The following is a 266,240-nucleotide window of genomic DNA, read 5'->3' as shown; positions in this document are numbered from 1 at the left end:
GAACATGGCAGGACCGAGAACTAGTGCCTCCTCACACACACATACACACCAAAACACTCTTACACACACAAACACTCACACACACACTCTCACAAACACACAAACACTCTCTCACACACACATACACACACACACACAGTCGCACCATCATCATCCATCCAGTCAAAAGGTGGAAAACAATTACCGTTTCGCCTCACTTGAGAAAGAGATATACCGCAGACAGGTGATCTACAGCCAAGATTGATAATTGTTTTGTTTGTTAGTTGTTGTTTTTTTAATCTCACGGATGATTGGAAGTAAACAGTGTGAATAGACATCCCTATTGTTGATGTAGCAGTGAAAAGAGCATCGTCACTAACTGCCTCAAACAGTGATTTACAATATTTTAACAAGTCACGTGTGTGAGGCTGTGAGTAGAAGCGCTGATGAGTGTCAAGACGAGCACGTGAACTGCAGTCCACAGTTGATTGCTCATCAGTTGAGTAAACATGCTTGTTAATAAGCTTTTTATATTAGAGTCAGCTATCAAGACTATAATTATATCTTAGAGTGTATTGTGAAAAGTTTTTTCTGTTTTTAGCAAATAATTTCAGTTAGTCATGTCTAATCATTGCCTAAATTTCCGTCTTGTGAAAACTTGCCTGATTTGTTGTAAATAAATACAGCAACTTTTTTCCGACTGTGACAAGAGAGAGTTTTATTTTTCTAATTTTTCCTTTGACGATTCTGCTTCTCTGCCGACAAGAGACGAAAATAAAAGAAAAAAAAAACGATAGTTTTTTTAAAATATAAAATCACATTTTTTCACGAAACAAACAAAGCCATGTTATTAACCTACAGCAAGAAGAAGTGGACAGAAGAAGGATGAGACTAGAAGAGATGAGGGAAGGAGAGAATCTCTATGATACAGAGTGCGAACGTGCACGCGCGTGTTTTGCGAGTCAGGACGACTACCTGTACTGGAGGTTAGACAGGAGTCAGCAGGCACCACATGGACCTGAGAGCGATCCTGGGTGCAATGACAGGTATTTTGCAGTTAACTAATGCCTCTCAGGTGTGCACAGATGAGGCCGGCAGATACAGGCGTGCCTCGCCGGGGTTGTACCTACCTCATCCACCCCACGTCATGCACGTGTACGCCTTCTATCTTTAGAGCTCGCGCCCCGTAACGCTCCCCAGCCCCGCCCACCAAATGATTCCCTTCAGCCCTCATCACTCTTCTTCACTTCAACAAGTTCCAGTCCACCTGATGGGTGGCACGTGCCGACATCTGTGTACAACATACATAATAACTATATATACCACACTGTGCAAACAGTGGACATACCTTCAACAATGACTTGCACCTACATCCCACATCCACTGAGGACACGTATCATCTTCATAGTCACTACATACCACTTGCATAAAAGACACTTATTGACATTACATATCTAATAAACGCAATGTACGACATACATAATGTCAGTCAGTCGTCCCTTGACCGGTACCTGTCGTTGGAGGATGACATGGATAGACGTTGCCCCCAACTCTTGTCTATTGTGGGCGAGTTAGCAGGACGACCTGTCCAGTCTTTGATGTTCATGTCTGGTCACCTCGGCGTCTGCTACCCTCCAAGGTATCTTGAAGGACAGTCTTTGACAGGGTGTCGTCACGTGGCCATAAAAGACTTCCATAGCTTGACGGTTGAAAGTAGATGTTCCTGTGTCCAACGAGTGCGGCCATCTTGTTTCCTACAGTCGTTGGTTCTCTGTACAACATCCTCAACAGCCTTGTGCTGTACTAACCATGATGTAGTGTAAATATTGCCGTCTCTTCCTTCACTTCTTTCACTACTTATTATTTTATTCTCTGCCTCTATCTTTTCTTCTTTTTTCCCCTTCCATCCATAAAATCCAGTCTAGTGTGACGATATTTGAATCCACTTCTGACGAAGCATGCTGCATGTTCTCCATCCATCGAAGATTTGTGAGGGAAAAGTGCTTTCACCTGAGGGCAATTTTACCTATGGGAATTTTTGAGAATATGAAGAATGTGGGTGGAAGGGACGAGGATGGTTATGGTCTGTGTGGGAGGATTGTTGCTCTACGACGAGGTGTTGTAGCTGTTGCTGGTTTCCTCTCTCACTCGCTGTTTCTTGTTGTTATTGTTTGGCGGCCTGTCTGCTGTGGTTGTGTTCTACGCCGTGGCCACATCTCTTAATTTGTACTGTTCCTATATTCTGGATTTTCATTTATTTTCATGCTATCTTTAACTATACTACTCATTAAATAAAATAATTTCCGTCTTGATTTTACCATTCCTTAATGTAAACAGTTTGTGTTGTTTCAGTGTGTGAGTTTAGAGACCATATCTTGATTGCTTTTTGTTCGCTTAACTGTTTTTAATATTGCGGATATTATCCCGAAACTTTCAAAGCTTATAAGTTATGTTTTGTTTTCATGACGTAGTCTTTTTATTGTGTGCTGGCATGCTCTAGTTTGTTTACACTCCACAACAACAACGACAAACATTGCGTCAAGACAAACGTATCCTAGGAACCACTCGTTCTTATCTAGACATTCACACACTCAGTGCGGCCTGGGTTCCTGTTTGTTATTGGCAACCGGCTTCTGTAAATCATTCAAGTCGCTACAACGTCCATTACAGATTTACACCCGACCCTCCGCCAACCTCCCCCCGGCCTCACCGCAAATCATTGACGAGGGTGAAACGCCCATTTATATGACATTAATAGTCTGTCACTTTAAATCATTTACGAGGCTACAAACACGCAGTTGCCAACTTCAGAGCCAGTCAAGCTCGCCAGCGAGCACGTGACGGTAAAACGTCTTATCAGCCATGATGTATCAGCGGCGCCGCCTGGCGGCCAACACAAGTAGAACTCCTTTGACGAAACGGATCAGCGACAATCTCTGTGGATCTGGCGAATACAGAGCGTGGCATAGGCAGTAAATCACCCGATACCCGTAGTGTGCACCCTACTTGTCCCACCGGGGTGGTGTGGTGCTGGTCTTGCTGGTCTGATGACCCGGGAGAGGAGCGAGCGAACGTTGGCGATGACGACTAGCGTTCGCAACTTTTTGGCGGAGTTTTCTGTGAAAAGACTTTGTGGACACGTGACCAGCATGGGTATGTCCAGCAGTCTATCCATACCCCACCTCTCCTCCCTCGGGTGTTAAGCACCTCGACAGACTGTTTCCTCCGACTGCACTTACACCGACTGTAAGCAGGCGACTCCCCTGACGTCTCCCACGGTTCTGGTCAAAGTCTGAAGATAAGTGAAAGTCTGGAGGTAAACATTGTAGTATTGTTGTTAAAGATGAGTGTAAGTCTGGAAGTAGACGTTGTACTATTGTTGTTAAAGATCCGGTGGTGGAGGTAAACACGTGTCTACTGTTGTTCGATATCCCAGACTGCAGGTAAACAACTGTAAGTGTTGTGGTTGATGATCCAATGCTGCAGGAGAAGCCACATTTGTTGTTGCCGATAATAAAGTTATTGAAGATGTTATGTCAGGTCTTCATGTTCTTCTAGGAATAGAATTCAATTATCGGTATTTCGAGAATCGTCTGCAGTCCAGCTTTTCTGGTTTGATAATAAGTAGTTGAGGTTCGATTCCCGTCCAGGTCATAATATACTCCGGTATTTTTTTGAGAACTGATTACTGGTATTAGAGTGTCGAGAAATATCTTACAGGCCGAGAGTTACTGACATCATCTGTGTCCAGCATCCCCCAGCTTCCCTCCGTGCCTGTCGTCTGCCAGTGAGTCTCATCGATGAGCGTTCATCGTGACACATCATCCATCTACAGACACTCGTGACATGCCGACTCATCACCAGTCACTCGTGACACTGTGCGTGTTGCTGGCACTCTCCCTCCCTTCTCCCTCCCCAACCCCAAACCTCCCCACCAGCCCCTGTGTGCGTGATTCTGCTATCAGGGGCCGGGGCTTAATGGAGGATAGCCGCTTTGTAAATGTCTGTAATCACTGTTATCACCATTATATCTGACAGTGCCACATGAAAGCTGCTATTCTCCACAAAATGAGGCAGTAAATGTAGGTTTGTGTGCTGTACGCTGACAACACAATGTGCGATTATCTATTGATTGGCTTTGCGGTTGCATGGGAGACAATTACTACTTAGTCCTGGAACGAGTTGTGGTTCCTGCTCTCGTGGACCGAGCTGGGTGGTGTCTGTGGTCAACACTCAGTAATTAAGAGGCGTCAGGCGGGAAATTAGCTCCGTGTGAGGTTTTAGCAACAACTCAGTGATGAGAAACCTTGCACGAGCTGCTGACCCTCGACTAAGCGAACAAACAAACAAACAAAAAATCCCCAAAAAAACTGAAAAAAATTCAAAGAACAAAAAAAACGATAAAGAGATCCTTAAATAGATGGAAGCTTGATAAATATATTAAATAGTTGAGTATTGATAGTTCTCTCATTATCTCTTTCTATTTATAAAGATGGCAAAGAGCAAGAGAGTCCTGGGTGAAATTAATCTGAGTATATCTGTATCTACCAACAGACAGAATGGATGACAGTCGATGGATCCAGCAACAACTCACGTGGTGATCGAAGTTCAGTCTCTCAAAGGTCATAGGTATACAGAAGGTGAGAAGCACTAATCAATGTTAGTGCCGGACGTAGGTCGTGACGGTTAGCACAGACCTCAATAAAATGTTTCAATGATGCTGGCGACCACAGAGACAGCCGAGGGTGAGCAGTGTTCAGCCGACTGCTCTCTTCGACTCTTTTTTTTTTTGTGAGGTGCCGACAGCTTCCCTTTTGAACTGCTTGTATCTCACAATTTCGCATCTCTTCGTCATAAAAGCAGGTTGGAGAGCCGGCGAAGGGATGAATATGCATGAGCAGACATGGTGCAGTGGAGACAAGCCCCGCAGCCCGCTGGGAAATCCCTGCGAATGTTTATAATGAGAAGAGCCAATAAGTGGTGGGCCTTGTGGGATCGTTTTCTGTTGGCCACACAATGATCGCCGCCTGTCAGCACCACACACATCGCCATGGCGACACAACATGCACACGTACACGCACTCGTTTATATTCATCTCTACTGACATCCGCACAGATCATCGCCGAAGACATGGCTTCCTTTCATTCAGTCTAATGATGTATGTGGGTATCCTTGTTTTGTTTTTGTTTTTTTTATTCCTTGTCTTGTTTGTTTTGTTTTGTTTTGTTTTTTGGTGTGTTTTTTTCTTGTTTTTTGTTTTGTTTTGTTTTTTGGGTTTTTTGGTCTTGTTTTTTGTTTTTGGTTTTGTTGTTGTTGTTGTTGTTTGTTTTGTTTGGGTTTTTTTTTTTGTTTTTTGTTTGTTTGTTTGTTTTTTTTTTTGTTTTTTTTTTGCCAAACACCAGAGAGTTTCTTTGAAGAATCAAACTGAGTGGGTTTAATGAAATAAAATCTTCAGTCATATTAATTTTATAAGAAACAACCATACAACCCCCTAAATTGTAAGTCCATATTTGCTGCTCATTCAGGTAAGAAGGAAAACATTCAAATAAATTCATTTTGTAAATAGTCTTTCATGTGTGCCGGTCCTTCACAGGTAACGAGGTCTGATCTGTGATTCTCTGTTCATCCTTCTCTCTTTCTCCTCACAGGTAACCAGGTCCGTGACGGCAGGTACTTGTTTGCTTCTCCTCTTCACTCGTTCCCTTTCCTTATCAGCTCCCAACCTCTAGCCCCGTTCCCCCCTGCAGCAGGAGGAGAGAACCATCATCGTGACGCTGCACGCTCTCGGCCCATTAACCCCTTTGCTCCCAGCAGCCCTCACGTGCGAGCGTGTGGCTGTCGTTACTAGCCGCTTGGGGTCGCCACGCTCCTTGGTCGTGACCTCCGGCCTCCTCTCGTCACGCCACAGGCGAGAGGTGGCGCCGACTGCAAGACGTTTTTGATGCACTGCAGCTCCCGACAGCTGCACAGCGCTGCACCTCAATTAACGGCGATGACTTTCGCACCCGCCATCGCGCTCGCCGCCTGCATCAAAGCAGTTTCCGGGCGGCGGCGCGTGCCGGGATGGAGAATATCAGACCTCGACCTTCCAGTTTGACAGGAAACGCAGGGAAGATAATTAGGATGGTTAATTTTCTTCAGGTTTTTGAGGTAAGAGTTGGTGCACTGATCTTACCTCCCTTTCTTTTTTTTCTTCTTCTTCTTCTTCTTCTTCTTCTTCTTTGAAGAGCAGGAGTTTTACTCCTGGACTCGCACTTAAATTGAGAGTAACTGCAACATTAGCTCTGATTAATAGATTAATCTAAAGCAAATTAAGGTAAGATGTGTCTGGCACCCTCATAAACTCCTCCCTTACCACATCTTCCTGCACATTCGCACAGGAAATTGATGCAAGATGTTTGATGTACGGGGCGAGCTCATACTCGTGTAAGCTCCGTGTGCAGCATGCGCCGCTACTGCAGCTGCCGCACGTGCTGCGCGTACAGGCTAACTCTAACATGACACGCCTTCACTCTTGCATCACTCACAACGCGCCAGCTGTCACGTGACACACACACTACTCCAGCTGTCACGTGACACTCTACGCCAGCTGTCCACACCGTCATCAGCGCAATACCTGCCCTCGGCAAGCCTCGGGTGTTCTCCCGTCACGTGGTACACGGAGGCTAGAATGTCAAAAACGTGGTTGGCTGTGTTATCATCGAGATGCCAGTGATGACTGGTCTTATCGTCGTGCGTCAGTCGTCACTCAGGCGAGCGGCCGGCTATCGGTATCATGCCGGGTACAATTAGGTGAGGTGCTGTCCCCTACAGATACCCGTAATTCACTTGCCTACGATAACAGGTCGCTGAGTCCTGTTAACTCGGGTACACTTATTGTTTCAGAGGTTGTTACAAACATTTCAAGGAGTGTTCCTGTATGTGACTGGAAATATTGCGTGATATAACCATGCCAGCCTGTGCTCGGGTGGACGAGTAATGGTTGTATAATTTAATGACTGTCTGTAATGTATTGTGTCAGGTATCTTGCCACACAAATGTTGCTAACGTTTCAAAAGATGGGGTAGGTATTATGCGAATAGGTTGTTTCCATGTGTATCCTAGTCCGATTTAATTCTTTCCCAGCGCGCACTGAGGGCTGTGTGCCATAAAATATCGTTTATTGCCCACATCTGCATGCAGCCAAACCTAGTTTGTGATGAGGGCGTGTAACTGGCGTGTTTGTGGTTATTAGAAATGTAAATGTACCCGTGGTGAAGCTCGAGCACGTCACCCTCTTGGTCACCAGCTTTTTGTTCTCTTTGTAGTGTGTGTTGTGTGTGATGTGTGTTGTGGTGTTGTGTGTAAGCTAAATACATACAACACACCTGTACTAAGCATCTAACTATATATGGGAAGGTGACTACCCAGGAGGAAGCTGCAGGTCAAGGAGGATTGAGGAGGAAGCTGTACCTGTGCTCTCTCTGTCATGTTGTAACAGCTGCGGGGCGAGCACAGTATAGTACCTGAGATTTACCTGAAAGAAGGTGACCAAGTAGAGCAGGTACTCGCACCAGCAGCAAAACAAACACATCGTCTGCTTTTACACCTGACTCGTCAGAATTAGTTCGTTACATTAGCTTCGTTATTACAAATAGGTGTCACTGTCAGTCTCACAGGGAACTACCCGCAAGAACACTGCTGGTCACGTGCACATCAAACTGAAAATACACTCTTACACACAAAAACAACATAAACACGTAAACACACATATGTATAATCACACGCATCCAGTCGAATGGGTAAACAAGTATAAACCACGTGTACCAGCAAGGGAAGATGGTGTCCAAACTCAAACTTTGTATGGATCACTGACGTCCTGCTCAGCGAGAGACAGAGACAGAGAGAGGGAAATGGAAAGAAAGAGGGTGAGATTGTCTGTCTGTTCATCAGACACTACACCCTACGTGGGACACCGTCAGCAGGACATCTGCGACATCAAAGCCAGAAGGGAGCGGCGTCCGTTGACATGGAGGCTGACGTCTCTGCGCAGCGCCTGCTGATGAGAGTTGTTGAACCTGCTGACCTCGTCTGACGTACCAGGTCATCGTCCTTCCATTTTACTCAGGCTGAATGTGTGAGTTGTGAGTTGTTACAACTCTTAGCACCAATGAAAGTTGTCTCCTTGGGTACCCGTACAATCGTTTTCCATGAGAGAAAAAGGACTTCGCCGGGTATCACCAAGAAGATGCAGGACAATGACTTTGGAGGTGGACAACTAAGGAAGGAGTAGCGCTAATTAAACTCCAATCAAACAGGAGATGAAGTGAGGTTGATGCTGCAGTTGATCGCAACTCCTTTCATCGCCTCGCCGACTACGCACCTTGAGACAAACATGCGTTGATCTTGGCGATAGTCGTTTTACCTGGCTGTAGTTTAACACCTGTTCAAGCATATCTCCACTAGACAGGTGCTTCTTGCTCTTGACAGAGAGAGAAGAAAGCAGCCACACTCTACAATCACGTGTTTAGTTACGTCATCCACGACCTTTTAACCCCTTCTAATAGCTTCCATATTTTATTTCGCGGATTATGTATTTTATTTCTATCTAATGTCCACTTTATCATCAGGAGTATATCGTCATGGTTTGAGTATATCCAGATTGTGGAAAGGGAACACTGGCAATATCTACCCAGACTTATCAGTGTTTTTATTCATTGTCTAAAAGTTGATGTTGTTTACCTCATTGTGGGGAGGTGTGACTCGTCTCCCTGTTCCCCCACTGCTCTTCACCAATGTCAAAAAGATAAGAACTGAACTGTGGCGAAAGATAGCTAATGACAACAGGAGTTGCATTCTCGTCCCCTATCTTCTGACCATTAAATCATTTTTTCTTCTTTCCTTCATCCAAAGAAGAAAGGATGCAACAGCAAAAAGTTTCCTCTGCTGTCGCTGTTTCACGACCACTTACCTTGACACAGGTAAGAGGTCTGCAACGACTAGGTAGCTCACCTGCTCCTCCTGCACCTCACACCTGATCCTAAAGTCTGTACAGTCAGTGATTCGCTTTTAAATGAACAAAAACATTAGCTTCCAGGCTCACCACCTAAAAACTTCCCTAAATTACGTTTTGTTGTTATTTTTTTTATTTTTTGTTTGTTTGGTTTTTTTTAACACGTGTTTGTCGCGACTTTCTCAAACATTGCCAATGAAAACTCTCTCAGACTCATTGGTGCAACACCCGCTTTCAGTTACCTGCTGTAGTTGTTAATCACTTTGCTAAATTTAGCGTGACCTGTCAAGTGTTTTTGTTTACTTGTTTACTATTTAGAACTTATCTTTTAACCCTGACTTAGGATTGGGACACTTACACATGCAGGTAAGAACTTGCTTACTTCAGGTGTGGGAACCTCGGGACTGAATATTACAGGACGGGATAAAGCTGTTGAAGGTTCAGATTCCTCACCTTGATCTTCTTCCAACAAGGCACTCAGAGAAGTGAAAGCCATCTTGACTGGAGCCAGAGAGCGATACAGTCAGTTTGCTAACAGTCATGTCAGTGAGACGTGACTTGCACGTGACCTGCACGTGGAGCCCACAACCTGCACGTGGCAGTTGGTCTCATCCGTCTGCTGACCGAGTCTCAGTTTGGCTGGAAGTTATCCTTCCCTCTACCATGTCCATCAAACCTCTCTACAGAAATATTTTGAAATGTCAGGTGTATCACTCCGAGAACGCCTGTAACACCTGCATCACGTGACTCAAGGTGTGACATATACGTCTGTCTCTTGCAAATCATCTTCATTAAATTTAAATTTCTCTGCAAGGTCATCTCATGACCTTTTCTGACCATCTTCATCATTTCACAGAGTATGATATTTTCAGTTTTTTTCCTCTCATATTTATTGGCGTCAGGGGGATAGGGGAGTATCAGGACAAGTGAAAGCTGAAAGAGGTGTTAACACTCGTGAGTGGAATGTTTGACACTAAATACACCGGGGGAAGGTTTATCCGAGAGTTTGCTTCCAAGGACCAACAAGACCTCAACGCCAACAAAAGGTTTGTGTACAAACTGCCGCCAGTGCTGATGACTTGTTAACTTATCTCCCTGTGCTCGTATTCATAAAGCATGTTTACCCAGCGTTTTACCTCCCCTTTCCCTAGGTAAAAAAAAAAAAAATTTCGCAGGTATCGGCAGAAACTCCGTCTTCGTGGCCGATGGGTAGCCTACCCAAACCTCCTTCTCAGACGATAATTTATCCAAAGGGGCCGATAAAATATGTCTAGTCTGGCAAAACTAACAGAGACTGTATTGATACAATCAAAGAAAAGTAAACAGTTTTCTCCAGACTCTGTAACTACCCTGGGTAAATATGATGATACAGAACTGTTTAGTAAATACCGGCTTTGTTGAGGTCCATAATCTCAGCCTCAACACGTTTTATAAACGAGACTCAACATCTCAACATGTTTCTCTTCAGGTTTTTTCCCCTGAGATGTTGAACTAGATATATCTTGGCTTCGAGTCCCACTGCCATCGCGCCCCCAACTTCCTGTGACATTTTGTTTCCGATTAAAAACACCTCGATTTGAGTTTTTTGTGTTTTGTTTTTTGTGTTTTGTTTTACTTTGTTTTGTTTTGTTTTGTTTTGTTTTGTTTTGTTTTGTTTTGTTTTGTTGAGGGGGAGGTATAAAATCTGCACGACAGACGCCATTTGGTCAGAATAATGAATAAATTGTACGTTTTGGAGTTTTTTGTTCCTTTTTCGATTTCTTTTGCTTTTTGAAGCTAAACAATGCATGAGCAGCTCACACCTATCCGGCAAATCGCTGTTGTAGTCGGTTAGTTAACTTCATCTACTCAGTGGCTCATGAATCTGGAGGATTTTTTTTTCTTTCTGTTCATCTTTTCCTGCTGGTTCACTAACGAAGTTACGGCTATTTTACCCATGAGTAAATTGTCGATGCCCATGAACTATCATTCCCCCCAGTCTGTATGTTTTTCCCGAATATCATTAACCTGATCTTTGCCTGTTTCTCCAAATACCTCTAATCTGAACTATGAACATTTTGCTGAATACAATTAACCTGTTCCATGCATGTTTTGGTCAATTTATCCTTTTTACAGTTGGGTCGAACGTATACAGCAGTAAACCCTCGGTTATTTGCGGAATGAACAGAACACTTTGAAGCAAGTTGTAAACATCCAGCAGTAAACACCAGCAGACGACTCAACTCCTGGCTTAGAAAAGCTGAAAACCATGTAATGAGCGATGCACGGGCTGCTGGCGGTGCAAAGCAAGCAGCCACACGGCCAGCCACACAGCCAGCCACATACAGCGCATGTTTCATTCCAGTCAAAACTTCTTGCACAAAACTGCGGACTCCTATGACGAAGACTTCTAAGCTGAAGCAACGAGAAAATAACGAGAAAAATCCTGGCAATAATGAGTTAATTGAATCCTTTCTCTGCAGCCTTTTTCTCAATGCGTGAAGCTTTCCCAGGTAAATATTTTTCATTCCTTCCCTGTTGGTTGTCTTTTGTATGCCTCTGTCAGACTCGCACGCATGGCGTGGATGTTCGCCGACAAGTCTCTAATTCTCTCTCTCTCACGTGCACCCATCACACACACACACACACGTACCCTCACACGCACACATCACACACACACACCTGGCAGTAATCATCTTCAGGACAAGAAAAGCTTCTGATGTTTCAAACAGACTGCACATGACTGAGTGATAGCTAAATGGACGATTGCGTTTTGTTGCCACCTAACGGTACAAATAAAATTTAAGAAGACCGCTGACAGATGTAGAGGCAAACGTTCGCTCTCACTCAACATCGGGCATTGTAAACATCGCGATGTGAACATGGCTGCGGGAGCATCCACAGCTCCAACCTCATCACCAGACGTGGTCTGTGCACGCGAAGTGTTTGCAGGTCACACAGTTCACCGCTACATTCCCGCCACAAGGCGATGACCCCGGGGTCAGATGTGGTGACCATCACACTTGTCTCCGTGAAAGAGACTAAGTGTAAAGTTTACTAAGGCTGAGTTTTATTCCGTTGTTATACAATGTAATTACAGTTTCTACGTCTTTCTGGTGCTCTTTGAACATTGTGGTAAACAGATGCACATCGAAGCATATTCGGGTTTCCATGGCAAGATCCAGCTGAAGGTATGTTTCACCATCCAACTTGTCCTCCTGCCTCACCATCTTCCATATCCACGTCAGATGCTGCAACAAACGTGCATCTACTGTAATAGGAGGTGGAGTTCGTCTTCTGACACAAGTGTATCGGTCACACATTGGCTCCGCAATGCGCCGGTGGTGTATGTAGGAAAAAAAAACTGGCATTTACCTCCCCTAGTGGCATTCTTGCACGGTCTGGGATCACTTTTGTCAAATGGGACACCAGAGCTTTGCAAAGCTCGAGGACGAGTCAGCGCTGTTGCTGCCGTCATGAGGTTTGGCAGTTGGTGAGGGGTGAGTGCAGTGCAGCGTTACCTGCCTTTTCCTCATTCTCGCCCGAGACTGCAGGTGTCGCTGCTGCTTTTTTTCTTACATCGCCTGCTTTCTCCGACTTTCTCTTGACGATTGGTCTCGCTAACCTCCGCCATTGCTGTACTTCTTTCTCAACCATCGCCACTGTGTTTTAACTTCTACTGTGACTAACACCACTACCGCTGCTGCTAAAGCGATCGTTGCAGTAGATGATGCACGACGGCATCTCGTAATACCTGTAGTACGTAGCTTTAAAGATGTCGGTGTGATTTAACATGAGGTTAGCGATGGAAATGAGCGTGCCGGTTGAACTCTGTATTTGTGTTCATGTGTATACTTGTCATCCCCTCCAAATTTCTAACCAACTGAGTCACATGACGAATCACCCTGGGTGGCAACAACAGGCCACTGATTGCCAGTGACACTGTGTACAGAATCTGGTTAGTCGCGGCCATGACAGGTGGGGTAAGCACGCTCCACTTCCCAATCCGATTATTCTGAAGGACAACAATATTGACAGAAAACAGGCTTCAGAAAGCAGGGAACAGTAAAGGTGTTTCCAGCATCTTGGATGTGTTGGCACGAAGGCCACCAATGCCAGCCTGAACCTCCACAGAAGTCAGCAAAGCTAACTTGCAATGAAGCTAAACAAACAGTTAGCCTTAGTGTGCTCCCTTTTCTCGAATGTATAGTCGTAGTAAAGCATCCCGACGTAGCAAATGGGTTATGATGGCGAACTATGACTTCTCTACAAAGATCGCCTAGATTAAGATCGAGCCTTGTCGTAGTCAATTAAGACTGGCTCGTGGACGCAGGCTGCGCAGGCGCAGTGCGCCGAGGAGGCAAGTAAGGAAATGGAAGACAAACAAAGCCGCGTAACCGCCGCACGCCGGGTAGACGGGGAGCTATGCCGGGTGTTGCCAGCTTGAGCAATGAGCGAATAAACCGTCACACATGCCAGGCTTGCTGTAGTAGCCTGTACCCTGTAGGTTACATCTACATACACACACCGCGAGTAACGTTTACACCGCTCAGGCTCGCCTGGTTAGCAACTACACCAACCTGGGTTACTTGTAGACATACGTACTAGTTTATGTCAAGACATTGCTAAGGCAGGCTGAATAGATTGTACACTAACCTGGGTTACTTCTGTACACACTTACAAGCTAGTTTACGTCAATTGCATCACTAGTTTACGTCACTTGGTATGTACGTCACGAGTTGACGTCGATTTACAGTACATCATTAGTTTACGTCAATTTATATTACATCACTAGTTGACGTAGATTTCAAATTGCATCTTTAGTTGACGTCGATTTACATTGCATCACTAGTTTACGTCAATTTATATGACATCACTAGTTGACGTCAGTTTACACTTACTCAACTCTCGCAGCTACAGACCAGTGCTGACACAGGAGCGATGTAGAGTTCAGTCTATCAGCTGCATGGGGAATGTGTTTCACTTGACATTTTTATTGCCATCCTTGAGTTGTAGGAATTTTAGTGTTCTGTCAAGATTTAAATGTTTTATCTGTAGCCACAACACGTTTCAGAATTCGTGCCAAGTTTTGGAGGTTTTCCATTGCTTGCTTGTCTGTTTGTTTGTTTGTTTGTTTTGTAAACAGAAGCTGTACTGTGGAAAAAATATTGTCAACAGAATTATGTATCGTGATTAACCCCAGGTCATATGTATTGACTTATTATCAACATCACATCTTCAGTTCGTGCTACTCCCAGCCACTTGACACGGACATGAGTACACTTCACGACATGTTTCAACCAAACGCTGTGTGGTTCACTGGACCAAGTGCTTACAGTCGACCTCGCCGCTCGTGCCTGGCTCACGCACCTGCTATCAGCGGCGTCAGGCGGAGGATTAGCAGGTAAATAATCCGCGCTGTCTCGTGTTGAAGTGCGAGATAAGAGGCTCTGGAGGCTGTGCCTCACATGAGGGCGCGACCTGCTCATCGGCGGCGTGGAATGAACGGTATGCCTCTCGTCCCTCGCGCCTCTCCTCCTCCTCCTCTCCATCCTCTCGCTACCTGCAATCACCTCCCGCACCTCCAGCTTCACTTGTCTATTGACTGTTATCTAGCGGGGTATCTAGCATCGCACGACCACGCCAACCTCGCTCCATGTTTGTGGGAGTAATGTAGGAGTAGCGTGTAGAGTCTTAACCTCACTCCATGTTTGTTGTCAGTGTGTAGACGCAGCGTGCGGAGTCTTAACAACCATCACAGGTTGTCACCACGGTGCTTAGTGGGTAAATGTTTGCACATCCACATTTTAATCTTAGATTTTGTCATTCAGTATTTGGTGATGAAAGTGGCGAGTGTAGTATATGCTGCGTAGAGTGTCAGCTGAAAGTATTTAGTGCATAGTCAGATGAATGTTTCAGAGTGCAATGTTGTTTTTTTTTTCAATTTGTTGTAAATAATATATACAGCACAAATTTAGTAGCGTGTAGGAGCACTTTCATATTTTTTTCAGCAGCATCATTCATATCTACTGGAACCACTGTTTCATCGCTATAACTTATAATTGTAAATAATCCACTGAATCGCAGTGCGAAAATATTTGCGGCGAAAGTAAATATTTATATAATTATTCATTTCTATAACTTTTCTGATTTTTTCTGGCATTTTAATTCTCGTGAGAGTAGTGTCTACTTGTGTGTGTGTGGATGCGGTTGTATTTGATAAAATTAAGCTGGTGAATAAATGCATAAATGAATGAAAAAATGCGTGATTGTGATGTATCATTAATATACAAGAGTGGCGCATAACATCTCTAGGCTTTTATTGAATTGATCATATTACTTTAATTATATTTTGATATCTCACACTCTGAACCATCTCAGGTTACGCTCAACTTTGACCTTCTAGATGTTACATGACACTTTACTGAAGACACATGCAGGTGACGTATTAATGACTCATTTCCACTCAGTGACGGCGTAGTCCTCTACCAGTCAGTCACGTGTTCTCAATCAGCCTTATTCTCATGTCGAAGGCATTTTTACACGTGATTAAAAGGGCAAATACTATCCCCGGGGCCATAAAACATTGAGGTTGTCTGATTACAACAATTTGCAGTCAAGGTGTTTGTAGACAAAGCAAAACAAAAAAACTCTCAACTGTCAACATGGCCACCAAGTGAGCTGCTATTCACTTACATGAACTTGAGCAGACCCTCTGTTTTATCTTTCTGGACAACAAACGGTCTGATAGGATCCTCTTAGCGCTGGAATGGATAAAATGACAAAGAAAATAAATGGGAGCACTTAAAATAAAAATAAGCAAAAATATAGTGGCAGGCGGTTACAACAGCTGATTGTCGGAGAGAAAGAGTGCAGAGGGAGAGACAACAGTAATCATTGTGGGTGTCACCTGCCATCATCAAGTGCACAGGAAATCTTGAGTTGGGTGAGTGTGGAGCTACCTGCCTGGTGGGGAGCGTCTGTCAAGTTTACGACATGTCCTTGTGTCTGCACCTCGCTAGTGAGCACGACTCACCTCTGTCTTCTATCATCGCCAACAATGGCCTGCAGTCTGTCGTGGTTGACATGTCGCTGTGTGTGAGTGTTTTAATTGTGCACTGAGAGGGAATGTCCTTCACATATACAGAACCCATTAAGTAATATCCGATTGACATTATTTATTTTCAAAAGTCCCTATTAAGCTCATTCCAAGAATTTCTGTTCACGTGAAACCTTTCAACATTATCATTGGTTGTAATCTTTAGAAGTTGGAATATATGTTAATCAGAATGTACTTTTCCCATCCAGTTTCTTCTAATTCATAATAATGTTTATCACAAAGGAGAGCCTCAAGTTCAGATTTAGCAGATTTCAACAAACGTTGTTTATTTTGACATATACTTTCAGTTATAAACACTGACAGCCCTGTAGGTGCTGCATCAACTCATTGGCCACAGATGTTGCAGACGATGTGAGGGCAGCAGCTGAGTGGTACTGTAACCTGCCCTCAGAAAAGGCAACAGCAAGTATGTGAGAGCTGACAAGCTCCTCCTCCAGCTGATGGGAGCCTGTCGCCTGCAATAAGAGCTTCTGTCTAAACATGATGATAGCCATCGTCACAGGCCAGACATCGCACATCCTAGCCGACAGGAGAGCAAACAGACGAAAAAAAAAACAACGCATGAAACTGAGTCTTTCTATCGACACCTGAAGAATAGCGAGGATAATTCAGTCTGAAGGGAGGCATTCTATGAGCTAGACCTGCCTATTCTTATCAAGTTTATTGTTATGAAGTATCCATGTCTGATGCCATGAATACACTACTTTAAATTATGTTTCCACTTCTCTCCGATCCCTCACACTTGTCAGCTGGCTGATTTTGGTGTCAATAAATAAACGCTGCACTCATAGTGTTTGTTCATCTTGTAAACTGTCTTGTTCTCTCACCCCTTCTCTGTCTCACAGGTGTACACGAGAGAGACGGGTGTGTGTGGCAGTGTGGGTATGAACATGAGTGCAAACAGCTGTCATTGTAATGATGGCAATGTGTATATTGATTTTATTCTTGTTAAGTAGTAATTATTATTATATTGACAATAATGTTTTTATACAGCACATTTACCACCAACAAAGTGGGCTCAAGGTGGATACATACATGAAATCCCACGGCACACCTATTTGTAGACATCAAATGTGTCTGACAGCTTCATTCAACATCGTTCAAATCATAACACACACTCAATACTTTTTCATAAAGATTAAGAAACGATATATAATTTTACGTGAAATATATTAAATTGAAGGCTTATAATTAGCTAGGAGCCAAAGAAGTATTATGGCAAATCTTGTCGAACCCGGACAAGAGCTCCTTGGCTGCGCAGTTGGAGAAATAAATGCCTTGTCTTTGACCATTGAGAAATGCGAAAACATTTCGAAGTGGGGAGTCTTATGGGAAAATATTGAACATGGATGAAATCATTCCCAGCCAAACGTGGAAGTCAGGATGCCTTGCTGCGTGATGGCCAAATCTTCAAATAAATATTTGATAGGTGGACATGTGCTATCTTCTGCGTGACCTCAGTCTGCGTGGATTGCCGAAAATAATCAGAAAGAAGTATGGATCGTCGCTAATATGATGTGTGAAGTCCTACATCACAAATGAATACATTTCAGAGATTTATATTCAGGCAAACAGAGAATTTATGGTTTATTAGCCTTCCCTTCGAAACAGAATGTATGTTTTAAACTGAATATAGCATCTCAATATGTCATATGATAAATATTATAGCTCTATATTGTTGGTGTCGCACTCTTTCTTCCTCGCAAGTCGAGCAGACACGCAGGCGGACGGACACGCGTATATCAGAGAGCTGAGTGGCGACCCGTCCTTTTGTCCATCGGAAGACAGGGACGGCTGGTGCCAGAGAAAGACCGGAAGTCCGGCGATGGACTCGTCTGTAGTCCGAGAATGTCAGGGTCAGAAACACTGCCGAATAGGACAGGTCAGTCGGGTCACCAACTTCAGGTAACCAGGTAGAGGAGGGCGATGGGAGGGTGACTGGTGTGAAGTAGTCGATGGGTAGTAGGGATAGTCAGTCAGACCTTCTTAAAAATTGGAAGACAACTAATGATGTAAAAACACTGCAGCATCTCTTGTGGAAAGGACCTGATGTTCCGGTTTTCTAGATACTAGAGAAACACAAGTCTATTGTTGATGGCAAGTTGTAGTGAACTGGTTTGAACTCTGTCAGTTGTAATCTAAACATTGATAACCAAACAACACAATGAACTAGGCTGTGAGTTGTACTCAGTGGACTGTATGCATGTAGGTGTACACGTTCTGTCATTTCTTCTTATTCAAAGATTCAGAGTGTTTCAAGAGGCACCAGCTTTTTTATGCATACTTGAGTATGTATGTATATCAAGTTCAAAAATCATACTTTGCTATAACGGAAGTCGTATAACGGAAGTGACGTTTCTCATTCTGTCTGCCTTTCTTCCTGTATACTCATCTTCACTGGGTGACATGTGAATCATTGGATATAAATACATATGACGTCAGGAGAGAGGGACAGGAGAAGTTGTTTATTCGTACAGACTGACACGCACACTGCCGAAATTTATTATATACTGAAACAGACTGGACGCTGGAACATACTCTGGATTATACACTGATACGTACACTGGAACACACCGGATCATACACTGGGACGTAGATTGGAACACACACTGGATGATACTCTAGAGTCTAGACTGCACACTGAAATATACACTGGAACACACTGGATAATTGGAACATACACTAGCGAGGGCAGCAAAGCCAAGCAAGCTTATAATTAGCCCGCGTTTAATTAGCACGATGTACACGGACATATACCAATCTCCACACACACACACGCACGACAGCCTGCTGCAAGATAATGTTTATTTTAACAGCTTGGGAGGATTGCAGTGTTTGTAATGGCACGAGCAGACCCGCCTCCTCCACTCCAAGACCTGACGACTCCATGGCCACTGCTTTATCTCCTGCAACCTCTTGATGTTACCTGGAGAACACATTTGTCTTGTTAACATGTAAGCATCTTAGCCTTGCTAACCACCGCTCTCACAAACATTTCTTGTTTCTGAGTCGTGACACCTTGGGTATGAGTTCGTTAAGACCACTGGCTGAAGGGTTTTTACTTTTGAAGTCTTACAGACAGGAGTCTTCGTTATTAGTTTATTGTGGGTTTACACACGTCTCTTCAAACACCTGTCTACACACATCTCGCTATAAACACCTGTGTACACACATCTCTCCTCAAACACCTGTCTACAGATATCTTTCTCAAACACCTGTCTGCATGCGCGCGCATCTCTCTTCAAATTCCTGCTTGCGTACATCTCTCAGCAGACGCCAGTCATAAATGTTCCTTGATGTGAACTTTCTTACAATTATCTTCCTCCCAACACACACAAACACACAAACACACACACAGTCTTTGAAACTCATCACATCTTCAATGCTGTCCTCATCCCGTCTGCTGAATAATGGACTGGTGTAGCTCTTGTCATCATGTCTGCTCCATTATGGACTGATGCATGGCGAAGCATGGATATGAACAGCATTTCAGATTTTAGGGGGTGAAAGGAACTCATTCGTTTTCTTCAAGCTATCGTCGGCTACATGCACGGATGATCAATAGGGTTTTTCCCTGGAAAATTTCTCTGAAAACGTTTGAACTTCTTTTTTTGACTTCTACATACAGGAGGAGGCGTGTGATCCCATCTTACTCAGGCAATTCTTTCACACAGTGACAGTTGTCACTCCATAAACAGTTTCGTCACTGCGGATGATTCGTTGAGCACTCTACAAATATGATTTATAGCATTTGAAAAGGAAAATTCAGTGTACAGAAGATTAGGGTGACAGACAGGAGCAAAAGGTCACAGATTCTCGATCTGTAGTCAGAAAAAAACCTTTACCCCACTCCCAACCCACCACCCGTACATATACAGCAGGAATGGGAATCAAGGGAGGTAAAGACAGTGGTCTAACATGGATTTACTTCCCTTGTCACTTATTGTTGCAACCACACACACATGCTATATATTGTTTTAAATTTTATTACAGTGTGAAGATTACCTGTGGTAGAAATTTGATAACAACACTCACCTCCATGTTGGTGTGGTGACAGCTCGGTGCACAGTGATTCAGAACCCAAGATGTCGAGGGACTGTGGCGGTACATCTGATGTTGATGATGTAATCACAAGAATCTAAGATCTCGTTGGAGTTAAAATATTGGACTGGGTCTTGAGAGAGAAATCGATGATCTCGGGGTGAAGAGTGCTACGGTTCCAAACCCGTCATTTCGACTGCATGATGATGTTAGAATGTGATCCTGTCTGCTCCTGTGCTACATGGCCCATCACTCTTGCCTGCGAGACGTGTGTATCTCAAGGAAGATATCGAATGAACGAAGGAAACAGCTGCGTGAAAGCGATGTAAAAGGGAAAGTTTGGCAAACCGTCAAGAAACTCGAAAACAAATATCGACCAAAGTTTCATGCATGGAATCTTCAGGCAAAATGCAGGTCGCTCTTGTGATGGGCACTTGAATCCACCCGCCTGTCGATACACAGAGAGAGAGGGAGAGAGAGAAGGAGGGAGAGGGAGGGAGAGAAGAAAAAGTGATGCTGTCATACTGCAAGAGTATTTCTAAGTCAGCACTTGCAATCCTGATTGATTATGGTATTTCTTTTGAAATTGTTTACCTTTTGATACAAGAAACTAATTTATTTTCTTATTTAAAAATAACTTGAAAACCTGTATTTTTACAGGTTGCTTCCAATGTATCTGGTTGTAACTGTGTACATGTTTATAACCGACTGTGTGTATGTCATTACTATTGTTATCGTCATGTAAACATTCTGAAACATTCCTTCCTTATCTATCTTATTTTGTATATATCTCTCTTATTTATTTTATTTTTATTTTTTTATTATTATTATTATTATTATTATTATTATTATTATTATTATTATTATTATTATTATTATTATTATTATTATTATTATTATTATGTGATTTACATATTGTCTGATTACTCTTACAACGGAGCATGCTCTCAGATCTTGGAGACAAGAATGAGACGTGGACAACATGGGAAAGACGGAAGGAGAAACAATGGTCGGATAAGTAATAAAAAACAAACATAGAAGGCGCAAAGAGAGATCAAAGAACAAACAGCAAGGACGGAGAGTCTCATAAATCAGAGTGGCGGCAGCACACACGCACATACAAACACACACATACAACTACACGCATACACACACGTAAATACCTCCACCCCACCCCATCATTACATACGCAAACACACACACACACACACAAACACACAAAAGTGTTTATTTTTGTATGCTGTAAAATAATATCTACGATATACCAGTGGTCACATCTCTCTCTCTCTCACCATGAACATTCATTGAGCAAAATCCTGCTCAATCACCTCGACACACACTTGCTATGCTTCACTTCACCGCATGTACCCGAAGCAGGCATTGCCATATAACATTGCCATACCAATGTTCAACAGACCGTGTGACTGGCGGTGACTTTGTTGTCGATGACCGTCCCACGTGAATATGTTTTTGTCCCTGTCAATACAGGACAAGAAAGCGAATCTCTAAAGAGAGAAATCGAGAAAAAGACTGTCGTGAAAAGAAAGATGAAAAGGTTGTCAAGGCCCTGAACCTCTAGAACTTGAGAACGGTGAAATACGGGTGTGAATAGGATCGCGCTTCACCTACCCGCACCACACAGCGGCAGGCCACCCGACTTTGAATGGATCTCCGTGATATCAAAATGTAAGAAAGGGCACTCTCTCATTACCGCTCCGTTTTAAGAAATAATTGTATTTCGACTTCTTGACCTGTCAGCACATGGTAAGAACTGGGCGCGAAGTGACAGCAGGATGGGGTGGTTGTCTTGCCGCCATTTTTTTTTTTTTTTTGGGGGGGGACACCTTTCTGTCTTTAAATCTCAGATAAAGTTCATGAGAGGGATAAAATGTAAGAGAAGATGGAAACAAAAATTTGGTGAAGGTACGCCGACAGTTGACACCCACATGTGAATAATCTTTTCTTGTACCTCTCGTCACGTGATGCTTCTATATGCAAGTCTGAGCTAACTATAGTCTATAGCAGAGGTCAAAGGTTGCCAGCTTAGCAATAGAAGACATGTACAGATGGAGAAGGTGTAGTGTGTGTTATGTCCTTCTCCTTGACTGACTGGCGGTTATGTCAGAAACTGACTGCCGGACGTTAGGAAAGTGTGATTGCTTAGAAGAAAGAAGATTGCCGGACAGTGACGCTCATGACCTTTTAGGAATACACTTAGTCAACAGTGACATAGATGTCTGGGATTATAGATCACTATAGTTACTGTATCGTGTGGTTAAGACACTGTTACCTGTCTGAAACTGTTATTTCTACCATGAAGACTGCTAGGGATGCTGAGGTTTGAACTCGGACAACATCTCAGACACTGAGTTGTCTCTAGGCGGCACCAGCACCAGCCTCCGCCATTTGTCAATGAAGTGAGATGTTTGTCAATGACGTCAGATGTTTACACTGGGCTGCGAGCAACCTCACTCGCCCTCCCCTTCCCCTCACCCACCCGGCAACAACTTTTCTTTCTAAACACTAGAATTGCAGGCAAGAAGGTCAGTGAAGCGTGTTGCCTTCATCTCGTGTGCATCCCCTGATGGTGACAGAATACATCGAGCTCTACACAAGGATACTACAATGAAAACAAAACTGTAGTGGTGATGCTACATCGTGTACAACAAACATAGTGAGTGACAGAAATAACTAATATGAAATAAATCACGCGAAGGAAGTCAAGCAGTCAAATAAGAAGCTCCCAAACATTCCACTTTCCTTTCACTTTCTTCCTGATGTTTCCTTCTAGAAATTCTTACTTATCTGCTTTTATTTATTTTTTTTTTTTATTTAGTTATTTTGGCGAAGCGACTGTTTTAGTTATGTGTCACAAGATTCTGGCTTCTCTGAGTGCGAGAGGAGGCTGTGGGAGAGGGGAGACCCGACATACCCGGCACCCGTTTGTGTGATGTACGCTGATGGCAATGTCTTCTGTGCAGAGTCCGTGAAAAGAAATCTCTCCTTAACACAGCTTCTGAATACCGGGTGTTGATGTAGGCAATAGTTGTCAACAGGATTCACAAACAACCCCCTTCCAAAAAAACAAAAAACGTAAGACAAAACCAACCTTTTCATTCCCCAAGAAAACTCAACCTAATTAATCAGAGATGTTATTAACAAAAAGTAACAAAGAGGATAAAATCACTTTAACAATCAGTATCTGAAGTTTTGTGCCTACAAGAATGCACAGGAATGTTGCATTACAAACACGGCTTTCTTGGTTTTCACTGCATAAATACAATCTTGAATGGTTTGTCTGGCCTTTTTCTTGCTGTCTGCGAGTAAACTAATTAAAAGAGTTCACTTATGTCAGTCGGTTGTATTCTAGAACTGAGAAACTCGCGAAGGATGTGGACAGGTCACGTTTAAAAACGTGTAGAGAATACAACAAGAGGTTCACTGTACATGTTGACAGTGAGAGGCCCGTTAGAACTTGTTCACAGCCACTGGCTCAACAACACTTGCTTATGAACATGTTCATAGTGAGGGTTCACTAGCACTGCTGACATTCTGGACTACAAGTCTACGCGCCACCATGTTAACGAGGGTACTGAGGAGACTGGAGGTGACCACGTGACGAGGACTTTCCCCGACAATACAGTCTGGTGGCGTCAGAGAACAGGCCCAGACCTGTGTTTCAGATGTCATTGTAAGTAAACTGCTCTTTGGAAACTAAAAAATTTGAGCTTAAACCATTCAGCAAATCGTTTATATCCTTGAAGCTAGTTGATTGGACCGTTCCTTTAAACGATTCTCTTCCATCCAACTTTATCAGTTCTTCAAAACACCAAGACATGCTTTGCACTGAATGACCCAAAGAGCACCCTGAATGCATGTTTTACCGGCAGATGTATAACAAATAAAACTCAAGGCTTATAGAAGAAAACACACAAAATGCGGTGATGCTTATGTTTCAGGTTGTATTCGCGACATGAACGAGAATGCTTCATTGCCTGCTGTCGTTAAGGTCCTTTCTCTTCATGACCACTGCTATAGTTCTACCCCCTCACAGTTCTACCCTCCCTAACATTACAGCTCCCACGTACCCTGCCAGCCATAGTCCGGGCATTACGGGTGCTCGTAACTGCACAGGGTGGACATCAGCTCAACCTCACGGTCTGGCGAACACTCAACTCAGCTATTGTCATCAGTTTCATGAAAAGGCGGGGGACGAACCCTGATGATCGCAAATCTTCGTTTACTGAAAGCACAAGATGGAAGTTTAATCGGTAACTATCAAATGTTTACAGGAGACATGGCACAGACGTCCCTTGCTACCTCGCCATTCCAGACGACCACGTGACCGGTATCTCCGTAATGCTCTGGGACTAAGATGATGATGAGGAGGAGGAGGAGGGGATGATGATGATCATGATGATGATCGCTAACATCAAAATGGCTATTTATATCCGTATTAAACACTAATACCAGTAGAGCTTAAAAGAGACTAACACCTGTACAGGTGTGAGAATCTGGACTTAACAGCCACATGACATGTGTTCAGTGTGTCGATGTATGTCATGGCAAGAGGTGTGTGTGTTTGTGTGTGTGTTTGTGTGTGTGTGGTGGGGTGTAGATAGGGTTGGGGGAGGGGTTACAGGAGGTTTCAATGGAAAATGAAAACATGGAGAACCTAGGCTGACTCGTGCCCCACACATTAATTTTTCACTCTGTTCATTTGAGGGTTGACGGGAGAGATAAAGAACATAGCTGTACAGCCAGGCAGTGAAAGTGAGATAAAATACATCAATCTGAAAATCATTGGTTAGCCTGTCTTTTGCTGAGAGATTTTGTCCCCCTGGCAGCGAGCGCCTGGACGGTCGGCATTAGGGAACATTCGGGTAATGGTAGAAAAATGAAGCAGCCACAGTCTAGGCCGGATCCTCGCATTTCTTTTCAAACCGCCACGTGGCGCGTCTCACAGTCGGTAATTGTCCCCAAAGTTCCCGGATGAAACCAAGAAAGAAAAAAAAAAGGGGTGGATTTCATTGATACAAATTTCATGTTACAACACGAACAACAGCTTGAATTCGCAGACGAATTTCTTTTTCATGACATCGTCCGATTTATTACAATTTTCTTGTTTTAATCTTCGGTTAAAACTGTTCTGACAGGTTAAGATATCAACAAACAGACATAACGTGGCATAACCCATGTTTATTGTTTTTATTTACATTCTTTTCAGTCACGAATCGGAATGGAGATTTTTTCACTCTATATTTAGGAGAGGATGGGGATTTTAAACTCTGAATCCCAAAGGAAGTGATGTGATGACAAGTGTCACCCGGTTATTAGACGACAGCACTGTCAATGTCTGTCGTCTACCCAGCAAAGCGGGTGGCGCTATGGGAGCGGAGAGTGAGCAGCCACCCGGTGGCGAGGGTGAGCAGGCTGGCGGCAAGGGAGGAACAGCACTGTGGGCCGCTAGAGGGCGCAAACAGCGCGCGCCGTCTCTCCTGCCGACTTTTGACTAGCGGGGAGTTACGGGGGGAGGGCTCCTACTCGTGCTCACCACGGAGGTGAAGAGAGAAAGAGAGAAGGAGAGAGCGAGTGGCGCTACACTTGCATGGAGTGCCTCGCCCCCCTAGTCCTCCCTCCCCTCCGCCACCCTCAGCAACTTCGCTCGCCGCACCACCACCGGGGGCTTTCAAAGTATTTCAACTTGCGGAGGAAAGAGGTGTCTCTGTTGTTTTCGGCTCGAAGAAAGGTCTCTATGGTTACAGCAACATTCACGGTCAAGTAATTAAGCGCGAGATCAATCAGCGAGGGTTCTGGTTCCTCGGGAGTTTGAAACATGAAGTGAAGTTGTGACAGTGATTCGTGCTTGTGAGCTGACTCACACTCTCACCTGTACTTTCTCTCAAGGATTTCCTGCGGCTTTGTACAGGTAAGTACAGACTGCAGTTTCAGTTCTGAATTTTCTGTTTATTTTCTTCGAAGTATTTGACAGCGAGGGCCTTGCCTTAGGTTTCGTTGGAAAAAGAAAGTTCTCACAGTCGCAGACAGTGAAGCTACATGATGTATATGTATGATGATATATTATGTGTGTGTCGTTTGTGAGATGAATGACTTTTAAAGAAATCCTACTAATCATCAAATCTCAAAAAATATCAGTCGTGTGTTTCACTTCATATCTGCAGTCTTTCTGTCTGTATGTCCACTCACATGAGACTGTATTATGTCTATATTATGTTTACATACTTAAATTGTTGGTTCGAACCACAGTCCAACTAGTGTTACAAATGAGGGATCACGAAAGATTTCAGAATAATGGAGTATACTATTCGTGAACCGTTCTCTTTCAGAGAAAAGAAAAAAAGTGGAAATGTTAGAATGTACCTAGTGTGTTAGACACTGGCTTAAAAAAAAGTTTCATCGGTTGAAAAAGTCATTATCTTTGTACAGTCATCTGCAATCTTTGTAGAGTTATCTTCAATCATGTCAAAGGTTGGATCTTGGGTCCTGTTCGAACTCATTCTAGACATCAGTAAATCGCTCAGTAATTATCCCCTTCCTCCTTCTCAAGACTTCAGTGAGCACTTCATTGACTAGTGATGATTAAAATGTTGTACAAATGATTTTAGTGATAGTCACTCATCATCCAGTGAATGTCGACTTGTCTCAAAGTTGTTTAAGATGACAATGCTTTGCCTACATGCACTTTGTGCACCATATACAAACTCTTGATATGACCTATGTTCACATCTTGTGCATGATTATATCCGCGTATATTTAGTGTACAGCGATTATGTGATTACATCTTGTCATAATGGCATTATCCCCGGTCTAATGTAACACCTGTCTTTCTCTCCACCAGCCACTTCTGTTACACTTCTCTCTCTCTCTGTTTCTATCTGTTTTATGTTTCGGGTTATGCCCAACATATGTTCCTGCTTGCTTGATTAGTTCTTAACAGGTGTTCACACACCGCAGCTGCACCCGGCTGAATCCCAGACCTGTGGTGGGGTGTGATCAGACGATTGATCAGCTACTGAACTCACTCGGGCGTGATCAGCTATTGAGATAATTCACTACATGGAAGGCTTTTGTCCCAAACCACACAATGTGTGACAGAAGCCAGCAAAGCGTGACCACACCGTTGCACACCCGTGTCGGGTGTCGGGTGCCTCATGCTCGTTGTTTGTCGTGTGAGAGGTTCAGATGAGCTTTACCTTGGCCGAGCATTGATCTTCCTTGAGTCCACGAACACCGACTCCGGTCTGTCCGCGGCCACAAAGGTTGAGATGCAGAGATCGATGCCAGTGTCACCCTGCTTTCTTCTGAAGCGAACTTCGGGTGTCAGCATCCATCATACCTCACTGCCTGCCACTCACACGTTAGAGAACATGGTACCCGGTGTTTGAAAGCCCAAAGGGCTTGCCGGGTAGAATTACCGTTAGTGTCGAGCAAGGTGTTGCGCTCGCTGTTGCTCAATTAGCTTCACGTGGACTTGAGACAGTCAAAAACAACAAACAGCGGATGAAGTCAGGTGATCATTGTCATTTGCATACACTTACAATAACCGTTAACAAGTCTTCCACAAGACAGCGTTTGTAATTTTGAACCGTTGTAAGCGATTAGTGATCCGTTTGTACAGGTGTTGATAAGTATAAAGGTCGTATAAAACTCTTTCCATCCAGAGCCTGAAGACATCATTTGTACACCACATCACATCAGCTCCTCACCTTGCACACACATCGATCAGGTGACTGCACGAGCTCATCATGTGTCACTGGTGACTCATCAAAACTCACTTGACCCAGTGAACCCAACAACTTCAGACCAGTCACTCAATCACTCAGAAATGAAACACTTTGAAAGATGACCAGGACCGAGGTTACAACTGCTGTTGATAAATACCTTGACCTGCTGCTATTTACCTATATGTAGATGATGCTATAAATCTGCAGATTAATCCAGGTGTATGGTGTCAGCAGTCTTTAGCATCCTCATCACACATCAACGATGACTACAGACCCTCACACGTGATAAACGTAGTCCTCAGTGACACACAGATGCTACCTCCCTGCTAACAGTCGAGCTTAACAAAAACAGAAAGAAAATCTTGACACCATACAGTGAACTGAGAGAGCACGGTGCTCACCTGTCAGCTCTACCGACATCGCACTCACCTTGCTTCTCCTCCCGTTCGTAAAAACTTATCGCGGGCTGGAGGCATTCTCGCGAGTTCACGTACTTGGAGGAGAAGCCCAGGTCCTCGATGTGTTTCATCTCACAGCCTCGCAGGTGAAACGACAACATCTCCGCTGGGGGGCCTCTCTCTTTTATTCAAGGGTTGCTGTTAGGTTCGAACCGCCTCCTGACGACTGCCAACAAAACTTCTCGACACATTACCCTCGCCAGTGCTTACACCTCGCCTCTGTTTCTCTCAATTGTTTCTAAGGCATCAGACCCAAACAAATAATCCAACAAAGTTGTGGATAAATCCTTTGCATGACACTTGCAATTTTTAATTTTTTAATAAATATTGTGATAGTAATTGGGGGGATGTGTATAGACGAATGAAGCTGGACAGACCGGGAATACCAAACTCTGAAAAACAAAGATGAACATTGCCATCACCTGGTTTGTCTTTGAATACAAGCAACAACTTTTAGTTGGCGCGTGACATCAACTGGCAAGCAGTCGTTTCAAGGGAAACTCTTGGAAAATGTGATTCCTCCTCCAGTGATAAATTCTTCCCGTGTTTCCTTTAGCAACAAACAGTTAACGAAGCCTACGTCACCAAAACGTTGCTCAGGTGCAACAAGCAACCGATCCCTTCTCCTTTTAAGAATGTGGAACATCTTAAGATTGAGTGTCTGGGTTTGCTTCCCTCGTTTATAATCTCACAAAGTATGTCTGTGATTTATGGCAGTTGGCGATGGTTCCATCCGCCTGGAAATTTCCTGCGATCCGACTGTTGCCTGGTGTCCAGAGTTCAATCACATTTAATATCTCGATATTTCACTTATCCTGAGTAATGTCCAGGTATTTTTACCAATCACACGCAATATCTATAGATTCTTTTACCAATTATGAAGTCTGTCGAGACCCTCGCAACCGTCTGTGAAGTTGAATCTCTGACACACGGCAGGTGGCGCTGCGAGGCGACGAGGAGATGCGAATTCATCCTCTTAGACGCAGGATAACGCTTCCATTAACAAGGATTGCAGGCAATCTACGAAATTTCACACTGGGGGCCCCGATAACTGAATGATGAATTGAATGATAACACAGGCTGGTGGGAGCTCTCGGCGATATTCAACAGTAACGTGACTGCTTGCAGAAATGATTAAGTTCTCGTTTACTTCCGGTTGTGGCTGACTTCAGTTTCAAGTTCTTTCTAAAGTCCGATATTTTATCAGCGGAATTCCCCTGCACTTGCATAGTTTGCGTTTGTCTCTGTTGGTGCTAACTTTAATTACAGATTACGGTGATTACACTGATAGCTGCTCGACTTGGCCACGTGACTAGTGACGTCTCGGACCCCCTCCACCACCTGTGTGCAGTGGAGGCCTCGCTAGCTTTTCGACATTTTCAGCAAGTGTCAGTACTATGTCACTCATGTGTTGTCAGTTCTACGTCACTAATTATTTCTTTGTCAGTCGTTTGGTTTTTATATTGCGTCACTCAGTTAATTGTCAGGGCTACGTCACTCGGACGTTTTCGGCACGTAGTCATTCAAATGTTGCTCATTTTACTCACGTTTTAATGGATGAGAGCTGGGATTTCGTTGGAGGCTGAAATGAGATATTTTACAACCAGATGTTTTTGAGACCTGTAAAGATAAGATGAGATATAACATGAAGTGGGCGAGTCATTTGGCGGCCATCAATGTAATAATCTTTATGTTGTATTTTGTGAGATTTAGAGGGCAGTACAAGTTTTATTTAATTATGTTGTTATTTTATAGACAAGATTGTCATCATTGCAAAATGCAGAGAAGGGTGTTATGTTATAGGCTATGTATCTCTCGGTTGTAGACTAAGTTGCTGTTATTCGGATCTTTATTGTAAAGTCACCAGATTAGCGGCTGCTAGAGGATTATGAAGTAATGCCAGAGTTCACAGTACTCGCCTTCCAAGCCAAATCCAGATATATGTATATATTTTTCGAGTAAAAATTTTGATCATTGGAACATTCATTGTGTAAAAAGTTAAGTGGGGAAAACGTTCACTGAGACCGACAACTGAACTTCACAGGTGCACAAAGGTCACGACAAAGCGTTAAGGTTGACAACACATCCTCGTCTGCTCATGGAGACAGCATCACAGAACCTTCAAAAGAAAAATTGCTAGAGAAGAAAAAGGCAATGAAAAGTAAAAAAGAAACCCAGCCGACTACGGTTACGAATCATTTTTCTTCGGTAACTACAGTTAACACCACCTCGGACATGACAGACATCACAAACCAACCAACCGCTGCTCCTGTCATCTGCTTCCCAAGACATCTTGACGACACCTGCTGAAAAAAAGTATTCTAGCAAAGCTAGACAGCAATGGAACAAAAATGGACAAATTCTCTGCAACAGTAGAAAGAATGGAATTACAACTCTCTTGCTGCAACAAGAAGTTGACAGACAGAAAGGTGAAATGACAGAACTGAGAAAACAACAGGAGGCAGCACGAGATGACATGGAAGTAGCTAACATTATAGTGCAGAAGGCAGAAAACAAAAACAACGATATCGTTATATAATGAGCAATAGTCAAGAAATTATTAACTGACCATCTATTTCATCGCGGAACCAGAAGGTGAGACTCCTAGACAGGCACAAAAAATGTTTTTTTAAACTATTCCGCGACATACTGCAAGTAAAACACATTTAAAACAAAGACTTAGGTCCTGTCCATCGACTACAGGGAGCAGACGACACCACAACCACCCAGGAGCGATCATCGTCCGCTTTGTGTCCAGAAAGACAAGCGAGGAAGAAATTAATTATAAACACAAAAAATTGAAGACAGCCAGGACAGAGACCTGTCTGTGGTCATCGTGGAAGACCTCATCCAAAGACAACCACCTTTTCCTTCAAAGGTCCCGTCCTCCAGAAACAGTAGAGCAGTGCTGGACCAACATGGCCAACATTTTTGTAAAAAGTCAGGAATTATTAAACACATCAAGACTCCCTCTCATCTCAACGACAAGCCATCCCAGAATTTCATAAAAAGAAACAGAACCACCAGCCTGAACTGACTGAGAGATGTAGCAGATTTCAGAAGCAGAGTACTGCAAGAACAGTGCGGGATGCACGAGCCAGACACAAAACAACTAAAACTCAAGATGCTCGAGGCGCGACCTCTACTAGGGCGGTCTCAAAAGTTCCACAAGGCAGAGCTGGCAGTCACGTGACACAAGTGAAGGCGAGTGGGTCTCTAAAGATGATAATGAGGAAGATGAGGCTTTCAAATGTCAGTAATTTAGTCGTGTATAATGTGTATGCATGTGTATAGTGTGTAAGAGTCAGGTTGTTATTACAAGACTATATGTCTCCCTTGAAATGGTGTGTGCGACATTTTTATACGACCCCCTGTCCACAAACAGCAAGGGTTAAGAGTCACACGACTTTTCAACATCCATGACAGAATAAGTGACTTCCAAATACTTTACAACGGATTATTTATAATTAACCTTCGACGGTGTCCGAGAGACAGATGATTTGTGCAGGAGAGCGGCGAGAACCCTACTAAATGGTTTACAAGTGTGCAATTGTCTGTGCGGGTGAGTGAAGACATTTTGTTTACCGTTATGTGTGGGTTGTTTGTTTCTATTCTTGGCTCTAATAACTCTGTTATATCCTCTTTGCTGTTTATCTTCCAGCACTGACCATCCCAGCTCCACTTATGTTCATGTTACATAATCTAATAACTTTCTCCTTATCTCAACATGTTTGTAAAGAGTTTTGGACATCGAAAAATCTAATAATTTTAGATATCAGGGTCATTATAACACTTTACTTGTCCTTGATTTTATCTTATTTTTTCTAATGTTTCACTTACCAATATCTTTCCCTACTGGGATTAGACTATGAGAAAACTGGCCAAGCATAGGCCCAAACAATATTCTTCTGTATAAGCTTCTGATATCTGTGTTAGATTGTCTGAATACTTTCTCGCACTGCATAATTGTTATATGAAGGTGTTATGCTGGTTAATGCACAGTTATATAATTTAGTTGTTCACTCTAATGGATACTAAGAATTAATCCTTTTATATTTGTTCCTTTAACTGTAATGGAATATACCTTCTGTACAGGGTTTTCTGAGGATTTTACTGTGAAAACAATACATTTAGTGATTATAGTAAACACAAATAGTGGAAGCTGGAATGTCCTCACTACTTCTATCTTCCCATCACTCATTGTCCACATCTTTTCTTCCTGCCTCCACCTCTACCTCTGTTTCTCCTTCTATACTGAAATGAATGTTTCTTGGAATGATAAATCTGGGGTATATAGTAGTAAATGTAATGTTGAATATGGTACTTATTGAATGAGAAAAAGGTTATTTTAAAGGCTAGAGGGTCTTATACAGATATGATTCTCCCCACTTTACCACCAGGTGAGGCTTTACAGTTGTAACCCACACGCGGCTGTTGTGCTGCTAATCAAAAACACATCAGCAAATGTATTCACAATATTTAATTTTTTCTGTTTCCGTCCTTTTAGTGACAAGTCAGCTGCCAAAGGGTATTTTTATTCTGCGCACCTCTAAAATGAATGAGAATACAATAAGCCTTTGAGGTTCAGCAGGTTCAGATCGACATGAAGCCATGTAAACCAAACATGCTCAGACATTTGGATGAAAACGCTTTTAGCTTTATGTATTTTTAAACAATGCAGTTCTCCCATGTCATGTTGGTCGGATCAATTATTTGAATAATTATTGTAAAAGCAATATTATATTTATATTACAGCTTATGTGCCAGTTTCTTGACTTATGGCTGTTTTATTCTTTTTTCTTTCTTTGTTTTGTTCTTTTTTTTTTTTTTTTGATTGTGACCTATGTATTATAGTGGCCTGGCACTTCAGCATTCTGACATAAAGATTCTGTTCTTCCGTGAAATGTTTATTGTTATTATGAAGATAAGCAACAGACTACTGACAGTTTATGCATGGTGTACTAAACAGTTGTACACTCTCAGGTAGTCAATCCATCTCCCTACTTCAAAGTGTTTCTAGTTTACCATGAATTCTCATCCTGGTGATATTGTTGAAACCTGACTGAGAATGATCCACTGCTTTGTATAAAAGAAAGTATTGTGGCAAAGAAAAAGATGTTCGGCGAATGCCTGTTTATCGCCAGATGTCTCCAAACAATCAACAGCTGCTCCTGATTATAAAGTTCCACACATACTTTTGTCAGATGTTCCTATTCACTGACAATGTGACTTTTATTCGAATGTCCCAAGTCACCTCAACCTATTCTTTCTTGGTTTGGTTCTTTCTCTTTTTATACTTTTTTACTTTCTACATCATTGATGGAAAAGTTAAAGGAGGCTTTATTCTTATGACAAAGTAGTAACTGCTTCCCAACAAAGCTATCAAGTTTAAACCAACATATTATTATGTCCGCAGTAGACTGGCCATGATTACCTGTACACAGCAGACTGACCATTATTACTTGTAGACAACAGACTTTATTACCTGCACACCACAGTAAACTGAGCATTATTACCTGTAGACAGTAAGCTGGCAAGTACGCCTCTCCTTCCTGAATTCGTCTTTGTGGGGGATTTTTATTGTTATTTGTGTCAGTTTGATGTCCGCACATTTATCCGGGAGAACTGTTCAGATTAAAAGTTACTGAGAAGCAAGAAATGCTTTTTTTCAAGAGAGGCTAGACAGTTGCTGATGATTGTTGTTTGTGAAAGATCTCTCCATTTTTTTTTAGAAACATGATCATAAAAGTAAAGAAGAATTTCAGACTATTAGAGGAAAAACTGCTTTCTCGTCCATGTTGGAGAGATTTCTGTGCCGTGTGGTGCCGGCATTTCGCCCTCACAGTGAGCACGAGCTGTGTGGCAGGTCCGTCCCTCACGACCCTCCAGCTTCCCTCGCCACACAAGCATCTTGTGTTTGTCCTCCATACTCTCACCATGCCTGTTCCTCTCAACACCGCCCACCAGACTCATGCCTAGACATCTTTTTGTGAGGATTACTCTGGAAATAGTTTTCTTCGCCTGCACATTAATCAGCTTGTTTTTGCAGAATTCTGAAAGGCTGTCGTTTTCCTGAAGTAAATCATCTCTAATTCTTGTCTTTCTTTTCTTTCATGATCTTGTTCTTTGTGTTACTTTCGTCTCTTGAAGACAAAACTAAGGTTAAACGTGATTCGGCTTTCATTTGGATGCCTGGGTCATTCAATCCTTCTAATGGAAAGATTCCATTTGGTTGTATGATTTAGTCTCTGGAAGTTTTAGCTGTCTTCAACATATGATGGTCTAAAACTAATGCAGGGATGATTTAGGTGATGTGGAGGATGGATCACCTTATACAGGGTATTTCTTTATTGCTTAACTAAAACCAGCTAACCTTTTACTTGATTCTTATATTTTTCTACATATCTCTCAATAACTAAAACACACACTGACATATGCGAAAATGTATCCAATGTGCTATTTATTAAATATCACACACACACACACACATCATGTGTGATTGTGTTTAGGCAAATGTCTCTAGTCAAGAATGTTAAGAAAGCGAATTATTATATAGATAATAATACCCTCAACACGTTTATCAATCGTTTTTCCTTCAACTAATTTCAGAAGATATTCAAACACAGCCCTTTGTAACTAATCTTTCCTTCTTAATTTTTTCTTTCTATTTCTCTTGTTATATTTTTCTTACCTTTAATAGCTCTGTGTGTGTGCGTGCGTGGGTTTGGCTACATGCGAAAATCTTCTAATTTTTCAGGGGCATTATTTCTTTTTTTTTTTTACCCAGAATGGCGATACTTGGATTATTTTAAGAAAAAAAATTAAATCACTATTCATTTGATAGTCCTACAAAGACTTTGTTTAATAGCTTACAATATTTTTATAAAGTTGTGTTGTGTTTCGCTGATCATCAAGCATTCGCAACTATTCCCATGCAAGACAAAGACAATACATATAATTTACCTGTCGCCTTAGCAGATTGTGTCGTGATTAACAGACAAAAATCGCCATCGCCGTAGATGAAAGCCTCAGGTGATGACGTCCACAGGTGATCAATAAGGTGCGCGTGCAATCACGCCCCCGCTCGGCAAGCACGTGACGATGTCGCGAGCAGATGGTTCTTCAGTGTGAAAGACGCTTAATTTGTGGACCTGCGAGTTTTGCATGCTGCTGGCTGATTACACTCCTGCTGACAGTTGTTTTTCTATGTCTAAATATTTGACTTTGCTGTGCTTCCGGTCGGAAAATGCCCGTCATCTGCGGACTGCTCAGGGCTGAAACCCCTTCCGGCTCTTTGCTATTCACACATTAGTCACATGCTAATAATGTCCAGGGACAAAAAAAAACAAAAAAACCATGGAGATCAATAGAGAACATGACCATCAATATATTTTAGTTCATCAGTACCAGTTTGGCAGACACCCACGCAGACAAGTCATCCTCCAGGGCATCTTCCAGGATCAACTGCCAAGGTTTTGCTTGATGACTTTCACTTTAGAGCCATGGAAGTGGGTGTCTTCTATTGACACAAGAATCCCTTCTGCTTTACTTGTCTTTTTAACCAGTTTGCGGAAAAAGACACCTTAAGACACATTAGGGAACCTGCTAAATATCCAGCGACTACCCGACACCCAAGATGTCTGCCTGCTGCTATTTCCGGCTCTTGCATCTTCCGCGCAAATGTGGTTTGCCGGCGGGTTAACAAGGTAATGTGGGTAATTTAGTGACACAAATAGATACACTTCAGGTATCTCAAGAATGCTCTGATTTTCATATTTGCAAGGGGAATCTATTTTGACATCTTACAACAACATCCTTTGCAGCTGGCTTCTCCAGGGCCTCGCGCCTCACGGACAGCGTCTGCTGCCAACAGGACTGGAGCCATGTTAGTTCCGATTACGTGACGTAGAGTGATGTGCACGTGACCATGGTTAAAGTTAGGGTTTAGTGGGGTAAGGGTATGTTGTATGTGCTCTTGTGCTCTTACAGCCTGGCTGAACTCACTGTAACCTATTGTTCATCGTTGTGGGAACAAACCACCAATGAGAAAGCTAGAAACAAAAGTTTGAACAAGCCAACCACATGCACCTGCAGATGTAACCAACTGTAACCGAGACGAACGTGGTTTATTCGTTAAAAACATATACATTCGTAACATGAATAATGTTGCAAATCTCATGTAGTTAACCGTAAAATAAAACATTGCAGATATTGGAAGTGCCATTAGCAAGGCGCAGCCAGAATTGCCAGTCGTCCACTTGAGCAGAAAAGTCTGGAAGCTTGTCTATTAATTTACAGTGTCTGAAATAAAATGCCCTCTCCAAATAATTTAAAGACATGGTCACGTGAGCTCATTATCGACGGCGCACGTCACCGAAGAGAAACAATGCAGCAGGTCATCACAAGTGGCTGACCCACCCGTTACACTTGCTCAGATACCCGCTACCCAGCTAAGGGCCCGGTCACAGGGAGGAGAGCGCTGCATCCACACGGGTATCGAAGTGGCTACAGCTCGTGGTACGGATGCTTCAGTCTCAAAGCTATCCCAGATAGCCACAGCCCGTATGTTAATGTGAAATGTGTGAAAGTGGAGTGCAAGCCACTTATGCTACTGTGCACACACGATGCAGCATAACAAGTTTAGGGAAAAGCTTTTTCCGAGTTCTTATTATCATTATTGAACCACCAGTCCCCACCTTCTCTCTCTCTGTATGCGCAGTGAGCTAGGTCAGGCAGCGGTCACATGACACTGATCCTGAATAAAGGTGTCACCGCGCCAACATCCTGTTAGTTAATCTCCACGTGCGAGGCGGGTGATACCCGGTAACTGATCGAGACGCTGATCGAGAAGAGAAATATCTAACTCCGTGTTTACCAGCTCTGTAACACAACATAAAACACAGGCGACTGCTGAGCAGGGTTCAGGCGCTATCTGGCTGCTGGCTGTCTATTGTCTTATCATCCTTTTCATCTTTCTGGCCACTCAGCACGTGGCGCGTGAAGATGCGGTGCGGGAGCTTTTCTTCCCGGTCTTTATCGTCGTTTTAGGCAAGTGTCTTGCAGACATCTGTACTCCCCCCGAAAATATTACTATGATAACAAAGGCATTTTATTTTCTTTGGGGTGCCACAGAAGCAATAAAGCCTGGTCTGTTGATGGGTTATTTTCTCCTACACAGTGTCTTTTTTAGAAAACAAAAACAATCATTTGACAGATGTGGCAGAGCGCATGCTCCTCGGTACAGACAAGACTTCGTTAATAAAATGTCTCAGCCAAGCTGGTCCTAGAGAGGAGGAGGGTGCTAATAGCGAACATAGGTCCACGGGATGAGCTTAGGTCGACTTATCAAGGTGATAAAAGTAGGTGATTGTTGATCAGCAGTAGACATGTTCATAAAATTGGTCTTGCTTTCCTCCAAGGTAACATCCCGACATCTCCATGTTGCTGTCTGTATGACTGCCGTGTAGCAAGTCCCAACGTGTCTTGTCACGTGGGCGTTCAGCGAGTTTTGCTGGAGCTAGCTAAGTTTTTGTCTAAACCCGAGTTTCTGATAAGGTAAAGGTAAACCCACCTCCTTTTCTGTGTCTCGGTTTTTCTTTCTGTCTCTCCACTTTTTCCTTTTTTTTCATACTTTCTTTCTACCAATCCTTTTCACTGTCTCCTGATCTTTCTTTAATAGGTTGGACAGACATATGGGCGGCTAATTTTAATCTTACTTGACATTTGGGAGTGATAGTTCAGGATGGCCATGGTAATATCTGCCACAATGTACTTGTCTGTCAAAGTGTCCGAGCCATATCATTCATCACCCATCTGCCTCTCGAGAAAAAGATTTTCGTCATTGTTGAATCCCTCTCAGGGCTTCGCTATATGACTGAGCAGCCAATCAGAACGACGACAGCAGGTGAGAGGTTGTGTAGGACAAGATTCAAAGGGAGTGGTTGCTATGGAAACAGCCACCCAGGGTGCTGCGAGTCATTCAGTCATCCCCTTATGTCATTGTAGAGTTCAGCAAGCGTGAGTGTGGGTGGTATCCCCGTCTAAAGGAGCAGTATTTGTCCAGAAACAACACTTAGTGTTTAATTACACCCAGAGGAAGAGGGGCTGACATCTACCGGACTACGATGGTAAAAGTTCTTCTCTAGTCAAAGTTGAGAGGTCGTGACCCGACACGAACTGTCCTGACACAAAAAAAAAAACAGGATGAGAAAGTCATCTGGGCATGGCCGGGTGGCAGAGCTTTGCACCTTCTTCCGCTGATTGTCATTCCGGGTGTCCACGTCAGTCACCGATGCCTCACCTTGATCCACGCACGGCGCTTGTTTTCACGCCAATCCCTCCCTCTTAATCCTCCCGACAAGCGACGACCCTCGCCTTCTCCTCGTTGAACACCGGTCTTGACGACACGCGGCGCATTGGCAAGAGCTGGTCACGTGACCAGAATGGGGGATGCGTGATGCAGTGAATGGCTCGGTTTGGTGGCTTGCCCCCCATGCCATGGTTTGGCCCCGAGGAGGAAAGCCTAACGGGGTACGCCCTCCTCCTGTCAGGACTACCCCGTAATAGCGACGGTCGTTGTCTGCCGGGTGCGTGCCGCTGATGATCTGTCCTCGTTCAATGTCTGTGTTTTTTCTAACCGTTGGGTGTCTCGTCAAAACACTACATTCAGTAAGCCTTGTTACTGGCCTCGGAGCCTTTTAATTGAAACTTTTTTTTTTTTTTCTTTGGCAATTTTCTAGTCCTTTCTGTTTCTAGGTGTTGACTCATTCCAAGTCTAGATTATTTCCTCCTGCTTGGCTGCTACAATGAACACTTTTTTCTTCGTAGTCACGAAATGTGCTGGGTTTTTTCTTTGTGTTTTAAGAACTGTTGCTATAGTGACAGGGAGAGAAAATTGCCTTCTGAGCTCTCTGTTGTTGACACTATTGTTGTGACTGAAAAAAGAAATGAGAGGCCAGCATCATTGTAGGCTGAACACTAGTTAACAAGCAACAAAACCTGATACACTTTTATTACACTTCTCCATCAGTGTTTAGCCAGCACGGATACTCAGGACAACATTTACAGGGAGGTGTGGGTGGGGAGGTGTGGGTGTGTGAGTACCTGTATCTTGCTAAGTGGTGCAGAGAAGTGTCTAGAAACATTTCTTCTTCTCTCTCCACACTTAGCACAACTACAGGAGGTGTGTGTCAGGTCTCTCGGTAACCAGATTCCATTCACCTTTATGCCACCCCGACAATACCTCTCTGTGGAAGCACTTTCACTGGCAGGTGTATGTGTGTGTGAGAGAGAGAGAGATTTTCTTTTTTTAGGATTGAGTGAGGTTAAGGGTCATATGTAAAATTCACCATATTGCAAATAACAATTCTTAACATTCAATAAAATAGCCCCTGATGTTTTGAATCCTCCATTATTAGAATATTATACGAAGAGGATAACATTCGTGGACAATATTTACAGTCGCCAGGAGGCGGGTGAGGTCAGGTGATCAAAGCTGACCAGCAGCTCCTTCCCATTCATTCCATCCAATGCTCTGCGCCATGATGTTAGTGAGTTTTCTTACAACAACCGAGCGGCGAGGACGGTTCCTCAATTTATCAACTTGTCTTGTTGATGGAGAAGCTGATGGCGAGCTACAGTAAACACAAACACCCCGCACATCACGTGTTTTGATACAACTCCACGGTTTATGCTCCGCGACTGCGGGGCACGCTCACCTCCCTCACGGAACGCGTCAACTGAGGTCAGCGATCAAAATGAAATCGAGGCTGGCACCCGTCCGACTTTTTTTTTTTTCTCAAGAGAAACGAAGATTTGGTATTTATTAAAATGCCATCGAGGGTAAAAAAAAAACTAGTGATGAGGCTGTAAGATATATTTCTAGCTATCTTCGCTCTTAAAGAAGGGATTTGCTGCGTGCCCGTAACTTCTTAAAATATCCATCCCAAAGTTCTTTCTTTTTTTTTAATTTTCTTTCTCCGTTTTCTTCTGAGAATAGCTTATCCCGGAGTGAGATCTTAAGAAAGTGTCAAGGCTGTGGAGTGGTGCTGATAGTTGTTAACGCATTTCCACAGTTTGCTTTGCTTCCATAATTGTCGAGTAAACACAATGCTGTCCCAGGTAAACATGGCTTCCGACGTGCTCCGATCTCTTGATTCATTCTAGAAATTTCGATCTCAGTTAACATCAGTCAACGAGCTAGATGTTATTTTCAGGAATATTGAATCTTTTTTTTCTTTTTTTTTTTCTTTCCGGACTACAAGAAGACGATAAGCGGACTACAAGTTCCAGTCTTCATCTTTCTTCGTCTCGTCTTGCGTGTCTCGCCCTTCTTTCTTTCCCTCATTGAACTTTCAAGTGCGACCTGCAGCTACTAATTTAGATTGTGGAGGGTGTTCACGATTTGCCAGTTGCTGCTGTGAGCGGGAGGAGAACTGGCGCCGAGTTGAGAGGATCGTCATGTTTGTTGTCGGCCTCACCGACACCAGGCGGCGCCCTGCCAAGCTGCCAACATGGCCGCCGCCGCCTCTGCTCCCACACGTATCGGCAACGTCTCCTCCTCCGTCTCTACCTGTCGTTTGTCGTGTTTGCTTTCAGAATCAGACACATTGAGCAGCAAACGGTGCCACTAGCATGGTGGACTTCTGGCAACGATCCGACATTTCTCCAGTTCTCGCTGATCTTTCCGGATAACTGACTTTGATTATGGCGATCGATATGACAGAATGCGCAGAAACAACAATTTTACATTAAACTTTTATTCACTTCCACAATTTAATGTCTTTATAGATGTTGTGGAGTGCAGTTTTGTTTCATTTTGATGGTTAAGCTCGGTGCAACATCGTATTTAGCAAACAGTGGGTGAGCAAACATCACCAACACAGAGAGTGGGCAGCCACACATCCAGCCATCGGGAGGACTGGAACTATAAGTCAGTTAGGTGTACCTGTGGACTAACCTGACTTTCTTGAAGTCATGTTTAATCACCTGTCAGTGTGTCCAGTCACATTAAGCTGTTTACATATACACCTGACAGTCACGTTTACTTGTTCATGTCCACATATCTATTCTTTTCTTACTTTTGTATATTTCCTTCTTTCTTTGCATTCCAAGTAAGAGATTCTGCGGATAGTTGCAGGCAGGCTGGCACGAGGCACATGCACTGCCAGCATCTCAAGTGGAGGCTGTGGCACAAATCAATTATGACAAAAAAGACACATCCACCTGTAGGCGGCATTTTTCTCTTGCTGCTGATTCATGTAGTCTTTGAACATGCTATGACAGTTGCACCTGCTGTAAACATTTGAAAATAGCGCTACCCCCCTCTTCCCTCCATCCCCTAGTCTGTCTGTAGTTTGTTTTTACTTTTTGCTTTCATCTGCCTTTTGTTTTGTTTTTCTTTCTAATTTTTTTCTTTACTCTCCTCCCTCACTTACTTTTTTTTAATGTTTCCCTATACTTTCGCAAAAGTCTTTCTCATTCTGTGGTGTATATGTACAATGATATCTGTGTATGTGATGTTTGTAGGGTGCAACTCCAAAATTGAACGTGGAATTCACCCAGATTAACTTTACCTAATCATTAAAAACTGTTGACCCCACTGGGTGTTTGGGGTTCACCCCGGCAGTTAGTATCACGAAATGCTCGCCAGGCTCTGGTCATTAGTGTAGGTTGGTGGTACAGAGGGTCTTTCTCACTCCGACAGAGACTAGGTACGGTGATGCTCGTACCCACAGAACTGCTCTTTGTTCTGCGATCTGTGATCTCGGAAACTAAAACAGTTTCTGTAATCGGGTGCTGGAGGGACTGTTGAGCTTGGCCCTGTGCACATGCGGGTATTGTGTGACTGCTGCTGTACTAAGCGAGAAACCACGCCGCCTCCCCGCATCCTCTACATGTCTGAACTCTGGCTGATAGTTGGGTGCTGCTGTAGCTGCAACTGTAACTGTGTGGCACTACCACCACCACCACCACTTACTACAGCAATGTGGAGCTTGTAACTGCCACGTCAGCGGACACGCAGTCTGGAACTAACGGTAGTTGTGTCCACAGTCGGCATTACAAGTAGTTGTGGCTGTAGTGTGACACTATCACAAGTTGTGACTATAGTGTGGCACTAGATGGAGCTGTGACTGCTGTATGGTAGCCTTATAATCAGAGCACACTCTACACCAGTTGCTGCTGTACATATAGTCAGCCTGAACCAGACACTCGCTGCCAACCTCGACTGTTGCTGTGAGGGTTTGCTGGATGAATACACCTCGTTATGGCTTCCTATACTATCTTTTTTTCCTCTCTCTCTCTCATTGTTTGAGTGTGCGTGTGTGTGTGGTGCGTGTGTGTGTATTGTGGCGTCTGTGGTAATGTGTGTGTTGTGTGCGTGTGTGTGTGTGTGGTGTGTGTGTGTGGCGTGTGTGCTGTGTGTGTGTGTGTGTCGCTCATCGCGAGCGAGCACAATGCACTAATGATGCTCGGAAAGAGAAACAGGTCCACGTGTGTCTTGCCTTATCACTCCATCACTATGCAGTGAGACAACACGGTGGATGCATGCGCATGCAGACAGAATGACGGGAAGACCACACACAAACACAAACACACACACACAGACAGAAATTACAAGCTTGTAAATGACTGCCAGCAAAACCTAATCTAAAATCTTGTTAATCAGTGTTCAGGTCACTTTTTCCACTTCCTTCTTACTTCTGTACTTTAGACATCAGGAAAGTGTTTCTCTAAGTACTCAACTCATGTCACTGTAACCCAGCGGTTCTCAACCTGTGGGGCGCGACCCCCTGGGGGGTCGCGACGTGCCTACAAGGGGGTCGCGAAGGTGTCATTTTTTTAAAAAGTTTCTTATACTGGTATTAGTGAAATTAGTTACATTGTGTAACCGAGTGTGAGGGCGATCAAACTCCCAATCTCTTCTCCTATTCAATACACTGCTCGGCATGCAGTGACTTCTCACTTCCAAAAAACTTCAAAACACAATCCCCTCTCAACAATTAAGCCTCCAATCTCCATCCTCTCACTTTTGCCTCTCTTCCCCAATCTCTCATCGCTGACTCCCTCTCCCTCTCCAGTCACACCTCTTTTCTTTTTAAACATCTAAAAGGCAGGCATTCAGGAAACATCCATCATTCACACACTTTCATTCGCAGTGCTCAGTCCTAGACCTATAGGTCCCTGACAGAAGGCCATGACCAGGCACAAAGGAAGGACACCACCATTACAAACAACTTGACAAGATGAATGCTTGTCCGAAGACATTCGTTGTGTGGACGCAAAAGATACGCCAAGAAAATATTTTTTGATATGTTCGTGCTTGTGTAAGTGCAAGGCTGACGTTAACTTGAAATCTTGATCAGGTGAAGAATGTAATTATTGCCATAGTCTAAACGGACGCAAGAAAGGTTTCAGCATTACTTCGCTGAAATTGAATGTGACTAAATACGATTGGATCGTAATCCACATTTCTGCTGATCCTAGCAAGCGGTGTGTCCACGCAAGAAGAAGAGCAGCTCATCGACATTCGAGTGACGCAATCTGAAAATGGTCTTCCAAGACAACACCAGTTCCAACATTGCGGCGCTATTAGCATTACGGTGAATCCTCTCCTTTCTGAGAAAGCAATGAAAGTTCTTCTTCCATTTTCAACTTCATATATGTTGTGAGCAAGGATTTTCAGCATTGGCAGCACTGAAGGTTCCATACAGAAATCGTGTGGACGCAGAGGCTGAGCTTGCGAATAGCAGTGGGTACGAACATTGCACACAGGTTCGCTTCTCTATGCAACAGCAAGCAGGCTCAACCTTCTCATTATCAAAGTGAGTGTCCAATAAAAAACGTAATATATTGCACCACAGAATTTTGCTTTAGTAAAATTTCATTAACAGTTATACTATAGTCTTGGGCAGATACGAACTTTGTTCTCCTCGTTGTTGATTTGCATGATTTCCTCGACGCGGCGTTCGAGGTTAGCAAAACGGCTCCCCCCCGCCGCCCCCCCTCTCTTCATTCTCGACCTAGCTGTGCTAAGGGGGGGAGTCGCGATTTGCGTACCGGTGTTCGTCAGGGTGGGCTGTCACAAGGGAAAAAGGTTGAGAACCGCTGCTGTAACCTTATGCGAACAGTAGAAGTATGTACAAGTCGAAAATTATTTTTTCCTGGTTCTTTCTCTATTACCTCCTTCTCTGATATCCCCCTCCCTTCTGTATTATCTCTCTTCCTCCTTTGTTATCTCCCTTCCTTCTCTATACTTTTATCTTCCTTTTTCATCCCTCCCCATTTTTTTTTTTTTTTTTTGCACCTTCTGTCTCCTTTTCTCTTCGTTTCCCGTCCATACTGCATTTTCCTCTTTAAATTTTCGTGTGTTCCAGTTTTTTAATCGTTGCTCTTTAACTGTGCAGTGATTCAGCTGCCACTTTGTTTCTTTTGTCATCCCTCAGTCGCTTTTTGCTGGTCGTAAAACACGGCGGTTCGCATGCAGTAGTGCATGTTTTATGCTCTCACCAAAATGCCTGTTGCCTAGGCTGCCTTTTGGTTTTCGGTATTACTGAAGGTTACACAGCTCGTCAGCAAGCACACAACATGAGTTATGTGGGTGAGACGAACTAGCATCATTTCTTGCAAGTTTCTTCTCGGTGCTTAATAGTCACCTGACGACACCCGGTGTACTCCGCTCGAGAAGACATAAAGGTGTGAGGTGGAGGAGCGAGGTGATATACGAGGCCTGCGAGTTATCGCGCGACGATGACTAGCAACTGCTCGCAATGGTTGGCTTTATTGCCGGCTGTCCATGGTGAGTGTCTATTGTAGTTAGGTGAGGTTTCTGAGCAGACAGATGTCGAGTGCCCTCCACAAGACAAGCATTGCACGCTGTGTACACCGGTATTCGTTCTGTGATCCTCGCTCCTTCCAACCCTCGTTCGGTCTTCAGCTCCACTCGCTTCCACATCCAGCCTTCGACCAGCGGCGGACGATCGTTGCCGTGTGTTTGTCCGGCGCTAAGAGGCCGCCTGGTCCCTCACAGGCCTCGGCTCATAAAAGCTTTTCAGCTTTTTCTGGATGTTGCAAAATTAGAGGCGTCCTGTGTGGACTCAACTTCGTAAAGCCTTTTTGTTGGGCTTCAGATGCAAGAGTTTCCAACCGAGTGAGCGAACTTGAAATGCTCTGTGTAGATTGTTCTCTTGTGAACTAAAACACAAATCTTTGGTCTCGGTCTAAGGTCTGTTTGTGGTTGGTGATACATGCCCTTATTAGATATTTTATAAATGATATCGGTTATTAATGCTTTACCTTTCCACAATCACCACCAAGTCTGTAGGTGCGTGTTTTACACATGGCAATGACATCAGGAACTGTTGACTGTGGTGTACACTTGAAGGTTCCAAGACTACTGCCAAGAGGTCCTCAACTGTACTGTCGCTACAAAGAAGCACTGGCAACTGTTTTTCTCTCGTGAAATTCTTATTGTAGGACAATACAACTGACTGGTAATTTCTAGCATCTACCCGTGTTAATACCCCGTAGCTCTCTAGCTCTCTGTGCCGGGGCACCATGGTTTGTTGCTGTATCAACCGTATCATCCACATATTTTCTAGGATGTTGTGCCAGGCAATGCTGACTGTGGCATTCTCAATCACGATCAAACTGCATTCCTGTATCTGTTGTGGAAGTTCCTAGCTGACATCTGCTGTAGGTCCTACTTTTGGACAAAAACAACTTTGTTTTCCTGGCTGTAATGATGTTGAGTTAATGGCAAGGGTAAGTGATCGAAAATGTGCGTTTTCTACCCTGCCATGGCAATGATATTCGATGAAATGATAACAACTAGATGTTTGTGTTCACTGAAATGTCGACGCATCTTGGCTCAAATGCAAAACAAATCAAGTAACAAAAGGAAGTTTTGTATCCACGCCCGAAAAAAACAACAGCTCATGAGTAGTTTTTGACTGACGACGGCTACAACCACACCACGGCGTAGGGCAGACCGAGCCACGAGGCAATACTTGAGAACTGGAAAAGATGGCCGCACAATGGACATCAGATATGGAGTGTTGATTGACAATTGCTTGCTTGACAAAGAAAAGTCATCGTGATCGTGGTAACTACTGATGAACACAGGATAAGAAATAAAGTCGAGCTGTTAGTGCCCTAGCTGCTGCTGCTGAGGAGAGCGATGTCTCGAAACATCATGTCTGCTAACTTCAGCGAAACATCATGTCTTCTTACTGAAGCAAAACATCATGTCTGGCAGAGAAACATCATGTCTGCTCACTGCAGCGAATCATGTCTGCCCATGGCACCGAAACATCATGTCTGCTCACACCACCAAGGACTGTCCCCGCTTGGGCTGGCAGGCCCGCAGGCTCCACACTGAGAGATGTGTCAACAGAAGGTGGCCAGGCCCCATGTACGGGCCTAAGTGGTATCGATATCCCGTTAGGTCGCCAAACCGGTCTCCTGCACACGCGAGCATGCGCACACACACACACACACAATCGTATGCTCTTGAGCGCTGAGAGCTCTCTAGGTGACAGCACGTGAAAAGACACAATTATGTTGATACCGCGGGAGTCCACTTCCCCTTTGAAGTGTTGATGGAATCGTTTTGCTGGAGGTCTGTGATCGAAGGGCGCAAACGACAACGGTGGTCAAAACTCCGTCTGTTTGTCGCCGCCATTGCCAGTGTAAATAAGAATATCCGTTACACAGCCTTCTCTTAAGAACATCCTTCACTTAGTCTTCTGGTAAAAACATCCTTTAACAAGAGTTATCTTACGCACACGCCCTCCGCCCATCCTGTAATCTCTCAAGTGTAAAATTAAAAACCACAATGGTGTCAGAAGTTACACGGTGACTGATCACAGCAACCTAAGTGGTGCCGGCGCTGTATCCCTCCAGCAAAAGAGTTCTCAATGAGTGCATGGTATATCATCACAGTAAATTAACAGGAAGACCAACAACCTCTCCTCCACTTCCATTCTTCTTCAATATTGTATTACTTTAACAAGAACCCAGAATGAAAAAAAAACTGTCCGCTAAATGATGAAAGCCATGACACACAGACCTGACTGTCATGCTCGGGGTCATCAGCTAGACTACAGAAAGGTAATTAGCTGTTAGCTAATCTACAGACAAATATGAATATATTGCCCTCCGTACTCTCGCTATCATCAAACGGTTGCAGACTCCTCGCCTGACCCCCAACCCCCATCTTGTATGTATTTGCCCATGGTATGGGTGGCAAGCGCCGATGAAATCCTATTTCACGGTCTACTGCCGGTGTGATAAGCGTTATCTCGACTTCGTGACTAAGTGGCAGGCGCATTAGACGTATTTATCTCGCGAGATGAGCTCGGCGCATTTCCGTCTTGGCCTGGCGCGCTGGTATTTGCACGAGCACGTCACGTGGCGAGCGCTCAGCGCCACGACAAATGGAAACAAGTCTTTTGTAAATCGACCAGCCTTTGTGTGAGCTTTTTCCAACCGTTTTCTTACATCTCACCGCCAAAAAAAAAAAAAAAAAAAATCGTCGGCCACACACCTACACGCCACTCTGCGCAGCCGCAGACAACCTGGTGTGTGAGATGGGTGTGCAGCTTTCCCATCAGTGCTCACCACCACCGCCGCCTCCGACGGAGATGAAGCTGTCCGCAAAGTAAACAGACGTAAGAACAGTAGATATATCTTACACTCCCCCTCCTGCCGCCAGCAACACTGGCACCACCACCACAGACCCCACCACCACTTGCTTGCAATGAAAGGAGTGCGAAAATCTCCCTCGAGAGACCTGAGCGAATTGACTGTAGACAGTGGATGTCAGGTGCAAGTGTCAGTGATGACAATGATCGCTGCTAACTGGAATCTGTATGAATGACGATGGATAAGCTTTGTGAGCCAGTTTTCTTTGTCATTTTGGAAGGTGGTAATTTTCTTTATTTTTGTTCTTACAGGTAAAAATCATACCTTTCTGGTAAATGCTGATGTCTAATTCTTCTTGGTCATAGTTCCTAAATAGAAGTTTGAGGTGAGATTACTGTTTCGTTGCTGACACGGCGTAAAACACAGCCTAACCCATAATATTGTAGTGAAACAATTTCTCGCCAATAAAAAATATTCACTGGTTCCGCACGAGTGACCAACGAAATCATCATGGCCATCAAAGTGGCCGTCCATCTGCCACAGCCTCTGTCTGATCTGTATCTTGTCTCTCTCGTTTACCCAGTTAAAATTAAATTGTGCAATTTCCGCGAAAGCACAATCAATAAGTCATCAGTAATTAATTTTGCTTGTCAATACAGTGAGAAAGATGTTCGTTACATCCAATCAGTAACTGTTCACAGACAAGTGATATCGTTTGTAAGACGATGGCGTTGTGTATAGATACAAACACTCAGGATAAATACAGGATACATATTTTTATCTCTCATTGATTATTCAAAACCCACTAAAAGCCAAAACCAGGATACAGTACAAGTGGGATGTTGCAAGGGTCCACCTCTGATGGCCGGGTCCTGCAGCCGTTGCTATCGCCGAAATCGTCAGGCGATGGGGACGTGGAGGAGCCGGATGTCGGTGCTAATGTACATGAGAGACTGGCGGGCCCTTTCAAGTCTGGAATAAAACGACATGGCCTTTGACCCTGCCAATCAGATGAGAAGGATGTGTGAAGACACGATAGCACCCTTCGTGCTTCGGTGGAGCGCAGACGAATCAATTCAAAGAGAAGTGGATGACCAAAAGGAAACACAGTTGCACGAATAACATTTGTTTTTCCTCTCTGTCACGCAAAGTCCTGCATGCAGCTATTTATCTTTCTGTTAATAGCTTTCCTGTTTCGTTTTCAATTATTATTAACTCGGATCAATTATGGCGACCCTCGTTTCTTTTATTTTTGTCCTCGGACAAGTGTGTGCCGTGTCACGTGGTCTGATGCTTTGTTAAACACTCATCCAGCCAAGAACTGACTCACACCAACACAAGGTGGGTGGGAAAGGGGTATGGGTGATGAACAACGATGTGCACGTGCCGGGTTGGCAACATTGTGACACCTTTTATTCGTCCTGAAAGAAAAAAAAGTGTAATATGGAAGAAAGAAAAAAAATTCTGATATACAAGACCGAGATTCACATCCAAAGATGTAGCAAGCGGGTAATGACCCTCGTCCTCCACCCCACTCCACATTTTTAGACTCAGCCTGCCTGCTTGCCGCCGCCATCTGGCCCGCCACTCGTTGCCGTGTAACAGGATGAGCAGGAAGAAATTTATTTGTTTAAGATTAGGTTGGTTGATCGCATAAAAGCGAAGCAAAGGGAAAGAAATCAAGCCAGCGGGTATGTTTAGTCTGACTTGTATTCATGTGCAAGGAGTTCTGGTGGGTTTGTGTTTTATAAGTTAATATTTAAAGTCAAGCAGAGGAGCCAGGTGAACCTTGCAAAGACACTTTTCTGTAAACACGGCTATACACCTTGAGATTTTTCTCTGCCTAACGCGCGAAAGAACAGCTCAATATGACGAGACACCTTTGCTAAGAGGGGGGCACAGTTTCTGTTTAGCTGGGAAAAACTGTTAGGTCAGATTTAGTGTACAGGATAAGCTTTTTTTCTCTTGAATGATATACGATGCGTCCCGAGATTATTTTGAGGTGTGTACATCTGAAGTTGAGTGCACATGGCCGGCGATAAACAGACATAAAAAGCAGAGGCATTATCAGAATTGTCAGACGCAGCTAGGACGCCAGCACTTGTGTTTGCTGCTGTAAAACCGCTGGTGCTACTCTTTAAAAAAATGATTCCAGATTCCGACCAAACCAGTGAGCAATTAGTATGGGCAAGGGCGATAATTTCCTGGGTGGCGCAAGCACTTTAAGTGGTCTTTAACGGGCGAAACTCAGTACGGTTCATGTCACACATGCAAACACAGAGAAAAGCTGGCCACACCCAGTGCTGGAATGTCTTTATTACCGTGTGCACACAACGGGGTGGATTACACGACTCACCCGACTCGCCCACGTGGGTATCGTCTGGCATGTTGGCATGTCGCCTGGGTTGCTGCCTCAGTGCTGCATTGCTTGTCTTGTAGGAAGGATACACAGCATCAGTCCTGTCTACTTTCTTTTACTTCGTCATCTTTAGACATCCATCTTGAAAGTTTTTAGGAGCTTTCTCAAACTACAAATGGAATGGTGTTAATGGAAGACAGATTCCCAAAATCCCAAAATTCCTCCTCATTTCCTTTCCCTTCAATTTCTCTTGTTTATTTATCCCCACATTTATCCCCACTCACCTGTGTCAGCTGTGTGTTGTTTGTGTTCATTCAACACCCACACCAGAATCTCGCCATCTTCCCGCCCAGCCTGTCGCATGCTGCACTCACCGCCCTCATGACGTCACCCGGCGACACACAGACGTGGCGACACCTAGCCGTGGACGGAGTCAAGGTGGAAGGGCGGTAGGTGGGGAGGCAAGACGACTGTTTGATCAAAGAGCGGAAGCCTGGCCTTCGGTGCTCTTCCGTTACCAAGTCTTTGATGTCGCGGGAAGTTTGGGTACGACGTTGCCGGGTATTAAACATGCACTCGACAAAGAACCGGCGCTCGGCCGCTGGCAGTTCTCGTGGCCGAAGGGGGAAAATATCAGGAGCAGATAAGAGTTTGTCTGAAGATTGGTATCAGATTAAAAGTGGACTGAGCTGTCTTTGTCCTCCGCCGGTATGATGACATTGATTGCCTGAGGAGCTTTACAACGGCAACAAATAACTTCTGTGTGTGCCCGGGGTAAAGTCAGTTGCGAACCTGGAGCCATGGAGGATCGTATGGCATCTCAACATCCACAATTTACCGTTTGGATTCAAGGGAGGAGAGAGGGTTCAACACAGGTTTCTTTTTCAGTGTACGTGTGATACTGATGAATATCAGGTGTAATATTCAACTTCAAGCTGTTTATTCTTCATTAAGAGATCACGTGTCCGTATTTTTTTTTAATTACCATAATTTCTGGTTGTTTTATTTTTTTATTTTTTTTTAGTAGAACTTTGCTGTTTTGTTTTACGTTGGAGTCGAGCTTTGAACTGTTGATTGCAATGTGGATGCTGACTGCACGAGTCCAGATTCTTTCATCTCATGTCACCGTAAAGTAATGAGAGAGGTTCACAAACAATATCATAGTGTCACAGTCACTATCACAGCTCTCTAGTCAGACAGTATCACATTGTACAGTCAGTATCACATTTACAGTTATTGTCATGGCGGGGCTAACATTAAAATGGAGGATCCGTGCCTGCCTTTCGTATGATGTCCAATGACTAGTGTGGTAGCTAGCCTCGGACAAACCAGCAGCTAATAATACATTAATGCAATATTGTAACATGTAACATGATATCCACGCACTGCGCACATGTTCCCATTAATGTCGGTGGTGTTACGTGCCATGCGCACATCATACTACGTTCCCACTACGTGATAGGGGAGGATGGCGGCGAGGCTGCGATTTCCCATTAAAGTCTGCACACGAGATAGAGAGATTGTCAAATTGTCTTTTTAAAAAATTTACCGCAGCTGCGTTTGATGCCCAGAAAGACCGCTAGGGGGAGCAGTGACTACCGACGTTGTTTCATCTCACCATGATCAAAGCAGGGGGCAGCCGCCTGTCTGGACTTGGGGGACCCGGATGGTCATGGGGACCCACGCGCGGTGCAGTCCGTGGTGGAGGTGGGAGGGAATCAAGCGGCTAAATTCACTTTGAGTTCGCTGCAGTGTTCATTACACAAATTGTGGAGTAATGGCCGCTACCTCAGCAGCAAGCACGGGAGGGGGAGGGGAGCAACCCTCAATGCTCCCATAACCGTCTGGCTATTCATACATGGAAATCCTTTGTACGCAAGCTCAGTTTGGAGGCTAAATTTCTTTATCGATATCGCATATTTCTGACTTCAAATCATAAAGGTTGCCTGCCTTTCCTCCTGCGAATATTTGGTAAAGGAAATGCAGGTCTGGGTATGGCCGCCACCAATAGAAGCATTTAGCGGAGAACGCAGGAGGTCTTCAACTAATATTGAAAAGAGATTCGTTATGACTTTCTCTCGTGTTGTTCTGCAACTGGCTGAGGTAAATGGTTTTCCTGATTACAGTAGATCACTCGCTTGCGATTAACGTGAAATGTTTCATTGAATACAAATGGTCACATTACCTGCTTGTGGCCAGGGTGATCACGTGAGCTCGCCTCCACACTGCGAAATTCAATTTATAAATTCAATTATTATTATCATTCATGGACTAGAAACAATCACATTATGCTGCTTGTGACCATGTCACGTGTAGAGGGTCCACGTGACGTGTTATCATGACTAGTCATCATGATCAGTTATTAGGAAGAGTTTTCCACAACACTTTCATCCACTAACGGCTTCTGTGTCCTGTTCTTTGCTTTGCCATCTTGTTTTGGGTTTTTGACTAAACAGGATTGTGAGCCTTCTTCATCGACAACCCTTTCCGATGTTGTATCCGAGGCTGCTTTCCATTTTGTGATTGACAGACCGTTCAAGCTGCTACATGTGAAGATTGGATTTTCGATGTCTGCTCCTTAGCGATGTCGTCTGGTGATAAGATGCGTTTGGTGTCATCCTGCATCTTTCTCCCTCCTTGTTTTCGGTGTCTTGTCTTCCCTGCATCAGTGCCAGGATTGAACTGTTTTCAGATGAGTTCCCTGAAATGTTTTACTGGGGTGAATTTGCGGTCAGTTCACGGGAAATGCTGGTGCTGGTGAGAAGGAACATCTGTCTCACCTGTCAGGGTCATCTCGCCTTTCACTAGCTACACGCTGCTATGGGTCCCTTGATACTGTGGCAACGAAAACAAGTCTTTTGGGGTTGGTTTTTTTTTTAGACAACAACAGCCTCAAAGGATATCCCATGAGACCCTTTATCAACCATCTGGCCCGGAGACTGTTGCTATTGGAATCGCCGCTGAGTTTGCAGCAACCTGTGAACTCCTGTCATTCTACAGTCTGGTGCCTTCGTCCTTCTTGGAGGGTAGGGTCCTGAGACTGTGTACAAAGCCTAACGGTACTTGGACGATCTATCTGTCAACCACTTCCACAACCTACTAATCATTCCAAGCAACACGCGCCTTATACCCGAGCCCACATTTCTTGGGAAAGTACTTTCCATGTCAGTGTCACGATTAATGTTGACAAATTCGTCCCCTCGTCAGGGTGACGACACAACATCCACGCTGAGCGCTAATCACCGGAAGCTGCGTCACCACGTCATTGGACCGAGGGAGGCAACTCTGACCTTTGCATCATTCTTAGGGTAATGAGGAGGTTTTTTTTTCAAATGAGAGGTTGCAAAGTTTAATTGAGGTGTTATTGCCCGTACAATTAATGTTTGGGTGTCAAAGTATCAATGACATCTAGCAACGGAGGGTCACAACGGTTGTCACATCTGGAAGGAGGCTTCTGTCAGGGTTGTGTCAAGGCTTGTTGCTAAGTTGTGACAGATGTGTCAAGGATGTGTTTGGCTGTATCAGACCTGTGTAGATGTCACCAGGAGGTCTTTAAGTGCTATGACAATGAAGACAGATACTCGCCACTCATTCAGTCCATCCTCATTGATCGGTCAACGGCGTGAGAGCAAATGGCGCTGAGATGAAGACCAGGGGGGAGGATGCTAGCGTGAAGCAGTTTGCAGCTTAGATAATGACGATGTGTTGAGAATGCCAGCATCCTAACCCCCAGCATTGTTTATCGCACATTCTGTTCACAAAAGATAAGTACTGCTTTCAGACGATTTTTCTCCTGCGATCATCGACCGAGGAGGCGGGAAAGATAGGAATAAGTTTTCCTTAAAATGTTTATCGTCTTAAGAATGATCGATACTAAAGATGTTCAAGAACAAACATTTCCAAGAAGCAATGTACAACAGATGTTAGACATATCCTGCCCACACAATCTGTGACAGAGAGGCTCATACAATTTGTCTACAAGGCCCACACAATCTGTGACAGCAAAAATCACATAAACTTTCACAACAAAGCTTGGGTTTTTGTTTTTTGTTGTTGTTTTTTTTGTTGTCTTTTTTTTGTTGTTGTTGTTTTTTTTGTTGTTTTGTTTTTTGTTGGTTTTTTTTTTTTAGTTTCGATAAACATCAATAAAGATGTCAGCTGTGATGAATGCTCTGATAATCAGTGCTGAAAGGACTAACACTGTGACAACAAATGAGAAAAATCCTGATAGCAAAGCTCAGATAGTGTGGGACAATAATGTTGACTGCACGGCCTACTATATGTTCACAGTCTATCATCGGTGTACTATAAATCTTGAGTCCAGCAGGACTGATGGTCAACAACTTTGTGTAATGACAGGGAGAGAGCAGCCATGTTAGCCACATTCGCCTTATTGACCTTTTCATTAAGCCTGCACCCCAGTTGTTCCGGGTATCGGTCGATGTATAAAGACACCCCTTCTCCCGTCTGTATTTTTTCCTAGGGTAGCCTGGTAATGGCTGGAGCTCACGGCAAATCTCACAGTTACATGGTCTGTGTGTGTGTGTGGCAACTGCTCCCAGTAAATATGATCTTGCTAAAAAGTGGAATTATGAACATTCATGAACAGGAAGAGAAAACCTCGGATTCAACATGCCAAGCGAGGTAATTTACATGATCTTTAATAACTCTCAACAGCCCGCCCATCTCCAGAAACCTCTGGGAAATAATGGAAGTCCCCTAAAATAAACTGTAATCAGTAACTTGTTTTTCCCGAGACACAAAGGCATGTTTTAGAAAAGCGAATACAGGAGCCGACAGAAGAGATTGGTCATTGATGACACTTCTCCTGCCTGCTGTCTGGTGGACTCTGTAATTAATATCTTGTAATGGCGATGTGTGGAGATGGCGACCAATACTGCTTGATGACGACTGCCGAGGACAGTAATATCGACATGACCAAGAGTTTTGTTGAGATGTTATTTCTGTCCGAGGGCGGTGTATGAGACATGTTCCCTGCCCCTGTGTTCTTTCTTGCCTGTCGATGTAGGAACATACTGTCAGACCTTATGGAAAGTCTCCAGACATGTATCCAGATTACATGGAATGTTTCCAGTGTGGGTGTGGACTGTTTCATTTGTAAGTGCTGCTGCTTTATATTTTATAGACGATTTCGGAGAATTACTTATGCGTGTGACCTGCCTCTGAACTTATGGGTTTGACCTCTTTGGTTTTGATGTGGACATCGCTAGTGTGTGGTACCTGACTAGTTGGCGACTTTTATGTTGAAATACGTCTGTAATTAATGTAATATCAACAAGGAATGTCAGCAAACAACACATCATCCCAACATGTCTGCCATTAATACAAAAGCAAGAAGAACATCAACAACAATAACAGACGAGGCATATTATTGCCTGCTCCCTTGTTGCCTCTCGTCATTGCTTGATGTCCTACATGCAAGATGTTTATTTTATTGCACTCTTGAGACCTGGTTAATGTTCTTGATTTATGTTCTGTCTTTATTTAATTTTATCGGCTCTGATATTACAACGATGGGTGCATTCGTGAGTGTGTCGCTATAAAGCTTACATTTGACTATTAAATAAATACTTGCATCCGGGTTCACATTCGCCTTGCCTCAATTTGTGCATAGTGTGGAGATAGATAACAGTAATATTTAGGACAGACTGTAAACTTCATCGTTCTGCAGATTGGGTGTGCTTGTTTGTGCTTCTAATGCTGACAGCCGGACCGTACATTAACCGGAAGTTCATTACACAATAGTTTATTGCGCATGTCTTTTACACAACTAATTACGAAGATGTCCATACTTCAAGCTAACAAATGAGACCTAGCTCCAGATTCCATGAAATCAGGGCCGTGCTTAGGGGCAGGCGGACGAGGCATCTGCCTAGGGCCCCGCGCTTCAAGGGGCCCCGCGCTTTTGATTAACCTATTGACGAACGTTACAAATAAATTAATCGTATGCTTATGTTGTAATGTGTATGCAGCGTGCTGTCAACGATAAAAGACGAGATATCCCTGAGGAAAAAAAGTGACTTTAGATCCCAACTAAAACCGTGTGATCGTGGCGTGAGGGCCCCGCACATGCCCTTTGCCTCGGGCCCCGCGGGGGCTAAGAACGGGCCTGCATGAAATATACTAGAACTGGACAACTGGCCTGGAGACAAATCCTTTCGGACCTTGCTTAATTTCAATCAATTTAATTAGTGGAATTTTGTGTCCTTCACCTTCCCTTATCAGGACTGTCATCAGTGAGACAGAGACTGTACTAAGCTACACCAGACATTTATACTACCCTAGCCACTAGGCTACCCCAGGCCTGTGTGTATATATATATGTATACACATGTAGCTTGTGCGTGAACTCGATGACACGTGTTCACTGTTGCCCATTTCAGCACGTGCACGCTGCTCTCACACATCTACCGGTGACACGTGGAAGTTGAACACTTTCGAATTACCTCGGGATAGTACGTTCATTGATAAGTCATAACGGACAGACGGTGTACGTACTGCTGCGCCACCTGGTGTCAGGCAGGTAGTGTCGGTGTTGTCGCCCTACAGACGGCACTCGACATCCTCACCTCGTTCTCGTGAAGAATGACAACTCATCTACCCTACCCGAACTGGGTAGATCGGCTAACCAGAGATAGTGGTGAACACCCAGTGTTTATAGACTCGGGGTAGATGTACCCAAACTGTTTACTACGCGGTAAGTTATCGAAGGTGTCCAATTTTGATAACTTTTCCACCCAGGGTAACTATTTCGAAAACTGCGATTGTATGAGATGAACTGAAGGGAGCAGAATATTTCTAGACATAACAAGTAAATTCTAGAGGTTTCATGTACAGAACTGTTGAGTTTCATTGACTTTACAATCTGGGAGTCCCGGAAAAAAATAATAATAATAAACGAAATACAGTAAAACCTCGATTTTGTAATTGTTGCTGTAACTTAATATATTTAGACAGGATTGTGTTATGCGGTGCCTGTCATACTTTCTCCATGTTTGGATGTAATCAGAAGCAAATAAAAGTGTTCCCTTGATATAACCTTTCCTTATCTTTGTCGGTCCATTGAGAAACGTAAAATAGAAGTTTTACAGGATTGAATCGATATTTTATTCCGTTAGTTATTTTCTTACCAATGAAATTAAATTAATATGTTTATCATGTGATACTTGTCCAAGGAACGGCATGCATTTAGTATGACTACATTATATTTGCTTGGGGTTTTTTTTCCATTGTTTCTTCTTTAGTTATAAGTTGCCCGCCTCTCTCTCTGTCCCAGCAACGCATGCGCAGTGACACCCTTTTCTGGGAATTTCTGCGTATACCTGTCGATAAGGTAACTTCACCCCACTTGATACCTCATAAATCGGGGGTTAGTTTGCCTGTCAACTCAACCAACCAATTTGCTACCGAGGACAATCTCACCTTTACTTAAAGTGTGGGTGTGACAGATGAGAGCTCAGCAATACAGTTCTTCACTCATCAAGTCCGCCGGCGGCCTCTGCATGGACTTCTGCTCTTAAACTTCCAGTCACTTAATGCCATCCTTGACCTCAACAGCCAGGTAATAACAAAATACTGGAGAGTAGAAATTTAATAAGCTTTGCGTGTTTGTCGGGACGCCGTGCTTTACCTCCCCTTGCTGCCCTCTCTTTGGTTTCACTGAGCCTGGAAACCAATAAGTGACTAGTGGCGCTTCTTTCATCGGAAAATCAGTTTCTGTGGCTCGTCAACAAGGTTCAGGAGATTGTCTAATGTATAGAAACTGTGTTTATGCTCTTAAAATTTCACAATACAAATGCAGATAGTAACCTCTACTACTTGTGCCACCCGTGAGAAAAACAAAACTATATTTAAGACAGGTGATCCTATCAGCTGGTTGTAGAGGTGGTATAGTTAATTAAGGCAGGTGTCGCTGTCAAAGAAGCTCTATATTTAAGGCAGGTTCAACTGTCTGAACAAACGATCACGCCGCAGGTGGTGAAGGAGGTTGACTCGAGTGGCCGGCCCCTTGCCTAGATGGCATGCAGAGGAAAATCTATCCTGTAGGAAAGAAGGAGAAACACGGGAGTCTCGCGCGGTGCGTGCTGACACCACGTTGGCCACAAATGTCGCTGTTGTAGTCGCCATACATCGGGCCACACTCCCAAGGTGTCACCCACACCTGGCGAGGTAAACAGGTAAACACCGGAGCAGCGGAGTCTGTGGGTAGCACGCACGTGAGTAGACATCACAGTATCCTCGTGGCTGTGATAACTCTCACAGCGGGTAGCTGATGACAACCTCAGGGCAGGGGGCAACGACACACTCGTATTTCTCCCAGGAACTCAAGATTTGGGTGAAGAATTCTTTTTTTTTTAGCACTTTACATTTTTTTAAGAATGTTGTTCATACGTTTGTGTGCGTGTGCGTGTTTGTGTGTAAACATGAAAGCTAGAAACAAACTGAGGAAGACGTTTAGTCAGTGAAACACTGACCATCGACTGTCACCCCTCTCAAAAAAAGATTGCCTTCTCGTTCTACTTGTTCTTAATCATCAATCATCAATCATGTGTTGATCCTCAATGACTGATTGTGGTTATGCTCTGGTTACTGCTGGTTTACAAGCAGTAAACATCCACGCCTTCATAAGAAATGAGAACAGGTAAATTCTGCCTCTCACGAATGCCAGGTAAAACTTCATTTCTTTTCACTTGTCGTTCCAGGTTCGATCAGGCGGGAAAGGACTTGAATCCCTCCACGTGCATGAACACAAGCTCAGCGCTTGGGAAGCGGAAGGAAGGAGGAGGCTAGTCGACTCCCATGATGCAACAGCACTCACTGTTCACCAAGTTTTGATCTGCTACACGCCTTCAATGGCGGGCATGTCTCTGCCTCGCCAGGCACGTTGTTTTGCCTGACTGAACACCTCCCTGCTTGATTGGTTGTCGTAGACCTGTACTCCTCGTCCTATCGATCGATGTCGCGCTGATCAGCCCGAGATCAATTATTAACCCTGGGGGAACACCCGAGCTCTGTTGGACAGAAAACGTCTGAGAAGCCACCCCGCCACGCCTGACCTTTGCCCCCTGCAGCCTTCTGACTGCGACATGATGGCGACAGTCCATACGAGTGAGCAGACGATGAGCAGGACGGACTGGCAGCTGAATACAGTAGCTGGCGAGTGAAATCCTCTCCTTTCATCAGATTTGACTGGAAAAAATAAAACCTGTGGGTGGGTAAAGGAAACAATGTGAGTTGGGGGGTAGGCAGTCCCAGAACCCCGGATGAGCGATGATAGATGTGTTCCAGTTGCACGCGCCGTCTTGGGGGTGTCCCTGGTGTTCACCAGACAGTTCTATGAGGCCTATGGTGTGTAGTGTTCACTAGACAGGTCTATGAGGCCTATCGTGTGTAGTGTTCACTAGACAGGTCTATGAGGCCCATGGTGTGCTGTTTAGCAGAGACTGCGGCGAGCTGTAGGTAACACAATGCTGGACCCCCTGCGTTCCTGCGGCTGTGGAGTGAACCTCCGAGACAGACAGGAAGCTGACCAACACCGGTGGTGTTCGCTGAGGAGACCTGCGTACCACGTGACTCTGCTCCTCGTGCTGACCCTGCTGCTGCTGCAGGTGCCGCACATCCGCTCAGGTGAGTGTTGCGTGAAGTCGGCTTTGCTCTGGTGCCTGCCTACCTGCAAACACAGCAAAAAGGTAAAGTCAGGCTGGGAATCAGTGAACCATTGGGTTGACATGGCTACAAGGTTCAAGTAATAAGAACTCTACACGAGATTCGTTGTCGGTGGCTGGTGTATGATGACGTATTAGTAGAGGGCGCTGTTAGCTCGCGTATCGTCATGTGGTGCGCCTGTCACGTGACGAATTATGGCGGCTACACTGCATGTTTATCGCCATCTTTCTTGACTTTGGTATGCGGCAAATGCCAGTTCGTTCTTGCCAAAACCCAGAAACAAAAAGCAAAGAGTAGCACTTCCTATAGTCTGACTGTTGCAGAGCATCACTACATGCACCAGGTACCCAGGCCTTTGCCACGTGTACAGAAACAAAAGTAGGTTCTCACTTCTTAGCACTTGCTCAGATACTAAGGAAAAAAAAACCTGAGATATTTATAAAAGTCAAGATGCGATTGTTCCCCGACCTACCTTCATCTGCATCTACACAAGCCGCACATTCAGGTTCAAACACATAAACTTCTTTTTTTCTCGTTTACATCTTTTTATTTTTTATTTATTGTCATTCCTTATATATTTTTTATTTTATATTTTTCCTTAATTTTCTTTTGTTTTCGTTTTTCGTTTCCCTTGTTCTTTTATTTATTTTTTGTCATTTCTGTTGTTCTCGCTATTTTTTAAGACAATACGATCATGCGGACATGATGATGTCCTATACCGCGGTGAGTCTTCGTCCTGCCCCAACGATTCTTGACCCCAGTAGCAGTGGAAGAAGCCAAAGGTCAAGATGGCAGACAAAAAGCTTCCTGGTCTTGTTTGTCAACACAGTAGCTGAAGCTCAGGTCCATCTTCTCGTGTCTGACTTGCGACCACGTTGATAAATGAGCTAGACAATTAAAAAGCAAACAAAATAATGAAACAGAATTTTATTCGGTCAAAAAATTTGCAGCCTCAGATTTTCTGTTCGCTAAAAGGAGAAGACTATCTTTTCGCTGTTGTATTGTTGATTTGAGGAAAGCCAATCGATAGTTTTAAACTCCTTTTCGATGACAAATTCAAGAAGACATTGTCGTATTCCAAGAACAATTTTATTGAATTGTGGTGTTTCGGATTTTGTCCTCGTGTGGTTTGAGTCTTGTTGTTTAAGTAGGACCCAGGTCGTTGTAGTTGAAACAGCTGTCCAGTCGCACAAAGCCTTTATCTGTTTATTTTATATACAAAACCTTTGTCTCTGTTGACTCAGTCTGTTTCCAGTTTCCAGTCTGGCGACACTCAACTTCTGTCTCAGCGCGAGTTTTACAATCATGCATCTTGGAAGTTAAATCTTGGATGGTTGTAAACAAACTCAGACATAGTGACAATAGGAGAGAAGCTTTGGTGATTCACAGAAGGTCAATACCTAGAGCCATCACACTGGGTTCCACGGATGTTCCAGCCAGGAACCTTGCTTCTACTGTGATGTCTGCTGTATCTGTAAACAAGTTTGTCTCTAACATCTGCAGAACTTTGTGTTTTTATCTGCAATATCACCACAATCCCTCAGTATCTCTCCGTTCACACTACAAACATCCTCAGCTATCTTTGTTTTATCAAGACTTAATACAAAAAATTTATATATATGTATTTTATTTATTTCTTCTTTCTGTCTATTATTGTTAATTCAGGCTGTAAGCTCGGTTTCGGACACGCCAGCCAGGTATTGTCTCCACTCTCTGTCCAGACAGTCCGATGGTAGACTGAACTATTTCTCTCCCCAGTCATCCATGTCCACTCGCGGGGTATTTATGAGTGCACATTGCTGTTCATCTGCCATCTCTGTCTCGCCATGCTGTTAACAACCAGCTTCAGATTTCGGCTCAAAGCCAAACATCCCCCCACTGCCCTCCAGGTTCAGTCAAGCGTGTCCGGCATTGTGTCGTCTGTAGTCTGCAATTCCCTGAACACCAGTCAGTGGCCGGTTGTGGCAGTTTCTTTGTGAATCAGCATCAGTCTTGTGGGGTGTGAGTCAGTGGGAGGGTAGGGGGAAATAATGGGGCAGATGGAGCACGCAGCAACCTCCATCTTCCATAATCAGCCAGCGAGACGGTCTGTTGGCACACGCAATGACTTGTTGAGGGAAATTTAAGCGAACTGACATGCTCCCCCATTTTTTTCTGCTATATCCCCAGGGTTTCCAAAAAGGTTCAGTATTTGTTCCTCATCCACTCATCCCTTCAAAAAAATTTTTAAAATGGTTAAAACCTGGCGTAGAGCTAGTCATGGCGCCTGGACTGTTTGTAGTATTTACTCACCTCTCGGGATTCAGCTCCGTACACGCGTGTCTGTCATGAATATGACAAGAGAAATTGGAGGAGGAACAACAAACAACCACCAGCACGCCTGTGTGGATGGAGGGGTTTGCTTGAGACACCTTTAATGGCCCTCCTGCAACCTGAGCTTTAAGACGAGGCTTTGTGGAGGCTTTCACGCCGAGTGGCCAGGTAAAGGTAGCAGCTCTCGCACTTCCCATCATCCTCCTCTTACAATCTGGCAGTTCATCAAGTCTTGCGGAAGATTTTCACAGCGTTTCTGAGCCGATAATTAGAAACCTGAAAGGGTTAAAACGCAGCTTTGCTGATGTGAGGCTCCCAGTGACAACAATATGATGTATTTAAAAGGTACAAACAGCAGTCGGTTATCGGAGAGGTGCTCCTAAATGTCTTCCAAAATGTTCGTCTGGCTTTGATGGCGGTTACAAAATCGCTTATGTCCACCCACGCACCCTTTTCTTTGCGAGCTTTTAATTTGTTGCCATGGCACCAAACGAGTAACATTCCATCATTTTATTTTTCTGTCTCAGTTTGATGCGCAGACTAAATTTTACCGCAAGAAGTTTTGCTTCAGGGTTTTAAATTTATACTGAATGAATAGGTTTCACGTGTTAAAGCTTTTGTGTTCCGTGGCTGTTGCTTAAACAACTGATTCAGAATAGAGGAGCTATTTAAACAACCATCAGTCTTGTCTTAACAGGGCTACAAACTTAAAGATAAAACAGCTTGAGGCTGACATAGGTAGAATTATTTTTCCCCTTAGGTGTTGGTGACACTAAAACCACACAAAAGTGAATTTACATTAATAATAATAATAATAATAATAATAACAATAATAATAATTCTCATTATGGCCCATATTGACGATTTTGGAGAATTATGCATGCGTGATACCTTAACCCCAAACTGGCCAATAACCTTAGCTTTGTCATCGCAAGCACCTTAGTTTCGGACAAGGTGTCGTGCCTGGTGACCTGGACCTCGCCCAGCGGTAAGATCCAGAACCAGATAGATTGTGTTCTGCTACCTCGCCGCTTCAGAGGAAGCATCCTCCAGGCTGGAATGCGAGCGTTCCCCGGTATGGACATCGGGAGTGATCACAAGCTCGTGTTCCTAGCCCCACTCTTGAGGCTTTTGACGAAGCGAACGAGGATGCAGAATGCCCGACTAGGTGGAACTTTGAGAGTCTCAACCACCCTGGAGTCGTGGCTGCCTTTCGCGTCGAAGTAGGCGGCAGGTTCTCTGCCCTGAACTTACTCGATGGCGACTGCGACGTGGACACCCTCTCGGGTCGCGTCAAAGAGGTTCTCATATCCTCAGCACATAAACTGCTGGGGAGGTAGAAGCCCTCAGAAATATCGTGGATCACAAGGAAAGCTCTCGATCTTTGTGAGCTCCGCAAAAAACTGAGGCTTCAAAGGCTAGTGAGTCCTAAGGCAGACGAGGCTTACAGGAAGGTCCACCACAAAGTCGGGAAAAACATATAAGTGGGTAGAGAAGCAAGGATAGAGGCCCGCTGTTTTGAAATCGATGATGGCATAGCTAAAGGCGATTACAGGAAGGCTTTCCGCCTGCTCCGAACCCTCCCCAAGGATAAGCCGCGAAAAGTAGCTGCAAAAGGTCGAGGACAAGCAGGGTCGCCTGCTGAGAGACAAAAAGGAAGCCCTCGACCGGTTCAGTGAGTATTGCGATGAGCTGTACAATGCTCCACTACAAACGGATCAGTCCGTTTTGGAAGAGATACAGCCATCACAGGACTTCCCTGAGGATTTGCAGGTCCTACGAGGGGAGGTCGATGCAGCAATACGGGACATGCTTGCCGAGAAGGCAGCAGGAATCGAGATCGTCCCCGTGGAACTTATCAGAGAGGGGTGAGGAGCTGGCGGAGGTGCTCACGAGCCTGTGTCGCAAAATTTGGCTAACCAAAAACTGGCTACGTAAATGGTTGCAGTCGTTGGTGGTCCCTACACCAAAGAAGAAAAACAGTCGTAAGTGTCACTCCTGTCAAACGGCCTTCTTGATCTGTCATGTGAGCAAGATAATGCTCAAGGTGCTCCAGAGCCACCTCTCGGTGGCAGCTGAGGAGATCTTGGCTGAAGAATAGGCCGGATTTCGGGCCGGCCGCAGCATGATCGAACACAGCACAAGGTTGATGATCGAATGCACCTGCTACGAGGTAAAGCTCTTTACCATCGATTTCAAAAAGGCGTTTGATAGGGTGTGGCACGAAGGACTGTGGAACGTTCTGCGAACACTCAACGTGGAAGAAGGTCTGATCCTAACCATCAACGCTGTATATGATGGTTCCAGGAGCTCTGTCATGTTCAACAACCGAGTGGGGGAGTCGTTCCCCACCACGGTCGGTGTCACCCCAGGGCTGTCTGCTCTTCCCTGTACTGTTCAACATCTTTATCGAAAAAAATCATGCGTAACACGTTAGCCGACCATCAAACCTCCGTGTCGATCGGAGGGAGACCGATAAGTAACCTCTGCTTTGCTGACGTCATAGCTCTCATGGCCGGCAGCAACAGCAAGTTACAGTCGCTAACGGAGAAGCTCGATGCATGCTCGAAGGCTTATGGGATGGAGATTAGTACGGAGAAGAGCAATGTCATGGTGAACACCATCGGCCCGGTAAAGGCCGATGCTTGGTTGAACGGAAAGAAACTGGAAGAGGTTCAGTCCTTCACTTACCTCGGTTCGGTTCGAACCTGACATGGGCGCAGCACGACAGATGTGCGGTCGCGGATCGCAGCCGTGAGTAGTACGTGGTAGCATTCGAGATGCGGGTCTGTAGGAGAATGTTTCAGATCACCTATAGACAGGTAAAGACCAACGAATTGGTGCGAAACCTGAACCTCGGTCTGGTAGGTGTCCAGGTGCCTTTCCTCACGGAAATGAAGCAACGGAAATTAAAGCGGTTTGTGCATGTCATCCGGCATGATGGTGTACCAAAAGTGGCAATGCAGGGTCTTGTCGAGAGCACAAGGCGTAGGGCGAACAAAAGATTACTTGGGCGAGTAATAAAAAATTTATTGATGCGAGCAACGAGCATCTATTTTTGTTTTTTGTTAGACGGGTGACAATTTAAAGACGTGACCACACTTTAGAAATGGTGGGCACCACGAGTAAGTTAATCTAGGGTAAAGAATAACTTGGGTGGCAGTAGTTGTCTTACACTAGCAATAATGTGCGACTGTAGTTCATAGATGGAGTGCGTAGGAAGTCAGTGACCACCTGTCCATCACATACTAGCTAGGTTGTGATTGGTCATAACAAATAACGGAATGACAGAGTGTGTGTGTATGCTATGTTAGCCAAACGTGACAGTTGAAAGATCTCCGTCGATGAATCGGCGTCTTCGCTCTGGGCTCTCGAGGAAGAAAGTTGTAACAGAGGTCTGTTCAAGGCTGTTCAGATCCTCTGCTGTGAGTTTGTCTTGGAACCGTGACAGCTCCAGCACAACTGACTCAATAGGTGTGTAAGACCCTCTCTGTCACAGAGTGCACAACCACCATCACCAGCAGCTGTTTGGTCTCAAACAGTAGAGGGAGGCTGGTAGATGAGTGTTGGTCCTTGTTAGGCGCTGTTAAGCTCGAGACAGCAGTCCGGCCTACAGGACGAGACGGACACGTGGTGGCACATGGCAGTGCCAGAGCACATCGCTTCATCATCAGCAGCTGTCTGGTCACAGACATCAGAGGTGCGAGGCTGGTAGATAAGCGTTGGTCCTTGTGAGGCGTGGTCAAGCTCTGACCGCTGTCACGGCCTGAGAGGTGAGGACGACACACGTGATGGCACACGGCGGTGAGTCTCTGCGCTCGTGACGGAGGCCGCTACGATCGACGGAGGAGACGACAACGAGACAAAAGACTTGTGTGAAGAGATAAGTGGCGAGGGTGTGCTAGACAAGTGTAGTGTGCTGTGTAGCTCATTAGTAACTCACATCTGGATTAGGGATAGAGAAATACCGAGGCACCTAGAAAACGGCCATATTTGAGATTGTATCATTCAGTAAATTGTTTGGAAAACTCGATTATTAATAATTTCTTCATCACACTAAATTGCCTGGTGTTGATTATTGGGGCTGGAGAGTCAATTAAAGGATAATTAGCTATTTAGTGTAAGTGTGCGCGTACGGTAAATGTCGGCGTGAGTGGGTAGAGGTGTGGCGAGTGTGATCAGCCCGATGCAGCGGCAATCGCAACCTCTGACCATTTCCGCGTGCTCATTCCCGGAGTTCACGACATTCATGGATTTCCAAACAACGAGCAAATGACAAAGCTTTGGCTAGTACGATTCTAAATAGTCGTGTTGCAATCTGCTGTGAAATATTGAAGTCCTTAGCATCTTGTGCTGGTGTTGCTGAGGGCAAACTGTCGCCGGGGAAGGATGGAGGAGGGTTGATGAGCAGAACTGTGAACGAAGTTATTGGGAAATGAGTAGAGCCTGAGGGCAGGCAGTTTGAGAGCGAATTCTACATCCTAGTCTCTTGAAAGGCTGGATTCTGGGGCCTGCATGTAGATGGAGATTGCCTAACTTTTTTCAGGATAATACATTTATTATAAAAGACGATGTGATGATGCGTTGTGTTATCTAGTTTCCTTGCTTAGCTAGGTTCTCAAAGACAGGTTTCTATACTGAAAAAATAAATGTGGATCTCTCGCTGTCCAGAAAGGAGTCATATCTTACACAATTGTGTATAGAGTTACAGATAGTAAATATTGTTTAAAGAATAAGAAAACCTCTAATTGTGATAGTTTTAAAATCATCCTCTAATTTCCCTGTGGACATGAATGCTTCTTCGGCATGTTAGATGTTAGCGGAGGTTATTCACTATTTGTGGAAAACTAAACTGACGTGACATCCTACTCCAATTTCTCCTTTCATCTTTCTTTTCTACCTTCTCTTTCTGTTCTTGCTGTCTTCGTTGTTGTTGTAGAAATATGTGCGCAAAGAAAGTTTTAATACAAAGTAAGATAATTTATGTGACAAAAGTTTTTTTCAGGCAGGAGAAATTCATGGATCATGCTGAATCCAATATTCAAGATAATGAGACAAGTAGTTTAAAAGTTGTATTGTCTTTAAACGCGTCAGATATTTGATTTCCATTTCTTTCTTTAATTTTGCCAATTCTTGTAGATTGCTTGTTGGAAGGAGAGGTCACTTTACATCCTTTACTTATCAGTAGGTAGAGATTTACATCAATGAGGTTAAGGTGTCAAGGACACAGTGTTGCTGTGAGCGGAGGGCGAATAAAGTGATTTGGCTGATGGATATTTGCATCTGAACTTGAATCAGATGGTACATATGGGTTTCCATTTGGAACTAATTGGAGTATCTAGCGTATCTTGCTTTTGTTTGTTTCAACAAAAATCATGATACTTTTTACTCCCTTTATTTAGTTTTTCCTGTTATTTTTGCTGTTGCCTGAGGTAAAAGATATTTGGAAAATGTCGAAGTCTATGTGGAGCAGACAACTCTTAGATAAATTCGTGATGATGACTGAATGAGAGAACACAAGACTTTCTCTTGGTGAAGTCTTTGGTGCAGGGATCGGCTCTCGAGGCGGGCGCTTTCTTTATGCTGAGACCTTTCCTGTGTAATTGTCTGAACTTGTTTACACAGAATCGTGCTTAAGGTTCTTGGTGCTAACCCGTTTACAAGGTTTACTAATTATCGTTGCTTGTTTTTGTCATTGGGGCAGACATCGAGCGAGGCAGACACTAACATATTCTGCAGTTGCCTCGCGACATAAACCTGTGTCGTCTGTTGATCGTTAAGGAGTGTTTCCAAAGTTGGTCCCCCTGGAACGTGTATGTCCCTTGCACCTGGAATGCCCATGCCGTGTCAGAGGTCAAGACTGGTGACATTAGGCGTCCAAAGGAAAGAGGAAGACTTCATAAACATCGTTCTTTTAGTTAACACATAACACACAATAATATGCAATACACAGACAATAATACATAAAACACACACACACACACACACAATCCGGTCGGTGGAACAAGTAAGACTTAACATCCCACGTGAACCGGTCAGGGATTAGCAGGGATCTTGGCCATCCTGGAGGCTTTTCCTCCTGTCGGGCTGCATAATGAAAACTTCTGTGGTCGAGAACATTCAGCTTCATTACAGGAGCCCCTCGCTCGACGAGAGTAGAGTGTGAGACAGGCTATGCACGCGTGCTCGCGCTCTCACACACACAGACAGAGAAGACAGCGTGGGGTAGAGTTAAGGTCACGTGTCCTGTTTCCCCGAGATTCCCCAGCTCCACATTCCTGTAGCTCACTCGCCGACTTCTCCCCATGGGGCCATGCGCATAAAACATCATTAGGTGCTAGCTGCATGGCTAACATGTCAACGACAATAATTGTCTTCAGCAGCTCTGAGGCTTATATTACAACACGTGATGTCGTTAGTACTTACTGACTACTTCTGACGTCAGCACCAGGACTGGTATTCATAGTCTAGAGGTACATAGTTAATTACAGTGAATTTACTTGATGATCAACTTTATATTTAGCGGAATGTGAAGTCCCCCACCTCCCCCTGTCGAGAAAGTAGCGAGCACGTGAGCCAGAATATGACGTCACCACGCTAATCGTCCAGCGGGGTCAGAGGTCGCGTGACCGCTAAAGACGTGTCCTGGATGGCCGCAAGTCTGAGGGATTTCCAGAGAGATAACTTTGACCTCTTGTCTCGGACAGCTGGCAATCCGCAACCTTTCACAAGCCTGGGGTCCGCGGCGCTGCCAAGCCGAGCGGAAGCAAGAGGGAGATAGCGAGGTTGAAGTGGTCGTGGTGGAAGTCGAGCAGGAGGAGGATCGCGCCGCCATTGTCGGTCCTACTTTGTCGTCGTAGTTCATTCTCTGGGCGGGTTGGTGATGGTGAGGCCAGCGGGGCGTGTGGCAAATGGCCCTACAGAGCCTAGAATTACGGCCTTTTATCGTTAGTGAGGAAAATCGTCGGCCACCATCGGTGCGCCCGGTACTGTCTTGTGAGACTTTGTCTTCAAACTGGCTTAACGGTCTGTCAGACACACGTTACCGTGGGATTAACTGTCGGACATAGCTTTCTTTAGCTTTTTATAATTACTAGCATACATATGACCACCTTTCTTTCGGTTTGTTTCCCAATTTCATTTATTTTTTTTATTAATTTATTTATTTAGTTTTGCTTGGATTCAGTTCATTGCAATTCTATCCTCTCTGTCTCATGCATTACACACATACACACACGAGAGAGAGAAAACTGGAGAAGGTCGATCCCTCTAATATCAAGAAATTTTGTCTGAGGCTCGGTGTTTGTGTCTGGCAGCTAAAGAGGTCCCTGTAGGTATCGAAGACTTTTGTTTATTACTAATGGCGGCAAGGTCTGGAACTGTGTATAGGTCAGTTTCCCTCTACATCTTCTCCCGGAGCTCTAACGTACAGCGCTTGTCTCTTCGGCCAGGAATCTCTCTAGTAGGAACTTGACATTCAGCTGCCAGAGTGGTTTTGACCAAGATTAAGCACCGGAGGATGTAATTTTCGCCTTTCAGCTGCAGAAAATTAGGTGAAAGGTGGCCCGACTGTGGCCTTCTCTCGCCACTGGGTCGTGTTACAGTCGACATTCTCGGTGAGTGGAGGCAGCAGGCACTCGGCCAACACTCGGTCCCTCCGCACGGACGTTGTCTGACGCCAGGAGGAGGGAGACGTGTTCAGCATCAGCTGCATTCCGTCACGTGGGTATTTTCTGGACGTTACAGAGTGGGAGAGGTGATGTCCAGAGAGGTGCTAGCATAGCTGATATGCCTTTCCTGCGACTGGAGATTACAACTTTTGGTTTGTTTGTCGGTAATTCCTGTCAGATGAAAGATGTGAGACAAGAGATGAAGGCGGAGGTGAACTGGAGGGAGCTTTTCTTCTTGCTAGTCTTTCTACGATATTGTTTGTCCTCAAACTCTTGAGTAGGAGTATTAAATGTACCCACTCACCAAACATACAGTTTCTCACTCACACTCACATCTATTCACCCTTATTCCAACACACTCACAAACACGCCTGTGCACGAAGAAATTTTGTTATTTTTTTTTCTTCCTTCCTGACTCCCCGGCCCTCTCGCGCGTTGTCAAGCAAGTCGTCGTAAACAAGCAAACAAACTGATCTATGGATATCAAATGAATATGTGAAAACATTCAACTTTAATTTCGAGTCTTTAAAACAGAAAACGATCGAAAACTTTTTAAAATCCTGTTCTTCTAGACAGTTCATCCATTCACTCGTTCCAAGACTGTCGGGTGGTCTTTGTCACAAGTTGCTGGTGTGTGCAGCGCAGTCGGCGGTGCATACAGCGTGGGCCTATTCATCTGCAATATTCAGACACTTTAAAGAAAGATTACAGAAAAAATGTTGTAGAGAGGTGCATCCTAGCTATTCTTCCGCAGCATCTTTTATTGATGCCATAAGCGGCGCGCGTGCTCAGTGTCCGCAACCCCATCTTACTTTTTGTCTTGGGAGGAGAGAGCCACTTTCTCCGGTGCTCCGCCGGCGGATTACTTATTTAGCACAACACAAAAGGACCCGGCAGTAGAGCAGCACAATAGCATGTTTGATCAACAGGGAATTATTCCGACACTCTAGTGTAGAATGTAACACTCCAACTACATAAAAACAACCGACAGTTAGCGCCGTCTGCCACCCGTGCAATACACCCGCGTTCAACACCCAGGGTGTGGTGCACAACTTTTTATGAAAGATTGAAGCAGTGGACTGACTCCCCGCCGACTGCATCGGTGGTGATGCCATTCACCTCCTTCACATGAGTGACTACCCGACAGGAGACATTCAGCGGGCTCTGTTTTTTTGTGGGTTTCTTTTTTTTTTTTTGTTTTGTTTTGTTTTTGGTTTTTTTTTTTGTTTTTGGTTTTTTTTGTTTTTTTGGTTTTTTTTGTTTTTGGGTTTTTTTTAGACCAGCGTCCATGATTATTTTTGTCTGTATCCTTTTGTTCCCTGCCAGGCGCTTTGAGCCTACCTTTGATGGTGGGTAGCGCGCCCCCTCAATCAACTTTATTTATATTTTCTGTGCATGTGTGTTTGTGTGTTCATGAGGGTGCATTTGATTCCTGTTCTAAAAGATGTGTGTGTGTGTGTGTACTTGTCTGTATGTAAAGCACTTTGAGTGCGGCTGATGCTGAAGAAATGTATTGTTGTTGTTGTTTGTTGGTTGTTTGTTGGTTGGTTGGTTTGTTGGTTTGTTTGTTGGTTTGTTTGTTGTTGTTGGTTATAGGTTGTTGTTGGTTGGTTGGTTGGTTGGTTGGTTGTTGTTGTTTGTTGTTGTTTGTTGGTGCTGTTGTTGTTATATTGTACATAGTCACGTTGTAGTACAGTAGATTCCGCAATAAAATACTACACAGTGTAGGTCCATTAAACCCTCGGTCCAGTCATCCGCAAAATGCTTGGATCCCAGTGTTTTGACACGAGGGATCGAAAGGACCTGGACATGGCCTCTCAAACACAACTCCCAGAAACCCGAGGTGACCATTCTTCACGAACAGTTTCATCGTACACACATCGTCAGCGCGAGAGATCAAAGATGAAAGACCAGAAGAAGTTCAGCTAAGGTCAGGAAACTCTAACCAACTGTACGGAGGAAAAGGTCGCAGCGCTGAATACAAAATGTCTGTGAGAGAAGCACATTTTTTGGATGATGACTGGTGGATGGTTGAGGTGGTGTGTCGGTCCCACTCTCTTCACGTGCCAGAGATGCGCTTACACGTGGTCTGCGAGTCAGGAGCGCGTGCCAAGCTCTCGCCGCCTCTTGTAGAACGCTTGCCTCCCGTAGAAAGTCTGTGAAAGTCTCCACTGACAGTTGATGGCAGGTCACAGAGCTGGGAGGATGGGTACAGCTTTCTCACTCTCCGAGTTCAGGCTCATTTCCATCGCATCGTCTGCCTTCCCGCTTCACCCTACTTCTGATGACTTGATTATGTGTTTTCCTAGTCATTTGTAGGCGTGTACTGTGCTCACGTGCGTGTAGATGTTATTCTCAACACACTGGGAACCCAGCAGGAGTCGGATTCAGCGGCGAACCTGTAAAAGAACCGACAAGTACAGGTCAAGACGGAAAACGACGATTCTTTCAGCGAACGAATGGAAAGGACAAACCGTGGGATAATAAAAAGTAAAAATAGAACCTCAGTTACATTCGCTTCACCCGTCCGTCCTTCCTCCCTCGCTCTCCCCTCCACCTTTCTGCACCTTAGCTCACTTTCAGCCCACCAATCACCGATACAGTCGGGTGGGTGCACATTGTTAGCATCACACAACGAGAGTCATCGCATGAAACGTTGCTGCAGTCATCGCAAGACATCATCCGTCACTGACACGTAGCTGTACAGCACCGTCAGACCAAACTGCGTCTACACTCATGTCCACACCATGTCTCAGTTCACTGCTCACACAAGTCAGTTGATGAAATGGTCCAGCGATTCCGAAGGGATGTTCGGTCCATGGTCTCCATTCATGCAAGACAAATTGATCTGCCCGTGCAAATTAGAAGAAATAATAAATTTGCTCATGACAATTAGAAGCCCATCTTCAGTCTCAGTCTCCAACTCGGGCTGATACTGGATGCAAATGATGAAGTTTTTAAAACTGACGAGGTCTTTATGGAGGTAAGCAGTTGATTCGCACAAGGCTCCCTATGACGAGGGGCGCAGTGGTCTCGAGGGTTTTGTCGTGTACTGTACACTTGGCCGCGCACAGCCATCATCTCACGACCATCATCTCCGCTACAAAAGGAACAAGAGCGCGCAGGTCCCAGCAGGGATTTGGGGCCGACGTGTGCGGGGATGAAGGGGAAGTCGAGCGATGATGCACATTGATTGCTTTCCTCGCAGATTGTGGTCGTCGTTGTGTACCGTTGGCGGGCCCAAACCTTTTGATTCTTCGTCTGCGTCTCCGAGGGCAAGGCGTGCTGGGCAAAGGTCAGCAGTCATTACGGACTGGCAGTCATTGTCGCTGCACTTTGAAGCGTCACGTCGGCCGAGCCTGCTGAGGGCTGTCTTGAGGCGTGTCTGTAGAGGTCGCTGACGCATGACCCTCCGTCTTGTAACATCCGACACTTGAGGGCGAGCAGACTTTAGCCGAGCAGCGTCATCAGGTGTAATAGTTTGTGGTTATTTCTAGAATACAACAGCGCTGTCGTGTGTAGCAACTTGGTGATCGGAAGTGGGGCTAGAAAGAACGTACAGAGGGGCTGTCATCTTCAAGAAGTGAGAATATGTCGATGGGTCACAGTTTAGCTTTACAGACCATACAATCATTTGTCAATCGCAGAATAAAGGACCATTGCCTCGGTAATGCATTGCTTCCAAATGATCGATCCCACAATGACTTTTAATAATTTTGTTTAGAATTGACATTTAAACAGCTTCTCAGACTTCTTTAAAAAAAAAATTCTCGCTTCCTGAAGATGACCGCCCCTCTGTACGTTGAATCCGGCTTTTCTGAAATTACAATAATTACATATTTGCTGAGAGATACTCATTACTTACACGCAATGTGTCAGAATTCCGGTTAAGCTTTGTTGGCCTTCGGGACATCGTGCTCTCACTGATCTGAAGTGGCATCACCATGGTGTACAATGACATCCGACTGGGCCAGTGGCACACCACGAGTGACAAGACGGCTGTACCACGTTTGATCCACTTGGCGAAAACTAGTCTCAGCATCTTCGAGGATAATTCGAGTTAATTTGCTCGATTTCGCTCCAAATTTGATAAAATCTCATCGCAGACGATTTTCCCTGCAGCCTCATACTGCTTTCAACCCAAAATGGATGGAGTTTCCATTGCAGACGACCTGGTTTTCTCCTGTGGGAAGATGAGTTGGGGGAGAGAAGGGAATGCTTCGCCGTCTGCTGTATCAGTACCTGTGATGATCATCGTGATAATATCACCTGTAATGATTGTGACTACTATCCTCCACCGATCTGCAGCACTTTACTGACGGACGTGTACAGGTGGACTGCTGTCTGTCTGCCAAGACCAACGCTTAGCCTCTTGCGATGTTCTCCGATGTTAGTCTCGGCGAGCCTAAACAAAGATTGTGAATAAACCGGAAGCTTTGTAGTATCCTGCCTTGTTTTAGTAGTTAACTGGAAAAAAACATCTGCCAGCAGTCCAGTCATACAAGTCCGTGCTTTACTTCATCACGTCGTTGCTGTAATATTTCTTCCTGCTGTTACTTTCCTCCAGTCAAAGAAAAGATAAAAAAAATATATCATTCCCGAGCGTTCTACTGCGTCGAACTGGAAGATTACCTAAAGATTACCGGTAGGTTATCTAAAGCCTGTTTTTTTGGCATTCCATCACTGTAATGATTGTTCTTTCTCTCTCTCTGTCACACACAGACTCTCTCTCTCATTCTCTCACTGTCTCACACACAGCGTGAGAAAGAAGCATAATGAAACAGTCACAAACAAAAAATGTCTGACAGATGAGACGGGGAACGATCGCGCCACCAGATTGCCTGGTATTTCTAATTTTAGTATAAAAAAAAAGAGTTTAAAAGCTGAATTGCAGCAGATGTGTGACTGCCCCCAGGTCAGTTCTAACTTCTAGACTCCCACGTGAAAGAGCAGGTCGTGCGCTGACGTCACCGCCGCTCAGCCTGACGACCACGTGACACGCGCCTGGGGCCCGCCGCCCTGTCTCCGCACAATTGACTCCATTTTCTTCTGGTTTCATCTCTGGGGGCGATGGATTAAAGCGGCTCTAATTGGGTTCCCCCGTTTTAAGAGGAAATCTGATTTAGGTTCGCCGGCCTCCGTCTTGCCGAGAGAAACTCTGAATGGAGGAAGCTGGCATCTCATCTGTTAGGGGACAAAAAAATAAATAAAATAAAAAAAAAAATGCCGGCATTGAGCCGACTGGTCCTTTGCGTGTTTACCTTGTAACTGTTGACGTGAGCATTGAGGCAGATAACTGGATCGAGACATTGAACATGAAAAATGTCACTTGCATGATCGGTGGAGAGAAAAGTACAGCTTTGTCTCCTGGAAAGTGCATTGCAGTACTTGTTACATTTTGATACGTTTGTGTGTGTGTGTACTATGACCACGATGTAACTTAAAATAAGCACTGATGACACACTATGACACACCCTATACCATGATCAGTACTCTCAATACCAAATATCAAAATATTGACCTTTACAAAGAGGTTGACCCTGGCGATGAACCTTACAAGAGGACAATAAAGCCACCAACATGTCTACAGACTTACAAACAAACTGTGGCCGACAGACCGACTGGACAAGCAGCTAATCAATTAATGACATGGAAATCTACTTCACAGCTTTGGTGCATTTCATTAGAGACCGTATCGCCACACCTGAGCTGGTGCTTGGGCCAATTTTCATGCTTCGCTTCACTTCGACATTTCGGATTCGATTTTTTTCGCCTTCAAGTCCCAGCCGCCAGGACCAGCATTACAGCTGACAGTTACAACTTTCCCCTTTCCACTTGATCCGTCTTAGGAAGTGTTTTTGGGTTTATTCTTCTCTTTTGGGTAATTTGACAGCTTGAGACCCCAAACACGCAGGAGCTGGAACGCTGGTCACGACAACCTGTACGCGCCTTCACTTCAGATTGTACACGGAGGACGAGGAGGATAATTGATGACCAACAGTCAGATGCGACAAGAGACTGAGCGTCTGTCAGTCTGCCTCCACCCCATCCGACAGCAAGACTGATGTAAATGTTGAAGAAATAAGAAGAATACAGTGATAACAGTGAAGATATAGTCCAATGGAGGAAGAAGTCAAAGACACAGACTTCATGATGGCACGTGGATACGTTTACGGTCAAGATGCTAAGCCAATTGTTTTTTGGGGTTATTTGTTAATTAGTGTGTGTGTACAGGTGAGTTGTCTTAGTAGTCCGCGAGACAAATGCCACGTGTTCCCTTATCAACTCACATCAGCCCACGTGACACGCCTGCATCGTCGGCATCGTCTGCGCGACTGTCTTCTGTGTGTCCACTGGATGATCGCGACAGGTAGCTCTAGACCTGTTCTCCGATGTAATTATCGTGACAAGCCTGAATACGGCAAGTAGGTGTAGATATGTATAAATAGAAGGCATTTATTTATTTTTTTTGTCATCTGTCTATAATTAGTCAGGACAAGTAACCCTAGATATCCTGTCCAGTTTAATGAGTTTGTGATTGAGACAAGCAGCTCTGACTTTCTAGTACCTTCCGACTTTTATCAGTATAACAGACAGTGATGATGTATGTGTACTAAGTATTTTTTGTGTGTAGGTGTTTGTACACTTGGTAGTGTGAATACCTATGTGTATATTCATTGTGGGTGCCGATACTCCAGGTAAGGTGAGTTCCAGTGAGTGCGGCAGATGGTGTCGCTGTGCTCTGTTTTATTCATGCCTTGTTGTCACGTGTCATTGCTGTGTGTGCAGAATATCTCAATCAAAGCACGGAGATGCCGCCGGTCTTCCTGGACACGGCCACCAACGTGACAGTCAGCCAGGGAGCCATGGCCATCTTGCCGTGCACCGTGCGCCACCTCGGTACCCGACAGGTGAGAATGAAACCTGCTGCCAGGTAATAAGCCTTGCAGCTAATACAACTTAATGCCCGTCGTGGTTTTTATTTTAATTACTCAAAGTGATTCCGTTTTCTCGTCGTAAGGAAGAAAAAGGTAGGATTTCATCTGTCTTTTTGCGGTCCTAATGAAGACCTACAAGCTGAAGCCAGCAGCACTTAAGGATTGAAAATGAAAGTCAGCTCCTCGGTGATGTAAAGGTCTAGTTGAGAGCATTTGTTTTAATGCCAGGGTAAAGGTCACTGCACCACTTTACTTGCCCCGAGTCTGAATGAACTGCACACTTCTGTTTGTAAGAATAAAAGTAAAAATTTCACCCAAATGTAAGAAAACAGCATCTTGCTGTGAGTTACCACATCATTAGAAAAGAAGTTGTACCTCACTAGTTCTTTAACGGACGGCCATCAGCCGGACGTCAGCTGCACCAGTTGCACATCGGCTCTGTTCATGGGGCTGGCTGCGCACAGCTGCACCCTTGACGTCATCGTCTGTTGCGCACCTGCAGCACGTGTAGTTCATCAGCCAGATGGTGGGAGGGGGCTTCTCACCCTTTCCCTCCTTTGTCGCGTTGCTTCAATATGTGCGCTCGCGCATGCTTGCTTTCATGACGTCATGATGTACATACACCTACCAACCAAGGGGAGGATGGGGATGAGTGTGGGAGTAAGAGACAAACACGTGACAGACAGAAACATTGACTGGCAGGGGCTATCGCAGATATTCAGAGAGTTGGCGGGTCCTCTACTAAAATATCGAAATTTCATTGCTAGAAACATAAGATGTGGAACCAAGAATGACAGATGGACAAACAGAGAGGCATGGCGGCACATATCGTCTGCCCGCTGCCAGTCTGTTGGTGGAATGTCGCCAGGTGCCTGTGACATCACAAGAAGGCAGTGTGGAGGGCACGACCCACGTACTTCACATGGAGCGTTTTTTGTTTGTTTGTGTTTTTAGAGCTTCACTTCTTAGGCCCCTTCAATTCACGTTGAGATTTAATAACATATAATTTCTGCGACCGCTTTTTCTACCGTTTCCACCTCTGGACTTCAAAAAGAACAACGACAACGTGTTCAGCATCAGTGCTACGAGCGCTCGACAACATGTTCGGGTACAGTAGCAGGGTGGCTTGTTTGTAGCGAGTATATCTTTGTTCTCTTGTCTTCACAACGGGGTCACTTCTGTATCATGTGGGTTTGTTCTTTTGTCTTTAGTTCTTTTGCGCAGTATTGTCAAAATTCATTGTCGGCTTGGCGCTGCTCCTTTGTATTTCTAACGGAGGTGGCCTCGAGATGGGTGGGTGTAGCTGGGAGGGGTGTAGAGTATCCCTAGTAAGTTAGGGAGGGTGGTGGCTGGTTACGTCCATCTGCTACTGCAGCCCCATCCATCTTGAAGCGGGTTGAGCAGAATGAAGCTCGGCAGATAACTCTTAAGACCTCACTTAAGTTGTCGGGAATGATTCTTGTCTTCTCGACGCCAGCATACACTTCTCGGAGAGCGAAGGAGGCTTTGGCTAGAGCGCGATGAGGGGAAAAGGAAAAAAAGAAAAAAAAAAGAGAAACAATGAGAAAAGAGGAGACGCTGCCCCCGACCAGGAGTCTGGAGGACGGGGCGTTCCTCCTGGCCGCCTCCCTGCGAGCACGTCCGCTGCTGGTGTGAGACATCCCGTCTATCAATGCAGACGTACGTCACACTGCGCAGTCGCAGACTGCCACTTCCTGTGCACGAGCGGCCAGCGTCTCCTTGTACAGCTCTTCTGCTTCTTTTTATGTTTCCCAAGCAGCAAATACCTGTTGTAAACCTCTGTTTCCTGAGCATGACACGTCCTTTCAGAAAATACCCACTGTAAATGTTTATTTTCATCTCTAAAATTCTTCTCTAGTACTTCCTATGAAAAATATTGTATTATTATATAAACTAGGATATTCTCTGATAGCTTTATTCATTGGGTATTTCATATTTAATCTATTAAATCGTATTTTATTTAATATCAGATCGACGTATCAGTTACTTCCAATTCTGTAGTAGTGCACTTGTGAGAAGCGTTTAGTAGCTTGTCTGACAGGTGAGAGACAAGCATCCCTGACAAAGTTTGAAGAGACTGTGAGTTACGGGACTTAGCCACAACGCGCAGACAACTCAGCTCCTCCGGTTACCTGTTTTGCTTGCGACTTTCAGACCTTGAAACCTAGAGACCTAGATAATGAGAGACTGCCGCCGTGTTGATAAAGCAGAGCGTATACCCTGGGTTAACACGTGGCTGACAGAAGTGGTCCTGACGGTCGGGTAGAATAATCCGGGTACACGAAGGGAATGGGAGAGAGATAAAGTGCCGTCACAGGTATCCACTGCCAGCAGCTAATGACTCGTGCGGCCGCTTTTGGCGCCACCTGTAGACGTTGCTTATGGCGCCAGTGCAGCCACTTAAAAGAAGCAGTATCGTGTCACTTCAGCAAACCACTGCTCCACTAAAGTTGTGATGAATCTACCCAGAAGTCAAGAAAAAGGTGGATGTTGTCGAGAATTGCATCTTCTCTGTTCTTTGTTATTTGAATTTTTTTTTCTTTTCTTTTTATGAGACACTGGTGCCTATTTGACTTGTTGTAGAGATAAAAAAAATAATATTGTAGTCTCCGAGCATCGCCTTGACTGGTCTGTCTCTGCAGGCAAATGTGAGGAAAGAAAAATCTGGGCTAATCACGGACGTCAGCAATGGCAGCGGCATACATATTTGATGTCGCGTCTGACGCTGCTTGCCTCCACTGGTCTCGTGCCCCGGGCGAGTCCCTGGAGTTGTCACTGAGGCCATTTTCTGCACCGTAACTCTCCTAATCACTTTTGGGAGAGATTAGAACAAGAGGGAGATGATGTCCACTGTGGACAAGGACAATATTGAGGTCACGAGCTTACTTTTCGCTGAACTGCTGACTCGGTCACGTGATCCAGCCAATCCTGACGCTCGCACGAGCATCTTGTACAAGGCAGTAATACTCGATGAATGTTATTGGTTGCCAGTGAAGTTTCTAAGACCCATCATCATTAAAACTCTTGCTACACTGCCATTTACAAATATAAAATATCATTCACTGTGTGTCCAATTTTCAGTCGTGACATGTTGAGACTGCGAGAACTGTGCATCACATGGACACTCGCCTCTCGTCTGCAGCTTATCTCCTCCTCCCTCAGGCATCGTATCGTCAGTCGTCATCGGTGCTGTGAGTCGTGAACGAGACAAGATCTTATTCCGCACGGCACCCGGATTGCGGGTAAAAGGGGAGAAAAGTCCGTCCACCCTGGCGCTGGAACTAGACAGACAGGACAGCAGACCGTTGGCAGGAACTCTCAGAACTGTTTGTACCTTTTCTGGCACGAGAGCTGACAACTTGCAAACTCGGTGATAATGAAGCGTGTTGTCTGTATATCCGGACGTGAAATTAGACTTAGCAAGTCAACCGGAAGCTAACATCCACATAGACAATATAATTGATGTAGTATATAATATGAAATTACAGTAAGGAACGATGATAACTGATAAATATCCATCTTTCTGACTTTGTTGAAGAATGTTTGGGGTGGGTCGGAGGAAGGGGTGGCGAAGAGCAGACAGTTTCCGCCAGAGCTGTGGTGACGAGGAATTTTACGGATGGTTTTGATAGTCTGGCAGTGTCAGCATCCTGCAATCTCCTGCAGCTGTATGGAAGCTGCAGCCACACGTACACATACCCGAGAAGGCCACCCTCCCAAGTCGTTGGTGTTTGGTGTCACGAGTTATGGCCTCGTGTGTTCAACACGATGTCGCGTGACTTTTCTGACCTGTACATCTTCCCTCCCTCCTCTCTTCTCCATGAATTCCCTCCCTGCCTAACGATTTTCACTCAGACGTGGTTAAATTAACCCTACAGGTTCTGGCCATGGGATGCTGGGCCGTCTAATTGGGTGCATCGCGTCACTTGAAACATCCTCATCCAGTCATTAATTCCATCCACCCTGGACTTGAGCCCCAATCTGCAATCGATTTCCGATCACAACTGCTGCTCCAATCAGATCTTTGCAGCAGCTTCGCGACCTGCAGTGCAGTGGGGCAGGCAGGGGAGGAGGGAGCGCTGAGGGTCCCTGTGGTTGTTGTTTGTTGTTTTGCTAAAGAGAAGCGGAAGCTGGCGAGACTACCTTCCAGTCCTTCGCGTCACGTGACTGTGTTATTAATGATGTAGCCGCTTAACACATCACTGAGCTGCCAGTCGTAAAGACAGGGGTGAGGCATCGACCCCATCTTAGACTTTGGAGATGTCTGAGCTCTTTCTGGCTTCCTCAAATTATTTCCACCTTATATTTACGGTGAGGTCACGGTGAGGTCACGGTGAGGAAGAACTTTTAAACGAGAATCTGCGAGAGTTAGCTTTCTCCTAGTCAGTGACGTGGGACTAGGTTACAATACGCCAGGAACGACATGAGAAACTGCATTGAAGTCACAAAAATGCTCCTAAAAGTGAACAAAATATAATTTGACTATCTTACCGTCAGGTAAAAAATTTCCAAATTTTGTCAAACAGTAATTCTTTATTTTGAGAGTAATTCTTTATTGCGAGACCTCAGTCGTGTTGTACACACCTGACACACGTTCTAGAAAGGTCACACACGTTTTACACGTGTCACAGACATGTTCTACAAAAGGTCACACACGTTTTACACACATCACACACATGTTCACATGTCGCATCAACAAAACAGCGCCAGCTGCATGTCATAAAAATTTCCTTCACACAGACAACGACTTTAACCCAATATGATAAATTTGAAGAAACCTCAGTGAACAGGTAATTCTGACAGGTAAGACGATCACAGACCACGTGAGGTAGTAATGATACCCGCAGTGTAGTCCTCATATGTCCAAGGTAAAAGCTGCAGGTGTGACGGTGGACAACCGTTATTTTGTAATGTGTAGAGTGTAGTGGTGTAGAGAAGCCAATGAGTACTTTCACTCTACATAATGAATCATGATAAGTCACAGTGTTTATTATTAACGTCTCTGAATCTTTTATCATCATCATCTATTATCTCGTTATTCTCAGCTTTTCGTCTTTCTTTCTTTTTCCCCACTGTATCGTACAGTCCCCAAAAGCGCCAAGAACTATGAGACATTCCCTCAACTTCTCTGTGGAAGCTTCTAGACGCAGATTAGCTGCTGAAGCCAGCACAGATGTGACAGTTTGCAAGACACAGTCTGGGTTTGAGTTGACGACGAGCAAATATTTGTCGCAGGAGGCGGGTGGACTCAGGGCGCCTGCCAAAAACCGAAAGTCTGCGGCTTATCCTGTACATTAAATCTCTGACATTTCGTGGAGCAGGGGTGCTTGGGAAATGACAGGCTACCATAGCTACTGATAAACAGTGACGATTTTTTTTAACTAATTTATTGTGCGCTATTTTCTTTGGATTTTTCACAATTTCTAGGAATCTTGGAATTAGAGCACCCAGTTTTGTGCTTGGAGAAATATTCTATGATTTCCTCCAAGGATTTAATTTTTTTATAAAGTTCATTGCTATTAAGTCATGAAACTAAAATCAGCACAAAATTAATTATATCCTTGGACTTTCATTGTATCTAAATTCGTAATATTTCGTGATTTTCTATCACTTGAAGTTATAAATTAATTCTAAGTAATTAACTCTCAGCTGATCATAAGTGGACATAAAAGTGCTGTGTGATCACAATCTGCGGAAAACCAGGGATTGAACAGTCAGCTTGATGATACTACAGACCAGTGTATATTGCTGAGGCTGATTCTACAATAACAACACATCTTCTCAAACTTGGTGTCGACAACAGGTAGATGCATAAAGGTGGGAGCGAAGAACTATTTGTGTGACTCCTTTCATTAAAGAAGAAAAAGCAGAATCTTGGCATAACATGAGGGTACATTCGTAGATATGTCCTAAGATTTCACGAAAGCTAACAGACACACAGCCAACCAGCTTTTCATCGTCTTTAGCTGGCGCCATCTTGTCCCATCATCATCACTGGGCACTGAACTGCAATAGAAAATCACAAATACATTTCTTCTTTTGTATCCAGGCTCCATTGCTTTTTTCCAGAATTCTTTCTGTCTGTATTTTCTGTTATCTTACTTTGACACTCAGTTTTTGTATCCACCGAGACTGAAAGCTCACAGCTTGAAGCGCGCCATGGCAAACTCGGCAAAACCTTTTTTTTAAAGCAAAAGTATGTTCAGAATTCTGAGTGTCGATATAGTTCACTGATGTCTTACCTTGATGGTTTTTGTTCGGGTGGATGAAAATACTATAATTTTTATTATTACTTTTGTATTCTGAGATTTCTGTGAGCTATCTCTTGTGACAGGTTGATGAAGCTTTTGCAACGGTTATATTTTACCTTCATCTGTAGATAGGGCATGGGTTCAGAACTCAAAGGAGGGTTGTTTTTTTTTTTAAATGGTTGGCAAAAACCTGGTTGGTTTTCTAGGTCATTCCTGTTGCAACGTTAGGGATGCTCGCGGGGAAAAAACTACAAAGACCGGGTGAAGAGTGAGGAGTGCAACAGACGCGTGCACGCGCTCTCGCAAAAACATCTTGTTTACAGGACTCCCTCATCTGGCTACGCAGTTGCCGCAGCCTTTGATGTGCCAGGATTAAAGTCATTATACTTGACTGGCGGCGCCTGTGCAGTGACTAGGTAAACCACTGCGCATGTCAAGAAAATTAAACTATTGGCTAAAAGCGAGGGAACCGCGCAATACGGGTGTCTGCGGCATACCTGTCGGTCACGTGATGGCCTCGTGACTAGGGGACCGACTCTCGCTGACGTAAGTCAATTGTGTCTTCATACGATCTTGATACTTCCACCCGTTTAATTAATTCCTCATCTATATATAGCTCTTTAATGTTTACCTGAGAATGCTAATTTTTTTCCCTCATGATGTTAGGTAAACAAGCGGACATAACTCCCACAAGAAAAGACATCCTCTAATTATCCTCCTCGCAACGTAGTTCTGGATGACGTGGTGTTAGTGTTCAGTTGTCTCCCCTCTGCTCTGTTCCAAGCACTTTTAAGTGGAAACAAGAGGTACTTAACGTAAAAGCCATGGGAAAGGGGCCGTAATCGCTGACCGGCTAGAGGATAAGAGGTTTTCTTCAAGACGATGTCAGTTTTAACAGCTCTGTGAGGGACAAAATGGTGTTCACTGAGGTTGTTCGCATGTCAGACTGGAGGATAGTTCATGCCAAATCTGGAGGATAGTTAATGTCAAGAAGCAGATTACTCAGGCACAGGTCACGCCGTCAATGACCTCCCCTTGTCAGCAATATGACTGTCAGTAACACAACACTGTCAACATTTATTGTCTATTGACGTGGCCATTAACATCAGCTTGTTGATAATCCAGATTTACAGCGAATATTTATTTGTAGAGTTTTGACTTTGACAATCAGGCTGTCCACACGCAACGACAACTGTACACAATTGTCCTCAAAGCAGATACTTTTAGACTTTTAGACTGCTGTTAGGAAATCACAAAATTAAAGAAATCAAATGAACAAAAAGACAAGAAGTGACTGATGGTGAAATAAAATAATGTCATCATGTCATCCCTAGAGGTGATTCCGATTACAGGTGGCGTGGAGGCGCGTGGGCGCCAAGGACAGCCACTTCCTGACGGTGGGCGAGTCGACGTGGGTGCGCAACAAGAAGGTGATGGTGGAGCACCACAAGGAGCCCGGATACATTTCGCACTGGGACCTGCTGCTGATGGACGTGGCGAAGGAGGATGGCGGCGTATACGAGTGTCAGATCACGGACAAGGAGAAGTACGTCCGTCACGTGACCCTAGAAGTCTCGGACGCCGAGTCTGTCAGCACAAGTAAGTCAGGAAACGATGCTTTTACCATCAGCACACCACGTACACACACACAAACACGCACATGAAGACTGCTCCTATGCTGCTTTTTTTATCAGAATAATTTTTTGGTCAGTTTTTAATAGACAGTATAACGATTCTTGAGATGCTTTACATGTAGGTTGATGAAGTTTTTTTTTATGTTTCAGGTCCTCCTCAACCAGGTATTGTATATCCTCACATTTTTTTGCTAACGGAATTAGTCTGAGGGCGGCTGGCACAGTGCATCGTGCGTGATTGCGCTCTCAACGGAGAGTTTTTGGTGCATTAATTCTGACTCATTGCAGGAATCCGACAAGCTCAGACCTTTTTGGAGAATATGTGTGTGCATTAAGCATTATTTAAGCTGTCAGAAACGCCAAAATGATCATTAGTTCTTTCTGAGTGCGGTAGTGAGGGAGAGAGAACTGTGTGTTTGTGTAGGCAACTTCTTAAAGACATATTCGTCTGCACTCATTTCAACTTTTTATGTGTTTATTTTGATCTCTGTGTGTCTCTAATATTTCTCGAACACCTAAGAGTGCTTAATAATAATAATAATAATAATAATAATAATAATAATAATAATAATAACAACAACAACAATAACAACAACAATAACAATAATACAAATTTTGATCGTAATCGCGCTTTACGGATGATGAAGGTAATCTTTTCTGGATATTTATTGGCTATAAAGTAAACACATTTGTCTGCACTACTTCCACTTCTTGTTGTCAGAAGTCTGTCTGCACACATTGTCCATTTGTTTCACTTTTGTATGTGTGACAGTGGCAGTCCTCTCCCCCGCTAGGGGGAAGCTGCTGAGGAAAATAAACCATTAGTCCAAGAGCTTTCAATGGAAGAAAACACTCACATAAAATTATTGTTCCGTTTGCAATTTTTTGAACTTAATGAATAATCTGATAGTGCGGCTTTCATTTCAGGCGCGGTGATAGCCTCCGTTAAAAATAATGCTGTGGAGAAAGGGTTTCAAATTTTGACATTTTAAGACGGTTTGGAGCTCAGTTCCATGGGTTTTATTTTTTATTTAAGTCGTTTATTTTAAATAATAATAAAATCTTCTTTCAATCAATAAACCCACATTTGCCATCTCAATTTTACAAAACAGTTTTTGTTGCTGTGCCAGCATAAATATTCTAAATTATTTCTTTGTTGGATTTAAAGGTCAGATTTTATTATTTAATAGTTAAAAAGAATTTTTTTTTTATTTTCGCTTAAATTGCTGTTATCGACATGTACGAGGAAGTCTCGAATAGCTGCTTCCCACGCCTTTTATAATTGATGGCAGCCAAATGTAAAATCTGTCAGAGAAACGAATGCAAGCATGTGACCATCACGTAAACATGTTGCTAAATGTTTATTCATATTTGATGAAGAATGCCCTTTAAGTTGTAACCGAGTGGTGTGGATGTTGTGATGTGATGATGGTGAGTCTTAGCTTCCTCCCACTCCATTTTGCACGTCTGCTTCTCTCCTGACGTCAAACTTGTCTTTTTACGTCATTACAACTATGACGTCTGTTGTCACGTGCTCAGATCTGCCCTTTACATACCGCGGGATTACCGCCCTCTACACGTGATCCAAATGTTCTGCTAAAATCTCGCACAATGGCGCATAAATGGAATTTTCTCTTAATTTATTTTTAGAATCCGTTGTTATCTTTAGTTTGAAAGTTCTTATATAATGTTTAAGCAGACGTTTGGTTACAAGTTTGGAAACAAGTGCTTATTTAGCCTAAGCTTTGGAACGATGTTGTAAATAGAGCAACTTTGTCTACCACGGTACATATGTTTTGATTAAGTGCTCTTACTTGGAGAGTTAGCTGCCCCACAAATCTGTCAAGCGTGACAATGGCAGAATAAGCATGACCAAGCGAAACGAAAACGACCATCTCCAAAAAAATGCAATTTAAACTGAATTTTATTTCGACATTTAAATAAAAGGACTTGAATTTATAGTGTTTTTTTTTTTAAATCATGGTTGGTGGAAAGCAGACTGGTCGATCTCCCTATTACGGCTCTCTCTCTGCTACTACCCGATTTGTGTCGGTTTTAGAAAGTTGTAATGGTGAGGTTTGTAGCTTTCCCTAACTCTACACTACCCAAACCAAGTTCAGACCGAAGAGACTAGTTCAGACCCCCCGTTAGATATATCAAAGGCATTCAGACAACCTAGAGAGCGTTCACTAAGATAGCAATATAGACATCAAAGCAATGGCAGCACCGGAAGTCAAGGACGCGTAAAACGATTCCTTGCACGCACCCAGACCCACCTGTCACACCTCGTCTTCCCGAGGGTTTCTGCGAGAGTCTGGCAGCGGCAGTCATTGAAAGCTTGGAGTTGGAGTTAAACTCCATTGGTATTAACGAGTCCGTTTAGCAGTACGACATGGGCGTCACGCTCAGTCAGTGCGTGTGTGTGTGTGTGAGAGAAAGACGTGTGCTCTGACGAGGCTGTCTTAATATGACTTTCTACATGTTGGTATTATTAGTAGGTGAAAAAATGTCCCTCAGTGTTGGCCGTTTCTCAGTTTTCTGTCTGCTTCTGTAGTTTGGGAATGTTCTTGCTACGTCACCCACAGGTAAAGCCCTGTTTGATGCGAATTATATAATTATTAATTTCCTGATTTCCAGGGAAAAAAATTCATTTTAAATCAACGTTGTACCTCTTGCTGTTTCTTCTGTTCGTTTTCGTCGTTGTAAATTCTTAACCGGAACTCTTTATGCGATCACTGTAAGCTGTTTCCTCTCCTTCTACTGACGCGCACACACACGCACGTGCACACGTGCACAGATATATATATCTAACAGAACAGTTCCTGTAATTATTATACATTGTCTCCCTTTAGATATATATATATAAATGTGTGTGTCTTACAGAGCAGCTCTTGTAATCATTATTTTCTCTCCCTCTGTTGACATATATATATATTACAGAAAAGCTCTTGTAGTCATTATAAGCTGTTTTCTCTCCGTTTATTGACTTTTAGATATAGATATATATGTGTTCAAAAGTTCTTGTCATCCCTTCTTGTCGCTTGCTTACTTGCACATCTCACGTTTTAGTTATTATGCAGTAGTGAACATTTGCTACATGAAGTTCACATTGCATATGCTTTATCAGAGAAATTTTATAACAATTTTCTTCCTTTCTCTGTTTCCCTCTCTTAGGTGAGTCGTTTGTGAGTTAGTGTTTACACGGGAATGGTTTCGTGTGTTTTTGCTCACACTTAATAGCCATGCTGTGAACGTGACAGACATTTTATCTGCTAGTCTAATAAACTGTAGGTATTACATAAACATGGTAAACCCTGGGTGCGTGTCACTTAAGGGTAAGGCGTTTTGATGAGTAGACTGACGTACGAAAAAGTTCTGAAGTGTTTCCGCTCAACATGTCGTGTTGCAGAAAAGTCTCTTACTTGACCGTATATCCGTCTAAAACTCTTCTTGCTTTGATCTTTGTCCTAACCTCTTGGAACGCACACGATGACCTCCCTTGGTCTCTGTCTCCCTGCAACAGCCATTACTGTCAAAGGCAAGCAGTACGTGGAGATGGGCAACCCCATCCACCTCGTCTGCAAAGCAACCGGCGGCGCGCAGATCCCGGAGGACGTGGACTGGTTCAAGGATGGCATCCGCATCGACTCCACGCGCGACAGCAAGATGGTCATCACCAAGCTGCGCTCGCTGGAGCAGCAGGCCTTCATCTCGGAACTCATCATCGACCACAGCCGCCTCCGCGACAGCGGCAACTACATCTGCCGCAGCTCCGAGATCGCCATCGACAGTCTCAAGGTTACCGTGCTTGTTGGTAAGCTGTATCATACTCTGTAACACACACACACACCCCAACACGCGCACACACTTTTTATTATCAAAGATATATATATTGTATAGGTAAGCACACGTGTACACACCGTTAAAAGTAAAAATTAAGTCCAAAAAATTCTTTTATTTAATAATTACCAAGATAATGTATATGCGTCAATATTTAAGTTAATTATTCTGATAATGGTGTTTCATTCTTTCATTCATACAGAAGATATCTGATTTTATCGAAGTAGCTAAAGCCTTCAGTGACGTCAGTGAATAGAACTTTGGTTGGTTGGACCCTGGTTTTATAAATAAATAAAAGTTCACCCGGCAGATTTGTAACACGCTAATAACAGAGATAGCATTCCAGAAACTTTTAACTTAATTTTATATTTGACTCGGGTTATTCTTTAAGAGAATGAATGTAGTAAGTAAAGTGATGGAAGTACTGGCGTCTTACTGTGTTTCTCTTTGTCTTCACGGCGGAACAGCGAGTAAGGGAAACGTCAAGCGGCAAGAACCGGACGGTGAGTGCTGCACACAAGCTCCCCTCACCCTCACCCTCGCCCTCACCATCACCATCACTATCACCATCACTATCACCCTCACCTTGGCCGCTGTTTCTCAACATATACTCAAAACCTCAGTTTGCATCTCTGTTTAACTCATCAACGTGAACAAAAACAAAAATATGTTGACAAGATTGGTGTGTTTCTTCCACTCAACCAATATTACTAATTAATTCACACTCATCATATCTTTTCACTTTCCAGAGACAACTTCGGAACTGGGTGGGTCATCCTCAGACAGACGACCATCCAGGGTGCTGTGGTTAGTCCTGATGTGCTGTGTGGTCTGCGTCCTCACCACCTGAGGGGCCCGGACATCAGGAGGGGCTCGCCGACCGACTTCTGACGCTTGAAGCGAAACTTCTTCCTGCTGCTGTCCCTCCACCCGGTGCGTCCAGGCGCGTGCGGGGTCAGGACAGCACGTCCCCAGTCTGAAAGACACAATCTGTAGAGTTCTGTTTTGCCCAACGGCGTAACTTTAGCGGGGGTTTTCCTTGGAATATATTGCTACCTCAGATGTGTTTTCAGTTGATAGATGTGGACATTCGAAAAGATCGGTGGTATAAGTTGACAGTTCACTGTAGTCCCGCAAAGAAGTGCGTGGTGTTCAGAAGCCTCTAGTCTGCGGACATGAAGACTTGTTTGTGGTGGAACACGTCTGTCGTACCATGCTGCAGCTTCATCCGGGTGTCTGTACTCTCAAGGATATTGTGATTTGTGCTGGATTGTTCACTTCGTATTGGAGTGTGATTACATCACATTACTTCGAGCTCAAACCTTTTGCGATAGAGACTCAGACTTTGTGAAAAAGAAAATTCCAAACAAACTGATGTGAAACCTTGTCGCTTCAGATATCTTCTCCATGTAGCCATTAATCTTTACAATGGAATGGAAATAATAAAAAAAAGTGAGATTCCCCACCTCGATCATGTGGAAAAGAATATAATCAGTATGCACTTACAAACAAGTGGTCCTCATTTAAAGCTGCTTAAAATGAACAGAAGCTTCGTCCACAAATTCCATCGCGAGGGCTTTAAGAGGAATTACCGAAGAGAAATTAATGTATCGCAAGTTGTTTGAGAATAGTGATGGCATCTTTCTGGTTTACAGATAAACTGATATTGATGAACTGCTGGTATGAAACATTCCTAACTGGTGGCACCCAGACAGAAAGCAGACAGAGGCTACAGATGGATGTATGCTACAATTCTGGGTTTCTCTGATTACATCCACACACAGTTTCGTCTACAAACGGGTTTGAATATGCGAGGAACAAACTGAAAATATTGTAAGGCGACAGATCCTAACACGATTGCCTCTATACCAGCTTGTCTGCGCATTGTCATCGACACCAAGTTCCAGATCCTTCTATAGGTGTGCTACTGTGTCCACCCTTCTTTGCCACTCTGTAGTAATGTGATGTACGCCTGCTTCCCCAGGTGCAAAGCTGGTTTTAATATAACAAAAGCTTCAGGTAGCAGACTGCTTGCCCTCCTCTGATACAGAGTTGTGGTTGGATGTTTACACACAGCTTATACTCGGTGTTCACCGACATCTGTTGTGAAGTGTACAGACACCTGTGTGTAGAAGTCAGCAGAACTGAGGCTAAATTCAATGGACATCTGTGGCTAGGTGTTAACATAGTGTTGTGGCTAGATGTGTGATCATTACGGACCTCGTGTATTTTATTCATCAGGTAGACACGGCGTCAGTTGACGTGATAGAAATCATATAAAACATTATTAATGGTTGTTGTAATTCTTGCGGTCATCCTAGCTAGCAGTTCAAGTATAATCATTAATGAAGTTGTAAGTAATGAATTTATTATAATGAGGTACAACTTGTATTTAGTTCACTGCTCTATCAGTTGTTTCAGAGACCCAGTCCTCAAATTGTTTAGAAGCAAGGATTCCCAGGGTGAGAAGGATTATCATGTTGTTTATCTGGATTGATAGAAAAATGTTATTTTGTTGCAGAGAAATGTTTAAAGTAAATTGTGTTTTGTTTTACTGTCTCTCCATCGTCCACTAAGAAAGTCATTAGTTGATATTTCAACAGGATGTGGTAGCTTCAGTCCACGAGAAACCACAAGACAAAACTGTTTCTTTGGGTATATAAAGCAGATACTCGTGTGTGATGGTTGCTGAAATTGTTAACGCCTGTCTTTAATTTTTTTTTAATGTAATAAGTAGATTATCGACAAGTTTGTGAAGTGCGCATGCATGAATTGTCAGGTTCATGAAGTCCTTTTCTCTTATCCCAGCGTGCATATTAAGCGAATTAATGTTGACACCTTGCAATGACCAGCACAAAAATTCCATTAATGCCCATCTCCACAAAAACAAAACAATAATAATGATCCTAGGGGAATGCAAACAGTGGTGCATTGTACACATGCGCAGATGTGAGTGTAGTGCATTAGCGAGTGAGCGGATGAGTGAGATGCCCTACATGGAGTGAGCGACAAAGAGGAGGAACAGAGGCGTGTGACGTCACGCTTGTAGAACGACGAAAACAAATTATCAACGATAATGTTTCAGTTTAGAGATGTATTTCATCGGGGATTGGGATCTGCACTATAGTGAAATGTCCTGAATGTAAACTGCATCTTTGTGAACCTCCATAGTGAAACCGACCACGGAGATAAATCATAAGTGGTTTTATTATTATTATTATTATTATTATTATTATATAAGTTAGTTTACACTGTAGCTGAGAGTAGTATTGCAGTCTCTTTTAAGAGAAAAAGTCAGTAATAGTCATGTGTCTCGAAGTGTTGAACTATGGGATTAGTCTGCGAGTCGGTGGCACTGGTTCATACTCCTGGCATCGCTTTCTTGTCTCTGTGTCCCTGTTAGCCAGGTCCTGTCCTCGTCTTACTTATGTACATGACATAGGCATTGCTAGTCAAGTCTCTTCTACATAGAAATAGAGTTTGATGGTCAGGCCTCGTGTATGTGGAGTTAGGGTTTGGCATAGATGGAGTTAGCGCTCGTTTACCCTGACATGCAGTGAGTACACGAGCGGTAAGATTTATTTCTAAATGTCCGTGGTCACACCTCTTTTTTTTTTTTTTAAGAAAATGTTTATAGCTCTCGTGATTAGTTGTTTTTGCAAATAATTTAATAGTCATATCTTTCACCTTGTCTGTTGACGCTGAACTCACCGGAGCTGCCATACACCCGTGCTTGCTTGCTTCACCTGCACAAGGTAATCTCCTCATCTCACCTCTCGCAACACGTCACTGGATGCTGATCTGTGCGTGCTGCAGCAAGTGGAACACGTCACTGGATGCGGATCTGTAGGTGTGTTGCAGCAGGTGCAGTTTGATGATATTATTGCATCAGCACCAGTGTCTAGCATCCCATATCTCCATTTCACCGCTTTTGCGTTTTAGTCCATCATTCGTCCTCTCACACACAGTGGCGACCCCTCCCTCAAATAATTAAGCTTAATTTAAGCAATGAAGAAAGTCTGGTGGAAAATTATCTCCCACTATCTGACCTTTTTTTTAAAAAAAAAATGTACAATACTATGAAAGTACTATCTCAGACTACTTGGAGGCCTATTCATTAAAAAACATTATCATTGTTGTTATTAAGGATGGTAATTATTATTATCACATAATACGCACGCTCACTTGGAGGAGCCGTTGAAGAAGGAATCGCTGCTCAGTATCTGAAAAAAGTCACGGGGAGAAAAACTATTACATGAAAATTTAGGTGCAAGAGGCACTTAAATATTTGATCGCTATATTCACTTCTGCTCCTTTATCGCCCGGCTTCTGATGTGTGACAGACAGACGGAAGCTGGAGGATGGCAGGGAGTTTGTGTGTGTGAAAGAGAGATAGAGATGTGACTAAGAAGAAGATCAAAATCTTTAGTAATTCCTTTTTTAAAAAATCCATGAAGGAGACCACTTCTCTGACCTACCTTCTACCTATGGCTATCGCGTGCACGATAATGCATTCCTCAGATTAATCCAATTACTGACGGAGCTGGAGAACTGAGAGTACGACTCTTATACAAAGTGCACGAAGCTGAGATATCTGTTGCTAGAGGGTTCTGATGGGGATGCTGGAGGAGAACCACCTGTGGCGTGTTCACTTAACCCAGGTGCCTGTATGTCTGCATGGTTATCTGCACCCCTTCGTTAGTCGCTGATCGCTCAGGTCCAGTTTGTGTAAGCAATCCACGCCTTCTCACTGTTCTGTACTCGAGGCTGCTTTCTTTAAAAGTAAGAGAAAGATTTTTTTCAACAGATAACGATGTTCAGCTTTCTTTTTTGACATAATCATCGTCTCACGGAAACGAGGGAAGAGAGAAAGTGTGAGAGAAAGAAAGAATGTGTGTGTGTGTAAGAGAGAAATCACATTCGCCGTTTCGCACTATTTCCCCCGTGCTAGCGGTACACGATTGTTTCTGAATAAAAACTGTAAACTTTAACGATATCCTGATCTGGTTTGAACACACTCACAAGCACGTAAATTAGTGTAACGATTGGAATTTTGTCCACTCGCCGTAGTGTCAACAGCAATAAAATAATAATTCGTGAACACAAAGCATAGGTGTGGCTAGAAATAACTGTAATAGATCATATACAGAAATGTTTTATAAGCGTAATATTTCCTATCGAGAAGATAATTAAAAACAAATTAAACGAGGTCATTATCATTGCTATCAACTTTTATGCTTGCTTCTTTTACTGCATCCAAAAATCACGTGAACAAATTGTCTGCCTACGTGAAGAGAATTCTGAAAGGCTGTATTGTTTTGTGAGGGATTCTTTTCTCTCTCTCTCTCATTAAAAACAGAGACTAGCTTCTTTTTTTAGAACGCTTTAGAAATATCTCAGAAACTTTCTCTTGCTTAGAAAAAAAGAGAGAGAAAGCCGGTTCTAATCGAGAAAACTGCGAGCCTGGATTTGTGCCAACGTTGGGCTACCATAGACAGTTCCTGAATAGCTCAATACAACGAGATAAGGCAGGAGGATAACTCAAGACTTAACATGTCTCGTGCAGCAGGGGCCGGGATTTGAAAATATATTTGAGTCGCGAATTTGCGGTAACGAGGCCCGTGGATCGGTTGGCTGCAAGGTCGTTACCGTTGTCTGAGTCAACAAACATCGCCGGCTCTCCTCGTCTGTGTGTTCTCGTTTTCGTGAACTTTTGCAAAGGCTTAACCTTTGATTTCTGAGCGTTTTCTGTTTGGTTTGCATTTGCATATCTGCATTGCACACACACACACATACACACTGTCGTTCGCTAGCTAAAGGGATTTCAATGGTAACAAACTGTGGACAATGTGACTGGCAGTTTTGGTATGAACGTTGTGTACAAACCTGCAGGACACCTAGTTGATGATGTGTCTGGTGAAGAAGGTACCTCACGAGCATCACACTACTTGCTAGTGTTGTATGTTTACGATGGGCTGTTTACAACTGGTCTGTGTACAATGCGCTGTCAGTGAGCGTGAAGGACGTTTGTTCTCATGGTTACTTCAAGAATTAGAAATAAAGATACCCTGACACTTGTTTGTTTTTACTTGCTCTGTGCAGTCCTTGTTTGACCTGAGTCTGTTAGTCTGTACCTTCCCAGTGTGCAGTGTGTCAGCATGTTTGTCCGTAAGAGAGAAAGTATATGTAAGCACACAGTGTGAGTATATGTAAGTGTGCAGTGTGAGGAAGACTATAATATGTAAACATGCAGTATAGGTGAGGGCATATTTAAAAATGCAGTCTGTGAGAAAGAGTATATGTGAGCACAGTGTAGGATGTAAGCATGCAGTGTGTCTGTATTTGTCCTAATGCTATTACCATTTCCGATTAATTTTATGAACATCTCTTCCACGTTTCTCGTGTCATCTGTGAACAATATGTGGTCTGGCAAACGTGAAAATATCGTTTGCAGGTTACGTGGACGACAGAATAACCAACAAGCAATCAGATGGTCCACCCTTGCATATATATCCTATCAGCCTGCACGCGCGCGCGGAGAAAGCCTGGACAAATAAACAATACACACTAAGGAGGGAGACGTTTGGTGGGTGGGTGGAGATGGCATGTCGTGTAGTATCGGAAGGCCCACCTCAGCTACCCCTCAACATCAGCCAGTAGTCACACTGATGACGGATTTCCTTTGCACTCGAGCAACAAGAGAACACGCGTCACAAATTCTTTAACGGTAGAACTGTTAATGTGTACTTTGTTAATGGGTAACTAAATATCCACTACAACCGTTTTTAATGAATGACTTAATATCCTCTACAAGCCTTGACAGCAGTTGGGTTTTTTTTTTCTATTATGGGAGATTCCATGCTTCCTTTATAGCGGTTCGGTCATCTACACCTCGGGAGTGTCTCAATGGATTTTCAGGATGGCATTGTAAACATTCTATCGACACAAATGGGCATTCAAACTATTATTAACATGCTGTCGACACAAAAATTGGCATTCAAACTATTATTAACATGCTGTCGACACAAATGGGCATTCACACTTTCCAACCCACCCTTCTCTCCCGTACTTTTTGCATGAAACACTCTGTTACTAAAGTCATGTAGACAACAGGTTATTTCATAAAGCAACGTTCAGAAACAGAAAAGCCTTAAGCCTTATTCTCCTTTGGAAATATAAGAATCGAAAATGTTTGCCACAGGGACATGAAGCGGATTATTGGAAACCGCAGCATTCCCAACAAATGTTTCCATTTGCCATCAAACATGTCTCATGCCATCAGGGTGAGTTATGTATTTGCATAATGTTACGTACATACACTAAAAGCGAAAACGTCAAATCCTTTCATTCATGCAGATATCAAATGATACTGTTTACAATCACAGGCACGAGGGGACGGTGGACTGTCTTAATTTACAAAGTATACTGTCAAGCTGAAGAAAAACGTAATTAGTTTAAGCTTATTTGCTCTTAACTCATCATTTTGCGAAACATACACAATAGACTTTCTTTCTATCCTGCCGACAGACTGTAAGCACGTGTTTCAAAGAGAAGCGCATGTAAGGGAAGTAAGTCCGGTACACAACATACTCTTGCTGCCTCTGACACTCGGATTTCCTCCCCTAAATTTATTGCAAGGTTTAAATTGCGCAATCGAGCACACCCACGTTACCATACATGTCAAGTACTTTGGTGATGAAGTTATAGGATTTTTTATTAAATTTGACAAATCAAACAAAACATTAAAAAATACAAAAATGTAAAACTAGAATTACAAGAATGATTTCATTTTATCATTTGTTGCTTGATTTGTTCACCAAAAAAAATCAGTATTTGTAAGTTGTCTGGTCCCTATCAAAACCAAAACCACAAACTAAGAGTGCATGGTCTGTGCCGAAATTCCTCGACTTTTTCCTGACACTTCAAGCATTTATTTCTTGTCCTCTACTGCATCAATTTCTTAACTTTCAATATACGTTATTAAAGTTTTAAAAAATTCCTAACGGATAATTGTTTCAAGTAAATAATCTGTTTAGATTTCCACCCTGCACCTACAACTCTAACCAACACCTTGTTAATGATAGTAGTTTCTACTATTTTCCTTTTATCTACAAAGAAATTCATTTAACAAAGCTTCCTTAAGCTGAAAATAAAAATTTAACAGTAAAAAAAGAATACTCTGACATATGGAAAAAAAATATTAAAGACTCACAGTCAATGGCTGATACATGGAAGCTGAGTGAATTTGCCAGATTAAGTAAAGAAAGGGAAACAGTCATGGTCGTCATCTGACCTTTTGAGGTGTGAGGTGTTTGAAGCCTCGCTTTTTCATTTTTCAGGAGCCAACTTTACCTGGGTTGGGTGGGGGTTGCCCATCTCCTCTCCCGTGCTGCCTTATCCTCCCCAACATCTAACACGTCAGGTACCCATTCCTGCCAGCTGGGTTGACTGGGGGGAAGCTTGCTACACTATACAGGTGTGTCAGTGTACCTCTCAAGTTTGAGACAAGTACTTGAACTGCTCAGCTATCCACTTTCCCAGGTAAAGGAAGGACAAGGCACTTCATTTAAATGAAATTTATTGTCCTTGTTTTCTGTTCTGTTTGAATAAAGCGCAAAACTTTTTTCAATAGCTAGTCCTGAAACCGAACTATATTTGTTATAGCAATGGGCATTTATGATGATGTCATTCAGTCTACAAAAGTAATATTTAGGAACATGCTTTAAAAGCCTCTCAAACAGCTGCCACATTATACAAATGATCACAAACAAGTAAAAGCTAAAATGAGAGAAACAGAAATATAGATAAAAAATTAGTTGAAAACAGAAAAAGACATATTAATGTCATTACATTTTACATTTCTGTCTATTTTAAAAAAAAGAATATTAACATTTTGCAAACATTCTATATGAAAGTCATGAAGAGTTTTTAAATCACAATTTAGTACAAACATTAATCAATAAAGTAAGCAAAACAATAGTATCAAAATGATTGAGCATATAGGGTAAATAAAGCTGACCACCATTTGTGTCTTCAATCAAGAGTGCTATAACACTATAAACATTTTGTTTAACAGAGTACAAACTCTTGTATCATTCAACTAAAATATATCAAACATGCAGCCATGGTAATGACAGTAACTGCATTATGAAGGTGGTTGATAATAAATGCAACAATGTTTCGTTGAGAAAACATAAGATGAGGCACATCAATTAGAGTGGCAAGAGAAACCAGTCCAGCCGCAAACTTGATACCATCCACCACAGTCTTTACTTTGAAAAAGTGCCTGTTGGCATACAAAAAAAAAAACCCAAATCAATAGAGAAATTTGGTCACACTTGAAACTCTGTATTTTTTAAGAACAATACCCTATGATTAATAAAACTAACTGCAATTACTCAACCTGCAATACTGCTATCTATATAAGAAAAATTTTCTAATGTATTATGATAGATTCAACCAAGCTTTTGCTTTTGTAGTCTTAATTCCAGAAAACAAAATTTGAGATAAAGATTCCAGAGAAAGAATGATAGTGTCTGCAAAAAAAAAAGATCTTGGTATGTGCCCATAATCTCAAAGTCATAGCACAAAATGATAAATGGAATGAGAAGGGGTGACAATTCTTTAGCTTTAAGTCCCTAGAAAGTTAAGATAACAGAAAACCTTGACATTTTTATCACAAATTAATGAGTAACTTTTAGTTTTATTTTTGTCCAACCACTCACAGAAGAATGAAGTTGAGTAATAAGCCAAGAGCAACAGAAGACACCAGTGAAACAATGTAAGCAGCAGAAGATCTTCGCGCCACCACCACTTCCTTTTTTTCATTAGGAAACGTAGCTGATAACCATATGTTCCCAAATGTGAGTGAGTGATACCATAAGTACCCCTGAAAATTAGCAATAACTACTCCCACAAGTAGTCCCAACATCTTCAGATAATTGCAGAACTGAAAAAGAGTAAATTGTAAAGAATGTTCAAGCAATAATACCACTGACAAGACACAATTAAAGGCTTCACTTTTACACTATCCATAAATACAAGAACTTAATAAACTTTTAAAGTTTTTCTCATGACAGTTACATTCTTTTATGAAGAAATTTGTAAAGAGCATACTCACACTCCTAAGGAAAATGCTTAGCGCCTAAGAACAAGAACAAGACATGGACAGAATACAAGGGACAGGAAAACAATCAAATAACACAAGAACTAAGAAAGAATAAACAACAGTCCTAAGGATGAATAAAAACAAGAACAGAAAATGCAAAGAGGAACCAAATAGCAAGAACTGAGAGTATCATGATAAAAATGAGCAGTGAAGGGTGTGAAAAAGGACTATAATGGTGGGAAGGGATATCCTCACAGTGTATATGCTACTATAGGGATTTCACTTGCTGCAATGGACCGAGACAACAGGCTGACCAAGAACTTGTATTGCGAACTAACAGGAGAAAAGGGAGGACACGAAGTTTGTTGTTGTAATAATTTTGCACGTACTTACGGGTAAAAATTGGAACTGTGAACTGACACCAGAGTGAATGTAATGGTGCTACAAAAAACCGTAGGTCTTTTTCCTGCGAAGTTTTGGCGCCAATTACGTCATTGCGGAAAAGGGAGTTAATTCAGTCATTCACTACACAGATGGAGTTACCTTAAGAAACTTACGGTGGAATCGATGGACTTACAATGTTTTTGTTTATTTCCAGGGTTAAATTTGTATCTCCATTATCTGACGACGAAACTGAAATAGCAAGAAATAAATTAATGCTTCTTTATGAAGAAAAGCTCAAGTCTATACACAGTTGAACAGCTAACAGGAGAGATTGCGATTGTTTTGGAATCTCTTTTCGAACTTTTGGAACGACGTTTATGGGAAGTATTCATTAAAAATTAGATTTTTTTAATTATTAGTGTAAGGCTAAGTCAGATATTTCCTCCGTGACTGACACAAACTGACCGGTCCATCATAATAATCGAGATAGAAGCAGATTCACGATGTTTCCAGCCAGCGATAGGAGTGATGCACATGTTTTAAGAGAAACAGCAGCAGCTTCTGAGTCAGTCATCAGCGTAAAGAAATTTCTTGCATCCTGGGACAAAGATATACATGAGTTATCCCGTTATTCTTCAGAAAGAGAATCAAATTCATACATTGCAAGGAATATGGGAGTTGCTGATGATCTCGTGGAAGAGCTGTCTGATGTGTGTGGGTAAGACCATTGATGTTGGTAGTAATAGAACAAGTTAACAAATAAAACATAATAATTTTTCCATGTCTTAATGGGTTCCACTTGATGATGAAAGCAATCAAAGTAGTTTATAAATCCACAAGCTTGATAGTTTTTTTTTAAATACTTGTTAAGTCCAAGTGAAGTAATTATGCCTAAAACTGTTAACAATTTACACTGTTTTCAATTGCTTTGGCTCAAATGATTTAGTTTTTGACTATAAATTGCAGTGAGAAGAAGTTGGATGGCTGGTGGACCATTAGGTTGTTGCACGTTGATATATTCTAATTGGGACTAGCTACCTATCCGTTCTCACATCCAGTACAAACTGTCCATGCTGTGTATTATTCATTTCTTTGTTGGCAGCTGCCCTGATTATTTCTCTGAACTACTCTTCCCTTACATCCCAGCTAGACAACTCCACTCCTCATCTGGTGATCATCTCCTTACTCTTCCTGTCACCAAAACAACAACATATGGCCACAGGATTTTTAGTTATTGTGCAGCCAGACAATGAAACTCTCTCCCTTTCCATATCCTCCACCTACCCACCATTGAATCCTTTAAACGTGCACTGAAAATGCACCTCTTCTATAAACATTCACAGTTAAACACATACCTAATTGCCATTGCTTGCTTGCACATTTCCATGTACTTCCATTTCTTCGTATCAGTAAATACTGTGATCTGTCTCTTAGTTCATACCAACTCTAGCCTTCTTGTGTGATCAACCTAAGTCAGGTTGTGTTGACTTGCCTGTTTTTGGCACTCCTCACACACACACACACACAACCTGTAAGTAATTGTCACCATTTACATGAGAACCAGTGAGCGTTAAGATTAGTTCTGATGTACTTCACATTCTGTGGCATATTTCCCTTTTCCTCCAGTTCATTACCTGGCAACATCATATGTTCCTTGTGGAGATAGTTTGCTATGCATTGTTCATTTTACACTAGTTCCAAAATTAGTCACAGAAATCTGAGTCCTTTGGCCAAAAGTTACAATTTAAATTACAAATTTTATTTAAATGTATGTGCAGAGTTCAAACTTTGTTGTGTGGAGAGGAACCAGCAGATAAAAACCATCTCCTGAAGATGAAGGGCTTGCCAAAACACATTGATCTCACATGTGTCAAGTAAGAGTTCATTCTTTCTTTGAAATTTAGAGAGAACATAGGTGTAAAATAGCAAATAATAAATTTGAAATTTGTAGTACTTTGATGTTTGATATAACATTTCTTGTTGAGTACCTTGATTAGATAAAGCTGCTACCTGCCTATAAAAGCTGTAAAACATTTAACAGATACCAAGAACGAGAGCTTGAGCGGCGAAAACAAGTGGATTACAAACTGTTTGCAATGCAGAAGATGAAATATAGAGTCATGGATGTTATGAAGGTAAAAGTTAAGGAGATTATTTATGTGTTGTATTGTCATTTTCAAATAAAAATGGAATGGTGAAGGAGTTTTTTAGCAAAAACTTATTTACTGCTTTTTTTTTATGGTGACAGCATTTTCCTGTTGTGACAAGTTCAGCATGCTAATGTTGTTTTTAAGAAATGAGTTGAGGGACAAAATTTTCTTTTGAAAAAATGAAAACATGATAAGCAGATGTATTTTTAGCATCAGCTCCAGATGGTTCTCAGTGTCACAAATTTCATTTTCATTGAACCTAAAACTAAGAAGTTTGAATACTAAACAAGTGGATTGAAACCATGGTTCAGGTGAATTACTAGGGAGATACAGTACCCTAATCTAAAAGGTTTCCCTGAGAGTCTGATTGCAGTGTTTATAAAGAAGGAATATTTGTACTTGTCTACTACAAACTACACCAGAAAAGCTGTTCAGTAAAAGTGAAGGTTGCTGCTGGTCTGACAAATTAGCAATGTTTGAAATGCAAATATAGGAGAATGTATAATGAAACTTTTTCTGGCCTGTATCACCAGTTATCAAGATTGATATGAATCAAAGTGATCATACAATTATTTTCTTTGTGTGCAGCTTCCACCAGACAGCAGCGTGGAAGTACCAACAGAGAGAAGAGTTCAGATCCCTAATGTTGTACTGACAGTGAAAATACTTCGTCCTAAAGTGAACAGTTCCGTTGTTGGAAAGGTACATTTAGTACAGAGATCATATTTATTTAGTATCATATCACACCATGTAAAGCAATAATTCATTTTGCTTTTACACAATAGTGCATGCTAATGCTGTTGCGTGTATTTCATGCTGTGTTGTCAGTGTCACCTCAGTGGTGTCTGAACGTGTTCTGTCACAAAAAAAAGAGAGAGAAACTGAAGAAAAGTCAAAGCTATAGCCAAGGAAAGTATAAAAATGGATTGAATGATTATAATAATTCAGAAGATTACAAAATTATGAAGATAATTTATTTTCATTGGTACAATCTGCATTCCTTTTATATTTCTTTTTTATTCAGGCTTGTATATATAATATTTAGATTGTATTTTCTCATTATTTGTTCCCAAAAGTTAAGATTTTACAAATATGGATAGATTTTCTTTTTCTGTTGAAGGGAGAGACTTTTCTTGTCTTGGGAACTCAGAAGCTGACAGAGCTGCGTGACCACATTACCTGCATGAAAGACGATGCCATAGCAGGAGATCTGAGCGACTACCCCACAATTGGAAAACAAGTTCTTGAGCCAGCAAAGGTCAGCTGCAAGCATAATTGCGCTTTTCTGAAATGTTGCGTGTTTACGCTGATAAGTGTAACAGTACAGTGTTGCAATTAAGAGCACGAACAAAAGAAATTTGTGTAAATGTTAATAATAATAATAATGCATAACACACTTTTAAAAATTGCATCCACGTGGGTGAATGTGCATGAACTTATGTAGGTATGTGTGCACACATTCACAGCACGCTGCTTGATGAAGTTTTTTTTTTCAACAAGAGGAAAGATACATGTATTTACTTCCCTTCACCTACAGACATGCTCATGTTTGCTTTATTGTTAACAGATGTATCAATTTGACACATAATTTATACTTGTAAATGATTTGCTTTACCTTTGTAGAACATCTACAAATCAGCCCTGTTCTTCATTGAGAATACCTTCTATAATGATATGAGAGAGCCAGACAATAGGGATTACAGCTTGTAAGTTGTAAAATATCTACTATCAATGTGTGTGTGTCTGAGATTGTGTACTTTTTGTATTTGATGTGTAATCTGTACATGGACTACATATATGAAGATTAGTAGATCATTATTGTGTGTTTCAAGAAAGACCAATCCTTCGATGTATACACAGTTTATAGTTGCTTATGTAGTATGCAATATCAGGAAAACTAAATCTGGTTTTCCTTTGATACTTCTATATAAAACCTCATCAATATGTTTGTTTAGTCTAGAAACTATATCACAAAAAATATTTCCATCTGTGATGTAGATTTGAAAGCATAAGTTGAATGTGCTTTCTGCTATAAAGTATTTTTGGCATAATTTTACTCTTTAACTGCCTTCAGACTTTCTTTGACTTGTTAAGTGCTCCTATCTTTTTAGTTAATAATGTATTATTAAACAAACAATGCATAATAATGCTTCAGTTTTGTTTTCTTCTTGCAGACCTATTTTGCAGTGGGCTGCAGAAGTAAAGCACGGATCAGGGAACTTCAGCACAGCGAAAATGGAAGAAACTACATTCAGTGATCTTGAGATTCAGTTTGGTGTGCCATACCTCTACCAGCATCAAGGAAATTGTGAACATTTGCTTGTCTTCACCGACTTGAGGTGAGATCTAATGTCATTGCTTTTTTTAAAACAAAAAATATACAAGACTAAGTTGATTAGATATCCTAAGTGTAAATTGGGACAAAGTCTGTAGCAGTTGCATTAGTTTATTACACAGGCTTAGCATACTTTCCAGAATGTTAAAGGTGTGAAGAGCATTTTATGCATTTATTACAACTACATTTATTAAATCTATTATTCTTTGAAAATGACAGATTGCTGCATTCTGAGGATCCCCAGGACATCACCATGTACCCTTTTCTAGTGAGCGAGACGATTAACAAGCGTACCATATGTAGGGCCTGCCAGATGGAATCTGCACGGTAAGTGTAGAAAGTTAATGGTAGGATGGGGAATATAAAATATATTTACAATATACAGATAAATTATGGTTAAATAGACATTTTTAAGTCATATTTAATTCATTTATGTACATTTAAACAAAATCCAACAATCTCTCTATGACTGATGCAAAATAGCAAGATAGCTGATTCGATCAAAGTTACTTTACTCTTGTCCCCTGTAAGCATGACTATACACGTCAAAACAAGAGACTTAAACAAAAATCTCCTATCAATATCGAAAGCCCAAGTGCAATATGGAAACTATGTCATTGTTGATTGCACAGGAAAACATGGTGATGGAATAAGTGTGCATACGTTCTTAAAGGCTTCATTGTTGAGAAGACAATGGATCAACTTCATTTTTATGTGTGTAGAGCTGACTTAACTGTAACTCTGTTGTATGTGAATTCCCTTTGCTATTGAATGTTACCCAGTAACGTAACGTTGAAGAAGCAAGAGACAGTAGGTCAACTTCGTGTTTTCAATTGACTGAAAATCAACGGAAATAGTTGTGTTTGAATGATAATTTTTCTCTGAATCATTTCTGCTTAAAATTTCTGGTTTCAAAACAAGTAAACAATCGTATCCAAAACACAAGTCTGGGGCAGTATTAAAAGGCTGCCATTTTTTGTTGATGTCATCCAACCCATTTGGCATGAGCTTTGCTTTCAGGTCATCAAATGGCTGACATCTTGGATGTAGTATGGTACCATTATAGTACCATAGAAATTTTAATCTGAGTTTAACGAGGAAGAGCTGAGCAAAGTGGAGAAAACTGATTTGACAGAAAATGCCTCTCTTGTCAGTTGGTGTCACCTGTGTCACTAATTAGGGTGTGTTTTTCTTTGTGAAAGAGTTCAAAACATTGCAGCCTCTAAGAACCACTATGCAGCTGTGTCTTATGCATAAATAGTTCATAAGTAAGCCCAAAATTTTGAATAAACAGTTAACATTTTCAAAGAATAAAAAGGTTTAACAGTATACTTCATCTACTTCAAACATATTAGTGTAACCACTTCTGGTGCTTTGAGCTAGGAAACTGTTGGACCACGCCACCCCTCTCCTTACATCCCAGCTAGACAACTCCGCTCCTAGTCTGATGATTGTCTCCTTACTCTTCTTGTGCACTGAAGAAGCACCTCTTCCATAAACATTATTCCTAACAACCTTTCCCACAATGCTAGTCCTTTTTCACACCCTTCCTTTTACAATATCATGTTATTCGCAGCTCTTGTTCTTGTTATTTGGTTCCTCTTTGTGTTTTTGTATTTGATCTTATTCATTTAGTACAGTTGCTTATTATTTTATAGTTCATATGCTATTTCTTTTCTCGTCCTTCGTAGGCTGTCCATGTTTCGTTCTTGTTCTTAACTGCTAAGAGCATGCTCCTTAGGAGTGTGAGTATGCGATTTACAAATTTTGCATTTATTATTATTATTTTCCATATCTATATATGTTGTAGACCTGAAAGGACTTTAACCATGTAACTGAGATGCAGTATGTATTAGATATTTCAGACAGTTGTTTCTGTTCTAGGTGGATGGTTGTTGACAGTCCACTGACACCTGAGAGCCCCTGTTTCATGTGTAATGTGTGTTTCATGGCATTGCACTACATCAATGGACAGAGAGTGTGTAATTTCGAGGCATACAAATACCGTGAAAAACTGGCTGACTTATAGCTGTGTGCATGTGCATATGCAATTTTGTGTCATCGACTGCATGGTGTTTAATTTTTGTCTCTGGTTCTTATGACGTTTGACATCTCATGAAATAAACACTTGCAGAGGGCTTGCATTAAAATATTTTATCATTTTCAGTCTCATTTTTTATGTAATGTCTGGTAGATGATGAATAAAATGTTTAAAGAGATGAACTTCATATGTCTCAAAATGATGCATTATATATCATTTTTTCCTCAATAGATCACGTGGTGTTAAAACAAGTTTGTCTCAAGCTTGTAGTATATATGTAACCTATTTAAGATTTTAGATACATTTGGGCAAATGGTGAATGACTTACTATGCTTGTGACGGGGACCACTTCATACTACTATTAATACTAGATCTGTGAACATCTCACATTCCCAGACTGTCATGAGTCTGGAAAACTTCAAGATGGGCTCATAACCATGCTGCTGGTATTGTTTTCAAGCTGTGAAGAACAAACTATGACACTCCTCTGGGAACTCCACTGGCTACCATTTGCAACATGATCAGTAGACGGTGACACTGAGCTGTCGTCCTCGTCGTCGAAAACCTGTCTGAGCTCCTGTTGCCTTACCAGTTTTCTCCCTTTCTTTAGTCTTCTTTTCAGCCCTCACCATTTGAAACTCTGCCCCTTACTCTTTGAACATAAGATTCCAAGTCTAGCCTCAAAATGCAAATCTATTATAAATAGAAATTTATTAAGTGAGCCCGTCCACTTATTTGGCTATTTATCTTCATCCATACACTTCATTCATATTTGCCAGGGTGTCATCCGCATGTTGCTGCTGGTGTTTGTTGTATGATTCACTTTTGGTTTGTAGTTTTTCATTCAGAGGTTCACAGCACATTGAGCTTAAAAAAATCAATTATTATCCTTATTATTATTATTTCAATTCAATTCAATTCAATTCAATTTAACTTTATTATCTCACTAGGAGAAATTAAAAGACGTGGTAAAACAACTGGCTGATAATAAAACTTAGAATAAAAACTTAATAACAACTTAATTCCACTCAAACTATCATCTCACACAAACACCTACAGTCCATGTAAATACCCGACTAAATAAGAAACAACACTAAAACTATATTCCCAAAACCACACACCCACACCCTCACACTCACAAATCCTTCCAACACTTATTCAGTAAGACAACAGACTGGTGTATAAAACTATTCCGAGAACGGGCAGTGGAAGGCAGTCAGAATATTTTGATAGCTGTGTTATAGGTTTCTAAATATAACTGGCATGGATTTTGATAGTGACACTGCCTAGCAGTACTGTCTGTAATTGGATTGATTATTCTTGTTCCCTGTCTACAATATTCTGTGTGGTTTGTGTTGTCTTTGGAGCCAAACAATGTTTGTTTTTTTCATCTATCCATCCTCCACCAGGTATATCTGCACTATCTTACTTTTTACTCTCTGCTCACTAAAAACTCATCTAGATTGTGCTGTTATATTTTTCAGGTTTCTCAGATTTGTGACTGGTCATATTTTTAGTTTTTTGTTTCTTTAAAGTAGGCATTAGTGTCATTTAATACTTATTTACTTCTGCTTGTTTTTAATCCGTCCACAGTTAGGATGTTGTGCAAAAGAGACAGGTAACCATCACATTTTTTTGAAGATAAGGTTGATTTTTTTTAATTTCTTTGTAGTGGCCTGAGACCTGTATCTTATCTCACTTATGTGCCACATGTTGAGGCATTATTTTGCAGCATGTTGATCAGCTTTGGTGTTGGTGTGGACAAAATGAGCTCACATATGGGATATACTCATATACAACTGCAGAGTCATAGCAAACATTATTTTTTGGGGGGGATGGAGGGGTCTATTCTAGTATCATTCAAGATACTATTGATTAAAAAATGTGGGCAAGGTTTGGTTTCAACATCGTGAGAATATGTTTTGATCATTAAATTCGCTGTTTAAATACATTTGTTAAATTTTAAGAAACGTCATTGCATCTCAAAATATCTCTATCAGGTGTAGGATTCATTGATAATTATACACAGGTACAGGTCTTGAGATATAATTATTGCCTGCCCTGGGATGTATATTATATCAGGAAGAAACAGGACGAACGTACACTTATCATACATACGCATGACGCACAAACAACACAACGCTCGACGAGCTCCCGCAGATGATGAGGATTTACAGGTGAATCGAATAAAAGAGGCACAAGTTCAGAGAAAAGTCACTGAAAGAGTTATAAAGAAAATGGCGGAGATGTGTTTTCCTTCTCACTCGGCCATTTTTAGAGCAACTTTTTTTTTTAATCTTATATATGACGTCATTTACAGCTTCAAATGACGCACACAAGACGTCAGATACAAGACGCCATTCATACATGAAATAATACATTAGTTCGGGACAGTACAAGACCTACCACAACTCACTACAATATCACTGGCTTACCCTGGACCTCTACCTGCTGTAAGTATTCTGAGGCGGCAGTTCAGATTTTGTGGTTATCACAAAAAAACATTTTAAAGTGTCCGTGAGACTTCCATTGAATGTGAGGAACTATCAACGGTGGTGACATCACAGCTTGTGTGCATACTGTGTAAGACATAAGCCTTCCTGAACAGATCATCCTCCTGCTTACGCTGCATGGCGTTGTAGTCGATCACTAAACCGGGAAATTGGAAAAAATGAATGCAGGGGATGTACAGATTTTAGCTCAACATTTGTAAGGTAATCTGTTGATACTACATTAATGTTCAAGCGTGAGCCAGTATATCCTCTAGACTATTTTAAGAATTGTTTTTCTTGGTCTTTTTAGTTTTGAGTGTGCTGCTAGAAGTTGGCATTTTCTGATGTAAACAGAGATATAACAGTCTCCCCAGTTCATCTTGTATCTCCACATTTATCTGAAACGCACGCGCGGAAGATTATCTTTTCTGTCCCTGTCCTTGAGCCTGAGTGTCGCCAAGTGTGTATTCAGAGCCGCAATACTTCCGTCTTCCCTGTGGAACCGTCATCGGCAATGACTCGAGGGCTCCACCCCTTCAACTTCCTCGTAGCTAGAGACAAGCAAGTAATCTGCTGAGCTGTAATCACTCTAAAGAGTTGCCGACATGCGAAGGCTGGTCGCTCGTCTTTCATCCCGAGTCAGCAGCTAAAGGTTATATCACGGGGCAACTAGTCCAGCCCTTGAAACAGGTCCTACATCCAGGAGGAAATGAAGCTAGGTATGACCCTTCAGTCCACGATTCTTCTTGTTTCGCTTCACCTGTACATCACCAGACCGCCGGCAAAGAAAGCCTGACTGCAGATGCACAGAACATCCTCGTGCCTGCAACGTTAACGCTGACCCCCTCTATGTTATCTCTGGATGAGGTCAACAGCAGAGGTGTGCCTCCTGAGCTTAGAAAGCAGCTAAATGGCATAACAAAGGTGTAGGATGGAGTATAAACAAGAGTGGAGTTGCGGTGACGTTCGCCGACATGTTGTGGCCACAGATGGTGCTGCATCTGCTCTCCATACTTGTTAGATTGACTGTAACGCTTACAACAGTTTGTATCCATATCACAGGCCATCACAGTTCTCGCTTTCTCGGAATTCGGTTGGCTAATCGGATGCTTGCGGCTGCAGCCCTTAGGCTCGTCATAATACGTTTGGCAGATTCGCGCGGCAAGTGATGCCAGCTTCTTGTAAGAGTGCGCAGCCGAACCACAGTACGGTCTGACTTAAGACACAATAGTTACAACAAAGCCAACAGCGCTCCTTGATGAGCTTCGATCGTTATTGAACAGTTGAACTTACTGCTACTGTCACATTGTCAAGGGATGTGAACTCGCTCTTGCTTCCGCGCTACATAACATACATGTAACATAAAACTTCTTTTACTTTATCGCTTAGTACTTTACTTTCAGTAAGGTGTCACGTGACGTCGCGTTTGCATCCCTGGAAAACAGTTGCTGTTGGTGTTGTGTGTCATCACACTTCTTGGACAAGTTCTACTGAAGCACTGCCCTCGACAGCAACAGCTGTCGCGTGAGTTACAAGCCGCCATTTGTTTTTGCTGCTTGCAGTTGATCATTGGAATACGCAGAGATGCTCACAGTCAGAAAGTGGTGTTCTGAAAGCGGGCCACTTCCCTAGGCACGTTCCACGGCGGCGAGGACGTAAGTACGGTAATACCCGGAGTGTAATCAGGATTTGGGTTCTTTAGTTTGAGGAATATTTTTAACTGATAAAAAATACTTGGGTCAAATGCTCATTGTAGATAAACAAGTATTACAAACTTGCTGAATGGATATTATACTTTCAGTTGTTGCAAATGCTGTTAAGTCGTGCTTGTGTGTGCTGGATTTGCAGCATTTCTCAAAACCGAAACTTACCATCTTCAGGGTATGGCATGGAGAAGGTGACCTTTAAAAGTTCTCCTTCCATCGCCAGAGATATTTTCATCTATAGTGGCCGAAGCCATCCTTGAACCGATGATCCTTACTTTAAAGTTGAACAGCCACTAGATTACGAAGTTATACAGTACTAAGCATTTCCATCTTTTTCCCTAGCAGCATCGGAAACCATAAGCTCAAGGGGTCCACCAAGTTTGTCTTGATCCGACTGTGATACAGGGGGTCAATCTATCGCAATGCTTGACTCGTCTTGCATGCCGCTGTCAGCGCATGCGCACATAAGCCAAGCTCCACGCTCGCCGAGGCGAAAACAGAGTGCGGGAGATCATGCCCACATATAGGGTCGTGACCCCTAACAATGGCAATGACTCTTCGCCATGGCGTGCTACATACGACCACATGCGTGCAGGCAAAGCCGCCATTTTCAAATGTGTGAGTCTACACTTTTCCCAACAGAAAAGCTTCTCAAGCGGTCAATTTCTATACTGATACATGTGTTCGACGCTTCGATAACAGTACGTATAATTTTTATACTCTATATTAACATAGTTATTGAGATTTTAACTACAGAAATGTCCAAATTTAATGCAGAATATCATTCTAAGAGAAAAAAGATTAAGAGTACACATTAACGCAATAAATGCACAAGTTTTCCAGACAGAGGTAGAAATCGTGCTCAGCAGTTCTGAACGCTTGCATTTGATAATTCTTTAGCCGTTAGCAATGGAGAGAATTTGGAGCTGTCAGAATTTCCTCAAATTGCGATTACGAAAGTGGAACGTAACAGAGCTTCGACAGTTCCGTCTGTTTACTGGTACGATAGCGTTAAAATGCCAGGTTTCTTCGGGCAGTATAATATTTTTTTCTCTTATTTATTGTGGGTTTGTTTTTTTTTTTGTCTTGCAAGTCCTGGGCTGTGTGTGAACTATGCTGATTATTAGGCTCATAACATTTCATGTTTATTTGTTCAAGAAGCAGTGTTTGTATGGTAAAGGATTTTTGGTGTAAAATGTACTTGCTTTGTCACATATTGCTGATAATGTTGACAGATTTGGTCCTTTGGACTCTTAACTCTGCCTCTCAATTTTATATTTTTTTAGGCTAGCTTTAAACGACTTTTTCAAACACCAAACTTTCCACTGCAGCAGCTAATTAAGAATATTTGTCAAAGAGCAGCATAAGGATTGTGTTCCCAGTGGTGAACCAAAAAAAAACTTATATAGATAGCCCATTGACAACTGATTGTGACTGGAAGTATCATTTCAGACAACTTTAATGGTCTTTTTCAACAACAAATCATAATAACTGCATAATGGTCAATAATTATTTTACTGTTATTCTAGATAGCTGGCTGCTGGCATTTTAAGATGAAAGTGGTCACAGGGTGTGCAACTTCCCACTACAATCTATTGAACCAGATGCAAGCTTCATTAATTAGAGCTATAAAGCTGATTCCTCATGTCCTATGCTTCCAGTTCTCCTGCACAAGTCATTAAGTAAGTGCAATTTACTTTTTGATTCATAATATTCATAATCCTTGTGCAGAAAGAAAATTTATGAAGCATGTGACCATTAATGGTCAAAATGACTTCTATGTTATTGTGTGCTGCAGATTTAAGGAAGGAGAAAAAGATAATACCTGAACTGTTTGAACACAATCATTACACCACAGATAGTGTAGCTTTTGTTGTGATGCTGCACTATAAGAGTGTGTTATTATTATACTTTTGATCTTGATTTGTGAAATCTTATTTGCCTTGTATATTTATTTCCATGCAGGTAACTACCAAGAATCTAGCTGAATCTGCAAGGGACAAAAATGTCGGAGGTGGAGAGTGATGACAAAAATGCTCCCACTCAACCAAAAAGGATACGGATAACTCCGATTAGATTTCGGTCTGTTTTCATTTCCTCTGCTTAATTTTAGGGAATTTTTTTTGGTGGACATCATGTAGGGACACAAGGCTGTGTCCTCTTTCTGGTAAAATAGCATACAGTGATAAACAAGTTTTGTACAATAACAATAAAATGTTCTTTAAAAAAATTTTAACAACCTATCAGCAGCTGACAGTTTAAATGTACTAAGCTGAAAAAAGTTTATGCAAATGTATTCATTTGACACAGGGATGCACAGCTAACAGCGAAGGAGAGAAGGATGCCGAGGAATCACTATATGCTGACCATTCAGTTATGCAGCAATGTCCACCACCATTGCCATACTCTTTGCCACTAGTGGTTGGCACCATCTCAAGGTGTCCCCAAGTAGCAGCTTTCAAAAAAGGACTGTTTCACCTTTGCCTTCACACCCCCAGCGCCTTCCGATTCCATTGTCTGGTTTTCAGCCTGCCAGCATAAAGACCCATAACCCCTTGGAAGGTAATTTAAAGCCATTTTGTTTATAATCATTTTAGCTTTTTTTCTTCTTACCCTTGGCCAAGAGTTATGAACAGTGCTTTTATGAGTTAAACTGGAAGCGGAAAATCCCAGCCTTTTGCCATAGTGAAAAAATTGAAACAAATATGGATCACATATCAGATAGATATGACAAATGGTAAAGATTAACCAAAATTAATGGTATTTTCCAGGCATTGTGAACTATAGCAAAGCTAGAAAAGATCATTATTTTACATGTTTTCTGCTATTGTGTTCTTAGGTTAGAACTAAACTAGAGAAAGTTGGGATGCAACAACTGTCTCTTCTGGAAGAGATGAAGAATGATACAAACAACCTTAAAAGGATGTTTACATGGATGGAGGAACAAGAACAGGAAAGGCAAATGACACGGGAAATCTGCCAGAGGGGTTCCAGTCTCGCTTAACAATCAGCAGAAGATGTAGAGAGTCTTGAGGGAGATATGAAGACAGACCCATAAAAAAGGACATGCTTGGTATGTGCTTTATTCTGATTTGTTAGTAGGAGGAGTCAAATCTTTTTATCTGATTCCCTTTAAAGGTTTCCATACCATACCATTCATTGTATAAAACTAATGACATGTTTGCAGTACTAAAAAGTAATAAAGGCATTGTTATGGTGGCATTGATTAGAGCAGATAGTAAATTTTCTGTACCCACTTTTGCTTGGTTGTATGAAACTTCCTGAATTGTTGCTGTCTTTTTTTTGGGGGGGGTGTGTCTTTAAATACTAGTTGTCATAACAGTATTATAATGTTGCCCACTGCAATTTTTTTTAAAATGATGTGTATTTATTTTTGTCTGTTTTCAGGAATGCCATTCGGTGATGCGTCGGGCTTCACATTAAAGCATGTAGTGAGGGGCATTCTATCTGTGCTATTTTCAACTGAGTTGGCCTGATCTTACAACTTCAATGGGACTCAAGAACCACCCCTTCATTTTACAAACAGTTCAGGGTAAGGATTTAAATATTTGACTCTGTGTGTGTGTGTATACGGTACATTAATACATGCCTGTCATAAAATAGGACTGTTTGGATTGTTTCTTTATCTTTTAGTTCATGAACCTTAACCTTTGACTCTGCTAGGTGCAGACAAGAATTTTCATGAGTCATAAAAAAAAAAAACATGACAGGAAGATAAATCAGGCCTGGAGAACTGTCCCTACCTCATTTTATTGTGATTGAATTACATTGCCAAAATAAAATATGGACACATGTTTACGCAATTTCTAGTGACTGTAGTCCTTTAATCAGCTGGTTAACACTGTGTAGAAAGGAATTAAAATGACAGTTTATAGACATCTTTACAGTTCCCATGTATTGGGATTGTTTTTGAAATTAGAATTTCCAGAGTTTTTCTGCCTATAGAAATTCTAACTGAAATTCAAATGCAGTTCCACTTGTAGTTCCTTTCTGTTTATAACGCTTTAAATTTTTATGCCACTTTACATATCAGTATAATTTGCTTGTACCTCTTTTTGTTTCACATTATATTCTGGATTTTAGGGTCAGTAACCTACAATTAAGTGATTACTTTTTTATGCAGACCTCATATTCTTATATTTGTTCTATTTTTAGATGCTGCAAGAAAAAGTTATCCTGAAGCTACGGATGCTGACTTGCATGCATCAACTTGGTTAGCTGGTGCTAGGGATCAAGAGAATGGCAGAAGGGAAAGGGTTGAGCACAGCCTATACGTCAGTTAATTGTTCTGGGGTGGAGGACAAGTAAAGCTGTGCAACTTTCTACCTACAGTTGTAAAATTCTTGTACATAAACCTGCATATACTAAATCTGGATTTATATAATTATATAAAACTGTGCTGTGATTATTATTTACTCTAACCCATTAATTTATCAATGAGGATATTTTCACCCGATCCAATAAGAGATGTGTTGTGGTAAATTCAGAATCATTTATATGTTTACAGTTCTTTTCTAATACCTTCTAAAATTCTTGAACATAATTGTGTTTCAAACATGTGTTTGATGGTTTCCTTTTCTTAGTGATAAAGGTGCAATTTAAAATTTTAATCTGTTTTAAAAGATTGTAGTTAATACCATAAGCTGCAATCCAACCTAGAACCTTTTATAGTTAATTTCATGACTTTGATTTATTTTTAGAAATGTCTATTAAAGCATCACTCTTTTTTGACAGCAATTCAGTTCATACTTATCATTTGATATATTGTCATAGATCTTTGAACCTTTTCTTTGGGAAAATGTAATTAGTGTTAAGGAAACTGCAATTTAATTTTAATTGTTTTGTCAATGGATACATGGTTTTGCATCGTTCTACAACTTATAATTAAATAACGAATGTTGCATTAATATATCAAGAGGAAACATCTTTTATGTATGCAAACAGACAATGCTTTAAAAAAAATTTTATATATTTTTAAAATTATTTTTTTTTATCAGTTTGCTTTTTATCCTTATTTATGATAACATTTTTACCTTGATAAATGATAAATTGTTTATGTATACAAATGAGACAATGCTTTAAAAAAAATTGTATATTTTTAACATTATTTTTTTATTAGTTTGCTTTTTATCCTTATTTGTGATAATATTTTTACCTTGATAAATGATAAATTGTTTATGTATACAAATGAGACAATGCTTTAAAAAAAATTTTATATTAAAAAAAATTTTTTTAGTTTGCTTTTTATCCTTATTTTACCTCAATAAACGCCAATAAATAACAAATCATGTTTGTTTGTTTTTTTATAACATTTTGCACTTTTGTGCACTCTTTTGCTGCTTGTTATATATATATAATTATTGCAAAATACACAAATTATTATAATCCATTTGATATTGGTATTTTTTTAGGAATTTTGGCATGTCTTGATTTAGAAATATGTAAATCAGGATATGCCGAAATCCCTAAAAATACCAATAATCTGAAGATATAAATAGTGGGATATATAAAAAAAAAAAAGATGGGACGTACCCATGAGCCATCAGGGTTGACTAGCGGTCACAAGGGGGAGAGAAGCGTCCCACGCTTGTTTCACAGGTAAAACCGACATGACCCCGTTGTTACGGCCCGGTTTCACTTTCGCTATGGGTCGGACGCCATTTTGCCACATGGCCCCCGGATACTCAAGACATGTCCCCCACCTGTAGCCAATATTCCTTTGCTGCTGGGGTTCATATTTGTGTTTGTTTCGCGGATCGATGTATGTCTTGGAGTATAGTTGCCGCTCTTATAGTCCTACAACCAAGCTAAAGCAATATCTCGTTACTTAATATTTATTTATTTGTAATAATTTCTCACGAAACAGCACAACAGAGTCAGTAACAACATTAATCACCATTCATGACGTCTGGCACCAGGCTGTGGGTTCCGCCGGCACACACAAAGACCATCCTGGTGACTGTACGGTGTTTGGCTGAGGAGCCTACCGATCAGGTAAAACAGTTAAATGTACGTCGTGTCTGCGTGCCTTGAACTGAGATGAAAGTAGACTAAATTAAGGTCGTAAACTGCCCCTAAGAGTTTAAGAGTTGTACACGTCCGTGGTGAAAACGCTTGGATAATACAGGGAGATAACTGCGGCTGATGCTTAGGATTGTTTTGTTCCCTCCCCTACTGAGTGCGAACGTGAACTCTTCTGACCTAAAGTCCAGCATCGTATAGTAAACTAGAAAGTCGCTGAGAGAATGCCCACAGTTGTCTAAAATATAAACTAAACGGAAAAATATGTTGATTCGGGTCTCAGTCCCAAGTTTTCGGAAAGTCAAAGAGGAGGATGAAACCTTTACAGTGAGTGATGGGTAAAATGACAGTCAAGTGAAAGTAATGGACCAAGTGTCCCCATAATCATAAATAATATTTGTGAAACATCTTGCGCTTGTACAGATGAATTCGAAAAGTACACACAGAATTTTCCCACAAATAATAGTCTTTAAGTAACATTCAGTAATAAATTAGCTGTTTGTGTGTGCTGTTTTCTGCCAGTATCATGGTATATTAAAATTGTTTTGGCAGGTGTTTCTGGTCGATGTGTGGGTGTCGGGTAGACGCCACACTGTTGAAAGAAGATACACCGAATTTGAAGATTTGCACAAACAGGTGATTAAATAGACAATATTTTTCCCATGCAAATATCCAGTAAAATTTGTTTAACACTTGCGGTCACTATAACAAGTTGAAAATTTTTTTAGATAAAGGAAAATTAACGCATTTGGATTGTTTATCTTGTATTTTGCACACAAAAATGAATTTTCATTGGTTAGATTTAAAGTATAATTAAATGAATTTTTAGGTAATATTTTGTGTGTAGAGGATTATTTTTGTCCTAATTTCTGTGATATTTATATATAGGTGAAGAAAATGATAAAAACTCCCGAATTTCCCCCAAAGAAGGTTTTAAAATGGAATAACAAAGTTCTAGAACAGAGGCGCCATGGACTGGAAGCATACCTGCAGGTTGGTGAGATAGTCCTTTATCTTACATTTTTTCCTCTACAATTTTTATGTACTCTTGACTCATCATGATTTAGAAAGACATGTTTTTTTCTGAAGAGGAGCTTATTAAATGACAATTCCCTATAGTAAAATACTAATAGTAATATCGGCATGTAATATTTATTGGTATATATCTGTCTAGGGTGTGGTATGTTGTGAGGCCATTCCCAGACCAGTCTTGCATTTTTTGGAGATTAAAACTGAAGATGATGGATTTGAGTAAGTGACATGACAAAGTAACATTTATTTTGATTGAAGAAAAAATTGTACTGAGAGTTATGAATTTGTTCCTGCACTTTTTATGCTGAGCATTATGTTCCGGTTTGTTGTCTGTGCTTTTGAAAAATTAAATCAAAAGACTAAACTAAAACACATTAAATAACAACTTTTAACTATAAGACATTTGTATAAGTGTGACACCTTTTTAATTTCTTCTAACAAGTCAACATGTAAAGGGTTATGGAAAACATATTTGGGAAAATGGTCACTCAAAGATTTAACAGAAAGTAGGCAACAATTTTTCTCAAACTTATTTTAAAAAGAACATTTTTAATTTGACATAGTATTAACCAACTTGTTTTGTTTGAGTATTTGTGAAAATCAGTATCAAAATAACCAATTGTTGCAGGTGCAGTACAAAATCTGTGCACCTTGTTTAACAACAAAAAAATCAGCATAGATTAGGTCAGATTTCAGTTACCTGCATGCTGAAAAATACTTGTTTTCTTTCCTAACATTATTGATAGACCATTGATAAATCACACATATTCACATGCATTGCAAAATGTACACAAATGCAATTATGTACATGCATTCACACAAATGCTAATATTAAGATGAAGGAAACTAATATTAGACACTTTCATCATAAATGTTCTGTATTCCAGGTTTGATATGGTGGATCATAGCCACAAGGTGGTTCACCAGGCAGTCATCACTTTTCCAGAAAATGCTTTCCTGCAGGACATCCATAGAGGTGAAGCTCATTTTCTTTACTAAACAAACCAAACTGTAGTTATGACATGTACGGGGTCATTTTCATGGAAACAGTTATCATTTTTGTTACTTTTTGTTATGATGACTGTATTACTTCAGTTTATTTAAGTTTATTTGGGAAACACACTTTAATTGGCTTATCCATCTCCGTGGCTCATGTGTTTATGCAAGTCGATTGTTCTCATATACATGCTGACACAGTACAAACTGATATAATTCTTCATGCTTCTCAGGTACTTTGCCAGACATCGTTGCTGAAGGAGTAACAATTGGCTTGTTTGACAGTGATTACACTGCATTTCCTAGCTGAAGAGAGCATTTTGATAAACTCATGAAAAAGAAAAGATGATATCGCAGAATATTTTTGTATGCATGTCAGTGACTCGTGAAGGTGGACAGTTGAAAAACCTTGTTCAGTAAGTTACAAACTGATAAACCACTGTGATACTCGGTATTTAGCATGTTGCTGTTGTGCTTATGATTATGTAAGCAGCACATATAGAAAATTAAAATCATAGAGGATAAACTGTTTGTTTCCATGTTTTATTGCTTTAGCGTTGGTAATGTCATCTCTGCAAATGATTGAGAAGCTATGATAGAGGAATGCTCTTACTTTTGATTGAAAACTTTGTCTTGTTACAGATGTAATCTGCTGTGATATGTCTTAAACTAATGCTAATAAGCTTCTGGGCAAGTAAAACATGTGTAAGAAAATATATGGACATTGCATTGAGCCTTATAGATACAACAGCATTTTGATTAGCAGAGAGAAAAATAGGCAGCCAGTGAGTTGAAGTTATTAGTGGACTGAATCATTAATGGTGATATTTAGATTTCCTTTAGAAAAAAAAAACCTTAATAGACCTGGGGCCCAACAAACCTAAAAATCCAGTTTGTCAAGTACTGTCAAACTTGTCAATTGCAGATTGATGTATCTGAAGTGTAGTAATAAAGTGTTTTGCCTAAACAAGGAAAATAATGAAGTTCAGGCAATATTGTTTTGCAGCTGCAATTCGGCACCCTGCCTAAGATTGATAATTTATTGGAACCAAACCAAATTAATGACTTCATATTTGTATTGAGTTATAGTAGGTCTTGTATTGGTTTGTGTACGAATGGTGTCTTTTGTCTGACGTCTTCTGTGCGTCATTTGTTCCATGTCACATGAAGCAGGAAAAGATGTAATATATAAGAGAAAAGGCAGTTGCTCTAAAAATGGCCAAGTAAGTGGGGAAAACACAACAGTCTTGTCCGCCATCTTCTTTATAACTCAGTGACATTCCTCTGAATTTGTGCCTCTTTAATTCGATTCATTTACAAATCTCTTCATCCTCATCGTCATCTCTTGGGGCTTGTCGAGCATTGTGTTGTGTGTATGCTTAATAAGTCGTGTGTATGCAAGGTAAGTGTACATCTGTCTATTACAATATAGCTAGTTTATGTTGTCCCCCTGTAATTGAATGTAAGGGATCAGCTGCAGCTATCACAATACAACTATATTAATCCACAAGAGCAATAACAAACAAGATTTATAGGTTCTCATGCTTTAGCAATATACAGATGATTACATACATATACTAAACATTGACTACTGTTATTAAGTTTCTTTCTCTTTCTCCCTTGCTCACACTCTCTATATATATATAGATGGGGAAGTCCAGCGGTGCAGTTGTTAGTAACTGTCAAGTGAGAATTGGCTTGCCACCCACTTTGTAACAAAGACTTTATACAGTTTATTTAGAGTTTAAAAAAAAAATAAATAAAAGCACCACACACATCATTTGTACACAATTATTAAAAATGACTTTATATACATTTAAATATTTCCATTTTATATCTTCTGTATGTAGTTGTCAATCTTGTTACTAACTCTGGCAATTAATAATTATTGTAAGTTGCACAGCTGTTTTGACATGAGCTCAATGAACATCACACAAAAGATTTAAGCTACAGTCAATCACACAAGGTCAGCAAACATGAACTTGATGCATGGATAAAGAACTGAGTAGTGAGCAGAAAAAACTCTTGATCATGCCAGATATTTCTTGAAGGTATGAGTGTTGAGGCTGGATTTGAAGTCTTTGAACATTCAGTGAGAAAAGAAAGGGGAGGGAATTCCAAACAGCCTGAGAAGGGAAGAGCTTACGTCTTATTTCCGCCACAAATGTTATCTAAATATATTTTTGTCCTACCTAATCAAACTTTTTGCACAATACATGTACAATGTCTGCTTCAATTGACATTAATATTGCTTTTTACAAATAGACTTTGAAATACAGTTTATTTTCTGTTCTTGCTAACTTTGTCGTTTAAACTCCAAAGCAATTTAACTCCACAGAGCACTAATGCTAGGACTGATACATTACTCGTCAAAAATAAATGATTGAATAAATGTCAAGGGGTCACCGGTAGGTATGTATGATATAAACATTTATGTTGAAGTCATAGTTAACTGACGCAAGGAAGTGGTGCTGCTAGATGATACACATGCTGTTGTAAAACAAACTGAAGCCTTGCTGTGGATCAAAGCTTTGTGACAGCATCACTTGTCTCTTGTGGGTCGACCTTGGATTGCCGTCCACGGTGACGTAGTGATGATGACGTGTCCTGCTTAACCCTTACACTGCTGGAGAAAATAAACAAAATGACACTATGTTGACGAGACATCACTCTAACTTGAAATTATTTCTTCGTCATCCAGTCGTGCACAGTAATCCAGCATGTGGCTCCAACGAATCTTCGTGTTAAGATACACTGTGTGTACAGTGTGCCACATGGTAATGATTACAGTCTACCTACCATGTTAAGGTCATAATACTGTCAGAATGATAAGTAAAAATCTCTAAATCTCTTATCTCTAATAAGGATACACTCTACATTCAAGGAACTATTTGCCATACGTGTGTCTAAAGATTGCTATATTCAGGTGAAATACCCAAATGAACATAGCTTGAAATACATAAAGCAATGTTATACCATTTGAATTATAAATAAAAGAAAATATGCTAAGGAACAATATGAAAATTTTCATTTCTCATCTGGAGCATTTGAAGTTTCCATATGTTAGTACAGGGATACCAGAATGGATTGCATTTAAAGTAAAGCTAACCTGCTAGCTGTGCTTCTGTCCTCGGCCTTTTCTTTTCTCTTGCGTCTCTTTTCGCTGACAGAGATGATTACAGCCAACAGTATCACTTGTACCAAAATACCTAATAATGGCCACAGTGGGGCCAACTTGCCTGTAACAATAGATTCACACATATCTCTGGGTATCTTCCTAAGCTGAAGCATATTGGAAACTTTTAAGATAGAATGGCATCATTGGCATGCGCAAGTTTTTCAGAGGAGAGACAAAAAAATTCACAATAGCTACATGCAGGAACCAGCATGAACCCTGAAAAGTGCATACAACCAGAATATAGACACACCACCCATTTGTTTTATGCCTCCATTTTTTATGCAATTTTCGCGAAAGAATTCCGCTCAGTGTTTAGTAAAATGTATTTTCATTGGAACACATTGCCAAAAAAACAAAAAAAAGAAAAGTTTGAGGCTGGAGTGCGGCTAACATACTTACCTCTCACTCGAATCAGCACCCAGTTTCCTCGAGTGATGCTGCCGTTGCTGGCCCAACACGTGTAGTTGCCGTCATCCTCAATCACCACTGACTCTATGACTAGACGTGCGTTGGAGTATCCCTCAGCCTCGGAAAAATTGTAGTGACTTTCATTGAGCTCTCTCTCTTCTGTCATCTATGAACACACACACCACCCTCTCACATCGGTCAATTAAGAGATAATAATAAAACACAGAGAAAGTCATTGCCTGTACCTGCCACACCCAGCAGTAAACAATGAATAGTTGCTACAGCTCCCTCTGGCTATACACTACGTACTCCCAATTATTAGGCTGTGTTTCTATAATTCTCTTCCAACTCAGACCCTGACATATTGTTGCTTACATTTATCTCTACGCCATCCTTAAACCAGGTAATGGAAATTGGTCGTGGGTAACCAAGGACTCTGCACAGGAGCTCCACCCGACCTTGCTCTGTCAGACTCACGTTGGCTTGGAATGGCAGGACGTAGGGTTCGGCTGTAACATCAGTGAATAACACACTTGACATCTCTCAAGCCACTCCGTCATTTCTATTTTTAGCTAAATCACCAATATCAGTAGTTTCTGCACTTTTGCTTATGTCTCTTTTTTTTAACATGTATATTCGTCTTCATATTCGTTTATATCATCCACTCTTTCCTTATTTAAAGCAGTCTCTTTTTTTCTCATAATCTCAACGACACAATTCCATATTTTACTTGTAGAACACAAAAGGTTAAGCAGGACTTTGAAAGGCTATATATATATATCTATCAGAATAATAGTAATAATAAGTGAGCCGAACACTACATTCATTGAACGCTAAGTTTGATATATAGTTTGTACTGCTCACCGAATAGTGTGACATTTTTCTCCACTTCCATCTTATTCTTGTCACTGTATCTGCATACATACACTCCAGCAATATCTCGCTCTGAACGACAGAATGATATCTCTTTAAAGTCAACAGATGTCTTCCTTGATTTAATAAGAATAATTACTGCATTTCCGTAAGTTATCATAGAATCGTTCGCACAAATGACATCACTTGACATCCATGGGTTGATTAACAAAAGACACACTGTGAGAAACTCGGTGGAATGCGAATTCATCTTTATGAGAAGATCATAGAGGGAATTTACATAGAGTGTAAAGTCCAGCCCATGAAGAGTATAGTCGCACACATACGAATTGTACAGTCAAAAACAGAGTTTACCTACACAAAAATCGGAGTGTTTTTACACAAAAATAGAGAATATTTGCAGAAACATAGAGTTTACTTACTTTACTTACACTGCTCTTTTCCAACTGGTCAGATATATGGAGTGTACTTGCATAAACATATTTCATACAATCACAAAAAATAGTGTATTTAAATAGAGAATTACACTGACAAAGTTTGCTTATTGACACAGTGGACTCGGTTTCAGCATCAGTCACTCTCAGAAAAAAAGGTATTAATACTGGGCGAACTACCTTGAGTACTTAGTACCTGTGTAATGTTATTCCAAATAGCTGGGAAGTCGGTATATGTGATAAGAGTTTGTCAACTTAATTATAGCCATGGGACCAAACTTTGTTATGTAGCGCCTGACTACAGAAGGTGCAGCCACCATTGAGGTTCAGCATTACTGAGATGTCAACTGGCATCAGTGAAGAAGCCTTGTGATCAAACTTTGTTACATAATTTCAAAACGTCCTGTCTTATTTCTGAACCATGCATAACATATTTTAATTTGTGTCATACGATAAAAAGGCTACACATAACTACTTCATTACTTCACACAATCAGTACACACATCTTTAAAACTCACTTGGCTTGTATCTCTAGAGTTCCGTTACCATCACGAACTTAGATCCCAACATAGTATACTTAAGCATTGATTGTACACACACGTAGTGTACTTGCACGTACATACTGGACTTATTCATGGAGTGTACTTTCGCATAGAGCGCACTTACACAAAGTATACGTATACAAACACTGCGAGGACATATATAGCGAGAGATAGAGAGTGTGTATTTTCACAAATAAATATTCTTTCTTTCTGTCTGTCTGTCTGTCTGTCTGTCTGTCTGTCTGTCTGTCTGTCTGTCTGTCTGTCTGTCTGTCTGATCAATTCTTGAGAAAGTACTGGGAAAAGAAAGGGGAGCGGCAATACCCGGGGATGGGGAGTCACCCCCAACACGGTTTTCTAGCGAATTGTTCTTTCTTTCATCAGTAAATCGTGCTGTGAGAAGGTAGCTGACAGACAGAATGGCAGACCAGTTTCAAATGCTGTCATCAAACACATCAAGAAAAAGGTCGACTTACTCGGACGTATGATCTTCAAATCTCCATTGTTGTGCTCGACGAACTGCGTTTTGCTTAAAGAGTTTAGTTCAGACACATTGGTGCCGTTCTTCAACCACGTGACATTAGAGTTTGGATCGTCGGCTCGACATCTCAACAACACATCTTTCTTGAAGCAAAACTCGTCGTCCATTGTATCTAGATTATACAGCAACAGAAAAGTTCTTTGATTGTCAGACATGCATAGATTATGTAACAGCACAACAAACACTTCATTTATAGTCGTACCTAGAGTGTGGAGCAACAGAAATAAGACTTATCAATGGCACCTAGGTTGTACAGCACAGAAATAAACCTGCCATCAGTAGAACCTAGGTTATAGAGCAACAGAAAGTAAATGTCATCCATTAGTTGGGCTTTGTGCATCCGAATAAGTATTTAACATAGAAGACCAGCAACTGTAACAAATATTGTATAGAGGGGTAAATGAAAATACAGTGATACCTCGGTTCTCGAACATAATTCGTTCCGGGAGGACGGTCGAGAACCAAATTGTTCGAGAACCGAAGCAATGAAACCCAAAGGAAATAATGGAAACTGGATTAATTCGTTCCAAGCCCCAGAAAATGCCTATTTACTGGCCTAATTTGTATATAATATGTAGAAAAACATGAGTCTCAACAAGAAATAAGAAATAAAAGTGTATTTATTAAAACAAAAAAAATAAAATGTACTGTACAGTACAGTAAATTGTGTTTCATTTACTGTACCTGTACCAAACTTTATGTCAGGAGGGAATGAATGTGGAGGGACGAGGGAAGAGGGATGGTTATTGTTTTGAAGGGGAATCCTCTTCAATAAAAACAGAGGGTAACTGCTCTTCGGGTGTTTCTGTTCTCTGTATCTTTTGCTGAGGAGAATCAGAATCTTGCTCTGCAGTTGCTTGTCTGATTTCTTTACGGAAGAATTTGTCAATTGTTTGCTGTTTTTTTCTCCTCTGCACTCACACTGATGACGCAAGCAAGGCGCGCTGGCAGAATGAACGCCAATCGACTCAACTCGGCTCATCTCGGACGTTCGGATGTTCGAGTTCCAAATATTTGTTCGGATTCCAAGACAAAATTTTCTCGAATTTCCTGGTCGAATACCGATTTGGTCGAAAGTCAAGGCGTTCGAGAACCGAGGTATCACTGTATCTTCCCCATAACCCTATTTCTTGAGAGCAAAAGTTGATGTCGTACCTCGCACTATGACCTCGATGGTCATGGAGGCGTTGTCGGACAGAGCTGTGGATCTTGATGCCAGACAAGTATAGTTCCCCGCATCCTCCCAGTCGGCAACAGCGATATGCAGAGTGACGTTGAGACGACCCTGGTTCGAATCCTCCACTTCGGACACATTGTATCGGGAATCTGCACCAAGCTGAAAAAATGAAGCAAAAGGTGAGACTGAGTGTGGTCTGGTCTTCTAACACTCTATTTGTCTATTAAAAATGATTCTAAACATATCGCAGGAACTGTTCTTTGTAAAACATCAGTGAGTATTACACTGGAAAATAAACAAGCATTTAAAGCCTTTGTCAGAAAAAATCTATCCAAATATGGAAGATAATTTTGAATCTATTGTGAACAATGTGTACAGACGTACTGTGTACGTTTCAGTCCTCTAATTAAAATTCTGGCCTATTGAAAGCTGACTCGGGTAGATGTGCTTAGGCAAACTGCTGAAAAGAACTGATGAGATCATGTGTTATGTAAGAGGACAGCGCAAGTTGTTTGTTAGAGTAGACTCGAAGTCTTCGTCTCCGGTGGCGAGTAATTGTCCAGCATCATGTTGGACATGTTTACCTCCAGCTCAGTCCCATTCTTCAGCCATGTGACGGACGGTGACGGTTTGCCCTCAACCATGCACGTGATCTCTACACTGTCACGCAATAACACAGTTGTCGAGTTTTCCAGCGCCAAGACTTCGAGCTGTGCTAGGAATTGAAAGTAAAAGCAAAGGAAGTATAATACTCTCATCACTTTTCATGACAGTCTCATTCTTTTCAAGTATTGAACATTCTGAAGGAGAAAAGTGCTTACTCCACGCTTTATTTTCGGCCGTAGCAAAATATTATTTTTAGTTCCGTTTATATTTCACAATAAAAATCAAAAGAAGGTATTAACAAACAGCTCACTGTACAGCATCACTGGCACTTCCAAGCTCTGACTAGTGGCATCTTGTATCTGGACGGTGCAGGTGTACACAGCAATGCTATCCAAGGCTGTTAAGAAAAAAAAGAGCAATATGTAAGACAATTTTTGTGATGTTCTGTGGGCAGATACATCTGTGTCTGTAAGTGTATGGACTCGATTCCCAGCTGGCTCTGTTACTCCAGCCTTAATATGTCTTGTCAGTCTTGTCTCGTTACTAGTCGGAGTGGAAAACGTAATCACAAAAATCACGAAAAGAAAACATTATTTTTAAGTATGCTCCTGAGCAATACAATCTTCTTTTTTATTTACATGAATGGCTCTTTAGGGATAAAAGTGCTTCCACCTTTCGGTAGTTTGGTATTATTGAAATATAAATTGGTCTTAGTGAACAGCCCTCTTGGTTACATAATTTTGGAACTACCTGTCTCAAAGGAATTTTTTGATGCATAACATTTTTATTTATAATGTACAATAAAAGAATAAGGCTACACATAATTCGCTGATATAAATAAGTAGCATAATCTGCACACATCTTTAAAACTCACTTGGATTCTGTATCTCTAAAGTTCCGTCACTATGCTCCACATATGTTGTATTTTCTGTTGGTTTCAGATTTTTGACAGGAGTTTTATCCTTCATCCAGACAATCAAGACTTTCAGTTCTGGTGTCTGGCACCGAAGAAATGCATCCGTCCCATTCTGAAATTGTGCATCTGTTGTTGTGACTGAAAACAATAATACGTAGTGATTGAGTAGCACATCTTAAAACATTCAGACACTCCGGACACACTGCTATGAAAACTGAGGAACGAAATACTTACTGGAGATAACTTCGACTGTAATTTCGCTCTGTTGTGAAAGTCCGCTTCCCTCCAGCTGACACGTATAGTTCCCCGACATGGTGGTGTCCGCGGATGTGTAGGTGAGGATGCTGTGAATCATTCCACCCGACATCTCATTACTGATTGTGAGACGGGTGTCGTTGTCGCTGTTCAAGTTGATGTCGCCCTTGTACCACCTGAGTTCTCCTGTTTGTCCTGAGTTTGAGCAGTTGAGCTGAAGCTGAGCTCCGCTGAGTACATAGTAACGTGCGTAGGACGGCGCGATGGTGACCGCAGCCTCTAGACCTCCTGGACAAAGTATACATCGTATTATGTCATTCAATAGGGCAAAGTAATTATAAATGTATATGATAGAACAGCATATTCTTCCCACATTAAAAATGCAGGAGCGATTTCTGTTAGCATTTCCAAAAATCCCCGAAGTACGCAGCACTAATGGGCACTAAATGCGCCAGCAATGGTCAACTCATTAATTTGGTGATGACCTATCCTAAGGTAGATGGATCACTAATCTTGATAATTTAAGTGTGGCTAACTCCCTTACTTCAGAAAATAAAGTGAGCATATCAAACTTGTCAATGATGCAAGTGTACTAAATATGTTTTATTTTTAAAAGAATTTAAAGTTCAGGCTTACAGACTGTTTGAAGCATGAATGCTTGACAGCACTTAGCGTTTGTCTATTTACAGTAAAAGCTACCATGTGTACCTGTCGGTTTCAGAAATACATTTACATGCATGACTGGTTTCAACTGCCGTGAACTCCCATACTTCACACACCAAAACTCTTTGCGATGTCTATTCTGTCAAAGTGATGAATCACGACTACACTTTGTGTTTGTGTGAACTTACACCAACAATATATCCAGGAAAAATTCTCTAAGTCTTCAGACTATTTTAGGTTTACTATCCTTATGCCTCTCACTTTGATCATCCCAGAGAATGGCAGATAATCGAGAAGGTTGGTGGTAATCTTGTCAGAGCAGGCGGGGATAATGGAGGGCTGTGTGTTTTATTTGTATTGAGAACGTTGTGTGCTTTCTCCATCGGTGCATTGTACTTCCATTTTATAAATAAACAAAGCAGAGTGTGATGTGTGCAGATCTTTTTTGATATATTTGTCTGCTTTCTAATGGTGTGAGTCGTGGCTGTAAATGAAAGAATGCAACATGAACAACCAATCTTTACGAGAAACTAATTTCGATGTTCTGCTTTGAGAGAGTAGGGGTGGGCAGCAGAGAGGTAGTGGGGGAGTTCTTTATTTTAGTATTGAATCAGTATTGTCTCACACACGCATGCTATTAACCCCACTTTTGGTTGCACTTAATTATTCTTATTTGTATTATTCTTCTTATTCTTCTTCTTATTCGTATTCGTATTCTTGTTCTTATTCTTATTCTTATTCTTATTATTTTACGGCGCGTATCCAAGCCCTATGGAGAAGCTGAATGCGTTTCACAAATTACAGTAATCAACACACTGTACATTTTTTTTATATTTAACCATCAATACATGAACATAAATAGTTGTTTTTTCTGTCAAATAATTCAGCTTACTTTATGACTAGATACAGATTGTTGGTCATGGCCGTATTCAGACACGACTCCACTTTCGTGGTCAATTCTTCCGAGTGAAAATAAATAATCTAAAACAAGGCAATTTCATTATCTAAAACCCCTGGCGATGTTTGATCGATAAGTGCATTAATATCAAATGTGACAGATGTGTGATGGACACAAACTATACAATGGATTAGTATCGGTCTCAGGAGGTGAAAATTAAATCCTTAAAATTTATACGACCCTTATACAGAAAATAACTATCACGCTTTAGGACCTGCTGTTAAAAATATAAACACAAAATATATTTATTGATTTTTTTTAGGAAATATTTTTGCCTGCCAACGGTAACACGAGAATGTCCCTTTACATAAAACATTAATACAATTTATTTTTTTTTTTTAAATAACATATTCGTGAACAAGACATTTACGGTGGCACCTACAGTTTTATAATTATGAAAAATCTGAAAGTCCATTCAACTAATAAAATTGGACAGCAGTCCATTAATTTAACAGTATGATTATGCGGACCTCAAAGACAGGGGAAAGCCTAAGGCCATCCGCATTCATGCGTGTCCATTCCAGGAGTCTATTGTATATCTGGGTTGCTGGCGGGGTCAATGACCGTATGTAAGGTGTGGTTCTAGCTCCAGGAACTCTGAAAAGAAAGGCGAGGTGAGACCGGAGTGAACTCCACTACCAATCGCCGCCATGGCCAACAAGGTCACCGAGTGGGATCTTGGTAGAGGTTTTGGCAGGACGTTTCTTCCTTCATTATTCACGCCGTTCTATGAAAACGATTGTTGGTAACTTCAAATATTAATTTTTATATTTTGCAGCTGATTTAGCATGCAAAATTATGTTATTTGGTTAGAAAATTAAACTGACTAGAAGCATGGGATAGTCATTGTAGTGCCACTTATGTAGTCACGTGACTTCAACCTCCACATTAGCTTAGAAGCAAGAGCTGATGATGTATGGAAATGAATTATACAATTAATAAAAAGTAGGTGTTTTCCCTTTCTTGACCATAGATCCCAATCTGTCTGAACAAGGCTAACTTGCGTTTTTTCATTCATTTATTTCACTCGTTGACTAGTTGAAGTGTTCATGCGAGATATTTGCACTCAGCTGTCTGACTTCGGTACACGGACGTTTCGCCGCCGGACGTTTCGGCGCGGGGCACTTCATTTCGGCATTTCACGCGGGACCTTTAGCCGAAGTCAAGTGTGTGACGCCCCTTAGCTCACACATTTCTCTCGCCATTGTATCAATGTATCAGTGTACTCTCTCTCACTATCCCTCCTCATGTGAACCGTTAGCTCACACATTTCTCTCGCCATTGTATCAATGTTTTTTCTCAAAGCTGTTTCGCATAATCTGTGACAATCAAAGTGAACTGTCTGTGAAGTCTGTGTGTAAAATTTGTTTGAAATAAAGAATTATTGTGTAATCTAGTAGTTACTTTCATTCTTTGAGAAGTAAGTAAGCTCTCTCTCTCTCTGACATAATGCGGCGAAACGTCCGGTCGGCAAAACGTCCGCACACGCTGACTTCTTGAAAGTATGAGGTCTGAAGCAACAAAAGACAGAAGAGATTTACAGCATGCTGACGCACTGCCATTCTCATCAGTAAGTTAGAAGAAAGGATCTTTGGGCAAATGTACTTCAATTTGAGTAAATTAAGACATGGGTTTTTTTTTTCATCGCCAGTCTTCTCTGCTTCTGCTTCGACTTAACTACGAAACTGAAGAATAGCTTCCTGAGAAAAGTTGTCAACACCCAGAGTTTATGTATGCAACAAGGAAGAAGAGTCATGAATACTACTGCATGACTTCTATATGAAACAGGGGAAGAAGAACTTCTAAGCAGTGTGTGTGTGTGTGCGCGTGCGTGCGTGTTCATGTTTTCTGCGTAATATTATATCTTCTGGTGATTAAACATTTATGAAAAGACTACATTAAAAGTCAAACAATTTATTTTAATATCTGTAAAAAGAGTTGTGCGATAAATACATTTGATGAAACGAGCTCAGCAAGCTAAACTTATTGATATCAAAATTATTTTTGTAGCATAATTAAAACGAGTCACATCGCTTTTAAAGGGGTTTTTTTTCGTTCTTGAAAAGTTTTATGGTTCAGAACATCGATGCTTGCTGAAAGCCCGGTTTTGAGGTGGTATTATCAGTATTTTATTAGTACCTGGGTGTCCTGGGAAAATCAGGTTTATTATTAATAACCTTTCGAAATCAATATTTAATCAAGTCTCAGTTTTGAGCATAAAATAACTTGGAAATTAAACTATTTTTGAAAGTCATAATTTGGAAACTATTTGAGCTTTAGAAATAAGCATGGTATCGTTAAAATTAGGATAAAAAAGTCTATTTACCAAATACATTTTTGTTTATTATTGATTTCAAAATCAACTTGGAGTACCTAATGCAAAACATAAAAATCTCGCCGTTAATTTCCTTGCGGTGCGTGAGAACTGCTCATGTCATGTCAAAGCATTTAATTGTGTCTGATCATTAAAATGGATATATATATATATACACACACACGACTGCATGATGATGATTTCTAAGTGCTTAGTACTTAATTCTTGATGTGATGGCTTTTCAAAATCAGTTACAGTTCCGGGCATAAAATAACTGGGAAATTAATATCAAAGAATCGTAGCTATTTAGCTATAGAAAAAGTGTGCTATCACTGAAACACGGATGTAAAACCTATTTATCTATGTACTTTCCGTTTTGATTATTATTGATTCAAAACTCATGATGGAAGACCTAAGATAAAACACAAACGTCTCATTAATTTTTCTTGCAATACGCGAGATCTGCTCGTACCATGTTAAAACATTTTATTTTATAATTAAAATGGACAAATCATTATCATTACTCTGGTTGTTATTGTTATTATTACACGCACCCCATAGATATGAGAAATGTCTTACCTCCACTAATAAAGATACAGGACAAAAGGAACAAAAATAAATCTGTCCATTTTGTCTGTCTGACTGACCCTCAGATGTCACTGCGTCCGACTCGACTTCTGGACGACACCTTTGTGTAAGTAAGCAAGGCGCGAGGAAGCTTACATGAGGGCGCTGTAATCACGCGGGTCATCAACAGGAAGTGAATCTCAGTGGATGTAGATGTTGTCCTGCCGTCTGCACGGCGCAAACTAGGTCAGGGGGGTACGCCGATCGCCCCCGAGGTGTTGGTAGACCTCCCGATTGGTGCACGTGTCACGGGGTGCAGTGACCGACTAGGTGACCATATTATAGGGATAACCAGGGGAAGGGTAACCACGGGGTACACGTAATCATATTAGGCGAGCCTCCCACTGACCACAGCAACAGGGGCTCAGCTAGAAATGGTCAGTCAGTGGAGGGACAATGAAGGTACGCATGCCAGGTGACCTCCGGACTTTGTATATAAAAACTGTTGGGATGGAATGCTGGGCTGGCAGTAGGGTTTTTTGTTCAGGTACCCTGATTCTCTCATCCTCCTCTCCCTCATAGTGCGAAATCACCTCTAGGTAAAAGCACTTTCCCAACAAACAAACCAAAAATGGCGCTTCCTTGTCATTTCCGCAGAGACAGGAGCAGAGATGCAGCGACAGAAGCAATGCACATCTAGGAGGGTCACTGAGTGCGCTGGAGTGAGGAAGTCAGTTTATGACTAAACTCAATATATACATCGGTGGAATAAATTTCAATTGTGGATCGAAACACAATAAAATAATAACGAGATTTACAAAATGATGCTTTATTTTACAACCAAAGCATTAAAACACTTAAACAACTGAGTATACCAGGGGCTGTTCATCAACTGTATAACGACAATGTCTTTATGTCTATAGAATGTCCACTACGGGAGGCAATCAGCTCACATTTAGTGTTGGTAAGCCACACTCTACCAATCTTATTTAAAACGTCAGCTGGGTATCCTTGGTATGAGTGAACAGTTTATGGAAGAAATCTTGCCATTAGTAACCCCATACTGCCATTTTCCCCATTCAGATGTAACAAGATGAAAAATTGTTGAGTCAGTTTTTCTTGTGCTGTGTAATTGTGTAGTAGCTTCCCTTTGAATGCAAGTGGTTGTTACAGTATTGCTCAATATATGATAGCACTCATACAAGTGGAAAACTACCAAATGACAAAAACTATAATCAGATATGTGATATTTTTAGCAAAATTGTATTCACATGCCGCAAATGATATTTTGACATAATTATTCATAGCTGATCAACATTTTTACATGAATTCTCACAAGCTCTGCTTCAGTTGATATCAATAATTACCTTTATGTACATAGACTTCGTTTCATATAAAAATTGGGGTCATTTTTGGGGAGGGGATTTATTGCTAGCCTCTGTTTTAAAATTCTAAGCAATATTCGAACATTAAGCTCTGCACAGTGCTAGTGAAACTAATATATACACATATTGACATAAATGTATAATTGAATGAACGTCAAAAGGTCAAAGGTAGACATTGATATAAACATTTATGTTGACGACATGGTTAACTGACGTAATGAGGCAGTGCTGCTACATGATACATGATACATTCTACACTGACTACACATCCTGCTGTATAACCAACTGAAGCCTTGCAGTGTATCAAAGTCTTGTGTCAGCATCGCTTTTCTCCCCTTGGTCGGACTTGGAGTGCCGTCCACGGTGACGTAGTGATGACGACGTTTCCGGCTTAACCCTTACACTGCTGGGGAGATAAACAGAATGACACTTGTTGACAAGACATTATTTTAAACTGTAAATACCGTAAGTTATTCAGCAGTGCACAAGAATTCGAATATATGTGTAAGGAGATAAAAATGTCTATAGAGACGTGTTCATATCATAAATAATATTGAGAAGGTAATAAAGAAAATATTTTATCTACCATGCTGAATATATTCGACGCTCAACGAAACTATTTACCGCACATTTCTACAAGCAGATGTAATATTCAAATAAGCATAGGCCGAAATATATTGAATGGAGCTAAATCCTTTCATTATAAATAAGAAAGTATACGAGGGGATAAAATTGTCATCTTCATTTTCATAGCGATTAGTTGTCTCATTATGAATAGTTGTAGTTAGAAGACATCTTTCCATATACTAATATAGTTATTACCCTATGGCTAGCATTTCAACTAAAGCTAACCTGCTAGTTGTGCTTCTGTCCTCGGCCTTTTCCTTTGTCTTGCGTCTCTTTTCGCTGACGAAGATGATGATACCCAACAGTATCACTTGTGCCAAAATACCTAATAATGGCCACAGCGGTGCCAACCTGCCTGTAACCATAGATTCACACATATATATTTGGTAATATTCGTTCTACCTTTTTTATTTTTCTCATTTAGCATTTTGAAACATATTGGGTACTTTTAAGTTGGAGAGACATGCGCAAGTTTTACTGACAAGGATTACAAATAAGTTAGGAATAGCTAAATGCAGGAACCAGCACAAATCCTGCAACGTGCATATGAACATAATATAAACTACCCATTTGTCTTATGCCGCCTCCATTTTTTCTCGAAAGAATTCCGTTCAATGTTTGATAAAATGTATTTTCTTTGGCACACGTGTGGCGAGAAAAGTATGAAGCTGGACTGCGTCTAAGATGAAGGTCTGGGCTTGTAGAGGACACTTACCTCTCACGCGAACCATAACCAACTTTTCGGCGGGTGGACCAGGGTAGCGGACGCTGCTGGCCTGACACTTGTACTTGCCCTCATCCTCAATCACCACTGACTCGATGACTAGAAGTAAGTTGGAGAATCCATCTGCCTCGGACAACATGTAGTGAGTGTTTTCATCGGGCTGGAAAATAACAGGTACATATATAGTCTTCTTCTCTCTCTCTCTCTCTCTCTTCTATATATATATACACACTCAAGTAAAACCGGTCAATTAAGAGGTAGTAATTAACACTGTTACTCGTTAACACTGACTGCTACCTGTACCTGCCACACCCTGCAGTAAACAATGAATAGTCGCTACAGCTCCCTCTGGCTATATAATACCTCCTCCCAATCATTATCTGTGTTTCTATAATTCTCTTCCAGCTCAGATCCTGACATATTGTTGCTTACATTTATCTCTATGTCATCTTTAAACCAGGTGATGGTTGGTCGTGGGTAGCCAAGGACTCTGCACAGGAGCTCCACCCGATCTTGCTCTGTCAGACTGACACTGGCTTCGAATGGCAGGACGTAGGGTGCAGCTGTAACATCAGTGAATAACACACCTGACATCTCTACTCTCAAGTCACTCCATCATTTCATGTTTAGGCTAAATCAGCAATATCAGTAGTTTCTGCACCTTTGGACAGCTTGTACTTCTTTATGTCTCTCTTGCATGTGTTGTTATTACAATAATTATACTCATTTGTCATCCACTTCACATCCGCGTGCACCATATCCCCTGTCCCTTCCCCACCTCTCGTCTGGCCTGTGTACTACTCACCATATAGTGTGACATTTTTCTCTACTTCTGTCTTGTTTTCCTCAACACACCTGCATACATACACTCCAGCATCCGCGCGCGCTGCACAACAAAATGTCGCCTCTTTATAACCAACAGTTGTCATGCTTGATTTAATCAGAATAATTGTCAGCTACATAGATGAAGTACACCATAAAAGCATAAAATGTACAATCAAAAGCGTATTTACACAAAAATGGAATTATTTTGAGTGTGGTCACAAACAAAGAGTACCTACACACAGTGTACTTGCACAAGCATAGACTATATACTCAGTATATAGTGTCTATTTACAGAAGCATGGACTATGCATTCTCAACATAGGATACTTAAGCATTGAATTGTACACACACGTAGTGTACATGCACGTACATACTGGATTTATTCAATGTACTTTCGCATAGAGCGCACTTACTCAAAGTATACGTATGCAAACATTGAGAGGATATATATATATAGAGAGAGAGTGTGTGTGTATTTTCACAAATAAATATTCTGCCTGCCTGCCTATGTCTAACCAACTCTTGAGAAAGTAATGGAAAGAAAGGGGAGCGGCAATACCCGGGCTTGGGGTCGACTTGTCAGCCCCCCCAAACACGGTTTTCTAGCGAATTGTTCTTTCTCTCATCAGTAAATCGTGCTGTGAGAAGGTAGCTGACAGAATGGCAGACCAATTTCAAATGCTATCATGAAATACATCAAGGAAAAGGTCGACTTACTCGAATGTATGATCTTCAAATCTCCATTGTTGTGCTCGACGAACTGCGTTTTGCTTAAAGAGTTGAGTTCAGACACATTGGTGCCGTTCTTCAACCACGTGACATTAGAGTTTGGATCGTCGCCTCGACATCGCAACAAAACATCTTTCTTGAAGAAAAACTCGTCGTCCATTGTATCTAGATTATACAGCAACAGAAAAGTTCTTTGATTGTCAGACATGCCAATAGATTATGTAACAGCACAACAAACACTTTATTCATAATGGTGCCTAGAGTGTGGAGCAACAGAAATAAGACTTATCAATGGTACCTAGGTTATACAGCACAGAAATTAAAGCTGTATCAGTAGTATCTAGGTTACAGAGCAACAGAAAGTAAATGTCATCCATAGAACCTACATCATACAGCATTAAGTAAATAAATGAAAACTTATCGACAACAGTACCTATTTCAGATCCAACAGATCCCTTGCTTAATTATCAAAATCCAACAGAAGGAAAGCACGAAATTAGTTGGGCCTTGTGCATCCGAATAAGTATGTAACATAAAAGACCAACAACTGTAACAAAGATTTATAGAAGGGTTAATTAAAATATCTTCCCCACCACCTATTTCTTGAGGGCGAAACTTGATGTCGTACCTCGCACTATGACCTCGATGGTCTTGGAGGCGTTGTCGGACAGAGCTGTGGATCTTGACGCCAGACAGGTGTAGTTCCCCGCATCCTCCCAGTCGACAAACGCGATGTGCAGAGTGACGTTGAGACGACCCTGGTTCAAATCCTCCACTTCGGACACATTGTATCGAGAATCTGCATCCAAGCTGAAAAAATGAAGCAAAAGTGAGACTAAGTGTGGTCTGGTCTTCTCACACTCTATTTGTCCATTAAAAGTGATTCTAAACATATCACAGGAACTGTTCTTTGTAAAACATCAGTGAGTTTTACACTGGGGAAAAAAAGCATTTAAAGCCTTTGTCAGAAAAAAATGTATCTAAATACTACAGATAATTTTGAATCTGTTGTGAACAAACTTTGTGTAAAGACGTATTGTGTACGTTCCATTCCTCTAATTAAAATGCTGTCCTATTGAAAACTGACTCGGGTAGGTGTTCCTAGGGGAGATGCTGAAAAGAACTGTTAACATCGTGTGTTATGTAAGAGGACAGCGCAAGTGGTTTGTTTGTTTGTTGTTTGTTTGTTTGTTTGTTTGTTTGTTTGTTGTTTGTTTGTTTGTTTGTTTGATTGTTTGTTAATACAGACTCGAAGTGTTCGTCTCTGGTGGCGAGTAACTGCCAAGCATCATGTTGGACATGTTTACCTCCAGCTCAGTCCCATCCTTCAGCCATGTGACGGAGGGTGACGGTTTGCCCTCAACCATGCACGTGATCTCTACACTCTCGCGCACTAACACATTTGTCGAGTTTTCCAGCGCCAAGACTCCGAGCTGTGCTAGGAATTGAAAGTAAAAGCAAAGGAAGTATAATACTCTCATCACTTTTCGTGACAGTCTCATTCTTTTCAAGTACTGTATTGAACATTCTGAAGGAGAAAAGTGCTTACTCCACGCTTTATTTTCAGCCGTACCAAAATAAATTTCTAGTACCGTTTAGTCGCCTGTATGTGAGACGATGAGAAACGAGAGGAAAATCTGTTTAATATTTCGCAATAAAAAATCAAAAGAAGGTATTAACAAACAGCTCACTGTAGAGCATCACTGGCACTTCCAAGCTCTGACTAGTGGCATCTTGTATGTGGACGGTGCAGGTGTACACAGCAATGCTATCCAAGGCTGTTAAGAAAAAAAAGAGCAATATGTAAGAAAGTTTTTGTGATGTTCTGTGGGCAGATACATCTGTGTCTGTAAGTGTATGGACTCGATTCCCTCCCGGCTCTGTTACTCCAGCCTTAATATGTCTTGTCAATCTTGTCTCGTTACTAGTCGGAGTGGAAAATGTAATCACAAAAATCACGAAAAGAAAACAGTACTTTGAAGTATGCTCATGAGCAATACAATCCTCCTTTTTGTTTACATGAATGGCTCTTTAGGAGTGAAAGTGCTTCCACCTTTCGGTAGTTTGGTATTATTGAAATACGAATTGGTCTTAGCGAACAGCCCTCTTGGTTACATAATTTTGGAACTACTTGTCTCAAAGGAATTTTCATGCACAACATTTTAATTTATAATGTACAATAAAAGAATAAGGCTACACATAATTCGCTGACATAAATAAGTAGCATAATCTGCACACATCTTTAAAACTCACTTGGATTCTGTATCTCTAAAGTTCCGTCACTATGCTCCACATATTTTGTTTTTTCTGTTGGTTTCAGATTTTTGACAGGAGTTTTATCCTTCATCCAGACAATCACGCCTACCAGTTCTGGTGTCTTGCACCGAAGAAATGCATTCTTCCCACTCTGAAACTGTGCATCTGTTGTTGTGACTGAAAACAATAATACGTAGTTATTATCACATCTTAAAACATTCAGACACTCCGGACACACTGATATGAAAACTGAGGAACGAAATACTTACTGGATATAACATCAACTGTAATTTCGCTCTGTTGTGAAATTCCGCTTCCCTCCAGCTGACACGTATACTTCCCCGACATGGTGGTGTCCGCGGATGTGTAGGTGAGGGTGCTGTGAATCATTCCACCCGACATCCCATTACTGATAGTGAGACGGGTGTCGCTGTCGCTGTTCAAGTTGATGTTGCCCTTGTACCACCTGAGTTCTCCTGTTTGTCCTGGGTTTGAGCAGTTGAGCTGAAGCTGAGCTCCGCTGAGTACATAGTAACGTGCGTAGGACGGTGCGATGATGACCGCAGCCTCTAGACCTCCTGGACAAAGTATACCGGAAATAATATTATGTCATTCCTAGTAAGATATGATAGAATAACACATTCTGATGAGACACAATCATCTATGATATAGTTTACATACTTGCACTAACAAAGCGATGCAAGATTACTTGTTACTGCCCCCTTTCAAGGGGCAGCAAAAGACTTCAAAAACTGTCAACAAATGAGTTCAGTTGACAATGATCTGCCACTAGTGTCGGTTCCTCCACTATCATCTTTTTGTCTTTGTCTATTATTTAGATGAAGGTAAACACTGCCGGGACTTTTGATCATGCTCAGTTCACCTCGCTTTTCTTCTGCGGAGCTTGGCAACTACAGTCTAGTTCATCTCAAACGTTAGCTAAAGTAGGAAACAGATATAAGCAGTTGAAACCTACTCTAAGGTTGTTTGTACAGGTAGATAGAATTGTATGCAGCATGAAACACATGACAAGCAATATGTCGCAGCGTGCAATGACAGACAACACACAGTGACATGCTAGGACATAAAATACAAAGCAGTGTGTCATCCCATGCAGTGCACTGAATAAATGTGCAGCGGGTCTGAGTGGCTTGTGAGGCTAAACACAGACGACAGCACCTGAAAATAGGAGAAGGGAGTAGGGCCGGGCCTTGTTCAGTGCATACAGGTGGACACAACGGGACGTAGCGACAATGGTGTCCTTCTCTGGGGCGCCAACAGGGGAATTTTCTCTCTATTGCTATGCAATGTATTTTATACTTGAAAGAATTCATCCTGTAGCTATAAAATGCATTATATACGTATATAAATCATAACTATTATACAATTCAATTCTATAAGTATAGAATGTATTCTATACCTATACATTTCCATTGTAAACTTAAAGCATTAATTCTGTAATTGAATTCCTTCATAAAGTATACAAAGGAAATGTATAGCTAGAATGCATACTTATATAAGTGAATTGTATAAATATAGAATGCATTATATGCTTACAGAATGAATTGTACAGCTATAGAATGAATTATATATATAAAATGCATTATCGAGAGAAAATTCGAGAAAATTCCCCACTTGGTGCCTCATATCTTTCCTATAACACTTGTTTACCACACACGCCTTGTTAACGTGATCTGGTATGCAAGAGCCTTTTCCTGTGTGTGAGAGGAGAGAAGCACACGAGCATGACCATTAATGTGTGCCTTTGTGTTGGTAGTGTTTGCATAAGGGAAGACAAATGGACAAAGAATGGAAAAAGAGGGACAATAAACTATGACGCAGGACACATGAGAGTTCCGGAGAGATTTAGGCATAGTGGTCTGTATCACATAGGACACCAAACCATCAGTTTGATTATCACACAAACACATGGCTGCAAACCGTCACACCGACAGTCAGGCGCCACGTGAACTTTTGGACAAGGGTGAAGCGCCTGTATGACTATTGTCCCATGATTATAATGGAGCCGACAAACTTCTAGCACCGAGCGGCGTCCTACCCATCTGATGTACAAATAAATAGGTACTAAGCATTCAAGTCATTTAACCCAGTATTAACACATTTTTGTGAGAATGCCTGAAGTTCAAGCCGGTTTGATTATATCTGTACACCGAGGTTGCAGCTAGACCGGCTCTGTGACCCGTGTTGCCTGGCGAACCTTCAAATTTTTTATCTACAAAAATGTTCAAATACACTTCATGGCAAACTAGGTCAAAGTCAAAGCGAGAGGTAAACATCTCTTCTTCTTTTTTAAACAAGCTTGACTACTTAGCCCTGTCACCGCTCACAACTCGCGTGTCGCAGTATTTTAAACACTTCACAAACATCTCGCTATTTTCTTTGCGGTGTGTGAGACTTGCTCGAACCATTTAAAATATTCTATTATATTTTAAACTAGGAGGTTTACGGGGAAGGAGTCGCGCTCCAGACTTTTATAAAAACTTTTTTTAAACTAAGATGTCAAACTATTTTAGGACAAATTCAAACATGTTATTAAAGTGAAAAGAGAATAGTCATGAAGTGGCAATGTAGTCATCTAGAGGCATCATTTAATCATGAGAGTAACATTTGTTGGCGCTCTCTCTCTCTCACACACACACACGCACCTCCTCCCTTGATAAACATGTATCTTACCTCTTCCGGACAGTTGATACAGATACAGGACAAAAAGAACACCGCGAACAAATCTGTCCATTTTGTCTGTCTTATTCAGCCTTCGATGTGTCTGTGTCTTGCACGACCAGCCAGTGTACTCAGTCTATCTGTTGCTCCTAATTGTTGTGTAGGCGAGGCAAGCGTGAAGAAGCTCACACGACTGCGCGCTCTAATCACCCGGATTATCAACAGGAAGCGTGAGGCACTCGTGCACCGGACATGGAGCCAGATGATGTCCTGCCGTCTGCACAGCGCGAAGTAGGACATCACCTCGCATCCATCGTGCCCTGAACTGCTGTCCTCAGACCTCCCAGCAAGCCGACTGGACGCAGGGACGGGATCAAACTTGACCAAAACAATAAAGGTCTGTCACAAACTTCTGAACATTCCATGGAACATTCCAACAGGGGAAGGCGGATTTTTTCCTTTGTATGTTCGTTCTGTCTGTCCATGACAAGCACAGTTTGATAATATCTTTGGCTTTACTGAGAAGTACTGTACATATTTGTTCAATGTAACTGTGTCAGTAGAGAAATTTGGCTTATTTTTGTGATCAGCAAACAATTATTGTCTGCCAGCATTTTGTAAATACCAAAATATGCAGTAAGGAGAATTTATTTTACTGAATTGAGGCAAACATTATGCAGAAGGAACAGGCACGTGAAGTCATTTGTACCCTCTGCATCCCAGCCTCTCAACCATAGAAAAATTGTTGGTCGTGAGTGCATGATGCTGTAGGTGCGCCTTACGATTGGTTGTAGATGTAAGATTAATTGTTGGTGCACCACTTGCCTTATCCTTATCTTGTAACTAGCAATTCATCTGTTTTTCGTAACTCAGCACACTTCCCAAGTAATAATTGCTCATTAGGACCAATAAAGCTGGTCATTAATCATGTGGCGAGGAGCGATTGTGTGGGAGTGCGTAGGTGTGCGCGTCTGTTGACGCCCACGTTGTCGTCAATGTAGTGGGGTCATCAAAAGGCTTTAGGAGTATAAACTGTGGAGGTCAGGACTGGGGCAAGTAATCATTGCAAGTAAACCAGTGTTGGTTTAGGCTTCGTTCTGGAGTAATCTCTCCCTTGACTGGGAGTCTGTCTTCTTTGTTGTGATGTTAAGAGCGGTGTCTCTGAAGACTTCAGCGGCTACGGAATCTTGTGATGTGGTGAACTTTGTCGCAGATCCTGTGTCGTGGAATTTATGATATTTTGTCGCTTATGGAAAAGCTATACATTTAATGAATGATTTTTTTCTTTTAAGTTTCATTTTGTGTTTCTCATTTAAGGTCCGAAAACTATCCAGTTGTTAGCAACCAGCATTTTTTTCCTTGCCTTATTTTGCTATTGATTCATGTCCACATTTTGTTGCTGATCGTGACCACGTCTTATTATGGATTCACAGCCACATGTCCGCATTTTCTTGTCATTAAATATTTCTAAAGCTGCGTCTGAATGCGAGCCAAATAGGATTGCGGGTGGCATGCAAAGTAACCCAGGAACGACTTTGCTTCTTGTTGACAAGTACTTTAAAAAAATAAACAAAATATAAAAATAAAATAGACATTTTTACAGCTGATACAAAAATAGAGTCGAAAGCGGGTGGGGGATAAGCTCATTGACGTGACATGCTCACACATAGCCCTACATTCCTAGTCACACAGAAGGCTACCAGATGTACAACTGAAAAGCAGTTAATATTTTTAAGAATGTCTCATTTGGAAATTTTCACCCCAAATGCTGCATGAATCACTGGTAAACGCCAGGTATTTAAATTATGTGGACATTAAATAATTCATTGCTCTCTGCTGAGGTCATTAGAAAAAGTAGGAATCGGGGTAAAGGGGGCAGAGGGGGGGGAGCCGTCCCCTCAAAAATGAGGTGATAAGAATGTGAGATAAGCATCTTCCCACACAGTTGATATAGACGTATGACAGTTTGAACAACCTCTATCTGAACCATACTCTACAATCTTCTTAAGGCTCTCCTGGTCCTTAAGACTATCACAAAGGCAATCAAATCTCTTGACATCATCCTTTGATAGCACAATTCCAACAAAGATCCTCATAGTATCTAACTTTAGTATACTACAGCAAGATAACAGGACTCATCCTTCAGCCACCTGATACACGAAGACTAGTGGTGACTGACGACAGAGGCATTCGTCACTGTTGGTAGAACTGGTGTTAATCTATGCCAACCGTTCTTTGCACCAACCAGTTGGCACGGTAATGATTTTCCACGAACCAGACATCACCCCCCTTGAAGCCACGACGACACGAGCTTTGTCGAACGGAGAAAGGTCGATGCTCATGTTGCCCGGTCGATGTATGACTGCCAGGCAGTGACATGCCTCATCAATCATTGCTACATGCTCACCACACAAACTTGACTACGCTAACGTGTTTCTGTAAACAAACCCACCATCACTGTGGAGAATTCCTAAATGTCCCTTAGTAGCCGAGGCAATGTCGCAATTTGTACTACGCTGACAAAACTGAGTGCCAAGGTCTGCATACCCATAGGAGTTGGAAGACATTCAGAACAATCAGAGAGCTAATAAACAACATTTAACGCTGAGAGGTTTCCGAGTGCGAATGGGTCGTAAAACTCGTCTATGGTGCCACTGGCAACAACAGGTGTAAGACATTGCCAATATGCTTTTTACGCAAAATCACACAATTTTGGAGTTCTTTTCCAATCTTCGGGGTTCCTATAGGTAAAGAAATCAAAAAATTTTATGGATTAAAACTTTGGTTAGTATCACCTATTACCTCGGCTTGATTAAGGCTGGTGGTTGTTGTTTAGTGCTGTGTGAGCAGCAAAGGCAATATCACAGCGAGCTTCAATTAAACAAAGATGTAGAAAAATAGAACTCAGCTAAACATATCTTAACTATTAGTGGTGTCTTAATCTCTTCATCGTTAACTTTACGTATAAACTATATGTGTTAATCTCTTTTAAAACCAACTCAATATGCCTTAATCTCTTCATTAATTAATTTATTATGATTAACCCTCACTGGTATGTTCATTAACTTCGAAGCCAGCTGACATATGTTTCACATAGACGGATCATTTGACAAGAGAAGAGGGGATAAGATGAAAGCCCTTCATGTACCAAGGAGCTGTTTCTTCTGTATCTACGTTCTTCTCATTTTTCAGCTTCTAATGCAACACCACTGATCACCCCCTGTCACCCGTTACACCAGTTGTCACCAAGGTAACATCAGTTACTGTTGTCGACAAGACGCCGATCCCTTCAGGTGCCGTATCACGGACAGGTGAAATGGCCAGTGTGCCGCAGACAAAGGTGCTAAACTGCAGAGCGCCAATAGTTTGTTAGTACTCTCCTCGCCGTCGCCATGGATCAGGTGGATCGATAAGAAAACATGTCTGGCAAGGCGCTGGCCTCTGGGTGGCTGCTATTTCACCCCATAGAAAGTGGACGGGTATCTTTTCACTGCCGTTGACAATAGTACCCGACGCAGGAAGGCTAGAGACGGAGACAGGTTCAGCCTGCTCTTTCCCCCTACCCCACCCAACCCCGTCAGTTTTCCTCAGGACACCTAGCGGCCAAGTGACGCAAATAACTAAAAATATTTGCAATCTTCGATCGCTCATTTCAGCATAATAAGATTTCAAATTACAACAAATCAGCAACTAGATTCTCTCTCTCTCGCACACACGCACACTGAGAAAACTGGCATGAGTGATCTTCACAAACCCTACAAAGGTGCTTTTCATTCTTCTGTTTAATAGGTGATATTCATAAATAATAGGACTCTTGACTAGCAATAACTATTCCAATAAATTGAAGAGCTTCCATGTATAGGCTGAACTGTAGTCTTTAAGCAGAAGGACGGAATTTCCTATGTTGGCCTTTGCAGAGTAACCACTGGCCAACAATGTTGTTAAGCATGGCTGAAGCTTTCATGTTCATGATTCCAATGAAGTGTTCTTCACAAAACACAAATTTTACATAACATCACAACTATATCATTCAACCAGAAGCATGCCACATTTCAAGAATATCTACAGACTGGAAGTTTAACATAACTGAGAAATATCACTACAGAAAAAAGAGCACTTCTCAGAAGAAAAAAAAAAATTTAACATACGGCACCACCCTAATGATTATCATTTCAGCAAAGAATCAGCTCTAGAAGTCACCTAACCTTTTACCAACAAGTTACTATATAATTACAAACGTGTTACTATATAAGCTGAAAATCAGAGATTTTTTCACAGATAATGCCTCTAGTGTTTATAAAGAGAAAATAATTAAATGGATTATACTGATCTCAGCCTAGCACATTAACTGACTCTTTTACCAAAGCATTTTCTATAGTATGGTAATAATAAATGCAAAGAATATTTTTGTTGGTTGCATCTTGAGACAAATCTTTAACACTAAAGATTCCAGTATACACAATACAAACAAAAGAAAACAATAACACAGACATTATCCCTTTGACCCATGCATCAAAACTAGAAATGTTCAGTACATAAACAGTTTCATCAATTATACCCTGAATATCATGCAAACACAAAGAAAACCTCACACTAACAAGTCACACTATAGGATGAGCATCTTAAAACATTTTTTATAGGTCTCACATATCGAAAGTGTAAAGAAATATATGTTAAAAAGGGAGAAAAAAGACAAAATGTTCACTTGAGTAAAGATGAAGTAAAATGGGAAGGAAGCTAAATGAAATAAGACATTAATATGCTTCAAAACTTCACCATATTAAAACTTCAAAACCTTAGCATACTAAAACTGTAAACAACAGGGAAAAAAGATACAAACACAAAATTCTCTCATAATTATGTTTTGTAAACATCACAGTAAAATTCTTCACAGATTCAAAATTGGATAATTTCACATACGTAATAAGTAATACAAGGCAGCAGTTTTCTAAAAATAGGAGATCATTTTTTAACTTTTTAACTTTTTAAACATCTATCCAAAGTAAAATAAAAACAATACAATAAAATATAATATTTTAAATATGTATACATTATATCTACATTTATGTACATAGGAATACCAAAAGTATAAATTCTATACAACCGATAGTCACAATTAATTGGATGAAATACATAGAGTTAACTTTCAATTTATACAAGGGATTCTTGTAGAATGAACATTCCAAAAAAAGTCTGTAAATGTTAAAATCCTTTTCTAGTAAGAAAACAAATAGGTAGTTTATGATTACCTGATTTACTTCCCATTAATATACAACAATGGAAATGGACAGAAAATAAACAAAGAAAGTAAACAAAATTCTTAAAGTCTAGAATAATCTTTTCTTAATTCAGCTTCATCTTATGCTGGGGGCTAATAAATTATCATTGCTTGTGATAACAGTCTTCAAAAAATGCCATCCCATCTTCCACAAGCATGGCAATGTGAAAAAAACTAATACGACAATTACTTAAATACCCATTCTAGTCCATTTTTAACATCAAAGTCACAAAACTATTTGAGTTAACCTTGGCTTGTATTACAAGCGTTATATGAAATGACATGAAACATCAAACAAGCATAATCTTAAAAATCACCAAATCTGCAATCTAAAGTACTTTAGAACCAAGTACAGAGCACTAACATAAAGTGGCCACTGTTCACCTCTCTCGCTCATGTACACACACACACTCCTTATCTCCCACAATCATTTCAGATATAAGCAAGTACAAATCACATGATGTGCCAAGGTATGACTGAAGGCTAAGGAAAAGAAATGAAAAGTTTTTGTGAAAAAAAAAATGTTAGTTTCATTAATTACAAAGACTGGAATATATTTGAGAGCACTTCTTCAATATGCCACACCTTAAGACTTTGGATTATTTGCATTTCCACGATGGCGTACTCCTTTTGATTTCTTCTCTTTAGTGGTACTGTAAATAATAGAACAAACAAAATAATTACCTTAAAAGTACTTGTTGGCAGAAGTCTTCACAACACAAAGGACAGAGTGATAGCTGCATGAAAATTTAACTGACCTCTCTTTGCTGTCATCCTCTTCAGTGTTGGAGATCCTGTTGCCTTTCTTTTCAAAGACAAAGATGATGACAGACAAGACAACCACTTCAACCACGATGCCAAGGAGAGGCCAGAGAGGCGCCAGTTTGTCTGAGAAAAAAAGGACAATTGGCCATCTGATCTGTGCATCTAGCCTTATTCTTTTTTATTTTAATGTGTCTGTAAATATTGTTTGGGACTTTGTATTAACAATACTCCTGAATGAATCTACCTTTGTCCTTTAATTCTACTGATTAAAAAAGATTGTGGGTATGTAAATAAGCTATACTTAGATATATCTCTCTTCTGCAGGTACATTCTTTCCTTGTGTATCTCAGTTCTGGTAGTTCTGCTTCACTTTCTTCAGGTTCAAAATCAGGATGAGTAATCCAGAAACCTACCTTTAACACGGATAATGATGGTCTCTGAGCTTGAGATATTGTATCTGCTGCTTGAAGCCTGGCAAGTGTAAACCCCAGCATCACCAAAATCAACAGATTTGATTGCCAGACTGGCATTGGGAAATCCACTGAACTCAGACAATTGGTACCTTGAATCCAAATGAAGCTAGACAAGACATAAAACTGTCAGTAGGCATAGGCATAATGAATTAATTTGTTAATGTGTAACAAAAAATGTTGTTTATTCACTGGTCTGCATCTAAGAACGATCTCCATTTGAAAAATCTTAACACATTCAACACAATGCACAATTTCTGTAGGATCCACATACCGCTCACTGGTATCAGCTTGCAAGCATAAACAAAACTAATGACATGAGCATCAAAGGCACTGCTGAGACAAGGCTCTAGACATTTGATACTGTGTTTTAAAATTTGATGATTTTAGACAAATCCCAGCGCTTATAGAAGTACATCAGTTAGCTGAATGTGGGTGAGATATGTATAATTAGACCATGATTTCTCACTCTTTACTATTTTCAGCATGATGACTATAAGTGCAATTAGTTACCAACTATCAGCAAATCATTACAGATCACATCTTTTCTCCAAATCATAGTATTCCTTAGTGGGAATCATACTCTGTTCATCTGAGACTGTCTAATTTATTTGACGCTATATGATGTAAGCAATCAACCTGTAGCTGTATTGACATGGTTCTCTTAAAAATATGTTATTCCATTCTGTTTTTTCTAGCATGTCTGACATCACTCTTTCATCATCCTGGTCCCTTTACAAAGCATAAAACTTCTATCTCCAGCCTCAATTACATAAATTCTTTAGAAGTTTTCTTTGCTATTCCTTTTGGGTTTTTTCTGAGCAACTTTTACTAAATTCATATACAGAAAGAAGAAAGTCTTCAAATCAAGAGCTCTGAATTTATTTTTGTTTAAGGATTTGATCTAGCAACTGACTAATACAGTTAATTTATTAATAATGTTCATATGAGGAGACTTGTAAAGTGCATTAATCACATGAAAGCAATTCAAGGCAGTTTTATTATTTTATTATGGTCTGAGTTGTGCTCATTAAACACTACATTCCACTGTCTGTTGGAAGTTTATTGCATGCTACACTTGGTCCTTTAGCATTATTGGTAAGTGTTACCTTGGTAATTAACAAGTAATGAACTAATATTAACTAACACTATTGTTTTAAACCCTGTAATAGGTAACATACTACAGCAAGATTACCGAACCTCAATGCCATCCTTGAGCCATGTGATAGATGGCAGAGGATAACCCAACACTCTGCATGTGATGTTTAGCATGTCACCCTGCTCCAGATTCATGGAGGTCTCAAAAGGCACTACTTTTGCCGCTGCTGAAAATCCACACATTAAAACACAAGAAGCTTTAATTTTATGATCTATGAACACAAAAGCAAATATTTCTCTACCATTTCAAATCAACTTATTCAAAATATTTCAGAAATTGTTAGTTTCTATAATTGATGGAATCAACATGATTCTGCTGCTAACACATTTCATAGATTTTGCTTTTTTTTTTTTAATTGTTCCACTAAACAACAAACAGGATTTTGAATATTTCTTCATTTGCAGAGAAGCCATTGTGTCTAAAAATTCCTATAAACATGTATAAACATGCTGGTGTGACCCTGTGAATTGGAGGTACATTAGATTGAAATTATAAATACTTAATGGATTTAAGAATTATGCATGTGAGAAAAAATGCATTATGAGACCTATCCGTTTGTACAGCCATGAAAACATATTGATGTAAGTTCATGTAACTTTACATAATTTAAGTAAATAGGTAGACATTAGTATATGCTAATATATCCAAGTATATTCACAAAGGCAAACCTATATGAAAGCATCAACACATTTTTTAACTTTTAATGTGGAAAAATATGCAAAGGATTCTCCTAAAACAGACTACTGAAGCTCTTCAGCTTCATTTTATTGATTTGAAGACAGCAGAAAACTTGAGGCCTGGAAGCTTTTGAAAGCAACAACAACAACAAAAAAGAAGTCAGTCACTTGAGAGTTACATTTCCTAAAAACATCAGCATAAATACGTAATTACCACTCACCATAAATTGTTGCAGTTTTATTTCCACAGTCACACTGGCACGTGTAAACTCCTGCAATGTCTCGTACTGAAAGCAAAAATAATAGTGGCAGTGATCACAAAACTTAGTACACCAGTATAGATTTCATAAAATTACTTGGAGGCCAAACAATGTTTCACATAAAAAGATGTGTCAGGGCTTCTGCTAAGGCTAAATTCTTTGGGGTCCCAGGGACCCCTTCTTCAGATTTTTAAGGGGTCCCTGTTCTTCGCCCAAATTTGAATGGGACCCCATTGACGAAAATTGAAGGGGTCCTCCGAACTTTTAATGCGTACTGTACGCAATTTTTTGCGTAAGCAGAAGCCCTGTGTCTTTGTCCACTTAAAGGCACCACAAAAAAAGGACATCTTAGTGCAGTATAACTAAAACTCAAGCTAAAAAATGATATCATATAATGTTTTACTCTCTTCCATGTAACAAAAAAATGAATGAAGGTTCCACGGTTTAGTGACCACAGGATCAGACAACTGTAAGTGGGTCACAGGGCACAGAATGTGAAATCTGGAATGGAACCTTTTCTGCTGCCTTTTTGCCTTCCCTGATAAGTTAGATACCAACTGCTGATAAGTGAATATAGCATTCCAGTTAGTGACCAAAATAAATTCCAAGCTTTGAAGTTCAGTCCATAAGGCATCTGACTACAGATTCACTTGAGTACTGAACATCACTATATTACAGGAGCATAAATTTCCAAATGGAAGCAAATAAAAATGTTCAGTTCACAACATGTCAATTATTTATACATTAACATTATTTTATTTATACCTTTCAACATTATAAACAAGTAACCAATCCTAAATCAAACACCATATACAACTTAAAGATGTATACAACATTAACATGCATACAAAAGTACAGACACTGGGAACAGCATACACTCTCTCTCTCTCAATCAATCACTTGCACACACTTTAATGTATTCATGTGCACACACACACACCAGCCCCCAAAAATTGTGCTATAAGAAAAAAATTAACTTTCAAAATTAATTACAATTTAAAAAAAAAAAACAAGACCAAGGCCCAAGAAATACAGGCTTTCACAACAACCTTTGCATCACCCAGAAAGATAAGGCAGTTTACACAGAAAAATGCTACGCTAGGTTTTGTGGTAATTTCTGCTGCCAGACTCTAAATGGGAGAAGAGATGGAGGAAGTTGACAGTTTCACCTATCTTGGGTCCAAAATGTCAAACACCAGGGATGCGGAGGTGGAGATTCAAGCCCGACTGGTCAAAGCCAGCCAGACCTTGGCCTCACTCAGGAGCACATGGAAGGCAAAAAACATCAGTCAGAAGATCAAACTGAGAATCTTCAAGTCAAATGTGATCAGCACCCTCCTTTACACATCAGAATCATGGAAAATGACCAAAACCATCAGTAACAGGCTTGACGTCTTCCAAAACAGATGCCTCAGGCGCATACTTAACATCTTTTGGCCAAATACCATCCCCAACGAAGAACTCCACCAAAGAACTGAAGCCGAGCCCATCACCACGCAGGTTCAAAAAGGCGTTGGCGATGGATTGGACATGTGCTCCGCCTGCAGACAGGAGACCTCTCCAGAGTCGCCCTACGATGGACTCCAGACAGCCGAAGAAAATGAGGCTGCCCAAAGGAAACTTGGAGAAGAACAGCAGAAAGGGAGTTGAAAGGAAAGGGCTGGACATGGGGTCACCTAGAGCAGGTTTCAGCCAATCGACATTGGTGGCGGACTCTGGTTGAGGCCTTATGTGCAACCTGATGCACGAAGAGGATTAGATCGATAGATAGATTCTAAATGCCATGTCAGTAAAACTGTCAGAAATTTGCATCTGCCATGCAAAAATAATAAAATCTTGTATGCTTTCTTGTGATATCAGTTTTCTGAGGTGACTTTCTAATCGTTCCACTTATAACTGTCTGAACCCTAGAGAAGAGCCAGATGCTACTCTCAACTGCAAGTTAAAAAAATTACTCTGTATCCATTAGAAGATTTCCCTTTTACCAAAATATACTATATGCAGGATGACATTTGCAACAGACTTTTATCTGGATCACAATTTTATGTATATCATAGATATTATCAAGCAGGTTCTTTTAGTAACCAAGTGCAAAGAGAACAAGAAAACAGACAATATAAAAATTCAAAAGATTATAAGGACTCTTTATGTATGGGTGGGGGAGAAGAGAATTTAACCTGTAGGATGTTAGAAAGTGTGTTTGGAACATATCTTTGTGAGCGCAGACCATTTATTACTATCAGCAGCAGCCCAGCTGCTCTTACACTAAAAAGAAAGAATACCATACCTACTTGCATTTTTTATTTGAAGTGATCCATTCGCAAGCGTTTCAAACTCTACACCATCATAGTTTAACTTTATAACACTTATACTGTCCTTCCACCAAGTTGCATTAGTTCCATTAGTTCCATCAGTTCCATTGCAGTTGAGAAGCAAAGTCTCCTTGTACATAAACTCAACATCTTGTATGGTAACTGAAAGCAGAACAAATTAAGGATATAAATAAGCTATACAGCCTTTATAATTATTCTGTATTTTAAAAAATCTGTGTATAAATCCATTTGTGGACAAGCAGATTTTAATGTATCAGATTTCTCATTTTAAAACTTCTAAATATGCCAATGTTAATTAAATAATTTCAGATGGGCTAAAAGGTAATTCTGTCGTTATAAGTCAGCTTTTCCACCACATTTAAGTTGCTGTCTTCACAACTCAAGATCACTTCCTTTAATCTCTTGCACTGCTCTCCCTCCCTAATGCCTTGAAATGTTTGCTAGATGGCAAAAGCACAAAATTAATACAGTACGTGAAATGTGTGGTGTATATGGGCAAGTCCTTGTCAACCAAAGATCAAAATGAAGTTGATGAAGTCTGCTATACTCTCTGTATAAGAAATATAGAAATATCCTTACCTGCAGCCAGTAAAAGCAGCAGTTGTGCACAAATCTGAAGCTTATCTTTCTGGTCCATTCCGTGTAATTTTTATTTGCAGTCTGAAGACTCAAGAAGTTACTCAAATGTCTGAGTGGCCGTAGGAAATAGACGCCCAATATTAAAATGCCTCAGTTAGCGTTCCTGCTCCCCTAAGTTACTTCACTGATACGAGAACAGCTGGTCGTCTGGGTGTTCTGTAATTTGTTGGGCAGTATGGCAGTTTCCGTTTATCAATTATACTGCCTGGCTTCAGCCATTCACCTATAACGGCCCTAGCTGAGGTTGTCTACTGACAGAAGGCCCTTTCATTGATGTCGAACCTGCGATCATGTTGAATAATGCTTTGTGCAGGACAAATACGGCTACAGAAAAGTATTTACGATGTCCATTCGAGCGTAACGCCGTAATTTCCCACAGCTGTCCGTACTGCTACAATAGCCTGCCAGCGGCGCTTCCCAGCAACCTGGGCGAGATGACACTGAATGCTGTGAGGTGACCACCGCGTGTGCGTTCCTTTTGTTGGCCTGCGAATAGCTCTTGTCCCACACAAAATGTATGTCTCATGCCAAGACCATAAAACAGCTTTGCGTTCGACGCCTTTACAGTGCGAGTCTGGCACCGTTGGTTCCCGGATGCCGTCGAGTTGGTCCGTCAGCGTACACTAAACCTGTCGTCTGCGCCGCCCCGCGCTGTGCATGGTTGTCTCGCCGTCACCAGCCTCTCGCCTTCTCGGTTCTATCATCGATTCCCGCTGTCCAATGAAGGCTCGCGTTCTGTGCTTGCGTTGCTTAGCAACGATCTGTGTCTTGGTAATACGGATTAACCAAAAAAAAAAAAAGATGGCTGGCTGCGTCAGGTCTAGTTAGGATGTTCAGTTAAATTGTAATTGCTGGTCCGTCCTCTACTTTGGAGGTGGGGGTAGGGGGCAGGGGATGAGGTAGGGTGTCGTTGTATATCTGCTATAATCATTGGCGAAATTATCATGCTAGGTAAATGAAACAATTGACATTATTGACCTGTTTTCCACGTATCACGTGATATGCAAATAAAGGTCAAAATCCTTCTGGAGGACAGCCTCCGCGCTCATGATGTTTACAGCTGAGGTTCTGATCGGTTATTTTTAATAGTAAGTCTTAATCTATATGTACTATACTGAAAGTCAGTAAGTAAATCGGAATAACAGCAGAAACATCTTCGGTTAACAAAAATAAAATACAGTTATAGTATCCCAGCTGTATTAGCAAAACATTTTATATATCCATTAAACCATGGACGTAAATATAGGATCTACGTTCATAATTAAACTTTAATTTTAATAAAAGTGATGTAAGTGTTGTCTTGAGTTAAACAGACAACAGCTGATCCACTGCATGTCCACTCGTCGTCCGCTACAGTCACCTGATTTTACAAGAATAGTAAATTAAATACAGTGGGAGTTAGGTAAGCGCTCACTTTAATTGTCGCTTAATTCAGTGTCCACGCATAAATACCCAATAAAAGTAATTATTGTGATAATAGCGGCAGTACCGAAGTCGCCTTTCAGTGACTGCGACCACGAAGTTAATTACTCCGATGGGAGGTGAGCTGTCCGTCACACGGTTTGATGACGTCACACGAACTGTTTAATAATAATGTCCTCAGCGCCAGTGAACTTGAGGTCGTCTGCCTTTGCTGGTCGATTGCAGGGTCTAGAGCAGGGGTGGGTAAAGTACAGCCCGCGGACGTCTCTAGATCAGTCCGTCTGCCAAACTGTGAAGTGCACTTGTTTCCATTTCATTCAACAGCTTACGTTAATTTGATTGAAATTTAATTTATCAAGTTCAACAGCGTTCGAAATCGGCAGTCCGCACCATTCTAAGACAGACGAAGTAGAAAAAATAACAAATAACACTGCTGCCATGTCTGATGTAAATCAGGGGCGGCTGCCTTCAAAGGAAAGGCTGGTTTTAAAGTTCTGTTGTAAGCGAATTAAAAAAGCTTCACTTTACACAATAAATTCGGTAAGTGAACGCCATTACGTACTCATTTGCTATTCCATTCCATTATCACTAGGTTTGTTGGGTACTCACCTGGCCTGGGTTTTTACCATTTTACCATCCCGCCACACAACAGAATTTTGAGACCAGCCCGCAAACAGAGAACTGTGCCCACCCTTATTCTAGAGTGAGCTGCGTGAAATCGTTTGTAGCTCGTCTTCTAGGAACGAAAGCGCCGGTGAGACCCATTTTCCTTAAAAAATGTAAAGACACATTTGTGGCTGGAGAAAATGTTAATCGCCAACTCAACCCCGAAAGGTCTCAGCTGTCTTACTCGAATGAAAGCGATAGCAATGGCCAGGCTTCATAGAACATTGACAAGATTTTCTCCATGCGACGTCTCTTTGAAAGCTGAATCTGCGCAGAAAGATATAATAAACGTATATAATAAACATAAGTACAGAAAATGCTTCTTTTTAAAACAACTGAAGCCTCTTAATTAGCTTGAGTCTAAACAGGCCTTTGTGTTTGGTGTCAAAGAGAGAGACGTACATATAAACAGTTTTTCTAGGAGAACTAATGCATGATAATTGTGGGTTTATGTTTACAGAAATAATGTCTCATCCAGTTATGATTATTACGATTCTAATTACGGATAAGTAGAGTATCGAGAGGACGGAGATAGGCGCCTCAATCCCTCTACCTCAACTCCATCCGGGGGTCGCAATGGAGGCCCCCTGCCTTAAAAAAGAAAAAAAAAAAACTTCTGTCTTTTGAATTAGTGATCGCGTAATGTAGAAGATTTTTCTTCCTTAATAGCTGACTACTCTCGTGTCATCCCTTTGAGAACTAATGGTCACCAGAGGAACATTTTGCTTGCAGCTAATGCCAAAAACCACCTGTGTACCATTGTTGCTGAAAGACTGTGAAATTCTACACTTATTTAACCAGATTGGTAGGAGTCTGTTCAGGGATGAATACATGAGCATGTATCATGCATGATGAAGAACTTCACGCAATAAAAACTCAGCCAAGTATTTAAATACTGAAGATGAAGAAAGAACCTGACAAAGATGGAGTCATAATCTTTGTGATTTACGAATGATTTGCAGAACAAAACTACTTGCCCTCTACAATCATAACAGGAAAGAACCCCAAAGAGTGGGAAGACGCTGTGGTGATCCCAGTCCTGAAGAATGGAAGTGACGAGGAACAAGACCAACTACAGAGCTATCAGCCCTGTCTTAGAAAGACAGTGGTCAACACCAGGCTCCAATAAGATATGAATTTCATGAACTCATACACTAGAGCCAAACTGGATTAAAGAAGTAAAAAAGATCAGACCGTCTACCTCGTACAAGAGAATGGGAACACCTTACCGGAGAAGAAAAGTCTTGGCAGCTTTGTCGACATATGAAAAGCACCCAACAAAGGATTGCCAACAATAGGATTTGTGGAACTGTTTTTGTGAAGAAGGATCCACTAAGTTCTGTCCAAGAGAACAGCTTAAGAGTCAAACTGAAGGGAAAGACCTATCCGATTGGTCACACTATCACGTTCAACAGATTCCTTTCATATAGGACGTTCTACAAGGTTAAGTAATTTCACATAATATTTTCCTTGTATTTATTAATGGGACATTCCAACACGAAGCTACAGAACATTTATGTAGCTGACCTCAATGCCAACACGGAACAGTGGCAGCACCTAAGCAGGAAGTCCTCAACAAAGTCAGCAAGAGGAGTGATGAGTAGAAGTCAATGCCAAAAAGACAGTTGTCACCGGTTCTCCTATTTTAGTCTCGGAGAGCCTAAATAATGAATGTGACTAAACAGGAAGACTTGTCTACACCAGCCTCGTTTTAGTAGTTAACTGGAAAAAAATCGTTTGCAAGCAGCCCAGTAATACAAGTTCGTAGTCAGAGTAACCGCTACGTTAAGTTTATGATACCTGTAAAGTACACTGATTCCATGAAAACAGTTGCTGTGATGTATTCCAGAGGTGTCTCTAAGAGGTGAGTTATAAATAGCTGCTTGAAACCAATTAAAGAGGCAGTCTGGCGGAGCTACAAAGGGAGGGTGTTATACGCAGGGGACCAGCATAAAGGCTCGATGGTCACCAGAGTCTAGTGCAGGCAATGTGGAGTTGGAGTGCATCAGTCGCTGAACAAAGAGGGCATGATGAAGCCTTTAATGGTGGGGAAAAGCGCTATATAAATAAACATATTATTATTAAGTAGGCGTGACCATTACCTTGACTACGTGAAAACAAGTCGGCACAACTGCCATCTTGACTGTGACAAACGGTACGGAGACGCGGGGTCCATATCAACTCCCACTGGTCCACTACAGCGGTAAATAATAAGTGGAGAGGAGAGTAGCAGAGTATTGAGTATACATCCTGGCGTTGTCTCCGTATCGTGTTTTTAAATGCATTATAACACTTTCCACTTTTTTTTAACCCAGATAATTGTTAATAAGGGAACATCATGCATGACTTGCTACTTCATGTGTTAAGTGCAGGATATCCCACTTAATCCCAGTTGCTTTGATCTCCTTTTCCCTCTTTATTTCTCTCCCACGTTTGAGACTCCGCCACACCACATCTGGTTGTTCTCTCGCCCCGCCTCAGTTACAGGACGCCATCGATTCGGGCTTTTGCGCGTTGGCGTTGCTAAGGAAGCCCTTGCTCTGTGGTCGCACTGCGCGATACAGTCGCTGGTAGACCCCGACATACACGATGTGATTATAAATAACAGATCGATTTCCATCACCATAATAATAGGAAATGTTTAATCACGTCTGAAGCACACACACACACATATAAATTAAAGGTATAACAAATCTTTCAAAACGTTGTCTGTATAGCTGCATTGTGTTCTTTTGTGGAAAGAAAGGATACTTGGTTATCAAATGCAGAAGAGTCCACTAAAAAGAAAGTGCGATTGAACTGGTCAGTGACCTGCCGGACTGCAGCTAATAATATCTGTATTCGAGTCGTTGGAGCTATTTTGTCGCAAGAACCACGAGCTAAACTCAAAGACGCTGGTATAGGACTACTCTCAGTCTCAGAGAATGCAACACCTCCTTCATACTTTTCCTCTGGCATGAAGTCGCTGGGATAAATAAACAAACATTGGCAAAATGCAACAGCATACTCAATGAAGATAGAGAAAGCGGTGAGAATAAAATAAACACCACAGTTTCAAGTCAGCGCTTCACATTTTTTAAACAATAAAACCGGACACTGGTCTCAGCTGTAATATTCGACTAACGCTTTCATTTGTAAAACTAAGCTTTTTGACTTGTTTGTTTTTTTTTTTTAAAATTCAGACCTAGGAAATACTTTCGGTTCGATATGCAGAGCCCGTAAAACCACCACATCGCCCCTAAAATTATGCACTAGAGAATAAGCGCGAACCTATGAGTCTGCAGACGTCTTGACAAAATGGAATGAGAAATGTTTTCCAGCTTGCAACAATTCCCCGTTCAGCAGTGCCATGTGGAGAAAAAGCGGAGAGATGAATTAGAAAATAACACACAACAGTCCAACAAAGGGGTGGGTGAGGAGAAACAAAAACTGGCAGAATATGGAAACAGTCAAGTCTTGGGAGGCTCTCAAGACCTCCACACTTCCGGGATGATGATCGTCATTTACAAGCATATATGGGTTTTCGTAGATGGTACATACATTATATTGTATTCTTTTGAATCCAATGTTTTAGTTTATGCAACTGTTTTTAATCGATTGGGCCTTACTGATGCTAAAGCACCTCTCACTTGTTGCACATATTTTTTTTAATGTATTATTGTAATTAAATTAACTACATGTAACTAGTAACATCACGTAACTAGCTGTTTCCACTCTTTTCGTCGATGGCCTCTTAAGTGCCTCCGCTTTCTGTGTGCACTCTTCAAACTTGTAGTCACTTCCCTCTCAACTAATGTCGTGGCCACTAACCCTCGGTTATACTTTTCCACCTAATAGGTAAGGCACAAAAATTAACTCCCTTTATACGCTGTTTTCGATGTGATGCAACATCAAAATAAGAGTTCTGGATTCCTATAAGTGGCTTATTTGGAGTCAGGTGATGCAAGTTTTATACCAAACATCTAGTCCCCAAAACTTCTAAATTTTTAAGCACTTATGCGCACTGTTGTAATAACTAATATATTAAGACTGTACAGGGTGAAAGTAAAATTTACATTTTCAATACGGCATCGATAAAACGTTACTTAAGCAAAGTTAATTTTGCCTATAACTTTTTTTTTGGCGGGTGGGGTAGTGTGTGAAAGTAGCCAAATGGCTAAGAATAGAAAAAGGTCCTTTTCAAATATGCAAATTGTTTTATATTTTCAGCTCTGAGCGAAATGTGCTCTGACAAGGACTATTTACCTTATGAAATGTTAATTCCCCTCACCTTTCAGAAACACACCTCCCTCTAACAGAACATTAAAGCACAAATTATTGATAAAAGACATTTAATGGTTCAAGTGGGTGCCAATGTGGCAAAAGAGGAACAAGGGCACAAATCTGTGTCTATATATTTGTGTCAGTACTATGGAGTATTGTTGAAAAAAAACAAAACATCGTCTATCTTTAAGTTAAGCCAGTGAAATAAGAAAAAAAGGACGTTTCATTGGTGAAAGGCTGGCTCAGCATGCTTTATAACACACACACACACCATGAATGAAATAATGCCCAAAAACAATGACTCAAGACATTTCCCTATTTTAATACATGAAACTGATTATTCTGTCTTCAGAATAGGAATGAGGATAGTCTACTTTTTTTTTTAAACCTTAAACTGCAGAACAGGACTATATAGATGCTGAAATGGAATAACTAATTTTATTTCCTGCAACAGCCAAGATGCTATAACTGCAGCACTGTATATACAGTCTTATATAATATAGTATTTTGGCTGATCTACATCATTGTTTACGAGGAACGCTTTTGTTAAACTGCACAATACCACGCCGCAAGCAGCATAAAACACTGAAATGTGTGTATACATAAGAATAAAAGTCAATATTAATAATAAAAAAGATGCAGTCTGACAAAAAACACATTTTGGAGAAAGTTGGTTAACATCCAATGCTTAAAAGGACCTAAAGGTGTTCAAAAAAGATTGCAGATTCTCATTTCTTTGAGCCTAACAATTGTCAGTTCTTAAGAACACACACATTAACTGTTACAGTTAAATGCACAGACTGATTTCTGGCCAGTATGCTACTTAAGGAAAGAATTAGAATTACTAACATAAAACAGTTACTATTCTAAAAATCAAACATGTAAAGGTAAAGAATAATAGTGAACACATTGGCAATGTTATGTATACATGCTGAATGCAACCTAACTGGTGTTACAATGTGCTTCCATTTTTTTATTGCAATATCATAGCTTTACCTTAACATTTTTGAAATAAACCTTATCCCTTCACTGGTAAACAGGATGACTATTTTTTGTTGCTAGTGGTACCTTATTTCTTGTTTATTTGCAAGAAAGCGTTTTCTCAGGAAGCAATGAGGTAGAAACAGCCAATTCCTGAATGTTTTAAACTTCATAGAGAGTTCTTATTTGTTCTTCTAACACTTTCCGTATTTTGTTTTGGAAAATGCTTGAATTTCATGCATATCGAAGAATCTGAATGACACGTGTCTAACAATGCTAATGAGTTGGATTAAGAAAATATTTCCAAAGATACCACGATATATGTGCTTCTAGTGGCACGTCTCTTATGTATGGATCACCTTTGAAACATTGTAGTTGTTTCCATCTAATTCAATTTGTAGTTAACCATCCACATATACTTTGCCACTTTGGACATTATCTCCCTTCCCTGCTACCATAAAATCTTATTAATCAAGGGACAGTCTACAATCTTCAACTGTTCCCCCCTCCCCAATTGTCAGAAATGACTTTTTCCCAAAAAATGTTAATGGTAGTCAATATAGCAGCAGATCCTAAAAAAAACGTAAATGCAAGTTATGTATCCAAGACTAGAGGAAAAGTTTTGGAAAAAGTGCAATTTACATCTAAACAAATGTTGCCATACTTACATTTGCAGTAATACAAACAGCATCATTTTACTGTAGGAATACAAATTTCAAGAATGCCATCAACTACACCACAGAATACTTCTACAGCATAGTATACAAAAAAAATCTGATGCATTTCAAAAAATCATGAAGCAGATGTTTTGGGATCTTTCTTTTGCAATAACACAGATTACTGGCAAATCTTATATACATATTTAGTCTTCACCTTGCAGATGACAATGCTCTTTTGGAAAAACAAACCGAGCTAATCTATAAAATAATGTATCTTCTAACAGACCAATCACAACATTAAGATCAGTATTATCAATGTTTAAAACAAGTTATTAATAGTGATTTTATTCTTCAGAATATCACATAGCACACTCAAAAAGCCTGCACTTTGCACTTTCACTCAGATCCATGTCTCTAACAATTCAGACACACATGACACACCAGACAAACCTTAATGACAAAACTTCCCATACACTGCAGTCATCAGACCTTGACGTCCCTCTGAGAAAAATGTTGCGCAAAAACATTCATACAACAGGAAGGTTAGCTTCAAGCAACAATCCTTCTTCACACAAAATTACTAATCCTATTATGAAATAATCTAGCTTTGGGTGAAAAAAATTTACTCCACACATGCAAAACCACAAAGTTCAAACACATGAAGTGTCACTTACATGGGAATAAAAATGTGTAAAATGTTTCCCAGAAAAAGTGTAATCACAGTAGAGGCAAAAAAAAAGTTGATCACTCAGGAACAAAGATTTTTCCTAAAAAGGTCATAGTTATGAAAATGCTTAGTTCCCCCTCCTCATTTATAAAAGAGATGGTAGGAAAAACAAACATGGGGGGAGGGAGTGAGGGTAAACAGGGTAACCATGCTAAAAAATATTCTGCATAAATATAGTGAAAGAAAAGCAGAAAATGTGTCAAGATTTAAGAAAAAAATTTCCAGGCAGTTTCTAGATGTGATGACATTATACATTCAAGCCCTTGGATTATTTGTATTACCACGGTGGCGCACACCCTCAGATTTCTTTTCAGGTGTTGCTCTGAAAACAAGATGTTTAAAAAATTATAAATTCATAAATCCATAGAATGCGGAGCCTGTTGTATAACTGTTCTGTGCATATTCTACCTTCATGCAGTCAGAAAGATTACATATAACATCACCTCAGACCAATCACATCGTCTCCATCCCAAATTTCAGCTACAGTCAAATCTCCCTACTATGCCACCCCGCTACTATGCCACTCTCGGTATTATGCCACTTTTGCTCGGTCCCGACTATAAATTCAATGTAAAAAAAAATTTACTATGCCACCCCAGACTCTCGCTACTATGCCACTTTTGTGTGACTGTTAAAAGGCACAAGTTGTGAAATTCCGCGCAGTGCTCGATTATGGTAGTGTGGGACATTGCAATTAGGTGGATGGAACATAGCAACCACACAGGGAGGGTGGAGGCTGGCAATGTGGGGGATGGTGGTCGCTGGCCGGGTGACAGCCACGTGACAGAGGGAAGGTGTGAGGGGGTCGACTAGCGACAGGATGCAGGTGCGCGGATGTGGTTGGGAGGGGTGGAGGATGAAGAGGTGAGGGGGAGAATGAGAGGAGACAGCTAGCGAAGCCGACGATTCTTGAGAGCTTTGGACCAGACCTGGGCAAAGGCCTCCTGTCTCTGACCGGCCCGCCCGCCAGTATATATACTATACATACAGTATTAGGTAAAACTGAGTTAACTATATTAGTCCGGCCCTCTAAAACCATCCCAATTTCTCATGCGGCCCCTATGGAAAATTAATTGCCCACCCCTGCTTTGGACTGACGGGTAACTTGAACAAATAAAGCCGTTTTTACGAACCCTCACTACTATGCCACTCTCGCTACTATGCCACTTTTGATCGGTCCCGGTAGGTGGCATAGTAGAGAGATTTGACTGTATTGCCCTCAGGCAGGCCCTACAAAGTGTCATGTGCATGAAAAACTGCCTACCAGAGGTCCTTCCAGCCACCACCATCCTAAATAAAATGCACAAGGACTCGTCGGGCTGTCATACTACCTGGCATCCTCCTTAGGAGGTTTCACATGTTTGTGAGAGAAGGTGTAGGCGTGCATGCGTGTTAAATGTCTTGTATGGGTATGTATGTCTGCCCGTTATGCTGCACAGATATATCTATATACTCATATTATGTTTGCATATGTGGTTGTTTGTGCGCAAAAATATTTCTGTCTTGGACTTCCTCGGACATACAATAAAGTTCGAATTGAACTTTTGGGTGATACAGATCAAACTTTCAACTGAAATGAATGTTATGCTTGCCTCATTAGATGGGTGACAGACTGGTTGATCTCTAATAATGCAAACTTGTTCACAAATTAACTGTTAACAATAACTGCATGTGTGTGCATCTAAATTGAGGTTGATATTTTAAAAATATCATTGTTAATTTACACAAGATTTTGTTTGTTTTCAATGCCATACCAGCAACTAAGGCTATATCATGCAAGAAAAAGTAATATTACATAAAAAGGTTGAGTCACTAATACCCCAAATAATATAATTATATCAAAGATAATTAAAGATAAGAGGCTTAAGCCAATGTAAAAGCAAAAAGGGAAAAGTACTTTGAAGAGTAAATATGGGATAGTAAACATAACCTTTCCATAAGTGTACATTAAAAACAAAACAAACAGCAGAGATTGTCCTTAGTAATATTTTTTAAATGATTTCTTTTGCAACATCACAACAGCTGGCTTTAAATGCAGAACAGAAACTGAGAAAACATATTTTTACTGACCCATCTTGGTTGACATCTTCCTCGGCATTAGCATCCTTGTTACGTTTCTTTTCATAAATAAATATGATTGTACAAAGCACAACCACTTCAGCCACAATGCCAAGGAATGGCCACAGAGCTGCCAGTTTGTCTAAAATGAAATTGTAAAACACAGTTTAAGTTACAAGTGATCATCACAGGAGTTGTGCATTCTTGACAAAAACGGGAAGTGGATTTCTAGAATATAACCAAACCAAACAAAGTTATTTTAATCAAACAGGTCTCACAATACCAACTCATCCTAGCTATGACCATAATTATGATCCCACATCATTCCAGGCCCAAATAAAGACATCAGCTATGCAGATCCACTTTGTCATTATTACATGCTGGGGTGTCGATGTTTGGGTATTATCATGGCAAGGCAGCCAGCCCTGTAAACAGATGCCACATGATTAGAAAGAACAGCATGCCTGAGACAAGAACAGAACCCAGGACAGCCAACCCTCACTGTATTGGTGACAGGCGCAAACCGTTGCCTGTAACTCCTTGGGCATTCATTTAAATGGGCCTATTTAATTTGACTTTCAGTGTTAGGACGATAGGGTCAAAACAGAGTTGATATATTTTTTGGCTTAAATGAATCCCCCCCGCCCCCTTCTCCTGAATCATTGTCGTCTCTTTTCAGCAAGCATCAGTTGACTGTGCTTCATTATTTGTATAAGTGTTGAAGACCCTAAATATATTGGACATTCAAGCCACATCAAGGCTGTTCAAGTGTAAATCATTGCTGAAGGTGAGGAATTTTGCTGGTTTCCAAAGATTAACGATCACTTGACGAAGTAACCCAATCGCACGGAATATCGGAAACGTTATGCTTCTTTGGCAAAAACAATGGCTGACTCGCAAGCTGTGGATATTACCACAGAATCAGTTAAAGTATTTGATGTTCAGCCATACCAGTTCAAACCTCTTGAACCAGCATGCAGCCATACACCTCAAGACTGACCACTAGCATCAAACAGAGAAATCGATCGTGTGGGCAGACTGATAATTTCCACGGGTAGCCGATGTACCTCTCTGAGCTAGAAAGCATTTAATATTTTGTTGAGAGCACAGTAAGAGAAATTTAGAGTAAGGTTTCTCAAACTGCAGCAGAAATTTGTTCTCCTTCGGTATAATTTGATAATCAAGTGAATACATCAGCGGTTCTCAACCTTTTACTTGTGACGCCCCCCCTGACGAACATCGGTACGTCCGCGACCCCCCTTAGCCAGCTAGGTCGGTGGAAGAGGGTGGGAGCCTTAGCTAACCTCGAACCTCGAGGAAATCAACAACGGAATAACAAAGTTCGTATCTGCAAGAAGTATAACTGTTAATGAAATTTTACTAAAGCAAATTATGCGGTGCTAATAAATATTATTTTATTGGACTCTCACTTTGATTAATGAGAAAGGTTGAGCCTGCTTGCTGTTGCATAGAGAAGCGAACCTGGGTGCGATGTTCGTACCCACTGCTATTCGCAGCTCAGCCTCTGCGTCCACACGATTCTGTATTTAGTCTTCAGTGCTGCCAATGCTGAAAATCCTTGCTCACACACATACCAAGTTGAAATGGCAGAAGAACTTTAATTGCTTTCTCACCGTTGATACTAATCCAGAATGTTGGCACTGGTGTTGTGTGGAAGACCATTTTCAGGGATTGGTCACTCGAAAGGTCGATGAGCTGCTCTTCTTCTTCCGTGGACAACCTGCTTGTGCTAGGATCAGCCAGAAATGGATTACGAATCCAATCGTATTTAGTCACATCAATTTCAGCGAAGTAATGCTGAAACCTTTCTTGCAGTCCGTTTAGATGGCAATAATTACATTCTTCACCTGATCAAGATTCAAGTTAACGTCGGTCTTGCACTTACACAAGCACGGAAACATCAAAAATATTTTCTTGGCGTATCTTTTGCGTCCACAACGAAATTTTTCGGACGAAAGCATTCATCTTGTCAGTTGTTTGTAATATGGTGGTGTCTTTCCCTTGCATAGAAGTATTCACAACGTTCAGCTTCTCAAATATGTCCGATAAATATGTCCATTAGCAGCAGTCATCGGTCGTTCTTAAGCCCCCACCCCGCACTGTCTGGTCATGGCCTTCTGTCAGGGTCATAGAGTACTAGAACTGAGCACGTGCGAGGGCGAAAGGGTGTGAATGATGGAAGTTTCCTGAATGCGTGCCTTTTAGATGTTTTAAAAAAAAAAATAGACGTGTGACTGGAGAGGGAGAGGGGAGTCAGCGATGAGAGATTGGGGGAGAGAGAGGGCAAAAAGCGAGAGGAGGGAGATTGGAGGGTTAATTGTTGAGAGGGGGATTGTGTTTTGAGTTTTGGAAGTGAGAAGTCACTGCATGCCGAGACAGTGGACTTGAATAGGGAGAAGAGATTTGGAGTTTGATCGCCCTCACCACTCGGTTACACAATCTAAGCTAATTTCACTAATACCGGCATAAGAAACGTTTAAAAAAGGACCACCTTCGCGACCCCTTTGTAGGCACGTCGCGACCCCCCAGGGGGTCGCGCCCCACAGGGTCGCGCCCCACAGGTTGAGAACCGCTGGAATACATGTTTCAATCTGGTGAAATCGCAAAGAAACAAGAAAGCACGAGGTTTAATATGACAATAGCAGTCCCAGTCTATTTTATAATGGCTGTTTACTTCATACCGTTAGCCAGGGTTTGTCCTTCCAAATACATTGTAGGTGCAAATGTGGCTTTTGACAAAGGATGAAAACCAAAGAAGAGAGTCGCTACTGCACTGAATTTATGCACGTGTGTAAGAAGGTTCTTGGCTATAGGCAAGTGTAAATATATATATGCATGTGGGAATTTTGTAGTTATGTTGTGTCAATACTTTCATTACTGGAAACAAATGCATGAGTTTTTTTAAGACTAAAAACTTTTCAAGCAAAGGTTTAAAATACTTTATACATACACGTGGTTTCTATTTTTTTGGTCATCTCTCAATATACACGTCACTAGCAGAAAGCTGGTTTCCTATATACCCACCTAATAGCTGTGCGTACTTACACTAGATTTATGGCCTGTACACTTACCACAACCAAAAATAACACACATATGACCCATAACTGCATATAAAGAGCAACCGCATGGTATGTTTTTGCCAAAGTAGCATCACCAGCCAGGGAAACCCCTCACAAACTGAAATCGAGGCTTCTGCAGCCTTTCCAGCTCGCGACCCAGAGAATTACGAATTTCAATAGACGTTTTTGGATAGATGCACATCAGCAAAGGTGAAATAAATGTAGAAATTGTGAAACTTAGTTATACTGTTGTCGTAATTAATGCCACTTTTGAGTCTGAATATATGGGTTAGAATCCCTTTAATGGTCTTTTTCAGAAATCAAGTGTCTCTAAAAATAAATTACTGTGACAGGCTGTTTGAACTTTATAGCAACTTTCTGCAGAAATCATGTTGAAAAATATAAAAAGTACAATTTAAGAGGGTATCTTTGCAATAGGGAACATTTGTATTGACCACTCATACCTGAAGAGTTAGTTCCCATATAAATGGCATAACAATGGCTGAACAAGTATAACCAAGAAGAAGAAAACAGCATGATGATATGCTTTTTAATGGCATTTAAATAAATAAAATGTGTTTAAGGTCATGGTTAGTGGAATGAAATCTTCCTACTACAACCCCTCTAAGTTACAACCCGATTTTGGTAAATTTTAGCAAGTCTTAGTGGGAAGGTTTTATTGAATAAAACAAAAACTGAGGATACCTTGTACCCCAAAACCACTTAAACTTACCCTTTACGCGGATGTGGATCGTCTGGTTGGCGTTCATGTCTGAAAATTTAGTACTATTTGCCAGACACATGTAGTTTCCTGCATCATCAAAGTTGACAGAAGCAATTTCAAGACGAGCATTAGGAAACCCATCCACATCTGACAAAGTGAATCGTGACTCCTTATCGTCAGGCTGTAAAAAGAAACTCATGCAACTGAATTTTTTTTAGAAATTGTTTGCAAAAAGTAAATTCCCCTGTTTACTGCTGGACCATACAAACCAAAAAACCAATTAACTTTAGTTAAACGCAAACTACTCTTATTAAAGCCAACTAACCATGTTAAATGTTTAATTGTAGACAGATCAGGATTACTCACACTACAGGATTACACAAGCTTGCTACTTTTTGGCAATTTATTTTCATTAAGCAGGAAATAGGTTTACAACATGTCACCCTATGAAGAGTTGATTCAATACTTCCTTTCTCTGATCTGAAGTCTTTCTCAAATTAAAATTTCACCGTAATTCTGTAATGTGCATATACAAAAACTAAAACATGCACTCACTGGAATTGGAACATCTTCCTTGAACCAATAAATGGTTGGCTGGGGATATCCAAGCGCTTTGCAACGAATCTCTAATCTTTCTTCTTGCACTAGATTCTTCGACTTCTCAAAAGGCAGCACCATGGGTTTAGCTGAAAATATACATAAAACAAATGGATGGTAAAGCTCTTTGCTAGGAGAACATGTACTTCAAATTTGTATGTCCATTACATTTCCTATGATGAATTGGAAAGTTCTCTCTAGTTCATTTCTGTTCCCAAATAGTAATTCAATTTTGTTGCATTAGACGCCATGGCGGATCTCTCAGGTGCGTGAAGAAGACATTCTTGCAGAATGTGCTCTTCATCTGGGGTGCCTGTGCCACAACAGCATCAAGCAGAACATGATAGCAGCTTGCAGTTATTGTAGTTCTGTGTGTGGCAGTCCTCTAGATCTTCTCAACAAACTTGCTATTGAAAACAACTCATACTCCAAGCACATTTACAAGACCATGCAAAATCCTCTTTATTCTCCACTAGCTCCCTGTCCAGGTCAGTATAAAATATAAACTTCCTACAGTATTTATCGATCATACTGTTAACTGCCTGTCAGGATAAATAAAGTCATATCCTATGTCTGAGCATGACAGCATCATGGTAGTGCGCAACAAATTTTTTTTACATTTTTACTTCTATTCAAGTAATAGCCTACAATCACCCCTCTAGGTCATGGAGTACATCTCTTATTCTGCTGTCTGTTAACGGGATCCCGTTTTGCTGGTATCAAGTTTCTAAATACCAAGTCATTTATCCAGAGGTCTGATCCAGAAAACGGCCTCTTTTTGCAAGTCTGTTGTCTTGTTCATTCTTCCTTTGTAAGGACACAGAACTTACTTGTGATATTGCAATTTACAGCATGTTGTTCTAGGTAGTTGTATGTTTTGTAGTCAATAAGAAACACCATATGTACCAGATTCACTTGATGAACTAAGATGTTTAGCTGCTTCTAGTCTAGCAGTGTGATTTGTTCTGCATGGAAATTTGTAGATAGCATTTTTCCAGAGCATGGCTTGGAAGTGGCTTTTGTCAACTCAGTACAAATGCAAACTCCACTGTCACTACTGTAGCTTTCTCAGCAGATCAATGTACTCATGGGTCCAAATGGAAGAGTTTGAACTCCTGTCTAGCAAATCCAGTCTCTCAGACTTCAGTTGGTGTGCTACTTGACTATGCAGGAAACTTCAGTTCTGACCTAGACAAGACATTGGTCTTCAGTTCTGTTAATATTCATGAGATGGACATGGGTTTCTGTGATGATGACCCCATCTTTGGAGAAGTGGTTAAAGCTTATTTCTCAGCCTATTTTTTTTTTTACAGTGCAAATGAGCATGAACTATGTTTTAATTACTGTAAATGAGAAATGACTGTCATCTGTCAATATCCTATTTTGCAAGGCATATTTAATGTGAACAATGACTTCTGCAAGCTTAACACAAATAAAACCATTCTAGTATGTTGCTTCAGTATGACTGGCATCCAGATCATGTGTTTGGCAGATTAAATTAGTGTCTACACTAAACTATAATGTCTACATTTATCCTTTGACGTGTTAGAAGGGAGGCCACACCAACAAGAGCCACAATCATTAAAAAATGGTTTAGACTGTTTTTACTGATATCAACAGTTATTGACAAAATAGATATACTCTGTAAATATCTGGTTACAAAGTACACATTTTGTCCCTGAAATCAAAGTGTGAAGTCAATTACTGCTCCAACATGTGGTACCCATGCAACATAATTACAACTGCATGTTCAAGTAGGAAGTGGAAGCTGAAAAGTTTCGGCAAACAAAAGGCATACCCATACAGCAAGGCAGTCTATGTGGCTACCACAAGGATAAAGTATCAGCTTTCATAAAAATAGGACGTGTGCATCACATATATGTGTTGCTTTTTACACACACAAAACACCATCTATTGATAGTTAAGTAATTTATGCCTTTATTCACAATACTGTAGTAATAATAAAGTGTTTTATGTTTTAATCATGCCACTGATAAATGTTCAGTGATGTTTTAGTTGGTCTTGCAGTCTGGGGATGATTGGAGAAGACTTCAGGGAGGGATAGGGCTGTATTTGTCAAAATGCTGTCATGAATCCTGTTCTTAAGGTAGTCTCTGCAAATGTCTCTTAGTAGTCTGTGTTGACTTGGAGTTTAAGGTATTAATTAGTGCTATGAATGGAGTCTTTAAAATAAAGACGCTCAGAAGCAAATAGTTATTCAAGCACAATAAGTGAGTACTGCTTACCATAGAACGCCACAGGAATTTTCACTTGCTGTCCAGCTTGTGTTTGAAATGTGCAGAAGTACAAGCCAGCATCTTCTCGAGCTAAAAGATAAATTAGAACATGAAATTCTGGCTAAAAGCCATGACTGATAACATACCACAGTTCTACATACTACATACAAGAATAAGTGATATCATTAACAGTTGAGGACTTACTGATCCCTTATAGAAAGTAAAAACAGTTGGAAGGGAGCAGTCCAGCAGTCCTAGTTATCCTAAATCAAGTATCTTTAGTGGACCAAAGAGTAATTTTAGGTCACCTTATCATGGCAGCATGACACAGCAATACAGAGATTATTCTAAGAACTCAAAAGGAGCCCCTTCAGAGTAAAAAGGGGGGCTCACCGAAACAAACACGTCATCCATTTAACTCCTCTCTACATTTATTTTATGAATAACAAAATACTTTATTCCCTTAAGCAAAATTTTTAGGTAAACCTGCAAGTTATCTGTTACAAATTTTTTTTTATATACTGCCTTGAAACATACCAAAGCTAAATCTAAATGACCATATGAATTGAAACCAAGATTCAAAATTAAAATTGTTCTAACCAGACACACAAAACTTTTAGTTTTAAAATATACAAAATTAGAATGTCCCAACTTATGCCAAATTTCTTCAGCTGGAAAAGAAAGTAAAGATGTTTCTGGGCCTTCTGATAGTGGAAACCACATCCAAATTTCCAGCTGAGATCATTGGAACCCAGAAATCTAAAGTGGTGAACATGCTCAATGGAGTGAGATGCCCAAGAGGACATCTGTTTCTGCAAAATATCAACCATCAGCTCTTTGGTTTTAGATACAATGAGCTGTAGACCATTATTGCTGCACCAAGCCACAAGATGAATCATTGAATCTTACTCTTTGGAGACAGAGCAAGAGGAAATCAAGGACCCAGAAACACACTGAGAGATTATCAAAGATTTTCCACGGAATGATGGTGTTGAAGCCTGTCACAGACCAGTCCATGTCATCATGTTTTTCAAATTATTTTAACCCCTTTGCGACTTACAACTGCAACTGTATCTTGAATAAATTGGAGAATGAATGAGAACATAAGATGGGAAATTGTTAACTGTGACACAAAATCTTTGGTGAACGGTGAACCGTTGAGCACAATAGCGGCGAGGCAAGAATCATCTGTATTTTGCGCCAAAGTCGACTTCGAAAATAAACACATACATATGAGAGAAAGTTGTGTGAATTGGAGAATATTGTTTAGAATGGTAGCATAGTGTAACCTCAAGTTACAGGTTTTAATAGTATAGGGTGATTTAACTGGAGCCCTTCTGGATAAGGAAGAATGGCATCCCAGAACCATTCCTTGATCGCTTTTGGGCCAGCACCCAGCAACTTGGGCTAGGAGCACCATTAGCCCCGTGAGTACCTCCTGTGACCCATGAAACCGCCTCACCAACACGGCCAGTGTGTACGGCCTTCCCATGTGTATTTGTATTACTGGATGGAGATTTGGAGGGTAATTTTCCTACTTGGATTGTAAGATTGGGTTAAGGTGTGATATATCAGGGGAACTGCCCTGGATGTAAACATTGGGTCAATTGTTAGATGTTCGTCGCCACTAGAACACTGTGTTAAAGCGAACTGTTTACAAAGGAGTATTTGTGTTGTAGTCTGTAAAGTCCTGAGCCACTCAACAACGAAATGAACATGATTTGGGCAGCCTCAGGCAATCATTTTGTTGCATGTTGAAAGAACGCGCGAGTTGTTAAGCCACCCAATCAGTGACAAAGCAAGTGCTATAGTCTACAAAGAGAAGACAAGCATAGGGGCAGGGGATTCAAGGTGCTGGAGGATTAAGTGAAGAGCCAGCATCAACCACTGACGGACTAGGCCGATAAGCAAACTTGAGGAGTTGGTAGTTGAGAAACAGGATCACCGATCACATCGACCATAGAAAACATTCAGGCCATTTAAAGTAATCATTATATAATAGAATTCTCCTTTTTTTGTGCTTACAACTTGCAAAGCCTCTTTTTGTGAGATATGCAGCTTTAAATGTTACATCATCGATTTTTCAGGCAAAGAGATGATGTTTTTAAAGTAACGATCTGTATACAGCTGCACATAAAAACGATGTGCGAAATGATGAAATATTTTATTAGAATATACATTAAGCAAATATTACTTATGATCTTTACTGTCCCGGTAAATCTATTTTCACTCACTTGGATTTTTGAACTCTAGTGTTCCATTTTGATGTTGGACAAACTTTGCTGTGCTGCTCGCTGTCTGCAGATCACTAACATTAGTATTGTTCTTCTTCCATACAATGTTAACATTTGATATTGGAACCTCACATCCCAGTGTTGCATCCTCTTTGTACTCAAACTCTGCCTCAGTTGTCTTGACTGCAAGAAAATTTAATAATATGTTAACAATGACACTCAAACCAGGATAAGCTTATAGTGTCTAAGCAATCTACAGCTAAAAAAATGCAAATTTATTCTTTTCTCCGATTTAAAACAAGAATAATAATGGAAGTTATTACAGGGTTCCCAGGGATCAGGGATGGTGCATTTGTAAGGACCTAACCGACAGTCATCAACGCTTAAGTTTTTCTGATATACAGTAGGAAAGAGGTATTATTTATGAGTATTTGGTCTTCTCTCTTTTGTTCTGAAATACACGTATTACTATTCTAATAATAAATAATCAGAGTTAATTCTGATGCCTATCTGCCATATTTAGATAACTTAAAAAGTCTCTTTAGCATGCTGATAACATACACTGTTAATGTTACAAGTCTTCTAGAAATCTAAGTAATAATAATTGCAAGACCTGAAAGGTGTAATACAAGTCAGTTCATGCCTCTCTCTCTCGCACACTCAAAAGGGGAGAGAGAGAGAAATTGAGCTATGCAGAGAAATAGAAGATCAAGGCTCTGATTCAAGAAAGAGATAAGTTTCTAAAGACCTTTTGAAGAAGAGTGAGTAGACCAATGTGTAGATGTGAAGACCAAATGTTTTTGGAAATTAAGGTGACTACAAGCAATGCAAAGGCTTGGAGGATCAGAAGAGGAATGAAAAAAGTGTGATATTAATGCTAAACCAAAGATGGAATGAGTCGAAACTGTTAAGCATAACAGCCCATTTATTTTGTTTAATCTTTAATCCGTATATTTTTCTTCCTTTAGCCAGTTCTCAAAAGAACAGTTCCCTGGCATTTTTTGAATCATCAAGAAGACAACGAAATGTCGCTATCCATCAAGACTAAAATCTTGCGAAACACAAGTTCTCGTTGCGAAAGAGACTTGGTAGTCATGTGATTAAAATAGCGGTAAGGCGAAGAATCATCTGTATTTTGCGCCAAAGTCAACTTTGAAAATAATTTGTGGATTTATAAGAGGCATGAAAAATAAATCTGTGGTGATAGTTTATTGATATAAAGACTTGTAAGGATCACAAAGAAAATATAAGAACGTGTGTGAGGAATAGTAAGGACCGAATGGCAAATGTAAAGACTTACTTGGCACCATCCCTGATCCCTGGGAACCCTATAATAACTTCCATTATTAATCTCGTTTTAAAACTGAGAAAGGAATAAATTTGTATATTTTTTTCTCTAGATTGCTAGAGGACAATTTTAATTTTCTATGTAAGGACCCTGTATTAACAGCAAAACATATAAATACAAATTACTGTACAATAGAGTATTAAAAAGTGTTGGGGAAATGTCACAGCAAATTTAGCAAACATGACAGATCCCAGTAAACATTGAAAACGGCAACATAGCTCACCTGTTATATCAAAGACTGTAATTTTTGCCTCTGCTGCTACACTTGGGGGACTTGTGCCAACCTCACTTTTACATTTATATTCTCCTGACCTGTTCTCGCTCACAGGGGAGTACGTCAAAATGCTGACATTATCACCACTCTCTGCTTTGCCACGAATCTCCAAGTTGGCAGATGTGTCGCTGTTCAAAAGTATGTCATTTCTGTACCACTTTAAAGCACCTTGTACAGGTGTGTTGGAGCAGTTAAGTACAAGTTTTTCATCAGAAAGTACCATGTACTCAGCATAACCTGGCATAATTTTTATTGCCAAGCCCACATTATCTGAAAAACACATATCAAGATTTACAAACAAAACTGAAAAATTCAAGCATTAGTTGCTATTTTACTCCTCACCTATTCCACACGAGGAACAACTCTGGAAAGCTCATGATGCACTGACAGACTGTTCTGGACACAATGATGTATACCCGAAAACCATAAAAGCTCTAATACTAACCCAACTCTTACCCTCTTCACTCAAATTCTAGCCTCTTTCTCTAGTTTTTTTTTTTTTTTTTTAAAGTGTTGCAGTGTCATCAGCCTGCTTAAAGTAATACTATATATGCTAAAACCAAAAAGTTGGAACTCTGTTCCAACCCTTACCCTATAATCATAAGCCATATTCTAACCTGTTTCTTAGTTAAAACACATCCTTGACCCTCAAAGTTAAACTGTCGCAAATTTTATAATGTTGGGGCATTTTTATACTTACTGTATGTTACTAATTGACATGTTTAATGATGATTTAACCGATTAAGGCAATTTTTAACATGCAACGGCGAAGGACACTTTTTTAAAAATTTTTAGTCGCAGATAACCGAGGTGGATTCGGGGTCATTGAAGCTTCTTTTCAAAGTCAATTGTAGTGTTCATCAAAACATCAAGAGATTATCAATGAATTTTATCCGAAGTTCAACAGATGCACGGCTGTCGATCAAATCTATGGAAATTAGTGCTGTTTATCATAAATTGTCAACAATACGTTCTAAACATTTTCATTCGTTAAAATATAAGTGAACAAAGCAGCACCCAGCAGCACTTCGGCTACGAATGAACAACAGGTCGGAGACAAGTCGACTGGAAGGCCTGTGTGCGGTAAAAAGGTTGTACTTTCAGCTAAACATATAACAGTATACTAAGTAGCCCTGCTAGTAGCAATCTACGCTGCAGTGGTTTGCCGAAGTTCGATATTTAAAGTGTTTATTTGAAAAAAATAGAATAAAATAGGGTGAGTGTGTTTTCTAAGCGAGAAGACTTATCAAGCTGTACTTGGTCAGCTGATTACTAGTCATGTGCGCAATGAGTCAAGAATAAAGGCTTGTAACCCATCGACCTCCGTTGTCTTCTCTAATGATAAAAATCTACATCGTTGTCGTCTATAGACGAATACAAGAAAAGATAAAAGAGAACTCACCGGTTAACAATATACAGAACAGCAATGCACCAATTCTGAATAACATCTTGATGCTTTCTGGTTAGGAAATCTGCTCAACAGACGTACGTTTCCCAAAGAATAAGTCGCATTCGTTTCCACTCAGGAAGATGGCCTCTGACAAATGACTGCGCATGCGCATATAAAATTACTGGCAGTTACGGGCGCATCAGCTATAGTCCGTTTCTTAGTCTAGCCAACTTCTATGTATAAAGAGACTCAAAATAAATAATTGCTCTCTGTTGGCAGTTCTGCAAAATCTTCAAATTGTTAGAAGCAGTAAGTAGTACGTTCTTCGATGGTAAAAAAGTTATTGTAATTTAATGTCCATCAAACACTCATCTAAGCTCAAAAGTTCACTCACATCTATAAATCCGTGAGTTTGTGTGTGTGGACCGAACACTCAAGGTGCTTTTATTGTAGATTTTATTGATGTTTCTCAAGCATATCATATACCAAACGATATCGCACAGCGTTCTTTTGAATTAAGAATAACCGTGTATTCCATTAGTCAGGGTTTAACTCTCTTTAATTTTTTTTTTTTTTTTTTTAAGAAATAAAGGGAGAGCATGAAGTTCTAAGCTGTCCCAATGTAGTTTGAAAGAGTTATTCTTCTTGCTAGTTCACGGCATTTGAAGAGATCGAGACTGCAGAACAGGCTCGCAAATCTTGCTTCAGATTTGTTCTTGAATATGTTTTATTATTTTATAGCAGTTTCCATGTGTTTCGGCATCTTCAGTCTATATTTTCGAATGCTGGATAATCTCCGTTTGGATCTTCAGACTGTGAAATGTGGTCAGCACCGATCGCTGTTAGATTTATCAGTGTCACATATCTTCCTTACACAACCTTGCCACTTTTGATAGCTATCGTAGATAGTCTGACACTATTAGGCTCAGGTGCAAATTTTTTCAAATGTTTGGCAGCGTTTGTAAGCTCATTCAATCGTGGTTGCTAACTGCTAATACAGTCAGATTCGGTGTACCATATTCAAATGTGGTGAACCCCATGTGTTGGGAAAATGCGCTTAACACGTTTCATCTCGTATTTGTTTCCTCTAGTTCAGCGGTTTCAACCTTTACATTATTGTGCACGCGCCACCATTGACCTCACGAACAAAGTTACATTGAATCAGAATGCTCCATCGAGCTTGGAACCCTAGCAGTCAGGCAGGAGGGCTGCATATATTTTCAAATGTTCCAAATAATCGCGCTTTTGGGTAATAAAATGACCACCTTCGGTACGTGTACCATATTAAAATGCGGTGAACCCCATGTGTTGGGAAAATGCGCTACACACGTCATCATTTTTATTACCCTCTTGTTTTTTTGTGCGTCTTGTTTTGTTCTTTGTCCCCTCGACATCCCGTCAACGATAATAGTACATAATATACACGTGCTTCTCATGTCCCATGGCTTGCGGGGTGTTCACGTGACAAGTGCAGGAAGAGTTGCGTCACGTGAGGCACCGCCCCATCCGGAAAAGTGGATCTGCCTCATCCGGCAGAAGTGCGTCGTGACAAGAGTAGCGCGCCCCTTGCACGAGTGGTCTCTACCTTTGCGAGAGTAGGCAACAATGGTCTCCGCCTAGTATGAGTAGCGCCCCTTGCACGAGTGGTCTCCACCTTTGCGAGAGTAGGCAACAATGGTCTCCGCCTAGTATGAGTAGTGCCCCTTGCACGAGTGGTCTCCACCTTTTACCAAGCGTCGTCCGCCCTTTATTTTTTTTGTTTGTTTTCGGATAAGCGTTTTGAAGACAGTGTAATCGTTGTTGGTAGGGGGTGGCGTGGGGACAATGATTTTATCATGTTACTTTCAGTTCTTCTTTTTCTTGTTATTTGGTTCCTTTTTGTGTTTTCTGTACTTGATTTTATTCTTCGTTTAGTACCGTTGTTTATTCTTTTACATATGCCATTTGTTTGTTTTCGTGTCCCCTCGTATGCTGTCCATGTTTCCTTCTTTTTTTTAAGCGCTAAGAGCATACTCCTTAGGAGTGTGAGTGCGGTTTATAAATTTTGCAATTATTATGAGTAATCAAGTTTAACATTGTAGTATTAGCACACACTGAACCTTTTGACTTAAACGTGACATTTTATTTAAAAGATTCAAGTGGCTTATTTAAATGATCTTGGATGGGTTTGTTTGTTTGTTTGTTTGTTTGTTTGTTTGTTTGTTTGTTTGTTTGTTTGTTTTTGACAATTTTGAACACAGACATAGCCTAAGTTCTTCTTTTGAAGTTTGCAAACTATCTCCGTGCCAGTCGACCAGATGTGGGCCAGCCTCAAAATTCTCAGCTATGTGGTGGGTCGGTAAAATACCACAAAACCAGCAGACAGGTGATTAAACAACAAACCTACTTATAATGGAATGAACAACAAATGAGTACATAATGGCATTCACTAACCAAATTTATTGTGTAAAGTGAAGCTGTTTGAATTCTCACAAGAAAACTATTTTACCTTTGAAGGCTTCCGCTCCGATTCGACTCCATCCGACACGTCAGCGTTATTTGTTATCTTTGCACTTTGTGTTAGAATTAATGTTACGGACTACCGACTTCTAACACTGTTGTACTTGATAAATTAAATTTCAATAAAAGTATCCTAGGTTGAATTAAAAAAAATTACAACAAGTGCACTTCACATTTTGGCAGACGGGGCGGTCCAAAGATGTCCACGGTTCGTACTTTGTCCACCCCTGCAGTAGACGATACCTTGCGGTCTAATGGTTTGGGAGTGAACGATCGTTGTCGCGTAAAGCGATCTGGCGTCGCGGGATTCGCTCTCACAAGCACGTTCACAGTCACACAGACAGACCTTCACACGCGAGCAACGAAGCCAATCGCCCCTCGGTGAAAAGACACACGTGGGGAGAGTACAAAACATAAGTTTATTGGCGGTCACAAGGTGCGACCTACCAACTCAAAAAAAAAAGGAGCTCATAAATCAGATAATGAAAAACAAACAAACCAAAGAAAACCTCTCCGCCGATGGAAATATTATAAATATACATACTTCCGCAGAAAACACACATTAAAAACCCCTCTTTCCCAGGACAAGCCTGGGGCAACACATTGCTAGTCGGAACACTGAGTCACAGCGTCAGACAGCCGTCCATCGTCCCTCAACGCTCCTGTGGCCAAGCAACCGAAAGAAGAGTCTGTCCTCGCGACGACCTGTGATTCAGTGCTTGGCCGACAGTTCGTTGACAGTTCCACGTTTGGGTGACGATGGAACACAATTCGAGGGCTGACAATTAAAGCTGATGGAACACATGTCAGCCTGTGGAAAAACGAGGAACAATAATTACAAAGCCATTCTGCCAAAAGCCAGATCCCCCGTCCCCCGCGCTATCGCTTAGCTATTAACCTTATACAAGAAACCACCAGCAGCGCCGTCTGCTACGACTAACGCAATGCCCTGTGTAAGAACGGCCGTTAAAGTCTATGTTTTACTTGTAGAGCGAAAAAAGAAATTATCGCCAAGGTACGTCAGCACAACTGATTAATTGAATGGGTGGGGAGATGCATGCTCAAAGTACAAAGTTTGTACAACACGTGGTGTAAAGGGTACAAAGTTATCTAAATTCAGCTGTACCATGCGATATTTCGTGGCCTCCTCTGCCAGCAAATGCTTTTAAATAGAATTTTATGTTTGATACCAATGAACTTATCTTTATTCCGTCAAGTTTATATCTGGCTTCGCTTGTTTTATCACGCAACCCGTCCCATGCATGTTCAGGCCCATTCTGTAAATATTTGACCTGCCAATAACAATAATCACCGTAATTACAAGCGAACAGAAAGGAGTACTTCACACGAACAAAAGCTACTTTCGTTTTCTCGGAATCAGAGCGACACCTAGTGACGAGGGTCATTCAGTCGTAGTTCTGCAGCAAGACGACACCGGTCTGTCCTCGTGCGGCCAAGCTTGCTGATCACATCTCTACATGAGTCGCCGACAAATAGAGGGACGACATAATCCACAGAAAACATTGGTTTGGCACGTAAGTAGAGAGAAAGAGTGCGCGTGCGCGTGCGTGTGACCTTAGCTTTCATTGAAGAGAGGCTCGATCCATAACTAAATGATGGATGCAACCAAAAAAAAAACTTACAATAATTATGTCTTTATTCTTTGTACTTTGTAATCTGTATTATATATATATTATTTGCTTGTGCATTTCTAAAGCTGAAAAGGCTTTGATTTTTTTTTTTAATCAAGGAAAAAGTGTGGCGCCTAAAACGAGGCTTTTACAGGCTGAAAGTTTCTGTGTGTTCGTAGACGTCATTAGTCATGGTCTCCATAAAAACATAGTTAACTGCTTTTCTGTTACTGGCTTCGTTACCATCGTCGTCTAAATTGAGTGGCTGTTAATTAATGACCAACAAGAATCTCCGACTTAGGCCCCCATTTTTGCAGCACAGGCTGACTTCCCAGCCCCTATTGCAAGGAAGAGTGACGAGAAGGGCGCATTCAACTGGTACTGGTCCTGACACGAGCTTCGTCTGGAAGGCAATCACTTGATTTAATTAAGAAAATTTATGTCTCAACCGGGAAGTTCTGACCAGGTCGAGTCGACTCCGAAGGGCATGAGACAGAAGAGGTATAAATTAGCTGGGTCGAATGCATCTGTCACAATCTGGTGCACCCTATAGATCATGCCCACAGGGGGTCATGTACACGTACGTCCTAGCCAGTCACTACTTTTTGCAATCTATCTTTCATGTCTGAGTTAATATTTGTCGCGTGTAGGCGATTGGGTTGTCGGTGTTGTGCCTCCCGTACTGACCTGTCGTTGGGCGTGCGCGCGCGGATGGAAGGAAGATGAAGGGACAGTTCACAAGATGTAACCCTATCAGCCTCCCGAGCTGACCAGCGCCCTTGTCGTCACGCGATAGTTGCTCGCAGGGCCTTCACGGGTCTCTTCTGGTACCAGCCTACCTATTTTAAGACCACCATACTGTCAAATTTTGTGACTTAATCAAGTCATAAAATTTAACGAAAAGATGCTATTTAGCTGTTGTACAGCTGATTTGACCATCTCATCTGATTGATAGTATAAAAAAAAATAAACCCAAAAACCTATCGCATATAGAAACACTAACACTGCATATGTTATTGGTATCATGATTATTGCGTGGGCCTTGCATTGGTTAGCACCGAGCAGTCTTTCGATGGTCACCGCTATACTTAAAATAGCTCAGCGTTACTGAGGTGGACAGGTCATAGGTTGCGTCCCTCGGGACCGTGCCTGTTGAGCTTGACCTCGATACCACGGGGTCGCTCAGTTGAACAGGCGTGGAGCGGGTGCTCGAGCCTCGCGTTTACAAAGGACGCTCGAGGAAGGTGTTTCAGTTCATGTAAAAATATCTACATTTCGATATCAATGTATGATAGTAAAGATTAGGTGCGCATGTCAGCGGACACCCAGAGCGGACAATAGACTTGTCACCCCGCAGTACGTGCGGTTGCTGTGTACTCTGTGGCCATTTAGTTCTTGCCTGTGCACAGGGCAACTGTTTTATTTTATTTGTTGCTTGTTTGTTCATTCGATTTTTTGTATTATTTTATGTGTGTGATAAATTTGTTATGTAACGTAAATTTTGTCTTTGTCTTTGCTGTGAGGTCTACGTTCAGTGCAGGTTCGACCGGGACGTCGCAAGCGGTCTGTGGCCGAGCGGGAGGTTGTGCGTTTGTGCTGTTTGAGCGGTTGCGAGCGTGCGTCCGGCGACGTCCGGGGCGGTTCCGCGACAATAGTCACTTTCACGATCATTCCGGTTTTCAGTTTCGTCACAATTTTTCCCATTGAGCTTCGCTTGACATTGTAGCTGACAAGTCAACAACTTTCCTCGCCAACTTGTAGTTGAGAGAATTTAGGTCTGCATTGGTAGCTTATCCGTTGTCTTTGTGTCTTCTGTCCAGTATGATAGAATCCCGTTGTCGTTTTTTTTTCTATGAAAGAAAGGAATAAATACCAGTGTTGGCTTTCTTCCAACCCTACCCTTTGATCACCTCAATCGACTCAAAAAGACATTATGACAAATCCATAGAAATAGACGAGAAGCTTGTGACGACCTGCTGCTAGAGTGAAGAATATGAAAGGTTTGTACGAAACAGATATGAACAAGAACGCACAGGAAAGAACACCAACCTCACAACTTTTGTCGCAGTTAGAAGGGGTCTTTCCGACAACTCAAACACGTTTCTAAACTGAGCGAGGGCGTGTCAATAGTTTACGAATAGCTGGGACCACAAGACCAGAAGAAACAACACCAGCAGAATAATTTGGGTGGGCATCTTTAACAGATTTTACGCTTAGTACATACATCAACATTAAAAGCAAAGAAATTTGTAGCTGGTAGGCTACCAGCTAACTTTTAAAATATAAAAACCAGGCAGATTTTTTTTTTAACATATTTCGTATTTAATACAGATGTGAAACAGGCTGAAACTTTCATTTACCCTTTGTATTTGTTCTTTCGTCTGAACGCTCTTTACTAATGTCGTGCACTTGCTGTAACTCACCCGCCTATTGCAGGCGACATGGCGGCCTAGTAGTGTCTTCACGGAACCATGCTGGACACCAGCTGAACGAAGATCCACAATGAAATGACAAGTTCTTCATAAATAAAGGAAAAGATGGATGACTCGTTTGAAGACTCGGAGGGTGAGGAACTGGAGCTTATCCGGCCCGGTCTTATCCATGAACTACGCAATGTGCTGGCCGAATACCCGGATGATGGTCAGATCCTCAAGGTATCTCTTTATTTCATTCGCTCTGTTTCACCGTGTGTGCTTATGTGTATGAGCGAGCGGGTGCGTGGGGTCATGCATGACTAAACTACTATCTCAACCAGTAAATGAGATGGCCTGACATGATTACACTGCTATGTCCTAAAGGAAATGATACAAAATGCTGAGGATGCAGGAGCGAGCAGCGTGAAAATCCTGGCGGATCATCGGGTGTTTCACAGAGACGTGGACGCAAAAATAATAAAGAAGCACCCCCATCTGAAGTTCTTTCAGGTAACCTTTTATCTCCTTTCATGTGTGTCCTGAATCGTCGTCGTCGTCGTCATTCTGCTGCATCGGGCGTATGTGCCTTAGACATTCAGCAGCAGTGTATTTAAATTCTTCTATGAGATGTTTAAAGATTAGCCTCAATCATGTTGAGTGTACAAGGTGAGGCAGCGAGCAAGATGGTTGCAGCAGTTTGTTGAGTCTGCTTCCTCTTATTTAAATCTGATAATGTAAACAATGTACCTAAAAGTTGGGTTCAATGCACAAGAAGGTATAGAGCTTTTGTCATTCATTTGCCAAAAAATATTTTTCTAGCTCGTGTCAGCTGGATTGCCCTATAATCAATTATATCCCGCTGCCAGGTCTTCTGAAATGGAAGCTTGACATAAAACAGAGTTCGAAAAAAAAAAAAACCCTTCGCATCCGATATTAAAACTGATAGCACTATAGAAATTGCTTAGACATTTAAGTCCAAGTTGCAGGCAAATTTTCAACTCTGAACTCTGTTGACTGCCTGCATAACAGAGGAAAAGACGGAAAGTGTCAAAGAAGTGTGACTTTCGAGCTGAAGAGACAGCACAGAGAGTCAGAGAAAAAGGAAACAACTTTGGGTCACCAATGACATCCTACATCTATGACGAGAACTGGGCCTTGAAGAAACAGAGAGAGAAAAAGATACACAATGAGGCCTATACAAGCACAACAGGGCACCTAACGAAAACTGGATAAAAGAAAATTGTCTTATTATAAAAGAGGAAATTGTACCAAAACAACAAGAAGACCTAGCAGATACTGGGGACCACAATAAAACAGAACAGCACAAAAGTTCAGCTAACAAAAGCAGAAATAGGCATCTTGTCACAGATAACACCCTGTACTAAACCTAAACCATCAAAAGATCTTTACAACTTCCTGAAGACAAACGTCAGCTCCTTTCAAAATCGCTAGATGAAAAGCACCAAACTGGAGACCTATTAGTCCTGGAGGAAAAGATCAAGATAGTTGAACACAGTTCAAAGGTCAGCCTGTACATGTCAAGGAAATTAATTACTAAAATTATTTTAATTTTTCCTCTTAACCAGTGGCTCAAATGGAAAAACACCAAGCATAGTAATATATTTTTTTATCATTTTGTTTTATTGAAAATCGCTGAAGTTCATTGATACCTGGCCACAGCAAAGTCTGGTCTACCTTCACCTTCTGGTTGCCCGTAGTAACAAGATAGTACTCGTATTTTCAGTGCCGTACTGAATGTCAGGTGATACAGCCCCTTTGTTCATGGTTCAGAATACACTGCCTTTCAGCTGATGTCATAGTATCTCTACCCATGTTGGCAAGTACGGGGTTAGCGCCTGACATCACAAGACAAGAAATGACAGCTTGTGGAACTTTGGCATGACACACCTCGCTATAAACATCACATGCCACTTGCAGGAGGACGAGAAATGCATGTATATATTTTTAACCGTATCCAAGACTGTATATTACAAAGATGAATAATCAGGCGCGGTCTTCTATTTAAAAAGCGAGGAGTGAATTGCGGCGAGCGCTCCTTGCGGTAGTCATCAAGCGCTTAATGTTAGGAACAGGGGGTTGTTGCCCCTGTCTGTTGTTAGTCAGAGATTATTGCCCTTACCTGTATGTGAGTGTGTTTGCTGCGTCGTGGTTTCGCGTCAGAACCCGACGTCATTTTATGACGCAATTTTAGATTTACGTAGAGTGAAAATTATTTGGAAGACAGCAGACGGCTGGGAGAAGTGATGAGAGGCGGACGGAGTGTGTGGAGTGTCCGCTTTGGATCTTGTGTGTTGATCCCAGAGAATATATTCCTAGTCGTCGACTAGGTGTCTGGCAAGTCAGCACTTACCCCTATTAAGAACCGGAACGTGTGGGTGGTTCCTCTAAGAGTTTTGTTCGTGGACATCGTCAAGTGTTGCCAAGACTGCACTTTTAATTTCTGGACCAGGGAAAGAGAGGATTTTACCAGGACGTTTTGTTTCTGGTTTCTCAGACGATGACTTCAGGCAGTGCGGTGTGAGTAACTAAGACTTTAGCGAACTATTCGAAAACAATCGTCAACTTTGATTTACAGGCCGCGGCGTGAAAGACATTCAGACTGTATATATAGTTCGCAGTAACGTGTGTGTGTGCTTTGTGTTGAGTTATATAAAAATTTTCGTTGCCCACGACAAATCTATGTGATTTATGATTGAAAGAACACGTGTGGGGACGTGTGTATACATGGAGAGCGAGTATTGTGAAATTGAGGATTGAACTCGTCCCTGACACTTATACAAGGGAGATAATTTCAAACACAAAATGATATGTGAAAAATATAAATACTTGTACATATGACCTCATCTTGGACAGACAAAAATACACAACAGGCTCTGTACTTCTATTTGACAGCACATTAATCTTATGAAAATCAAAGTTAATGGAAGTACATCAAAAATGGAATAAAATTCTGACTACAGTAAGTCTACAGTAACATTAGAATTTTGAGGACATTCAGGCTCAAATATAATGTTGTTGCTTACAACATTTTCATACTTGTTAAAGATAATGTGTTAAAGAATATAAATAAAGTCATGCCCTGAGATATTATACAGTGGGTTAACCAAGTCTCTTTCGCATTTTCTTTTTGACACGTTATTTTCAGATAGCTCAGTGATAATTTCAATTAAATGTTTATACTTTTCTGTGCTACACATGTGTGGTGTGTTTCAACATTGCTGTGTTAAACTTAGAAGAATTATTATTTTAATCAAATATTTGCATAGATGTTCAAAGCTCTCCACCAAAGCTAATCCTAGTGTTGTTACTTGCTATATTTCATTGTTTTATTTATCATGTTTATTCATTTACCAGTAATGTATTACAAGCACCTATCCACTAATATGTGTGAGTAATTATTATTATGCAGCCCTATACTTCTCAAGGGAGCAACAAGGAAGAAACTAAACTGATCATTATTACACCTTTCATTCACAGAAAAAGAAATGTCAATTTGGTTTCATTTACACACCTGAAAAAAATTTATTAATAAATATAAAAAAATTCTGTTGACTCTCTTTGAGTTGTCTTTGATCGGATTGAGCCTTAAATCACTTACATGTCAAGGAACGATCCATTCTCTTTAGCCTTATAGGTGTTAATACTGCTTGGTACCATATATCGCTTGCATTTTAGCAAGAGAAGAGGACAGCAATTCAAAGTCACAGTGGATGTAATGTTTATTTAATTCTCAAGTCGGTTTCGGCCAGTTAACCCTTTGGAGAAAGGTTTAAAAATTTTTATTTTTTCCTATTTACGTTTCTAGGGTCCAGCACTCTGTGTGTACAACAATGAGCAATTTACAGAAAATGACTGGAAGGGGATTCGTATGTTACACACCAGTCTAAAGGAGAAAGACCCGCTCAAGGTCGGGCGATTTGGTTTAGGATTTAAATCCGTGTTTCACCTGACAGGTAAGCTGTCTATCTAAGAACTAACTCTGCTGTAACGGGATTTGCTAAGTTCAGTTACCAAAATTACCAAATGCCTTACTCTTTGTGAAATATGAGTCTCTGAGCCTGTGTACTTGGGCTATCTTAATGGTTGTATCATTTCTTATACTAATGTAATTAGGTTGATAATTATTTTATCAGATAGTCAATGACTCTTTAGGACTTCGTTGCAGATCGCCTGGTGATCATCAGTGGAAAGTTTATTTTGTACATGGACCCTTTCAAAGGTGCGGACAGGTATTGTAGTCGCAAAAGTCTGGTAGGGTTAAAGGGCAGAGAACTGGAATCTATTACTCACTGTCTTGATGCAGTGTTTCTCTCGGGATCTCCTCAGTCACTTGACACAGTGTTCCACTCTCAATCCGGATTCTCAGGCACACTTTTCTGGTTTCCTCTCAGACGGCAGAAGAGCGATTTATCTGACACTCGGTATACAGAGGACAGTTTGAAAGATCTTCTACAGGCTTTTAAAACAGAAGCAAGCTCCACGCTCATCTTTCTAAAGAACTTAGAGAGGATCGAACTGTTTATCAGAGATGACGAAGGGACGAAGCCGGTATTTACAGTACAGTTGTCAAAGGAGTGTATGAATACGGTGAGGGACGACAGGTCCGCGTTCAAGACCAGCATCCGAGCGGCCGTTGAAGACCTTCCCATGGCGCCGGTGTGTTGCCGGTCAGAGATCGAGGTCATGATGTCTGACCTTGACCCCAGCAGTCAGTCCCAGCATCAGGAGCGGTGGCTGGTGGTCAACTACCACGCGGGTAGGGAGCAGGCGAGTCATCAACTGCTGAAGCTGTGCGGAGACCCGAACCTGTGTTATCAGCCCTACGTGGGGGTAGCCATGCCTCTGGGAGGCCAGCAAAGCTTTCAAAGTCACCTCTTCTGTTTCCTGCCGTTACCCCTGGAGACAAAAAGTCCCACGGGACTGCCTGTACACGTCAACGGCTTCTTTGCTTTGAGCCAGAACCGCCGCCATATTAAGTGGCCCACAGCCGACCAACTGCGCAACGGAGCTCACATGGAGCCTGCGCTTACCTGGAACTGTCTGCTAGTCAAAGAATTGCTTCCCTTGGCGTATTTGGCCCTTCTTTACAGGTAGAGTTATCTCCTATTTCTCTCTCTCACTCTCTAGGTTTCTCGATTTATTGGATATGAACGTTATAGCAACCCTATCCTTTGAAATAAGTGGCTTGCTTGCGGGTAATTAAACGCAGCTGTAAAAACCTAGGTAATTTTCAGCTGCATATAGGTGTGTGTATATGTAGATGAAATACCTATATTTAGCATTTGTCATGCCCCTGTGGAAAGAGATGATGACTATAAATTATAATTAGGTTTAAGTTATAAGAAAATGACATTATCGGGTTTGTTCGAAGACTCGTCCTGCGAAGTTACCCACAGCAGCAAACTCACTCAACCTTTCGTAAATAAGACTGGTGTAAGACAGGGCTGCATATTATCAACTTCAATGAGAGAACATCCTGGAAACAGATCGCTTGAAGTATCTGGGGAACATTGTCAGCAAAGATGGTGGAGCAGACGATGACACCAAAAGCCACATCAACAAGGCCAGGCATGCTTTCAACAGCCTACGCCCTCATCTGGAACTCCCGAGCATTGTCCTTCCGCAGTAAGACCCGCAATGTGAAGGCAGTCCTACTGTATGATTCTGAAGCCTGGAGAGTGACAGACACCATCTACAACAAGCTCCAGACCTTTACCAACAGATGCCTACGCCATATTCTGGTAATATTATAGGATGGCGTGAAAAGATCTCCAACAGCAGCCTGTGGAAAAGAACCAACTAGAATGCTACTAGCCAAGACATCAAAAAACTCAAATGGGGCTGAATAGGACACACCCTGCGCAAACCAGCTGACACCATTGCCAGGCAGGCACTTGAGAGGAGAGTTGGGAGACCAAAGCAAATTTTGGAACCACCTGGGCCACACGGAAGGAGGATCTGCCCTAAACCGGGTCCGCTGGCGAGATGTTGTTGGGGCCCTATGCTGCTCGACGAGTAACAAGAAATAAACTAAACTTTATGAATAGATTGTTGATGAATATGTTGTTTAGTATTGTAAACATGCTTGAATCTTCCCCATATCATAATTACAATCATTGGCATTAAGATGTTATGTCATGTCTCTCTCTTTCTGCTTCTCTCGACATGTGATTGATGGCGTAACATTTCTTACATGTAATTAACAGGAACCAAACATGAAATGTAATACCAATATATTAATTAAGTGGTATAATTCTGGGCTTAATCTCTACAACTGTTTATCTAATGTGTTAGTGAGATGAAAGATTTTTCTCGTTATGAATTTCTTTAAAGGCTCAAGGAGATTTATAACAAAAACCCAGACGAATTCTACAAAGCATGGCCAGATGTGACTGCTGTGGACGACCGATGGCAGCCGCTGGCACGAACACTTTTACAGAGATTATCCCAGGAAGCATTTTTTCACACCTTAGTGCCGACAGACACCTGGATTCCCCTGTCTCAAGCTGTGTTGCAGAATTTCCCATCACCAGTAGAACCAGACGTAGAGCGAGCCGTCATACACATCTACACCATCAACAGAGAGAGCGTCGTCCGGTTACCACGTCACGTGATGTCGGGGCTCGAGCAGTTCTACTTGCTGACTGCGGCACAAAGTGTCACGCCCAACCATGTCAGCAGCCTGGTCCTCACTCACCACCAGCAGCTCAACGACACAGATAAACTGCTGCTGTTGCAGTATCTCTGTAGTCATGGCAATGACCTGCAGTTACTGCTTGACCGGCCTCTGCTTCCCCTTCAGGACGGAACATTTGGTGTCTTCCGTCGCAGTGGAGCCGAAATTTTCTGGTGTGAGGAGCAAATTCAGTCACTATTTCCTGGTCTGGAAAACGTGATGTGCAGCAGCCGGGTGCCGGTGACCGTTAACAACCACCTTAGACGTATGGCAGAGTCGGGTAGGTCGCTTTCAGTAACGTCTTCGGGTTATCAAACAACATACCACATAAATCATCGGTAGTAGCCATATACATTATCAATATTCTATAGCTTCAAAGAAATCCCTTTTTTGAGAGTATTCCCTTCACCAGGGTCAACAGATGTGTTAAAGTTATGTTTTGCAGGTAATGGAGGAGAGATTAAATGAACAACTAGGAAATTTGCCTACGTCCAGATAATTAAGAACTAGGAAATAGTTCACTGTTGAGTTGTCTCTCTTCAGGTCTCTTTCTCCTGAAGATCGTAGACACGACAAGCGACGATGTACCGAGGTTGATGGCGATGAGCATACAAAGGAGATTCGGACCTTCCTCCGTCAGACTTTCATCGCATGACGACTGGATCCGACAAGTATGGACTTTCCTTCAAAGGACAGCACCATGGAATACTGATCTCTCTGCATTATGTCACTTAGATATATTGCCGAGTGTAGAAGGATCCCAGGTAGCTCTTCTGCCACTAAAAGGTAACTACGTTAGCCTTTCTTCCCCAAGGGTGGCTGAGCTGAATACACACATGGTCAACTCTCTCTCAAAACTTGGCATCACGGTTGTTTCACTGCCACCGTATGTTTCTGGTCACAAGCAGATCCTGGGTGGTCTCGTCCAGTACCCGACTACAAACGGGATTTTAGCAGCACTTGAAGAGCTCAGCAAGAACTTGTTAGCACGTGAGAAAGGAGAATCTGATTTCAACTCATCATCATCAGAGGAAGAAAGAAAGTCAATCAGAATGTTCATCACAAATGCCAAACATCTAGACCCGCAAAGAGTGAGTGTTCTGACAGGTTTAACACTGTTCACCGAGATGGGCAGCAGACGGTTGGTCTCAGTGAGAGAGGTGAACACCATTGGGCCACGTGACGCGCCTCCAGTTGGACCCCCGCGTTCTCTTCTGGAGTATGATGAGTCCTCCAGATCAGCTGCCTTAACGATTGGGGCGTCTGAAGTCACCTTAAACAACATTGCTGAAGAAATACTGCGATGCATGTATCGGGGAGAATATAGAGATTCAGATAGAAAACTTTTCATGAAATATTTTCTCAACCATTCACAATTAATGTCCAACCAAAAGCTAACTACTATGGCAAGAGAAGTTCAGTTCCTACCAACATCATCTGGGACCCTACACAAAGCAGAGGATCTATATGACTGTGAAAAGCCAGTTTTGAGAGAATTGTTTCTCGAAGAAAACCTGTTTCCTTGTGAGGAGTTTGCACAATCCAAGTTTATTTCACAATTAAAGAAATTAGGACTCCGCGATGAAACTTCAATAAAAGACGATGATCTGACATCAGCTGCACAGCGCATCCAAGACCTACTAGCACAAGGAGACCGAGTAACTGCAGGTAGGAAGGCTGAAGGCTTGTGGACCCTGTTGTTGAGTCAAGGACATTTGTTTACTAATCTCGGTAGACTAGCCAAGATACAATGCATTCCGTGTCTCCAGCATCATCAAAAGCCGTCAGACTATCCAACGAGTTTACCTCTTCAATCTACTCCTGCCATTGTCAGTCCCTGTGAAATGGCTCTTTACACAGATCTCGTGTATTGTGGATCCGTTAGAGCTGTTATGAGGTCAGGAATGTCCAAGGATGTTGCTGAGAAGCTAATGGTTGTAAGAGAATTGACTTCTCAAGATGTTCTCAGCCATCTGCTGAACGTTGTTCGTTGCTATAACACTAAAGAATCGCCTCATTACAAACTTATCTTGCACAGAGTATTTGAGAGGCTGAATAGATGGAGATCAGAGTCGAGTGTCTGTCAGTTTTTGAAAGAAAACGACTGTGTGTTCGTCGAGTCTGTAGGTCACTTTGTTAGACCAACACAGTTTTGGATACATAAGAGGGATGAAGACATAGACTTGACTCCATACAGATTTCCTGTAACCACTGAGATGTCAAACGTCTGTGATCTCTTTCAACGATGTGGCAGCTCTGAGTACCAAGACGACCAACTGCTGCAAGAAGTTTTGAACGAGATTAAGGCAAAGCATGAGAGTGGACCTGTTTCTAAAACTGATTACACTAAAGACATGAGACTTGTCAAGCAGATTCTTGATATCCTTAGGCAAAGTGAATCAGCAAGAAGTGGCGAGGTCCTTGTTCCCATCAGCCACGAGCAACAAGATGTTCTGCAGTTCCGTTGCGCAAAGGACTGTACAATATGGACAGAGTCATCGTCCACCGTCTTTGCACTGGAAAGTAATGAAGATGAAGAGATCGTCTTTGTACACAGTGAGATTTCTAGAGAGACGGCCTTACAGCTGGGGGTTCTTCAGATGAAGGACCGAGCTCTGACGGGAATAGAAGATCTGGACTTTGGTTACGGGCAGCACGAGGAGCTGACTGATCGGCTGCACAGCCTTCTAAAGGACTCGTACACTGACGGCTTTTCTGTGCCCAAAGAACTCATCCAGAACGCAGACGATGCAGGAGCGACGGAGGTGAAATTCCTCTTGGACGAGCGTGAGAACATGGATGCACGGACAAACCTGATCAACGAGCAAATGGCTTCACTACAGGGGCCTGCATTGTGGGCATTCAACAACGCCATGTTTTCTGATGAAGACTTCCAAAATATTGTCAGACTTGGAGCAGGTACTAAGACAGACGATGGAACAAAAGTGGGAAAGTTTGGACTTGGATTTAACTCTGTGTACAATCTAACGGATGCCCCCAGCTTTATCAGTCGCCACACCATGGCCATCTTTGATCCTCAAGTCAAGTACCTTAAAGGATCTGGGCTCAAATTGGACTTCACAAAACCTATCAATCGTGCACTTATCGTCAGAATGCCAGAGCAGTTTAAACCATTTCAGGGTGTTTTTGGCTGCAGTCTGCACAGGGAACAGAAAGTGCAATACGATGGAACTTTATTTAGGTTTCCCTTAAGAACACATGATCAGGCCTTAGAGAGTAAAATCAAGAAAGAAGCATATTCTGAGAGTAAAAGACAGGAATTTCTCAAACTCCTGATGGAGAGAGCCGGAAATCTCTTGACGTTCACCCAACACGTCGAAAAACTTGAGATTTATTATCAATCCAGCAAAAGTAAAAATCCAGCTGATGCCACATGTCTTTTAACTTTAAACCGCAGTTCTAGCAGAAGAATCTTTGCTCCTCTCTGCTCTGAAGTGAAGGAAAGTGTTGTACAGTTCACAGCAAAACACTGGCCTGAGACTAAAGATTTGAGAGTAAACGAAGACATTATTTTAGAAATGAAAATCACAAATGAAGCAAAAGACCACTTTGGCATGAGTCCCATTCAGTGTCAAACCAAATGGAGGATTAGTTGGGCTTCTGGTGTCAACGAGTCTGCAAATTTAGCCGATAAGTACAAAAGAAAAAAATACATTCCTCTCGCTGCAGTTGCTATTTTGTTGAGAGACGGACACATAACATCATTATCCGAAAGTCCATTTGGTTTCTACAAGTCGGGCCATGTCTTTTGCTTCCTGCCTTTGCCGGAAGAAACGGTTCGCCTGGTCATGCCAGTCCACGTTAATGGAACCTTCGCATTGACCTCCAGTCGTCGTGGTCTTCTTGCCAAGACGGAGGATGACGTGTCCAATGTACAAGGGGATGAATGGAACAGGGCTCTGTTTGCAGACCCTGTATGTCGTGCATACATATTACTTCTGGAAAGCCTTCACGAGGAAGCTATGGCTGATGAAAATTTTCAGCAGTATTTTCAGTTATGGCCGAGGGCAGAAGGCGAACCAAGCCTGATGAGACATTTCTACAGCCATCTGGTGAATAAAGAGAACAAATTACTTCCTGCACCACGAACAAACTCCTGGGTATGTTTCAGGGATGCTCGGTTTATGGATCCAGACTTAAAAGCATCTGATGTTGGTGAGATCGCATGGGATGCCCTCAACTACTTTTGGAATGAAAAAGGAAGTCTTTTGGTGCAAGTGTCTGTTGATGTATTTCAGCAGATGGTAGCAGCAGGACAAGAGGAGTCGCTAAGAGAGAGAACAATAACTCAGTTTGCATTCTACAAGGACTTTTTCTTTCCCAACATAGGCGACAGTAACTACTGGACAAGTGAAAATAGAGACAAATTAGTAATGCATGCTCTGATGAATGTTGATTCTAAAATCGTAGAGCTAGTTAGGCATTCTTGTTGCATACCCTGCGTCAGCAGCAACGAACTGAAGTCCCCGAAGGACTTGATTCATCCAGATGGCAATGCCGCAAAACTATTTTTGGACTCAGATTGTCGTTTCCCACGAAATTCCAAGAATTTTTCTCCAGATAGCAAAAGAGATGTAAACTTCTGTTCCAACGAATGTTTGGCAAGGCTTGTTACACTTGGAATGATGAAAGATGATTTGCCATGGGATTTGGTAATGGAAAGAGCTCATTCTATAGGCAGCCTTATCTCAACAGATAGTGATAAAGCCTTGAGACGTACTTCTTTTTTGATAAATTACTTGGCGCATCGTGAGGGTTTGTCACTCCGAATCGACAATTGTCCTAAAGATGTTCTGTCATCCTTGTCTACCATAAGCTTCCTACCGATCTTACGGAAGCCAAAAGACTGGCCTTTTCCATGGGAAGGTGATAACACTGACAGAATGTTAGCTTCTCCAGTAGAGCTATTTTCTGACAGCCTGAAAGAACTGGTAGCTTGCAAGGTCAAGCTGGTCGATTTGAAACCTCTCGGATCGGACCTTTCTTATTTGAAAATGAAGGTGTTCCTGTCTCTTGGAATGACCGTGGAGAAAGATAAACCCAGCAAACAACTTCTTAATATAATCATAGGGCAACTCGCTGTAATTACAGAGGAATATAAAAGAAACCCTGAGATCAACAAAGAGGAAATCTTACACATCTGTGAGAGCATTTATAAGTATCTGAGGGACTGTATTAACGAGCCAGATGAAACCATGCAGCAGATGCTATGCGACAGTCTAAGTGATAAAGAGTTTATTTGGGTTGGGTCTGGTTTTGTCTCTCCATCCAAAGTAGCTCTTCGTAACAAGTATAAATGTGAGTCATTTCTGTTTGAGCTTCCAAGCGTGTTTTCACACTACGATAAGCTATTTAAGGCTGTAGGAGTGAAAGATGAATTTGACATACAGGACATACTTTTAGTCCTCCAAGGAATATACAAACAGAATGCTGAAAGTTCTATCTCTGAACAGCTTATAAGTGTCGTCACTCAGTTAGCAGAACTGTTATATGATGTTGTTCAGAAAACTGGTCATGGTCATTTGCAAAATGATGCAGACGTGTATTTACCTGATCGTCAAGGGTATATGCAGCACGCGTCTTGCCTGTGTGTGGACGACTGTGACTGGATTAAGGAATCAGGAACAATGAAGTTTGTCCACGGAAGAATTTCCTCTGAGGTCGCTCAAGTTCTGGGCGTGAAAACAAAAAGAATGCGAGACGTTCATGAGATATTCAGTAGCATTGGTATCCCCTTTGGTCAACACGAAGAGCTAACGACTCGAATTACAAGACTGCTGGATGGCTTCACGTGTGATTCGTCTATATTTTACGAACTCGTACAGAATGCTGATGACTCTGGGGCCACGGAAATCAAGATCATCAAAGATTTCCGTTCCCTTAACACTGAGAGAGTACCATTAGGATGGGAGAGCCTTCAGGGTCCAGCCCTTTGTGTGTACAACAACAAGTCGTTCACAGCTGAAGATATAAAGGGCATCCAAAGTCTTGGCGTAGGCAGCAAGCGCGAGGACATGCTGAAGACAGGGAAGTATGGCGTTGGTTTCAACGTTGTGTATCACATCACTGATGTTCCATCCTTCTGGACCCGCGAAGACGATAAAGACGAGGTTGTCTGTGTTTTTGATCCTAATTGCCAGTACATAGATAGTGCAACACCCAACAATGCGGGTACTATGATTACGAAGGTCAACCGCCTTCGAGAAAACTACCCAGACATGTTTGCTGGATACCTTGAAAACTGCATCGACATGAAGCAGTCAGGAACATTGTTCAGACTTCCTTTACGGCATGAGGAGATGGCCAAAAAGTCTCAGATAAAAAAGAATAGTGTAATAGAACAAAGCAATGTCGTGAGCCTAATTGAACAGTTCAAAACACAAATGAGTATTTGCCTTCTATTTCTCAACAGCATTAGAACAATTGGAATATATACTGTCAGCGACAATGGAGACTTGCATCAGGAGTATGAAGTGAAAATGACAGTAGACAATATTAGTAATACAGAAATTGTACATTTTCAAGATCAAGTATCACAGACAGCAAAAGACATTCAAAACAAAACCTCAGACGTAAAAAGTATTCAGCCTTTCGAAGTGGTTCTAAAAGCAACCATTGGTGACTCCAAGGGTTTGTCGGAAGAATACATTATTGTCAGCAAGGCTGGCTTCACTGGCACAGTAACAGTGTCTTCAGAACTGGAAACTGAATGGCAGAAAGAACACTTCAGAATCCTTCCTCGTGGAGGAGTGGCTGTTAAGCTGAAAAGCAAACATCATAAAGTAAATTCTCCTCGTGGAGGAGTGGCTGTTAAGCTGGAAAGCAAACATCCTAAAACATATTCACAAAAGCATCTCGCTTTCTGTTTTCTCCCATTGCCAGTGGAGACAAAACTTCCAGTTCATGTCAACGGAAACTTCGCTCTTGATCATGAAACGCGGCGAGGTCTGTGGACGAAGAATGGTGAAGTAAAAACTGAATGGAATACACTATTAGCTCTGCATGTCATAGTGCCTGCTTACATTAGAGCTATTGAGGCTGTCAAGGAATTATGTTTTCAAGATCGAAAATCTGAACAAAGAAAGAGAGAGCGGTTGTTAAACTTTTATCACAACTTGTTTCCAAACCCCATTGAGGCTCCATCAGATTTCTGGAAAATGTTCGTCACATTCATTTATCGGCAACTTGGTGAGAAAGAATTGCCTCTTTTTCCAGTCGTTCAGCCAGATTCCACAAGTATAGATTGGGTAGCTGCAGTTAGGAAGGATGGTTTTTCTGGTTACTTCTCTAATCTTGAGGCTACGTTTAGAACAATGTTTCCTTTCACATTTTCAGTGTCCACTGAGTACGACATAGCACAAAAGAAATCACACAAACTAACAACTTTGCTGAAAGATATGAACATGAAGATATTATTTGCTCCATTCAAAATACATCAATATTTTGTTAACAGTGGTGTAAAGGAAGTCAAAGAAGTTACACCTGACAATGTGATTTGCTTTTTAAAGTCAGCAAGAGACCATCGAGAAGATGGATGTCATGTGACTGATCTTCCACAACATGTTGGTGCCACTCCATTTAAGACACTCAAAAACATCGTTCTTCTTCTTACCTATGTAAGCGAAGCAAATGATTTTCTCTGCTGTTTAGAAGGACTGCCTTTATGTCTCCTCCAGTCGCAGTCTGTTCACTTTTTTGAGAAACTGGAGAAAGAAAAGTTACCTTTCGTATCAGCATTTCTAAATTTGCTTCCGGGTTCACCTGAAAGGTTTGTGCACGAAAGCATCATGAAGTTTTTGCCCATTACTGAGAAGACACAAGACCTGATGAGAGACCTTGACATTCCCTCACTGACACTCATGCTGCCAGGAACATTTGCAGAAGAACAGTACAAAGCTGGGTGTTCATGGACTTGCAAGACACATTCCGTACGAAATAAAAATTGGTTTGCAAACTTCTGGGATTTCATTGCAACACAGATTAAAAAAGACGACAAGATGACTGATTCTGAATTCCGGAAAAAAGCTGATGCAGCCCTAGAATCGCTGGCTCCATGGACTCTCATTCCTGTGGTAAGGAAGACTAATGGTGCTACTACACAGACGATGTTGTACCCCGTGAAGGATTCACATTTGGTGGTGCATGTATCATCTTCTCATAACCAATCTCATCCCAAAATGTGCCACATGTTGTCAAAATTGCCGCTGCCTCTTCTTGATATGGAATGTCTTCGTGACAACAATCAACAAATTCTTGTGGACGTTGTAGCATCAGTCAGTCACCCTTATGCCCTGATGCACGCTTTGACCTCTCCCCTCGGTACCATGCCAGTCAACATCGACGATGCTTGCGAGGTTCTGAGATATTTCAGCGACCGTCTGCACGTGCTACAGGAATACTGCGCCGATAAAGGAAGTATCTGCACCAAACTGAAGAAACTTCCTTTCTTCATTACGGTCAATGGCGAGGTAGTGCCGCTTGCACAGGACGGAGTTGAGTTCACTGTGTTAAGTCTCTCAGAGGATGTTCCTTCTGCCGGCCTCGGAGAATGGTCACGTGTTCAAAGAAAGGTGTTGTTGAAAAGAAGCTGTGTGCCGAACGAGATAGCACAGTTTTTGTGTTTGTTACAACCTTCTTCTACAGAGTTCTATGCAAAGTTTTTCTTGCCCGCTGTAGACGCACTTCCTCGGAGCGACATCCTTGAGCATATGACATACATTAGAAACAGACTTGATTATATCAACGAATCTGAAAAAGACCAGCTCGTTGGCCAGCTCAAGGTTACAGCTTTTCTAGAAAAAGATGGTCGTCTGTACAGAGCCAGCGAGTTCTTCAGTCCCCATGAACCTGTCTTCCGTGAATTGTGTGACCGCTCATCCCTGCCACCGGAGCCGTATGATGGATATGAATGGTATACGCTTATGAAGGAAGCTGGCATGGTTTGCGAGGTATCTTCTGTCAATTTTCTTGAATTTGCACGCAAGGTTGAAATGGATGGAAGACAAGGCATATCCAGTGTCGAAAAGCGTTCAAAGGTATTAGTAACACACTTGTTTCACAGAAAAGATCTAAAACAAGAGAGAATTCTCCATGATGTGAAAAATATTCGTTTTGTTCTACCTTTGAGTGTGGATGCTCTACAAGAAGGGACTTGCATGAAGATTATTGCTGAGCCTCCAAATGCAAATCGCTTGGTTTCCTTCAGTGAAAGCTGTCAGCTACAACATGTTCATCTCATATGGAGCAGCAGTGTTATCCTAAGCCCAAATGCCGACCCAGTAAGTCTTACATACCGACACAAACACCACAAATACATCTTGCAAGAGCTACAGTTTCACGAAATCGCACCAGTGGAAAAAGTGATGGAGCATACACGAAATGTTTGCAGTGCACTGGCTGGCCAAAAGGGACCTGAAATATTTGCAACTCTCTCACAAAAGAAGGACGGTCTCCTAGCAAAGATAATGATGGACATATACGAATTTTTAAATAAGAATGCAAGAGAAAAAGACATTAATTTATTAAAGAGTCTGCCCATAATTTGTGATATCGAGAACGAAAAAATGATGAGGCCGGAAGTAGTTGTTCTTGATCTGCGACCTGAAGAGACTATTGATGGAGAAATTGAAAAAGCACCCACAATGTTTGGACCTTTTTTTGGTTTTTTTCAGAAACTTGATGTTTCAGCAACTGTTACAGCAAACCATTATGCAAAAGTCCTCGTGCGGCTGAAGACTAAGACAAATGATAAAATATTGAATGCTCAAGAACTGAACATCGTGAAAAAGGCATTAGAAGGTCTTTTTCGATGTCTGAGATCTGAAAAAGAAGAAACAAAGATGATATCAGTACCACAGCTCTTCCTGCCAAGTCGCAATAAACGTCTTGAAATATCAACTTCCTTGATATTTGTGGACAAACCAGCTTTAGAAGGAAGACTTAAGGAGCCTTTAGCAGACACACAATTTTTTCTTGGCTTCAGATCACTTGAGATGAATGTTGCACAGCCTCTTGATGAAATGAAATTACTTCCAACTGCTCACCAAATGAAATGGATTTCAAACATTGTGCGGGAAGTCGTACCAGATAACTTGAAAAGCAGAGCCTACGAAAGTGAGCAAGCCAAAAGAGTACAAAATAAGATAAATAATCCTGCTGCTGTTGCTGCTATTCTTTGGTTGGCGTATGACAAGCACATGAAGGAAAATTCGCAAACGTTTACAAAACAATCAAAAGAACACATCACTCAATGCCTCACACATATTACAGTGAAAGAGGTAGAGAATCTTCACACGGTACTCTACCACAAAGATGCGATTATAGAAGACAGTCGCAAGGAAAGAGCAACATTTACGGAAAAAACAGACTCCAAACACAGGAAATACACTACTTATCTCGACGCAAAAGTTTGTCGCGATATGGAAAGGAACGATCAAGAAATATGCCGGGCATTGTTCTTCGCTGTTCAATTTGTTCTGAACACTGAGCTTGACAGTTATTACCTGATGGAAGTGCTCAAAGACCCCGTTCAAGCTTTGAAACTTTTTGAGGACGAAGGTTTACCTGCGTGTGACTTTTTAAATGGGCAAGACTACTCGGCATTTCCCAAAGCAGGTTCTTTCATTCCAGTTGAAGATCACTGCTTCTTAGACAACAGTTTCCACCAGTATACAGTTGGAGAAATCGTAGGTTTTGAAATGTACGATCCTGTCATTAAAAAAGATGGCGAAGCTGATCTAGGAGCATGCAATGATGAAGCAAATCCCGTATATGTCTATGCTATTGTGCAAGGAATAGAGGGCGGCAGCGAGCAGAGCAAATTGTTTCCTTTTACCCGCAAGTATCGCATCTATCTGGGTCCCGAAAAAGGCGAAGAAGTGGTATCAGTAATGCAGATTTACAAGTTTGTCCGAAAAGAAAATATCACTAAAAGCCTTGATGAGTTCTTAGGGCCAACGGAAACTGATCAAGAAAAGACTGTGCCATCTGACATGAAGGCTGTACTCAGAGAGATTCGTGAAACTCTTATAGTGGCCTGGCAGTTGGAGGATGAAGCAGATCGCAGAAGAATAGTAAAGCGATTGTTTCTCACCTGGCACCCGGATAAAAACAGAGACAACGAGGACTTCTGTACACGTGTGATGCAGATGCTAAATCACTACGTCCACCGACTGACAAGAGGAGAAAGCATTAGCCCAGACGAAGATGAAGAACACAAAGAAAATTTCGACAGCTCTTTCTACGGAACGGATTTTTTCAATTTCTTTAGTTTTATGAACAAGCGGGCAGCACAACATCGGGATTACTACCAGTCCAGAAGATCTGCACCAGCACCCAACAAACAGCCTGGAGAAGGGCGCCGCTGGTTCCGCCAGGCACAAGCTGACCTGAGGTTCGCCCTGACGACCAGAGAGAGCTTCCAGCAAGGACACAATTGGATATGTTACAACTGTCATCAGGTAAACACCATCTGTAGTTTCTCTCTTTTCTTTCATTGCTGGCTAGTTGTTCAGTGTCGCGTTCAACAGTTACTCTTAAAAGAGAAAGAAAGCACCAACAGAAATATGAATTTAAGAAATAAGAATAATATCGAAAGAAATCAACTCACAATGTATTTTACCGACTTACATTAAGACACATTAAAACCGTAATTCGCCCTCAAAGATAAAAGTACTTCATTATAGCCACTTCTGCAACGAATCCTCTTTGAAGCCTCTGTTGTCAGGTTCGCAACTCCATTAGGAAAATAACACAGATACAGCATTCTTTTTCCGGTTGTTGTCTCTTTCAAAAGACCAGTAAGATCCCGCGCGCCAATAATTATAAGAACACACAGATACAATAAAATAATCAGGACAAAAATATAATCCTTAAAATGTAATAATCATCCAGCTTAAATTTATAATACAACTAATCACATTGTGGGGAAGGGCTATGCAAATTACTGATGTCTTGATGTGACGTCATCCAGAGGCATTGCACAGTACAATCACGTGACTTTAGCACTGGTGCGCGCGACCCTTAAACGTATTAAAGGAGAGTCCATCAGTATTTCCTACCTTTGATTGTCTCTTTTGACAAAAATGGATATCAGGGCTGTCGTGGCCAGTCCTAAATAACCTTTTCTTTTTCATCCCCAACCATGTTTCAGGGAACCAACTTCAATGTAACTACCACCAGGAATACCAGCACCGCCTGGCTGTCTCTAATTATTGGTGCATGTAAGATGAATTACCTTCATTCACTTTTTGTCTGTGACAGGCGGTAGAAAAAGCCCTGAAAGCCGTGTTGTTTAGCGAAGATGCGGACAAGGTTCCAGCTTACTCACATGACATTGGATCACTTGCTTTTCTAACCAACGACTCTGAAATCATTGGCTGGACGATGGAAATCGAGAGCATTGTGGGTGTCCACACCCGAATGCGCTACCCTGACTCTTTGACGTACCCAAAAATTCCAGATGACTTCTACAGCGATGAGCAAGCAGGCCAAGTGTGCGGTCTCGCCTCTAGTGTTGTAGATAAAGTAGAAAGACTTCTTTCAAAATGATGAATTTGTCTGCATAAAGCAGTGGCCGGTGCACCAGCATGTCTTCGCTGAGTTTTCTATTTGCATTGATGTACAAAGTCCCATCCATGAGCTAGTTGGAACCGTAAGAACTTATAAACAGGGCTTTGTACATAACAATATCATAGGTTAACTGTCTCTTTGTCTACAAAATGTTTTTTTCTGGTCACAGTATGGGAAAACATGCTGAGATACTTGAAATACTTTTACAACAGGACTGCTGAAAATATGTTTGAGGTTTATTTAAAAGTAGAAAATGTACATCTATCAGATGATGGTATGCAAATGTTTATAAACGCAGCTCTGGTGATGGTGAATCAAATGACTTGAATGGTTTAAATTGCTGTCAATGCAGAATTTCCTTGAAAGGATAATTCAAAACTGTAACTAGCTGTGGAGACTGTCATACGGCATACATCGCTAGAGTAAGGTCTTTATTTGCGAGAATATTCAACTATTTGGAGTCTTAGCAGCTGATTTATCTTTGGTGATTAATCTGTAATAGTTTAAATTTATTATGTATGCATACATATTTATATAAACAGTTACTTATGATTATGTTAATTAACAACCAGATAGTCATTCATTTGCTTAATGTCACAGTCAACAGATTTTCTTTGGTTTACAGCCTAACTGTTTTTTATGTAAAGCTAAAATTTGTGTGGATTTCCTGTTTCCTTCCTTACTAATATTCGTAATTTCTTATTTATATTTTAAATCTCATCTGTATGTATATATATTATTAACATCACTATATCAAATTTGTTTCAGAAATTATATTGTAAAATGTTTCCTCTTAAAAAGCCAGCCGTTTTATTTAAATATATAAAGTACTATTTTCTGTTAGATGTGTGTGGGGCTACATTTCAGTAGAACCCTTCATGTTTCAAGAGGCTTGGGCTTCTTAACATCAACTGTAGTGTCAGTCGTGTGGATTCATATTTAACAATACAAATAAATGAAGATAATGAAATTATCACTTGCACATAGAGGCTTTCTTTCTTTCTTCCTGCAAGCCTCTAACTATAACGTTCACTGTACAATGCCACAGTGATGTCAGTGCGAAGGTGGAGGTGGAAGAGATAAATATCAGTCCAGTCCTTAAGGCTACATCGATTGCAGGCATATGTGTTAACGTGAAAGACAGAAAGACTTGTTTGTACATAGATAGACATAATGGCTCAGTTAACTGTAATGTAAGCTTTTAACATCCATATACTAACTGATCTTTAAAAGCCTTTTTAGCGTTGAATTTACCTGCTTATACATGTATATCCATCTGTGAAGCAAAGTACTGTTGTTTCACATGTTTTGTGTCTTGGTTAATTCTTTAATGTTTTCTGCTTTGGAGGAATTAAAGATGGGTACATGTTTGTTGAAATAAAATTCCTACATTTTATATCTGTTTTTTTATATCGCTGATATCTTGCTGTATGTCTGTAAACACCTAGTATGCTGCTACCATGACATGTATATGCAAATAAAAAAAATCAGTATAATATCAATAAAAGAATTGACTGTGTAATCGACAGTAATGTTAAGAAAAGATTAGCAAGTATGCAATTATTTATGTTTTCTGGGAATTTAATGACAAGAGCTGCTATAAAGAGTTTAAGTCATATATTATAAATTTGAATAGTTTCCTTGGATATTGTTTGCATCAATTTATGTTTAAGCAATGTATAAAATACTCATGCAAACTAGTTATTTATTTGCATGATGTTCACATTGTCACTTATTGTTATGCTTTGTTAATAGTCAAAGCTTTTATATGCTTATATCATACCACATGAAAGATTCAATACTGGTGTCAAAGTCATTTATAAAAGTCATTCACATTATAACTATTACCACATCCAAGATTTTTTTTTAGTGCATTGTTAATATAATTCTTACCTTTTTACTTTGTCAGAAACATAAATAATTGTATGCATAATTTTTCTTTCTGTGCTACACACTATGTTTTATCTTACTTGACTAACCAAATTTGCTCATGTTTGTGTCAGTAGGAAAAAATTCTACAAAAACTCATCATTTGATTGCTCATATATTTTGACAACATTATTAGATTTTAAAGTGGCTATAACTTTATTTGCATTGAGGAATTTCTTATATGTTTGCTCGTGCTTTCCTAAATGGGTTATTACTATTTTAACCCTTTCACTTTTTTTTCCATTATATATTCCTTTTTGGGAAATAAATGTATTTTGATATTGTAATGTTCTAACATACATTTCTTGATTCTGTAATGCATAGCAGCCTCCTCTATGCTATTTTAAAATGTATAGTAACAATAAATATATGTCTTAGCTAGCAAAATAATCATGCTTTCCAAGAAGCATGCTGTCAGCTTGAGACAAGTTGGAGACATGGAAAGCATACAAAAGATGGGAGGAGAAACAACTATGAGGACCAGTAATTACTAATAAGAAAAACTATTACATAATTATCTTCAATTTAGATTTTATTTGTGTTCTATGATATTTTGCAACCAACAGTTATATCGATTAAAACAGTTTTTTATTCTTGAATATGCAATATCTTGTCCTCAGCAAGATTTTAAATTTATCTCCTTGGTTACAAATAGTACTGAGTAAGATTGTGAGGTTGAATGTGCACTCGTATTTGAATCAAGTATCTGAATAGCTATTCAGATTTTTAAAAGTATAATTTTTTGTTTTGTTAAAGAGCGTGATAAATAGTTCAGTTACATAGACATTTCTCACGTTCACATAAATGTGTTATGTGTCCTATGGTGTTCAAAAGGTCAGCATTGGTACAATCTTTGTACTTTCATACAATTTTTACCATAACCATGTGGCCTTACATTTTTTACAGATGATAAAGTAAATCCCCCATATGTTGTGCAGAATGATAATTGTATACATTATTCAAAAATTAATGTTTTTCTTTCTTTCACGTCAAAAAAATCATTACAATGTATTATTGCAATATGTCTGTCTGCATGTTTTACTGATTCACCTAAGACCACCAGTAGTTTTTTTAAAAGTTTCATCTATTTTATTTTTTTTTTAGTGATGATTTATTTCTATTCAGTGTTGATTTATTTCTATTTGTGCAAACTAATTAAAGTTATCCTTTAGCGTTTCCTTTATTTCTATGATAAACAAGTTACGCAATTGAAATTTCACAGTCTTATGTAGTACTAGAGCAATAGTTAATTATATTTTGACATGAACTATTACTTTGCTTCTATTTGTTTACTATAACTAGTATTTTTTGTTCTGAAAAATATAGCCATGCTCATCTTTCATGGACTGAAAATATATTTTTTTTAAATATGTTAAGTCGACATTATAAATGTATTTATATTATTTTGATCATTCAGATGCGTGTGTTAAATTGTATTCTCTTTCTTTAGCAGTATGCATCAGATATACCTACCTAAATTTTTTCCATACATGTACTTCTTTCAAATATTTTCTGTCTCTTCATATCATTAGTTTTCTTTCTCATGGCATTGCTGGCACTTAAACTTTGTATTTTTTAAATTTTTTACTGACATAATTGTATCTCCGTGTCAGGATTTGTCATTAAATTTTAATTTTAAAGCAACGCATATCTGAATTACTAATCAGTTATTTTTAGAAAACTGTGTTTGGGAAAAAAGAAATGTTACACTTGATTCGAGACTGATAGTCTCTGCTTTGATTTCTGTTCCAATGGTTAATAAGTCTGCTGATTAAATACTGCTCATGTTCAGGAGGAGTTACAAAGGAAAATGTAGCTCTGCAAAATAAATTGTCAAAATTAAGCCTTTTGGTCTGATTAAGTAAAACAGTCTAAGATGAGATTCTCATTTTATCTTTCTTTATTTGATCATTATAACGCTGTAGAAGATGATTTGCTGCTGATTTGTGCTACCTAATTAAAGCTTTTGTGTCATTTTTATCATGATTGTTATTATACAGTGCTCTGCATTAAATTAAGTAATATTTCATTGATTGTTGGTGACTAAGATATATTTTGATCAATAAATTCAATGATTATTTCTTACGTACATTATTATTTGACAAAATATTAGTGATTGTTATTATTTCCATTGCATACATTTCTTTCTTAATTATTTTGCTCGCACATATCACATGCCTTATGCTTTCCTTCAAATACATTTTATATCACTTTCTAACGGTTTTTTCTCAGTTTATTGGTTCAGTTTCACTAATTTTATTAATGCAGCCTATTGCTTATTGCGCTCTAGCATTGCTATTCTTAATTTTAGAAAACAATACATATAAAAATTTTTCCTTTTGAGTGATGTCCTTTTTCTGATTTATAGCAGTTAAAAAATCCTAATGAACCAGCTTCTTTACTTGTTTGGTTGTTTATGTGTGTGTCTGTCTGTTTATGAGTGTAATTATTGATAAATGTGTAATAAGACAAGGTATGATTTCTATTTTCCATTGATGCCTTAAAAAAACCTATAAATTCCTAGTTGTACATGGCATGGGGGGGCGAAACCACATAAGAAAGAGAGACCAGTTATACAAAGGGAAAAAATTTGATTTGGATTTTGTGTACAATCTAACTTACACTCCCGTCAGACACAAAAACAGCTTTTGTTACATCATCCTGTATATCTGACTTGCAGCAAGATAAGAAAAGATGAAAATGATCGCAATGAAAAATAACCCTGGTTACAACCAATTGCTTTTACACAGTATTCCACTTATACACAATTCGTAAAGTTATGGAAACCGTAAAATATAAAACATTTTAATAGTGTACTAAATCCACGCCATTTTCAAAGCAATGTTGTGTCTCGTTGCATCTCGGTTCACGAGGAGTGCTAGCAGACGATCAGTCCTGATTCCGGGCGGGCAGGATCCGATCTTCAACAGTTGGTCCCTCTTTGAAAAACACCTGCAGAACGGCAATTAACTTTATCGACTTTAAAAGGCGTTCGATTGTATAAAGCGCTACGGACATTCAATAAAGTCTTGTACTCACCACCCTGTCGCTGTACGACGGCTCCAGGAGCTCAATGCTCTTTAACAGCCATGTAGGTAATATCTTTTCCGCGACGGTCCCTAGGGCCGTTTAACGTCTACCTGGAGAAAATTATGTGAGATACAGTTCAGGCCATCATACCTCGGCGTCGATCTGGGGAAGGCCGCTTAGTAACCTCCGCTTTTCTGACGACATCAATCTGATGGCGGGCACAAACAGCGAGTTACAGACTCTCACTAACAAGATGTATGAGTCAGCACAGACAAAAGCAAAGTCGTGGTTAACACCTCTGGATCCTAATGAACGAGTTCAGCTGGTTGAGGTGATGTCCTTTAAGTACCATTTCCAAAGACGGTAGGTGTGAAGGAAGGTACGTCTCCAGTTCATGGCAGCGACAGCAGCGATGGCCAGGCTGAACAAAATTTGTGATAGCAGAAGTGTCAGCTTCCGCAACAGATTCAGACTTTTCAAGTCCCTTGTTGTGCCTATTATGCGGTACTGCTACGAGACGCGAACCTTGTTCACAGAATCGGAGAGGCGAATCCAAGCGTTCTTCGGGAGACTCGGGAATGTCCTATTTTGGAGCAGAAGACGAACGACTTCGTCCGTCACTTAAGTTTCTGCTGTAGGTCCCCGGAAGCTGGTGTGTTTCATTTATGTAATCCGATATGATACCTTGTCAAAGACGGTTGAACAGGGTTACATTGAAGGCGGTCGACCCTGAGGCAAACAGAGCAAAGGCTGACTAATGTGAAGGAGTGGACTGACTGGTTGTCCACTAGAGGACCTTGTGTCGCGGGCGCATGACCTTCCCCGCCGGTGAGGACACCCAAGATGTTTGCCAGCGTGTTTCTCCTCCAGTACCAATTAAGGGATCACAAGAAGAAGTTAGTACCATGGATGTCTGCTTACTGGTCAGTTTTAGTACCATTGATCTGTCGCTGTACGAGGGTTGTTCAAAAAGTTCTAAGCCTAACCCAGAAAGAAGAGCCTTAACTACATATTTTTGCTGTGGTAACATTCTACTACTTCTTATAAAATTAGAAAAATTAATTAAAAAAATTTCTGTTTTAATTTGTTTACAAAGGTGAAGGGTTGTGCGACAGATCGAAAAATAGACGAAACCGAGGCCCGAGCAGTCATAAAGTATCTCCAAAAGAAAGGTATGACACCAAAGGAAATCCTTAAGGACATAGTACAGACACCTGCCGAGACTCCCCTTCCTATGCAACTGTGAAGAAGTGGGCTGATGAATACAAGTGGGTGGGGGCAGGGTCAGCACAAAAGATGACCCTCCGTCAGGTCGTTCAGAAACCTCAACCACTGATGATCAAGTTGATGTCATTCACCGTTTGGTTTTGGATGACAGACGTTTTACTGACCGGCAGATAGCTAAGTCCGTAGGCATTAGTTGTCCACACTGTTTTAACTGAGATCTTGGGGATCTGCAAGATGGCTCCCAAGAATTTTGACTCCAGAGCAGAAGTTGCAAGGGGTTGATATTTCGAGAACACTTCTGACTCGCTTCCAATTTGACCATGAGAATTTCAACAGGAGATAAGTAACAAAATGAAATCTGGGTTCACCACTTTGAATCTGAATTAAAAATTCAAAGGAAACAGTAGTTTTTAATCCCCGAAGAAATTCAAGCAGGCAGCGACGGTTGTCAAGGTGATGGCTTTTGTTGGTATGTTGTTGTTGGTGTGGGTTTTTGTTTCTGTTTTTTGTTGTTGTTTTTTTGTTTTTTGTTTTTTTTTTTTTTTTTTTTTTTTTTTGGGGGGGGAGAATTTCTGTAAGGGTAATCATGATAGTCTACCTTCAGGTTACCACAATAAATGGTCTTAGGTTGCAAAGTTATCTCAATGGAGACATAAAATATTTACCATGCGATAATGCAATATTCCGTGAAATCATTTAGTAACATTTAATTTTTATTTTTATTTTATATTTTTAAACTTTCTTTTCAGTTTTCGGTGAAGCGGACAGCCTTGTGCTTTGAGCACATTCGTCTGAGCTTTGATACTCGCCGATTCAATACCGCAGCCAATTTCCAAGGCCGAGCCAGTTGTCGGCATTGGATTCCTGACAGCTAGAGGAATGGGAGAAGTAATTGAGACCACTCTAATAAAAATCAGGACCCTAACAAAGGTACGATCACCTCACTTCCCGTGCTTTGGAAACGACCGTTACGTTACAGAGGCTGTATTTATAAACTACCCGGATGAATGAGTGTATGCGTGTTGACACCCCATAATTTATTCTAAATTTAGAACATTTTTAGGTCAACAACAAAACAGAAAAACAGAATAAAATACCATGCAGGAACAGAACTACTTTCTGTCACTCGGAATCAGAACGATAGCTGGTGAAGTGAAGCGTCATTCCGTTTCCTTGTCCCGCCTACAGCCAGTCATACCAGGAGCTGTCGGCAGATGCGGGGACGACGTCCAGAAAAGAGCACTTGTAAGTAGAAAGAGAGAAAGATCAGGAAATATCAATTAAGTCAAACAATACTATTTACAATTAGTGTGAGATTACTCCACATAGAGAGAGAGAGACCGACAGACAGACAGACAGACAGACGGACAAAGAGAGACTAGAAAAATAGATTGAATACTAAAACTGTTCAAAGTAGGGCGTTCTTGCACGTATAAAGATATCGATAATTGGAAATTCATTGAAAATTTTAGGTTTACATTTCTTATGCATGCTTATACTAATATCGATCGAAGAAAATAGAAAGTCGTACAGAAAAATATGCAACTATTTCTGAAATCATTGAATTATTATTATCGGTCTGCTTTGACTTTGTGTCGACCTTCACACGGGGTACCTGATTTTTTGAAAGATTTGTCCTAGCCTTGGTGCTATTCACTAGGCCGGGTGTTGCCACAGCAAACACACTGCAGCCGTCTAAAGATTTTGTATGCGGGTCTTGTCAGGACTGCGAGTGACACTCGCCTTTTGTCAGATGCGTGCAGATTGAGCTCACTCACCATGGCAACACGTCAAACACTTGTGTGTCTGTGTTGTGTGCAGTTATTCTTTAAGTTGTATGCGATAAAAATTGAGCTCATTAGAATATGGATCACATTACAACCTGTCACAGTAAGAAAGTCGTTTGGATCCAGTTTCTACATGCCGTGTTATAGAAACAAAGATCAATCACAGTTCTCTGCTCGTACGGTTAATTGGCTATGTCATTATGTGACATTACTCTAACCCCTGACATCTTGCGTGAGTATTTGAAGCCACGAAACACGTCCTCGCGATGTCGCTACCCAAAGACTCAAATGTTAGGGAACAAAATGTAACTTTTACCTACTCGAAAGGAAAATAACTAACACCCGCTATACATAAGAAGTGCAAATTGACAGTACTTCACTGGGCTGCATAAGCGCTCTTTTCTCTGTCAAAAATATTAACACGCATACAGTAATTGTTCACCTTTAGTAGTGTATGGAAAGAAATTATGAATGCTCATGAATTCTACCACAAAGCAGTTTTTCCAAATAAAATTATTTGGTATTGCATGCAGGGATAATTGAGAGTTTAAATAATCCGAAATGTCGCTCATTCTCTGTCTCTGCATTTGGGGTTGACGGCTGGCAATGTTGTGAATGATGTACAAACGTGACGTAGTACACTGTTAGCAGTGCTCGTTGATCGCAGGAGCAAATCCCTTTACATTACAAGGATAATTAATTAACGGATGGGTTTTGGATGTTTTGGGTAAATTCTTATTAAATAATTTTTATAGTGTCTAGCCACATCTTCCCAAAAAGGATTGTGAACGGTTTGCACAATAAGATTGGCATACTCAGCCCCCAACTTTCTCATGTTTTTAAGTATAGGATAAATGGCTAAAAGAATCCTTGTTGTGCCGTTATCTTGATCCATTTTTTCAGCCAACTAATTTTCGTTGTTGATATAGAGGGGTAGATATCACACATTTAAGCCCTCCTTCACTGTAAGGTTTACAGACTACTGATTTCTTGATTGTATTTTACACGTGTTTTCCTCTCCAGAGAAAGCAAAAAAGCACTTCTTCTAAAGTCTCGCCTGGATTATTCCGCTTGAACTCTATACAGCCATTGTTCAGCTAAATGTTCTGCAATCATTCATTTGCAAATTTATAGTTCGACAAAGTCAATCTTTTTCTTTAGTTTCCTTCTTTTTCGTTCGATTTATTCTCTCTTTTCCATTGGAGTTGCTTTGTCTCCAGGTCTGCCTGTCTCATTAACTACTTCAAAACCCTGAGGTTGAAGAGGCTGATTCCTTGTAATTAAAATAAATCATGGACGACTCATCTGAAGACTCGGAAGGTGAAAAACTGGAGTTTATCCTGCCCAACCTTATCGAAGAACTACGCAAAGTGCTGGACGAATACCAGGACGATGGGCAGATCCTCAAGGTATCTCTTATGAACAGTGTGTGTGGGGGTGAGTGTGAGTGTGAGAGTGTGTGTGTGTGAGAGAGAGAATTAGATGCATAGTCTACGATTGTACCATCATATAGCATAAAAGGAAATCTAATCCTCTAATGAACTAAGTTATTTAACTAAACATTTATCCGGCACAACATCAAATAGGTAGTATTCTCAACAAATAACAAAAACACAATAAAATGGACAGAAAAAGGAAACAGTATTTTGCATAAAAGGTAAGCTCCATGTGAGAATCCAAATGTTATCTCTAAACCCTATAAACAATAAAGTATGGAAAGAGTTTCACCATCCAGAAGCAGAGAAGAAGGACGCTCGTGCTTCATATATTGCTGTTGTAAAAGCACATTATATCTGATTGGATTTAATAATGTCATGGCACGGACATAACTGCACATATGAGCTTTCTTTCAAAAGCCACACGGAGAATCAGGCAGGGTCTGTCTTTACTGTTCCTAAATTTTTTAGCACTCTTCAACATTCTAACACTTTAAAATACTCTAAAATCCCCTTTTAATTTTATTCTTGTATTGAGTTAGGAAAGCTGGTTAAGTCATCTCCAAGGAAGGATATTCTACTCTCACTCGGCAACTGCAAAGCCAAGACTTAGACCCTAGTCTTAGCAGCAATGGGGAAAAACGTTAGGTCCACTTGTATTAGGTAAAGCCGACAAGAGCCTAAGACTCATAGAGTTTGCACAGAACCACAGACGCACATTCGCCCATACCCTCCATTCTCACAAGGAACACAGACGCCAACTTTGCATTCTCTGCAACAACTACATCCTCCTGCAGCCAAGGAGCGTGAAATCCAGCATCAACAATATCAAAACAAGGTCATATCCAGCTGAACCTTGTCTTGACGAGCTCGAAATTAAGGCTGAAGGTGTCAAGGACCAGTCCGTGCCCCCATGTTTTTAGGTTAGTTTAACCCCTTTGCTGTTTGTGAACTGCAAGAGTAAATAACAAATAACACGTAATGGAGAATGAGTGAGAATATCAGCTGGAAAAGGGAGGTCACTCTAGCAAGAAAATAGAAGAAGCAGACGGCATTGACGGACATAATAGTAGAAGGACGTTGTGTGTGCGTTAAGAGAAGAAGCGTAGATGCCAGCGCTTAAGAAGTAATTCCTTGCCTAGCCAAGGTTTTTTTTTTTTCGTGTACGGGCAAATTGTGTTGGAGCCTTTCTGAAGGAGGATTAGATCTAGACGATTCCTTGATCGCCTTCGGTGTAACATCCAGCAGTGCGTATGCTCGGTGCACCGTTGGCTTCGTGTCGTCACTTCGGAATACCTCTATTGTGAATGTGTGAACCCCCTCCCTGACACGGCCACTGTGTACGGCCTTGGAGTGTCATCTGTCGCTGAATTTTACACGGAATTTTCTACTCGCTCGGGAAATTATAATCCGCCTCTAGTAGATTACCAGTGTGATTTGTATTATTCGTGTTCCGACTGTAGATGCAAAGGGCGACCACCCTACGCACTGTGAGTATGGCTACAGGCGACTGTTATGTTGAAGAAGAATTAACGGATTGGTTTTGAAAGCTAAAATTTACAGGTTAGATTTATATCGCCTATATCTACCGATATCTGCAAAAAACGCAAACCATTTATGTTGGTTTTTAAACAGTACAGGTCATTGAATGTTCCCTTGATGGAGGTCCACTGTTGTATGAAAGAAATCTCTCATGTGGTTATTCAGTAGTATAGCGTTTCGATGAACAAGGCCAAATTTGACATGGTGCTAGACTCTGTCATCAATGCCTTTTAAAAGTATGTGAAGTTATGGAAGAGATCTCGGTGGTGTTAATTTTTCTATGAGAATGTTCATCTGTTCGTCTGTTCTCCTGCCTGGCCTAAAGCCAGCATGTTATTTTGATTGCAGTTGATAAGCTGTGTTGTTGATGTAATTCTTCATTGCTTTCATTATAACTTTGCTTTGGTGGCTAATCAGACCTATGATTCTGTAGGTTTGGTACCATCATTATTAGCCAGTAAAGTACGCGATTCGCAACTGCGATCAATGAGTTCCGGTTACGGTGCACTACGTCACGCTAAGAGTGTGCTACGTCACGCTAGTGCACCATTCACAGGGTTGCCAGTTGTCAACACTAATCAGAGAGAATAAGCGACTATTATAGTCGGACTTTGAAAGTCCGCGTTTCTCGTGATACAGTAGCAGTAGCAGACTGTCAGTGTCCGAATAATCCGAACTGGGGCTCATATTCTCTCGTTTTCTCTCTCTGATTGGTGTTGACTGGAGGCAATGTAGTGAATGGTGCACCAACGTGACGTAGTACACAGTTATCAGCGCTCGTTGATCATAGGTACGAATCGTAGCAGATAATTAATTAACGGATGGGTTTTGGATGCTGAAGTTTACAAATTAGTTTTATATCGCCTATATCTACTGATATCCGAATAAACGCAAACCGTTCAGGTTGGTCTTTAACATCTCTTTAGAGAACTTTATGCAAGAGACCCCTTAAGGCTATCATACCTTCACTTCTATCTGTGGGAGGTCTAAAGGCAACCTGCTCGATAGCTGCAACGGCCAGGATATTATATGACGAAAGAGAAACACCACCAGGTTTGCAATCAAGTGTAGACTGTACGGGTGCGCAAGTTTGTTTGCCAGTAAGGAGAGTACAATATAGGCATTTTAGACACTGAGGAAACTATTTCTAATCTCCTACAAGGAACACAAAACCGAGGACTTTGTACAGAGCGTGATCGTTACCCTCGTGTGACACCTAAAATACCTCCTCGCAACTGTAAGGCGGCGCAAGCTCGTCTGGTTGGACCCTCTGACTGGCAGGACACGCTGAAGGGTGATCGAGGCAGAGGTAAACAGAGGAAGATCTGGCTGGAAACGTGAAGGATTAGATTGGTCGTTCAATGCCGAACCTGCTCATTGGTGCTCAAGGAAGGCCTGAATGGCATGCGGGCTTGTCAGAAACTGCCTCTATTGGGTTGTCACCCCTTTCCCTTCTGTTAGTACCAGCAGACCAGCATAACTGTTCTCATGGTGTTAGTCCCGACATTATGTATCTATTACTATTATTATGTATGAAAAACCTTCCTAATCTTTTTTAACGGTCTGCCTTTGCTGCCACTTCCTTCACAGTCCGCGATTTGTAGCTTTCACTTCAAACAGTTGTTGTGCATCCAGATGGCGCTTTATAAACACTTGTTTCAATGACATAATGCTGCAACTTTTTGGCTTGGATGCCTTGATGAAACGACTGAACACATAACGATTATAGTTAATATCTACAGTATGTTATCATCGATTGGAGTGATCTCCCTTTTGCTACTGGTTTTACATCTTATTGTTCACGTTCATCCACTGGGTTAATCTCCTTACTTCATTCAAAGAGAAACTGGCTATCCCCGCGTTGTGTCACATGACCACCCTTTCTTCGTGTTCTGTTTCTTCATTGGACTGTGACTTGATCTTGTGCAACGCACTGAGCTCGTCCTCTTGGCGGGTGACTCGGTGGCGTAACGGTTAGCACCTGCGAGCAATTCAGTGAAGACTGGCTGTCTTGGATTCAGAATTCTTCAGTCTTCGTCATGCTGTTCTTTCTCTGCATGTGGCATCTGTTTACATCTGCTTGGCCATGACATAGCCTTCGTTACTGGCTCAGCGTAAAATACCACTTTCCCAGCCCTTCCTGCTCCTTTTCTTGACAAGCTACACAAGTGCACTCTTATTATTTATTGTACAGCACTAGTCTGGCTGATGCTGGAGAAAGGCATTACATAAACATGATTATTATTTATTATTTTTATTATTGATAATGACCAGGATAATCCTTCTCAGTTGAGATGAGTCAAACGCATTTTTATATGAGCGACCTTCTTAACTTTTGTGAGCGACGGGCGATTCTTTTTTGTTTCTCTTTATTCGCAACTTGAAAATCCAGACGTGCCTAGAATTAAGCTAAATACATGTCTCGACACATCATGGCCTGCATTAAGTGTAAGTACTTAATTTTTTCCACTGCGATGCGCATTATTGATTTTAATAAAGCTGGAGATTAATTTCTATGTTGTCACAATATGATGCTAAGTGAGATGGTCTGACATTATTACACTGCTATGTCCTAAAGGAAATGATAAAAAATGCCGAGGATGCCGGGGCAAGCAGCGTGAAAATCCTGGCGGATCATCGAGTGTTTCACAGAGACGTGGACCCAAAAATAGAAAAGATGCACCCTCATCTGAAGTTCTTTCGGGTAACCTTGTTTCTAGATATATATATGTATTTTTGGGTTACCTACAATTATTAATAGTAGTGGCATTTTCTGAAAAATTACTGTATCTGAGACGGAAAACAGCACTACAGTCGAATAATTCTGTGAGAAGTCCACCAGGTGAGACAGGGTCGAGATAATCCCTGAGGTTTGTAAAGCCTGCTACTCTCTACAATGAATGATTTAAAACTGACCTCATTTTTTTAGTGTCGTGAATGGTTCTTTTGTTCGTCTCGCAGCGGTCTCGTCTACATGTTGTCTGCTTCGTCTCGACTCTTGTTAATTCGTTTTGACAAAATAAACACACTTACGCTAAAGTTTATGTCTCTTTTTTTAACCAATAGCGAGTACATTTTTTTATTTCATCATAACACTAACCAACACGTGTAACTCGGCTAAAACAAGATCAATATGACTTGCATGAGAACCCTGTCTTTCACCTGCCATTTAGAGCAGCTAATATATGAGCGTGAACGTTAAATCATAAGCTAAGAATCTATGAACCGACTTTACTCAGCCTCTTTAGTTCATATCGTTATACACTCGAGAACTAGCATACATTTGTACTGAATTATATATATATATAACCTATTTATAGTGGTACTCAATATTCAAAATAAACGCAAAGTAGTCAGTTCGGTTAAAAAAGAATAATCATAGCACTAAACAAGATTGTTTAGAATGCAACTAAGTATGTTCTTCTAAGGTTCCTCATTATTTCTTCTGGGAAAGTTTTAAAAGCTGTTTTCGTTCCCCTGTGACTAACCCTGCAGGGCCCAGCACTTTGTGTGTACAACAATGAGCAATTTACCAAAATTGACTGGGAGGGAATTTGTATGCTTCACATCAGTGTGAAGAAAAAAGACCCGCTCAAGGTCGGGCGATTTGGTCTGGGATTTAAGTCAGTGTTTCACCTCACAGGTAAGCAGTCTCTTCTCTCTCTTCACGGCATCTGTTTTTCATCTAAATTGCACATTTTTAGACATTACGAAAATAGACAAAGTTATGTAGTTGGTTAAAAAATGCAACGTCACATGCTGTTTCAAGTTAAACACTTCATCGTGTATATGCTAATATTAATATTCCAGTAAAAAAAATTTGTTCGGGCATTCATTTACAAAATTTGGAAATCTTTCGTTGCAGATCGCCCAGTGATCATCAGCGGAGAGTTTATTTTGTACATGGACCCTTTCAAAGGGTATTGTAGTCGCAAACGTCTGGCAGAGTTAAGGGGCAGAGAACTGGAATCTATTACTCACTGTCTTGATGCAGTGTTTCTCTCGGGATCTCCTCAGTCACTTGACACAGTGTTCCACTCTCAGTCCGGATTCTCAGGCACACTTTTCTGGTTTCCTCTCAGACGACAGAAGAGCGATTTATCTGACACACTGTACACAGAGGACAGTTTGAAAGATCTTCTACAGGCTTTTAAAACAGAGGCAAGCTCCACGCTCATCTTTCTAAAGAACTTAGAGAGGATCGAACTGTTTATCAGAGATGACAAAGGTACAAAGACGGTATTTATAGTAGAGTTTTCAAAGGAGTGTATGAATACGGTGAGGGACGACAGGTCCGCGTTCAAGACCAGCATCCGAGCGGCCGTTGAAGACCTTCCCCTGGCGCCGGTGTGTAGCCGGTCAGAGATCGAGGTCGTGATGTCTGACCTTGACCCCAGCAGTCAGCCCCAGCATCAGGAGCGGTGGCTGGTGGTCAACTACCACGCGGGTAGGGAGCAGGCGAGTGACCAACTGCTGAAGCTGTGCGGAGACCCGAACCTGTGTTATCAGCCCTACGTGGGGGTAGCCATGCCTCTAGGAGGCCAACGAAGCTTTCAAAGTCACCTCTTCTGTTTCCTGCCGTTACCCCTGGAAACAAAAAGTTCCACAGGACTGCCTGTACACGTCAACGGCTTCTTTGCTTTGAGCCAGAACCGCCGCCATGTTAAGTGGCCCACAGCCGACCAACTGCGCAACGGAGCTCACATGGAGCCTGCGCTTACCTGGAACTGTCTGCTAGTCGAAGAATTGCTTCCCTTGGCGTATGTGGCCCTTCTTCACAGGTAGAGTTATCTCCTATTTCTCTCTCTCTCCGTGTGTGTGTAGATGTGTGGTTTTTGTTTTGTTTTGTTTTTGAGGGGGGGGGGGGGTTTGCTTGACGCGTGCTTCAGGACATAACTAGCATTTAATACACTAGTTAGAGTGTAACTAAACACTTGTGAAACGTACTACAAATATATATTAATTTTGAATGTTACAATTCTGGACTATACATATGTTTATGTAATAAGTTAGATTTAAAAAAAAAAACTCGATATGAATTTTTTTAAGGCTCAAAGAGATATATAACAAAAACCCAGACGAATTCTACAAATCCTGGCCGGATGTGACTGCTGTAAACGACCGTTGGCAACTGCTTCCACGAACACTGTACCAGAAATCGTCACAGGAAATGTTTTTTCACGCTTCAATGCCGACAGACACCTGGATCCCACTGTCGAAAGCTGTGTTGCAGAATTTCCCATCGCCAGTAGACCCAGACGTAGAGCGAGCCGTCATTCACATCTACACCATCAACAGAGAGAGCGTCGTTCGGTTACCACGTCACGTGATGTCGGGGCTCGAGAAGTTCGACTTGCTGACTGCGGCACAAACCGTCACGCCCCACCACGTCAGCGAGTTAGTGCTCACTCACCACCAACAGCTCAACGACACAGATAAACTGCTCCTGTTACAGTATCTCTGTAGTCATGGCAATGACCTGCAGTTTCTGCTTGACCGGCCTCTGCTTCCCCTTCAGGACGGAACATTTGGTGTCTTCCGTCGCCATGGAGTCAATGAAGTTTTCTGGTTTGATGAACAAATTCAGTCTCTATTTCCTGGTCTGGAAAACGTGATGTGCAGCAGCCGGGTGTCGGTGACCGTTAACAACCACCTTAGACGTCTTGCAGAGTCGGGTAGGTCGCTTTCAGTAATGTCTTCGGGTTATCAAACAACATACCACATAGATCAGTGGTTCTCAAAGTATTTCGGACCGCGGACCACTAAGTAAAAAGTGAAAAATTAAGTAAAAAATATGGCGGACCACCAAGGCCTAAAAATCCCTCTGTACTTTGAATTTCAAATTTAAATTGCCGCATTTGTTTCTTTACAATACAAAACTAAATGTCTGTTTGTGACAGTGGTACAGTAATAAGTTGACATAAAACTAAGTACCTCGTTATTTGTAATTAAAATGTTAATGCAAGGAATGCATCACTTTAAACATCACTTTGCTGACATATGACGACTGTCAGCCGCGGACCACCTGACCTATGCCCACGGACCACTAGTGGTCCGCGGACCACACTTTGAGAACCACTGACATAGATCATCGGTAGTAGCCATATACATTATCAATATTCTATAGCTTCAAAGAAATCACTTTCTTTAGAGTATTCCCTTCACCAGGGTCAACAAATGTGTCAAAGTTATGTTTTGCAGGTAATAGAGGGGAGATTAAATTAACAACTAGAAAATCCGCCTACGTCCAGATAATTAAGAATTAGGTAATAGTGCACGGTTGACTTGTCTTCAGGTCTCTTTTCCCTGAAAATCGTAGACAAGACAAGCGGCGATGTGGCGATGTTGATGGCGATGAGCATACAAAGAAGATTCGGACCTTCCTCCGTCAGACTTTCTTCACATGACGACTGGATCAAACAAGTATGGACTTTCCTTCAAAGCATAGCCCCGTGGAATACTGATCTCTCTGCATTATGTCACGTAGATATATTGCCGAGTTTAGAAGGATCCCAGGTAGCTCTTCTGCCACTAAAAGGTAACTACGTTAGCCTTTCTGCCCCAGGGGTGGCTGAGCTGAATACACACATGGTCAACTCTCTCTCAAAACTTGGCATCACAGTTGTTTCACTACCACCGTATGTTTCTGGTCACAAGCAGATCCTGGGTAGTCTCGTCCAGTACCCGACTACAAACGGGATTTTAGCAGCACTTGAAGAGCTCAGCAAGAACTTGTTAGCACGTGAGAAAGGAGAATCTGATTTCAACTCATCATCATCAGAGGAAGAAAGAGAGTCAATCAGAATGTTCATCACGAATGCCAAACAGCTAGACCCCCAAAGAGTGAGTGTTCTGACAGGCTTGACACTTTTCACCGAGATGGGCAGCAGACGGTTGGTCTCAGTGAGAGAGGTGAGCGCCATTGGGCTACGTGACGCGCCTCCAGTTGGACCCCCGCGTTCTCTTCTGGAGTATGATGAGTCCTCCAGATCAGCTGCCTTGACGATTGGGGCGTCTGAAGTCAACTTAAACGACATTGCTGAAGAAATACTGCAATACATGTATCGGGGAGAATATAGAGATTCAGATAGAAAACTTTTCATGAAATATTTTCTCAACCATTCACAATTAATGTCCAAACAAAACCTAACTGCTTTGGCGAGAGAAGTTCAGTTCGTTCCAGCATCAGCCGGCACCCTACACAAAGCAGCAGATCTCTATGATTGTGAAAAACAAGTTTTGAGAGAATTGTTTCTCGGAGAAAACCTGTTTCCTTGTGAGGAGTTTGCACAATCCAAGTTTATTTCGAAATTAAAGAAATTAGGACTCCGCGATGAAACGACAGTGAAAGAAGATGATTTGACATCAGCTGCACAGCTCATCCAAGACCTCCTAGCACAAGGAGACCGAGAAACTGCAGCTAGGAAGGCTGAAGGCTTGTGGAACTTGTTGTTGAGTCAAGGACATTTGTTTACTAATCTCGGTAGACTAGCCAAGATACAATGCATTCCGTGTCTCCATGATCATCAAAAGCCGTCAGACTATCCAACGAGTTTACCTCTCCGATCCACTCCTGCCATTGTCAGGCCCTGTGAAATGGCTCTGTACACGGATCTCATGTATTGTGGATCCGTTACAGCTGTTATGAGATCTGGAATGTCCAAGGATGTTGCTGAAAAGCTAATGGTTGTAAGAGAATTGACTTTTCAGGATGTTCTCAGCCATCTGATGAACGTTGTACGTTGCTATAACACTAAAGAATCGGCTCATTACAAACTTATATTGCACAGAGTATTTGAGAGGCTGAATGAATGGAGGTCAGAGTCGAGTGTCTGTCAGTTTCTGAAAGAAAACGACTTCGTGTTTGTAGAGTCTGCAGGTCACTTTGCTCGACCAACACAGTTTTGGATACATAAGAGGGATGAAGACATAGACTTGACTCCATACAGATTTCCTGTAACCACTGAGATGTCAAACGTCTGTGATCTCTTTCAACGATGTGGCAGCTGTGAGTACCAAGACGACCAACTGCTGCAAGAAGTCCTCAACGAGATTAAGGCAAAGCATGAGAGTGGACCTGTTTCCAAAACTGATTACACTAAAGACATGCGGCTTGTCAAGCAGATTCTTGATATCCTTAGGCAAAGTGAATCAGCAAGAAATGGTGAGGTCCTTGTTCCCATCAGCCACAAGCAACAAGATGTTTTGAAGTTCCGTTTCGCAAAGGATTGTACCTTGTGGACAGAGTCATCATCCAGAGTCTTCGCGCTAGAAGGAAATGAAGATGAAGAGATCGTCTTTGTACACAGTGACATTTCTAGAGAAACAGCCATAAAGCTTGGGGTTCTCCAGATTAAGGACCGAGGTCTGATGAGAATCGAAGATTTGGTATTTGATTACGGGCAGCATGAGGAGCTGACTGATCGGCTGCATAGCCTGCTAAGGGACTCTTACACTGACGGCTTTTCTGTGCCCAAAGAACTCATCCAGAACGCAGACGATGCAGGAGCGACGGAGGTGAAATTCCTCTTGGACGAGCGTGAGAACATGAATGCACGGACAAACCTGATCAACGAGAAAATGGCTTCACTACAGGGGCCTGCATTGTGGGCATTCAACAACGCCACGTTTTCTGACAAAGATTTCGAGAACATTGTCAGACTTGGAGCAGGTACTAAGACAGACGATGGAACAAAAGTGGGAAAGTTTGGACTGGGATTTAACTCTGTGTACAATCTAACGGATGCCCCCAGCTTTATCAGTCGACACACCATGGCCATCTTTGATCCTCAGGTCAAGTATCTCAAGGGACCAGGACTCAAGTTAGACTTTAGAAAACCAATCAATCGTGCACTTTGTTCCAGAATGTCAGAGCAGTTCAAGCCATTCCAGGGTATCTTTGGCTGTACTCTTACCGGAGAATCAGAAATAAATTACGAAGGCACGTTGTTCAGGTTTCCATTCAGAACTTACGATCAAGCTGCGGAAAGTAAGATCAAGACAGAAGCATACACAGAATCAAAAAGAAATGAATTCATCAAAATGCTGTTAGAAAATGCTGGAAATCTGTTAATGTTTACGCAGCATGTGAAAGTATTACAGATTTACTACATTTCCAGTAAATGTTTAAATCCACCTGAAGTCGAGTGCCTTCTTCTATTAAACAAAGATTCTCATAAGACAGTGTTGTCTTCACAACCTGTAGTGTTCACAGGTAGTGTTCTAAACTTTGCAGTGGAAAGCTGGAAAAAGGGGGAAAAAGTCAGAGTAAAAGAAGACTTGACGATGAGGCTGAGTACCTCAGACATAGCAAAGACTCTGTGCAATGCGTCTTCTCGTGACACTGAAATTCGCTGGAGAATAATCTGGACGTGTGAAGGTGAGATATCAACAATCGCAACCAACAGTAACAGACATGGTCAACAGATCCCCCTTGCTGCTGTAGCTGTCTTTCTACAAAATCAGTGCATAGCGCCGCTAAGCATGAGTCCAACTGGCTTTTATCTGTCTGGACATCTCTTCTGCTTCTTGCCCCTTCCCAAGGAATTCGTTAACCTCGAAATACCAGTGCACATCAACGGAACATTTGAACTGGCTTCGAATCGAAGAACTCTGCTTAGAATAACAGAGGACGACTTGTCTAGTTCACAGCGTGACTGGAACTCAACTCTCTTTGCAGATGCCGTGAGCAGAGCATACCTCTTGATTCTGGAAAATCTTCATCTGGAAGCTGCAAATGGATCAAACTTTTATGAGTATTATAAGCTATGGCCAACCTTAGACGGGAAAAACAACGTTTTGAGCAATTTTTACTTGTGTTTGGTGAAGGACAATTACAAAGTTTTTCCTGACTCCAGAAGCAATTCGTGGGTGTCCTTTTCTGACGCCGTGTTTATGGACCCTGACCTCAGAACTTCAGAGCTCGGCCAGACTGCATGGGAGACATTGAAGCAGTTTTGGAGCTGTGACGAGACGCTTGTGGACGCTCCAGCTGATTTCTTCAAGCAGATGAATGTTGTGGATCATCAACGTGTTCTCAGCAGTAAAATTATAAGCGAGTTTTTCTTCTATGAAAAGACATTTTTTCCCAACATTGCAAGCAGTTGGTGGACTAAAGAAGACAGGGATCGGCTCGTCCTACATGCATTGCTGCATTCTGATCCTAATATTCAAAACCTAGTGAAGGACAATTCGTGCATACCCTGTCTCTTTACCTCTCGCCTGAAACGTCCACGTGAACTCATCCACCCTGAAGGAGGGGCGGCAAAACTTTACTTGCCCTCTGACGAAAGATTTCCACAAGATAGCAGCCTACCCATCAACTTCAGCTCTGAAGAAAGTCTTGCAAGACTTTCGAAACTCGGAATGTTGACAGACACACTGGAGTGGGACATGGTGATAGAACGTGCGCAGTCTGTGGAAAATCTTGCGCGCGAGAACTGGGCCCAAGCCATGGCCAGAGCAAAGGCTTTCATTGACTACATGACAGACTTGCAGAACAGTCGTTATAGGTACGATACTTTCCCCCAGAAGTCATGGGCAAACTTTCTAATACCAAGTTTCTTCCAGTGATGAAGAGGCCAGACAGCTGGAAACTTCCATGGAAAGGTGATGGTGAGAACAATGAGCTAGAATCACCCAGTCACCTTTTTTCAGAGAATGTGATGAATCTTGTTGCGTGCACGGCAAAAATACTTGATTCTAAATCCTTAAAAATGTTCACTCTTTATTCGTCAGAGAAAGAAAAAGCATTAAATAAGATGGGACTGAGGACCAGAGAAGACATAAACGACATGACATTGCTTCAGACGGTCACTGAGCAGCTGCTCATCATAGTAAACGAGCACAGCAAGAACCCTGAACTCAATGTGGATTTTGTGCAGACCATTTGCGACCATATTTACAAGCACCTCAACAACTGTCTCAATTCTAAGCCTGACCTCAAACAGTTCATACAAAGCACATTTTCTGAAAGGAGAATAGTTTGGGTCGAACATCGGTTTGAGTTTCCATCTAGAGTTGCCTTCAACCACGAGTACAACTGTCAGCCCCATTTATTTAGGCTTCAAAGTCATCTCAGTAAGCACAGGTTATTTTTTGAAGTTGTCGGGGTCAAAGATAACTTCGATGTCACTGACATACTGGCGGTTTTTGAGGAAATACTCATTTCTTATGGAGGTAAAGAGCTACCCAGTGACACAATGGATATTGTTCCACGTCTCGCACAGCTTCTTCGTGATGCTCTTGTAAATACTGGACAGAACAGTTTGCAAGATGATAGAAAACTTTACCTTCCTGATCGACACAGATATCTGCAGCCAGTGTCTTTGCTGTGTCTGGATGACTGTGACTGGCTCAGTGAGTCAGACACCATGAAGTTTGTTCATGATAGTATTTCTCCTGCGGTTGCTAGGAAGCTGGGCGTCAGTTCAAAAAGAAAATGCGATTTTGATGAGATGTGCGATTCAATTCCTTTCGGCCAGCATGAGCGACTGACGACAAGAATCAAACGGTTGTTGGAAGGCTACACATTTGATTCCTCAGTTTTTAAGGAGCTCATACAAAATGCTGATGATGCAGGTGCCACAGAAATAAAATTCATCAAAGACTTTCGTCATCATAAAACGGATAAAATACCAGTAGGATGGGAGAACCTTCAGGGTCCAGCTCTCTGTGTCTTCAACAACAAGTCCTTTACATCTGCAGATATGGAAGGCATCAAAAACGTAGGCTTGGGTAGCAAAGGACAGGACTTACTGAAGACAGGAAAATATGGCGTGGGTTTCAATGCTGTTTATCACATCACTGACGTACCATCATTCTGGACACGTGAGGACGACAAAGAAGAGGTCATTTGTGTGTTTGACCCAAACTGTCGGTACTTGCCAAACATTTCCCTTAGTAACCCTGGAAGCAAGATTAAAAACATAAGTCGCTTACAGCAAAACTATCCCGATATGTTTGGAGGCTATCTTGCCAAATGTATCGACATGACAAAGTCTGGCACTTTATTTCGGCTGCCACTGCGTACATCACTCATGGCCAGTCAGTCAGAATCAAAAACACTCCTTTGGAAACTGGTGAACTGAATGATTTACTCGCAAAATTTCAAAAAGAAATTGCAATGTGTCTTTTATTTCTAAACAACATTAAAAAAGTAGGCATCTATACAGTTGGTGAAAATGGAATACTAACAACAGACTACGAGGTAGTCCTTGATGTGAACGAAAAAGATTGTGAACTGTTGAAAATGTACACAGCTAGTCTTGAACAGTTGACAAGTTCAGTTAATTGCAGACAAACAGATGACTTAAACGCATCTCCTCAACAAGTATGCTTTCAAAAGACGATGAAACATTCAACCTCTTCCACTGAAGACTGGATCATAGTCAGCCGAGTAGGCTTCTGCGACTTGAGCAAGCTTTCACCAAACCTCCATCACTTGATGGAAAAAGAAGGCTTCCTTCTTCCTCGTGGAGGAGTAGCTGTCAGAGTGTCATTGGGAGCTGGCAAGTCATTGACATCTGCAGAGAATGAGCGAGAAGAGCACTTGGCGTTTTGCTGTTTACCTCTCCCTGTGAAAACAAACCTCCCAGTTCACGTCAACGGAGAGTTTATTCTGGACCACGAGACACGCAGGAATATTTGGGAGAATAAAGACGATGGGAAAACAGAATGGAACAAAGCCATTGCCTTGCAGGTAATAGTCCCCGCCTACGTGACACTGATCCAAAAGGTCAAAGACATCCTCTTCCAAAAAGACGATTTCCACAATTGTCGTCTGGAAGCAAGACTTAGATTTTATGAGTCATTATTCCCTCAACTCCAGTCCGCATCTTCAGATTTCTGGAAAGATGTGATGAAAAGTATATACCTCCAGCTGAGCTCTACCAGAGCTGGACATTTTGCCTGTGACAAGCGCCGACAAAACGATAATTACATGGGCGCCAGCGGTGAAGGTACATGGATTTCCAGGTTACTTTAGTAACCTCGAAACTTACTTTCGTAATCTCCACCTATCTAAGTCCAGTAAATCGACGACGAGCTCTAAACTTCATGGCTCTTATCAAGTTTATGATAAAGAGTGGTCAGTTAAAAGAGCAAAGTCTCTGACTATGTTGCTAATATCACTTAACATGAAAATTATTTCTTCACCGTTCCATTTTTTTGAAAACTTCACGAACAGCGGTGTACCTGTTCAAGAAGTCACACCAGACTCAGTTATTCAGTTCCTGAGATCTTCTGGACGTGGAAATGTTGATGATTGCAATCTAGTTGGACTACCTAAGCCTGTGAAGGATACATCTTTAAAATCTTCTGACAACGTGGACCAGCTCATTAAAGTTTATTAAGAGATCTGATCACTTCCAGTGTGAGCTGCAAGGGCTTCCTATTTGTCTTCGACAGTCTCAGAATCTGTATTTTTTCGAAGAAACTTTACAAAGAAATAAGCCTATATGCTCTCGCTATGGAAGTCTGTTACCTGAATCTGCAGAACACTTCATACATCCAACACTGTTAACCCATTTTTCTGGCGTGTCAGAAAAGGTTATGAGGGAACTCGACATTTTTACATTTGCTGAAATGCTCCCACACACATTGAGAGAAAACATTTTCAAGACTGGCTTACCTTGTACTCAAGAAGCGATTAAACAAATGCCATCCGAGCACTGGATAAAGGATGTTTGGAGCTTTTTTCAGACACTGGTTACACAGTCGACACAAAACAAGCACAGGCACAAGAACGCTGTATACTTGACTGTCTCAGCGACTGGAGTTTAATTCCTGTGAAATGGAGGTTGAGTGGATCAGTCAGTCCAAAGTTATCTGAAATATCATTGTATCCCATGAAAGACTTATCTCTTATCCTTAGCTTGACAGATACCAAAGACACGACCAACGCTCATCTATGGGAAATTTTAAACCTCCTTCCTCTTGCAAATTTAGACTATTCACGTCTGCCAGAAACTACTTTTGCATCAAATCTTGCTGCCTCCATCTCCAATCCTTTGGCACTTCTCCGAGCCTTGAATTCTCTCAAGAGTATACCGGAACTGAGTCCCAGGAATGCGTTAGGATATCCTCAGCTACTTCAGCAATAATCTGTCCGTGTTGAAATCATCCTGTCACAATGAAGTGGAGCTGAAACAATCTCTTTGCAAACTTCCTCTATTTACTTCCGTCGATGGGAAACTTCGTTCTGTTTGTGAAAACAGAGTGATCTGTATTGATCATGATATTCCCGCTGAAGGACTCGATGAGTGGTCTAACAATACACATAAATTTCTCATGCGAATAGGTAATGTACCAGAAGAACTTTCGAGGTATCTGAACTTTGAAAAAGCTTCATTTGCAGAATTTTACAGTTGTCACTTATTGCCCGAATTCCACTGCCTTCCACGTTCTTGCAAACAGTACTCATATTACGTTCCTTAAAAATAAGCTTTGATTTACCATATGACAAAAAGAGTTCTGAGTATAAAGATTTACTTGTACAGCTGCGTAGAACACCTTTCATTGAAGGAAGCGATGGTCGCATGCACCTTGCAAACGAGTTCTATAGTCCTCACGAATCTGTTTTTAAAGTTATGTGCTCACCAGATGTTTTCCCACCGGCGCCATACTCTGAAAATAAATGGAGAAGTTTCATGGAAAAAGCTGGCATCATACATCTCATTGCAGCTGACATGTTCATTGGTTTTGCCAGGAAACTGGCAGAAATGGACGAAATAACATAACACAACGTAGAAGAATGCCTCCTTGACACTTGTAAGTTACTTGTTCCACAAAATGGATTTAAGATCAGGAGACATATTGTCCAGAGTGAAGGACATTCCGTTCGTAATGCCGTCAACATGGAGACAAGATGAAGCCAACAAAGCCCTCACCAACATAACATCTGCCTTCTGTCCTGAGCGCCTGGTCTCCTTCAGTGAAAGTTGCCGGGAATCACATCTCTACCTCGTCTGGAGCAGCAGCGCCATTTTGAATCCAGAAGCTGACCCCTATAACTCACTGGATGTTACAGACCAGGAACTGATAGGATCCCAGCTCGGCATTCAAGAAGATGCCCCGGCTTCTAAGGTTGTCCAGCACGTGAAGAACGTCTGTCATGCCTTGACTGGTCAGGGACAAGAACAAGCACTTCCGGCATCAATAGAAAACACCAGTCTGATAAGAAAGGTAATGGACAATTTGTATACATACCTTGCAGAAAGGTATAGAGGAAAGCTACATACATGCTCTTAAGTCACTATCCATCATCTACCACGTCAAAGCAAAACAAATGTTAAGCCCAGAGAATGTGGTTATTGACATGACCGTAGATAAGGAAATTGACGGCTTCCTGATGAAGGCTCCACACGAGTTCGGACCTTCTTTGACCTCTTCAGAAGACTTGGTGTTGCTGAACACGTGACAGCTGATCACTACGCTAGAGTCTTGCAAAGACTGAAAATGGATGCAGGCGAAAATCCGTTACACGTAGAAGAAATGAAAAAAGTAAAGCAAGCTGTAGAAGGACTTTTCTCGTGTTTAGCCTTAAAATCTCCGAACGAAACCTGCCTTTCAGTTGAAGAACTGTATCTGCCTTCTGAAGAGGAAGTACTCAAAAAGTCATCAGAACTACTATTTGTCGATAACCGTAGCTTGCGTTCACGCCTAAAAGAGCCACCACATCCCAAATCATTTTGTATTGATTTTCAGAGGCTAGCGATTAGTAATGTTAATATTATTAGTGTCAAGCAGCTTCCAAAAAAATACAGAATGTCCAATGTTAACATCAGTAGTTAAAGAATGCATACCACATGACCTGATAGGTAATGCAGTGGAAACAGAAATATCGAGATCACTTGCTGTCAAAGTCACTGATCCTTTAGTCATCGAAGCTGTAGCACGCGCCATGTACAACTCGCATCAAGAGAGGGACATTCCATTTTCTGAAGATGTTCCAGATAAATAGCTGAGCAGCTTTCACGCATTTGCGTCCGGGAAATACCTGGACTAGAGACGGTCCTAATGGTAAATGATCAGATAATTGCAGAAAGTAACAAGAGGACCTCAAAGTTTGTATGTAGAAAAGAGAATGACCACAAGACATGTACAGTTTATATTGATGCAAATGGTGATAGGTTTTTAATGAAAGGTTTTCTTTCTGCTTTGGCCATTGCGATGAAGTTTGTGCTGGGATTTGATTCTTCTTGGATTGAACCAATAATTAATGATGCAGAGAGTGCGCTGATGTCAATGGATGATGAAGGACTTTCACCAATTGAATTTCAACATAATTCGTCGCTCTGTTATTCCTGCGGCAGGCGACTTTGTCCCGGTTTCGAGTCATTGCTATCTCGACAACAGTTTTTATCATTTTAAAAATGGAGAGCACGTTGGCTTTGAGCTGTATGACCCCTGTGAGGAGGTGGTTGATTCTGAGGATACACCACCTTCCTATATCTATGGTGTAATTGTGTGCAAAATTGGAGGAGACGGCATTGAAGAAACTAACTTGCTTTCCAACATGTATCTAGTGAACCTGGGTCCACAAAGAGGGGAGATAGAGATAAGTGTAACTAGATTATACAAATTTATTCGCCAAAAAGGCAAAAACAAGTCCCAGGACGTCGTACTCTACAGTGGATTGATAAATGGTACTCCAGAAAGTGCTGAAGAACCATGTTTGCCCCATGATCTAAAGGATGTGCTGAAGGAAATACGCCGTCTGCTGGTGGAAGCATCTCTACTGCCAGAATCTGAACGCAAGCATGTACATAAACGATTAATCTTAAAGTGGCACCCGGATAAAAATCCCGGTATGGAAACATTTTGTAACCAGTAATGCAATATCTTAATCACTACCTTGAGCTCTTGAAACAGGGCAAAACGCTGAATGTTCACGAAGGATGACAACAACAAAGATACACCCTCAAAATCAAGTTTCAGATCATCCTTCTTTGAACACATTTACAGAAGAGGAACTAGACATAGGAGAGACTTTGACTTTCATCAGGAACAGTTTAACAGCCGTAATGATTATGAAAGAGGAAACAGTTTTTCCTCGACTCCAAATCCTCAGCCAGGAGAGGGGCGGCGCTGGTTCAGACAAGCCGAGGCAGACCTGCAGTCCGCAAGGGCGGCAAAGGGGACCTGTCTACAGGGGTACAACTGGGTCTGCTTCATGTGTCACCAGGTACGAGTAAACAGTTTCATTGTCAGCAGTTACTAGCAAGCTTATTCCTTGTCACTAGATAAACTCGCGATGTATGCATGTTCAAACTATGCGAATTTGAAACAAAGTATTTTACACTTTGTAAAAAGAAAAGAAAGAATTTTGCAAATCTTACTAAACAAATTTTAAAATAATAAAATGCTACTTTCAGCAATATCAGCTTATTTTACTGTTTTTCTCGTTGCCTCCAAGGGTTTGTACCATCTTAGCTGTTTTGTAACCGCTACCAATTTCCTAAGTAATTCATTTATCAGCACTTAGATGACAGAAAATGGGCTCTACAAAAATGTTGCCAAAGGATATGTATATGTATAGAATAAGGTCCACGAGGACTTCTGCTGAAATCCCTTTTCTACTTTTCCAAGTTTGAAAACTTTGGTCCTTTTTTCTGAAACCTAATTGTGAACCACAATCGCTTCCTTCCATGCATGGAGAAACTTTTCAATTGTCCAGGAGTGGTTCAAGATATTAAGATGTTCTACTGCTCTCTCCCGTGACATTTCAAGGATATATCAAGGGAGTTTTCTTCTCTAAAACTGTCCACCAGAATATTGTCTACCATTTTCCGAGTGTATGTTATTTTCTGTGAGAACAGTGGTTCTGATGACAATCTGACATTCCTCTCGTTCAAAGTCTGTCCGTCTTCATAGTTTGGTGTTGTCTTTTTCCGTATTCAAGGAGTTAGTTTTCTTCTGTCATGAGGACTTCATCTGTTTTAACTTATCCCTATCAAAACTTTTCCTTTGGCTGCGTTGTATGTGGCGATGTGTTCAGTTGAGGGTTGGAGCTGTCCTCAGTTGATTGTGTAGTTTCTGCAGTCTGTCAACAGAAAGGTAGATTTTGATTTTAAAGTTACCCAGTATTAGAAGTTCCTTGTCTTGCAGTGGTGGAAAATCAGTTTTGTCTGGTTAACTTCTAGATTTCTGTGAATAATTTTCTGATTTTACACTGCACTTTACAGGCGACAGAAAAGGCGCTCAAGGCAATTTTGTACTGTCGAAACGCTAACCAAGCCGTCTTCAGACTCCACGAGATTGTTTGCCTCGCTCAGTTTGTCAACGACTGTGATGTCAACGAACTGGCAGCTAAACTGGAGAAGCTGGTGGGAACTCACATCCGAATGCGGTACCCGGATGCTCTGCTGAGCCCTAGCATTCCTGCTGAAGTCTACAACGATCAGCAAGCCAGCGAGGCCTGTGACCTCACCGACGGGCTTCTGACCAAAGTGAAAACACTCCTCTAGCCTTTCATTCTGAGCTGGTGCCGTGACTTTTAACCTTTTTATACTAGCTATAAGGAACTAAAAACTTTTTGCTGAACAAGTGGATAGCCATGCACTGTCCAGACTGACTTCTTCAATTTCATTTCAACAATTCTGATGATGATAATTTAATCAAATTTTTTCTTCTTGATGTTGTTCCTCATTACCCCCAGTGAAGCATAGTGCGAATGTAATCAAAGACCCTTTATTTTTTATTTTAAAATAATCTCTTGCAACATACACCTTGTGTCATAAGTTACTTTCTGAAATTATAGTCACTTGTGGAAAGTATTTTGTCATTGCCTATCTTGCATATCTTCATTGATTTGAGTTGATGTTTTATGTGAAATATTTATTTCATTAACATAAAGTTATTAGCTAAAAGCCCGTGCTGCTGACAACCATTTCAAATCCCTATGATGTATCATTTAAGAGTAGGTATTTCTCCATTTCATCACTAGTTTTAACTTCCTGAGTCGCGTGACATTGTAAGACAGCCAATTTCAAAAGAATTTCAAACCTTGCTTTAAATCGTCAAATTGATTGTTTCGTGTGTAATGTTATACTACTACATTGTTAAAGTATATTTCGGTCGTTTTATTCTATGTAAATAAGTATGTAAAGCATCATTAAATCTTACCAAATGACTAAAATGGTTTCAATTGCTGTCAGATTAGAATATAAATGAAAGGAAAAGAAGATGGCGTTTGACTGTCGGTACCTGTAAACAGATTAATTTCATTTTGAACTGTCGACAGCTGTAGATGGATTGATTTCATTTTTGACTATCGACAGCTTTAAGCAAAATTGATTCCATATCCACTGTCAACAGCTGTAAATTGATTGATGTCAATATTACTACAGTTTTGTTAAAACGCCATTTCAAGTTTACGCTTATTCGCCATGATTAATTCAGATGCACGGTCTTTCACGTATTATACAATATTTATCAAGTTATATGGACATGTATTTTGTATCATTTCTCCCTAATGTGATAAATTCATATTCATCCTTTTTTTGTTCTAGCATCAATTTTGTTTTCTTGCTCACTGCATATGTCATCTAAATGCCTTATTTTTCTAAATGGACTAAAGGTGCCGAACACTTTTTATTTAAAAGTAAAAACAGAAGCTTGTATCTGCATAAAAAATAATACCATAATGCAACATTTAGAAAACGTTCACACACTGTCCTGAACTGTTGGTTTGGATGACATAAAAGGAGATAATTTGACGATAGCTAACAATTACAAAGTCACTGAAAAAAGTAGCTTTGGTGTGTTTAGACTTCTAGTTAATTTAACCATTATTTATGTTGTTAACTTTAAATAATTCTTTAAACTCTTGATTGATTGAAAAGTTTGTTTACTGTGTATGACACATGTCCATATCTATAAGCAAATGAAGAGTAAAAAGTACTTACCTTTATGTTGTATCCTGCTGTATAATGTTGATAGAATTTAGAAATGTACAGAATGTCTTTATATTTTACAAATGATATATTTAAGAAACAGAACCTAAATATTACTAAATTAACCGAATATGGACTTGACACAGACTATATGAGTATTTTCCTTGAATATATATATTTTTTTCTTCTTTTTTTTGAATTAGTTTCGTCAGAGTAGTATTATATAAAATGCATTTTATTCTTGTATTTCGTTTGCTGCATATTATTTATTGCACATCAAATCTGACACTTTTGAGCATGTTCTTTTACTTTGATTTAAACTTCTAATTTGCTTAGGAATTGAATAAGATTTCTAAAAGTGAGAAAAATCAGTGATAAAATTTTATCTCTGAATCATATTTTGCCCTTCTCGTTATCTAGATTAACAATCGGCACAAACTCACAATTGTCTGTTTTAACAAACAGTAGCCGACACTATTATGTAAATTAACAAACTCACAGAAGCTTAGAATATACCATATAGTGTTTATTAATAAAATCAAAGTAGCCCATAATATGATGTACATTATCTTCACACATAACAGCATTTAGTTCCTTCTTGACTATATTGTTCACTTGCAAATGTTGTTAATGGATTTCAGATGAGAAAACTAAATTTTTATGCATTCATGTATTACCCATGAGACAAAGTTTATTATTTTATTCATGATATAGCAAAATATGTTTGTTCATTAATTTGTATGCAGAAAGATTTCTTGAAACAAACAACGATTAAACAGTTTGCTTGAAAAAAAAACTTTATTTTCTTAAGATGAGAAACTTAGTGCCTTTTGTATCAGTATATGCCTTGAAATTTCTTGACGGTCCAATGGCGCAGTGTTTAGCGCCTGTCCCTTCAATTAATCATTTTTGTTTCAGTCTTCTTGTGCTTGTTCAACAATTGACCTGTAAATGTGGTTAGTTTATTTTTTCATGTCTTTTATAACTATATAAAATTGTTCACTACCTTTATCTTTGTATAATTGTGTGAGATGGTGCCTTAAAATGTCCTTTGTTTCTTTATATTTTGGCCTCATATTTTTGTATTTTGTAATTTTTTTTCTTTTTGCCTTCAATTGCCTTCAGCGATGCAATTGAGTAAGCTAATACTACAGTGATGTAGACAAGTAATAAAAGTCAAACATGGCAGACACAAAGAGGAATCGGCAAACAAATGCATCGTGAATCTGCAGAGGAAGACGAACAAATGTAGCCAATGGACTATACTCACAACTGTTGACAACTATGTTGACAGGTGAAAGGAGTAATGCTCCTAAAACAGCGCATGTTTAAAGGCTTCTTTAGTGGGCAGATGGCGGATATGAAAGGAAAGAAAGTTTAAAACTGTTTGACAGCAAAAAATACGGTGACCATGTGTTGTTGCTCTGGTGACAGTGATAGGGAGCGTATGGTCATCAATATTGTTCTTGCACTTTCAGCAAAATGTTTCTGTTCGGATATATATTTTTATACTACTTTGTTCATCGTGTATTATTTGATCAGCAGCTTCTCGCTGAAATATGCACTTAATTTCGAACAAAGATATTTTGTTGAAAGTTTGGTTTTTGCTTGAGAATTGCCTGGTCATTTTCTCTTTACACACTTGATGTGAATATTCGTCTGTAGTGCATACTTTGAATTTTATATTTGTTACGTTGATGCAAAAATCCACGCTTCTTTAAAATATTATTCGTGTCTGCTTTCTAATAAATTGTTGTGCATGTCAGGTTAGTTTTCTTTCGGAAGGCTTTTGTTTATTCTTGTCGTAATTGCTTGTTTAAGAATAATGAGAATCATCACCTTCGTATAGTAAATTGGTTAAATATTTTTACCTTCTGTTTTTTTCTCTTTGTGGTTAAAGTTTCTCTTTTTGTCTTTTAGTTTAATTTTGACTTTCTTTCTCTCTGTCGTGCATAGTGAGATTTTAAATATCTTTTAAATGGCTTTAGTAAACGCTTTCTTGTGAAAAATTTATGCTGTTTTGTCATTGTCGCACTAAGAAATAGAATGAATGTGGCAGAGAAAAGTGTATGTGTGTTCATGGATGAATAACAACGCAATAAATTGTAAATTGTGAAAAATGCGATATTTAAGTTGAAGACTATTAATGATAAAAAAATCATGCAAGTTATAATTTGTTTCATTTGCTAATGAGGTAGAGACATAAAGGAACGAGGTCACTTTAGTGTAACGTATACGGAATAACATAAAGGACTATTCCGGAAAAAATATGTAAGATGTATGAAAACTGAAAACTTCATTTTCAGCAAATTATAATTGCTGATCCTTTCGACTGCAAATGAGCACTTTTCGAGGACTGAAACAGCAAATGGCAATGAAATGTGCTCAAAACCTACAGGAATGGCAGATTCATAGGAAGAGCACATTCAGATGACCACAATAAATGGTCTTAAGCTGCAAAGTTATCTCAATGGAGACGTATTTCAGCTGTACCATGCGATGTTTCGTGAAATCGTTTAATAACATTTTTTTTAATTTTAAACTTTTTTTTTACTTTTCTGTGAAGTGGATAGCTTTGTACTTTGAGCACACATTCGTCTGAGTTTTGATACTGTACTCTACAATTAAATACCGCAGCCAACGTCCCAAAGCCGAGCCAGTTGTCGGCAATGGGTTCCTGACTGCTCGCGGAATGGGAGAAGTCAGAGAGACCACCATAGTACAAAGCTGGACCCTTAGAAAAGTATGCATGTTGACACCCCATGATTTATTCTAAATATAGAACTGACTACAATGAGCAGTGCTAGGACAAACAGAAAAAATACTTCGCACGAAAAGAAGCTACTTTCTGTTTGTCGGAATCAGAACGATAGCTAGTGAAGTGACGGGTGTCATTCCATATCCTTGTTCCGCCATTAGCTACTATCACACCTACAGCAGGAGCTCCAGACAGATGTGGGGATGACGAGCACTATTCTGTAAGTAGAAAGAAAGAACGAACGAACGAGCGAAAGAAAGAAGAAGATATAACGTCACTTTTGCAACATCAAGAAATGTCAATTAGCTCAACAATATCATTTACAATTCGTGTGAGATTACTCCACAGAGAGAGAGACTAGAAAATCAAGTACTAAACGTGTTCAACGTTCGGCGTTCTTGCATGTATTAAGATATAGGTAATTGAAAATTCATTGAAAATGTCAGGTTCACATTTCTCATATTAATACTAATAATATCGATAAAAGAAAATAGAAAGTCTAACAGAAAAATCTGCAACTATTTCCTAAATCATTGACTTATTGTCGATCTGCTTTGAATTGTGTCTACCTTCACACGGGCTAGCTGATGTTTTTAAAGAGTTGCTCTAACCTTGACATTGCTCTAACCTTGACATTGGTGCTATTCACTAGACCGGGTATGGTTACAGCACGCACAGTGCACCCGCCTCAAGATTTTGTATAAAATGAATGATTGCGGGTCATGTCAAGACAGCGAGTCACCCTCGCTTTCTGTAAAATACGTGAATATTGATGTCACCATGACACCTCGTCAAACACTTGTGCATTTTTGTTTGTTTGTTTGTTTGTTTGTTGTATTGTTATTTATGATGTGCTTTGCAATAAAAATTGAGCTCATTAGAATGTCTATCCCATTACAACCCGTCTCGGTGTTGTGCTCTCACATGTTAGCAAAAACTGGAACACGATTTATCCCTATTCACCGGAAAGTAAATCTTACTGATTAGACAAATTCCGAATGTTAGTCTTTTCAAGTTTCTGAATGATAATTGTCTACCTAAAAGATAAAAGTATACTATCAGTAAAAATCCACTTCGTCATCGTCGTAATGTTTAGTAGCGCAATTGTTTCTTAGACATCATAGACATAGTCACTGAGATACTTTCCTATCTCCGTTGCCTGCATTATGGAATAATAAAACACTTGTCGTGTCATTACCTTGTTTTAATACACTCGTGTCACCTGTATACCTGTCCTGGGGATCACGAAATCTCAAACTGATCTGACAAAAGGCGATGTAGGAGATAAGGAAAGCGTCTGGATCCAGTTTCAACATGCTGTGCTCTAGAAAGGGTTAATCACAGTTCACTGCTCTTAGGGTTACTTGGCTACGTGATCCTTACTATAACCCTTGAAACCTTGTGTGAGTATTTGAAGCCACGAAACACGTCCTCGCCATCTCATCTGTATCAACACGGTTTTACCTGACCAATGTAGTAATGATGTGCTTCTTTTTCTTGTTAGCGGGTATTGCGTAAAATAATTTATACACTAACAAACCTTTATTGGACGTTTGAAAGACTTTCGAGGTCGTTAATCTGGTCTCTGGGAGATGTATGTATTACATTTGCTATCCAATTACAAGTGATATTTTGCACAGCTTCTTAGTTTTACGCTTGTTAGCTTCTACTTACTACACTTCTTCACAGTTTCAGTCGTTGTTATTTACGATCTCTACTAATCCTGACGGTATGCCAAGGTTGAATAGCAGTTGCTTTTACTTTCGTTTCTTAAAGGTCTATTCAGGTGCAGCTATTTTTAGTGGGTGAATAAAGCTTAGCGAAGAATACTATTTACCCAATTCTGGGTGAATACAACCCTCCCTTTCTCGAGATACCCACCTACAAACCATTCGCAAAAAGAGTTCAACAGGACAGACATCATGTTGCGACAGCCAATAAGAGAATTGAAATCATATACTTATTAGACTTATCTGTACAAACTTGTCGTCACGATTTTGACTTCTTTCTGTGCAAGATAATGTAATAAAGCCTTATTTTGATAGTGTAAAGGAGACATTTACACAATGGGAATCGCATCTTGTGCTTAAGATGGGCACCACCCTCACAAAAAGCTGGACCAGAGAAAAGTTTCTTTATCTGCTCACTCCCCAAAGACCCTAATGTTGGGGGACGACCCTCGACTTTTACCTACTGGGTAGGACAATAATAACACCCCGCTATACGTAAGACATGCGAATTGACTGTACTTCATTGGACTGCATAAGTGTTCTTTACTCTTTGTCAAAACATAAACATGCATACAGTAGTTGTTCACCTTCTGTAGTGTACTTGGTTGCATTGAAAGAAATTATGAATGCTCATGAATCACAGAACAGTTTTTACAAATAAAATAATCCAACATTGAATACAATGATAACGATAACGATAACGAACAAAAGAACTAGAAAACAAGCGAAAGAAGGAATAAATTAACAGATGAACAAATAGCTTAAGAGTTTAAGCCTGCAAACGCTTTATAGACCTCTGTGTGCATTTTTTCGAATGATTTGGTGTAGCTCAGTGCAAGATAATACATATATACTTCAGAAAATATGGGTGAAAATTATACTCCCTTCGTGCTCCTCAATTACATATCTCTAAACATCATTATGCAAAGAAAGAGAACAAATTAACGTCGTCGTTGTCGACTCAAATGAAAAGATGCATGTAATTAAAAGTGAGAAATTTTAAGAATCAATAAATTTCTTTTTTAATTACATTTTTTTTTTTTTTAGGCCCTTTCACCCCTCCTGGGGCATAGGCCATCGACTACAGTAACTGTTGTTTCGGCAAATGTTTCGGTAGCAAGTATTTGTTTTACGGGGTGGGGGTGCTGGCCCCACGCCCAACCCTCCTCCTTTTTCAGCCGGGCTTGGGACCGTCCTTGGCGAGGCGGCCAGCCCTGTAAACAGATGCCACGTGCAGAGAAAGAACAGCGTGCCCGAGACGAGAAATGAACTCAGGGCACCCAACCTTCACTGTATTGGTGACAGGCGCTAACAGCGCTAACCGTTGCGCCACTGGGCCGCCTTTTTAATTACATAGTCAATCCTAATTCATAGATCTCAATAAAAAGAAAATATTCTGTTTTCAAAAATCTTTGTTTTGACATATTTCTGTGCAAGGCAAACTAATTGCATTGCTTTCTAAACGACATCATTGATGTCCGTGTGAATATTCAGTTTCGCAAAACTTCCGTTCTTAAAACTTGCCGGGATTTTACCGACAGAGCTCTATACAGCTATTGTTGTTGAGTGTTTCGCTACCATTCATTTGCAAGTTTATAGGTCAACAAAGCCAATCCTCTTTCATTGTGAAGTCTTTATTCTTTAGTTTCCTTCTATTTTGTACGATTTCTTATCATTTTGTATTGAAGTTGCTTCGTCTCCAGGTCTGCCTGTCCGATGAGCACTTCTATATCCGGAGGTAAAGTTACTGATTCCTTGTAATTAAAATAAATCATGGCGGACTCGTGTGAAGACTCGGAGGGTGAGGAACTGGAGCTTATCCGTCCCGGCCTTATCCGAGAACTACGCAATGTGCTGGACGAATACCCGGATGATGGCCAGATCCTCAAGGTATCTCTTGCGAACAGTGTGTCTGTGTGTTTGTGTGTGCGCTTGCACGAGCGCGCTTCAGAGAGAATTCGAGGCTACGACTATACCATCGTATAGACTATAGAGAAAAAGGAAATCTTTCTATTATGAACGGAGTTAAAGACAATCGATTTTGAAATGTTTTGAGTAAATCTGGAGTACGGTGTAGGGACGAAGTTCGCACGGCAAATTTGAACAAAGCAGATATATGTGTATACTGATCTTCGAACGAAGTTAATCCACGGACTTTTGCTGCCATTATCTTTAGGATTTCCGAAATGAGTACAAACTCCATCTGAGTGTCCAAGAAAACATGCAGCAACAGCACATTGTGTCCTGGTCTGTTTACTTTTACCAAGGATTGCATCTTTTGTCTTCGCCTTCAGATTTTGAAGACGACTCTATTTTTAGAAATACTACCCTTTCGTCACTTCCTTTTTTTTTTCTCGACAAATTCAGTTATAACTAAGAGAGAAATACTAATATATTTCTCGTGCCTCTTCGTCATAAAATATCACCCTAAAATTTTATTCATTTATTTACTTATTTTTTTTTTTTTACCTTTATCTTCTATTTCCAGCGATTTTTGCTGATCGCTGGTGTTGTCCTTTAATCTATTTTTAACGGGGAAGCCCGCTGTACAAGTGCAGTATTGTTATTACCACCTGCATTAAGCTTAAGTACATGAACCTTTAGATTTCGATGTGCATTATCGTTTGTGTTAAAGGTGGCGATTAAATTACTATGTTTTGAAACAATATGACACTAAATAAGATGACCATACATGATTACACTGCTATGTCCTAAAGGAAATGATACAAAATGCCGAGGACGCCGGAGCGAGCTGCGTGAAAATCCTGGCGGATCATCGGGTGTTTCACAGAGACGTGGACGCAAAAATAATAAAGAAGCACCCTCCCCTAAAGTTCCTTCAGGTGCGTCTGTTTCTCTTTAAATATGTTTTCTTTTGTTTTATTTACAATTGTTATGATTAGTACAGTAGTAGTATTTTCCGAAGGATTAGTGTACCTAAGACGGCAAGCAGGAGTATAGTCGAATCTTTCTGTGAGAAGTCCACAAGCTCAGGCATGGTTGAAATGAATCCTCCATTTTGTAAAGTCAGCTACCCTCTTCAACGACTGCTTTAAAAAGCCGACATGACGTCTTTAGTGACGTCATGAAGAGTACATTTGCCGGTTAGCGGTGTCGCTTACATGTCGATACATTCACACATACACGCTTAATAATTCAAGTTTGTTTTGACAAAATAAACATGCTTATAGTAATATTAATGTCATAGTTTTTCCCAATGACTATAGCATTTTTTAGATTTTATATTACATGAACCAACATGTGTAACTTGACGAAAACAAGATGAACATTTAGAGCAGCTAATAAAATGAACGTGAACGTGAACGTGAAATCAGAAGCTAAGAATCTCTGACCCGACCATACCAGTTCATATCGTGTACACTCAAACCGTAGCATAAATTTGTACTAAAATATATATGTACCTATTTTGCCTTGTACTCAATATTTAAAAAACGCGAAGTAATCAAGTGTTTTTAAAAAAGTATATCAGTAAACAAGTTTGTTTTTAAAAAGCACTAGGTATAGCACTAGAAAAGTTTGTTTTAGGGATTAATGATAAGGTGTCATACCTGAGAATAGTTATGAAGTCACTGGCTTATTGTGAGCAGAGGTGCTTCTGGATTGAAAGACTGACATTAACTAGTTTTCAATGATATTTTTACTCGTGTACATAACATACCAAAAACTGTTGGTAAACAATGTTTTCGCAGGAAAAATAAAATCAAATTAAACGAGACATTTTTCAGGCTCAGCATGTGTGTGTGTGTGTTTTATGTGAACAGGTGGGCAGACATAAAATGGGGAATAAAAATAATTAGAGTAGTAAGTCTTCTTCTAACCCTTTAATTCTGCCCACTGCCCATGGTTGTGCCTGTTTGGCTGTCTGTTAATTCATGAGTGGGTGAAAGGGCATATGAAATGTCAGATGTATTGTGTGGACTACTAATTAATTCAGGGGTAATGGCGATAATAGATGTTCTTTAATTATTTGTCAAGTTGAGCCCATGAATCCTTGGGGGAAAGTTTTAAATATATTCTGCTTACCCTGTGATTAACACTGTAGGGCCCAGCACTCTGTGTGTACAACAATGAGCAATTTACGAAAAATGACTGGAAGGGAATTCGCATGCTGCACACCAGTGTGAAAGAAAAAGACCCTCTCAAGGTCGGGCGATTTGGTCTGGGATTTAAGTCAGTATTTCACCTGACAGGTAAGCTGTCTCCTCTCTCTCTCTAAACGATATCTGCATTTAATCTGAATAACAAATCTTTAAAAATTATGAAAGTAAACAAATGTTCTGTTGTTTATGAAAAAATGCAGCCTCACATTCAGTTAATCATTGTGTAAGCTAATATTAATGAGTTTGACAGGCACACATTGACTGTTCAAAATTTGGAAATCTGTCGTTGCAGATCGCCCAGTGATTATCAGTGGAGAGTTTATTCTGTACATGGACCCTTTCAAAAGTGCGGACAGGTATTGTAGTCGCAAACGTCTGGCATTGTTAAAGGGCAGAGAACTGGAATCTATTACTCACTGTCTTGATGCAGTGTTTCTCTCGGGGTCTCCTCAGTCACTTGACACAGTGTTCCACCCTCAATCCGGATTCTCAGGCACACTTTTCTGGTTTCCTCTCAGACAACAGAAGAGCGATTTATCTGACACACTGTACACAGAGGACAGTTTGAAAGATCTTCTACAGGCTTTTAAAACAGAGGCAAGCTCCACGCTCATCTTTCTAAAGAACTTAGAGAGGATCGAACTGTTTATCAGAGATGACGAAGGGACAAAGCCGGTATTTACAGTAGAGTTGTCAAAGGAGTGTGTGAGTGCAGTGAGGGCCGACAGGTCCGCATTCAAGACCAGCATCCGAGAGGCCGTTGAAGACCTTCCCCTGGCGCCGGTGTGTTGCCGGTCAGAGATCGAGGTCGTGATGTCTGACCTTGACCCCCGCAGTCAGTCCCAGCATCAGGAGCGGTGGCTGGTGGTCAACTACCACGCGGGCAGGGAGCAGGCGAGTGACCAGCTGCTGAAGCTGTGCGGAGACCCGAACCTGTGTTATCAGCCCTACGTAGGGGGTAGCCATGCCTCTAGGAGGCCAGCGAAGCTTTCAAAGTCACCTCTTCTGTTTCCTGCCGTTACCCCTGGAGACAAAAAGTCCCACGGGACTGCCTGTACACGTCAACGGCTTCTTTGCTTTGAGCCAGAACCGCCGCCATATTAAGTGGCCCACAGCCGACCAACTGAGCAACGGGGCTCACATGGATCCTGCGCTTACCTGGAACTGTCTGCTAGTTGAAGAATTGCTTCCCTTGGCGTATGTGGCCCTTCTTCACAGGTAGAGTTATCTCCTCTCTCTCTCTCTCTTGGGTTAGGGTTAGGGGTTAGGGTTAGTTCGGTTTAGGGTTAGGGTTAGGTTTTATTGGATTTGAAGGTTACAGAAACACTATCATTTGGAAGCAGTGGTTTGCTTGTGTATATTAAGAAGCTGCTGTACAAACCTTGCTGTTCAATATGTAATGTTTCAACTACTTAAAGAAATGTGGATGTATAGAGAGTTGTAAGTATAATGAAATACCTATATTTAACATAAGTCATGCCCCTTAGGAAAAAGAATTTGACCGTGACTTTGAAATTATATGAAAATGTACATTTGCCTATACATTGTTGTTGAACATATTTTGCATTCTAAATATGTTTGTATCTTCCCCACGTCATAATTACCATGAGTCATTGTCATTAAAGATGTTATGTCACGTCTCTCTCTCTCTCGCTGCTTTTCTCGACATATGTTTGAACACATAACATTTAATACATTTAATAAATGCTAACCAATCACTTAAGAAATGTAGTACACATGTATTAATTCTGAGTGTAACAATTCTGCACTATATCTCTACAAATGTTTATCTAATGTGTTAGATGAACGACTTTTTTCGATATGAATTTCTTTAAAGGCTCAAGGAGATTTATAACAAAAACCCAGACGAATTCTACAAAGCCTGGCCATATGTGACTGCTGTGGACGACCGATGGAAGCCGCTGGCACAAACACTTTTACAGACATTGGAAACATCCCAGGAAACATTTTTTCACACCTTAGTGCCGACAGACACCTGGATTCCCCTGTCTCAAGCTGTGCTGCAGAATTTCCCATCACCAGTAGAACCAGACGTAGAGCGAGCCGTCATTCACATCTACACCATCAACAGAGAGAGCGTCGTCCGGTTACCACGTCACGTGATGTCGGGGCTCGAGCAGTTCAACTTGCTGACTGCGGCACAAAGTATCACGCCCCAACACGTCAGCGAATTAGTCCTCACTCACCACCAGCAGCTCAACGACACAGATAAACTGCTGCTGTTACAGTATCTCTGTAGTCATGGTAATGACCTGCAGTTTTGCTTGACCGGCCTCTGCTTCCCCTTCAGGACGGAACATTTGGTGTCTTCCGTCACCGTGGAGTCGATGAAGTTTTCTGGTGTGAGGAGCAAATTCAGTCTCTATTTCCTGGTCTGGAAAACGTGATGTGCAGCAGCCGGGTGTCGGTGACCGTTAACAACCACCTTAGACGTCTGGCAGAATCGGGTAGGTCACTTTAGTAATGTCCTCGGGTTATCAATAACATGTCACATAGAGGAGCTGTAGTAACTATGTACTTTATCAGTAGTTTGTCGCTTCAGAGAAATCCCTTTCTTTAGAGTATTTGTGTCATAGTTATGTTTTGCAGGTAATAGAGGGGAGATTAAATTAACAACTAGGAAATTTGCCTACGTCCAGAAAATTAAGAATTAGGTAATCGTGGACCCTTGTCTTTCTTCAGGTCTCTTTTGCCTGAGGATCGTAGACAAGACAAGTGGTGATGTGGCGAGGTTGATGGCGATGAGCATACAAAGGAGATTCGGACCTTCCTCCGTCAGACTTTCTTCACATGACGACTGGATCCGACAAGTATGGACTTTCCTTCTATGGACAGAACCGTGGAATACTGATCTCTCTGGATTATGTCACTTAGATATATTGCCGAGTATAGAAGGATCCCAGGTAGCTCTTCTGCCTCTAAAAGGTAACTACGTTAGCCTTTCTTCCCCAGGGGTGGCTGAGCTGAATACACACATGGTCAACTCTCTCTCAAAACTTGGCATCACAGTTGTTTCACTACCACCGTATGTTTCTGGTCACAAGCAGATCCTGGGTGGTCTCGTCCAGTACCCGACTATAATCGGGGTTCTAGCAGCACTTGAAGAGCTCAGCAAGAACCGGTTAGCACGTGAGAAAGGAGAATCTGATTTCAACTCATCATCATCAGAGGAAGAAAGAGAGTCAATCAGAATGTTCATCACAAATGCCAAACAGCTAGACCCGCAAAGAGTGAGTGTTCTGACAGGCTTGACACTTTTCGCCGAGATGGGCAGCAAACGGTTGGTCTCAGTGAGAGAGGTGAACACCATTGGGCCACGTGACCCACCTCCAGTTGTACCCCCGCGTTCTCTTTTGGAGTGTGACGAGTCCTCTAGATCGGCTGCCTTGACGATTGGGGCGACTGAAGTCACCTTAAACGACATTGCTGAAGAAATACTGCGATGCATGTATCGGGGAGAATATAGAGATTCAGATAGAAAACTTTTCATGAAATATTTTCTCAACCATTCACAATTAATGTCCAACCAAGACCTAACGGATTTGGCAAGAGAAGTTCCGTTCCTTCCAGCATCACCTGGATGTAGGGTGCTACACAAAGCAGAAGATCTATATGACTGTGAAAAGCCAGTTTTGAGAGAATTTTTTCTCGGAGAAAATCTGTTTCCTTGTGAGGAGTTTGCGCAATCCAAATTTATTTCAAAATTAAAGAAATTAGGACTCCGCGATGAAACGACAATGAAAGAAGATGATCTGGCATCATCTGCACAGCGCATCCAAGACCTCCTAGCACAAGGAGACCGAGAAACTGCAGCTAGGAAGGCTGAAGGCTTGTGGACCTTGTTGTTGAATCAAGGACATTTGTTTACTAATCTCGGTAGACTAGCCAGGATACAATGCATTCCGTGTCTACAGGATAATGAAAAGCCGTCCGACTATCCCTCGAGTTTACCTCTTCGATCCACTCCTGCCATTGTCAGGCCATGTGAAATTGCTCTTTACACAGATCTCATGTATTGTGGATCAGTTAGAGGTATTATGAGGTCTAAAAAGTCCAAGGATGTTGCTGAGAAGCTAATGGTTGTAAGAGAATTGACTTCTCAGGATGTTCTCAGCCATCTGCTGAACGTTGTACGTTGCTATAACACTAAAGAATCGCCTCATTACAAACTTATCTTGCACAGAATATTTGAGAGGCTGAATGGATGGAGGTCAGAGTCTAGTGTCTGCCAGTTTCTGAAAGAAAACGACTGTGTGTTTGTTGAGTCTGTAGGTCACTTTGCTCGACCAACACAGTTTTGGATACATAAGAGGGATGAAGACATAGACTTGACTCCATACAGATTTCCTGTAACCAATGAGATGTCAAACGTCTGTGATCTCTTTCAACGATGTGGCAGCTCTGGGTACCAAGACGACCAACTGCTGCAAGAAGTCCTCAACGAGATTAAGGCAAAGCATGAGAGTGGACCTGTTTCTAAAGCTGATTACACTAAAGACATGAGGCTTGTCAAGCAGATTCTTGATATCCTTAGACAAAGTGAATCAGCAAGAAATGGCGAGGTCCTTGTTCCCATCAGCCATGAGAAGCAAGATGTTTTGCAGTTCCGCTTCGCAAAGGACTGTACAATATGGACAGAGTCATCGTCCACCGTCTTTGCACTGGAAAGTAATGAAGATGAAGAGATCGTCTTTGTACACCGTGAGATTTCTAGAGAGACGGCCTTACAGCTGGGGGTTCTCCAGATGAAGGACCGAGCTCTGACAGGAATCGAAGATCTGGACTTTGGTTACGGGCAGCACGAGGAGCTGACTGATCGGCTGCACAGCCTTCTAAAGGACTCGTACACTGACGGCTTTTCTGTGCCCAAAGAACTCATCCAGAACGCAGACGATGCAGGAGCGACGGAGGTGAAATTCCTCTTGGACGAGCGTGAGAACATGGATGCACGGACAAACCTGATCAACGAACAAATGGCTTCACTACAGGGGCCTGCATTGTGGGCATTCAACAACCGCCACGTTTTCTGACAAAGACTTCGAGAACATTGTCAGACTTGGAGCAGGTACTAAGACAGACGATGGAACAAAGGTGGGAAAGTTTGGACTGGGATTCAACTCTGTGTACAATCTAACGGATGCCCCCAGCTTTATCAGTCGACACACCATGGCCATGTTTGATCCTCAGGTCAAGTATCTCAAGGGACCAGGACTCAAGTTAGACTTTAGAAAACCAATCAATCGTGCACTTTGTTCCAGAATGTCAGAGCAGTTCAAGCCATTCCAGAATGTCTTTGGTTGCACCATTACGAGAGAATCAAAAGTAAATTACGAAGGCACGTTGTTCAGGTTTCCATTCAGAACTCACGATCAAGCTGCGGACAGTAAGATTAAGGCAGAAGCTTACACAGAGTCAAAAAGAAAAGAGTTCATCAAAATGCTGTTAGAAAATGCTGGAAATCTGTTAATGTTTACGCAGCATGTGAAAGTATTACAGATTTACTACATTTCTAATAAATGTTTACATCCAGCTGAAGTCGAGTGCCTTCTTCTATTAAACAAAGATTCTCAAAAGACAGTGTTGTCTTCACAACCTGTATCATTAGCAAGTAGTGTTCTACACTTTGCAGCCGAAAACTGGTTAAAAGGGGAAAAAGTCAGAGTAAAAGAAGAGTTGACGATAAGGATGAGTATCTCAGACATAGCAAAGAGTCTGTGCAATATGTCGTCTCATGACACTGAAACTCACTGGAGAATAATCTGGACATGTGAAACAACATGCACAGCCAACAGTAACAGACATGGTCAACAGATCCCCCTTGCTGCTGTAGCTGTCTTTCTACAAAATCAGCGGATAGCGCCACTATGCATGAGTCCAACGGGCTTTTATCGGACTGGACATCTCTTCTGCTTCTTGCCCCTTCCCAAGGAATTCGTTAACCTCGATGTACCAGTGCATATCAACGGAACATTTGAACTGGCTTCGAATCGAAGAAATCTGCTAAGTATAACAGAGGACGACTTGTCTTGTTCACAGCGTGACTGGAACTCAACTCTCTTTGCAGATGCCGTGAGCAGAGCATATCTCTTGATTCTGGAAAATCTTTATCTGGAAGCTGCAAATGGATCAAACTTTTATGAGTATTATAAGCTATGGCCAACCATAGATGGGAAAAACAATGTTTTGAGCAATTTTTACTTGTGTTTGGTGAAGGACAATTACAAAGTTTTTCCTGACTCCAGAAGCAATTCGTGGGTGTCATTTTCTGACGCCATCTTTATGGACCCTGATTTCAGAGCTTCAGAGGTCGGCCAGACTGCATGGGAGACCCTCAAGCAGTTTTGGGGCTGTGACGAGACACTTGTGGACGCTCCAGCTGATTTCTTAAAGCAGATGGATGTTGTAGGTCATCAAAGTGTTCTCAGCAGTAAAATTATAAGCGAGTTTGTCTTCTATGAAAAGACATTTTTTCCCAACATTGCAAGCAGTTGGTGGACTAAAGAAGACAGGGATTGGCTCGTCCTGCATGCATTGTTGCACTCTGATCCTAATATTCAAAACCTAGTGAAGGACAATGCGTGCATACCCTGTCTCTTTACCTCTGACCTGAAACGTCCACGTGAACTCATCCACCCTTTAGGAAGAGCGGCGAAACTTTACTTGCCCTCTGACGAAAGATTTCCACAAGATAGCAGCCTACCCATCAACTTCAGCTCTGAAGAATGCCTTGCAAGACTTTCGGAACTCGGAATGTTGACAGACACACTGGAGTGGGACATGGTGATAGAACGTGCGCAGTCTGTGGAAATTCTTGCGCGCGAGAACTGGGCCCAAGCCATGGCCAGAGCAAAGGCTTTCATTGACTACATGACAGACTTGCAGAACAATCATTATAGATACGATACTTTTCCTTCAGAAGTCTTGGACAGTTTGTTCTATACCAAGTTTCTTCCAGTGATGAAGAGGCCAGAAAACTGGAAACTTCCATGGAAAGGTGATGGTGAGAAAAATGAGCTAGAATCACCCAGTCACCTTTTTTCAGAGAATGTGAAGGATCTTGTTGCGTGCACGGCAAAAATACTTGATTCTAAATCCTTAAACATCTACATTCTTTATTCGTCAGAGAAAGAAAAAGCATTAAATAAGGTGGGACTGAGGACCAGAGAAGACATAAACGACATGACATTGCTTCAGATGGCCACTGAGCAGCTGCTCATCATAGTAAACGAGCACAGCATGAACCCTGAACTCAATATGGATTTTGTGCAGACCATGTGCGACCATATTTACAAACACCTCAACAACTGTCTCGGTTCTAATAGTTCTAATCCTGAACTCAAACAGTTCATACAAAGCACATTTTCTGACAGGAAAATAATTTGGGTCGAACATCGGTTTGAGTTTCCATCTAGAGTTGCCTTCAACAGCGAGTACAACTGTCAGCCCTATTTATTTAGGCTTCAAAGTCATCTGAGTAAGCACAGGTTATTTTTTGAAGTTGTCGGGGTCAAAGATAACTTCGATGTCACTGACATACTGGCGGTATTTGAGGAAATGATCAATGTTTATGGAGCTAAAGAGCTACCTAGTGACACAGTTGATGTTGTTTCCCGTCTCGCACAGCTTCTTCGTGATGCTCTCGTTAATACTGGACAGAACAGTTTGCAGGAGGATAGAGAACTTTACCTTCCTGATCGACACAGACGTCTGCAGCCAGTGTCTTTGCTGTGTCTGGATGACTGTGACTGGCTCAGTGAGTCAGACACCATGAACTTTGTTCATGATAGTATTTCTCCTGCCGTTGCTAAGAAGCTGGGCGTCAGTTCAAAAAGAGAATGTGATTTTGATGAGATGTGCGATGCAATTCCTTTCGGCCAGCATGAGCGACTGACGACAAGGATCAAACGATTGCTGGAAGGCTACACTTTTGATTCCTCAGTTTTTAAGGAGCTCATACAAAATGCTGATGATGCAGGTGCCACAGAAATAAAATTTATCAAAGACTTTCGTCATCATAAAACGGATAAAATACCAGTAGGGTGGGAGAACCTTCAGGGTCCAGCTCTCTGTGTCTTCAACAACAAGTCCTTTACATCTGCAGATATGGACGGCATCAAAAACGTAGGCTTGGGTAGCAAAGGACAGGACTTACTGAAGACAGGAAAATATGGCGTGGGTTTCAATGCTGTTTATCACATCACTGACGTCCCCTCATTCTGGACACGCGAGGACGACAAAGAAGAGGTCATTTGTGTGTTTGACCCAAACTGTCGGTACCTGCATAACATCACTTACAATAACCCTGGGAAAAAAATGAGGAATCTAGTACGTTTAAAGCAAAACTACCCCGATGTGTTTAGTAGCTATCTGGACAACTGTATTGACATGGCAAGTCCAGGTACCTTATTTAGGTTGCCACTGCGTACCTCCGTTATGGCGGAACAATCTGAAATAAAACAGATACCACTGGAAGAAACGGAAGTGAGTGAGATGCTTGCAAATTTTCAAGAAGAAATGGCTACTTGCCTTTTGTTTCTTAACAACGTCAGAAAAATAGGTATTTATACCGTCTGTGAAAGTGGCTTGTTATCAACTGATCACGAGGTAACCGTGGAAATAGGCGTAAAATATTGTTATGAGTTGAACATCTACAACAATCGTCTTTTACAGCTGTCCGATTTTTTCAAAAGAAACCAAATAGATTTGCTCAACACGCCTCCCACTGAACTATCTCTTCAAATGAAGATACATCATTCAAACTGTTTCACCGAAGACTGGATTAGAGTCATCAGAGTTGGTTTCTGTGACAATAGCATAATTTCCCCACAATTCCATAACCTATGGAAAGATGAAGGGTTCCATATTCCTCAAGGAGGCGTAGCTGTCAGACTGTCATCGGGAGCTGGTAAGTCATTGCCATCTGCAGAGAATGAGCGAGAAGAGCACTTGGCGTTTTGCTGTTTACCTCTCCCTGTGAAAACAAACCTTCCAGTTCACGTCAACGGAGAGTTTATTCTGGACCACGAGACACGCAGGAATATCTGGGAAAATGAAGACGATAGAAAAACAGAATGGAACAAAGCCATTGCCTTGCAGGTAATAGTCCCCGCCTACGTGACACTGATCCAAAAGGTAAAGAACATCCTTTTCCAGAAACAGGATTCACACAAAAGTCCTCTCCAAGTAAGACTTCGGTTTTTTGAGTCATTATTTCCTCATCTCGAGTCTGCTCCTTCAGATTTCTGGAAAAACGTGATGAAGAGAGTGTACCTCCAGCTGGCTCAACCAGGTCTGGATATCTTGCCTGCGACATGCGCCAACCAAGAGACAATCACATGGGCGCCAGCAGTGAAGGTGGGTGGATTTCCAGGTTACTTCAGTAAACTTAACACTGACTTTGGTAACCTCGACAAACCTGAATCTCTTGCTGTGACACAAAGCAGTAATCTCGCTGCCTCTAATCAAGTTTCCCATGAAATGTTTCGGCGTAAAAAAGACCATCGTCTTATTGCGTTGCTGAAATCATTGAATATGAAGATTGTTTCTGTACATTTCCGTGTCTTTGAAAACTTCAGAGATAGCGGTGTGAAGGTGAGCGAAGTCACACCAGACTCTGTTATTCAGTTCCTGAGATCGTCTGGTCATGGAAATGCTGATGACTGCAGCCTAACTGGTCTGCCTAGACCAGTGAATGACACATGTCTGAAATCTGTTTACAATGTGGACATTATCATTCAGTTTATAAAGGGATCTAGAAACTTCCAGTGTGAGCTAAAAGGGCTCCTCTTTGTCTCCGACAGTCTCACAATCTTTATTTTTTCCAAGAAACTTCTCAGAGAAATAAGCCTATACTCTCGTGGTTTGGACATCTGCTACCTGAATCTGCAGATAACTTTATGCACAAAACACTTTTAAGCCATTTTTCGGCCGAAACAACACAAATGTTCAGGGAACTAGACATTTTAACATTTGCTGAAATGCTCCCACGTACATTAAGAAAAGAGCACTTCAAGACTGGCGTACCTTGTACCCCAGATGAAATAAAACCATTGCCATGCCAACGATGGATAAAAGAAGCTTGGTCCTTTTTTCAAACACTGGTTACACAGTCTGCTGATCCTCCTTCACAGGAACGCTGTATACTTGAGGTTCTCAGTGAGTGGAGTTTAGTTCCTGTGACCTGGAGAATGAAAGAGTCAGTGGACCCAATGTTGTCTAAAATTTCTCTGTATCCGATGAAAAGCTTGTCTTTTGTCCTGAATTTGACAGATACTAAAGACACGACCAATGCTCATCTGTGGGAAATTCTAAGTTTACTTCCTTTGCCAAACTTGGACCATTCTCGTCTGCCAGAAAACACTTTTGCATCACAAGTTGCTGCCTCCGTTTCTAATCCTTTAGCTCTCCTTCATGCTTTGAATTCTCTCGAGCGTATGCCCAGAATTGAGTCCAGAGAATGCGGTGGATATCCTTAGGTACTTCAGCAATAATCTGTCTGTGCTGACATCGTCTTGTGACGATGAGGTGAAACTGAAGAAAAGTCTCGGTCAACTTCCTCTCTTTACTTCTGTTGATGGGAAGCTGCATCCTATTGGGAAACACACTACAGTGATCTGCATTGAAAAGGATATTGCACATGAAGGACTTGCAGAGTGGTCTAAACATACACATCATCTTCTCATACTAAAACAGAACACACCAGAAGAACTCGCCAGGTATCTAAACTTTGCAAAACCTCAATAGAAATATTTTACAGCTCCCACTTTTTGCCTCAGATCAATTATCTTCCTCGTCATGCAATTAAGCGTCACATTGAGTTCCTTAAATCTCATTTACAATCATCCAGTGCCATCAGCAATTCAGACTACACCGATTTAGGTTTGCAGCTGAAGAAAACACCTTTCATTGAAGGAAAGGATGGTCACTTATACGAGGCAAGCAAGTTCTACAGTCCTCACGAGCCTGTTTTCAAAGTTATGTGTTCACCAGATGCTTTCCCACCTGCGCCATACTCTAATCGTGACTGGAAAAACTTCATGGAAAGTGTTGGTATGATATCTCTCATAACAGTTGACATGTTCATTGATTTTGCCAAGAAGCTGGCAAAAGAAGGAAGAAATAAAATAACACAACACGTAGAGAATGCCTCCATGACACTGTTAATGTGTTTATTCGACAAAATGGATTTAGGATCAGGAGACTTATTGTCCATAGTGAAGGACATACCGTTCGTAATGCCGTCAACATGGAGACGAGATGAAGCCAGCAAAGCCCTCACCAACATAACACCTGCCTTCTGTCCTGAGCGCCTGGTCTCCTTCAGTGAAAGTTGCCGGGAATCACATCTCTACCTCGTCTGGAGCAGCAGCGCCATTTTAAATCCAAAAGCTGACCCTTATAAATTACTTGATATTACAGACCAGGAACTGATAGGATCCCAGCTCGGCATTCAAAAAGGTGCCCCGGCTTCTAAGGTTGTCCAGCACCTAAAGAACATCTGTGACGTCTTGACTGGTCAGGAATCACAACAAGCAATCCAGACATTAAGGACAGACACCAACCTTATAAGAAAGGTAATGAAGAAGTTGTATAAATACCTTTCATGTGTTACAGAAGAAATATACATTGAAGTCCTGAAATCATTGCCAATCGTCTACCACATCGAGTCAAACCGAATGCTACACACAGAGAATGTGGTTATTGAAATCACCAAAGACAACGAAATCGACGGCTTCCTGATGAAGGCTCCACACAAGTTCGGAGACTTCTTTAATCTCTTCAAAAGACTTGGTGTTGCTGAACACGTGACAGCTGATCACTATGCCAGAGTCTTGCAAGGACTGAAAACATGTGCAGGAGAGAAGCAGTTACACGTCGAAGAAATGAAGAAAGTGGCGCAAGCTGTGAAAGGACTTTTCTCATGCTTGAACTTAAATTCACAGAATGAAAGCAGCCTTCTAGCTGAAGACCTGTATCTACCTTCTGAAGAAGGAGTACTCAGAAAATCATCAGAACTGATTTTTGTCGATGACTTCATCTTGCATTCTCGTCTGAAAGCACTACCACCCAATAAATCTTTTTTCATTGGTTTTCAAAAGCTGGAGATCTACAATTTTTCGAGAATGAATATTAAACAGCTTCCGGATAAATACGGTATGTCACTGCTAACATCAGTTGTAAAAGAAACAGTACCGGACTGCTTGAGAAGTCAAGCTGTCGATTCGAAAATGTCCAGAGACCTGGCTGCCAATATGACTCACCCTACAGTCATTGAAGCTGTGGCCCGTGTCATGTACCACTCGTCTCAAGAACGAAATATTCCTTTTCCCGAGAACCCCATCGAGACAATAGCTGAGAAGCTCTCACACATTTCCGTCAGGGAAATATCAGGACTAGAGACAGTTCTTATGGTAAATGATCAGGTCGTTCCAAAAAGTAAGCAGAAGACCTCAGAGTTTGTTTGTAAAAATGAGGATGATCAGAAGAAATGCCTAGTTTATATTGACACAAATATTCTCAGATTAAGAGGTGAGACTGACATGAAAGTTTTTAATTCCGCCATAGTGGCTGCCATGGTATTTGTGCTTGAATTTGAATCTGTATGGCTTAAGCTCATAGTTGACGATGTAAGACTTGCTCAACAATCAATGGATAAAAACAGAGTTTTGCCACTGGATTTAAGCATGAGAGATAATCGTTCTGTCATTCCACCGGCAGGCGACTTTGTACCGGTTTCTCATCATTGCTACCTGGACAACAGTTTTTATTATTTCAGAGAAGGAGAGCATGTTGGTTTTGAGGTGTATGACCCTTGCGAGGACGAAGAGGATCTTGAGGACACAGCTCCTGTCTATATCTATGGGATAATTGTGCAGGAAATTGGGGGAGACGGACAGGTCGACACCAACTTGCTATCCAAAAAATATCTGGTAGACCTGGGCCCAGAAAGAGGCCAGATTGAGATAACTGCCACCCGATTATATAAATTTATCCGCAGAAGCTGCGAAAGCATGTCCTTCGATCTTGTTCAGTACAGTGGGGTAAGAAATGAGACCCCGGAATGTGTTGAGGAACAGTCCGTGCATCAAGACCTTAAGACAGTGCTGAGGGAAATACGCCGTTTGCTGATAGAGGCATCTCTACTGCCAGAATCTGAACGCAGGAGGGTGCACAAACGATTAATCTTAAAATGGCACCCGGATAAAAATCCTGGCAATGAAACATTTTGTACGGAGGTAATGAAGGCTCTTAATCGCTACCTGGACCTCATAAGACAGGGCAAAGTCCTGCCTGCTGACGAGGATGATGACTACGACAACAAAGAAAAAACTTTTCACAGCCGATCCTCTCCGCCAACGTTCTCGTCACCTTTCTTTGACTACATGTACAGAAGAGGAACAAGACATAGGAGAGACTTTGATTGTCACAAAGAAGAGTTTAATACACGCTTTAGTAGCGGACAGTACAAGAAAAGATCACACAGTCAGTCATTTTCTGAGTCCGCATACCAAGGAGGACCTAGTTCCAATCCCCAGCCAGGAGAGGGGCGGCGCTGGCTCAGACAAGCCGAGGCAGACCTGCAGTCCGCAAGGGCGGCAAAGGGGACCTGTGTACAGGGGTACAACTGGGTCTGCTTCATGTGTCACCAGGTACTAGCAACCTTTTTCAGTCTTACTAGGTATTAGCAAACTGTTTCGCGCCCGTAATATTAAGCCTTTTAATGGCTAAACTCAGCATCTTACAAATTGTTTCCTTTTAATAAATCATAAAGCAAAAGTGAGATTACCCCTCTTTAATGACATTCTGTTATCACTGAGCCTTAGTGCGTGTGTGTGTCCCTCTCCCTCCCCCTATGCATATGAGCATTACTAAAAGTGTTATTGTCAAAAGTAAAAATGTTATTCATTTCTAAATATTACCCTTCACACTCAATTTCCCTATACCATATAACTGGTGCGCACCAGCTCTGTAATATGCATTTGGACCTTTTATCACTCACTGAACTTTTACAAATTTATCTTGTCACCAACTTAAAAAGTTCAAAAATGTTTGAAATTTTTCTTGACGTTTCATACCCATTTTCAGGCTGTAGAAAAGGCTCTCAAGGCTGTTCTTTACTGTCGAGATGCAAACAGATACGCATTCAACTCCCATGAGATCGTTTTCCTCGCCCAGGATGTGTCTGACGATGAGATCATTCAGACCACACTTGAACTGGAGAAGTTGGTGGGCTCTCACACGAGGATGCGCTACCCCGATGTCTTGCTGAGCCCCTGTATTCCTGCTGACGTGTACGATGACCAGAAGGCCAGCAGGGCGTGTGGCATGGCTGCCGGGCTTCTGAACAAAGTGAAGACCCTGCTTTAGTAACTGTCTAGTACATGTTGCTGCTTGTAAAATGTGCTAATGAGAGACACATGAAGCTGTAAATTATTTTTTGAAATATTGATAGCCCCATATGAGTAATCATAGGTTGTTTGTGGACTTTAACTAGAGAATTTAACCGAGCATCGACTAAATATTGTTATTGCTGCGACCAACAGTAAATACATTTCTAATATTTCATTTAGCACAGATATATTTGTGATACTTCTCAAGACAGTCATTACGGATTTGTATCTATAATTTACATTTTCTTGTAAATTATAATTTAAGAAGTAATGTGTAGCTGTTACTGTGGCCTTTGTAAATAAATGTGTGTAAATATCGGCAACATATTATACGCTATTATGTTCAAAGTCTTTTATCTAGAAATGTAAATTGAATAAACAGCATTGTAAATATTTTTTCTCTCTGAATAAAAGGTAAGAAAGAGAAATTTTACAAATTTGTGCACAAGATCTGTCATTAATTTGCAATGGAATGATTTTGTTACACTAACCTTTTTTGCCACAGATTGATAATTCTTACATGCCTTTTGACCCTGGATTGTTTTTATGTCATTTATACAACCAGCTGCATGCCAAGTTCCTTATACCTGCATATTAAAAGATATGCATATTATTCTATATTTATGATTTCAAACATATATTCTACGATATGATTATGTATTTTGTATGTTTGTAAAGAAATGTATGCTCTATTTCACACCTTGTACTACTTGAACTATTTCTTTATATATAAATATCGAGAAAAATATTTTTGTATATGTTCTTAAAGCTTTATTTTGCATTTAATTTTCTTTAATTAGATATGTGTTGTTATCCATTTTCTAGCAATGCTGATGTGAACAACTTGCCTTTGAGAAACAGCACTCGAATATATACATTTGACAGCGGACAGTGTAATATATGAAAGGGATCAACAAGTTTTGTTTTTTTTAATTGATATCTAGTTCCAAGTGTTATTGTTTACTTCATTTTTTTAGTTTCTTTAAGCAATTATTCTTCTAATAAACAAGGACCTTTGCAAGACCAATATAGTTTTACATACAACAAATGGAAAGTGAAAAAGGAAATGTTTATTACGCTACATATAATGTATTGTTAAAGATATATTTCTCGTTAATTCCACATTACTGATTAATAATCAGCCATATATATTTTTGTGTAAGTGTTCTTGCTGCTTTTGTTCCCATTCAGTGTAAAAAATGTCATTTTTTCTATATTAGAGATACAATTGCATTAATCACAGTTGTAATATCTGAATCACAGGAAAAAAGTATTTAAATCTTACTAGAACTTTCATATAATATATTGTACTGTTATTTTTAATGATTTAAAACATTTGAAAAATGACTTTAGTGGAGCCAAAAGAGTATTTAATATAGCATTTGAGATAGCATTTTCTTATTTTGAATACGTAGTGTTGTTAATAACATGTAAATGTTTCGAATACTAATTGAACTTAAATGTTTAGTGTATGTCAATGTTTACAAGAACAAGATAATGTTTATCATGTTTCGTCTAGTTGATAAAATTTAAGAATTGTAAAATATTATTTATGTTGTAAATATTTTGTTGTTTTAATATTAATAAAGTAAAAAGATATTGCTAGTACAGGTATACAACAGCTAACAAGTGTCTTCTATATCTATATATGTGTACAGTTTTGTATTTTCATGCATATTTTTTTAGCCTTTACCTAGAAATAATACCTAATTTTAATACTAGTGTAAAATTTGTTGTTTTCTGACAATTTTAATAAATGATTAATTATGCAGGACGTGTTTGAATTATTTCAATATCATTTTTGTCTAATGCTTTACAGGTGATTTATGTCCATCAGGGCTTCTGCTTACACAAAAAAATTGCGTACAGTACGCATTAAAAGTTCGGAGGACCCCTTCAATTTTCGTCAATGAGGTACCAGGGGAACCCTTCAAATTTGGGCGAAGAACAGGGACCCCTTAAAAATCTGAAGAAGGGGTCCCTGGGACCCCAAAGAATTTAGCCTTAGCAGAAGCCCTGTCCATATTAATTCATACTGTTGGCTCTGTGTTATTTACTGTTCAAAAACTATGATAATGTTTTTAATGTTTTTATGCTACATGCCTTAAACTGTTAATTTGCTTAGAAACTAAATATCTAATTTTAAGAGAGGAGAAACACGTACAATTCGTTCTAAATTTTGTTTGCTGACATTTCGTTTAATTTCTTTTTTTCTTTTTTGCGTTTTTGAGACCTAGTTACTATAAAAACACCTCCGCACGATGAACAACTTTTTTGGGAGCCTGTCAGATTCTCGCTTAAACACATTTTATGTTTTTAATGTAATTTTATTGTTTTCATTTATGATTCAACTAAATATTGTAAAGTCACGTACGCCGGCTCTCACACGAGCAACACACACACACGACGTCCGTATGCGTTCTTCCAACACTAAATGCAACGATTGCCTGAGGCTGTCCACATCGTGTTATTCCGTGGCTCAGGACTGAACGACATAGAATACAGATACATGTAGATCTATTTATACGACAATGTCTCAAAGCACAGTTCTTTAAAGAAAATGCTCATAACCATCTATGACAAGTAAACATCTAGTAATGCAGTAGTCTCTATACTTTTAATTCTATATGTATATCAATCTCTCAGTTCATAACTTAAAACAGTTTCCAGTGTTTTAGTCCGCGGTGTATCAGTTGCAAACCATACTCACAGTTCGTAGGGTGGTCGCCTTTTGCATCTCCTGTCAGAATACGAATAACACAAATCACACTGGTAATCTACTAGAGGCGGATTTTCCTTTCCCGATGAGATAGAAAATTCCGTGTCGCTCAGCGACAGATGACACTCCAAGGCCGTACACAATGGCCGTGTCAGGGAGGGGTTCATTCACACAGTCACAGTAGCGGCACTCCAAGATGACAACACAAAGCCAACGGTGAACCGAACATACGCACTGCTGGCTGTTACACCGAAGGCGATCGGGGAATCGTTTAGATTCGAGATTCTAGATCGAGGAGAGGCTTCCTCTTTCAGAAGGACCCCAACAAAATGTGTCCGTACATGGAGAAAACCTATGCTAGGCAAAGAATTACTTCTTAAACGTTGGCATCTACGCTTTTCCTCTTATAACGCACACACAACGTCCTTCTGCTATTATGTCCGTCAATGCCGTCTGCTTCTTTTTTTTTCGCTAGAGTGATCTCCCTCTTTCCGCTGACATTCTCACTCATTCTCCATGACGTGTTATTTACTCCTGCTGTTCACAAACAGCGAAGGGGTTAAACTAACCTAAAAGCATGGAGGCACGGACTGGTCCGTGACATTTCATCTCATCAATTTTTGTACCAGATGTATCTTTTTTCAATAGTTCTTTTATGCGATAATTTAACGTATTTAATTTCATATTTGCAAAACTGATTGTTGGCCTATCTGTGCTTTTATAAACTCTTTATGATAACATTAAAATTAAATTTTGCAAGACAAGATAATTTTCAAAAAAGTATATTTTGAGTGAGTAACACAAAACTGTTGACAATTTTATCTTCTGTACATTATTGTGTTAGTGATACTAGACTACATGTAGTATGTTCATTGTTTTTAATTGGCAGTTGAAATAACTCAAAAGTCTTACCTGCATTAGTTCCTAATAATGTTTTGAGTATGCATCTGGGTTTCTATGTACATCCAACAGTCATCTAGGGTTTGATCCATTTTGCTTCATTACCAATTTTTCAATAATGAATATATTCGATTTCTGTAGCTTTTAAAAATATTTTGTACAAATATGTTTGTTTTTCGTTAGGTAATGCTTCTTCAATCAAAATTTACAATATTTCACTTCATCTTTATTTCTGTAACTCATATCTTACCTTTTGACATTTACTTAATTCGTCATGAATCTGAATCATGCATTTTATCTTATTTGATGCATTGTAAGTGACATATAGACGCGTTCATGTTCAGTTCCATCACCTGCAAAGAAATATTATTGATTATTCTTGAAACATACTATAATGCAGATAGACTTCTGTTAAATTGAAAAAATTGTTGCTGGACTGGATTTAAAAATATATTGCTATTTTTTATGCAATAAGAAACAGCTGCTTACATAGTGTCATGTCACAAGTGGCTCTAAAGGCACTGGTCGACAGTGCTGCCTGATTTCTGTGCTCTTGTAATATGTATAACTCCTTTTATACGGCCTTACCTTTTTTACGTCCGATGAAATAAAGATAAGCTTATTTTGTGTTAAGTTACAACTGTTACAACTTGTATTCATCTTCTAACAATATTTTTATGGTTGTATTTGCTTGCTTAAAGGATTTTAACAACTATTAAAAACATTTCACTGTTTTTCTGTGGCCCATCCACGATATAGTGTAGATAAACATAAATCTCATGAACTGATTAGAAATTTTTCTTTGTATTCTTTTGTTCTTAAGTTAACTAGATTAATCACGACTATTTTATATTCCAATAAATCTTCTTATAAAATATTGTCTTTTGGATAGATAACCTAGGGGCAACATAAAGTAAGAGGTGTGTCAGAGCCGAGATTCGAACACACGACATCAATGCTCGCTGTCGTGGTGACAGACTCTTTAGCCATCTCTTCACCAGCCTCCAAAATTAATCGTTTAATACTCTTTCGATGACTAAGATTTTTTACATTTACATTTAGGTTTCGTTTAAAGATTATTTACTTTATAGTAGTGTTTTCCAAGCAGTATTTTTTCGCACTTTATTTACCACAGTTGTATTTTCTTTTAACAAATTATTCATTGATTAATAATTGTTTGGTTTTTTTTGTAAATCGGTTTCTTTCTCTGACTGTTTGCTCATTTTGCTGTGTCTATTCTACTTTGAACTTTTATTTTCTTTGGAATGTTTTTGCTGTCAGGGTGTCATTTTTATCTTTTTTGTCATTGCATTTTCAGAGTGTTCAAAACTCTAAACATCACTATCTCAAAATGTTCCTTTTTATTGCTTTATTGTGAAGTTGCTGGTTTAATGGTTCTTAGCCTCATTTACAAATAATTACCAGTTTAGAAACTGTTTGTGAGAAAACAGAGAGAGAGAATAATTTGTTTATTTTGATACAAGCTCTGTAATATTCATTTGGTTTGCCCATGTGACCTGACACGACACTTTATCGAAGACTGTCCTTCAATGTTCCTCGGAGGGTTGTCGACGCCGCGGTGGCCAGAGGACGGACTGGCTGACAAACGCGAAGGAACGGACTGGTCGTCCTGTGCAGGATCTGCTAGGACTGGTGTAAGTGGCTAGCCGTGTCAACTGTCGTGTCAGTCCATGTCCTTCCCCTAAAGACTGGTGCCAGTCAAGGGATGAATAAACGAATTTTCATCCTCACTATACCATTTTTGCCTATACAGTGATACCTCGGTTCTCGAACGCCTTGACTTTCGACCAAATCGGTATTCGACCAGGAAATTCGAGAAAATTTTGTCTTGGAATCCGAACAAATATTTGGAACTCGAACATCCGAACGTCCGAGATGAGCCGAGTTGAGCCGAATGGCGTTCATTCTGCCCAGCGCGCCTTGCTTGCGTCATCAGTGTGAGTGCAGAGAGAGAGAGAGTCACGTTTTTGTGGAGAAAGTCATGAAATGTGTGCAAAAATGGGCAGAAATCGCAAATTTTGTTGAACAACATCACCCTGATAAAGTGGTAGCAAATAGAGCAGTTAACATTTTTAATGACAATGTTATGTCCACTTTCCGCAAAATTTGCAAAGGAGAAAAAAACAGCAAACAATTGACAAATTCTTCCGTAAAGAAATCAGACAAGCAACTGCAGAGCAAGATTCTGATTCTCCTCAGCAAAAGATTGTCGCGATCTCCTTGGGGAAGAGCCCGTGGAGATGGTGGAGGTTGTGATTCCGTCCCTCGGTCTATCACACTCTCGATACCTCTACCAAATCACGTCGACATTTACCGCGTGCTCTCACACTAAATTGCTATCAATTAACACCTTTAATTAGCTCGAGCCCCCAGCACGCATAACCCCAATGAACAACTCAAGGCAATTTAGTGTATAAAACAAAGTTATTAATCATCGAGAGGATTATACAAATTACATCAATGATACAGTTCAAATATAATCATACGGTCGTTATCTAAGGTGTCCCGTTATTCTAATTGTTCTCCTTCTTCTAGTCCAGATATCTAATGAGCCACGATTCAACTACCTTAACCAAACTACACACTGCACACACCACACGCCACTTATCTTTACACACAAGTCTCTAGTCACTTGAGGGGCCCCTCCGATGTTGACGTCCGAGAATCCGTTGATGATGCTCCGTCGATCGTAGCTGACTCCCTCGCAAGCGCTGAGACTCTGGCACCACCACGTGCCACCACGTGTCTGTCTCACGTCCTTAGGCCGGACTGCTGTCTCAAGCTTAACAGCGCCTAACAGGACCGACACTTATCTACCAGCCTCCCTCTACTGTTTGCGACCAAACAGTTACTGGAGATGAAGCGTCGTACACTCTGCGACAGAGCGGGTCTTCCACACCTCTGAGTCGGTTGTGCTGCAGTTGTCACGATTCCTAGACGAACTCACAGCAGAGAATCTGAACAGCCTGAACAGATTTCGGCTACAACCTTCCTCTCGAGTGCTGGTGCGAAAGACCACGAGGCTTGACCGATCACCCTACTAAATCCTCATCTGCGAGGATCATCCTCTCTCGTGATTGGTCAACATACTCTCAGTCTTACCTTCAACCATTCTGCTACCTAGCTACAACCAATCATACATAGCTAACGCATGATAGACAGGTGGTCACTTTGGCTTATTCCAGCCCAAAACTACACCCCCTCTTTACCCCCTCTCACTAGCCATGCGATCGGTGACTCCGGCGCCGTCCAGTCTGGCTTCCTATTCACCCTGTGTCCAGCGCTGTTGTCATGTCCCAGGTGTACCGCGGACTTCTATAATTAACGGGCGTAGGCTGACAATGCTCTCTGAGAGATCCCCCGTACCGACACTACCATCCCGCATTCCAATCTGACCTTGGTCTATGTCCGTCATGATGTAAGCGGTCCGCGGTCACGGCCTACTGATCCCAGGGGAGAGTGGTGACTTCCTGGCCCTTTGTCCACCGACGGTCCAGTGCCGCCAAAGGCCGGCTACCCGTCTCGCAAACACCACTTACAGTTACCCATTCAACCTCCTGACAGTCTGCTTACCAGCGCGACTGCCTGTTTCATGGAGGGGACAGAAGTGAGACACCAACACTATAGCCCTATACTAGTTATCACATGACACCCCCTTGCTAAAATGAAATCCCCTGGATTTCGTAACACTAGGGCTGTAGAGTGGTTCGCACTTCTGTTTACCAACACCTTGCTTGACCTCCGATGAAGTCACTATCGTGAAGGAAACTCGTCAAACTGTCTTCTCACAAACTACTAGTCACTAACCCATGGTTCAACGTACTTAAACATGCACCCTTGCACTCCTTTGCTAAGCCTGTCCTTAGCAGGGTTGACTTACAGAGGTCGACCCGTTACGTCATCGTCGTTCCTTCACCTACCTATGTAAACAATAACACAACAATGTTGGCCACCCCAACGCCGCCTCACACACCCCCTTGCTAAAAGTGCACTCTCTGCACTTACCCTGGCAAGAGGTGTGATCATAACCCTATCATGGTGGCTAACAACTACTGCATCGACTAACGCAGCAGCCAATTCCGTACACCTCTCTTCCGGCCACACCCCCTCGCTAGAGTGTAGCCGCCGTCTAGGAACAGTGTCCTTACTGCCCATGACGTCATCCACCACCTAACATCGTGCACAGAAGGTAAGGGGGTCAACAGCGTGTCTCCGTTTCCCTTTGTGCAACACAAGCATGGCCTGGTCCTTGCCACAAAAGCAAGCACCTACGTGGCCATTCATCCGCATGGCCGGTGTGGAATATAAACAACAGCCACCAACAACTACCTCTAAGACAACTGCACACCAGCTGACCAACTACCAGCTTGAGGCTACGTGCCTCCCTTGCTATGCTACACGACACCAGTGCCCACTGCACTGCACCCGTGAACTTACTAATCTTGTCCTCTGACCAGAGTTTCAAGATCACCACACCTGAGTTGGCACCTTGGCGACTGAGCTCTCTTTTGTAACCTAACCCTTTCATCATCAGGACTAGCGATCCGCTTCACTGACACAAGCTGCCTGCTGTTGCCCGCGGCTGTCTCTACCTGGTCAATTATCGTGCTGCCGCTGTCTCGTAGTAGCCAGTCGACCGTGTCTTGCCTTCGGTCCACTGTGTTTTGACCGCTGTGTTCCTTGCCGCCATTCACTGACACCGGTATCAGCTGACCACCACCTCCTCTATACTGCCGCGACAGCTGATTGACTCCTCCTTCCCGGTCTCCTGTCACGCTTTCCTCCATGCCTTCGGCTCTTGCCGAACTCCCGACTGCTTCGGACCTATTGTCTTCTAAAACTGAGTCCACAAATCGCCTTCTGTAACGCAGCGGCTTCTGGCAGCGCAAGATACCTTCTACACCCTGCGCTATGCCATAAGTTACCCGTTGATAACTCCGCCGCTTGTGCAACCGCCCTGCCAATACAGAGGCCCTACTCACTCTTCGGCCGTCAGACGGCACCCGCCAGCGGTTGTATAATCTAGTGTAAGGGTCACCTGGGGTGAGAAGCCCCTTGACCGTTACCTCCAACATGCGCTCGACCTTCCCAGCTGACGTCACACGACCTCTTTTCCGTCCCCAAGCGCGAGGCCACGTGCCCTTTTGCTGACCACGCCTGCTTGTCCTCTTCCTGCGCTGGGGATGGGTTCGTCGTCTTGTTGACTCGGCTGTAGGTCTCTCCGCATACCGCCCGTTAGCACCCGATTCTACCCTCGCCTTCAACAGATAGTGCATCCTCACAGCTAATAGGACTCTCGCACGCTGTCTGCCCTGAGACAACAGCCGTTGAGACCCTTTTATTCTAACTGACGCAGGATGTGACCGAGTCACGCCTCCTGCCACCCTCAACCTACTCCTCTCAACTGCTAGTCCCTGCTTTGGCCGCTGCTTCTTCCTTATATTTCCAGCTGTGCGGTCACTCCTCGAAGTATCTGCACCTTCCGCAAGGACTATGGGGCCCGACTCGACACTCACCGTCCGCGTATTTGCCCCCACCTGTCCGTCCCTGTCCGACATCGGCCCCGCCGGCCTTACAAGTCAGACCCGACTCGCCGCCTGCTTTGACAGAAGGGACGTAACCGACAGTAAACACTCCTCCACTAGCACTACCTCTATCCACCGTCTGTGACAACTCACAGACAGCTGACCCTAGCTCTTCGGGGCTTCCACTGTCTCTTGCCCTCAATGGCGCATCTTTGACAGTTGGTACCCGCCCCTGTCGCTCACTGCTGTCCCCTGCCCTTACAGGTACTACATTGACAGCCAGCGTCTGCACACTGTCCGCTTGCAGCGGTTCCTTACTGGCAACTGGCGTTCGCACCCAGCGATCACCAGTGCCCCCTGCATACAGCAGCTCCACATCAGCAGTAGGCGCTCGCGTTGAGCGCTCGCTACTGACACCCGTCTGCGGTGTTTCCATGGCGACCCTTGCTATGCGCCCCTCGCAATAGCTGTCACCAACCACCTGCAGCGGCATCACCTCGACCGCTGGCTTTCGCCACTCGCGATCGCCACTGTCACCCACCTGTAACAGTGTCACGTCGACAGCCGGCGTTTGCATCCCACAATCGCCACCGCCATCCACCTCCAGTGGTGTCACCTCGACAGTCGGCGTTCGCATCCCACGATAGCCACTGCCCTCCGCCTGCAACGTTTTTCCCCCTGACAGCTGGCGCACGCCATCCACGATAGCCACTGTCATCCGCTTGCAGCGAACCTCCACCGCCAGCTGGTCCTCGCATCTCGCGATCGCCACTTTCAGCATCCTGCCCTGACCCTGCACCAATAGCTAGTGCCCGCGTCTTCCCAAGACAATGGTCCTCTACCTGCAGTTGCCTACCCTCGTGGTTCCCCCCAGCCTGGCTCTCCAGGAGATCAGGAGTGTCTCCACATCCTGACGCTCCTCTCGCAAGAATCATCAGTCCGTCGATGACCCTCGCCCCCTCACTAGCCACAACGCTAGCCTCCACGTCACTAGCATCACAAATGCTAGCCTCCACGTCACTAGCATCACAAATACTAGCCTCCACGTCACTAGCATCAGCAGCCTTCCACGTCACTAGCATCACAAATGCTAGAGTCCAGGTCGCTAAACTCATCCTCGCCAATGTCTAGCCTGCACGCCTCATCATCGCTCTCACCTACCTCGCTCTCGTCTACATGATAAGCCACGCCCTCATTAGTCTCGTCGTCGCTAACGCCTATGTCGTCATCTTCATCGTCACTAAAGCCTACTTCGCTGGCCTCATCATAACCATCGCCTACTTCGCTGGCTTCGTCATCACTAACACCCATTTCACTAGTTGCGTCATCGTTTTGATCTACGTCACTAACTGATGACAACCTCTGCTCGCCAACTCCGCCACACCTAGCTCTGTCAGTGGTTGCCACCCATCGCCACTCGTTGCTATGGGGACAGCGCCGCGAGTAGTGGCCTACCTCCCCGCAACTGTAACATTTAACCCCGACATGTGCCTCTGGTCTACCTGCCTTTTGAGGACACACCCTAGCAACATGCCCTACGCCATTACAGCTGTAACAAACAACAGGTGACGGTACCTTACGTTGACCCTTCCTCCACCCAGAAGTACTATAGCCTACGCTTCCATCGTCACTGAACGAATTGTCACCGTCACTGTCATCGGTCTCGCCATCGCTCAGATCCGCTGATCCGTGCGATGGCGGCGTCTCCCTAACCTCCGTGATGGTAATGCTCGTGTTCTCGGAGTCAAGGCGATCTCTCCTTCCAAGGCCGTTCCTATGGCTAGCCCTGATTCGTGTTTCAGCCCCTTCCGGCCGGTAAACACATTTTCTCTCTTTTACTACTAGTGCAGGCCTCTCTTGGACTGCTGCTACCTGCTCCCTGCATTCCCTCTCCAGCCTTTTTCTCCATTCTTGATATTCCCTCTCCCTCTTTTCTCTCCTTTCCTGATATTCCCTCTCCCTCTTTTCTCTCCTTTCCTGATATTCCCTCTCCTCCCTTTCTTTCCTTTCCTGATATTCTCTCTCCTGCCTTTCTTTCCTTTCCTGATATTCTCTCTCCTCCCTTTCTTTCCTTTCCTGACGTTCCTTTTTCTCCCAAGCTCTCTTTTGTTCTTGCCAGATGGCCAATTTCTCGTTCATGTACTCATCGAGTTCGTCGTTACTTAAATTGTTCTTTATCCCTTCTGCTCTTATCTCCCACCTCTTTTCACTACGGAGTTTGGTAAATTCAGCCATCTGATCTGCCATCTCCGTACCTATTCCTATCACGTAACTGCAACTACACTTGCGAATGGACCACCCGCCTGTCCTGTGCTAGCTTTACACGAATTCACAATCGTCAAGCTCACAGCAACGGTAACCAAGCCAAGTTAGTCTACCACAGTTATTATCAGAACTACAACACGCGCTTTCTCACGCACTGTCTGCCCTACGTTAGCTTACACGAAATAACACAATCGTTAAACTAACAGCACAACAGTTAAGTAAGAAAAGCAACAATCAAGTTATTTACTCCAAAAT

At 41.3% G+C, this 266,240-nt stretch overlaps 10 protein-coding genes, 1 long non-coding RNA gene and 1 pseudogene across 16 annotated transcripts; 8 read left to right on the top strand and 4 right to left on the bottom strand.

Annotated features, from left to right (window-relative positions):
• Positions 1-13,859: 13,859 nt before the first annotated feature.
• LOC112554704 lies at positions 13,860-15,163 on the top strand. The gene is made up of 3 exons (XR_003097294.1): positions 13,860-13,962; positions 14,193-14,354; positions 14,962-15,163. It is a non-coding gene; the product is annotated as an uncharacterized LOC112554704 (long non-coding RNA).
• Positions 15,164-25,514: 10,351 nt separating this feature from the next.
• LOC112554054 (zwei Ig domain protein zig-8-like) lies at positions 25,515-91,337 on the top strand. Its single transcript, XM_025221636.1, has 8 exons — positions 25,515-26,040; positions 59,040-59,964; positions 76,776-76,897; positions 84,549-84,795; positions 84,981-84,995; positions 88,354-88,644; positions 89,138-89,173; positions 89,420-91,337. The coding sequence occupies exons 2-8, from the start codon at positions 59,805-59,807 to the stop codon at positions 89,518-89,520; spliced, it is 972 nt and encodes a 323-aa protein (XP_025077421.1). The 5' UTR covers positions 25,515-26,040; positions 59,040-59,804; the 3' UTR covers positions 89,521-91,337.
• Positions 91,338-99,293: 7,956 nt separating this feature from the next.
• LOC112554345 (snRNA-activating protein complex subunit 3-like) lies at positions 99,294-105,809 on the top strand. Its single transcript, XM_025222084.1, has 9 exons — positions 99,294-99,880; positions 100,941-101,036; positions 101,204-101,297; positions 101,901-102,014; positions 102,433-102,570; positions 102,936-103,018; positions 103,487-103,651; positions 103,867-103,974; positions 105,532-105,809. Exons 1-9 carry the CDS (start codon positions 99,666-99,668, stop codon positions 105,674-105,676), a joined length of 1,158 nt encoding a protein of 385 aa, XP_025077869.1. The 5' UTR covers positions 99,294-99,665; the 3' UTR covers positions 105,677-105,809.
• A 2,213-nt stretch (positions 105,810-108,022) lies between these two features.
• LOC112553932 (sorting nexin-24-like) lies at positions 108,023-118,932 on the top strand. Of its 3 annotated transcripts, XM_025221428.1 has the most exons (8): positions 108,023-108,141; positions 109,743-109,835; positions 115,774-115,901; positions 116,481-116,564; positions 116,817-116,921; positions 117,103-117,179; positions 117,848-117,936; positions 118,190-118,932. In XM_025221428.1, the coding sequence occupies exons 3-8, from the start codon at positions 115,809-115,811 to the stop codon at positions 118,264-118,266; spliced, it is 525 nt and encodes a 174-aa protein (XP_025077213.1). In that variant the 5' UTR covers positions 108,023-108,141; positions 109,743-109,835; positions 115,774-115,808; the 3' UTR covers positions 118,267-118,932. The 3 variants fall into 3 exon arrangements, with proteins under 3 accessions (XP_025077213.1, XP_025077212.1, XP_025077214.1); XM_025221427.1 differs by lacking the exon at positions 108,023-108,141 and having other exon boundaries at positions 108,745-109,835; XM_025221429.1 differs by lacking the exons at positions 108,023-108,141; positions 109,743-109,835; positions 115,774-115,901 and adding an exon at positions 116,097-116,255.
• A 307-nt stretch (positions 118,933-119,239) lies between these two features.
• Positions 119,240-140,825, bottom strand: LOC112553930 (hemicentin-1-like). Of its 4 annotated transcripts, none has more exons than XM_025221423.1 (14): positions 137,370-137,456; positions 136,986-137,116; positions 136,307-136,488; positions 126,866-127,174; positions 126,590-126,769; positions 126,026-126,112; positions 125,694-125,824; positions 125,088-125,268; positions 123,868-124,044; positions 122,407-122,487; positions 121,918-122,051; positions 121,534-121,708; positions 121,066-121,195; positions 119,240-120,582 (listed from the first exon to the last, which is right to left on the bottom strand). In XM_025221423.1, exons 2-14 carry the CDS (start codon positions 137,000-137,002, stop codon positions 120,480-120,482), a joined length of 1,887 nt encoding a protein of 628 aa, XP_025077208.1. In that variant the 5' UTR covers positions 137,003-137,116; positions 137,370-137,456; the 3' UTR covers positions 119,240-120,479. The 4 variants fall into 4 exon arrangements, with proteins under 4 accessions (XP_025077208.1, XP_025077209.1, XP_025077210.1 ...); XM_025221424.1 differs by having other exon boundaries at positions 119,240-120,579; XM_025221425.1 differs by lacking the exons at positions 125,694-125,824; positions 126,026-126,112; positions 126,590-126,769; positions 126,866-127,174; positions 136,307-136,488 and adding exons at positions 137,932-138,111; positions 138,204-138,512; positions 140,629-140,825.
• Positions 140,826-144,378: 3,553 nt separating this feature from the next.
• Positions 144,379-153,228, bottom strand: LOC112554497 (basigin-like). The gene is made up of 7 exons (XM_025222280.1): positions 152,138-153,228; positions 151,517-151,699; positions 149,187-149,252; positions 148,330-148,454; positions 147,073-147,238; positions 146,653-146,782; positions 144,379-146,547 (listed from the first exon to the last, which is right to left on the bottom strand). Exons 1-7 carry the CDS (start codon positions 152,193-152,195, stop codon positions 146,481-146,483), a joined length of 795 nt encoding a protein of 264 aa, XP_025078065.1. The 5' UTR covers positions 152,196-153,228; the 3' UTR covers positions 144,379-146,480.
• Positions 153,229-158,846: 5,618 nt separating this feature from the next.
• LOC112553779 (neuroplastin-like) lies at positions 158,847-175,028 on the bottom strand. Its single transcript, XM_025221221.1, has 8 exons — positions 174,870-175,028; positions 173,417-173,737; positions 171,846-172,028; positions 169,621-169,701; positions 167,333-167,463; positions 166,787-166,958; positions 162,986-163,115; positions 158,847-161,237 (listed from the first exon to the last, which is right to left on the bottom strand). The coding sequence occupies exons 1-8, from the start codon at positions 174,913-174,915 to the stop codon at positions 161,171-161,173; spliced, it is 1,131 nt and encodes a 376-aa protein (XP_025077006.1). The 5' UTR covers positions 174,916-175,028; the 3' UTR covers positions 158,847-161,170.
• Positions 175,029-178,427: 3,399 nt separating this feature from the next.
• Positions 178,428-205,012, top strand: LOC112554683 (sacsin-like). Its single transcript, XM_025222627.1, has 8 exons — positions 178,428-178,891; positions 181,424-181,641; positions 181,786-181,911; positions 185,228-185,375; positions 185,588-186,512; positions 187,756-188,378; positions 188,642-199,578; positions 200,381-205,012. Exons 2-8 carry the CDS (start codon positions 181,525-181,527, stop codon positions 200,666-200,668), a joined length of 13,164 nt encoding a protein of 4,387 aa, XP_025078412.1. The 5' UTR covers positions 178,428-178,891; positions 181,424-181,524; the 3' UTR covers positions 200,669-205,012.
• Positions 205,013-208,055: 3,043 nt separating this feature from the next.
• On the top strand, positions 208,056-222,245 carry LOC112554684 (sacsin-like). Its single transcript, XM_025222628.1, has 7 exons — positions 208,056-208,120; positions 209,883-210,071; positions 214,219-214,344; positions 215,136-215,283; positions 215,506-216,421; positions 216,690-217,315; positions 217,936-222,245. The coding sequence occupies exons 2-7, from the start codon at positions 209,955-209,957 to the stop codon at positions 222,210-222,212; spliced, it is 6,210 nt and encodes a 2,069-aa protein (XP_025078413.1). The 5' UTR covers positions 208,056-208,120; positions 209,883-209,954; the 3' UTR covers positions 222,213-222,245.
• An 11,984-nt stretch (positions 222,246-234,229) lies between these two features.
• On the top strand, positions 234,230-250,118 carry LOC112553614 (annotated as a pseudogene).
• Positions 250,119-250,684: 566 nt separating this feature from the next.
• Positions 250,685-253,685, top strand: LOC112553613 (sacsin-like; the record flags this gene model as incomplete). The annotated part of the gene is made up of 2 exons (XM_025220954.1): positions 250,685-250,689; positions 251,012-253,685. Coding segments are annotated over exons 1-2 (2,679 nt in total), but the record flags the coding sequence as incomplete, so codon positions are not given.
• A 7,513-nt stretch (positions 253,686-261,198) lies between these two features.
• LOC112554235 lies at positions 261,199-263,420 on the bottom strand. Its single transcript, XM_025221917.1, has 2 exons — positions 262,820-263,420; positions 261,199-262,786 (listed from the first exon to the last, which is right to left on the bottom strand). Exons 1-2 carry the CDS (start codon positions 263,268-263,270, stop codon positions 262,632-262,634), a joined length of 606 nt encoding a protein of 201 aa, XP_025077702.1. The 5' UTR covers positions 263,271-263,420; the 3' UTR covers positions 261,199-262,631.
• Between the last annotated feature and the right edge of the window lie 2,820 nt (positions 263,421-266,240).

This window comes from Pomacea canaliculata, linkage group LG13, assembly GCF_003073045.1.
Source record: "Pomacea canaliculata isolate SZHN2017 linkage group LG13, ASM307304v1, whole genome shotgun sequence".
Lineage (NCBI taxonomy): Eukaryota > Metazoa > Mollusca > Gastropoda > Architaenioglossa > Ampullariidae > Pomacea > Pomacea canaliculata.
This window is presented reverse-complemented; position numbering and strand designations above follow the sequence as displayed.

What these genes read in the sequence shown, in the direction of transcription:
- LOC112554683 (XM_025222627.1), top strand. Translation starts at nt 181,525, where the DNA reads ATGGATGACTCGTTTGAAGACTCGGAGGGTGAGGAACTGGAGCTTATC. An exon ending in TATTTGGCCCTTCTTTACAG is followed by an intron (nt 186,513 to 187,755) that starts GTAGAGTTATCT and finishes ATTTCTTTAAAG; the next exon opens with GCTCAAGGAGATTTATAACA. An exon ending in TATGTTACAACTGTCATCAG is followed by an intron (nt 199,579 to 200,380) that starts GTAAACACCATC and finishes TGTCTGTGACAG; the next exon opens with GCGGTAGAAAAAGCCCTGAA.
- LOC112554054 (XM_025221636.1), top strand. Translation starts at nt 59,805, where the DNA reads ATGCTGGACCCCCTGCGTTCCTGCGGCTGTGGAGTGAACCTCCGAGAC. An exon ending in GGTGCCGCACATCCGCTCAG is followed by an intron (nt 59,965 to 76,775) that starts GTGAGTGTTGCG and finishes CTGTGTGTGCAG; the next exon opens with AATATCTCAATCAAAGCACG. An exon ending in GCCACCTCGGTACCCGACAG is followed by an intron (nt 76,898 to 84,548) that starts GTGAGAATGAAA and finishes TTCCGATTACAG; the next exon opens with GTGGCGTGGAGGCGCGTGGG.
- LOC112554345 (XM_025222084.1), top strand. Translation starts at nt 99,666, where the DNA reads ATGTTTCCAGCCAGCGATAGGAGTGATGCACATGTTTTAAGAGAAACA. An exon ending in ACAGTTCCGTTGTTGGAAAG is followed by an intron (nt 102,015 to 102,432) that starts GTACATTTAGTA and finishes TTTCTGTTGAAG; the next exon opens with GGAGAGACTTTTCTTGTCTT. An exon ending in GACAATAGGGATTACAGCTT is followed by an intron (nt 103,019 to 103,486) that starts GTAAGTTGTAAA and finishes TTCTTCTTGCAG; the next exon opens with ACCTATTTTGCAGTGGGCTG.
- LOC112553779 (XM_025221221.1), bottom strand. Translation starts at nt 174,915, where the DNA reads ATGTTATTCAGAATTGGTGCATTGCTGTTCTGTATATTGTTAACCG. An exon ending in GTTCTGTATATTGTTAACCG is followed by an intron (nt 173,738 to 174,869) that starts GTGAGTTCTCTT and finishes TGTGTTTTTCAG; the next exon opens with ATAATGTGGGCTTGGCAATA. An exon ending in TACAGTCTTTGATATAACAG is followed by an intron (nt 172,029 to 173,416) that starts GTGAGCTATGTT and finishes ATTTTCTTGCAG; the next exon opens with TCAAGACAACTGAGGCAGAG.
- LOC112554235 (XM_025221917.1), bottom strand. Translation starts at nt 263,270, where the DNA reads ATGTTGGAGGTAACGGTCAAGGGGCTTCTCACCCCAGGTGACCCTTAC. An exon ending in AGACACGGTCGACTGGCTAC is followed by an intron (nt 262,787 to 262,819) that starts TACGAGACAGCG and finishes TAATTGACCAGG; the next exon opens with TAGAGACAGCCGCGGGCAAC.
- LOC112554497 (XM_025222280.1), bottom strand. Translation starts at nt 152,195, where the DNA reads ATGGACCAGAAAGATAAGCTTCAGATTTGTGCACAACTGCTGCTTTTA. An exon ending in CATCATTATCCGTGTTAAAG is followed by an intron (nt 146,783 to 147,072) that starts GTAGGTTTCTGG and finishes TTTTTTTCTCAG; the next exon opens with ACAAACTGGCGCCTCTCTGG. An exon ending in GAGGATGACAGCAAAGAGAG is followed by an intron (nt 146,548 to 146,652) that starts GTCAGTTAAATT and finishes TATTATTTACAG; the next exon opens with TACCACTAAAGAGAAGAAAT.
- LOC112554684 (XM_025222628.1), top strand. Translation starts at nt 209,955, where the DNA reads ATGGACGACTCATCTGAAGACTCGGAAGGTGAAAAACTGGAGTTTATC. An exon ending in CTCATCTGAAGTTCTTTCGG is followed by an intron (nt 214,345 to 215,135) that starts GTAACCTTGTTT and finishes CTAACCCTGCAG; the next exon opens with GGCCCAGCACTTTGTGTGTA. An exon ending in TAGACGTCTTGCAGAGTCGG is followed by an intron (nt 217,316 to 217,935) that starts GTAGGTCGCTTT and finishes ACTTGTCTTCAG; the next exon opens with GTCTCTTTTCCCTGAAAATC.
- LOC112553932 (XM_025221428.1), top strand. Translation starts at nt 115,809, where the DNA reads ATGACGTCTGGCACCAGGCTGTGGGTTCCGCCGGCACACACAAAGACC. An exon ending in TTGAAGATTTGCACAAACAG is followed by an intron (nt 116,565 to 116,816) that starts GTGATTAAATAG and finishes ATTTATATATAG; the next exon opens with GTGAAGAAAATGATAAAAAC. An exon ending in GACTGGAAGCATACCTGCAG is followed by an intron (nt 116,922 to 117,102) that starts GTTGGTGAGATA and finishes ATATCTGTCTAG; the next exon opens with GGTGTGGTATGTTGTGAGGC.
- LOC112553930 (XM_025221423.1), bottom strand. An exon ending in CATCGAGGTCATAGTGCGAG is followed by an intron (nt 127,175 to 136,306) that starts GTACGACATCAA and finishes TACTTTGTCCAG; the next exon opens with GAGGTCTAGAGGCTGCGGTC. An exon ending in GGTGCTGATTCGAGTGAGAG is followed by an intron (nt 121,196 to 121,533) that starts GTAAGTATGTTA and finishes CTATTGTTACAG; the next exon opens with GCAAGTTGGCCCCACTGTGG.